At 34.8% G+C, this 288,358-nt stretch overlaps 1 protein-coding gene across 7 annotated transcripts; it reads left to right on the top strand.

The window, feature by feature from the left end:
• The first annotated feature begins 116,738 nt into the window (after positions 1–116,738).
• LOC149552226 (meiotically up-regulated protein) lies at positions 116,739–285,405 on the top strand. Of its 7 annotated transcripts, none has more exons than XM_089787741.1 (10): positions 116,739–116,919; positions 117,037–117,070; positions 170,325–170,526; positions 171,470–171,506; positions 217,575–217,660; positions 229,015–229,110; positions 229,474–229,633; positions 229,909–230,071; positions 284,702–284,821; positions 284,947–285,405. In XM_089787741.1, the coding sequence occupies exons 3-9, from the start codon at positions 170,494–170,496 to the stop codon at positions 284,775–284,777; spliced, it is 651 nt and encodes a 216-aa protein (XP_089643867.1). In that variant the 5' UTR covers positions 116,739–116,919; positions 117,037–117,070; positions 170,325–170,493; the 3' UTR covers positions 284,778–284,821; positions 284,947–285,405. The 7 variants fall into 7 exon arrangements, with proteins under 7 accessions (XP_089643867.1, XP_089643870.1, XP_089643868.1 ...); XM_089787744.1 differs by having other exon boundaries at positions 229,015–229,119; XM_089787742.1 differs by lacking the exon at positions 117,037–117,070.
• Positions 285,406–288,358: the final 2,953 nt, after the last annotated feature.

Below are 288,358 nucleotides of genomic sequence, written 5' to 3'. Positions count from 1 at the left end.
CATTATTAGTAACAATGGAGGATGGGATGCCATAGCAAAAAATAATGTGGTTGAGAATAAACAAGGCAACATGTTTGCCTATAGCAATAGATAAGGGCATAACTTCAACCCATTTTGTGAAGTATTTAGTCATGGTAATGATGAACTTATGGCCATTAGACAAGCTTGGATGAATCTTTCCTACCAAATCAAAGGCCCACTACTAAATAGGCTAATGTGGAATAGAAGGGATGAAATCACACCTAGGAACATGAATTAGGTTACCTTGTAGCTAGCATTTCTTGCAAGTTTTAGCATATCTAACATTGTCAGCCTACATAGTTGGCCAATAGTAGCCTTTCATAAGTAGTTTTTGAGCAAGTGCAAGGCCATTAAAGTGTGCCCCAAAAATGTCATTGTGGACTTTGGCCAATTCCTTTCTGGACTCTTCTAGTTCAAGACACCTAAGAAGCATTCCATCTAGACCCTTCCTATATAGGTCACCAAAAACTAGGGTGTAGTGGGAGACATTTCAAAGAAGTTAACATTTTTGGCTACATGTAAGATTTTTAGGAATTATTTGATACATAGGTAGGAGAAAATGGTGGAGTAATGGGAGTAGTCATGACTGAAAACTATGTAGATCACATGATTATCAGGGGAGTCGTATACAGGATGACATAATTCTTCTACCAATAACTCAAAGTGTGATTCATGTTCTTGCAATTGTAAGATAGATGTTAGGGTGGCCATCAAATCTGTAACCTTATTTTTGGCCCTAGGAATTTGGTAAAATGTCAAAAATGTGAAGTAGTTCCATAGGGCATCGACCAATATTTTGTAGGGTATAAGCTTATCATCTTTGATTTGATAATCATAACTTACTTGGTTGATGACAAGTTAAGAGTCTCAATAGATGTGCAACTCTATAATCCTCCATTCTAAATCCATTTTAATCTCATTAGTTAAGGCCTCATACTTTGCAATATTGTTGGTGCATGGGAACAAGAGTTTGTAGGACTTTGGGATAGTGTAGCCATGAGGCATGAGAAACAAGATTCTTGCACCAGCCCCATTCTAGGTGTGAGAGTCATTGAAGAACATCTTCCAAGTTCTTTCAATGACATACATAATGGAAGCATCATGAAATTCAATCTGTATAGGAGCAATATTTTTCAATGGAAAAGTAGCAAGTTGATCAGCTATGACTTGTCCCTTGATGGTGCTTCATTCAACTTATTGAATGTCAAATTTAGAGAGAATCAACATCCATTTAGCAAGAGGTCTAGTAAGTGCAACTTTTCTCAATAGATATTTGAGGGGATCAATTTTTTCAATGAGATGCACCATGTGAGCCAACATGTAGTGCCTAAGCTTTTGGGAGGCAAATACCACTACAAGGAAAGCCTTTTCATGTTTTTTGTAGTTCATTTCATAAGCCACCAAAGTGCAACTAATGTAGTATATGACATTTTCTTTTCCATTGTCATCACTTTGTGCCAATAGTTCTCCTATTGAAGAATTTGTAGTTGAGATGTATATGATCAAAAAATTTCCTAGTATAGGTGGCATCAATATTGGAGGTTTAGCCAAGTACCCTTTGATATGATCTAAGATTTTCTAGCATTCTTCATTCTAAATGCATGTGGAACCTTTGTGTAAGTTTTTGTTGAAAGATTGTGCCCTATTAGCTAACTAAGATATAAGCCTCCTAATGGATTGAAGATGTCCTTGAAGACTTCTTAACTAACTGATGTTCCTAGGAAAAGGCATTTCCATAATGGCTTGCACCTTTTCTATTTCAACTTCAATGCCTTTCAGAGATATGATATAGCCTAGAAATTTTCTTGATGTGACACCAAAGTCATACTTTTTGGGCTTTAACCCAAGTTGAAACTATTCCATGTGGTCCAATATCAAGCTCAAGTCATCAAGGTGTGTGTCTCTTTTCTTAGATTTGGCTAAGTTTTCATCAACATAATATTCCATGTTCTTATGTATCATATCATGGAAAGTGGTAGTCATGGCTCTTTGGTAAGTGGCTCTTGCATTTTTCAACCCAAAAGACATGACATTCCAATAGAAAGCACCCCCTGTACATGTAAAGGCCATTTTCTCTTGATCCTTAGGGGCAATATTGATTTTATTGTATCCAGAGAATCCATCCATTAAACAATACATTTCGTAACCCATCATCATATCCACTATCATATATATGTTGGGAAGTGGAAAATCATCCTTAGGGCATGCTTTGTTTAAGTATTTGAAATTGGTGCACACATGAATGGACTTCTCATGCTTGGATATAGGTACAATGTTGGAGATCCACTCTACATAGTCAATGGCTTGAATGAAGTTTGCACTCAACAACTTTTCAAGCTTAGCCTTTACTAGTAATGCCACATGAGGGTGCATTTTTTGCTTAGCAAAATTGAAATTAGGAGAAATGGACATATGATGCATGATAAGATCTATGTCTAATACAAGAATATCTAAATAGTTCCAAGCAAACTTGATTTTCTTTTCTTGGAAGAACCTAGTGACTTTCTCCTTTTCTTCCACTGAGAATGATTGAGCAACATGAATGATTTTAGAAGAATCTATTATACCAAGATTGATAGGTTGCATAGGTTTGATAAGAATTGAAGATATATCTTGCAAATAGCTAGATAGACTACCAAGTACCTCATCCGCAAGTGCCTCGAAGAGGTTTTCACCTTTGGGTACATCTTTATTTTTACTTTTTTGGGGTTCACACACTGTCACAAAGTGGGTTTCACCATTTGGACACCCATTTTCTTGTTTTTCTATTGATTTTATGACTAATGTACTTGATATCTATTTATGTCATGTTAACCGTGCATTCATGGGTGGAAGATATCATAGGTTCAATAGCGTTGAGGTAGCTGGTGATCTCATAGTCATTTTGAAAACACGGTATTTCTAGTCTTTGGTGTTGAGCAGACTAGTGTATGAGATCAAGATGAATTAATGAGAGGGACATGGAGGATTCAAGCTTGTTGATGTGGAAGGAGTCATCTCTAGTGACATGAGAGGTCTAACCTATATGTAAAACCACAAAGGAATCCAAATCATTATTAGACCTAGAGGGATTGGTGTGATCCACTAAAGTATTTTGCAAACCAAATTTGTTAGACCCTAGACTAGAATATTCAACTACATTTGGTTGGGTAACATATGCATGGATGAAATTCACTTCTAATTCAAAGGAGGCTACTAAAAGAGAATCTCATTCATATTTGCCTAAATTAGTACATTGGTCTTAGGTTAGTAATCAAGAAAATTTCTCTTGTATCCTTCCTCTATTAGCATCTTCAAGACCAGATTCATCAGAATCATGTGGTCGAGAGGTGGAAGCCTCAACATCATTATGGGTAACCATATGTTCTTCTCCCCAAATGAGGGTAGTGGAAGGCATGAAATCCTCATCTTGTAGAGTAGCAGCAACAAAATTTGGGTCATTGTTCTCTAATTCACTAAACATGGGAATTCTTTTGTTGAATCTTGGTAGGTTAGACTCTAACCCAAAGCCTAGTCCAGTAATATTTTTGTTTTTTCTATCCCTCGATATGACTTAAGGGTTCTATGAGAGGTTTCCTACCACTAGTTAAGGACCCTTGGTCATGATAGACCATATTTTTCATAAATTTGTAGCCCTTTCCATAATGCTTGGTTCAAATGAGAGTAGTGATCATAGCTTCCTCCACATCTTCCTCTTCCCTATAAATCCAATCTCTTATAGCTTGATCTTCCTTTTCTACTTCCAAGGGAATAGAGGACTAAACAAAGGTGTCATAAATGGTCATAGTAGAAGCTAAGGGCTTCAATTTCTGAGAAGGTTTCTCGTAAGATCTAGAAGAAACGGGCAAGGAAACAATAGAGTCTTTAGTGCACTCCCTCATACCAAGGCTTGTCATTTTCAGTTTCTATTCACACTCTTAGAGATATGGTTTGAGCTTGTAGGAAGAGCTATTGTGGGGGACCAATATTTCAATAGTAGATAGTGTGTTGATAGACATTGAATTGTACCCTGGAATAACTATCTCAGTACCATTGAAGGGAAATTTTATACTTGGATGGTATGTTGATGACACTGCTTGTATGTCATGGATCCAAGGTCTTCCATGCAATAAATTATATGCCAAAAGGATGTTTAAAACTCAAAAGACCACATCTTTTTAAATAGGACCCATGCAGATTGGCAACACAATGATTCCTTTAGAAGGTTGTTCAACCTCATCATAGGCTTTGATGGTGATCTTCCACCTAGGGTCAATAGAAAATTTAGACATTCCTAGCTATTTAATAACATTGAAGGAGATGATGTTTAACCTAGCATCATTGTCTATCAAGACTCGACATATGCAAGTATGGAAGATTTGGACTTTGATGTGTAAAGTGAGGTTGTGGAGATGACTAAGTGACTTGTCATCTTCTTCAAAGAATGTGAGATAATGGGATGAAGATATATGATTGACAATAGCCTAGAATTGCTTAGTATTAGTATCCCTGTGAATATTGGATGTGTGTAAATCTTTCTCAAGAATATCCATGTGTAAAGGGGATATTTCTAACAACTCAAAGATTGAAATTTGTATAGGGGTTTAGTGTAATTGACTGACAAGATTGTATTTGGACATAGCTAGTGTAGCCATTTTCTTGGATGAGGAAGCATTCTTAGGATCATTTGAAACTTTTAGGAAAACCTTTGCTTGCCCCCTAGTGATAGCATTAAGTGTCTCACCATGTGAGGATGAAGATTTCACTAATCTAAGAACTACCTTAGACCTAGTGTCCCTATGATTTTGTTGAGAATTGCATGTTTTTAGGACTAACTTAGGTCTTTCATCATCCATATCATTATTAGGTTCTTGGTCAAATTTAGGACCCATCATGCAAAGATTTTCAATAGGTTCTAGCATGTTTATGACATTGTTTGTGTCAATGTACATGTAATTGATATTTGCATCATGGTTTTTCTTATTACCACGAGACAATCCCCTTTTTCATATTCAGGTAATAGTTGTTTGAAGACTTTGTGATCATAATTTTCTAATAAGCCATTCATTACAACTTTGCCTCCATTAATGAGGTATGGGATAACATCTTTGAGTTTAAATCAATTTTTAGTGTTATGACATTTACTCTTATAATAATTGCAAATATGATTCTCCCTCTACCAAGGAGGTCTAATGGGTGGGTAATAGGGTTAGGAGTTGTCTGGAAATGTGACAAGTTTGTTTGCAATCAAGGTTTTTAAGACCACTTCTAAAGATTCTACCATAGGTATATAAACACACTTTGATTTAAATGATTTCTTATTCTTGTTGAAGGTTTGAGACTTGGTAGTCTCTTGTTGTTTTGCAACATAAATTGTGTTAGAAATGTTGAAGGTTGATTCCTTGATCTTAGGAGTATCCAGTACTCCATCATTGACAACATATTTTTTCTTATTCCAAGGTTTTTTTTGTCATTGTCATTCCCATTGCCATTTTTGTCTTTATTCAACACAATGTCACCTTTTCTAATAGCAACATCCTTAATGCAGTATGGAGTTTTTAACCATACCATTAAAGGATGTGAACAATTGTTTCCTAAGATTGTAGTAGAGTTTAGGTACATGTGTATTCACAAAATGTCAATCTTCCTAGTCTCAGGAATCTGCCGAGGGTACCTATAGTGTAATGATCTCCATTATTGAAGGTACGCAGAAAAGCGTTCACCTTGTTTCTGTTTAATGTTTCATAAGTCCAACATAGTGATAGGATGTTGAATGTTATAGTAATATTGTGAGATGAACCATTGTGCAAGTTCTTCAAATGACTTGAGAGGGGGTGATAACTTCATAAAACATTCCATAGCTTGACCCCTCAAGCTCCTAAGAAATAACCTCATGAGGTAAGTGTCTTTGTGCATAAAATCCATGCTAAGAGCATAGAACTATCTTACATGATCATGAGGATCACCATTTCCATCATATTTATCATATTTAGGAACCTCTATATCCCTAGGAAATGGGAACATGTAAAGACTCTTATTAAAAGGAAGAGCACATATTGATTCTACAAAAGAGGTCTTGGGTTGTTCCTTGGAAACTTGTAATTAAGTGAGCTGATTTTTGATTTCTCATATTTCCTCTCTCAATATCTTAGCTTCAATAGGTTCTCATTTTTGGATGGTTCTTTTCACATCAAAATTGTGATGGGGTTTCTATCCCTTAGTTGTCATGTATCGGAAGTATTGGTCCCCATTTTGTTATAAGGCCTTTAGCATCATCCTTTGGGTGACCTCATCTTCTGGAAATCTCATGAGATCTTTGCTAATGACCTCATCATTGGTTTCACTGTCGTGATGTGACTATGAGTGCCTTGGTGGTGATGGACATACTCTTGTGTTTACTCTAGGAGACCTAGGTAGCGTATTGTTTCCATTGTTGGCACTAAGAGGAATGTTTTCAAAGGGATTGCTATATTAGCCATGCCTATTTTCATGATTTTGTGTATGAGCATCAACCTCAGCATGATAATAGGATTTTTCTCTATTAGCATGTGTATTGCCTCTAGAAATACTTGATCTTCTAAGTGGTATTCCCTCTCCTCAGGATGCATGGTGAGTGACACATTCTTTTTAGCCCTAGGTGTATCAAAGGGCATATCAAATGGGTTCTCAAAGATATAGAGTGGTTTATGCCAAGTATTAGCCACTTGTGGCTTATCAGAGATGGGTTTCTCCACACAAGGTTATCTACTAGGATGCCTAGTTCAAGTTTCCAATTGTTCAAAGGTGAAATAAGGATGACTACCTTTACCGACTTGGAACCTAGTCGTAACCATCATGTAAGTGGATGTCTTTGTCTAATAAGATGAGGTAAAGCATTTCAAATTTGAAGCTTGTAAGGTCAAGAATAGTCACTTGTCAAAGATAGAAACAAGTAAGTGGCTTATCAAGAGTACTCAAGAATTTACAATACTAACAACTCAAGCCAAGAGAGTTATAAAGAAGCTCAGCAAGTAGCTAGCATAGAGAGGTAATCAGATTTTGACAAGTGACCATTAGCGATGTTTTGAGACTACATCTGATGAACTAGACCCTTCCTTTCAACTTAGAATAGTGCCTAACATGAAGATTTTAGACCAAATTTGGATAGGTTGAAGTGACAACACCCCTCTATCAGCTAAGACACAATTTTGACTACTTTTTGGCAGCAATAGAAACCATGTGATATTTCTCAAAGAAGTAGGTGATATATGATCAGCAAAATATATCGTACAATAGACTTTATAGTAGATGAGCAATACTTTTGTTCCAGACAATAGTTTTCCTTAATGAGCATGACAAACCTAGCAAATAGCATATGATAAAGTTAGAAATAGTGGTGTGATACTTTGATAGGTTCAAAATGTTGTGCCATATTTCTCAAAAGGCTATACGATAAAGGGTCAATGAACTATGAAAAATGTAGTTTGACACTCAAAAACCCTATGTTTTAGTTTTTTTTTTTGAATGTTTAAGACCATAGCGTAGCATAGACAGTATATGATTTCAATTTTGCAAAAGAAAAAAAGATGGTTTGAAAACAATAAGGGTAATTAACATGTCTCAAACAATTGGACAAGGGACAAAGCAACCTTGCCAAAACACAATTGGGATATCAAAAGAAAATTGCTACGAATGCTAACAAGATTGTTTAATGTTCAAGAACATTTACATAGGTCTAGTGTAGCACCCTCCCAGGGAACCCAAAAGAAATTAACCTAAAGTTTCAATAAGTTTTCCAAACATTTTTTGAAGAAGATATTAATTTAACAACAAAAAATATAATATAGCAGAAGCAATAATCACATACATAAACACAATCCATAAAAAAATTTGCATGTCTTAAGGGTTTTGTGATGTTGAATCATATGTAAGTTTAATTAATACTAAATCTGATACATAAAAAATCCACATCAAAGAATAACTACAAGTATGAATCCACTTAAATAATATACAATTATATAAGATGTCACTTGCAATAATCAGAATGTGTAATCATCCATTGTACAAGTCACTGGGTATGAAAAGCTCAAATAATATACATCATGAATGCAATACATCATCTCATAAGGTCTCTAATAATCAAATACAATACAATAGAGTATAACCATCCATCAAAAAATACAAGATTAGAAAGAAAGCAACAACTACACAAGTGCATCCAATAATGACATCCAATAGTCAGATCTCAATGGTATAAGAAAAATGCACTATCACTTGACCTCGTGGAACCTAAATGGCCCCCTCAATTCCAAAATAGATATTAAAATACAAGTCATAACCAATATCTAGTTCAAGGAAACACCTGGAAGTAAACTATCTCAAAGGTACCAACACACAAGTAACATCTAAATGTAGAGGCAACAAAGACATGTAGGAAATATACTATGCAAGTGGGTAAGTCTCATTGCATGAGCCAACTCTAAGGTTACCCTGGTAGCCTCTCTAAACTCTAACCCCCTAGTGTCTCTATGTAGCACCAGTATCCTCTCATATAGACAAGGCATACTAACAAAGAAAGGTCACAACAAAACATCCTCTCTACTCTCATCCTAGCCTATACTAGCACTCAAGGCATGGGCAAGGAAAAACAATGACTCGTATTAATTCATTTTACTCTCAGTTAATAAAATATTATCATTTATTAAAACAACTTAAAATGGGTTACCTAGGCAGCCTCTTTATGGCTCTAACCTCCATTATAAGCCACTTCCCAACATACACATAGATTATCTACCCTAGGCTCATAAAAAGTATAACTCATAGAATCATAGTTTTCACCTTAGTCCTTTATAGGCAACTGGAAAGCACCTATAGATAAAGCATCAAATTCACCTCAATCCTTTACAAGCAAATGGAAAGAACCTAAAGATAAATCATAACATTCACCTCAGTCCTATGCAAGTAGTAGGAAAGCACCTATAGATAAAACATAATATTCACCTCAGTCCTTTACAAGCAACTAGAAAGCGTTAACAAACAATAGATCTAATCTCATCATAGAAAACATGTGACACATCACCATGGTCAGGTATAAATGGTCATATACATAACATCATCATAGAACAAAATTCCCAAGCCTATAGAAAATATCCAAAACTAGTCAACCCCAAACCCAACATAAAAGAAAACAAACATCATAGTAGTGCAGTTTCATAGAATTTGTTTGATTTTGAAAACATATAGATTTTGATTTAAACAACTAGGGTTCAAGTTTTCGTACTTCATTTAAAAATATATCCCTAAAAGTCCATTTACAAAATTTTACAAATTTCCCTTTTTTAACAGATTGAAGATCATTTAATTAAATCAAAATTAGATTTAAAATAAATAATTTCATTATACCTGGTTGATAGAAAAAAACTAAAATCCAATCCCAAAATTCATAATTAATTAATCTAAGTGTGTACAAATATATATTTAAATATTAAAAATTAAATAATAACTTAAGTTAGTATTATAATAATTATTAAATCATTAATAAAATAATATTAACATTATCTAATAATCAAGCAAAAGCCTACAATGCAACAGTAACTTGTGAGCCTCTCATGTGGGAGGTCTTGGGTTCGAATGTACCTTCGCTTAACATATAATAATAATTAATTCCAACAAATAATAATAATTAATCTAGGCTTCAGCCATTTGTTGATCAAAAAAAAAACATTATCTAATAATCGGCAAGAGCCTACAACACAACGGTAACTTGTGAGCCTCTCATGTGGGAAGTCTTGGGTTTGAATTTGTTTAACACATTAAAAAAATAATTAATTACAATAAATAATAATAATTAATCTAGGCTTCAACTGTTTACCAATCAAAAGAAATATTATCTAATAGTAATCATTATTATTAAAAAAATAGTTCTTTTCAAAAATGGCAAACCATGCGAAAAAAATGGTTAATTTGTGAAAAGCATATTCGAACCCTAACTCTTTCTCACAAACAAACATTCTAGATCATTGAATGTGCCCTAAAAAAATTTGGAAACTTGAAGCAAGAAGACTAGAGATTGTCAGCAATGTAAGATTACACAATTGATATAATGTGTTAGCTCCAGAACTAGAAGCACGAATACATCCAGCAAAAACCAGTAGTTTTGAAGCTCTAGTTCAGCTTCATAAAAGTCAAAATGTAGACATTGTCATCAACCAAAAAAATAATGAAATACAAAATGAAGATAAATGGCAGCAGGTCACAAATTAAAGAAACAAAAGATTAGGCCTCGTAACACTCACTTTGGCTCCAAGTAGCAATAAAGAAGTAGAAGATGAGCATTTAAAAAACTAGGAAGTCTTCTTCAGAAAGACCAAGTATACAAAATCAGAAAAAATCAAAGAAAAAAAAGACAATACATAGGGTAATCACAAACCTTTATTTACACAAATCATCTCTTGACTTCCAAAGGTCTTGATTGCTCATAGTATTAAACTTGGCAGTAAGAAACCATTGTCCCTTTACTCAAAAATCCAACAGATAGATTGATTAAGACTGCAGTAGCATCCCCCCAGCCTTTTGTTTATATTCCCTCGCATAAGAAGAAACAACTTTTCGTAAATAACCAAATTGAATATAAAAACCCTCACCCCAAAGAACTAAACTATGTTGAATATAGTGAAATGATCATAATTAATAATCAATACATTGAAAAAAATGGCAAGAATGCTCTGATTTAGGAGTATATATGATCTAGAATGGTCCAAAAAGATACAAAGCTAAATTGGAAAAGAACCTAACAAATATTTATTATGCGAAGGTAAGTAACATCACCCCTTTTGATAATCACTCTTGGTATTTGTAATGTCAAGATCATAGAACTAAGAACGAGTTGGTAGAAATATCTAGTTGTTACTATAAAGGGAACCCAATCAAATTTATAGCATGGTAACCTAATTTTAATGAAAACAGTAATTAGAATTTATAGATAATAAAATGGATGGAATGTGCAAATATTCCTCCAGAACTAAATGACATTAATGTTAAGTATCAGAATTTGCACCCAGTACTAAACTGAAAAAGTTCAGTAATTCTAACTTAACATGGGAATCACTTCAATTTGTGGAACATGCAAATGAAATGAGACCATCGGATTCTAGGCTAGCTTCTATTGGATATTCAGTGATATTTCCAAGATCCTAATCTAAACTTTAGGGAAAAGGGAAGAAATTGCTAAAAATGAACCTAAACCTATAGCCTAAACTAGGAGATGGTGATACACCAAAATAATATGGAAAACTTAAACACACTTAACAAAGAAGGATCAAATAGCTACTTGGAGTACATGCAAAAAAAACATCTTTCTGTAAAGACCTGCATAAATAATTTGTAATAAGATTTTAAAACACAAACTACAACCTGCAGGTAGACTTGCTTTCATACACCCAGGTGCTGAAATGAGAGAAAATTAATAAGGAACAATAAAAGCTCACAAATTACTTCATCAAATCATTTTGATACACACATAGAACTGCAGGAAGAAAGAAGGCTTAACAAGTGACACCAAAATAACATGAACACAATTCAGTCACCTGTGTTGAATTTCCCAAGATGAATTACAAATTCTGCAAAAAAGAATAAGGACTCAAAATAGAAGTCACATCCACTTCTCTGCATAATCAAAACTCCTGAAAAATGAGTTGCAAAACTCATTAAGTACAAAACCCAACTCTTGGGTCGAATGTAGAAAGATAACCCCAAAAAGAGGTCTTAATAAGTTACATAATGAAGTTCTATCCCTGGGAAAACTCCACTATCTCATAAAGAAACCAATGAATCACTCAAAACTACCCTAAAAATGCTCTAACAGCCAATAAACCTCCTCCAACTACAAAGACAAAGTCAAATTAGACCCAAAAAGCCTATATTCCCTCCTAGAAGAATTCCTAATGTTTGCATAATGACTTCTTCTTCAAAGGAATGAAATACACATAAACTTTCTTTTTGCATTTTAAATAGGAATTAACATCAATGATTTATAATTTATCATTAAATATTAATCCTTTACAATTGGATTATTACAGAAATAAAATAAAATCCCCTTACTTGCATTTTTAAAATAAGAAAATAACAAAAATGATTTATATGAATCATTTAATGTTATTTCCTTACAATATTTACACTTATGCAAGAATGAAAACATTCCTAACACAAGAAACCCTCTAAGGCATATCATAAAGCACCCCCCTCATAACAAATATGAATATTTCTAAAGGGAAATCCTATCCCATCTAAGACCCCTGAATTTGAAAGAATATGAAATATTAAAAAGGCATAAAAGCCTTTGTTACCCTAAAAGAGTATTCATTTCCACATTCTGTCATGCCCAAAAATACCAACAAGTTATGTTTTAAAATTTAGAGGTGATAATAGGATTAAATGTGATAAACAAGTATTCAAGTAAATTCACTTAACTTCCTCACGCACATGTATAATTATAAAATTTAAACACAACTCAAAAGCAAATTTCTTTAACATAATTATCATTGAACATATAAGGAACTTAAAACTTTGCTCAATTAAACCATCATCAAAACATCTTATTCCTAATGTGCATCCATCTAATTTGAAATTACGATTAAATCACAAGATAAACAATTTTACTCAAACACCAATTTTATTGGCAAACCTGATTCAAAGGCTCAGCCGGGAAAGAACCAGGAAGAAAACCCGGCGTCGTGGCCACTACAACAAGGTTTTGAGATACAAATTACATAGGATTTCAAACCTGAGTTACAACACTTAAATTACATTTCCTTCATGACCCTCGTCAAGGGTTCCATATCAAATTTTGCAACACATTTCTACGAACCGTGGAGGAAACAAAATCTGATTGGGTGATAACCGAGCAGAACCAAAAGAAAATCAAACATGCCTAATCATACATGGTTTACACAATAGGATTCACAATGAATCAAGACTAGGGAAAGGTGGATTCTTCCAATAGGAGAAGTCAAGCACAACACCAATTCAGATGCCCAATTGGGGCTAATAACCAAGAACTTCCATTTAAACATGCCATGCTCATACCAGGTTTGTGCTGACGGGTAGGGGCCCATAACACCCTACCCTTTATCCCTCTTCTCATCCTGAGAAGAGACTCTACACTGGTTGGAGTCCAACTAAACAGACCTTTCCCAAAATTGGTCACTTCTGCCCTCTCCAAGGGTGAGTAATACCAAAACACCCATGCAAGGAAAACTCAAAATTGCAAACATAAACAAGAAAAGAAAAACAACCAAAATATCATGGTTATCAAATCTTCCCAACATACCCACAAACATACAAACATTGGAACAACAACAAAGTAGCATAAGCATGAAACAAGAATGAAATCTGAACAAGGGAGATGAGAATTCCAACCTTCACAAAGAGGTAATGGCAATGAAAAATTTTGAGTAGAGTCTCCTTCTTCTTCCTTCAATCCTCAAGAACTCTTCTCTAAATGTAGAGATTGGGTAACCACCTCCCCAAGTCCAAGAAGGGCCTCTAAATAAGCCTCTAACTCAACCACCCAAAAGGAGCAATAACTACACCCACCCACTTACAATTCTAGAAACTCCTAACTCAACCTACACTATGGTTAGACACTAAAAAGGAGGTGGGGTAAGACAACTCATGGCAACCACTTGCAATTTTCGCACAAAGGCAAAAAGAGACTTTTTGAGTGGCCTCAAAAGTCAACAAAAGGGGCTTAAGGGTTGGAAAAGACCCCTAACCCATACCCATACCCCTTGGGTATAATTATTTCATGATTTGAAGCCTAAGGAATGGGTTTAGAGCCAAACAAAAGCTAGGAAAAAATTATTGAGACCAACTAACAACTCAAGTAATGCAAATTAAGCACTAATCCAGATTAAGGGTGACTAAACACGATTAAGAACCAACTTAGCAAAAGATGCTAACTTAATCCGAATTAGGTCCAAGGGTTACATAGCTAACCCTAACTAGCATGCTAAAGAGCACAAACAATTCACGAGTGTCAAGTGACACTAAAAGAACATAGTTACGAATATTAACATTTACTACTCACAAAAAGATACATACATACATCTCACAATTAAAATACTTGAATTACGAACAACAGGGTTTCCAAAATTAACACATAGAGATCAGTTCTGTTCCTCCATCGGTTTCCTCAGCTAAAATATCTGCACACTCATTGCACACATCAGTAGTCCCAAAAATCACATGTACATATGTACGTATCAGAAATTTACATAAATTGAAACATACATAAATCAAGGTTTCTTTCATCCTACTTATATCTTTTAATCATAAAGATTCCAAAAATCAATGTGTTAATCCTACATTTTACTTAATTCATCTACATCCATATACCTAAAACCAAAAAATGACGAACATAAAATATCTAGAAGTAACATCACACAGCATGAAATAAAAATATGTTCAAGCATCAGATAATGTCTCGACATCTCGAATCGCAAGTATCCAAATAATAGTAATGCATCGCTATGCTACGATGGATCGGGGCAAACTCAGAACATAATGCTTCAATTAATTAACTATTTAATTTATTTCTACTCACATTTAATCATCATTAATTACATAATCAATATGACATATAACTTATTCATTAATTCAGATTAAGTGCGAGAATAATCATTGTCAAGCATGCATATACCTAAACATCATAACATCACCAACAGTGAATATTGAACTATCCAAATGCATAAAATCCTAATCATTGAGGTAACACAATCAATAACATCATCATTAAGTGAGACACCTTGTACTATTGTTAGTGCAAATTAAATGTTTAAATAGTCAAGACAACATAGTCGTTCTCTATTCTTAAGTATTAAAGCATGGATGTATCTCTTCTTAATTTTCATAAGGACATCTAAAACCCTACAACATTACTCCATATCCATTCAAATCTCCTACAACAGATTTGACAGAGAAATTCATATTTAATAGGTACATGCGAGGAGGGACCTTACATCCTCCCCCACTAGCCTTTGACTTCCTCCTGGAAGTTGCGCAACTAAAATGTTTGTTCTATTCTAGCCCTTAACTAGACTTATTCCAAGATTTACTCTTATTAAAAGAATGATTACTAATTAACATACATATACAGGGAGGTAACATATTTGTCTGATTACCATGTTAAAAGAGAAATTCAATTCAAAATTCTAACGTGGTTACATTTTCCAGGGTCAATTATTCCTTAAAACATATCGGTCATATATAAACAACATTTTAATCTCTAAAAAAAATACTTATGAAGTCTCTAATAATAATAACAAAAAGAAGGTATTTCGAATTCCATGTACCCACTCATAGAGTAACAGTTGTATGAGATTCCCTCAAATGAGGTTTCATGATAAGCAACGTGTCCCTTTATTCAAGTTTAAACATTGTTACTTTAGAGTTTCCACGACGTATTGATTTCTCGACAGGATACTAAACAACCCATCACTACACCTGCACCTTTCATCTAGAAGTTCATTTAGTTTACTTATAACCTTTAACCATATTAATGTTGGGGTGCAATCCATCACTCATAATAGTTAACAAAAAAAAAAACCATTGCACTTAATCTTGAAGTCTTGGGAAAGGGTGGGGCATGACTACTCTTACTGAAAACCCCATACCCTAGTGTTACACATCCACTTAATTGTCAGGAATCCCTTTGGTAGGCCCATCATATGTCACTTTTGCCAACAACATTTAGAAGAAAATGCCTCAAAATTTAAATTCAACATCAAGGATGAAACATCCAAAGCAAAAGTATGAAACAAAAGAAGTAAATAAATAAAGAGTGGCCACAAGAGTAAAATTTTACTCAAGGAATAAAGACATAACCAAGAGGCAAAATAGAATAATCAATAATATGGTTGGCTAAACAGCCCCACATCATACTGTTGGCAAAAAGGAAGAACATTAAAATACCAAAATCCAAAATCAGACAAATAAGGAAATACATCCAATTACTCACAAAATTTACATTACTGACATAATGTGGTCATACCAAGGTCACTGAGAAAAAAAGAGGAGTTCAGGTCTTCCAGATACATTGCAGGGATCTATAATTGATTTAAGATGGTGGTCTAATGACCATGTCGCTCAAACTCCAATTGATCCCACATACGAACTACATATGTATCACCTCTTAATTGCATTCATAGTACCACATTTGAGATAGATTCATTCCCCGATTAGGGTTCTTAATTTATAAGTTGGTAATGAAGCTATCCCCATCAACACTATATTAGATCAATCTCTAAGGCCAACTAATTATGTACTTAACAAGTTACTTGATAGTATAATAAAATTTAATTACCATATTTGAAAAATCTACGAGAACATATTCATACCACTAATCTCTTTCAAATCAAGTCATCCTAACATTTAAATCAACCTTTTAACATGAAACCAATCATATTCTAAACATGAAAACTAATCATAAATATAAAAAAAACAAAGCAATATTTATCACCAAGTAAAAATTATTACCATCCTAACCTACACTACTAAAACACTATGATCAAAACTCTCTACTTAAAATCAATCCCTGTTCGCTCACTTAAAACATGAAAGAAATTATTCTATTGCAAACACAACATTAAATTACTAATTATCCTCTCTAAAATTCTAATAATAATAATTGAATCCAAAACCAACATATATACTAACTAAACTTACATCATACAAATCTTAACATCTGACAAAACTAACTTAACATAATACTAAAATTAAAATGAAACTATTAACTTACTAACATTTACCTCCAATTTAACATCTAACATGAAATTAAACTTACTATATACTAACACTTTAACCCTTTAACAACTAACTTTAGTTCCTATTAACCCATCAACTAAAACATACCAATTACTCTTACACATACAATTTCACTAACAATTTATCCAACTAACTAAAATAAATAATAATAAACTAATTCTAATTCTAACATTTAACAAATTAAAACTAACTTGCTTTTCCTAACAACTAACTATTATCTAACATCTAAATTCTAACATTTAACAAATTAAAACTAACTTGCTTTTCCTAACAACTAACTATTATCTAACATCTAACACATTCTAACATAATACTAATCTTATAATACATTCCACTAAACTAAAAACTAACTGATTAAATTCTAAGTTAATTACCATTAAAATAAACTAAATCTTCTATCCCCCTAACATTTAAAATTAATCCTAGCAATAACTAACATAACCTAACTTACCCACTAACTCTCTAACACCTCACCCAATGTCATGGGAGTTTCCCCATGTTTCTTTGCTCTTCCCAAGAGCTGCAAATTGCAGCAAGGGGATCTTCTAGGGTGACGTATGCCCAAACGCAAGGTGGAGGCAAAGGAAATTTAAAAAGGTATAAGTCAAACATAATTAATACCAACTCATCTTTCATATAAACTTTCTCCCCATTTCGACGGCCCACCTAGCCGCTCAAGCAAAGTGCTTCCCACAAGTCCCCTCACGCTGACCAAGGCCTTCTCCACATGGGAGACATTTTCAAACACAAAGCTGAACTCAAATCCTTCCTTCTCGCAATCCAAGGAGGATGCTATGTGGATGTCCTGTTCCTGTGTTTGAAGGTGGGAATGGGTCGATGCTTTGGAGGTGGTGGTCTGCACGAAATATGGATACGCGTCTTGGAAGGTGGCAGAGCCTTGCTGATAAATGAGAAGCTCCACCAATCGAGTTAGCCCATGTAAAGAGCAAGCTCACATTTGCTGCTTCTTTGCCAGTGTTCACTAGAGTGTATGCAAAAGCACACGTAGGTAAACTACTTTCTCGATAATTGTGTGGAATGAAGGGCGAGATCTGTCGGCATGAAATCTTCAGCTCAGGGTCTGGCTCACCATCAAATATTTTCTAGGCCCTTGGGAAAAGTCCATGATATATTGAATATTGACCATCTAAACACCAATCCTATGTATAAATCCTGTCATCTCCTTTACTGAGATCTTCAGGACGTCCTGGAGCCGATACAGAAGCATATTGTTTCCTTCCTTTGTCTCTAGAAACAAATATCGAAAATTGATTTGCCAATGTCTAAACTCTCCTCTGAAGCCTCTGCATATGCTATCGCTCCCCATTCCACCAAGGGGTACACCCTGTGATGCTAATGGTTTACAGCGTTCTCATGTAAATGAATCAATTGCTCTTTGTCTTTCCAGGTCATATTTCTCAGGAGACAGGGTTTCTCCTGAACTATTGTTTACAAAAAAAACAACTTATTTTTTTTGTTGTCTCTCGTCAGAATAACCAATGTCTGGAGACACTCTACTTCTTTTCAAATTCGAACAATCAAAATACACATCATCAACCAATCGAGATGCTGCTATGTTTACTAATGGCACCTCTTCCATGTCTAATTAAGGGCTTTTGACAAGATGAATCCATAATTATTAATTTGTTTAATTTCTCGGCCTAAACCAGCCTACAACAGCAAAAAATTGCTCATAATTATGCTATGGGTTTATCATTTGCATAGATGCACTAAAAGCCAAAAATATTGAATCGTACAAAAACCAAATGCTGCCAGCTTCCAAACAAGTGATGCTACATTGCTACCAGTAAACCACATTATACTTCCTTCCAATATAAAATGAGTTATTCATTTCCAACTTCCCAAAAACTTCATTGATTTCTATGTTACAAGGATGTATATATGTGATTCTAAGATACTTTTGATAATCCGCCTAAAATGATTCTAAGATATTCTCATGTAAGTCCCAAATTTTTCAGACACTAACTGCTAAGGAGATATATTTTAAGTTAAAAAGCAATGACAACTCTCCACACAAAATGAAACAATAGATGATATGAAATATTCAATAACCTATCTGTTATTCAAACAACACGTGACCAACATCCCATATGAGAAAACCAAAGCATTCGTCAGTCTTGTAAAAAATATTTTCAATTTGAACTCTTGAATTACACTATCTAATATGTCTGAAAGGATGCAGAAAACAATTAGGTGATGTGATAGGAATTGGAAACTGATAATCATTGATGTGACAAGAAAACTCGTGCAAAGTAAAAACACGTTTAATAAGCTACAGATGCCTAAGGATTCTATGTTGCCCATTCATGAACAAAAATGTGCAAGCCATACAAACTTCAGCATCTATCAACCACCTCAGACATGTAACACCTACATAATCCAATATATGTATTGGTTATTCATATCTAAAGACTATCAAGACATTGTAATACTAATAACCCCTTCTTGAACTATATGGAGAACACAAAGGCAGGGGAGTGAATTGGTATTTTAAACTTATAAAAACATGAAACCACATAGAACATAGTGAGAAAAAAAGAAGATGAAAACAACGAATTTCACATAGAAAATAATTTGAAATAAAAAAACCACGAAACTCAATAGCTTTCATTAGCAAAATGTGCACCAACCCAAATTACATAAGTAAGCAACAACTTCAGTTTGAGCACCAAATCAATTGCAAAATAAATAAGTTTTAGAACACAAACAATAGTATAAAGAAAGCAGCATTAATTTTATGAATGCCTCCACACCAATCTTTCCTTCACCCACACACCTCCTTCAACCACAACAATCATAAATATTATCAATAAATCTACACCGATCTCTTATTCAAACACGCACCTGCTTAAATCACTTATCGCAATCAGAATCATACATTAAATAAACTTATCCACCCCACTCCTTTGTCGCATAGTTTCATAACAGCTTCATACCTCAAGATTGAACATCTTCAATCAAAACACTTTCAGATTTCACATAAAAATCTTTGACATAATCAACTAAATATGTATGCTCTACTTCATAAAAACTTGACTCAATGTCATACACACTAACATACTCTCCTCCATAACCGTCCCTCTGTCATGCCCAAAATTGCATCGCAAAGGTAATGAAGCAAGTTTGAAAATAAGCGCCTCTATTGTTGACTTGGTTGGGCGCTCTGTCAAAGTACTGTAACCGCGTCCCAAAGTCATCTCACTCTGACAGAGGAGAAATGAAAAAAATCAGAGATGGAATGCAGTGAATAGAGGTGACAATGCCTTTCAATCAATTCGCATGGGGTAAAAGTCACCACATTCAATCATGTCACCCCCTCCATGTCACGGCGTCACCTCCAAAAACAAAAACGTATTTCATTGCATTAAATGGATGGAAGTTTAATTGCATTGATTTTTGTTCTTTTAAAAAAAACTTTTTGAGGATTCATCCTCCCTCCACGCTTTCCACACCTCCCCATGCATTTTACGTTGCCAAAGAACACTCACCAATTAAAGTGCCATATCAAAATTGCATGGGGTGACGTTGGGTAAGGTCCTTAGTCTCATATGTCTGTGCCCACTTTTGGCAGAAGGAGTTAACTTTAAAAGCAACTTAGGTGGTTCGAATTTTGAAAGGATAGGTTAGAATCGTATCCCCTTTTTTTTTTAAAAAAAAAAATTATTTATTACTAATTTCATTTTATAATCTCTTAAAAAAAATATTTTAGAAAATCTTTTAGAATATGCTCTGTTGCAAAAAAAAAAATTCTTTTCTTCCCATACAAAAAACAGAGAACTAATTTGCTCTAACAATAATGAACAATTTTCTCAAGTCCCCCTTTTTTTTTTTTAAAGTGTGAATTTATGAATACAAACTATGGTTTCAAGGCAAGTAGAGTATATATCTTTTCAAGTCTTTTATTTGTCTAAGTATCGAATTACCCAATAGACTTAATTAGCCAAGGAGGATTTTTTTTTTTTTGTTTTTTTGTTTTTAAACGTCCACATTTTACATGGACCCATTTGTGCCCAAGTGTTATGAAACTGGCTCTGATACCAAAATGTCATGCCCAAAAATACCAACAAGTTATGTTTTAAAATTTAGAGGTGATAATAGGATTAAATGTGATAAACAAGTATTCAAGTAAATTCACTTAACTTCCTCACGTACATGTATAATTATAAAATTTAAACACAACTCAAAAGCAAATTTCTTTAACATAATTATCATTGAACATATAAGGAACTTAAAACTTTGCTCAATTAAACCATCATCAAAACATCTTATTCCTAATGTGCATCCATCTAATTTGAAATTACGATTAAATCACAAGATAAACAATTTTACTCAAACACCAATTTTATTGGCAAACCTGATTCAAAGGCTCAGCCAGGAAAGAACCAGGAAGAAAACCTGGCATCGTGGCCACTACAACAAGGTTTTGAGATAATAATTACATAGGATTTCAAACCTGAGTTACAACACTTAAATTACATTTCCTTCATGACCCTCGTCAAGGGTTCCATATCAAATTTTGCAACACATTTCTACGAACCGTGGAGGAAACAAAATCTGATTGGGTGACAACCGAGCAGAACCAAAAGAAAATCAAACATGCCTAATCATACATGGTTTATACAATAGGATTCACAATGAATCAAGACAAGGGAAAGGTGGATTCTTCCAACAAGAGAAGTCAAGCACAACACCAATTCAGATGCCCAATCGGGGCTAATAACCAAGAACTTCCATTCTTCCATTTAAACATGCCATACTCATACCAAGTTTGTGCTGACGGGTAGGGGCCCATAACACCCTACCCTTTATCCCTCTTCTCATCCTGAGAAGAGACTCTACACTGGTTGGAGTCCAACTAAACAGACCTTTCCCAAAATTGGTCACTTCTGCCCTCTCCAAGGGTGAGTAATACCAAAACACCCATGCAAGGAGAACTCAAAATTGCAAACATAAACAAGAAAAGAAAAACAACCAAAATATCATGGTTATCAAATCTTCCCAACATACCTACAAACATACAAACATTGGAACAACAACAAAGTAGCATAAGCATGAAACAAGAATGAAATCTGAACAAGGGAGATGAGAATTCCAACCTTCACAAAGAGGTAATGGCAATGAACAATTTTGAGTAGAGTCTCCTTCTCCTTCCTTCAATCCTCAAGAAATCTTCTCTAAATGTAGAGATTGGGTAACCACCTCCCCAAGTCCAAGAAGGGCCTCTAAATAAGCCTCTAACTCAACCACCCAAAAGGAGCAATAACTACACCCACCCACTTACAATTCTAGAAACTCCTAACTCAACCTACACTATGGTTAGACACTAAAAAGGAGGTGGGGTAAGACAACTCATGGCAACCACTTGCAATTTTCGCACAAAGGCAAAAAGAGACTTTTTGAGTGGCCTCAAAAGTCAACAAAAGGGGCTTAAGGGTTGGAAAAGACCCCTAACCCATACCCATACCCCTTGGGTATAATTATTTCATGATTTGAAGCCTAAGGAATGGGTTTAGAGCCAAACAAAAGCTAGGAAAAAATTATTGAGACCAACTAACAACTCAAGTAATGCAAATTAAGCACTAATCCAGATTAAGGGTGACTAAACACGATTAAGAACCAACTTAGCAAAAGATACTAACTTAATCTGACTTAGGTCCAAGGGTTACACAGCTAACCCTAACTAGCATGTTAAAGAGCACAAACAATTCACGAGTGTCAAGTGACACTAAAAGAACATAGTTACGAATATTAACATTTACTACTCACAAAAAGATACATACATACATCTCACAATTAAAATACTTGAATTACAAACAATAGGGTTTCCAAAATTAACACATAGAGATCAGTTCTGTTCCTCCATCGGTTTCCTCAGCTAAAATATCTGCACACTCATTGCACACATCAGTAGTCCCAAAAATCACATGTACATATGTACGTATCAGAAATTTACATAAATTGAAACATACATAAATCAAGGTTTCTTTCATCCTACTTATATCTTTTAATCATAAAGATTCCAAAAATCAATGTGTTAATCCTACATTTTACTTAATTCATCTACATCCATATACCTAAAACCAAAAAATGACGAACATCAAATATCTAGAAGTAACATCACACAGCATGAAATAAAAATATGTTCAAGCATCAGATAATGTCTCGACATCTCGAATCGCGAGTATCCAAATAATAGTAATGCATCGCTATGCTACGATGGATCGGGGCAAACTCAGAACATAATGCTTCAATTAATTAACTATTTAATTTATTTCTACTCACATTTAATCATCAGTAATTACATAATCAATATGACATATAACTTATTCATTAATTCAGATTAAGTACGAGAATAATCATTGTCAAGCATGCATATACCTAAACATCATAACATCACCAACAGTGAATATTGAACTATCTAAATGCATAAAATCCTAATCATTGAGGTAACACAATCAATAACATCATCATTAAGTGAGACACCTTGTACTATTGTTAGTGCAAATTAAATGTTTAAATAGTCAAGACAACATAGTCGTTCTCTATTCTTAAGTATTAAAGCATGGATGTATCTCTTCTCAATTTTCATAAGGACATCTAAAACCCTACAACATTACTCCATATTCATTCAAATCTCCTACAACAGATTTGACAGAGAAATTCATATTTAATAGGTACATGCGAGGAGGGACCTTACACATTCGCACATTCTGGAGATGTTAAGAGGAAGAATGAGTGTTTTTTTTCTCTTTTGGATTCTCTGATGATGGCTACCATGAAAGATTTTCTTGTTTTCCTGTGCCTCGCATGCTACCATTAAGGCTAAAGCCACCTCTGTTGAACTTGAAAGGTATGTTATTCTATGGTTGAAACCATTGTTGAAATGTTTATGCATGAGTTTTACTGGCTCTTGATTAGGGCCGCCATGATAAAGCTTGCTATTACACCCAACATTTTTCTTGTTTTTCCTTGTAAATGCCACCATGTATGCTGATGTCGCCATGAGATATTTGCTATTTAATGTTTGAAGCCATTGCTGAATTTGAGATTTGAAGCCACCACTATGAAATATTTTTTGTGTTTGTTGTACATATACATTCCAGTTACATTTTTTGTATTTTGAAAGCCTTGAATTCACTATTGTACAGGTTTGAGTTTGCTGTTATATTTTAAAGCAAAATGTTTATCATTACTCAAAGAAAAACTGAGGGTTTACTACTCATTTTCTTTTCCTTTCTAGGTATTCTGGATACATGCTTAGCTTGCTCTTTATTGATTTTTGTTCTAGTTTTGTGTGTTGGAACTTCCATGTTGTCATGAGTATTTGCTTGTGTTGAACAAATTTGAAAGTTGTATTCAAAAAACTTGAATGGGATTCTTTTGTTCCTTGCAAAGGCATTATTCTATATTTGATAGTAACTCAATGGAGCTCACTAATCTTTGAATGTATCTTTTCAATTATGTACATGTTGAGTTTTAAAATCACCACAAACTCTGAAATTCCAGGTAATTTTTCAAGAATTCTCTCCTTATAATAGTGAATGAATGGTGAAAACAACTCTTTAAGATTGTTCACAGAAGATGCTTTCATTTCCTCTTTTCCACTTTACAAATTATACTCTTTGGTGCTACAATTAAGGGTCTCTCTTCTAGATACTTAGCTAGAAAACTCTGAATAAAACTTGTTACAAGAAAAGTCTTTCCAGTCTATGGAACATGTGCCAAAATGCATCCCCCAAGCTTTTCATTAACTAGATTTTTCCTTGAGAACTCAAAAACATGAAGCTGATACTGGTGTATATGCCCTTCTAGTAGTGGATGAAGAACGATGTTCATTATATGTAGTCTTTGTGTTATGTCTTTCCCATAGTGTACCTCAATAATATCTCCTTGAATTTTCACAACAGTGACTTAACCTCCAAGTGAAATTTCTAAATCTGTGGATTTGTAGATACACAAGAACCAGGTTTGGGTCTGAGGTGTTGACAAACATTGTGACCAGCAACCAAAGGCAAGTTATCAAAAATGATAAAAGAAATAATTTTAGAAGAAGTCTTAGGTAGAGTTTTGATTCCTTGGTAGATACTCTTACTATAATAGCAGTATGCATTATGCTTCTCATGGCATTGTCCATTTTTACATTCCTAAAAACTGCATTCTATTTATACATACCCCCTTTGTTTGACAATTGCTTAGATTTTGGTATTAATAGGAGTTTGCATTAATAGATCCACCATCTCCAACTACTTTATGACACTTTCCACTCACAAATTAATATTATTGTGAATTTCCATGACTAAAAAAGAATATCATAAGTGGCTTCAGAGCTCTACAAAAACATATATTATGGCAGAGACACAGCATTGAGATAGGATTGTTGATTAACACTTGGTGTTTGCAACTGACCATGAAAACTTTATCCAATTGTGATGAATAATAGTTGCTAGAACTTGAGGTAAGAACTTGAAGTATTCATCTTTGATGGAGCTAAGCTCCTAGTTGCTACCTCTATCTTTGCTGTGACTCCACCAGGGGTCATTTCTCTTCTCATCCTATAAAGGACTTCCATGTTTTTTTTTAAAAATAGTATGGTCTTTCTGTTTATAGATAATATTAATCTGCAACCTTGAATCCCTTTGACCTCCATACAATGCTACTTATCCTTGTCTTCTTCAAATTCTACATTTGTAGCTTTTTCTTCTTTTGCCATGTTATAAATGAATCTCTTTTTTGAAAATTTCTTAATAGTTTCATCTACATTGAGGATTTCATTACAATTGCTTCTTTTTTTGTACACTATTGCAAGAAACTGTAGATGCTAAAATTCATCTGAATAGTCACTATCTTTACATGCTGAAATAATGATCTCCTAACTAATGGGATACTCTAACTTTTTATGATGTTTGAATTTTTATTTCATAAGGTTCAAGCATGGGCTCGTGACACTCATAAATAACTTTTATTTCTGTTTCAGCACTAGATTTAAATGTCACTGCTTACTTTCTTTTGTAATAAAATGCATCAACAGATAATATGTGTATAGAGATATGCAATCATTGGTTAGACCCTTTAGGATCTAATATCAATTTCCTTCATTTTCTGCAGATGTTGAAGAACATGAAGCTTGGAGCTGGACGAGCATGCCAGGGAATTCATAACTAGTCAAAGCAAAAGGCAATGACTGGTTATCCCTATTCTCGCTTCTTTTTTTTAAAACATATGTTACTTGTTTGTGTTTACCTCTATGAAAGAAGGTTAGCTAGCTATTGTAAGCTATACTCACGGCTTGTGTGAGATCTTTTCCTTTCAGCATATCAATTCATTTCATTTTTTAAAACATCAATTGTATATTTGAAAATGAATAATACAAGGACATTTCTATTTTTTAAATGAAATGAATGGCATTTATGTACTTTCCTCATATGAATACTCAAATTTTACACACGTGCAAAATTTTAGTAACATTTAACATTATAAAAAGAACAGGTCAAGCTTTAGGAAATCTTATAGGTTTTGAAGTAAACCATTATAAATCAAGTAAGATCAGGCTATTAGTTTCAATGAAAGCAGAACAAAGTAAGCCTATAATGAAAAAAATCATAACAAATAGATCAATATATAAATTAACCTTCACTAAATATGAAGGAGATGTCAATGAAATAATTGGAGAAAAAATTAGAAAGGAAAACATAAAGAATAATCTAACTTAAGGAATATCAGAAAAAGGGAGAAGATACAAGACAATAAGGAAAAAAGAAAATAAGTTGACAAAGACAATACAAACATCCATGTCTTGAGGGAAAAAGAGGCCGTGCAAGAAGAATAGAGGGAAAACATAAGGATAACAGAAGATCTAGAGATAGAGAGAAAGAAAAACATGGATTATCAATTCATAATGGAAAAATACAAAAGTTGTGAAGAGTGCAGACAAGAAAAGGAAACCCTAGAAGAAATAGAACTTAATATGAAAAAATTAAACATTTTTTCTCATGAGGTGTTGCTCCTCAAAAATGATTTGGAAGATCAATTTATTCTAGTAGATTGTAATCATACTGAGCATAAAGACAAGTCAGTCATAAGATCAAAACTAGAAAAGAGCATAGAAAGAGTATGTGAAATAGTGACAAAAGAATTAGAAGAGGAGATAAACATGAAAAAAAGTGCATTAGAAAGAAAGATGGAGTCATTAATAGACAAAATTGGGGGAACAAATAAACATATAACTCAAGAATAGAGCCTACCAAACAAGGAAGAAGCAATAACTAAAAAACAAGAACAAAGTCCTAGCATACTAGCTACAGATTCAACTCAAGGGAGTAATGTGACCATCAAGAAAAATCAAAGAAAAAAATTAATAAGTTTTGGTAGACACCCATCAATGGGAAGGATATTTTTGACCTAGATAAGGAAGAGGAAATTAAGACAGAGGAAAAGACTTCTATAGAGCCTCTGATACTAGTAGAGATAGAAACTCTAATTAGAGAAGTAGAATAGAATAGTAGTCAATCAGGCAAACAAAAAGAAGATTAGGAAAATCAGCTAGGGGGCACTACGAACTAGGAAGAATTTGGAATTCTAGGGGAAAAAAGCTCCAGGGAAGAAGGAGTAGAAAACTTAAGAATTGAGGGGGAAGGTAAGAATGTAGAAGAAGAAATTTCAATAAACAATCAAATGATTAGAGAGCTCTTAATAGAGGGAAAACAGGAAGCAAGAGAGTCAAAAGTCTCGGCAACAGTAGGACATCAGTCAAATTTGGAAAATTTGAGAATATCCATTAACCAAGAAGATTTGAAAACACCTAATTGTGGAAAAAATAAACTAAAAAGAGGACAAAAATCACTAAAAGAGCCTAGGAACACAACAGGGCAAGAAAAGGAACAAACAAAGATTAGCGAAATACTAAAGTTGGGAAGGAGAGGACCAATGAGAATAACATGGAATGTTAGGGGCCTAAATGCCTCTAGCAAGAAATGCTTGCTTAAGCATAACCTCACATTATTTGAAACATAAATTTTATTAATTCAATTTAAAAAACTAAATAAAGAAGAAGGAACTAAGTTAGGACAGAAGCTAGGACTATAGAAAATTGAATTTAAAGAATCAAATGGAGCTTCAAGTGGATTGGGAGTATTATGGAACAATCGTAAGATCGACCTAAAAATAATAGATAGTAATTCTAATTGGACGGGATGTAGAGTTTCAAGTCTTAAAACTAATCTTCAAATCATAGTGATAAATGTGTATGGACCTACACAAACAATAGATAAATTAGCAGTATGGAATGAGATCCTTTTTAATTAATCAGCAGAATGAGAGCTTTATCATTGGAGGAGATTTCAATGTAATACTAAAAAGAGTAGAAAAATATGGGGGTATCTAGACAATTCTATGAGCAATAGTGGAATTCAAAGAATGGGCAGAAAATAACTCACTCATAGATATTCCAACCAAGAATGGAACATATACATTGAATAATAGAAGAAAAGACTTCGGCTATATAGAAAAAAGGTTGGACAGATTCTTTTTTAAAGGAGACTTAAGCAACTTAGACAAAGAAATCAAGGAAGAAATATTACCACTAGCAAGTTGAGATCACTTTCTAGTAAAAATAGATATTATAGAACCATCTAAACCTACTAAAAATATGTTTAAATGTGAAATCATGTGGTTCCTAGACAAAAATTTCATGGATAACATAAAAAACTAGTGACAAGAAGGACAAATCCCAAGATAAAAAATGTTATGCTTTGTATCTAAACTAAAGATGGTAAAGGAAAAAATTTAAAATGGAATAAATTATAATTCAACAATATATTTAAAGAAAAATTGGATATAGAAGAAAAGTTGGAAAATTAAATAAAGAAGTTATCAAAAAGGGAATGAATAATAAAACATATACGCAAGAAAAAGAATTCCTATCAAAACAAGAAGAAATATTAGCTAAAGAAGAGGTGTTCTGGAAACAAAAATCTAGGGAGAAATGGTTGGTAGAAGGAGATTTTAATACAAAATACTTTCACACTAGTGTCCTACAACATAGAGCTACTAACAATATATCAAAAATAAAAAATATAGAGGAAAATCTAGTAGACAATCTGGTTAAAATCACAGAGATTTTTTTAGATTACTATAAAGATATCCTTAATAATTATGAATCCTCTAACTGAGTAGCACAAGAGGAAATGCTTAAAATAATTCCTAAGGTTATTACAGAAGAAGATAATAAATCTCTCAATAAACCTTTCTCTCTGCAAGAGATTAAAACAACTTTCTTTAATATTAATCTAAATAAATCACTAGGACCATATCAGTTTCAAGATTTTTTTTTCCAAAAAAGTTAGGAAATTATAGGAGAAGATTTGTGGAAAGCAATTGAAGCATTAAGAAATGGGGGGAAACTATTAGCAGAAATTAATCACACATTACTAACTCTAATCCCCAAAAAGAGTAAGGCTAAAGAACTAGGAGACTTCAGACCAATAGCTCTCTGCAACACAATTTATAAAATTTTATCTAAATCTTTAGCAAACTGACTTGAAGAATATCTCCCTACATTAATATCAAAAGAACATACTAAGTTTGTACCTGGGAGATCCATTCTAGATGACATCTCAATCATTCAAGAAACCATCCATTCAACATCAAAGAATAAAGAGGCATGCATGTTACTAAAACTAGATATTCAAAAAGCATATGATAAAGTGGACTAGAGATTCCTTTGCAAAACCTTAGAAGCATTTTGATTCTCACACCAATCGATTAACATCATTTATCAGTGTATATCAACCCAAAAATATCGCTCCTTATTAACATAACCCTAGAAGGTTTCTTTGTTATTTCTAGGGGGGATCCATCAAAGTGACCCTATATCTCCCTTCCTCTTCATCATTATGGCTGAAACCTTCAGGAGAACAATAAAGATAACATAAATTGAAAATAAAATTAAAGGAATTAAGGTTACAAAGAATGTTGCTAATACCACACATCATCAATTCATAGATGACACAATACTAGTTGGATTAAGAACTAAAAAAGAAATAGACAACTTTAAAAAAATCATAAACAACAACACAAAAGCATTGGCACAAAAAATTAATGCAGAAAAAATAGAATTTTTTTTCCTTGATACACCATTAGAAAGAGAAGAATATATCTACAATGAATTTGGATATAAGAAAGGAACCTTCCCTTGCAAGTATTTAGGAATATACCTAGAAAGGGAAGCTAAAAAGAATCAAGGATGGGAGAAAATGTTGGAAAGAATAGATAATCATTCAAAAGCATGGAAAGGAAAATGGTTAACCAAAGTTGGGAAAGCAACAAAAATCAAAGCAGAACTATTAGCAATATCTACCTATCAACTATCTTCAATTACTAAAGAATATCAATCAGAAAGTAGAAACAAAACTAAGAAATTTATTTTGGAAAGGTATAGAGGATAAAAAGAAGGCAACTCTAATAAGATGGGAAAAAAATTGTAGGCCTAAAGAAGCAAGGGAATTAGGAATTAAAAATCTAGAATGGAAGACTTAAGCATTAGGGGCAAAACAAGTCTAGAAAATGTATCAAGAAAGAGATAGCAAATGGGAAAGAGTTTTGTATAATAAATAGTTGAATGCAGCAAACATCACATTTGTATTAAGAACTAGGAAACACATATTCTTGGAAAGCACCCAATCAACTATTACAATAGGGAGGAAAAGCTCATTTGGGTAGCCTCCAAAGACATAATTTACAAGGTAAAGGAGGGTTATAATCAAATAATTAATTCACAAAGGTGGGAAGTAATTAATACTCCTATAAATCTATGTTAGGACCCAACAAGACTACCCAAAGTAGGTATCTTTTTTTGGGCAACCTCCTAAAATCGAATCCTAATAGTAGATAGAATTAGGAAAATGAGATTTGAAGGCCCTTCGAGATGCATCCTCTACAAAGAAAACTCAAAAACTGCAGAGCATATCTTGTACCAATGTAAATATGCTAAGGAATGTTGGGAATGGCTTAAACTCAAACTGAACTGGTCAGCCCCAATCTCAAGGAAGTGGCAAGACCACCTAATAGGAAGGCCTATAAAAAAAATAACAAAGTATATGGAAAATTCTGGAATATCACCCCAACTATCCTAGCATGGGAGATATGGAAGGAAAAAAATAGATGGCTCTTCAATGATGAAGAACTCAAAAATTCATCTCTCCTTAACAAGATTGAAGCAAGTATTATAGAACTTATAAATTACAATCTTAGAAAAAATAAAAAAGAAGAAGGTTCTTTCTTAGATTGGGATGCAAAAATGAAAAAGAATTCACAACATCTAATTAATCCACCTCTCATTTATAAAAATAAGAATAGTATAGCCGTAAAAGAATGAAAATGGGAACCCCCACCTAAAGGATGGAAGAAACTTAATTTTGATGGAGCCTCAAGAGGAAACCTAGGGGTAGTAGGAATAGGGTGTATAATCAGGGAGGAATCCAAAAATTGGATTATGAAATGAGCTAAGCCCTTGGGAATAGCTTCGAATAATATAGAAAAATTAGAAGTAGTACATGAAGGGCTAAAATAGAGTATAAAATTATTAAGAAGATTATAGTCAAAGGAGACTCTCAGATCATCCTTAATGTTCTTAGAATATGGAAAACCCCTAATTGGATATTAAATTCAAAATCAAAAAAAACTATCAGCCTTTTGGATAAATTTGAAGAACTAAGGTTTATACATATATATAGAGAAGGTAATATAGAAGCATACCTATTGGCTAACAAAGGAATAGATGGAGAGAATATTCATTTGGTTAATCAAATTTAGTTCTTTGAGGTAATCATGAATCTTAGACCATTTCAAGCATTCTCCTTTGGTACTAGGTTATATGATTATCTCATTACGTGCAAATTCAGTTCCCCAATTTCATCTCATGCAATTTTCATCACTCAAATAACCTATAACCATCAGGCATTTCTTTTTAATCAATTATCCATTGTGTAGTTTGTATCATTACCCATATGTATCTTGATCACATCATCACTCAATTCTTTCTAGATCTTTCCCAACTTAGTAGAAAGCTTCTATAAATCGGTGTTGGGTCATTTTATCTCTGAATTTAATATGAGGTGTCTAGTTATTAACTAGGGTAGGTGTCAGTACAGATACTATTATCAGTCTGTGTCATTCTATAGAGGTTCATACTATGGATTTTTGAGGTAATGTGAAGCCTAAGAGATGGACTTGTTTGCTCAATCCCATAGACGATATGAGTAGGGTAGCCATTAGTAGAGTGTTAGATGAAGGTTTATTTAATTATGACTTTTCATGGAGAAAAAACAATGACATTATAGGTGCCTGGATTGGATGCCTAGTTAGGGCCAAAGTCAAGAAATGTGATATTAGCTGGCTGTGCTATAATGTCTTCGATCATGTCTGGTTGGTAGGACTAGAACAAGTGGTCTTCAACATTGATGAGAAGCTTAAAATTCCTTTGTTGGAAGCTTACATGTTTCTTCCGCCGAGGAGTTTTGAGCTAGAAATTGTACCTAGACACCCCTCTTTGGTCATCTAGGATAATATCCTCCTTTTCTAAGAATGGCCTAGGATGGAAGTTAGCATTTAATTCCTTCTACATTGGAGAGGTATTGTGGAGGATCCCTCTAAGGATTGGCTCTTGAATTATTTGCATGCCTTTGATGCTTACATTCATTCGCAAATGGATATTGCAAGCTTGGAAGTCATGGAGTTCTAGCTTCCAAATCTAGACAAGTTGAGCAAAGCCAAAAACACCTTTGAATTTCCTTTTGGATCTAGGGCCAAAGATATTAGGTAAACTACTAAAAACATCATGGTTTTTTGGAAGAAGGACGTTGGAGCATATATGGGGTCTTTGGTTTGGCTTTGATAGTTTTTTGGTGTTCCTATTCCTTCAATATGGTCTGGTATTAGGGTTGCATTTTCTATTAGCTTTTTGGGTTATATTCTATTAGGGCTCTTCGGAAAGGGTAGTGGTGCTCTTGTATATTGTATATTTGTAGATATTAGGCTTTTTACATTTTTTCCTGGGTAGTTATTCTAGTTGTTTCTTAGCAGTGGGTTGCTCTTTTGTTTGTCTGGTTCTTATCTATCTCTATGGTTTTGATGTATATCTATCTTAACATGAATATAAATCTTATATTATCTCTGTCCTTATCTTTTCATGTGGTTAACTTATCTATCTTGGTGTACCTGAGCTCGGTCCCTTTTGTTGGCATTTTTTTCGCTCTAATCTTGTTGTGTTATGATCTTAGAATTTATCTATGTTCATTCCTATTTGAACTAATATGGTTCTGGCTTATTTTTTCAATAGTGGTTTGTTAATCAGTGATTTTGGGTTGATCTTCTTGATTTAGCATTAACCCTCTCTAGAAACTCTTTAATTATTAGATTCACTCAATAGTTGTTTAGAAATTTGTTCGGTGTTAATATAAATCAACTCTTAACTCTGGCTTAAAGTTATCCTAATCAATCTAAAGATATCTTTATTATTTAAACTATTCAAATATGGTAAACAAGGTTATTATTTTTGACTTTTTTCTAACTAATCTAACAACACTCTTAAGCTGTTTTTCTCAGTAGCAAGTGATCATGGTGAAATTTTTTAGTACCAGAAAGATGGTAGAGTTTCTACAAGTTAACATGGTTCATGATGTTTCTCTTTTCTCCTATCACTGCAATTCAGATGTTTTCGTGATCTGGTATTATACCTATCTATTTTGATCCTAAAACTTTTACGATCGCATTTTTACACTGTATTGAAAGTATTAGCAATCACGTTTTGATATTGTTTGCAAAAACTTAAATTGATAGTTGAAAACTAGGGTATGCCCCTTTTAAACATGTAATATATTTTAGGACTTCGATCCCATGTAAGACTAGAGGTTTTCTTCTCTATTATTTCCTTCCAATGCCTGTTTGAACGAAGTTACTTGGATTTTTTTAATTATTTAATTAATATAATCCAAAGGCTTCGATCATTTAGCGATCAAAAATAATAATTATTATTATCATTTAATTATAAAAGTTATTAATAATTAAATTTATAACATTAAACATATTAATAATATTTAATATTAAATATGTTATAGACTTTTAATAATAATAAATATTTTTTAAAAACATTTTGAAAAATACCCTTACGTTTTAGGCTTCTTGGTCTTGCTACCTATGAATAGTGATGGCTGCTTAGGCAGCCTTAGTTGTCATAGTAGCTACGGCTATTGTCAACAGCCATAGTAGCATGGGGAGGGGAGATAGGGAGGTCATGGCCCCAATCTCCTCTTTCAACAATAATATTTTTTTCTTTAAAAAAAAAAAAAAAAGCACTTTTGCCCCCCACAATTTGTCAATTTCTAAAAATATATTGTGTGATAAAAATTATCATAGTAAAATTTTTTTGTGGTAATTTTATTAACATATTTTTTTATTTTATTTTTGTAAATTTATAAGAAGGATTTGATAAGGAAAACACGAATAACCAATTGAATTTTGCATAACAAATTTTGATTTCTTTTCTAGACCCCCATCCTAATTTTAATCAATTAAATTATGAATCTCTAAAATTTACCAAACAAGGTTTTCCAAACATTAATTCATTTATAGAGGATTTCAAAATGAAGAACAACAAATTCACAAACAAGGGTTTCAACCCAGTTAATTTCTGAAAACAATTCCATTTAGACACAGAGAAGATAGATATTTCAAAGAAAGAAACTACTACGCAAAACCCACAAGATCCTATCTGGATATGATGTTAAACAACAAATGCATGGAGCTCGTAAGCAAATTCCTTTTCTTTCGAAAACCCTCTTCTCAAAAATTGGCTCCTCCAAATATGTGTGGAGAAATGAACTCTAATTTCTTAATAAAGAGCTTTCTCCAATTAGGGCTTCATTTTTACAATCACGCGAAACCTTTTCTTTATAATTTATTATATTTGAATTTCATGTGCAACCTTTTTGCAATTAAATTAAATTAAGTTAATTCTCTCTCTCTCTTATTAAATCACAAGATGTCTATAATAAAAAAATCTATTAATTTAACTAATAATAATAGTTTAGAGTTTTATAAATTGTGAGCCTCTTAATTGGGAGGTCTTGGGTTCAAATCTACTCAAGATTAACTAATAATTGATCTAATTAATCACAACAAATCATTATAATTAACCTTGGCTTTGGCCTCTTACCAATAAAAATATAAATAAATAAAATTAGAGTTTATTATAAAAATGAAACTCCTAAATATATTATTATTAAATTAAAATAAATATGATCATGCCAAAATTAGAACTTTAATTAAATCTTTTAAATTTATTTCTTTTATTTAATTAATTTCTCAACTAATTAAATATAATTAAATATTGATTTCTCTTTATAAAACTTTTATTAAATTAAATCACTAAATTATCTTTTAATTTAATTTAATTATAACTAAAAATCACAACAGACCCACAAAACTAAATATGAAAACCCAAATAAAGAACAATGTACTAAATCAAACTCAAGCATTAAAATCATAAATTCATGTCACTTGACGAATTTGGAAGGGTAAACAACTCATATACTTGTCCTACTTTGTAGGACAATTGGCTTAGGGTTAGGATTTGGACTCAAGAATTATCTCCTCTTTTACCATTGAGATACTATGATAGGGCATGTTCATCCTGGCAATTCATGGAAGTCGATGCTTGGTACTTGTAATCTGCATAAAATTTGAGCATGTACATACACATATAATCTAAACTAAACAAGCAATGATAGGGAGCTTTGCATCGTGTAGATCCCAACTAGTAGGTGACTATGACTCCCTCCCTCAACCATATCAAAAATGTCAAACATAAAGTAAAACATACAACTACACCATACACATGCAAGTATGGGGTAAGTAACCATAGAACTACATATAAATAATCCATCTACTATCATCCTAAGATTATTGAAATCAGTATATACTAGCATCATCATAGAAAGAGTGGTCATGACAAAATGAAATAACTAAGTATTAAATAACATCTAATCAAATCTGATAATTGATTACTACTAATCACAAAACATAACCATAAAACTGACCTAAAAGAACCTATCAATCCAACATGAAAAGTAAACTAGGGGTAGGCATTACATCTAACACAATTGAAAACATATGCCAAGCAATAGTACCTAAGGTCATAGTCCATTACTCAACAACTTGGCCCACACTTGATGCCCCTTTGCCACACACCAATGGTTACCCATGAGAGATATTGGCTTTGTGATGCCATTGACATAACCAAGGGGACACAAATGGCAAGTATAAAATCTTGGGGTGATCCAAGTAATCCACTAGGATTGATCCTTGGACCAAGATGTTGAGCAGAAAAATAAGGTAGTTTCTAGCCTATGTTGTTTAAAAGGGCTTCCGTTCATAGCACTCCCCTTGCTCCCAATTATGGGACACCTTACTTTGCACCAAGTAACGGCCTCACGGCCAAAAGATTACCTTAAGCATTTTTGCCTAACATTTTCCTTGTGGTCCCAATACTAAAAGTACTCACACTAAGCATTATGTCTACCAAGGTTTTGTGTCCATGACAGCCTTGAGTTTAGAGTGGGTTAGAGTAGTTAGGTTTTCTTTTCCCCACTTGGGTCATTCCTCTTGATTTCTCAAGAGCAGGCCCTCTAAAGGATGCTAAACTACACAAAATGGATCCACTTTTAGAGGTCAAGATTTCTAATTCACCACAAGGGTGAAGAATATTCTCTCCTATTCCAATCATTTCCCCTAAATACACCAAAAAACTTAGTTATCCTACTTACTTTCAAAATATAAAGATGGGTCAAGATTTCTGATTCACCACAAGGGTGAAGAGCATACTTTCCTACCCCTGAGAGATCCTAATTGCAAGTTTTAATGTGCCTATAAAAGATGAACTACTAGTAATATTAGTGCACATTAAAATAATGGAAATACAAGCACTTTTTTAATTTTTTTTTATGCTTTTAGGCAGCCCTGCAAACAACCATTAGTAACCTTTTTGCATTTGAACCTTTGACATGCGATCTTTATAGAACAATTTTGTAAGCATTTAGAGCAAACCTATAAGAAAAAAATGTTAGTCCAATCAAGAGGGTTAATTCAAAAATAATGCAAAAACATGCAATAAAACCTCTTTTAGACAGCAATAAACCCAAGAAATCCAAAAAATAGAATGTTGAAGACCCAAAATTGACAAAACAATTCAAAAAGCAATAAGTTCTAGACTGGGCGATAGATTTCTGTTGACATAATATCGTACGATACTTTTTAGTATAGGGGTATGATACTTCTATGTTGTATGATATTTCTCCCTATATCTACACTATAGAACTTTGTATACTAGTGCAAAAGAGTTCTATATAAACATGTGACACTTTTATTGGAAGAGTATCACACAACAGTATTAAGAACAATCGTATGATACTGATAAAGTATCATGTAGTAATTGCGACTACAGAAAAAATAAAATAGAACAAGTAGAATATGCAAGATAAAAGTGTAGATAAAGAGGAAAAACCATAATTTTCTACTCCATGTGGGTACCAAAAATGTACACTCAATTTGTGCACTTCTCTAAACCCTTCTATCCAAGGCATCACATAGATTGGGATGCTTGAATGGTGGCTTAGATCTCCCTAGTCATGGAGTGTAAGAGGCATACAAAATAAGCATGAAGTGAGCTCTCAAATGAGCCTTAGAGATGTAGCCCTTGCTATTAAACCATGAAATGGAGGTTCTTGAGACAAGAACAAGAAGGATAGTGTCCAAAGAGCTCTCAAGATGCAATACAACGAATAAAACAAAACTAAGATGTGTTGGAATACTTTAGAATAATTGGGGGGGTTGAATTAGTTATCCAAGGTCCAGATGTATAAATAAAACTTTTCACAGCTTAGTGAACACATAAAACATTATTCATCATGCATGCATCCATAAGATTATGCAATCACTTAAAACTTGTAGGTTACTGTCACATCAACTTGCAGAAATATAAACATGAAACATAACAGATTTATCAACACACTTGACATAATGATTTATGTGGAAACCCAATATGGGAAAAACCACCAAAAACATGCTACTCTTTTTCACTCTTCTAAGTGATGCCCTGTGAAAGGCCAACCCTATTAAAGGTTACAATACACACTATTAAATGTGACCCTATTAAAGTGTTTTAATCAGCTTGTTAGGAGTGAGCCTTACAAGAGGACTTTAGACCATTCACTTAGAATGTCAAATGACTGTTAGGTCAACCTTAATCCAAAGGATTTACCCTAGACTGATACAATTATTGGAGAGTAATAGTAAGCCTTTGATCTAATAATAACTTACAACTTCATTTGCAAATTACAAATCATTGTTCAGTCCTCCATTTGCTTGGCCTTCATACATTGCAACTCTCATAGCTTCTTCACCCTTCAAGCATTCATATCCTTAAGCCTTCTTACTTAACATGCCATTGTAGACTCTTCTCTTAGGTCACTAGATGAAGCAAAACCCTTAACTCCTTGTCTTCCTTAGGTTCTCGCACATGACAACCTTGCTTCATGACCAGCCATTCCTATAAATAGGAAATTAAGATATTTTTTTTCCCATTGTCCATCATCCAATTTAGGGTTTGGATGGATTAGGTAGGATACAATGAATCTACCCCACATTCCATATCTCTTCTAGGGACTTCTCCTTAAATCCTCTTCAGATTTGCCTAAAAATAGTTTACCTTAAATTTTGTGCCTCTAGCTCATCAATCTTATCTTCCACCTAGTTCACATAATCCAAGAAAACAAACTTGTCAACTCAAATCCATCAAATTCATGATCTTTTAAATAATGTATCAACTTAGCATTATCTTTCTTTTGGTGCTTGACACATACTGCATTGCTTGACATCCTCTATGAAATTATTTGGCTTGAACTAAAGTTTATTGGTGCTTGGTATCAGCTAAACTTCACTCAGCATCCATTGTTATACTTGGAGTTCACTAGAATAAGCATTTACTTAAATCCAACTAATTTTTTGCTCAACTTGCACTAACTTTGCTCAGCACCTACTATCCACTTGGTCAAGCTTGGTAGAAAAACTTTGTGTAACTTGTTCTCCTAAACTTTCTTAGTGTAACTAGCCTTTGTAACCTTAATTAGATTATCGATACATCATGTCACCAATGTCTTAACTAATTCTTGTATTGCTTTACATGATCATAACTCAACCTTTCCTCTAGGTGATTTTGTTACATCTTTTGATGAAATCATCTTTAACAATCAAATAAGTGATAGTACTTAAATCATATAAGCAATTAACTTACTAGCAAATAGCAGGTTTGACATCAGTGACAAAATAATGATTGAAACATATTAGTCATACTTGTATGTTCTCAACAATCTTCCTTTACAATCTCCCTCTTTGAATAGCTTCTTCAATCTATTCTCAACAAACTCCCTCTTTGGTATTGATGGCAAACCAAACATATCAACCAAATGGAAAACATCTCATCCAACCAAACTGACTAAGTTAAAATAGTAAGACCAAAAAAATACCAAAAAGAAAGTAATCCCTTATATTGAAGTGTCTCCCTCTATCAGCAACTTTCATCTTCTAAATAGTTTACAAAACTCTTTCTTATTACTCCCTCTGATTTTCTTCTTATATCTCCCTCTTACTAGGTAGATGTGAGGATTTCTCCCTCATTGTTCTCCTGATCAACAACTATCTTCTTCAATAATTATCTCCCTCTAAGATCAGTCTCAATCTCTCGTGATCAGTTAATCTCCCTCTTTGACAACAATGCCAAAGATTTATCATCTTAACATGCAAATATAGGTTTTTTTAGTTTCTCCCTCTGTCACCTTGCTTCTGACTAATTTGTAGTTTCAGATCTTTGATTACTTTAGGCAGCTCTTAAAGTAAGATCCACTACACCAATTTGTAACATATGAAATTCAGCTTATTTGATGTAGGGAACTCCTCTTGTTATTTAGATAGCCTTTAATAGGGGTATCACCCCTAGTTTACCTCTTAGATACTCATGAGCATCCTTAGATAATGCTTTTCTGAAGACATCAACAATTTTCTCTTTTCTGTTAACATATCCCATCTTCACCTCTTTGTCTTGAACTAATTCTCTTAAGTAATGATACTTGATTGCAGTGTGCTTAGTCTTTGTGTGCATCACATAATTCTTTGATATGTTTATAGCACTTTTATTATCGCAATAAAGTGTTATTGGATCTGTGATCTCTTCCTTCACACCTTTGAGTAGTTGTTTGATCCATACAATGTTTGTACAATTTATAGAAGCAACAACATATTCAGCTTCAATAGTAGATTATGAAGTGCAGTTTTCTTTATTGCTACTTTGTGGAACCAACCTCTTGCCTAAGAAAAACGCTTCTCCACTGGTGCCCTTTCTATCATCAATGTTTCTAGCCCAATCAGCATCATTCTAGGATCTTAATTCAAATTTCTCATTCTTCTTATAGTATAGACCAAACTCTTGTATTCCTTTTAGATATCTCATTATTCTCTTTACAACCATCAAGTGGTTCTCTATGGGATTAGCAAAGAATCTTGCAACTATCCCTATAGATAATTCAATGTCAGGTCTATTATGTACATATTGCAATTTTCCAATCATAGACATGTACAATGTTTGATTTACCTCAGCTAAATCATCATTCTTTGACAACTTGTGTTTTATCACGATAGGTGTACTTATTGGTTTGGAATCCTCCAATCCAAAAAAAATTAAATATTTCCTTGACATACTTTGACTGAGTGATGTATATACCATATTTCATTTGATATACTTGCAAACCCACAAAGAATTTGATCTCTCCAAACATAGACATCTCATATTCTTACTTTATCTAATTTGCAAAATCGTTACATAAAGCATCTTGACCTCCAAATATGATATCATCAACAAAAAAATTAGATAACAAAATACCTTTGCCTTTCTCTATCTTCATATACATATTTTTGTTATCATCAGTCCTTTCAAATCCAATCTTCACAAGATAATTATGAAGTCTCTTATACCATGCTCTTGGTGCTTGTTTCAAACCATATAGAGCTTTGTGTAATCTACATACCATGTTCTTATTGTTAACATCAACAAATCATTTTGGTTGTTCTATGTAAACTTCTTCCTCTAATGTGTCATTTAGAAATGTAGATTTAACATCCATTTGATAAACTTTGAAACCTTTGTATGAAAAATAAACAAGTGGAGTTCTTACTCCTTCCAATCTAGCAACAAGAGAAAATGTCTCTCCATAATCAATTCATTCCTCTTGTGCATATCCCTTGCAAACTAATCTTGCTTTGTTCTTTGTGACTTCACCATTTTCATCTAGCTTTTTTTTGAATATCCATTTGGTGCCAATCACATTTTTGTCTTCTAGTCTAGGAACTAGAGTCCATGTTTTATTTTTCTAAATTTATTCAATCTCTTCTTCCATGGCTTTACTCCAGTCTACATCTTCTAATGCATCTCTCACTAATTTGGGTTCCTTCATGCTTAGAAAACATGTATCATTTCTCAATCTATTTCTTGTCATTGGTCTAGCATCTTTATCTCCAATGATTTGTGCAGCAAGATGATGTCTCTTTACATATTTTGACAATCTTGGTTCAACTCTAGTTTCTTCAATTTGTCTCTTAGCTTTAAAGTCATTGTGTACATATTTATTAGGTAATTCAACATCTCTTTCATGTGTACTAATCTCAAAATTAGAATGTGCACCCTCTTCATTCTGTAACTTAGCATCTAAATGTAGTTTTGTTCCTAAATACAACTCGGCATTCATAGTTTGTGACTCAGTAAACACTAAAACTTGTTCTTGGTTTGTAGCTTGATTTGTAGCAACTTCTTTAGCAGGCATACCTTCATAAAAGTATACAAATGAATTGTATTCTTCTGATTTTTTCATAGGTTCAACCTCATGTACTTTTGTATATTCATCAAAATTCACATTTGCACTTTCCACAACTTTGTTAGTGTTGGTATTTAAACACTTATAAGCTTTGCTTCTTATAGAATATCCTAGGAATATACCTTCCTCACTTTTTGCATCAAGTTTACCATTCTTGAAATCTTTTGAGAATGTAACATTTGCTTCCAAATACCTTAAAATATTTTGCATTAGGTGAGTATTCATACCATAGTTCAAAAGGTGTTGTATGAGTACCTTTCTTGACTTGTACACGATTCAAGGTATAGATAGTTGTACTTACAGCTTCTCTCTGGTATTTCAAAGCAACATTCTTCTCCATCATGAGTGTTCTAGTACAATCCATTATAGATCTATTCCTCCTTTTAGCTAGTTCATTTTGTGGAGGTGTTCTAGGGGCAGATGTCTATGTTTTGATTCATCTGTCATTACAAAATATCTCAAACTCATTTGATGTGAATTCTCCTCCTCTGTCAGATCTCAAACACTTCATACTTTTACCTATTTCCTTCTCAACTCTTCCTAAGTACCACTTAAACATTTGGAAATCATCAAATTTCTATTTCAGAAATATAACTGTCATCATTCTAGAATAATCATCAATAAGCAGCATAATGTACTTATCTCCTTTGTAGCTTTGCACATCAATTGGACCACACAAGTCAGTATGAACAATCTATAGTATTCCTTTAGAGGTATGAGCTTTACTCTTAAAACTTGACTTTGTCATTTTGCCTAACTGACATTGTTTGCACATTATATTATCAGGCTTCTTCAACTTAGGAAAACCTCTAACTTTTCTCATGTGACTGATATTGACCAGGTTATCAAAGTTGACATGACATAACATTTTGTGTCATAGCCACACATCATCAAATTTTACAACTAGACAAGTAGCATCGTCTATATCAAGATAGAATAAATTACTCCTATTTTGATCACCCTTTCCAATTAGTTTCCTATTTGTGTCATATATCTTAGCAATCTTGTCTTCAAATTCAACCTTATATCCCAAATTATTTAGCTGTGACACACTCAACAAATTATAGTTAATTCTTTCAACACAATAAGCATTGTCACATAAAATCTTATTTGTGAGCTTAATAGAACCTTTTCCTTTTATCAAACATGGTGCACCATTACCAAATCTTACACTATTTTCATCATAAAAAATTAGGTTAATTAACTTACTTTTGTCTCTAGTCATGTGATGTGAGCACCCACTGTCAATGATCCATCTATCATTCTTGTTCACACAAGTCACATGTGCAGTTGCCTCATCTTCATCAAATTTGTTCTTCATTACAACATACACCACTTCATCATCATGTTCATCAGATTCTTCTCTTGTTTCTTCTTCAGCAATGTAGCAAGACTTTTTGCCTTTATCTTTGTAGTCTTTATTGTCTTCATCTCTTCTACTCTAATATTTGTCACTACCTCTATAGTTCTTCTTCTCTAGACATCTAGCAGTAATATGACCAACCTCATTGTAATTGAAACAAAAAATAGGTAACTTACCTTTGAATTTGCCTTTACCTTTGTGGAATCTTCTTATCAGTAGTGCTTCAAGTTGTTCTACATCCTTCTCATCTGTATCACTATCACTAGACACATACTTCTTCTTTTCCTTCTTTTTCTTTTCATCAGGTTTGTTTAATGATAACTTAGCTTTGAAAGCATATTCAATCTTTTGAGGTTTGTAATTATCAAAGTTAGATAGCTCAAAAGTAGTGGGTCTACCTACTAGACCTTCAAGTGATAGTTTATTTCTTAGTATACATCTCAATTCTTGAAGTGCAGAAACTCTAATAGCATATACAGGTAACATTGTTCTTAGAACTTTACTTAGTATAGTATCATCATCTATATTACCAGTAGCACCTTTTATTGCATTGACAACTTCTTTTATCCTTTCAACATATTGAGCAATATTTTCACCTTCTTCCATTCTCATATCATCAAACTTACCTCTAAGACTTTAAGCTTTTTCTCTTAGAACATTTGCATTTCCTCCATAGATAGTGGTTAGGGCATCCCACATTTTCTTTACACTGTCAAGACCTTTGATATCATCAAATTCAACATAACTTAGGGCAGAGGAAATCTCAAGCATTGCCTAGTTATGTTCTTTCTTCTTTTTCATATCCTTCATAGTTGGGGCACCAGTAGGATCAACATGCTCCATAGAAATGGTAGATTGTGCATGATCTCCAAGTCCTCTAAGCTATAGCATCATTAAACTTTTCCATGTAGAAAAATTATCTCTATTAAGCTTGGGTACCTTTCTTTTTGACATCTTGATTTGTATGCTTCTAGTACCATCAAACTAGTCCTCTTAAGCAGATGGTTCTTATACCAATTGTTGGAATACTTTAAAATAACTAAGGGGGTTGAATTAGTTATCCAAGGTCCAGATGTATAAATAAAAATTTTCACAGCTTAGTGAACCCATAAAACATTATTCATTCTACATTCATCCATAAGACTATGCAATCACTTCAAACTTGTAGGTTACTATCAAATCAACTCACAAAAATATAAACCTGAAACATAACAGATTCATCAATACACCTGACATAATGATTTATGTGGAAACCCAATTTGGAAAAACCACCTGTAACAAACTACTCTTTTTCACTCTTCTGAAGTGATGCCCTATGAAAGGCCAACCATGTTAAAGGTTACAATACACACTGTTAAATGTCACCCTATTAAAGAATTTTAATCACCCTATTAGGAGTGAGCCTTGTTAGAGGACTTTAGACCATTCACTTGGTATGTCACCTAGTTAAAGGATTTACAAATGACTATTAGGTCAACCTTAATCCAAAGGATTTACCCTAGACTAATACAATTATTAGAGAGTAATAGTAAGGCTTTGATCTGATAACAACTTACAACTTCATTTACAGATTAAAAATTATTGTTTAGTCCTCCATTTTTCTTGGCCTTCATACATTGCAACTCTAATAGCTTGTTCACCCTTCAAGCATTCATATCCTTAAGCCTTCTTGCTTAACATTCCATTATAGACTATTCTCTTAGGTCACTAGATGAAGAAAAACCATTGACTCCTTGTCTTCCTTAGGTTCTTACACATGACAACCTTGCTTCATGACCAGCCATTCCTATAAATAAGAAATTAAGATATTTTGTTGTTCATTCTCCATCATCCAATTTACGGTTTGGATGTATTAGGTAGGATACAATGAATCTACCCCACATTCCATATCTCTTCTAGAGACTTCTCCTTGAATCCTCTTCAAATTTTCCTAAAACTTATTTACCTTGAATTCTATGCCTCCAACTCATCAATCTTATCTTCCACTTGGTTCAGATAATCTAAGAAAACAAACTTGTCAACTCAGATCCATCAAAGTCATGATCTTTTAAATAATGTAGTAGCTTGGCATTATCTTGCTTCTAATGCTCGGCACATACTGCATTGCTCAACATCCTCTATGAAATTACTCGGCACGAACTAAAGTTTACTGGTGCTCAGCATCAACTAAATTTTACTTGGCATCCACTGTTCTACTTGGAATACAATAGAATAAGAATTTACTCAACTACAACTAATTTTCTACTCGACTTGCACTGACTTTTCTCGACACCTACTATCCACTTGGTCAAGCTTGGTAGATAAACTTTGTGTAACTTGTTCTTCTAGACTTTCTTAGTATAACTAGCCTTTGTAACCTTCAATAGATTATCAATACATCATGTCATCACTATCTTAACTAATTCTTGTACTCCTTTACATAATCATAACTCAACCTTTCCTCTAGGTGTTATTATTACATCTTTTGATAAAATCCTCTTGATCAATCAAATAAGTGATAGTACTTAAAATCATATAAGAAGTTCTCTTACTAGCAAATAGTAGGTTTGACATCAGTGATAAAACAATAATTGAAACATATTAGTCATACTTTTATGTTCTCAATAATCTCCCTTTACCATCTCCCTCTTTGATTAGATTCTTCAATATATTCTCAACAAGATGAAGTGCACAATGCAACTAGACTAAGCAAGATGAATGTGTTATAACCATTGTTAATTAGACTATGTGAACTATACTGATGTAAATGGAAAAGCTAAGCTATTAAAAATAGACCTAAGCTAGAATGATGATGAATTTGAGAGAATGAGACAAGAAGCAAGAAGTTCTCCACAAAGCTCTTAAGAAAACCTGCAACATGACGTTAGCTCCAAAATTGGGATCCTTAGAGAGGGAGAGAGTTCTCCTTTTTTAAGGTATATAGATGATTGAGATCAAGATCAAGAAGTGGATGATCAAGGGTGGGGGTTGACGTTTGACATGGTCCATGTGTAAGAGAAAATCAACCAATGAAAAAGGAGTTGACTTTTCATGTGAGACAAAAGCCTTTTCTTTTAATTTATAAATAGGAAAAAGACTTTATGTGTGCACATTGAGTAGGTGAGAAGAATGGGGTGTTTTATTTAATTAAAAGGGGACATGTTCTTTTAATCAAATATGGACTTAGGATATTATAGTCAAACTATAGGTTAAAATCAAATAAATTTATTTTTAGCAATTTGGATTAGGAAATTAATTAATTAATTTAGCTAAAATGCTAAGAAGGGGGCTAATAGTATATATGACCATTTTTAGGTGATTGCAGATGATTTCTAGATCTAAAGACAAGAATATCATTGGCACCAAGTGGGTATATAGGAACAAGATGAATGAACAAGTAGAATTAGTATAGAACAAAGAAAGGTTAGTATGTAAAGGTTATTTACAACATCAAGGAATTAATTTTGAAGAAACTTTTTCCCCTTTTACTAGACTTCTTGAAGCAATAAGAATATTTTTGGCATATGAATCTAACAATAATTTCAAGGTATATCAAATGGATGTCAAGTAAGTATTTTTGAATGGAGAACTTGAGGAAGAGGTTTACATTGAACAACTTGATGGTTTTCCATTGACTGAAGATAAAAATATGGTTTGCAGACTGAGAAAGGCATTGTATGGATTAAAGCAAGCACCTAGAGCTTGGTATATGAGATTGGACAAACACTTGCAAATTTTGGGATTAGATAAAGGTGATGTAGACAATAAAATGTATTGAAGAACAAATTTAGATGGATGATGGATTATTGAAGTTTTTTTTTTATGATATAATCTTTAGATAAAATGATTAAGCTACTAAGATATTTTTAGAATAAAATAATAATGATTTTGTGATGAGTATGATTGGTGAGATGAAAAAAAATTTGGGATTGCAAATAGCTCAGAATAACCTAGATGGAAATTTGATGTCATAAATAAAAAATCAAAAGGACCGATTGATAAGGTTTGCATTGGAAAATTATATACTAGTTAGAATACATTTGGTTATAAGATGTAAATTGTCAAGAAAAGTTGAATCTCCTAGTGTAATGCAAATAATGTAAAGATCAATGATAGGAGGACTATAGTATTTAACACATACAAGAACACATATTACTAAAATAGTTGGTATTGTGGAAAGATTCCAAGTTGATCCTAAAGAGGTGCAATTAGCATCAGTACAAATAACTAATAGATATTTGAAGGGTCCATTAGACTATGGATTATGGTATGACACATCACATGATTTCACCTTATGTACATAAACTAGTTCAGATTGGGCAAAAAATATGGATGATAATTCTTCTTGGGAGGAAGATTGGTTTCATGGATAAGCAAAATATAAGATTGTATAGCACAATCTACAATAGAAGTAGAGTATGTAGCAACAAAAAACAACTATAATCATATCATTTGGATGAACCAAATAATTAAGGACATAGGTATTGATTTTCTACAACACATTATAATTCATTGTGATAATGCAAGTACAATTAGTTTGTTAAAGATTCCAATATTACATCCAAAGTCTAAACACATTGTAATAAAGTATCACTTTTTGAGAGAAAATGTAGCAAAGAAGGAAATTAGATTGCAGTATGTTAGTACAAAGAAACACATAGTAGATATCTTTAAAAACCCATTGGTTAAGAATACTTTTGAGTACCTTAGAGGTGTGGTTGGGCTCATTTCCCAACCTTCTTTAGAGTAATTGATACAATATTACATCAATCTAGTATAGTTAAAGCATTTTCTTACACTTGGAATGGATGTCTAGCAATGCTTACTTCGGGGAAGTAGTCAATTTGGGTGGAGTTATCGAGAACTCTTAGGTAATGATTTGTACAAAGTGTCTGTTGGCAATTAGCATTTTTTCATGCCCAAAAATTATAGGAAAAAAACACAACTGCAATTTTTTTTAAAAGATAAAACTTAGTAATTTTCATAAGGAATTGTACATATTCAACTAGGTTATCGAATGTCTAGGAGTTAGGAATGCCTAACAGTTATGTTTATTGGGTTGCAACATACTAACTGAAGTGATCTCTAAATAGGTTGGTTGAAGGTTCAATTCTTGTTAGTATCATAAATCAGTAGAGAAAATTTCATGATACAACATCCATGAGTTGGTGGTAGAAAAACATAATTCTATTTTCTCTTAGTACTAGCATTAATGGGTTTAGGTTGTTGGTTATGGCATACAAGTTAGGAAATGATCCTTCCAAATATACGTCCATCATAGCAAAACAAACAATAGTATCTAACTTACAAAATGTGTATGATTACATTATGATCCCAAATTATTATATAAGCACCACAAGATATCTTTGTTCAAATCAATTACTATTTAGCCTTCGCATCATATTTCATTGATGATTGTCAACATTGCATTCTTTAACCAAACAATGATCTACACAAAATCATTTATGTATTTCATGCTAAAGGACATATTGTGTAGGAATGATTATTTCCTAATTCCTAAGTACTAATAATCCCTTACAAACAAATTACTACTACTATCATATATTTTCCTCAAATATCCACATCATTTCAACATCCTAATCATATCCCGAAATCTAATGATTTAAAATTCCTATCAAACTAATTCTAAACTACAAATTAAGAATTTTACTAAATCACTAACATTGAACCACCACTAGTTTTCTAAATATATTACCCAACTTACATAATTATTTTTTATTTCGAACAAATTTTGTACTTAACTTCAAATCTACTAATCCCTTACTAATCGAGAATTTCATTATTGATTAAATGGTGTAATGTAACTACTAACTATCTAATACTATACCACTTACTAAATCTCGTAATACTAAAATATAACTAAATTAATAACCTACCAACTACTACTATTTACTAAACATGCTACTAAATTACTAAGTAAGTTATTACCATTATATACAAATCACAATATTGAAAATTAATTAACTAGCTATTAACATTAATTAAATCCTAATACCAACTAACCTTCTTACTAACGCAAAATGTAAACTAACCTTAATACTTATCTCTATTTATTAAAACTCTAATAATTATCGTTAATAAAACTAACTTACAATTCAATGACCCCTACCAACCAAACAACATATATCCTATAAACTAACCAACATACTATTTAAAAATCTAGAATTATTAACATACTAATTCTTACTAACTACTAACTAACAACTAATTTATATTTCTAAGTTACTTATTAACCCCTTGCATATTTCAAGTATCCCTAACTATTTCCTACCCCTTATTAGTCCCTACAAGGGAACTAATGTTTTTGTTTGACCCCCCAATCTAATTTTTTTTTTCCAACATGCATTGTTTTTCCAAAGTTTTACACCCTAAATTTTTTAATTTATTTATCAAAACAAAAAAACTTTTTTCTGATTAGTGGAGAACTATTTTCCTGGCTAAATTCTTATTTTTTGAATTGAAAAATATAGAAAAATGCAAAACATAAGTATACAGTTAATGTTTTTGTCATATTTCATTTGATATCTTCAACTACGTGTCCATAAGAGCACTAGGAAAATTAAAACTTCTTTTCTGATTGGTGGAGAACTATTTTCCTAGCTAAATTCTTATTTTTCGAATTGAAAAATATAGAAAAATGCAAAAGATAAGTATGCAATTAAAATTTTTGTCATATTTCATTTGATATCTTCAGCTACGTGTCCATAAGAGCGCTGAAAAAATTAAAACTTTTTTCTAATTGGTGGAGAATTATTATCCTCGCTAAATTCTTATTTTTTGAATTGAAAAATATAGAAAAATGAAAAGGATAAGTATGCAGTTAATGTTTTTGTCATATTTCATTTGATATCTTCAGCTACGTGTCCATAAGAGCACTAGGAAAATTAAAGCACATAGATGATCATGGCTAAACAACGGAAAGTTTGCACTAGATGTGACAGTTTCTACAATTTATTAATTACTTTAAAAATCACAGAAAGACTGTTATGTGATTTTTAAATTAATTAATTAATTACAAAAATTGTCACAATGTGGTGCATAATTTTTGCTGGATAAATGTTGCCCACACAGAGCTAATGACGATAATTGAATTGGCACTTTTTGATTCAGTCATCAAGATGAGGCCATCAACTATTAATACATGCATCAGTTTATTACTTACTCCATCAATAATATTTGCATAGTGTGCACTTGTACGTCTGAGAGTCTATGTCTTCATCTACAAAGTGCACATTGATAGTCCGTGTCATTTTTTTTTTTAATAACAATGAAGGGTTTATTAGAAGGAAATCTATTTCATGTACCTAACATTATGTTTTTACTTATTTATTTTTTAATGCCTACACTAATCATAAACTGAACGCCAAGCCGTCAGATAAACTAAAACTATAACTGTTAAACTATATCCTAATGTTACCATGATCCCATATTCACTCAATCTCCATGGCACATACGATATGGAAATAAATTATTTATTCCAATCAAACATTATAATTGCAAATTAGTTTGTCATTAAACATAGGGAAGTTTTGATTTTTAAAGTTTAGAGATTCTTAATTTTAAAATTTTATTTTTAACTATAAATTTTAAAATTTTCATAACCTTTTTTTAAAATATAATTAAAAGTACCATATTCTCATAAATTAAAATTAATTTCTTAAGTTTAGAGATTCTTCATTTTACTATTTAATTTTTAACTTTAAATTATTAACTTTGTATTCATCAATTGTATATTAATTAATCATTTCTATTAATTTGTATTAACAAAATTATACTTCAAAAAATACCATTCCAATTTTTGACCCTACAGAAAAAAGACTATAGGTTATGTTTCAACAATTTTAATATATTTAATTTATTTATACTCTATTATTAGTACTTGTCAATAGGTTAAGTAGTGTTATGATACTTTTTGCATTTCAAGCGTTAATTCATAATTAAAAGTTTTACTTTCAAGTAGTTTAAAAATATCAATTTTTAATTTAATTATAAAATGAATGCATTGTGCATAGTTAGATGCAAGATTTTTAACTTAATAATTTCTATAAAATACATCTCTACAATGTGATTGAATGAATCATTTCTATAAAATACATCTCTACAATGTGATTGAATGAATCATTTTATCTCTTATATGGGCTAAATTTCATGGAATTGCACTTTTTAAGAATTATATTTTTAATAATGTGATTCATATCAATTTAATTCAGATTGTAAAACATGATACTTTGATCATTTTTAAGATTTTTAATATTATAATTTACAAATTAATTTTTTCATTCAATTAAAAATATTATATATACTTATATTATACAATCTTTTAAGAAATACTATTATATATATTATTATTATAAAAATATTATATAATATATTTATTAATTTAAATATTCTATATACTATAATAAATTAAATGAAAACTAACGACAAGTACTATGTTGTTATATGGCACTTGTTTATCCCACCTCACATTATAGTCAATAATCAATTTATAAACCATTCTATTTACATAGCTTATCAATTGTCCAATTTAATTTACATTATCATCTTTTTTTCCAATATACATCCAATTAATTGTTTTTACCCTATTACTTCATAGCTCTTTGCAAATGTAGATTTACAATATGAAATTAGAAATATTTCAAAAAAAATGCATGGTCCAATTTACTTTACATTATCATCTTTCTTTTTTTCCAAATAAAATTCAATTTTTTTATAACCCTATGGCCTCTTTGCAAATCTAGATTTATAATATGAAATTAAAAATATTTTTTAAAAAACATAATTTAACTTAAAATATATAAAAATACAATGTATTGTAAAAATTAATAAATTTATAACTTTTTATATTAAAAATGATTTATACTATGATTTTTTTTTAAATACACAATTTAACTTAAAATGTTAAAAAATAACATTGTATTGTAAAAAATTAATAAATTTGTATCTTTTTATATTAAAAAACGAAAGTTAAGTTAAATAGTTTAATAATAAATGTAAGTGATTCTCATTTTTATATTATATTGTAATTGATAAAAAATATTTCTAAGTTTTGGGATAGTTATATTGTAATAATAGAAGTCTTATTAACATATAATTACTGATATTATATTTTGTTAAAAAAAAAAGTTGATTGTTTGAAAATATTAATTAACATTGATGAGTAGTGGTTTAGAAAAACCAATTTCCAATAAGAATGAATGAAACATTGTAAACCATCCCTTCTTTACCAAGGTCTCCCAATGTCCCATCTCAATATTGCTTCAACTCAAGCACATTTAATAATAAAGTTTCCTTCAATGTTAAAGAAAATGTACAAACTCTACCTCTTCCAGATGCACTAGTACATTTGCAAATATATAAGGAATAGAGTAAGGTTGGAGTAAGGAAGACTCTGACTGTCAATGGGTGCATATATTCCACTATTTAGCCACAATAATATTATCTTTTGCATTTTTTAATCTTATAAGCACCCTTCCACAAGGCAAGGACTCCAGCTCCCAAAGAGCTCTTGTTTCCCTTATACTAACATTTACTAACATTAACTAACTTATTTCCCTAATCTTCTAACTCCCAGCAAACTTGTGTTTTCAAAATCCAAAGGGCGCTTGCTAAGAAGGTGTGTGGGTGATGTGATGGGAGGGTTGACCCATGTACTTGGACATCCCTTTATGGCACCTAGGGAGGAGGAAAAGGGGAGTGGTGGGAATCATGTGATTCCCCCTCCCTTCTAAACCAATTCGCATGCCCCCTTATTTTGTTATAATATAATTTTGTGTATGTTTTTTTTTTCTTTTTAAGTTTTCTTGTTTTGATTTTGTTGAGTGTATAATTTTATGTTTACATGCATATGTAGGGTACTAGGTGGGAACTTTGAACAAGTTATTTTTATTTATTTGTTAGGTAGTTGTTTGTTTTACTGTTTCTAGGTAGGGGGTATTATTTTAATGGGTTGTATTGGTCCTAAATAGGGGATGATTTTTTTCCCACTTCCCATACAAATTCTAGAGAGTGAAATAAAATCATCCTAGGCTTTTTTTTCATCCATTTTGTGTTCTAAAGATGTTCTAAATGATTTACAAACTAGATTTCATACTTGCGCAAACTAAGTTTCCTATTAGCACATGTTTTAGGTATATCCACAATTGGTTTATATTATCGAATAGACTGTGTGAAATCTCTGAAGACATTGGATCTTTCTTTAAGATATGGACTATGTTATAACTTAAAAGGGGTATTAATTCTATATCTCATATTTTCAATTAACAAGAACCCTTATGAAATCAACTTGCTATTCTCATCACCATTACATTGAAACTGATAATTCATTGCAGATTAAACTAAATGCATTTTAAAAGAAAAATCATTTACAAGATCAACACATTTAAATACAATTTTCCTCATCACTTTTCATAAATCAAAATGGACTTAACCCAAGCATATACTTATTTATTTCCAAGCACATTGAATACTACATATAATACCTACTTTGAATGATTTCTTACAACATTTCATTTACACCTACAATAATACCTCAACCTTTCAGTTTTATTACATGCAAATGCATATCCATGAAATAATGATATAACTACATATATCTCTCCACAAGTCCTACATTTCTACCATGAAATCATACTTCGCAACAAGGTAGATAAGGAGTTTTCATCTTTACAATGCAATACACAAACTACATAGATGGAGATTTCATCTTTACAAATGCAATACACAAATGACATATCCCTTCCTTTTTATAGCAATACATAGGGTAACCCTAGCTTCTTCTTTGGATCTAGTGAGCACAAAACCTGCAAAATGTTTAAACAAGAACCATGGAGGCTCACCTCCCATCCTAGGCCTCATGGAGGCCACCCACCGAGTTAGGGGAAACAAGGCTCAAATGGTTTACAAACAATCAAACTCACTAATGCATGAACAATAACACACAACACTTCACAACCCCATCTAAGGCTTCCACAGTGATTAACATATGGAATCATGAACATTGAGTGAAGGTGAGCTCTCCAAGGAGGAGAATTCCATATCCACATAAATCACATAAATTTTGCAATTCTAACATGCCTCAACAAGTTTTTCTCGTAACATACTTCTCTTCAAACCACTTCACTTATACCTCCCATTACACACTAGAAGGTCATATGGCTTCAATGAAACCCATACTCCATTAAATCTCTCTCTCTCTCCAAGAGAAGAGTTTCTCAACTACATTGTTGAGCCCAACTAATGTCTTCACCCAATGCTTATCTTCTCTCCCAAGGGTGAGTAAAGCCTCCACACCCCAAAACAACACGTATTTCAAAAACAAAAACCAAACAAAGAAACCAAATGCAAAAAGATTCAACATGCTCATTCACACAAACAATAACAATATACACCATATACAATTCACATTCCTACATGCTCATGAATGTAACACAAATATTCATCTTCAATGAAGGACAAAATTCTATGGGAAAAAAGCACCAACCTTGATCCAGGTAATGGCAAATGAAAGTTGGTGAAGAGCTCCCTTTCCCTTTGCTTCCAATAACCCTAATTGTCTCTAAAATTAGAGAGTGAGTTAACACCCACTAGTTTGTCCATAACTCTCTTAAAAAGACTTCTAACCTTGACACTATCACAAATTTGGAAAAAACATGAAGCCCACTTACACTATTGTCCCTTCTAAAAATAAATTCATGTGACAACTCTGATTTTGAAATTCTTAAATGAATGACTTGCTAAAAGGGTCTCAAAAGTTATTAAGACACTTAAATGATGAAATTTAGACCCCTGACATGTTATGTTATCATGTGGGTACCTAATTTCCACTAGAACAACATGTTGGGACCACTTTTAGGCCTTCTAAAGTCTTTATTAAGTTTGATTCGAGTTTCAACATGATGGTGACCTCTCCTAACACTCTCCCAAGTGATTTTAACTTGAATACTTAATGAGGATTCGATTAGGTTAATGACTTCATGCTCAAAACCCTAAATAAACAATAGAAGTGTCAAGTAACACCTCAAATCACATTATACATCATAATGACATGACACTAATTGCACATGAAATTAAATCTACTACACACAGCTCACATTTATAAAATAGAAAACATAACAACAAGGTTTTGAATCTTCCAAAGATTCACCTTGGCTATACCATATTCACATAAGTTTGGGTCATGTTTCCCCAATTAAATTCCATGGTTCAATTTCTTGCACACTAAACTCAAGCATTAGTAGTCCAATGAAAATTATATAAAAATACATGTATATATGTGCATGAAAATTTAATATTGCATAATTTACATTGACTAGCATATTCACTTATCACAATTAACTTTCCTTTCTAATCATTTTCATATGAAATATTTGAAACATTGAGATATCAAAAATCTGCATATCAACAATAACCAAATTAACATTTTGAATATCATCATAATCCATTTTCTATCATATTAATGAAATACTAAATCCATAACTATTAAATCATCAAAGCATATAAAATAGGTCCTAGCACATAACATAGGTGAAAATTGCCAAAATTTAAACATCGTCACTAGTATCTTTTAAATTTGGTTAAATATAGTGAAATTACTAATAGTATCTCACTATTATTATGAGATAACACATCATAAGGTGTATTTCCTTAAAATAAATTATTTCAGGTAATCAAGATGCTTGCATAATCATGTAAGATAGGTCCAAAACCAATCATCGGATAAAACCATTAGATTCTATTAATCAATCTAATTTATCCTATTGGAACATTAACTATTGGTTTATCTTCCCACTACTTGCACATTTATTGACTCATTACATACACATCATACTTAATCATACAATGCAAACACTTAACCAATTCTAATAACAACTTCCTCTCACAAGGATGAGTGTTGAATCATCCTAATAGAGCATAAGATATTATGAAGTCCTCTACATAGTTATGGGGCTAGTACCATGACATCCTAATTCTTGATTCAATAAGGTCTCAGCATATCAACCTAATATGACTGTAACATATCACTTTACATCCCTAACTTTTCTTAGCTTTCAATAATATGCATAATATTTAGGGTTTATAATAAGGCACTAGAGAAATGGGCCTTACAAATTTTTATTTTTTCAGACTATCTATAAATGATTGAATAATGAGAGCACTTTAAATTCTTAGATTGGCATAATGGGACCTTTTTCAACGATGTTAATGTGAGAGAGTAATACATGACAAACCTTATATATGTTAGGGAGAGTAGCACGTATGGGGGAGAATATTTAACATAGTATTAATTGATATCAATGAGGGAGAGTATTTCATATTGATGTTTTGACATTTATGGTTTTTCATCATATATTGTCATCACTGTCAAAGGGGGAGATGTTTAGCATGAATGATGAAGGTATTCCAAAGGGGGAGATTGTTGGAATGTTTGGGGAGATGATCGAGTGCTTGGCACTTGTATCGATTGCTTATGTGTTGCATTTATTAATGTCAACATATATGTATTATGGTTATAATAGTTAGAATTACATAGGAAAATTTCTTCAGTGAGGTTAAAGTTTGAGGAGCCGAGTTCTGTGGGATTATTTTTATGTTTGTGGATATGTCTTGATGTTATCCCTATGTGCATAGAAATTTATTTGAAGGATTGTGTGATTTGCATATAAATATGTGAAGATTGCTCACGAGTTAGTGAATAGGAAACTATTTACTAGTAAATCAATTTATCTATTAAGGGAGATTGAATTATTTTAGTGGAATTGTATTAATTTTGAAGACATTTTTGTGTTTATATATTTGAGGTAGTAGATTCTATAGTTCACTTGGTGGAGGCCTCTGAAGAAAAACATGTGATATATTTACTATCATCCAACTTTTTGATTATATTATTTTTGGATGTGTAAATGTAATGTAACATGTATAATAATATCTTAATGAGTTCATATATTATTTATTATATTACATTAAGGAAGCCTCAAGAACAACTCAATAAGGTTTTTTTTTGGCCGATAATAAGATTTCATTATATTAAATAAACGTGTTTACATAAGGTTCTTACATAGGCTTTTTTTATTTGCCTTATAATTCCTTTACACTTATAGAACAAACATAACTTTCTACTACACTTAAAGCTTAAACATCTACTGCCCCTTTTCATGAGCTATACATCATTTACATAACAATTTCTTACATGTCAATAAACATTTACAACCTTTCCTATTTTTGTCATCTATCCTTCCTATGGCTCTATTCAATGATTGCCTTCACTTACTTCTTCACGCAATTTACCTTTTATGCTTGTGTTAGCGTTCTTGATTGCCTTCAGTGCTAAAAAATCATTTTCCTTCAACGAAAAAATCCAGCATCCCCACATTTCCAAAACTTCTACCCTTAACCAAAAATCTTCTCAGACTTGGCCTTGTGAAAATTTTGATTACCCATTAATCCTTCATTCCTTTTACACCATGAAAACTCATAATCTTTTCTCACTTTTTTCTTCAAAAAACAAAAAAAAATTACAGGACATTCCTTCTATAATTTAATCTTCTACATTTAGAGGAAATCACACTCTGACCAACCAACGGCTTCTCCTCCTTTCTCCACTCCTGCGGCATTTTGGGTGAGCCATCAGAAAACCCATTATCTTCCTTCCCTCACCATCTCTAAACCTATGAATTTCCTCCACCAAGCTCATACAAGCCACTTTAATATTTTCTCTATAAGCCACTTTATCAACCCTAATTGGCCACTAGACAAAACCAAATTTTCCTTGAGTCTTGCCTTCCTCCTTGTTTTCAAAACACTCGCTATAATGAAACCCCTTTCTTGGACATGCCCATTCCAATAGTGATTCAACCCCAACAATCAAATCCATAGGGAATAACATTTTCATTACCCATTCCACCTCCTCTAAGAGGAATGCCAGTTCTAGACCCCATGCCATTAACATTGTAGCTAAAACTATATTTATTTTCCAATGGTGGGTGGAATTTTGAAACAATTCCCCCACTTTTTCTTTTACTACCTCCATGACTCCTTCTTTTTGGCACTTCAACAACAACCTCAACCTTTGATTTTGAATTAGGCCATAAAACACCTTTTTTTGTCTTGGTGTTTTGAACATGAAGGTAGCTTCCATCCTTTGCTCACTATTTTATGTCACTTTCACCCAATTTAGAAATTACTATATGTATAGAACGTCAGTAGTCACATTTTTATGCTTCCTTCCAAAAAGGCATAAAGCATAATCATTCCATCTACATTAGCGCACCTTTTCATCATATGAGCATTAATATCAAATCTCCCATATCTTACAACTTGCCTTGTGCTGACAGTCCTAGTTTACATCATTTTCCTTTCATTCATTTCCCCTATAATTAGACTTCAACACTCTTAACATAAATCATATGAAAAATCTCCCTCCCAATGGCTACACCATTTAAACCAAAATGGTCCTTCTACCAAATCCTCAGCCACCCATTTTGATAGTTTATTCGCCTCCTTATTGGCTTCTCTATAGATATGGAAAATTTTGAAGTCCTCCAATGACTTTAACTCTTCATTGATACAAACCAAAGAAATTCCTAAGTGCCACACTGATATCACATTTATTCTTAAAGCCTAAACTACTACCATTGAGTCACCTTCCAAGATCACTTTACTCCTACCCACCTTCTTTGCACATTGAATTCCCAATAATGATGTCTGAAATTTGACTTCATTATTGGTGCCATCAGGTAATCTATTTTCCCCTGACGCCAATGTATCCCCTAAGTGATCTCTAATATGCATCCACCACCTAATTTTTTTGGATTATGTCTTGTAGCTCCATCAAAATTTACTTTAATCCATCCTTTCTCAAGAGGTTCCCACCTTGCTTTTTCCCTTTGGTCCACCTTTGAAGAACTTTTTCCCTTTGCACTAGCCTGACCAATTTTAATCCCTAGCCATCCTTCTGGATAACTCTGTCATTGCTCATAAACACACTTTTTAACACATCCTTTCTAAATACTATTGCACTAACTACTTCCTCAATCAATAGATCAATCCTTTGCAAGAGTTGCTCCACTAATTCTGACTTTCCCTAAAAAGTCTTCTATTCCTCTCCTTCCACACTTTCCAAATAACAATTGAAGGGCTTACTCTCCATACACATTCCAACATATTTTCCTACTCATCCTTGGCCATGAAATTAAGAAGGTCAAAATGGAGGGACACTATAGTCCTTTCCAAACTAATTTTTCCTAAATATGACTCCAACATTTTGTTGCCACTTCACAATTTAGCAATAGGTGATCAACATTCTCTTCCTCCTTACAACAGTAACACATTTTTTTGGTCCTTGAAACTCAAATCTCCTCCTTCTTTCCCCAAGATTCTTCCCTAAATAGCTAACCATGAGAAAGTTCCAACCTTTGGTAGAATTTCTTTATTCCAGCATAAGTCCTCGGCCTCAAAATTCACATCTTCTCTATTTTCTATTAATTTGTAGCCAAATTTTACTAAGAACTTACCTAAGGCTATAACACACTAGCTTATCTTATCTATTCTATCAATAGTGCATACTTTCCTTCACATAAAAATCTCCTTTAGAGATTGTTGTTTCCCCTATGATAAGCCCTTCACCCACCAATCCTTCCATTCCCACAGTTTCCCTAGGATTCCATCCTTCTTGATTACATAATCTCTTACTTTTCATCCCTGTAAAGCACAGAGTTTCTATTTCATATCTTTATCCAGACATTCTTCATCTAAAGTTTTATGTCCATTCCAAGAATCCTCCCAAAAGTTAGCTTGGTTTCCATCTCCAATCACCCATGAAATGTGGTCAGTTATGACATGTCTACATGACAAAATAAAGTTCCAAATTGTTGACCCCTTCATCAAGTTTTGAATTCTTAAAATCCTAGTTTCTTCATTTGAGTCAAAGTATTTTTCCCTTAGATTTTTTTCCCAAATCTAGTCTACATCCATAACCATCTATCATACTAATTTTTCTCCTACGGTAGTATTCATTAGGTTCCAATCTTTGATTCCAACACCCCCCTATATTTTTGGTCTACAAATTTTATCTCGATTTAGCAAAGGCCATTTTTTACATTACCTTGCTCCACTCCAAAAGAATCTCCTCATCTATTTCTCCACACTATTAATAACCTTTTTGTAATTTTTAAGCATATCATTGAAAAATAGGAACAATAGAAACTATTGTTTTTAACATCAAGATTCTTCGAGCAAAGGATAACCATTTATCTTTCCATCCTTCAATTTTCTTAAAACACTTTTCTACTAGACCTTTCCATACATCACTTTTATTTCTTCCCTGAAATAAAGGCATCCCTAGAGATTTACTAGGAAGTGAGCCTTTCGTTATATTCAAAATTCTGCATATAGTCATTCTTCTACTGAATAGGGTATTGAAAAAGAAGATTTCTAATTTTACCCAATTTATCTTCTACCCAGAGACTTTCCCATAAATTTCCAAAGTCTTTTTCATCAACCTAGCTTCCTACTCTGATGCTTCCCATGTTAGAAAGGTGTCATCCACAAACTGAAGATGAGAAATGGGATCCACTCCCCTTGCCACTTTACTCCTTTCCAAAGACCTATAATTATTTTTTCTCTGATCAATCTTCCCAAAACTTCTACTATAATAATAAAAAGAAAAGGAGATAATGGGTCCCCTTGTCTTATACCTTTTTCCAACTCAAAGAATCCCTGAGGGCTTCCATTTACCAGAACCAAAAATCTAACCAAACTTAAACAACCTTTTACCCATCTAATCTAGTCATCATTAAATCCAAACTTATTGAAAAATTTAAATAGAAAACCCCTATTCACCTCATCATAAGCACCCTTTATATCTAGTTTCACCATCATTTTACTTAGTTTCTTAGCTCTTATGAAGTGAATCATTTCATTTTTTGTAATCACCCCCTCAAAAATTGATCTCCCCAGAGAAAAACCACTATGTTCTTTTGAGATTACATCATTTAAGACCACCTTGAACCTATTATCAATTACTTTGGAGATGATTTTATACAAAATATTACATAAAGAGATTGGCCTGTAATCTTCAAAATTGTTGCACTCTTCTTTTTTTGGCACTAGAGCAATGAAAGTATTGTTTATATCTTTTAAAACAAAACCACCTTTTCTAGATTTCTCTACCATATCCCAAACATCATCTCCTATGCTATCCCAAAAAAGTCTTAAAAAACTACCCATGAAACCATCTGGGTCAGGGCTCTTATCCTTTCCTAAACCCCAAAGAGCCATTTTAACCTCCTCTTTTGATACTTTTGCACTTAGCATTACATTTTGCATCTCTATGACACACCTTGGAATACACTCCCAAACTTCCTCTTCTAAATCTCCGCCTTCATCCTCAAGCATTCCTCTATCTTTGGAAATATCAATGGCCTCTCTCTTAATCTCCTTTGGATCACTAATTGTTATTCCTATAGAGTTTTTTATAGAGAAAATCCTATTGTGTGCTCTTCTGATTTTAACTAAATTATGAAAAAACTTTGTATTCATCTCTCCTTCTTTTATCAATGTTTCCCTAGATTTTTGCCTCCAAAACACTTCTTCTCTTAACATAATTTCTTTGTATTCCTTTTTTAACTTTTTCCTTCTTGAAAAACCTCCTCATTCATCCCCTATAGAATAATTCCTTCATTCAATTTTTTTAAGGATAGTTCCATTTCTTATTTTCTCTTAAAGATATTTTGGACATATTCCATGTTCCACACCTTCAATTTTCCTTTGATATATTGTATTTTTTTTAAATGTTGAAAGCTTTATTCCCTTCCCAAATAGGGGCACTTTTCCACCAATGTTCAATCATTTCTTTAAACCCATCTGCTCTCAGCCACATTGCTTCAAATTTGAATGAGCATCTATCCGAGGCACTCTCCTCCTAAATTCTCAAGCTTATTGGAAAGTGATCCAACCCATGGATTGGTAGAATTTCTACTTCTACAATCCATTCCAACTGTGTCCAGTCTCCCTCCAATAGGAACCTATCCAACTTTTTAGCTATATTGACAAAACCACGTCTTATATTATTCCATGTAAATTACCCTTGCTTAAATGGGATGTTCACTAATCCATTATTAGTCAGAAAGGCTGAGAAGTCTTCCTATTTCACCATTTGTCAACCCCTCCCTCCTTTTTTTTCCCCAAGGTAAAGAATAACATTGTAATCTCCTCCCAAAATTGTAATTTCATCTTGTAAAACCTCTAAAAATTCTATTAACATTTTCCATAACTCTCTTTTCTCCCTTCTTAGAATATGCCTATACACATTTATCACATTAAATTTAGTCCCTAATTGTTTTGAAGTTACCTTGATCCAGTTTTTCTCCTTCTACATCATGATTCCAATCACCGAATCTCCTTTCCACAACACACTAATTCCTCCAAATGCTCCTTTTGTAACTACCCAATCACTTTTCCATTTCCCAAACTTCCTTTTCACACCATCCAAATCATTTGTCTTTATCTTTGTTTCTAGAAATAGAAGTACATACAGTTTTTCTTGATCAAGGCCTCTCCTTATTAACTGGAACTTGTTGAGGGTATTACAGCCCCTAACATTCCATGATAAGATCTTCATCCCTTCTAGGATGGGTTTTTCCCCCTTCCTGTCTTCATCTTACTTTGGCCCCTTGCGCTCCCTACAATTTGAATCAAAGCATTTAGTGTTCTTCTACCTCTCTTTTGAGTCTCCCCCACCTGAACTTTAAGCCTTTTACTCTCTTTTTTTGCTAGAGTTATTTTCTCTTTAAGAGACATCTTCTCCTCCAAACCTAGGTAATCCTCATCCATAGTCTCTTCTTTATCCAACTCATCCTCATTTAAACTCTCAACCAAGATTGATACTTCAAAACCCCCTTTTAAGTTTCTGATTGGGGAAATTTGAATATCTTTAAAAGCCTCCCCCACACTTATATCCTCTTCCTCTTCAGACCCAGTCTTATAGTCTTCTTCCTCCCCCCATCCCTACTAAGTTCCCTGTTCATGATCTCCTCAACTACTTCCCTTCCCACCTTATTTTTTAAATCTTGAAGATCCTACCTTATGACATTAGCAGTCTATTCATCTCTAAAATTACCACCTCCTTCCACATCTTCGACCACCCCAAGCCATTGCAAGCCTTCACCCCTTTCAAACCTATTCATTTCTATACTCTGATGGTCATTTTCCCCACCTTACTAGTCTAGATTTCCTATTGCATCCTTCCATCAGCATCTGTATCTAGTCTAGTCCCTTGCTCATTCACCCTTTTTTTAGCCTCGGCTATTTCACTCACTTGACAGTTATTTTCTCTTGTTTTCCAAATCATAGAAATTTCCACTTCTGCTACACCATTTTAAGCTCTCCTCTTACACCCTCTATATCCCTTGATTTATTAGATCCATCTCTACCACCTTACTTAGAATCTTTTCCTCCTCCTTTTCTTTGTGTCAGCCTTCCTTCTTGCATTTCTCTAAATGATGATCCTCACAAAGACAATGCTCACACACCATCAGCCCTTCCTCCATAGAAAGAGGTTGCCTCCAAACCTTCCCCTCAAAAAACACTTCAACCATTTTAGGTATAGGGTGGAAATCATTCCACATTATGCATATTCTTGGAAACATTTGTAAATTTTCCTTATGCACCATTTCCACAACCTTTATAAATGTTCCTAGTTTATTTCCTATCTTTCTATAGCAATGTTCAATCCAATATTCCTGAGGAAGGTTTCTCAAGCCCACCCAAATAGGAAATTTCTTTATTATTTCCTTTGTGGGGTCAAAGTTTCAAATCCAAGCTTTCATGTAAAAACCAAACCCATCTAGAAAATATGGTACACCATTTAAAATCTATTCTCTAGCCTGGGATATCTCCACTGTAACCATACAAAACCCATTCTCCAGAGTTTTAAAATCTTTCACATTATCCTACTTCTCATCACACCAAGTCTGTATCTTCCCTATAGTCAGCCATGGTCCTCCCCATTTCAAGAAGAAAGCATTTTTTTCTAGCTAAGCTCTCTTCTCTGTCACTAGACCCATATCTAACACCACCCTTTCTACTATGCATCTTACTATTTGATGTTCCTCTATCATTTGCTTCTCTTGGTTCATCACCACTTGTGGTTTTCTTAAACTTTTGCAATCTCTTCAAAGTCCATCCTACCTCCTAGATTGATGGATGTAAACCTTTGCATTGGATGACTTCTCTGTCCATTAAAACTAATTCTTTCTCCCTCATTTTGCCATGATCTCCCAATCTGTTATCCCACTTTTCTCCACTAAGGCCATCTTTGAAAGGTTTTTCTCTCCCCCTGCCATATCCCATTACTATGTCCCCTAAACCTAAAACTTTTAGGCCTATTAAATAGTACAAACCCTCTAGGCTATTGAAAGTGTTGGCCCTATTTACTGTAACCATCTTCAATCCTGTGTGAAAACCTTGCTCTCCCTCATTCAACCATTAAAAACATCTAGGAAGTAATGAGTCCTCTAAATTAGTAAGCTATTATGATAAGGTATAAAGGAGAGATGTTTTCCTTGGTTGTAAGTCTATCAAAGTTGTATTAGTGATGTGGTGAGTGAATGTGAGCTTGATGAGATTAGAGAAGAAGATTATGATGGAAATGTGTCGTGAAATTCAAAGGAATCATATTAGAAAAGAAGTTGGTGTATTATTCAATTCACCCTTGCATATTTTATCCTAAATATTTGGTTTTTGAAATAGTCCCAAAGTAATTTGGATAGTGGGTTCAGTTGACTTCCTATCAGGTCCTAAGAGGATTGAAGTAGATCCTAACAGGATTGGAATCTTCTAACAAGGATTCCAGGTCTCTTAACAGGGACTCAAATGTACTGATTGTATATAATTGACTGCTACCAAGGTCGCATCCTTTTGCAAGGAATTTTTTTTTACTAGTACATCATCTTGTGGGTATTATTCCCACTGAGGTTTTTCTTCTAATCAAGGGTTTCCCTAGTTAAAAAATATTTTGTTATTGTGATTTATTATTATCTTATGGTTGTTTCATATATTGGTTATTAGATTTGAATTTGATAAGATCAATTTAAGTTGCTTAAGCACACAATCGATTCACACACCTCTACTCACTTGTTTTGGTGGACTTCACTTTCCAAGATTTCCATAGGGTATAACCTCCTTAAGGAATATAATATTTAGATGAGGTTGATCCTAATTTGTCCTCCAAACATGAATACCTTGAATCAAAAGAATTATTTTTTTATAAAAGTTCTCAAATTTAGGATATTTTTCTACACAAATCTCTTGGGAAAGGAATCATAAACACATAAGTTTAGAGATAGCCCAACTACTCTGATGGAACTCATCCATAAACTAATCACCAACACAAATAAAATGAATGACTATAACTAATGTTTGTTGGAAAAAGAAACCCCAAAATGTTGGGACTAGAAAGGGTTCATAGTGACCATAGAATAAGTATCTTCGGCTTGAGTTGGATTAAAAGCATAGATTATATTTACACCACCATCATCTTTAAATAAAGTATATTCTATAGTAACATTGTGAATAACACATGGAAGAGAAGAACTCAATACTTTGATGACTCCCATCATATGAAATGGACTCAAGGTCCAATTATGAAAGCATTGAAAAAAGAGGATACTTCAAAAAATAGTTGTTATACCCAAATTAGGTGCAAAAAACCAACCAAACTAATCTAATGGATATATCAAGAATGAAAAAAAGAAAAACAAAAATTGGAGAAAAGAACACAATTAAATTATAAGGTCGTAATTGTACAGATTGAGAAAGGTCAAATTGGTGTAACATAAATCCTACTAAACACAAAGCACCATGAAGAGAAACACAAGTCCATAAATCACCTACATAACACCAGCGAGTAAAACCTCCTTGTGCTTTAGGACCCCATACTATTAGCAAATAATTTACCCAACTATTAAAAGGTGCAAAAAATTATTAGTTTAAAAATTACAACCTTCCAAATAGGAATTAACTAATCCATGAGTATACCACAAAGTCACAAAAATTGTCCTCGTTAACTATCTTCCTAGTGATATAGGAACAAGAAAAGAGAAATAAATTGAACCAACCCACAAAAACAAAATGACCTCTGTGTATCTAATCATCCATAATATCAAATAAAGTTTGTTCCTCTTTGGAATACTTTCCAAAGGCTATAATCATAGTAATCCTCCTATTTACCTACTTCAACCTTTTCTAAGCAACATGTTTTATGAAATTAAAGGAATGAAATATTTTATATTTCAAATATTTATTGACAATTTTTCATCCATCATGCCTATCAATAAATTGGGTTTAAAAGATTCCTTATTTGTATAGTTTTATATGTAAAATCGAAGTAATCATAAGTAAATGCATGATAACTCAAAGTTGTTTTTTGTCCCATTTTTTCCTATATTTTTTATATCTCAATTGAAATATATTTTCTACATGTAAAATGACCAAGATTAAATCTCTTTTACATTAATAGTAAGAATATTTGGTACATCATAATCAAGTTATGCTTTTAAAGATAAAAGGAAAATAGTTCCATCTAGAGTTCATACTTACATATCCGTTATTTTGAAAAGAAAATTATTTGATAGAATATCCAATTAACAAACAAAAAAGATATTATTTGAACAATTTCACGTTGGAATTAATGATGTTGTGATGGTAGGTGATGTTTGGTGTTGTCATTATACAAATTTGGTTGCATGATGAATAATAATTGTGTTGTCATTGATGTTAAGTATTGACTTAGTGTTCCTGGTATGTTATTGAGTTATAAATATGGTGAACAACGTGGTGTAACCAGTTTTAATTATAGAAATCCTTATGAGATACTTTGGGATGTCTCTTAACATCAAATGTATGAACATGAAATGTAAGGCACCATCCCATTAAGGACTTGAAATACCATTATTTGACTGCAATATAATTTGATTAGAAGTATTCAAACAGTATATGGCTTATGCATTTTTACCAATGATTGGTCAATTTTTCTTAGTGAATGTCATGATTAAGGAGAGTCTTTATGTGATTTACTATAATGTGATAATGGTGTTGTAGCGAAATAAGCACATTGGTATTTACTACAAAATAACTAATTAATTTATTGAAGCATGAGTTAGAGTCATGTTAGTGACATGATGTATTCACATTCTGATATGTATGATTTTATATGTTACTTTATTGATGAACAAGTTGAATTTTGTAGGAAAAACTAGGAGACATAGATGAGCCTATTGTATACCATAACAATATGATTTATTCATGAAGGATATCACTTGAAGTTTCTCAAATATGAATTAGAAATTGTAATTATGTAATTATATTATCTCCATGGTATTCTAAGTAGAATGTATGATGTATAATCATTTTGTCACCTAATATTTTTAGATTGAATTGATGGAAGGAGTAAATTCCAAATGAGGAGTGTAGCATAAAGTCAATACATAGGGTTAAAAAATGTAGGTTCCCATGTGATACCCTAAGTTAAAAAAAGCTATGAATAGGGTCAAACTATGGGAAATTTGAATGCAACATTAAGCTAGGTTTAGGAAAGGTTAAAATGACTCCTAGGGTTGAGTTAGGTATCTTTTTAAATGCCCACATGGTAGACCTATTGGTTAGGTTAATTTTGGAGGCTATGTGTCATCCTCATGGACCTTGGGGATCACTTGAAAAAAGGGTTTTCCAATTTGGTCAAATTTTTAAGGGCAAGCATGGGATAAGGTTTGGTGGAATTTGAAAGGGAAAGCATGACACAAGTGGAGGATGAATGGAATCCTCCTCAAACCCTCCTTGAGAAATTTGAGGATGATTGGAATTGCACTCATATCCTCTTTAAGAGATTTGAAGATCCACTCTTCAGGGAGGAGGAAGAAAGAAAGAAGAGAAGTTGGAGAAATGGAGTCAAATTTGGAGAAGGATGGAGAAGGAAAGAAATGGTAGAGCTAGTATGTAGAGATGAAGATCTAGAGGGAGCTTAAGGAAGATAAGTATTTTTAGCTATATTTTCTTCATATTATTTTCTTTGAGTTGAGATTATGTGAATTTGAAATGAGTAAAAAAAAAGTAGTTCAAGATTGTTAGTGTGAAAGAACTCATATGAAAGCATCCAAGATCCTTGATGCAATGAGTTTCTTTCTTGGGGGTATGGCTAGGGCTCAAGAGGCCTCGTGATGCCATTATGGTAGGGTGGAAAAAGGAAATTGTGTGAATATTTTGATAATTATTGATGTATTCTTATAGATAAATATAGATGTAAATTATGGAGTTTATGTCTTTGCTATTAGATCTAAATTGTGTATGAAAGAAGGAAGCTTGTGATGGAAATTATAGATTTTGTGTCTTGTTATTTAAATTCAAGTTATGTATAATTATATGCATGAAAAATATTGAGATCTTACATTTATAATATATGGAAGGTTTCTTAATGGAATGCAATAAAAAGGTATAACTATAATGTCTTAGTAAATTTGTGTTAAATACCTTCAAAATAAATACTTAGGTTTTTGGTTTAAATACAAAGTTCTTTCAAATTCTTAAAACTCTTAGTTGATTAATTAGAGAAGAAATCTACTTAATACTATGATATTTGTAGATATATGAAGGATAGACATTGTTGGGTTAGAATCTATCATTAGTGTTCTTCTTAGATCGTTTAAAAAAATGTATACAAGATCAAGATATCATAATATCTATAATCATATCTATTGTAGATCTAAACATTGAATCTAAATCATTTCTTTTATTAATTAAATTTCAATAAGTTTTTGGTAGAAAATAGTGAGCCTAAAAGTTATTGAGTTATAAATATGGTGAACAACATGTTATAACTAGTTTTAATTGTAGAAATCCTTATGAGATATTTTGGGATATCTCTAAACATCAAATGTATGAACACTACTCTTAAAAGTAATGGTATGAGAAAGTTATTTGACAATGTAACTACTAGAAAAATTAGTGGCAGGTAATAGGTGATTTGATTGATTTGTCAAGTCTATGATAAGCTACATGGAGAAGTCACATCAGAAGGTGGTAAATAGTCTTTAGTTACTATGGTTATGACCACAACTTAATTGGATGACCAATGAGCACATATTGGAGTTACAAATTAGCTTCAGGATAAAGTGTTTCTATTTTTTAGTTATCGGTGGTAGATCATGGATCAAAGAACAATATAAATATTATAGTGAATTAATTTGAGTTATTCGTGATGTGGTGACATATATAAATGATGAGAAGTTATGATCTGATATTTAAGTAATCAACGCAAGCATGCCATGAATATTCTAGAAGATGGGTTTGTTTGGTCAAAATATGTTTGAGTGTTCTTCATGAATTTCAATATAATTAATTACAGAATGATGATGTATAGTTTTTTTATGTGAAGATGTATCTTTTGGAACATGGTATGTGAGTACTATGTTTGAAATTAAAACTAAAATATGTTAGAGAAAGTCTAAGCCAATGGAAGGCTCTGGGGTTTGACAAACAATATATATGAAGGTGAAAGAATCATGTGTTGATCATGTATAAGATTTGAATTTGAAGGTGTGATCAATCCATGGTATAGTTGAGTATCAGATGAAGTAAATATGTGGTTATAGTAGATCTAATCAGTCAAAGGAGTTGTTATTTTATCAAATCATTATACTTGTTATTCCCTAACAGTTACAATAGTTTAAATCTCTTAACCAGGTAGATCCTAACATGTCCTTTATTATAAATACTTTAATAGGGTGGTACTTTAAATAGTGTTCTAAGTCCTCTAATAAGGATACTCTTAATAGGGTAAGGCTCCTAAAAGGGCTAGAGGTAAATCCCTTAAGTGGGTGGTACCTAATAGTGTCTTTGTAAACTCCTAAAAATGTTAAGCTCCTTATAGGGTGTACTATAGAAGATTTAATCTTAACTGCTTGAGGTAAAGATTTAAAGATGATGAGAATGGAAGGTCATAAGTTCACAAGGAGGAACTATCCAGTGTAATGTGGAGGAATTAAGCTTTATCTCAAAGATATGGGAGTGTCATGCCAAAAATATCAAGGCAAAACACATTTTTTTTTTAAAGTTAATTAATCTACTATGTTCATACATGTTTGACAAAGGACACACACAAGAAACATTAGGTTTTTTAAGGTTCCATATTTCATTTCATGTGTAAGTTAAATCTCCTAGTTGAAACAAGTTACAACATTTCAAAACGTTCATAAAAAAATAAAAAATAAAACCTTAATACTTGTTAACATTATCTAATTGATCTTTTAAACTAGTTACAATCATTAAATATTGACTATCGAAAGTATTCAACACATTTGTTTCATAGGTTATTTCAACGTTAATATATTCATCTCACTTAGTCTTAACCCAAATTAAACTTCATCAGATCTATAAATTATAGAAATTAAATCCCCAAGGTCATTAACTTATTTAAATTTAATCATAAACACAACTTATAACCTCTAACTTAACCTTAACTAGAAACACATTTCACTTCCCCTTTTTAAACAATTAAATATGTTAAAATAAAACAACCATCTATTCCTTTATTTAAATAATACTATTTATTTATTTGATAAAATATAATTAACAAAAGAAAATATGTAAATGTTTTAAACTAATCTAAAATGTCATCACTATTTCTTAATCACGTTATTACTATCCTAACTAACTATCTCTTAATCTCTTTTTAAAAGAAACATAACAAAAATACATTTAATCAAAGCTAAATGCAACTACCATAATAAAATAATTAAATCTAAAACTAATTAATATGTATATACTAATTCTGTCTAAGTCTTACCTCCTAACATCTAACTAATTAAAATCTTAACTTTATTAACTTTACTGATCTTACTCACTTACTTTTAACACCTAACTACCAACTAACTCTACCTAACTAATCATCCTCCCTTAACTACTAACTAACCCTATCCAACATGTATCCCCTTATACTCCCTACACCTAACCATTCCATCACCACATGCTTGAGCGCTCACCAAGGTGACAAGACCATGGGGCATTGCCCAAGGTTGTAGGCCCACTTGCTCTAATTGGTACGCATGCCCAAGGCAAGGACTATGGCAAATTCAAACTTGGGTGATGTTGGCTTTAAGGTCAAATACCCTTGTTATTTCATTTTCCCAACACAACTTTGGGTGAACCCACAATAATGGGTTCCACTTTAGTGGGACGAACAAAAATGAAAAAAATTTCAAAATGAGAAATTGAGTTTACCATATGTTCGCACGAACACACTTATTATGTTCACGCGAACTTTTTTTTTAATCATGTTCGCGTGAACATATTTCATATGTTCGCGCGAACATATGTGATATATATGTTCACGAAAACATGATTTGCATGTTCGCGCGAACATAGGTTCACGTGAACATGGTAAACGTGTTCGCGCGAACGCCATGTTCGCACGAACATGCAAAATCACAAAAATTTTAACCTTTTTTTCTTTTTTTCTTTTTTTTGCTCTTTTGACTGCCATAATTGTAGGAGAATAATTTCCTACTATAAAATAAAAAATGTCAAAATGTGCTTCTCGGAGCAAGCTTTCCAACGACTATAATTTTATTACATAATTTAATCATTAAGACTTTCAAATATGAGTTTAACTCATTATAGGTTCATTACCGATTGAACATCAACCGACTTTGATACCTTGGGAAAATTAATGAATTAGGTCAAAAAAAATTTGAAAAATATGGAGGCACTGGCTTATTGAGATACCTTTCTATTCAAAAAAAAAAAATGGTTTATGATAAATTGACTTCAAATTATCTGTGTCAAACGGAACGTATGTCTAAATTATGGTTCATGTCACTTCAAAACTTCATAAACTATACAATACTCAACAAAAATAAATCAAACCAAATGCAGACACTGGATATTGATGCTACAAATCGAACGCAGAAAGAATTACTTCATTATCATTTCTAGAAAAAAAGTTATGTGTGTGAAACGGATTGTCACTTTTTAAAATATTGAATTTTATTATGTACCACTTTTTGGAGGAGATAAAAAAAATTGACATAAATAAATTTTTTTTTTAGATTAAAAAATATGGTTACAAAGTAGGAACAAAGTACTCAAAATCACTAGTTTATGTCATCTTGAAATTATTTATAATTTTGGAGATATAGTCACTTGAACGTGACGTTTGTTGCAAAAATATTGATTTCAGAGTCAAAATTGGTCAAAAAGTGGAACCCATTATTGTGGGATCACCCCTCTCCATCTTCAACAAATAATGTGCACCCAAACTGGAGAGAGGGGAATGAGTGGAAGGTGAGGTCAGTGTGGTACATCTAAGTATGCATGCAAATATTGGGGGAAAAGTGTAAAAGTTAATTAGATATTTTTAAAGGAGATTGGAAAATTCAGGTTTTGTATTTTGTCTTTGACTTTGCTTACCTCCTTCACATAAGTTGTGTCCATCCCAAAGCCATGTGCAGCTTAAAGGTAGGTGACATCATCACCTTAAAGGTATGGCATGAGGCTTCCATCTTGATTGGTCTTGACTTTAAAGGTAAGAATTAATGGTTTAAAGTTTTCTAATTAAGGAGAAAGATAAGGTCAAGGTAGTATGTTAGAAGTTTTTTCACTTGTTTTTATTTTTATTTTTATCCATATTTTAATTACATAATTCTTTATAAAATGGTATTCAAAATTTGAAATGGAATCTTTTTAGAATATTTTATGTTATCAAAGAGAATTTAGACTTTCACATACAAAAGACAGAGCATTTTTGCTCTAAAAGGATAAATTTCTTAAGGATCATTTTTTTTTTCTAACCAAGTGTTGAGCTTTCTCATACTATTTTAACATGGTATATATTACTAATTTTTTTTTTTCATTTTCTAGGATGAATTATAGAATAGATTTTTGATGTTAAATTTATGCATTTGAGTAGGAGTATTTTTTTTCAATACTTCCTAACAATGTAAAATGAAGTAACATCCATATAAATCAATTTTCCTCTAACACTTAATCATATTCAAATTGCATAACTTTGTCTAACATCATTGTATCTAATCACAATTGATCATATGCATATGCAATGAATTATAAAGAATGTCATAAGAAAGGGATTGCTCTTTTTTTCAACATACGTGGGCTAGTCACTTCATATTTATTTATTGAAAAATCTAATTCAAGGACTCCATTAGGAAAGAATTAGGGAAGAAAACCTTATATCATTGTCATTACAAATATAAGGTTAACAATGAATTTTACATTAGGATCATTATCTCAAGTAGAAGTCTCCACAATATTTGACTCTATAACACCAAAGCTCTGAATCTAGTTTGGCTCCATGTCAAGGTATCAACTATGTAATCTACAATTTTACATCAAGATAACTATGGAGAACCAAAACTGACTAAATGACAACTAGATTCAAACACATAGACACATTCAACCAATTACTCCCATCCCAAGTTTTCACAATAGCTTCCATATCAAACCAAGACTAGGGAGAAGGTGGATTTTTCTAGGGTAGGAGATGTCAATCACAACACCAAAATAAATGCCTCTTCCAAGGCTATTAATTACAAAGAACTTTTGTTCTTTCACTCCTTATCACCCCAAACACAAAATAGTTTTTATTGACAAGTAGGGGTTCATAACACCCTACTTTATCCCTCTCATCATCATGAGGAGAGACTTTGTATTAGTGTAGAGTCCAACTAAGGCCCTCCTCCTATACATGCTCGCTTCTGCCCTATCTGAGGGTGAGTAATGCCAACACAACCCTTACAGTTTTCCACACAAAAAAAAATGTAAAACATGGAAGGAAGAACAAATGAGAACCCCACAATAACCCATCCCTCACATGTTTCATCACACATACAAAATACACACACATGCAATAGGTCTACTTAAGCAAATAACAACACAACATGAAGAACAAGACCATGAAGGATTCCTACCTTCACAAATAGTTATGGAAAATGAAATTTTTGAGAAGAGTTAATCATTCTTCCTCCTTCAATCCTAGCTTTACTCTCTCTAAATGTAGAGAATGGGTGAACACCCTTCCACCCTCAAATTGGCAACTAAATAGGCTTCTAAACTCACCCAACTGAAATTGCAATAACTCCAAACTTGACTAATGCCTTCTAGGGTCTTCCAACTTGATCTTACCATTAATACGACTTTTTTGGTGGAGTGTAAACTTGGCAAACTCATAGAGAAGTTAAATTTTCGCACTGAAGAGAAAATGAGATATTTAGGAGGTCATAAAAGTCAACAAAAGGATCTAGAAGGGTGGAAAATGTCCCCAACCCATACAGATACCCCCTAGGCACTTGGATTTCATTAATTTTGGCCTCTAGGATCATTCTAGCACCTCTTAATTAGCTTGAAATATTTGAACTTTCTAAAAAAACTTTAAGAATGACACATTTTCACTAAACCCTAATTAGGGTAATTAATCTAGGTTACCAACTAACTAGCCTTAGGTTACTAACTTAATCAACATCAGATTATCAGTTACTCTACTAACCCTAAATAACATGTTGATACATATATACGAATTACAAGTGTCAAGTAACACCATAGAACTCACTATTACATAACATTAACATTTTACAATAACAGAATGATACACACATTAAAATTATGATACAAAAAAAATATGAAACAATGAGGTTTGCATCTCTTCAATGGACTCGACCTTAGTTTTACATATTGAACATAGGGTCGATTATTGATTCTCTATTAGATCTCATGGTTAATAATCTTGCACTCAATTTATACATCAGTAGCTCGAGAAAATTCACATTCATATATCTAAAACACATTTGGATAATCACATAAATCAAAACATCAAACTTCCATTTAAATAACCTTTATTTCTTTCCTGCTTACATATTTAACCATTAAAAATTGCATAGTTAAAGTATTGATCATATTCCTAATCTTGAATTAAAATGAAACTATAAACTATTATGTCTATCAATTTCAAACTAAAACTTGAACTAGTTAAACTAAAAAAAAAACTTAAACTTTTAGTTTTATACCTTCTAACATGAGCACTTAGACTTCAAAATTGAAATTATACGTAAACCTAAATATAGGCAAACTAAAAATTGAAACTTATTTTGTTTTCAAAACCATGTGTCTTTTATATATTCTTTATAGATGTTTTAGTATCTTGCATCTTGGATATTATTGTAGGATGGTATCTGGGATGAGATCTTTTATTAGAGGTCATAGCCTTGGCCATGGTAGAGGTTGTGGATGAGGTAGAGCTATTAGTGTACATGAGGCTGTCCACAAAGGCCCCATTCAGGAAGAGAATAGGGAACAGCATGTCAGTGAGCATCAGGAAGAGAGCCATAGAGAGCAGTAAGCCAACTCTGGGGAGGTTGATCTGAAGCAAATGATGCAAACCATCATTGATCACCTACCTCTTGTTCATGATTAGGATAGAGCACAGCATGGAGGACATGAACATAGACTTGGGTCTAAGAGCCCTTGGAGGGATCATCATAGATCCATAGTAGCTACTCAGATGAAGGACCTTCAAAGGTCCAAGGTCAAGCCCTTTAATGGGCATGGTTCAGGATATGTAGACAAGCAATGGCTTATTGCTCTTGATAGGGTTTTTATTATGTAAGACTTTGACAATAATGTCAAAGCAAGGTTTGCTATTACCAACCTGGAAAACTTTGGAGCCACTTGGTGGACAATCAAGGAAAAGAAGCTAGGCATAGACATGAATAGTGTTGCATGGGAGATATTCTAGAGATAGTTCACTATGACACTAGTAGAGTATGAGTGCAAGTTTTATGAGCTCATGCCCTTTTCGAGATTTAGTGATAACCTAGCATAGTTGGCACAACATTTCATCAAAGGCATGTATTGGGTAAAACTGGAGTTCAACTTGGTGGTATATGATATACCCTAAGAATGTCAATTCGGGATTTGTAAACTTGTGAGAAATATAACGGTTATTTTCTCAAGGGGTGAAAATAATAAATCAAGAGGTTTATGAATGCAAATTACTACTTGCTAATAAATTAAACTATCTAAATCACCACACATCTAAGATTACTTCTGCAAATGGATTATAATCTAAAGTTTGGATTCTTATTAACACACCTCTAAACAATTAAACACAATGTCCTTACGAATGCTATTGCAAAGTTTTGTTCGATTAAAAGTTGGTTTGATTAAGAGTTGAGATCTACTTGGATTGCAATAGGAGGTTCAGTGGCGACAGGAGGTTTTTTACAACAAATTGGTTCTAATACAAAGTGTGACAGGAAGTATGATAAATGGTGACAGAGAGTATTATGAATAGCAACAGAAAGTGGTTCAATAGATGGATGGATGTGGTAGGAAGAATACAACAGACAATATTCTATGATAGATTTATGTAGCGGTAGAATAATGATATATAGCAGACAATTACTTCATAAGAATGTCGCAACCAATTACCTCATCAAACAATTGAATTCTTGATTAATCAACAATTGGCATTGTATAGATTTAATTAACAACCACATATGGGATAAACTTCTTATAAATGCACATAGTCAATTCAATTTGTAAAGGAACACATGAAATCAATCAATACTGAAGTATTCACAAAACAAACTAAAGTAATCTTACCAATTTTCCTGAGAGGGGGCCCTCCTTTTTCTGGTTTGCAAGGTAAGAGATATTCTAAAACCAGCTGCCATAGAAACTCCATGCTTAATATTATAGACTTCAGAGATAATATAAACAAAGTGTTTTCATATATCATGTCTATATTGTCTTTCGATTAACATTGCTTATATAGGCTTAAAATGTTTAACCATATTAATAACTAAACTAGAATGGTCGATGGCTTGCTCCCTAAATATAGATAATAATTTGTTTTGGTCATTGCCCACACATAACATATTACAAAACAACTTGGCCAAGATAACATATGGCCCAAAACTAATATGTTAAACATTTAGAACTATCTACCCAAAATAACATAGCAAAATTACAGCTTTCAAGCTGCTCTTCCAACTAAACAGCTAGCTACATACTCACGCATCCTTAGTTCCTATAGCAACACCAATCAAAATATATCATTTTCTTATAATTAATAGATTTTTAGGAACTATTATTCCCTCTTTTAAGAAGTACTAACTATTCTACTTTCTATCAATAATTTAGCAAAAAAGGAATTCCATGACAAAGAAGTAGGAAATGTAGGAGGTAAAAGGTTAATAAAAATAGAGCACTATCAGGACTCATCATTTCCCCCCAATTGAAGGATTTGCATGTCCTCATGCAAACAATGTATACCAACCAGGTCGAATACTGTTGTCTAGGTGCTCCATGGACTCTTTTGGGACAATAGCTAAACTAATAATGTTGTCCTATAGTATTACCCTGGGTCTAAGTTGTTGAAGCTCCTACTGAAGTTGAATGAAAGTGTGTAGAAATTTGTTCATAGTAACCATAAAAGTTCCCAATATTGCTATTGTCAGTGGAATAGGATTAAGAAGAAGACTAGAAGTACCTGATAGGTCCTTTGAAGGCATTTTAGAGACAATCAAAGACTGTGATGTCATGGCCTTATCAGGTTCTAAGTGATAGGAACTCTCCATATTTTTTGTAGCATCTCTCAAAAGGGGTATTTTCTAAGGTGTTTCAAAAATATCTTCTAGATTTTTCTTTAAATGATCCTCATCCTATCCATAGGCCTTTTGGATAGTATTTTGCACTATACCATCTTTCCATAGAACACCAGGTTCGAGTTCATCTCCTACATCAAATGTTTGTTGACCCAGGTCTTCTTGATCAAGATTGTTCTTTGGAGATTCTGTAACTTTATCAGGGCTCATTTGTTCTATACGTTGGCATTCAACTTCCTTATTAGTTTGACTTTCAAGGGTTTCTCCTTCCTTATTTGTTTTGAGATTTTCCAATTCATCCTGAGGATCACACTGGTCTACAGTAGTATAACCTTTTGTTAGAATTATCTTCTTTATTAGAAGGGTTTGGTAAACTTTCTATGGATGGTGTATTTCTCTATTTCTTCATATGTCTAGTTTGACGATAGTATTCCCTATTCATTTTTTCCTTTCATTTCTTATTAGAGCTACTAGTCAAGACCTCAACTTCAGCATCTATAGCAACTTGAGTAGCATTGGCTAGATTGTGTAAATGACTAGTAGATCATGGAGGATTACGACATACTGAAGAGAAGCTAGGTGTTTTTGTACTGAAGGAAGTGCAGAGGTCTTTTTCGAGTGTTTGTAGGGGTTCACCAGCAAGGTTTTTCTTTGGGTTGCAGCTTGGAGTGGGTTGTTCCTCAACCATAGTTTCAATTTCTTTTGGCTAGGGTTGAATGGCATTATAAGTAGGTTGTATAAATGCATCCCATGCTATGGGGGTTTCCTAAAGTTGAAGACCATGTATGACTAGTAGCTTAATAAGACCATGATGTACCAATGAATTCTCATGACCTTCCCTAAATTGAGTGCAGGCTCTTTTCAAGGAATGATACAAGTAATAGGGAAGATTAACTAGTTTCCCTAACCTTAAATGAAGCATTAGTCATAAATGATGTGCATGAACAAAATTGAAGTGGCCCTCATAGGTGATTTACTGACCTATAAATAGGGTTACTGCATCCCATGGCAAAGGAAGGGTTTTGCGTCGAGCTCCTTATCCTTTAACAACCTCCACAAACTCATTACGCTACATGAAATTGGTTTTTCCAGTTTTCAAATCTATAACCTGAGTACTGGTAGTAGGAAAATACAACTCACTGATTTGGGGAAGATCAATTACAGTGGCCATCGTCTACACCGTTACTAGAAAGGTAATGCCCCGTATTGTCATAGTATCTTGAAGAAAGGCATGGGAAAATTCTTCAACAATGGAAAGGTCATAACCCAGCAACCAATGGAAGAAATGATGTCATCCCACATGACAAAAAATCTTATAAGCTTTTCCATTTGTTAGTAACTTTTCCATGGAGTCTAGTTCAAACTGCTTGCATTTTCCAGCCATGACAATAGAGGATTGTTGAAACCAGAAGATGAACAAAGAGGAATGGAGGGTTTGTTAAAGAAATCTATCATTAAGGGTGAAAATGGAGAAAATAATGGCAATAAGACTCCAACCTATGTGAAGGATTCATAAATAGCAAGTGGCAGGGACAAAAATGATTAATTGGAGAGGAAACATAGAGGTATGACACCCCCCCAACTTTGGCACAAAAATGTCTTGATTTCACTAAAGTAGAGATAAGAAATAGAAAATTAAGTACAATAAAAAGGAGGGTAATAAATCTTCCCTAAAAAGTAGAAGGATGATCAGCTGATGATGACAAGTTGATGATAATCAGAATCAATGTTGCAAAAGCCAAAGAAGTAGAAATGATGTCGAAAAACCCAAGGAACACCTTCGAAAAAGGAAGGCAATAAGTAGCTTGTGAGAAGTAAATAAGACCTATAGCACAAAGATTTGAAAAGGAATAGTCATGAAAGTGAAAGATATTGAGCAGAGACACGTAATAGGTATAGCAGTACAGTCTTCGTGAAAATCTACAGCGACAAGAGGGTCATGAGTAAGGGATGCAAAGGGAAGGGTGATAGGAACAAAGAAACCTCTTGTCGCAACCATCAAAGTGTATTGTTGAAGGTGTGTTTTCTATGCTCTCTTCCTCTCTCTCTTTTCTTTTTTTTTCTCTTTTTTTTTCTAATTTATTTATTTACGTACGACACTAGACTACCGAGAAATCAATTTTCAATCAAGTGTTGCCTGGAAGTTTTGGCAAACCAGTTTTCACTACCAAGGAGGCCGACAACTACAAGTCACTAGATTACCCAATTTTCAACAAGTAGTTGGCCAACAATGCCAGAGACTAGTTTTCATTTATATATATATATATAAGTATATAGATATATTCTAGCAATGTTGAAGGAGACCAAAGGGAACCATGGTGAGCTCCTTGGCAATTTCCAGAAAGAAAGCTTCCTTAGAGAGAGGCTTATTATATAGCTTCAATCGATGGCCATTAACAAGGAGCTTGTGACATTCAGAATCCACAATGTAGAGCTGAACTACACCATTTTCATATACATGCTCAATTTCATAAGGTCTAAGCCATCTTGTATGGAATTTACCTTTAAAATCTTGGAATCGAGAGTCGTACAAAAGTGCCCAATCACTAGGTTGGAAAGAACACTGACGAATGTGTTTTTCATGCCACAGTGCTCGTTGATTTTGAACAAGTTTAGTATGAAGAAGTGCTTCTTGACATAACTCATCAAAGGAGTGGGGTTATGTTAGGTGTTCCTCTTGAGCATCAAAGAGACTCAATCTGAGTTGAAGAGTAGTTTGAAGAGTCTTAATCTTGAACTCAATAGGAAGTACAACCTTCTTACCATAAACCAATTCATAAGGGGTCAAATCAATGGTGGTCTTCCACATAGTACGATAGGCCCACATAGCTTCAAAAAGTTGTGTGGCCCAATCATGCTTATGAAGTGCAACGGTTTTAGTAAGAATATTCTCTAGTTCTTGATTAGTTACCTCAACTTGTCCATTCACTTGAGGATGATAAGGTGACAATTTCCTATGGTGAATCTCATATTCTTTGATTAATGCAACAATGATATTTGAAGTGAACTGAGGTCCTTGATCAGCAGTGATCTCTCGTGGAACACCAAAGTGAGTGAAGATCTCAAAATATAGGAATTCAGCAACGTTGGTATCTCAAGCATGCTTAAGTGCAACCACCTCAACCCACTTTGTGACATAATCTGTACAAACAAGAATATATTCCTTATTTTTGGAATCTATACAAACAAGAATATATTCCTTATTTTTGGAAGGTAGGTTGATAGGTCAATGAAATTGAGACCCCATTTTTCAAAAGATTCAATAGAAAGTTGAGGGTGAAGTGGAATCTCATTTGATTGTGTAGTATGACCCATGTGTTGGCACTAGTCACAATGTTGAACATAATGCTTGTAGTCCTTATGGAGCATATGTCAATAATAATCTACAGCCAAAATCTTTTGAGCAGTCCATTGAGTAACAAAGTGTCCTCCACAAGGTTCGGTATGACAGGCATGGACAATATCAAAGATGTCTTCCTCAGGAGTACATTGGTGCATGATGTTATCAATGCTAGTATAGAATATAAGACCATTGATCTAAGTATATTATCCATTGAGGCCCACCAACTTATGATGCTCACAAGTGGAGAAGTGTAGTGGAAATTCGCATGTAACCAAATAGTTGGCAATGTTGGCATACCATGGACTTTTGGCAGAAATCACAAAGAGGTGTTCATTAGGGAACGAGTCATCAACAAGAACAACTTCATTATCAGATTGTGGTAACTGGGACAAGAAATCTGCAACCACATTTTCTCGACCAAGCTTATCAACTATAGTGACATCAAATTCTTGTAATAAACTCAACCATCTAATAACCCTACCATTTACTACAAGTTTATTCATCAAAAATTGAATTGTTGAATGATCAATATGACCAAATACCTTATAACCAGTAATGTAGTGCCAAAATTTATTAATAGCATAAACAATAGCTAAAAATTATTTTTTAGTTACCATATAGTTTACCTCGGCACTAGTGAAGTTCTTGCTGATATAGTAGATTAAATAGAAGAGGTTGTCTTCCTTTTTTCCAAGTACTGCTCCCATTAAGAAGTCAAAAGCATCGATGTGAATATGGAATGGTAATTCCCAATTAGGACATCTAAGAACAGGAGTAGTTACTAGCTTGGTCTTAATGGTTTCAAAGGCTTCTTGACATTTGGGGTCCAAGTGAAAACATCTTTAGCTAACAAAGCAAAAAAAGGAGAAGCAATCTTACTGAAGTTTTGAATAAATCTTCTGTAATATCTAGCATGACCAAGGAAACTCAAAACATCTTTTTGTGTTGAGGGTATGGGGAGGTCTTGAATTATTTGGATCTTTTTGAGATCAACTTTTATACCTTTTGATGAGATTAAATGACATAAAACAATTCCCTCTGTCATCAACATATGACATTTCTCATGGCTTAGAGACAAATTAGTGTTAATACATCACTTAAATACTTTCTCTAAGTCATTTTTAGCTTCATCAAAGGTATTTCCATGAATAGAAAAATCATCCATATAAACTCTAAACAATCACTAACTAGATCAGCAAAGATGCTTAATACTACACGTTGGAATGTCATAGGAGCATTACATAACCCAAAAGCAAGAACATTGTATGCAAAGGTTCCCCATGAACAAGTAAAGGTAGTTTTGTCCTGATCTTCTAGGGCAATGTGAATATGATTGTACCTATTGAATCCATCCAAGAAGGAGAAGAAGCACTTCCTTGAAAGAGTATCCAAGACTTGATCAATAAAGGGTAATGGAAAATGATCCTTCTTAGTAGCTTGATTTAAACCTCGATAATCAACACAAATACTCCACTTACCATTTTTATTTGGAACAAAAAATAACAAAGATACCCACCTACTATCTGAAATTGGATAAATGAAACCAACATTCAAGAGTTTTTGGAGTTCTTTTTTGACAATATCATGCAGGACAGGATTGAGTCTGCGTTGTGGTTGTCAAATTGGGCAACTTCCTTCTTCAATGTAAATGTGATGGGTACACGTGTCAAGATGAATACCTCGCATGTCTTGATACTCCCATGCAAATGCATCTTTATGTTCTTTAAGCATACTTATGAGATCTTTAACCTAAGCTGGTGTTAACTATGGATTAATATTGAGGGTATGCCGAGGTAGGATCTCCATAAGTTCTGATGAAGTAGGAACACTAAGGAGGGTTCTTGATGATGTTTCTAGTTTTTCCAAGGAAAATAATGGACTATACAAACATTGATGTGGTAGAAGCTAATGTAACGTGAGGAAGTGTTGAATAGATCGAGGATTGCCAACTAAAGGAAAATTCCCACAAAAGGATAGTCAATAGTCGTATGAGAGGGGAAAACCATAGTTTCTAGGATATCATTAGACTCATATCTATTCTAAAGAAAGTTTACTAAGATGACCTCATCAATTGGGTCTTGAAAATACTGTACTTGCTCAATGGTAAGGACTGGAACATAATTGTCTGAATCACTGCCAACCCAGGTTGGGTCTTCGATGTCCAATAATGGTTGAGTAGGAGGATATAAGGTCAACTCTTTTGTTTGCTAATAATAATAAATAATCATGTTGCCTGATCGACAATTAATGTGGGCATTGGCTACTACTAACCAAGGTCTTCCAAGAATGAGAGGATATCCCCCCAACTTAGCTTTGGGCTTAAGGATCATAAAATCGATTGGATAATCCCAACTATCAATGGAAAGAATGACATCTTCTATAACCCCTTCTAGTCTGACTAAGGATCTATTAGCCATTGAAGCACTGTAGGAGTAGGTCTAAGGCCCTCTAAGGATAATTTATTTTTGTTTCATTTGTCATTACATTTATAGCAACACCTAAATCCACAAGTGTATTAGGAATACCAATTCTACCGATACTTACCTAGATGACAGGATTACCAAGATCTACATATTTTGGAATGTTGATATTTCCCAACATTAATTCTGCTAGTTGTCCAATAACTTGAATAGTTTTTGGATCCTTCTTTTTTTGTCGTCGGGTACATAATTCTCGTATCATCTTATTGTATACTGGCACATCCTTAAGAGCTTGCAAAAGAGGAATTTTGATGTTAACATTGTGTAATTCATTTAAAATAGCAAACTCAGCATGTGTTGGTTCTTTAAGCTCTGGCTTATGAATCAATCAATCAAGAAAGGGAGGTTTTTTTTTTTACTCCTCTTTAGGTTCATCTGAGATCTCTGTGATAGTAGGTCCTTTAAGAGCCTTCCTAGATCTGAGGTGTACACCAACCAACTCAACCATGTTAATAGGGTAGGTAGGAAAATTAACCACCTCACTATGATAGAGTGGTTGAGGAGGCTTATTATTAGGATTTGGATTTGGTTGAGTTGGCATAGATGTGGGTTTAGGTGGTTGTGGTGGATTTGAAGGTGGATTTGAAGAAGATGGAGGTATGGGAGGAAGAAATAGTTGAGGTTGTTGATAGGGGCTTATTAGTGGTGGTGGATGAAAGGATTGTTGTGGAAGATAGGGTTGTGTAAAAGGTCGTGAAGGTAGATACGATGATTGTGGAGGTGGATACGAAGGTTGTGGCCTCCATGTTTGATGTCATGGTTGTCTACTAGGTTGAAAACTTTGGGGCCATTGTAGATAAGATTGAGGTTGTTGATAACCCTCATACCATGGACCTTGGTTAGAAATTTGTTGAGGTGGTTCGAAAAAATATTCATTAGAGAACCCTCTAGGTAAAAACTGGCATCATGGAGCCATATAGTAAACTAGTTCTTCGATATGTTCCATAGGAATCATCCCTTCGGGAAGAGGTCGTAGCGTCAAAATCTTACTAGCTTCCTTGAGTGATGCTACATGAGTTCGATTATAAGGAAAATCTTCTAGTCCATACTTCTTATGACAAGTTGGACAATATACTGCCAAGGCCTTTTTAGCTTCCTCATGTTTCCTATGAGAATACAATGTGTCAATTTGTTTGCCCATATGATTTAATAAGTTAGTTTTAAGATCTTCAAGTAAGTTAGTTTTAAGATCTTCAAGTAAATTGCCTATTCCATGCTTAGAGATACCTGATATATTATCCATAGTAGAAAACTTACTTGAATTCCCGTGAATAGATCGATGAGACCACGAATAATTCCCGCATATATCGCAAATATATTCAAAGGACATTTTAGAATTATCACCTTTTCCAATCAAATTTAAGGCATCCATGGTTTCATCGTGAATCCCTCTTAAGAAAAGCATCTTGATAGTTTCTAAAGTTAAATCAAGATGTCGTGAGCATTGTAAGCTAAAGGCAAAACGTTCCAAAAAATCTTCAACTGACTCTTTTTCTCATTATGTCACGTGAAAGATTTCATCCCATACTTCCTTGGTCATACAATACTCTTGATTTTTTTTAGAAAAGAATCTTTCATTTGGTTCCATGTTCTAATGTCCCTAAGACTCATAAACCATCGTAATGTGACATCTTTCAAGGTAGCTAGAAGGAGCTTTAGTTTTTGTGCATCAATTTGATAATCATAGCTATTACAAAGGACATTAAATTCAAATAGGAACATATCAAGATCCTCAGAGGTTGACCCTCTAAATATGGGAAGTGTTGAGTGAGGGATGTTTTTCATAAGGGTATTATCCTCAGGAGGTTGAATGGGAAAGTCAATCGTCATATTGTGTTGAACAATTGCATTCCTATTGTTTCTAGCATTATTTCCTCCTGCATTGTTATTTTCGACATTGTCAGCCATAACTTCTTCCAGAACTTTGGTTGCCCAAGGTGTAAAATATATTTTAAAGGGTTGTTCCAGAGATTTTGGAGGCTTACTACGCCTAATTTTGTATGACTTTGTGAATTGTTTAGAAGTTTCAGAAGGTGTAGTAAGAAAGGTAGATTGAGAAGATGGTTGGCTTTTAACTTCACTGCTTGGTTTGATTTCAATAGTTGATTGATTTTTCTCTTTTTGTGGTTTTTGAATTTTTGAACTACCTACTGATTCTTTCTTAAAAAATCTACCTTGACTATCTCTAAGCCTATTCATGCACCTAAATTATTTACTACAGTGGAAACCAAGGGTTCTATCCTAAGCAAGGTCTAAAATTGCTCAAGACTTCTCAATGGCTCATTGTTCCTATCTTGACCTATTATAGTTTCACACCTTTAATATCTCTCCCTGACAACAGTGCCAAAAATGTTTGGTAAAACTGGGGTTCAACTTGTTGGTATACGATCGAATCAACAATACCATAAGAATGTCAATCCAGGATTTCTAAACTTGTGAGAGATATAACGGTTGTTTTCTCAAGGGATGAAAATAATAAATCAAGAGGTTTATGAATGAAAATTAGTACTTGCTAATAAATTAAACTATCCAAATCACCACACATCTGAGATTACTTCTGCAAATGGATTATAATCTAAAGTTTGGATTCTTATTAACACACCTCTAAACAATTAAACACAATGTCCTTATGAATGCTATTGCAAAGTTTTGTCTAATTAAAATTTGGTTTGATTAAGAGTTGAGATCTACTTGGATTGCGACAGGACGTTCAATGGCAACAAGAGGCTATTTACAACAAACTGGATATAATACAGAGTGTGATAGGAAGTATGATAAATGGTGACAGAGACTATTATGAATAGCAATAGGAAGTGGTTCAATAGATGGATGGATTCGGTAGGAAGAATGCAGCAGACAGTATTCTATGATAGATTTATGCAGCAGTAGAATAATGATATATAGCACACAATTACTTCATAAGAATGTCGCAACCAATTACCTCATTAGACAATTGAATTCTTGATTAATCAACAACAGGCATTATATAGATTTAATTAACAAACATATATGCGATAAACTTCTTATAAATGCACACAGTCAACTCAATCTATAAAGGAACACACGAAATCAATCAATACTAAAGTATTCACAAAACAAACTAAAGTAATCTGACCAAGTTTCTCGAGAGGGGGCCCTCCTCTGGTTCACAAGGTGAGAGATGTTCTAAAACCAACTGCTATAGAAACTCCACACTTTTAATATCATAGACTTCAGAGATAATATAAATAGATTTTTTTCATAGATCATGTCTATATTGTCTTTCGATTAGCATTTGCTTATATAGGCTTAAAATGTTTAACCATATTAATAACTAAGCTAGAATGGTTGATGGCCTGCTCCCTAAATATAGATAATAATTTGTTTTGGCCACTAGCCACACATAATATATTACAAAATAACTTGGCCAAGATAATATACAACCCAAAACTTATCAGTTAAACATTCAGAACTATTTGCCCAAAATAACATAGCAAAATTACAGCTTTCAAGCTACTCTTCCAACTAAACAGTTGGCTCCATACTCATCCATCCTTAGTTCCTATAGCTGCACCAGTCAAAATATATCATTTTCTTATAATTAATAGCTTTTTAGGAACTATTCTTCCCTCTTTTAAGAAGTACTAAATATTCTACTTTCCTATCAATAATTTAGCAAAAAGGGAATTCCATGCCAAAGAAGTGGGAAATGTAAGAGGTAAAAGGTTAATAAAAATAGAGCATTGTCAAGACTCATCATCTTGAACAACCATCTAGTTGGGGGCGTTAAGGTGTTTGAGCCTAAAACCCTCAAAGATGTGGTACATCAAGCCATCCTTATAGAGCAGAGTGTCAACCTTAGACATGCGGGTTTTGTGGGGGCACATATAGCACTAGGACCTAAGGGCAACCACAACTCAGGTGGGAATAGGAAGCTTCCTTTTCCTAAGGGGAATAAGAACCAATAGTAGCCTTAGCAGTCATAGTAACAAAAGGGATCATACCCTTAGGCACAAAGTGTTGGCAGTAGTTGTAACTCCAAGAACAATCGTAATGCCCAGCGCAATAGGAAAAATCAGTACACTCAATTGGAATAGAGTAGCTAGTCTTTTGCTAGTAGGGATAGCCACCAATAGTTGAATGCATCTCCTATAGGGTGAGGATTTGGCAAAGGCACAAGATGTTATATGTGTGGGAAGATTGGACACATTTTAGCTCACTATCTACAATGAGCACCTCAATATTCAGGTCTTAGGCTAGCAGCATCTGAGCCCATAGTCGGAGACACGGGTAGAGCTCATGGGGTATTTGCAGTAGTAGATCATTGTTAGGTAGACCATCAGGGGACCATGGTTGAGACTATGAGAGCTATCTGAGGTACACCTTTCTCTGTATTGTTTGATTCAAGTGCCACAGATTCTTTTATTTCACTATCTCTAGTTGCTAAGTGTAAGCTAGAAGTGGTTAAGCAAGATCAAGGTTGGCAAGTGAAACTAGCCTTAGGTGCTAAGGTTTCCATAGATTCCATAGTTCATAAGTGTGGTCTTGGCATAGGAGGGTTTGTGACATCAGTAGACCTTCGAGTTATTCCTCTTGGCTCCTACGATGTGGTCTTAGGTATGGATTAGCTTGGCTCTTATAGAGCTAGTATAGACTGTAGGAAGAAGACCATTGTGTGATAGGATGACCAAGGGAAGGATGTGGAGATTGTGGGGATACTGAGACCTATATCTCTACGGATCATATCCACTATGCAATTGAAGCAGAGCTTTTGTAAGGGATGTTAAGTATTTGTTGTCACAATAAGTGAGCTGGATGAAGAAGATCCTATGAGAAAGAACTTGGACCACCCTATTTTATAGGAGTATGTGAATGTCTTTCCGAGTGAGATTCCAAGCATGCCCCCAAAGAGAGATATTGATTTCAGAATTGACCTCACTCTAGGAGCGAAGCCTATCTGTAGAGCTCCTTATTATATGACCACTCAAGAATTGAGTGATTTGTGCCTACAGCTAGAGCAATTTTTGGCCAAGGGTAGTATTAAACTCATGAAGATTTTGTTCATATACTATCCTTGATCGAGGAAAAGTCCTTTTACTAATCTTTGGATCGAACTAAGTAAGTGCACTTTCTCCTAGCTTCAATTTTAGCCCAATTAACATTGACTATGCAATTTCCTACAAAACTACCTCTGATACCAAACTTCATTTGTAAACTACGATTTACAAATTTTATAATTTAATCTAAAATACATATTTAATTCCTTGATATAGACATTAATTGTGTGGCTGTGTATTTTAATCATTGAAACATAACTTGAGTTATGCTTTCAATGCGATAATTTAGCTACGTATTTACTTACATTAAAAAGAGAACAATAATAACTAAAATAAATAAGAGAACAAGAAAGATTGAAGAGACACAAACAATTTGTTAATAGAGTTCGTCTAGTTAGGACTACATCTATGGGCCCTCTTCTCAAATCTAGGACTACTTTATTAATGTCACTAGACAAATCACACCTTTTTACAACACCCAAGCTCTCAAAACCTGTTTTAAGTCTCTTTCTCCTTTTGCAATTTTTGGTGTAAAATAACACATTTTAAACTATCACAAAGAATTCAAAAATTCCTTCTTAACAATCTCTCACAATAATTTCTCCTCCAAAACTACAATATTTCTCCTCCAAGACTAATTGCCAATCTCTTCCAAATTCTCCCCCTTTTATACATAATTTTTGCCGTATTTGGTATATAACCAAATAAAAACAAATATGTAAAAAAAACCACCTCCTTTAAAATATATAACTTATATTAAACCATTTATCATTTTAAATCTTTAAAATATATTCAACCATTTATATTTTTGGCTCATATAAATCAAGCCTCAAATAATAGTGTTAGCATGAATATTGATGGTATTGTTTTGGTGGAGTATCCTAAGCATTGGAAACCATGTGGCAGTATTGACATGTTGAATTCATGACTGTGTTTTTCATTGCTGACAATGTAGTATGGTTTCTGTGAAGACTAGCAGAATAGCAGACAGAGATCATGGTCATACAGACAAAGAGTTGATGATCAAGTGATGCGCAGTTAAGGACATATTCAACACTATGTCCTAATGATGAGGTTAAGTGTGCATGAAGTAAGTTCAAGTCATGCATAATATATTTTTAATTTGTAGAGATCAATATAGAGATAGAGTAACTGATAAGAAATTTCTAATAATTGGATTTTATCACCTAACAAAGATATAATCAGGTTATGCAAAGTTAGATAGTGACAACGGATAGTCTAATAATGACATCAGTAAGTGTACAAAGTTTGGAGTCACACTTGCGAGAAGTTGTTAAGATTGTGAGCTGACAGTGTTTTGTGATTGTGAAATAATTAATTATCTCAATGAGGTCCTATTACAATTAATTGAGAAAGCCTCAAGGCTGACTCAAGGAATTGTCTTGAGGACTTGGTATAAAGGAAAGTATTTTCCTTGGTTGTAAAGTGTCATTATGATGTGAATTAAGTGTGAAGTGTGTGAACAAGAAGCAAAGTGTTTGGTTAATGCAAGTAAGCGATCCAAGGGATTATTTGATGCAAAGTTTTTGATCTGGTATTGAGATCAAAAGGAGATGAAGTCTGGTTGATAGGATATAGAAAGAGGAAGGAAGAAGTATAGTACAATTTTATTATTCTACAAGGAATAATATAAAGATCATTTGGATAGTGAGTTCATTGGCCTTGCCCCTGAAGTTGTTTGGACAGTGGGTCCATTTGCCTTCTACAACTCCTAACAGGGTTGGAATCTCCTAACATGGATTCAAAGTCTCTTAACAAGGATTGATATGTACTAAATGTTTTCACAAACTCTTAATAGGGTCCATCCTCTAACAAGGAATAATTATATTAGTACATCATCTTGTGGGTACCATCCCCACCAGGGTTTTCCCTCTAGTCAAGGGTTTCCTAGTCAACATATCTGGTGTTATAGTGCATTAGTATCTTATTGTGGTTCCTGATTATATTGCTTATATGGTTAAAATTTAATAAGGTTGATAATTGTGATAATAGTTGGATAACTAATTCACTCCTTCCCTCTTAATTATATTGGTGGACAATATATTCTAACAATTGGTATTAGAGCCTCAGGTCCTTGTAGAGAAAGCTTAACAACTTTGGAAGATCAATGGTGAGTCACTTCAAAAAGGATAGTCCTAAATTTGATGGGGTTAACTATGACAATTGGAAAGAAAAAATGAAGACTCATTTATTGTGTATGGGTCTAGGATATTGGCTTTTGACAAAAGAAAAAAAAATTTGTGGAAGAAGGCAAGCTTGAGGAATGCAGTGAAGCAGAAAGAGACTTATCCATATGCAACATGAGAACTAGAGAAGCCATATTGACAACTCTTCCTATGAATGAATATAGTGAAGTAAAGTCACTTAAAACATCTCATAAGATTTGAAAAGCACTAGAATCTACTTTTGAAGGTGATAAACATACAAAAAGAGTAAGATTATAGAACTATATATGGTTGTTTCAAAATGCTAAGATGTTAGAAGATGAATTTGTGAGAAGCTATGTTGGTAGGATATTTGGTATTATTATAGGATTCAAATCATGTGGTGGACCCAAGGAAAAATATGAGATTCTATGGAAGGTTTTGAAAACTTTGACACCACCATTCAAGCAAGTAGCATAGATGATTGAACTATTAATGCCCTATACTAACACGTTTACTAGGGAAACTTTTCTTGGAAGATTGGACTCAACAGAAGAAAAATTGAGACAATCAGGAGAATTGACATGAGTGGAAACAAATTTTAGTGCCTTAAGTGTTCATCCATGCTTATCAAGAAGTGTAAGCACTCGTGGAGATTTTGCTAGCAATAATAGAACTAGATCTAAAGAAGATAGAAAGATTGAAGAATGTATAGCCATTCTTGTGAGAAGAGAACCAGATGGTAAGAGAATCTTTAAATGTTGGACTTGTAATAAATTTTTTCATTATGCATCTAAGTTTCCTAAAAAAGAGAAAAAGTAAAAAGGAAATTTTAAGTCTAGAAGACCTAGAAATTGTTTGTATGCAAATGAGGATGGGGAATCTGAGGAAAGAGTTTAGAGTGAGAGTAATGATGAGCTAGGATTTGTAGCCATAAAAGAACTTGATCCTGACAAGGAAATTATAGAAGAAAAGGCTCTAGTTTCCCAAGTAGAAAAGAAATCTTATTGGATAATAGAAAGTGGTTGTTCACATCACATGATAGGTGATATGAATAAGTTTGTTAAATTCAGAGAGCATGATGGAGATATTGTTAGAGTTGGTAACAATGTGGCCTATCACATCATAGGGATATGATCTATTACTCTTGATGGAAAGACTAACACTGATGATGTTTACTTTTTTGATGGTTTAAATCATAACTTGTTGAGTGTTGGACAATTTGTAGGTAAAGGTTATTAGTTGCAATTCACAGAGAAGACTTGTATTATCAAAGATAAAGATGGTAAGCTGATTGGAATAGGTATAAGATCTAGAGGTAATTTATTTTAGGTGAATCCTACTGAGATCACATGCTTGGTTGCAAAAGTGGAAAAAAGTTGGTTATGGAATAGAAGATTTTGTCATATAAATTTTGATAACATTGTGAAAGCTAGTAATTCATTTGCAGTCAGAGATTTACCTAAGATCACAAAGCCTAATAATGTTGTTTTCAAAGAAAGTATCATGGCTAAACATAAGAAGGTATCATTTCCCAGCAAAAAGTTTACTACTATAGAGAAGTTGGAGATTGTTCATATAGATGTAAGTGGCCCTACCAAAACAAGAGGATTCTATGGAGAAAGGTACTTTATGTTTTTTGTTGATGATTTCACTAGAATGATGTGGGTAACATTTCTTAAGGAGAAATCTAAAGCATTTGAGAAGTTCAAGATATTTAAGAATAGAGTTGAGAATGAATGTGGTGTTAAGATTAAATGTTTGAGATCATATAGAAGTGGAGAGTTTACTTCTAGAGAATTTAACATGTTTTATGAAGAAAATGGGATTAAGAGACAATTATCATCACCTAAGACCCCTGAGTAGAATGAGATAGCAAAAAGAAGAAATAGATCAGTATCTGAAGCAACAAGAGAAATGTTGTTTGAGATTGATGTGTCCAAGACTTTTTGGAGAGAAGTAGTAAATATTGTAGTATACACTATGAATAGAATACAGATTAAGAAAGGTACAAATAAGACCCCTTGTGAATTATGGTTTGTTCATACACCTTTAGTGAAGTATTTCAAAAAATTTGGAAGCAAGTATTAGATTAAGAGAGAAGATGATGGTGATAAGTTTGATCCAAGAAGTGATTGCAAGGTTTCATAATAGATGAAGATAATCACACCATTGTCTTCCTCAAAAAAACTATATCTATTCTAAAGACTACTTATTCCATCATGAAATACACTTGAATTTTCAACAAAGGGACATAGGACTTGAAATGGGTCAACACAATATGTGCACTAAGTTTCTTTAAGAGTCTTAACACCTATGCTACAGGAAAGTAAAATGAATGAAAGGAATCGATACTGCTATGAAAAAATAGCATGGACTAACAATAGATAACTGTAGAAAGCTTTGGAAAACAAATCTAAACTAGTTAACAACTCAAAACATCCACCATGACCATTTTCGGCAAGTCCTGTAGGAACTTTCACAATAACAATGTTACAGGACTAATACAATAAATCTATCTTGAAAATAGGAAATTGTAAGGAATGAATCTACTCTACCTAAATCTATTCCACCTCCCAAGTGGCCCCCCTTGGTTGGTTTCAACTAACTAAGTACACAAGCATTCCAAAATCACTCTTTCATTAAAATCCTTCTTTGATTACATCGACTAAATAATTCACAAAGAATAGAAAAAGAGTAACTTTTGAATCTTAAACTAGTATTGTTTATTTTCTCATTACTAACTTACTAAGATGATCCAAATCCATTATATAGAGGATTGGATACTTACTAAAAACATGACATAAAAGTCTTGAACAAACATCACCAAAAAAGAAGGCAGAAGATCAACCTAACATAGTACAATTATTACTAAGCAACAAAATAACAACTTGCAAGAAATATAGCAACTTGGGTCTTTCTAGATTTTCTAGAACAATAACTCCTTTGTAGGCATGACTTATCCATAGGAACTGAACTACACTTTCCTTGTCATGATCAGTCTCCATCATTCCTCTTCCTTTAATGCAGTAATCACCACCCTTTGCATCGCTCTTCATTTCCTAAAAGTTAGAAACGTTCAGAACAGATATGCAAGATAATATTCTTACTCTTATTTAGATATTAGAACATAGCTTAAAATATTTATATGAAATATTGCATTCTATGTATAATAATAAACAAAGTATGTCATACACAGTACCCATAGGTTTAGTAAGTCCTAGCTATCTCTGGCATAAGTTCACAAGATATTTACACAAATGTTTTGGAAATATTTTTGACAAAGCACAAAGAGTAAGTCCAAACTATAAAAACTAATCAAAATTAAGACATTAATATGCCTCATCATCTTCCCTCCATTATTCAAATGCTTTTCCTCAAGCATTATACGTCTTTGCCATAGCTCTAAAGTCTCCTTCCCACTTCTAAAAGTGTAGAATAATCCTCTAGTGCACTTCCAATGTTCACCCAGGTGTTCCTCAACCAATGGATCTAGTATAGTAGCATTATTGTCATAAAGAAGCCAAACAAGGATAGGAGGTTGAAAAGTCAATGGCATCCATAGTTCTTTTCTCCTTTGTCTTCCTAGTTGTATATACTTTTCCACCCTATTAATAGCTACCTCATAATTGATAGGGTTATGTGGTTCTGCCTTTTTGAAAGCTTCCGGCAATCGGTTCCATTAGTTCTTAAGCCCTGCAATAGCTCTTTGTTGTGTAAATTTTGGAAGTGTTTGATACTCTCTATTAACCTTTTGTCTTTCTGCAAACACTTTCTCCATGATCTCTATTTTTGGCCTCCCATAGGTTATTCTAAACTAGACTCTTAGAAGGTCATCAAGCTTACATGATTTAGCTTGTAGTGGTAATGGTTCAGATTTCTCAAGATCTCTATAGGTATTTAAGGCCTATCATAATTTGTCTTGTTGTACATCTAGGACATTAGAGCTCTAAGGTGAACATCCCCTATGTAAACTAGAGGATTCGACTCTATCTCATGTGGAATTATAAAATTATCTAAATAAAGTTCACACAATAAATTATTTTTCCATGAAGGCAAAGTCTGATACACATTGTAAATTTTTTTAGCATTTTTAAATTTACAATCAACATCCCTTACTATCATCATCAGTTGAAATAGTAGAAACTACTCCTTAAGACAAAGGGAATACACCTTGGGTGGTGGTCTACAGGCCATTACTTGGTTAGCTAACTTTAAGGCCTTATTCATGTGTTGTTTCTGTTTCTCAAGTTGCTCTTTCAGTGACTCAATTTCCTCATCTTTAAAAAATATAATTTTTTGCATTTGGTCCCTTTCTTGCCTCCATAAGGCCTTTTGAAAAATGAAGTGATCGTACAGACCAAATAATAGAGATTGAATTGTAGATGAAAGGAATTCTTGAGCCATAGATTTCTTCTTTTGTTTCTTAGCAACTTGTTGGAAGTAACGGATATACCAGGAGGATCTATAAGGAATGATAGAAATATTAGAATATATAGGGACTAGAGGCCAAGTAGGTTGATCATTTTCAAGGGCTTTTTTTGAGACAATAGTGGGGTTTGACTCACTCATTTCCTGATTTCCTTGTGGTATTTCATTATCAGGTTCATTTTCATGTGTTTCCACATTTTGGGTTTCAACCGCACAGGAGAGTCATCTAGAACATTCTCAACCATTGATTTTGTATGAGATTTTGAAATTGAAGCATTTAGGTTTTCAATGGAAACTGGGGATACTCAACCTCGCATGCGAGGGCTTCGACACATAGGAACCTCTTTAAGTTTTACTATTTTGCGGGTCCACTTTAGTTTAGGTGCAACTGGGGTAGATGCTGCAAGAGTGGTTGTTGCAAGAACAAACCTTTTTCTCTTTGTCACTTTAACAGAAGGGTTTTGGTCTTCCTTTTCAAGATTAGGGCTCTCTTTACCAACCTTATGCTTGCCTTTGTCTTTGGAAGAACTAGGTATATCACCCTTTGAAATAGGATCAACAGGTTTATCAGGAGAGGGTAATGCTAGTTCTTTTCCTATTTTAGTCAGATTCTGACTAGGCTCTGCAATTTCTTCCTCATTCCCTAAATTTTGCGGAATAGAGTTGGCTTGAGGCTGCAAGGTTTTAAATTCAACAAAGTCTTCCCACAATAAAAGGGAGGAGTCCCTAAGAGACCTTTCAACTAAATGTTTGATGAGGACATGATGAGAAATATAATTTGAATTTCCTTTCTAAGTTTCTTTAGTGCTAATACACAACATATTATAAAGAAAATTGGGGACATTAACTCGAATGTTATGTCTTATACAACTGAGCAGCTTAAAATGGTGAGCATGCAAGTTTGAAAACCTACCTTCGTGGGTCAAATACTTGATGATATGGGTTGCCAATTTTGGATACAGAGCTGGAAGAGAGAGTCTTTTACACCCTTCCTTTGAAATGTCCAGTAGAGGATCACCCAGCTAAGAGAACTGTGCCTATGATGACCTGGCATCATGTTTATTTGGATAATGCTCCCCATTAGCTGGTAGTCCTGTGACTTCTGCTATCTGCTCCTCAGAAGCAATTACTTTTAATCTTTGTACTATGGCTTCCCCTTCATCAAATATTCTCATAAACTCTATTTCTACTTCTTCATTGAGCTCAACTAATTGTAGGAAGTATCCAAGCCATCCACATGCATGAAATCGTCAGACTACTTGTACATCTGCAAGTAAAATTTACTATGAACAATCAGCTCATGTCTCTGCAACTGTCCTCCCATCTTGAAAATTCCTAGCCTCAAATTTCTCTATTATTACCACCCTAATAAGTTTTACCCCTTTAACACTTCTACAAATACCCTCTTCTCAGAATTTCAAATTAATCTTTATGAGAAATGTCGATACCACATTCTCTTAACAAGACTCTATTATGTTTAGCATGTAAAATAATGGTGCAATTAATTATGAAGGACATCAAGGTTTAACTAGAAGTGTTCTCATAATAAATCCATCATTTTTTAGTCATGTCAATCACAGGAGATCTTTCCCAAAATTGCAATAAAAAGGTATGACAGATACAAAAAGATCTTTTAAAAAATTAAAATCAGACCGTTGCCAAAGTACAACCTATAATGTGAACAATACTAAGGTGACATGGAGATGACATTTGGAAATTAATACACTTTCTTGGCCTCCCACTAAATTTTGACATGTGTCCACACTTAAAAATTTTGGCATAAGAATGAGAAACTGGCTTAAGGCTTATACGATACATATAATGTAGTATTATATATAAATATCAAAACCTATGCACTAAAAATGAACAAGGAGTAAAAAATGTTGCACCTAAAAATTTTAGAGTGTACTTCTGCATGCAAATTGATGAGGTGGTGAGGTCTAATGACCACAAAAAAGGTGCTAACAATGTGGTTTATTGAAAGCAGTAAAAACAAAATTTGTGGGTGACGTGGAGTGTGAGTGGATGATAGATAAAGAAATGAGATGAGTTGATATGAAGAAAAAGAAAAATGAATGAAAGAATGGTCCTCACATTAAATGAGGTTTTATTATGAGTGCTCATTGAAGGTTTGTCATGGTACGATTGTAGGAAGATGGTTTGCACCCTCTACTGTAGGAACTGTGTCTATAGGAGTTGGTAAACTATTTAGTTGGAACTATTGTAGGAACTCATCTTTGGTCTATGGTTTATGACCTATGGACATTACAAGCAATTTGAACTGGGTAGGATCAATGGTTGTCAATTGGACTGCTCCATTATCGAATACATACTAAATTTCATAAGGCCCTAGCCACCAAGTCTACAACTTTCCTAGATTCTCTTTGAAATGAGAATCATATAGAAGAGTCCAATCTCCCACTTGGAATTGTTTATTACAAATATGTGAGTCATGCCACTTCTTTTTTTGCTAAATGATTTCTATTATTTCCAAAGTTGTCTTTCTCATTTCATCTAGTAAGTTCAAGTGGAGAAGTCTCTCTTCTTGTGCTACAAGAAGATTGATGTTCAATTCCAAAGTATTGCAATGTTTTATGTTCAAATTCAATAGGCAACATTGTTGCTTTGTCATATACAAATTCAAATAGAGCGAGTCTAGTTATTATCTTCCATGTAGTTCGGTATGCCTAGACAACTTCAGTTAACCTTCTGCTCTAATCTTTCCCATGTATTTGCACTATCTTGGTCAGAATGGCCTCAATTTCTCAGTTGGTGACCTTTTCTTTCCCATTTTCTTGAGGGTGATGAGGACTGGATTTCTAGTGCCTTATGTTGTATACTTTCATAACTTCAGTGATCAAGTTTGATGTCAACTGGGTGCCTTGATTTGTGACAAGTTCTCTGGGAAATCCATAGCATGTAAATATTTCCTCACATAAGAATTTAGCTACTTTCTCATCTCTTGCATTTTTCATTGCCCTAACTTCCACCCATTTAGTTAAATAATCTATGCATACTAAGATGTAGGATTTTCCATTTGATGGTGGGTCAATTGGACCTATAAAGTCCATAGCCCACTTATCAAAGGGTGTTACAATAATCTGTGGATTGAGTGGCATCTCATCTAATTTGGTTGGCCAACCCATCCTCTAGCATTTGTCATACTTGGTGGTATAATTTATTGCATCCTTATGTAATGTTGGCCGATAATATCCAGTTATAAGTATCTTCAGTGTTGTTCTTTTTCCTACAAAATGGCCTCCACATAGTTTGTCATGACAGGCATATAGTATGTCATATATCTCATCCTCCTTGACACGTCTCCTCATGATCTGATCTGGTCCAGTATAGAAGATATTGTATCTATCCATGAATAATGAAAACTTTTCTCTACTAGTTTCGTCCTATCTTTATGAGTGAAGTGTGGGGGCATTCGATTTGAAGAAAGACAGTTTGATATATATGCATACCATGGTGTATGAGTTCCTATGTGGAACAAATGCTCATCTAGAAAGGTATCTTCAATTGGAGTTGGATCTTCATCAGCAATGTGCAGTCTAGACAAATAATTAACAACTATGTTGAACTTGACAGACTTATCAATAATGGTAATATCAAACTCTTACAATAACATGAGCCATCTTGTCAATCTACTAGTTACAACAGGTTTTTTCATTAAGTATCTTATAGCTGAGTGGTCAGTATGAACAAAAATAGGATATCTAGTTACACAATATTTGAATTTATTCAATGCATAAACTATAGCTAAAAGTTCTTTCTCAATTATTGTGTAGTTTAGTTTAGGACCATGGAGGCTTTTACTAATATAGTAGATTACATTTTCAAGGTTAGCAAGCTTTTGTCCTAATACAACACTTACAACATAGTCTGATGCATCAATATGGATATGAAATGGAATAGACCAATTTGGTCCCTCTAGAACTAGTGCTATAATGAGAAGTTTCTTAAGCTACAGGAAGGCTTCATTACATGCAGTGTCCAAATGAATTCAACTTCTTTAGTCAATAGTGTATATAAAGGACTAGTTATTTTACTAAAATCTTTTATGAAACGCTTATAATAACTACCATGACCTAAAAAATATCTTATATCCTTTGGTTTTGTAGGCATAGGCAATGTTAGAATTACCTTTATCTTAGTCAGATCCACTTGTATTCTTGCAGCTGATATAAAATGACCAAGCACCACTCCTTGCATGAGCATGAAATATTTCTCACTATTGAGTGATGGATTATGTTCTTTGCATCAAACAAGAACGTTTTCAAGATACATCAAGGCTTCCTCAAAGGTGACTCCAAATGTTGTAAAATCATCCATGTATATTTTCATGCAGTCATGTGATATATCAGCAAAAATGTTGATTACAGCTCTTTGAAATGTTGTGGGAGCATTACACAGGCCAAATTGCAAGACATAATATGCATCAGTATCCCATGGGCATGTAAATGTGGTTTTATCCTGATCTTTGGGAGCTATACTTATCTAATTATAACCACTATACCCATCAAGAAAAGAAAAATATTTTTTTCCAACCAAAGTGTCCAAAACTTGATCAATAAAGGGTAAAGGAAAATGATCATTCTTGGTTGTCTTGTTCAATTCTCTATAATCTACACAAATCTAATATTTCCCTCCCTTTTTGGTACTACAACCAAAGTTGAGACCCATTTATTATTAGATATAGGGTATATAAAACCAACATCAAGCAACTGTTGCAGTTTAGTTTTAACTATTTCTCTGAGTGCTAGATTAATCCTCCTCTGGGGTTGATGAAATGGCAGGCACCCCTCATTGATATATTCTGTGAGTGCATAATGTAGGACTTAACCCTTTCATATCCCCATAGTCCCATGCGAAATCCTTTTCATGTTTTTGAAGAAGCTCTGTTAACTATTTCATCTATTTGGGAGGCAGTTTGTGATTGACATGGAGATTCTGACCTTTTGACAACTCAACTACAGTTGTGAGATCAACCATAGTAGCTGTATAGATTAGACTTGTATCTAGTTCACATGATAAAAGCTGATAGATAATATTTGGCTCCTTGGGCATAAAATAATTCTCATTAAATTCCTCATATGTAGTTGGTTCCAACATAGAACTATCAGATACGTCCTTTTCTACCGCACAAATATTATTAAGAATGGTCTGAATTACTAAATCTTCCTCCTACAACTTTAGAAAAGATTGTCTATGTAACATCATAAGCTATGCTATAGAGTTTAACTCTTCCTCTTCATCCCCTAAATCTGGCCATACAGATGTACTTAAATCTAGTTGGGGTTGTACTAGAGGATACAAGTCAAAATTCTTTGTTGTATGTCCATCTGATATGGTCATACTCCCTAACCTACAACTTATATTTGCATTGGTTGTAGCTAACTATGGTCATCCTAAAATGATAGGGTAACCAAATAAGCTGACTTTTGGGGACAGAATCATGAAATCTACAGGGTACTCTAGAGAGTCTAGGGTTACTACTATGTCTTCTATCATCCCATCAAGAGTGATAGTAGAACTATCTGAAAGTTGCAAAATTGTTGGGGTAGCCCTTAATTCTTCTATATTTAGCTTTGTCATAGTATCCTTAGTCATAATATTTATAGCAACACCAAGATCAATCAAAGCATTTTTAACAAACTGACCATTTATAATCACATTCACAACTGGACTTCCTAGATCAAAATATTTAGGAATAACTAATTTTCTTAACATAATATTAGTTAATTGTTCTACAACATGGACTGTGATTGGGTCCTTTTTTCTTTCTTCCAGGCCTTTCCAGACATGCTTCTCTAATGACTTTGTCATAAATAGGAGCATCTTTAATAGCTTGGAACAAAGGAATTTAGACTTGCATGTTCTTTACTGATCAATGATGTCAAAGGATTGTTCCTCTGTTTGTGCAAGTTTACTTTGTATGAGCTTTTGTGGAAAAGGAGGTTTAACTATTGTTTGAGTTTGAGTTGAGCTAGTTACATTGGTTGGGTCAACCATTTGTGGTAGAGAAGTTTTTGGTTCTAATGTTGTAGGAATATCTAGTATTTCAGTTAGTAGAGGCAATTTAGGCATTGGTAGTGTTGTACCAGATATCAGATGTATATCTATAATATTTAGAGCATAAGAAGGATATTGTTGAGCGTCAATAGAATACATGGGTTGTTGTGGTTGTTGGTTATTTGGATTTGGCTGAGGTTGTATAGGAAACTGCATCTACTTTTGAGGTCCATAACTTGGAGATGGTGGCATTAGTGCAGGTTGTTTGATTGGAGGTGGTAGTTATGGATTACCGAGATTTTGGTTAGGCCATTATTGAGGTCCTCTCCATTGGTTTGTAGATTTCCAATTCCCTTGGGGTGGTTTCCATTGGTTCTGTTGATTTTGCCATTGATTATTTTAATGGTTAGACCATTAGTTGTCTTGCTGGTTTGGCAGGGAAGGTTGGGAGTACTGAGGCCATTGAGGCTATTGTGGATTATTTTGCCAAGCACTATTCCTATTAGGCTGACTATATTGTGGAGGACCTTGGGCACTATGGTTTTTCCATTGACTACTATATGGATTTGAATTTTGTAAAGGATCTTGAGGCATACCTTGACATGAGGCCTATGGCCAACGTTGAGCAATGAAGAATACTTGCTCATCCTCTCCTTTTATCTTGTTGTACTCAGTTGGAAGATGTTGGTTCTCACGCTAGTGACCAATTTGCATTGATAATCTTTCTTCCACTTCCAACAGTGTGGACAGTGTTCAACTAACTGCACTTTAGCCTCTGCATGCTTCTTCTTTGTAGTCATTGTGTTAAGATGTGTAGTGACATCATTTATGGTGTCCTACTTGAAATCTGAGAGTAGATTAGATATCTTGAACTTCAAAATACCTTGACTGATCCCTTTAGTGGCTATGGACCAATGTCCTCTGCCTTTCTTCATAGTTGACCTTGAGTAGTTAAGACAAATTTTCCTGAGGTCATCCCAAGAAGATTGATATACATCACCACCAGCCATCAAGTCTAGTGCTTCCAAACAATTATCGTTCACCCCTCCCAAGAAGACTAGTTTCTGTGAATCCTCTGCCAATACATGTTGGAGGTTCTTCTGCAGTGTATACAAGAAATGTGAAATGTAGTCTTCTAATATTTCATCCTCCCTTTGTGATATTCTAAAGATATCATCTCCTCTTGGATCATTCTCTTTGCAACACTCTTTGTATTTCTCCAGAAATAGAGTTTGCATTTCATCCCAGGTACCTATTGCATTGGCTCCTAAACCCATGAACCATCATAAGGTTGATTCTTTTAGTGTTGTTGGAAACAACTTGAGCTTATGGGCATCAATGTTATAGTCAAAGCTACGATAGAGTATGTCAAACTCAAATAAGAAAGTATCATGATCTTCAGTTGCAAGGCCACAAAACTTTGGAAGTGCAATTGCAGGTATATTTTTTAGATTAGCATTAGTTATGAGGCTCAAGAGAGGAAATGGAAAAGTAGGTTGTACCATTATTGGAGGTATTTAATTATGGGGTTGCTGCTGAAAATGAATGTTGGCTACGGGATTGTTAACAATAGGTGGATTTGGATCAGAACTATCTAAAAGCTGGCCAATTTTTAACAAAAGGCTAAAGACCACTTGTGTCCAAGGGTTCTACTCTAGAGGAAGATCCTGTAGGAAAGTCAGGGCTTGCAACCTCAAAAGGAAACTCAGTTTCTTCTTCAATTTCTTCATTCAAATTAATAGACTCCTGTGGAAGAAATCTCCCATATTCATCTTGTTGTCTTCCTTTTCGATGCATGCAATTGAATTGGTGACTTGTTACTCAAGCCCACAACTTTGTGGTTTTTAGCTAGCAAACTAATCTAAAAATAAAGGACTCATGAAGGTTCCTAGTTTGACACTATCCTCGTCAATGATGCAAAAAATGTAAGGTTTCATAATAGATGAAGATAATCACGCCATTTTCTTCCTCAAGGATACTATATCTATTCTGAAGACTACCTATTCCATCATGAAATACACTTGAATTGTCAACCTAGGGACGTAGGACTTGAAATGGCCCAGCACAGTATGTGAACTAAGTTCCTTTAAGAGTCTTAAAACCTATGTTGTAGGAAAGTAAAATGCATGAAAGGAACCTATACTATTGTGAGAAAATTGTAAACACACTTGGACTAACAACAAATAACTACAGAAAGCTTTGGAAAATGAATCTAAACTAGTTAACAACTCAAAACATCCACCATGACCATTTTCTACAAGTGCTACAGGAACTTTCACAGTAACAATGTTGTAGAACTAATACAATAAATCTATCTTGAAAATAGGAAATTGCAAGGAATGAATCTACTTTACCTAAATCTATTCCACATCCCAAGTGGGCCCCCTTTGTTGGATTCAACTAAGAACACAACAAGTATTCCAAAATCACTCTCTCATTAACATCCTTCTTTGGTTACATCAACTAAATAATTCACAAAGAACAGAAAAAGAGTAACTTCTAAATCTTAAACCAACATTGTTTGTTTTCTCATTACTAACTCACTAAAATGATCCAAACCCATTATATAGAGGATTGGATACTTATTAAAAACATGATATAAAATTCTTAAATAAACATCACCAGAAAAGAAGGTGGAAGATCAACCATGACATAGTACATTTATTACTAAGCAATAAAATAAAAACTTGTAGGAAATATAGCAAGTCGGGTCTTCTTGGATTTTCTAGAACAATAACTCCTCTATAGGTGCCACTCTTGGATTTTCTAGAACAATAACTCCTCTATAGACAGAGAGTTGATAATCAAGTGACACATGCTTAAAGATGTGTTCAACAGTGTGCCTTGATGACAAGGTTAAGTGTGTGTGAAGTAAGTCAAAGTCATGTAGAAGATGTGTTTGACTTATAGAGATCAACACAAAGATAGAGTAACTGATAAGCAATTTCTGATGATTGGATTTTATCTCCTAATAGAGATATAATCAGATTACACAAAATTATACAATGATAGAGGAAATTCTAATGATGATGTCAGTAAGTGAGCAAAGTCTGGCATCACACGTGTGAGAAGTTATTAAGACTGTGAGACGACAATGTTGTGTGATTGTGAAATAATTAATTATCTTAATGAGATCCTATTATAACCAATTGGAAAAGCCTCAAGGTTGAGTCAAGGAATTGTTTTGAGGATTTGGTATAAAGAAAAATATTTTCCTTGCTTGTAAAGCGTGATTTTGATGTGAATTAAGTGTGAAGTGTGCGAACAAGAAACATAGTGTTTGGTTAATGTGAGTAAATTAAGTTTGAAGTGTGCAAACAAGAAACATAGTGTTCAGTTAATGTGAGCAAGTGATTCAAGGGATTATTGGATGCAAATTTTGTTGGATACAATTGTTAATTGTGTATTGTCTTTGATGTTACACAAATGTCATATCAGTCATCAGACAGAGTCTACTGAACTCAGATGGTTAGCAAAGCAAAGGTAAGTTAACTTTTACCGAGCTCACTCGGTAAGCAAAGGCAAGTTAAACTTTATCGAGCTCACTCGGTAAGCAAAGGCAAGTTAGCTTTTACCGAGCTCACTCGGTAAGTGAAGAAAAATTAGCTTTTACCGAGCTCACTCGGTAAGCAAAGAAAAATTAGCTTTTACCGAGCTCACTTGGTAAGCGAAGAAAAATTAGCTTTTACCGAGCTCACTCGGTAAACAAAGGAAGGTTAGTATTTACCGAGTTAACTCGGTCTGTGAAGGAAGTTGCAAGGTTTGCAGTGTTTACCGAGCTTCACTTGGTTAACATGAGGAAACCATTTTGAAGCAGTGGTCACCAAGCTAGGTCGGGCAGCAAAGAATTTTATGATTCCAAAGAATTAAGTTTAATTGTTTTGTGCAGCCAACTGATTTATATTTTTCCAGTTGTTGTAAACTTGTAATTGAGCCGACTTGACAATCTGTAAGGTATATATGAAAGATCAAGTTGTGAATTCAATTGAGGAAAAAAAGCGTGTGGATGCATAAAAGTGCGAATATATAAGCAATTACATGAGCAAATGTTGAGGAAGAACTTATCATCTCTATGAAGCTGTAGAGTTGCATTCGATTAGTAAGGATTTAATGAAGCAGAACAGAGATCTGTATTCAGCAAAGATAAGTTGCATATATCTCAGATCATTTCATTGTTGCTTTCTAATAATTGTAACAGTGATTCAAAATCTCTTAACAGAGTTGGTTTGACAGCCATTTTGTAAATCCTCTAACAAGGTGACAATTCAGTTGAATTGTTTTAAAGACCTCTCACAAGGCCACTTCTAACAAGGTGATCAAATCCTCTAACAGGGTCACACCTAACAGTGTGTTTTGTAACCTTTAACAGGGTTGGCTCCTAATAGGGCTCACTTTAGAAGAGTGAAAATTGGTAACTAGTTACTTGGTGGTTTTTCCCAAATTGGGTTTCCACGTTAAATCTGGTGTCTCTTGTGTTCATGTTATTTATTTATGCATGCATGTTAATCACTTTAAATGCTTAATAAAGTTAACAGAACATCTATCAAGTTTCAGCATCTATTTGTGTGGTTACAGAGTGTCATCAGCAGTTATAAGACATCTAAGGGTCTGTAGAAATATTTTTTTGGTAACTGATTCACCCCTCCCCTCTCAGTTACTCCATCTCTATTTCCAACAAAGTTTGTGATCTGGTATTGAGATCAGAACGAGTCTAGTTGATAAGACAAAGGAAGATGAAGGAAGAAGCATAGTAGACTTCTATTATTCTGCAAGGAATAATACATATATCATTTGGATGGTGAGTTCATTGGTCTTGCCCCTGAAGTTGTTTGGATAGTGGGTCCATCTACCTTCTACAACTCCTAACAGGGTTGGCACAACCCCTAATAGGGTTGGCACAACTCCTAACAAGGTTGACACAACTCCTAACAGGGTTGAAATCTCCTAATAGAGATTCAAAGTCTCCTAACAAGGACCGATATGTCCTGAATGTTTTCATAAACTCCTAATAATGTCCATCCTCTAATATATAATATTTAGATTAGTACATCATCTTGTGGGTAACATCCCTAGTGGGGTTTTCCCTTTGATCAAAGGTTTTCCTAGTCAATATATTGTTGGAAATAGAGATGGAGTAACTGAGAGGGGAGGGGTGAATCAGTTACCACAAAAATAAATCCACAGATCCTAAGATGTCTTAAAATATAGTTGCTGCCGATACTTGATAACCACACAAATGAATGCTAAAACTTGATAGATGTTCTGTTAACTTATTGAGCATTTAAAGTGATTAACATGCATGCATAAAGAAATAACATGAACACAAAAGACTTTGGGAAAAACCACCAAGTAACTAGTTACCAATTTTCACTCTTCTGAAGTGAGCCCTGTTAGGAGCCAACCCTGTTAAAGGTTACAAAACACACTATTAGGTGTGACCCTATTAGAGGATTTAATCACCCTGTTAGAAGTGGCCTTGTTAGAGGTCTTTAAAACAATTCAACTGAATTGTCACCTTGTTAGAGGATTTACAAAATGGCTGTCAAACCAACTATGTTAAGAGGTTTTGAATCAGTGTTACAATGATTAGAAAGCAACAATGAAGTGATCTGAAATATATGCAACTTATCTTTGCTGAATACAAATCTCTGTTCTGCTTCACTAGATCCTCATTGATTGAATACAACTTTGCAGCTCCATAAGCATATCTAATCCTTCTTCAACATTCGCTCATATATTCAATATTCGCTCATTCCATATCCATACATTCGCACTCTTATTCATCCACACTCTTACTTCTTATGAATTCACATCTTGACCTTTCATATATACCTTACAGATTGTCAAGTTGGCTCAATTACAAGTTACAACAACTGAAAAACATTAAATCAGTTGGCTGCATAAAACAATTAAACTCAATTCTTTAGAACAATAAAATTCTTCGCTGCCCGACCCAGCTCAGTGACCACTGCTCCAGAATGGTTTCCCCAGTGTTAACCAAGTGAAGCTCGGTAAACACTACAAACCTTGCAACTTCCTTCGGAGACCGAGTTAACTCTGTAAACATTGACCTTCCTTCGCTTATCGAGTGAGCTTGGTAAAAGCTAACCTTCCTTCGCTTACCAAGTGAACTTGATAAAAGCTAACTTTCTCTTCGATGACCGAGTGAACTCGGTAGACATTGAACTCGGTAAACATTGACTTTCTCTTTGTTAACCTTGGGAGCTCGGTTAACATTAACTTTCTGCTACAAGATCTTTTGATGCCCGAGTGAGCTCGGTAAGAGCTAACTTACTGTGTAATGTTCAGGAACGTTCAGTAGGCACTGTAAATTGCTTTACTGACTGTTTGAGCTCGGTAGACTCTGTTTGATGGCTGATATGACATTTGTGTAACATCAAAGACAATACACAATTAACAATTGTATCCAACATATATGTAGTGTTATTGTGCATGAGTATCTTATTGTGGTTCTTGATTATATTGCTCATATGGTTAAGATTTAATAAGGTTGATAAGGTTGATAATAGTTGGATTACTATTTTACACCCCCTAGTTATATTGGTGGACTATATATTCTAACAAATAGGCCTTTGGAGTATATTTTAAACTCTAGTTATGAGGTGGAGTTCTTGACACCTTGATCACTATACAAATCATAACAAATACTCTATTTTGCAATACAATATCCCAAAAATTGTGGTAGTATAGTTGATGGGAAAAGGTGATAATATGTTGATGGTTGTCTGTTCAAACCACACAACCATGATTTTTGGAGTTCTATTTAAATATGAGTTGGTTATTCTTTAAACAAAAGCCTTGCCAACTCTCGAACCTTCCTTTTATAAATAAATATAAACATGTCTATTGACCTAATGTGTTATGCATTGTCTTCTTAGTGGGCAATGTTGCATATATTTCACCAACCATATCAGCGTGTGGTATCCTCCAATTGTACCATGTCCTCTTCTCACCTTATGAAATATGTCATTAATCGATTTGTTAGTGCCTCCTATGTGTCCTACATCATCAAATGGATTGCCACATGTCACTTTAGGATTGGACCAAGATGCTAACTGAGATATTGATGTCATTTGGTCAACCCTTTTTGTGGGTAACTTTGACCAGTCATAACTTTGGCATACATACTTCATTTTTGAAACAAAAAATAGTTCCAAAATTAGTGCAACAAGTATTCTAACTTTGTGTAACGCCCTGCTCAGGAACCCAAAAGAAATAAACCTAATATGTTACAAAGTTTATTGAACTTTTTTTTTTTGAAGTTTAAACAACATCAAAGTAACAATAATGCATAAACAATATATACATACACATCAAATAAACATAAGCAATTTCAAATACAATTTCAATTCCTCAAGGGTTCTTTCATGTTGAGTCACATTTAAGAAAGTTTTCTTAATAAGTTTAAGTCTCAATTACAATGTCCTTAATTATAAAATGAATAAACACATACATAATCATATAAGCAAATACATAAGTATAACTAATAATATGAAAGCACATCTAATGAATAACATCTGCTACACATTTCATAAGGTATGTGAAAATAGATACAAGTACATCAATATACAATATAATATTTCGTAGGATCTCAAAACACATGATACATAGATACATCAAATGAATAGAAGTCTTCATGAAAAGAGGAAGAATGATAATGGTACCACTATATCAATGAGCATCCAATAACTAGTGATGTAAGGGAACCCAAATGGTAAGGAGACACTACCTCCCAACCACATGGTAACCTAATCAGACTCCCACTTCCACCATGTAGGAGAGATAATGTACGATCCACATATAGATAATCAAATCATAAAATATCTTAAGCAAGGAATCCCGATAGCTAAATCTACTTCAAGGGTACACAAACTACTAAAGAAGAAAGATAATTGAGTTGAAAAAACACTCATCCAATATTAACATCTCATACCAAGTCAACATCTAGATACAAAATATAAGTCAAGTATCAAAACCCAAAAAGATACAACCACCTCGAAACCAATGTCAAGTGTCACAAGCACAATAACCAACATATAACAACTGTCGTCAATAAAAGTAAACCACCAATCACTAACTCCAACAATAAAAACACCACCAATGAATAACTGATCATCCATTAATAAAAGTCAACTGTCAATAATAAATGACATCTAATCAATGAGTAGCAACTCACAATAAATACATCATCAAAAGTAATATCCAACAGGTAAAATACTAGAGGCAAATATAAAAAAATCATGGAGGAGACTCAGGCTACATACTATGGAGTGTCATCACATGAGCCAACTCTAAGGTTACCTTGGTAGTCTCTCAAGACCCCGAACCCCTAGTGACTCTATCTGAAACCAGAATACCTCTTGTGATGATGAGGAAACTAGTCATACCTCTCACTAGGTATCATCCTATTCCCATCCTTAGCTTGTACAAGAACTTAAGGCATGTGTGAGACAAACATTTCTAACTTATCATTTTAGTGTATCTCAAGGAAAAGGGCTAGGAAAGATATTTTAATTACTATATTATCACTTGTTACACAACTTACAATGAGTTACCTTGATAGCCACTTTGGGCCCTGACCCCCATTGCAAGCCACCCCCATAGACATGCACCTAGACTACCTTCTCAAAAATCACAAATCAGAATAGTGTCCTATACCACAAGAGTAATATTGATCGAATTCAGTTCTTGAACAGGCAACCCGAAAATAATCAAAATCCAAGTTCTCATAAATGCTCAATAGCATGAAACTCATAAAACATAAATCTCAATTCAAATCATAAAGTTCATCATGACATCCAGTCAAAAATCATAAAAGAAATCTCAAAAATGCCTCTAGTTCACATCCTAACTTGGCCAACCAAACAACCCACAAAGAAAAACCATCATGAAAATAAACATCACAAGACTATAAATAGAATATTAGAAAATACATAGTTTTTAGCCACATGATTTAATTTCATCAATTTCTCTTGTTTAGTTTGGATCATAAGGACGTGTTAAGAAATAACATAAATTTTTATGCTAATATACTTATTTAAAACAATAAGTATTTAAATATCAAATCTCTTTGTGCATGTAAAATTTTATGCAATATTATCATGTCATTAATTTAACTGATCTTCAATCATAAATAATTTAATAACATAAAAATATATTATTAGATTAAATATTAATATCACTTTCATTTCTAAAATATTAATTTGACTTCTATTTAAGTTAACATTTTCTTTTCTTTTAATTCATAATGCAACTAGAGATAAAATTATAAATTTAATTGAATTATTTATAATTTCTCTCATAAAGTCAAATAGTTATTAACTAGATGATCACAAAGTGAACTCTAACATAACTTCTCTTAAAATATAATAAAATTATAAATATTTATTTATTAACTTCCTATATGGAACTAAGAGTTTAACTAAACTTAAAGAATCACTAAGGGTGCAGTCCCATGAGGGGGGCTTCGAGATCTATTTTTATGGAGTGGAAGGTCCCATGAAGTGAAATAAAAAATGTTACAGGATTAAATAGAATCTTCTCCACAAAAATAGTTGCTCTAACTTTTTAGGGTGCAAATTTGAGCGGGTGGGAAAGGTGGGGGGCTAGAAATTGCCCCACCAGCTTAGGCTTTTTGTCTACTACTTGTCAATCACATATGTTTTGTAATTTTTATCAATATTATTTTTAAATGATTTAGTCATCTAAATTAAAAATCCAATTCATGAGACCACCAACTTCCATAAATTGTGGAGGTTAAACTTTTAAGCATAAACTCCACTTCAAGATTCATGGGACCTCCCACATTAAAATTATCCTAAAAAGTCTCAGTGGCATCCACTGAATATTTCAAGGAAGCCCCCCTCCATGGGACCACACCCTAATACTAAAATTCACTTTAACTAAATGAATAATATTTATTTAATTTTATAAATTAAATAAATATATATTTTTTAAATAAATAAATCTAAAAATTAAATTATATAAAATAAAAATACACATGCAATTAGTATTTTCGTATGTCTTTGATCTTTCAAATCATGCAACCATACTATACTTAGTTTTCTATTTTTAGCATACTTGTTTTCACATGCATGTAATCATACTATACTTAGTTTTCTATTTTTAGCATATTTGTTTTCACATGCATGTAACCATACTATATTTAGCTTTCTATTTTTAGCATATTTGTTTTCACATGCATGTAACCATATTATACTTAGCTTTCTATTTTTAACATATTTATTTTCACATGTATGTATACATTTAGTTACAACATGCTTTCCTCTCAATTAATCTTTTGTTTTCTAAATAAATATTGCAATTAAATTATTTTAGATGTAAGAAGAATATTCATCTATATTTAGAAAATTTATGATAATCACATAGTTCTAATGATAAATTTAAAGTTGAAACCCAAACTATTCAATTTATTGTTTTCTTCCTTTTTTTTCTAATAATCAATTTTTTCCTATAATAGAAAGAGTTTTAAAATAATACAGTCATAATAATTTTCTATAGATTTTTCGCAGTGAAGTTTTCTTGATTAATAAGTTTTCCTTTTCAAAAACTACAACATAGTTCTTTATTCAACAATCAATACAATAAATTAATAAGCAGTATGCAAACACCTAGGAAGACACGAAGTAGACAAATCTTTCCATAAATTTCTACAATGGGTTTTCAAACTCTACCTCAAAACTACAACTAAAATCGAAAATAGTATGTGAATGCATGCAAATCCAATCCCTCTGAAACTTTCAACAATTCTTTTGATCCAATTCTTAATTTTTCTCCCCAAAACCTGTGTGTGTAGAAACGAGCTTAAATCTCCTAATAAAGGGTTTAACTCTACCTAGGATTTCTGATTTTTGAACATGCAAAGGTCTCTCTTTAAAAAAACTTTTATTATTTAATCCTTTCATTCAAACTTAAAAGAACTTTTTAATTAAAATATTCTTTTATATTTTATTTTTCTCCAGTTTATTAATTAGTGCAAGCACTAATTAAAATGTAGTTTATTATTTAAATTAATAATAATAATCAAAGCTCATTGTTTAAATACAACTCTAATTTAATTATTATGAAATAAATAATTATAATAAAATATTATTAAATCTTTAATATTTTAATATTTTAATTCTCTTTTTGTCTAACTTCTCAAATTAGACTTTTAAATTAAATAGTTAATTTCTCTTTAACCAATTTTCTAAAATTAGACTTCTAAATTAAGACTTTTAAATTAAAACACATTTAATTAATTTTTTAATCAATTAAATATTCTCATACTTTAATATTTTCTTTTTAATCAAATAATATTTAATAATTCTCAATATTATATTATATAACTAAAATATTATAATTAAATCATTTACCAAATAAATCACATAGTGAAGTCCACATAAAAACAACATTACCAAAATAGACCAAAACTCAAAATCAAACAACACAGACAAAGATAAACTCATGAGTTTTAAAAAGGGTGAAAAGTCAGTTACGAGTCCTTGCAAGACAAGTATTTAGGCTATGGTTGGGATTAGACCTGAACATTATCTCCCCGTTCTTACCATTGAGTTATTGTGATAGGGCACACTCATCCTGACAATTCAGGGAAGTCAATGCCCAATACTTGCAATCCTCCATAAAATTCGAACATGTATATATATATATAACATGCAATTGTGGGAGTGGTACATTGTGTAGATCCTGACTAGCAGGTGACTGTGACTCCCTCCCTTGACCACGTCAGACACATCAAACAGAAAAGTAAAACAAACACTCACACCATACACATGCAACTATGGGGTAAGTACTCTAATAAATCTTGGGTATAAATCATCACATATTCAAACATGAGAACTCATCATTTGACATCATCATGAAAGCAACCATAATTACTAACTAAGAATCATTAAAGCATTATTAATGCGTTAGTAATCATAATCAACAATCAAAATGTGAAATATAATAAACTAAGTAATTCTTTGTTGCTATACATGTAATCCAAGTAATGAAATAATGACATAATTGTAAATCCATTCTCCTTGAAACCAACACATGCATGAAATAGGCATAAATGAGTTTGGTAAACATAACAGAAAAACAAACTATGGGTGGGCACTACACTTTGCATATTTTATAGGACAGATTTGAGACAATCCATTTTGAAATTTTTTCCCCTAAACCCCTGATTCTTCTATTGACTAGAACTTTGAAAAAACGTAACTTCTACGTACAAGCTCCTTTTTTCCTATTTAAGTTACACCGGGTTCAGTTGTTTGAGCTCTTCATAATAATGCCAAATTTGAGAGATTTTGACAGTGAGATTTTTTTCATATCTAGATCCACCTCGATCATTCCCACTCTAAACCAAGGGGATAGTACATTCACCCTTGAGGCGGGGCATGGCTTAGTTCTTATCTTTTCCCTTCCCTCATTTATCTTTTTGAGTGAATTCAAATATCTTGCATTATTCCCCTTTCTAAAACTGGATCTAGCAAGACATGTCTGGAGCCTATTCAAGCATCTTGCTTCCTAAGTTCACACAATCTACCTATAGTCCTCATTTGTTAGTGACTGAGGAACGAGTAAATTTATCACCAATATATATTGAACATTCCTAGAGCAATTTAATTCACCCCATGATTGAAGGACAAAGGAACTAAAAGACTTCTAGTGGATCTATGCCTCCATTTTCTACTACAATTGTTAATCTTGTAATTCCTTTGGAAGGACCTCACAAAAAACCATAGTTCTTTGTAGCAAGAAACGAGTATCATTCTCTAATTTTGCATTTTTGCATTTTTAGAGAAAAATATTATTTTTTCACAACTACATATTTTATTAAGGTTAACTTAGTGCCAAGAATAAGAATCGATTAAATCTAAATTGGCTTAGGTTCAGAGTCTATGTTAGAATTCAAGTACAAGATTCCCATTCTATGAATAAAAATTGAGGTTAGGGTCATAGTTGAATTAGGGTCAGATTTAACATTAGTGTTGGAGTTTGTGTTCTTGATATTTAAATCAAGGTTAGAGACAATGTTATGGTTTAGTTTTAATTAAGATTATAATCATGGTTAGTCTTGCAATTAGAGTTAATATGCATCACATTAGGGTTGGGATGTAGTTTATAATAGTTTCTATCCACAATCCTAATTATGACCATAATTCTGACCCTAACCCTATCCCTAGCCCCAATAATTAGATCTAATTCTAACCTTAGGTGTAAAGCTAACTCGTAAAGATAACATATGAATGATCAAATATTCAATGTACTTATTGTTGTTGTTTATGAAGGAGATCTCAATTGTTGTTTATGAACTTACTGTGACATGTTATAATATATTATCACTACTTATTGATTATACGCTTTAAAAAATCATTTTGCATACATCTTACTATTAATATTACCATTGTACCTCTTTTTAATACAAGTATTAAATCTATTAAAAATTATTTTCTTTTATAAAATTATACTTTATATACCTATTTTTTCTCTTTAGAATTATCTATTAGCGTAATTATTAACTATCAATCTGACAACAATATTATTTCAATTCAACCAACAAAATAAAATACCAAAAAACCCGTTTAGCGGCTACTTACTTTCCTCATTTCTTCGTAAGCAAATGCAACCCCTTGCATAACAATCAAAGGCTTGAGTTGTGAAGATATGCTAATATTTACATCTTATAATCTTCTTCAATTATCCAAACTTCATGACTATATGAAATTAAGATACCTAGAGCTAATTTGTCTTAGAAAATACATAGATTGAATATATCTAGTAACTAATGGACAACTTGAAGAATCAACAAAATCTTAATTCTATTATATTATCACATACTAAATATCTATTAATTTTATAATTATCTTTCATATAATTATACTTTATATACCTATTTCTTCTCACTTTAAATTCACCTATAAACATAACCATTAACCCTTTCACTAACCACTCAACATGGTCCCATTAAATAGAAAATTTTACCAAGAATTTTAGGCCTTCAATTTTGTCGAGGTTATAGGGTCCCCTAATGCTTTAGGGAGTGCAAAACTTCTCTCAAAATAAATATATGTGAGTATAAAATATAGAGAGTGCAAAACTCCTCTTAAAGTAAATATAAGTGAATATAAAATATTAATACGATCATAAACCCTTCTACTAACCACTCAACATGGTCCCATTAAACAAAAGATTTTACTAAGAAGTTTAGGCCTTCTAAGTTGGTTGAGGTCATGGGGTCCTCTTGTGCTTTAGGGAGTGCAAAACTGCTCTCAAAGTACATATGAGTATAAACTAGCAGTCACATGCTTTTGTACATGCAACGAGTGCATGATAGGAGATGAGATTTAGAAGAAAAATGTAGAATGAACATTATAGTTTTTTTAAAATGAAAAAAAGAAAAGAAAAAAGTTGAAGATTAAAACATAGATATAAAATTTACAATATTTATGAAATTTAAATATTGCTTAAGAAATGTGTTCAATAATTTCAATATTTTACAATTAAATTAAATTTATCAAAATATTAAAAAAATTCATTAAAAAACCCATCAAAATTTTTATTATTACAATTAAATTCAATTTATCAAAATATGAAAAAAATCATGAAAAAAATCCATTAAAAAATTTATTACAAAAAATTAATAAGAGAAATACAAAAAAAATAATATGAAAAATAGCGACATCTCTAACAAATATTCTATTGACTAAATAAATTATAGAAACTGAAAAAAAAAATTTAAATAAAAAACTAAACCAATATAAAAAAATAATTTAAAGTAATTTAAAAACTAAAACTTAAATCAATTTAAAAAATCAAAAGTTTAATAAATAGAGATCACAACATAATCTAATTGGAGATCACAAATAATTATTTTTTAAATAAAAAAAAAAACAATAGTTAAAAGTAAATGTTTAAATTATTATCTTATGTGAACAAATTAAATTATTAATAATTTTTAATTTAAATAACATAATATTTACTAAAATCTTTTAAATAGATTAATAAATATTATTTATTTAAATTAAATTTATCAAATATGAAAAAAAAAATCATGTAAAAAATTATCAAAAATTCTATTATAAAAAATTAACAAGAGAAATACAAATAAAATATGTGTAATAAATATTATTGACTAAATAAATTATAAAGAATAAAATTAAACTAATATAAAAATAGATTAAAATAATTTAAAAACTAAAGTCTAAATCAATTTAAAAAATCAAAAGTTAAGTGAATAAATCACAGTATACGTTAATGTAGAGATGAAACTAATAAATATCAAAATAAGACTTAAAACTGAGAGTAAATAATTAATAAAATTTTGTTTTAATTTTTAGGCCACTTGCAAATTTTCCATAAAAATTAATTTTCGGAAACTTTCCTACAAATAACCTATCAGCTAAAATATTAATACGAAGGAGAATAATTTGATTGCTTCACGCAAAATCTACACCTATCAGGCCATTGTTATAGTCCTAAAAATTTCACGACACCGAGAGGAGAAACCTTGAATAGCCTCTGCCGACCTTCAAGCTGTCAGCAAATAACTGGATAGATTCGATCTCTGTGATCCCTGGGAAAAACGAGTTCAAGGTAGGAATCCTTCTGTCCCCTAATTTCATGTATTCACAAAGTTCGGATGGTTGAAGAAGATTACGAGTTGTAAATATTAGCATGCCTTCAAAACTCAAGCCTTCGATTGTTATGCAGAGAGACTGAAATTGCTTTCGGAAAATTGAGGAAAGTAAGTAGCCCCTATACGGAATTTCGGGATTTTATTTTGTTGGTTGAATTGAAATAATATCATTTGTTGAATTGAAATAGTAATGTAGTGGAGTTTTTTTTTTTTTCTGCCTTGAACTGTAGCAATGTGTAATACTTGATGTTATTCACCCTCTTTGGAGGACCAAATGCCCACTCACTAGGGCACTCGAGTCACAGTCTTTGGTGGCGGGCTTGTTGGCAAGTGGATTAGAACAAGAAGGGTCGATTAAAGCTATCAGATTTCTACAATCCATGAATATTGTATTAATTTCTGGGAAAGATTGTGTAAGAGTTTTTTCATCAACGTTTCATACTACATGATCCATCATCAGGATGCCAAAGAGTCAATGAGAGCAAAAATATTTGATGAAAAGGGTCGATTAGTTTCACATCTGCTTGTCCAGCGACAGAGTTTGCGCTAGCTGTGGCTCAGAAGCCATTTCATTCATATCATGCTCCTAAAAGTGTTAAAGAATTAAATAGTAGAAACTAATTTCTTTTGGCACAAATCAGACTTGTGACTCATATGCCGTTGATGAGGGGTATGAGAGTTAGACTTGAAGTGTTTGACAAATACAAAATATTAAGTCAGATATGAATGAAAAATAAAATCTAATGGAAATGATATCAACAATCTTATTTTAGGTTTGTCTATATACTGGTCTTTTCTTGTTAGAAAAAGGCCATTACAGATTCCATTTCTGAAATATGTACTATTAGAGAGAGTTTTTGAGAAAGAGCAGTGGTTGCTGCTGCTAAATTTTAGAACCAAAATACATAGAAATACAATATACTGAAACTCAAAATACAAAAGAATAAATTGCACAAGTATTTATCCTGGAAAATCCTCCACTTGAGGGAAAAGCCTAGCCACATCCGAAAAATAGATCCTTTATTGAATACTAGAAATAATGCATCACAAGCTAAGACAAATGAATGCCTTCTTTACCTAGTCTGTGATCACACAGCAGACATTTACAGAGAAATAAGTGCTCACAGTAATGACAGCACTTTTGCGATTCAGTTAAATGAAAAATCACACCCTAGAATTTGCTGCATGATGATTACAATTAAAGAGAGAAGAATCTTTGTCTCAATTCACAAAGACAAAAATAGAATTCTCGACACATACAAAACACACTGTGTTCCGCTCATATGAATATCGCACTGAATTCGTCTTGCCCAAAGATCACACTGAGTCTCTCATATAAATATCACCCACCCCCAGAACACAGTGTTGAGCTATGCACAATTCTTTTTATACACAGGAATGTACAATTACCGTACCAACATCAAACATGAACCTTCGATCTTCCAATACAAAAACACTCGACACATCAGCAAGCATCAGCGGTGTTTACATTCTTTTTGGTTTCATATTCTTATTGACAACAGGAGATAGACATTTGGCATGCCTGCTAAACCTTAATGAAGAGACCATTGAGAAATAATTTTGTACTCAATATGAGGACCCAACACAAGCCACGAGAATGAGTAACTAACAATGATTGTACTTCCATAACAATAACCGCAGAGGGTGAAAATAAAGAATAAAATGATTTGTCTTCAGAGCCATTCGAACCATAAAGACTGGAACTTTACATGGAAGGAAGAGAGCGTGATGGTGACATTGCTGGAAATTTTTACATGACAATGTCTTTGACATAATCGTGAAGGCGACTGAAATGTGATCAAATCTCTGAAACAAGCATAAGACAACATAAAGAACTGCAAATATACTTCTCGAGCTGGAAGTAACATTGCTGTCATACTTTGGACTTTGGAGAACTAGAGCACAAAACTGAAGCTGAGCAAGAGATACCCAATCAACAACATAACCAATGTAGGTAAGATGATATGTCTTGAAGTTTATAAATATTAAAACTCCCTCTTAGTGAAGGAGATATCATTTATAGATTCTCATGTAATGGAGTCTCTCAACATGATAGTCACAGTGGCTGCACCCATTTGTGAAAAGAACAAAGAATTTATCAAGGATTCACTCAATATGATGTTCACCATGGTTACTTCCATGAGTGAAATAAACACAAACTCACATCATGGAGTCACTCAACGTGACGTTATGGAGTCTTTGAACGTGATATCCACCATAGCTACTCCATATGATGTTCACCATGGTTACTTCCATGAGTGAAATAAACACAAACTCACATCATGGAGTCACTCAACGTGACGTTATGGAGTCTTTGAACGTGATATCCACCATAGCTACTCCGAGAGGGTGGATCCATCATGGCTACTCCCATCTATAGAAATGCAAATGAACACAAGTGCCCATTATGGAATCAAGTCCCAGAGGGTGAATAAATACAAGTGCTAAGTCATGAAGTTTCTCACATGACATCCACCATGGGTACACCTAGAGGGTGGAACAAGGACTTTTACCTCAAACTTCTCTTTAACAGAGAAGAATGCATTAACAAGGGCTTTTACCTCAAACTTCTTTCTCATAAAGAAGAATACAATAACAAGGGTTTGCACCTCAAACTTTTCTCTCACAAAGAAGAATGCATTACAAGGCCTTGCACTTCAAATTTCTATCTGACAGAGAAGAATGCATTACAAGGGCTTGCACCTCACATTTCTTTCTGATAGAGAAGAATGCATTACAAGGGCTTGCACCTCAAATTTCTTTTGGATAGAGAACAATGCATTACAAGGGCTTGCACCTCAAATTTCTCCGTCTCAGAGAAAAATGCTTTGTAGCACATAATAGAACAACGGAAAGCTGAAACTCCCTATCAACAAAGACTACCTCTCAGCAGGGGCAACATTCTGACAATAAAATACATAAAAATGCAATATATTAAAACTCAAAACACAAAAGAAGAATATGCAAAATTATTTATCCTGGGAAAAATCTCCACTTGAGGGGAAAAAAACCCAACAACAGCCAAAAAAATAGATCCTTTATTGAATACTAAAAATGATACTTGACAAGCTAAGACAAATGAATGCCATCTCACTTAGTCTGTGATCACACGACAAACATTTACAGAGAAAGAAGTGCTCACAGTAATGACAGCACTTTTGCGAGTCACTCAAATCACACCCTAGAATTCCCTACACAATGAGTACAAGTAAAGAGATATAAATCTCTGACTCAATTCACAAAGACAAACATAGAATTCTTGACACTTACGGAACAAACTGTATTCTGCTCACATGGATATCACACTGAATTCGTCTTGCCAAAGATCATGCTGAATCTCTCATATAAGGATCACCCACCCCCAAAAACAGTGTTGAGTCATGCACAAAAATTTTCATACACGTCAACATGCAATTACTGTTTCAATATCATGAACATGAATCTTCCATTTTCCAACCCAAAAACACTCGACACTTCACCAAGCGTCGAGGGTGGTTGCATTCTTTTTGGTTTCATATTCTCATTGATGGGAGGAAAATGACATTTGGCATGACAGCTAAACCTTAATGAGGAGACCATTCAGAGATAATTTTGCACTCAATACAAGCACCCAACAAAGCCACGGGAATGAGTAACTGACAGCGATTGTACTTCCATAACAATAACCATGGACGTTCACAGTAAAGAATAAAATGATTCATCTTCAGAATCATTCAAACCGTAAAAGACTGGAACTTTACACGGAAGGAAGAGAGCATGATGGTGAGATAGCTGGCAACTGGTACGTGGCAATTTCTTTGACATAATTGCAAAGGCAACTGAAATACGATCAAACCTCTGAAACAAGCATAAGACAACATAAAGAACTGCAAATATACTCCTCAAGGTAGAAATAACATTGCTGTCATACTCTAAAGAACCAGAGCACAAACTGAAGCTGAGTAAGAGATACCTAATCAACAACATAACCAACTCAGGTAAGATGATGTCTCCTGGAGCTATCAAACATTAACAGCTGCAGCCATTTGACAGCTTTTAACTATTAGATTTTCTATTGTTAGACTGTTTGTTTATTGATGCTCACCACATGTCCAAGGAAATTGGTCTATAACTGCATTTTTGACTGTTGTATTGTTTGCATCACTTATTCTAATACTCTCTGTCATCAAATTGGGAAATTTTCTTTTTAATGCGTCATTGCATTTAAATTTCTTCCTCGCTTATTCTACAACTCTTGGCTTTCTCACAACATCCCTATCTTGGTTCATTTGATATCGTTTTCCAAGTAACTCTCTCTTTTGACAATGGCATTGGGAAGTTTTAATTGTGTTAGTTGTTAAAATTATCACCTTACAATTTTTGTAAATGACATCCATATAATCACATAATATGTTTGAGGAAGGTGACTCATGCTTTTCCAGAATTTGGAACATGTATGAAGGCTAGAATTGTACTCCAGGTTCTTTTGCTGCGTGTATTTTAATTTTGAATTGTAGATCAAATATGGGAGTCTGGTTCATGAGCTCTATCTTCTATTATGATCTGTTTCAATCACATTTTCTAGTGCTAGACTTTTTGCTTATTGACATTCACCACATATCCAGGGCAGTTGGAATATAGCTACATTTTTTGATTGTTGTACGTTGTTCAGTTACATCTCTAATCCCAAAATGCTCTAAGTCATTATTTGTGAAATTTCTTTTTTTTCACCCAGCTTTGCATTTAAGCTTCCCCCGTGCTTATTCTATACATTACTCCATGAATTATTCATATCATCGGTATGCTGCTTCGTTCCAACTTATTCAATCTTTTGACAATGGTATAGGGAAGTTCTGTTATAATTATTGTAAAATTATCATGTTTCTTTTTTAATGTGACATCCATATGGTTGCATGAGATTTTTAAGTAAGGTGATTGATACCTTTCCAGAATTTGGAACATGTACAAAGTCTGGAATGGCACACCACGTTCTTTTGGATGCCTGTATTTGAGATTTAAATCAAGGCTTCATCTTTAAAGGATGGATTGACAAATATTTCATGAGCTCTATCTTATCTTATGATATATTTCATTAATAACTGTAAGTAAAAGAATAAAAATTGCAATTAAGTGGTGTGAAGAACCAGACATTTGTATAATTGATCTAAATTTCTAAACAGAAAATAATTTGTACTTCTACTATATATTTAATAATGATTTATTGACTCATAGAAGAGGTAGGTTCTTTTGTATTAAGGCGAAAATGGGCTTTTAACCATTTTGAGGATGATTAGAGTAAGTTGACTCTGGTATTAGCTGCATTACATATAGATAAAACAGATTTGCACCACTGAGAGTCAGACCCTGTGCCAACTACTTGTGCGATTATAAGTGGTAGATCACAATAGATTTATACTTCTAAGTAGGCCATTTGCAGTAAAGCATGCTATGCATGTTAGTGAATATTTCTATAGACCAGAGTGTGTACGTTTAACATCTTGGACCAGGACCCCTGAATAGTTTCTCAGATGGGTCTGCCATAAGCTTTCTTGTTTTTTAAATGTGCTCTCAACCATTTTAAATCTCTGTAAGATTGTGAACTTTCGTAGAAGCCCAGAAATACAAATTTTCTGGGTATTGAAAATATGATTCTTATATGCAAATGACTATTTGCCAAGGAGGAGCCTGTGTTTGTAGGAAAAATCTTACGCTGACATTTCATGTTTCCAGTCTGGATTCCTTTAAATTTCAATTTGTTTGTATGAATTGATGTTCTTTGCAGATGTTAGCATATTATATTATAAATATCACCTTTATAACTGTTCAGGCTGTCCTACTTTTTATTTTTTTCTTATCCACACACTTGCATATATATGTGATTGATAAATAACTTATACTAACTATATTTTATATGCATTATTCTACCTGTGATTTGGAAATGTTGCTGGAATATTGGAACCAGTAAAGATTGTTTTGTGTTGGTAGAATACCTCTCTGCACGACAAGAAGGTAGTGCTTTTCCATTGCAGTTGTTGCCATCTGAACACAAGCAAAGTATTTTCTGTCAATTACAAAGAAAATCGAGAAGGTAGCTTCATGATGAGTGATAGAAACTTTCACTTCCAAGTGAGATGGCTTTTACAGCTTGGGCTCTTTACATTGATAACATCATGAATGCCATGTTTAGCTGGAAGACTGATTTGAAAGGCATATTTTAAAATTGCTTGGAAAAATGTGTAAGCTCTGTATATGATGGGTTTCAATTGGCAATTAAGTTTACTGTGGAACCTATGTCAGTCCATGTGAAACCAAACAAGTCACTAACTTGAGAAAATTAGGAACTTGATATTGGTCGTAAGGTTCCTTCCATTTAGCTTCAGTTTGCTTAGATTATTGTAAATTGTGTGGATATTTTGTAGCATTTTTCAGAGTCAAAACTATTGTAAATTGTGTGGATATTTTGTAGCATTTTTCACAGTCAAAACTTTGTTTTGTTCGTTTCTAGGTAGGACACTTTTGGAGCCAAAAAAGGTACCAAAATCTTGTTAGGTTGTCAATGTTGGAAGCTACAATAATTAAGAAAGTAGATTTTTCTCTAGAATAATAAATAGGTTAGTTCTAGCTATGGTTAACGACATGCAAATAGATGTTCTGCTGCCTTCACTATTTATAGAAACGCGAAGGGCAGGAACTAAAGTCTGTTTGGCAGCCTCAGTTCGACTATCAATCTGCAGGTCAAATGAAGTAGAGAATCTCAATTGACAACCCAAAAGCTTCCTCAATAATTACCTAAGTTATTGGTCTTGGTACTGGTTTGTGTCTGAGAAATCAGTTGGTGGGTGTAATGTCTCTTTCTCGGATTGTCTTGTAACCTTTCTGTTGATGCGAGTTTTGTGTCACTACATAACATATTAGTAATTGGATGCTTGATACAAAATATCAAATACACAATTCCTCTCTTGAAAAGTTATCTCTCATGGGACATGAGTATAACTCCAATGTTCCTTACACCGTTGGATACTCGCTCAGTTTTATCAATGTGATTTGCTGGTAATCACGTAGGCGGCCTTACGTTTTCTTGTTTGAGAAAACTTTGGATCTTGGTGAGAAAATGGAGATGGTGGTTCGGTGTGAATGCTAGATGATGTTGATGGCGCGATGATGGCAATGTAGGGTGAATGGCGATGGAAGGTGAGAATGCCGATGTTTTGGTTTACTTCTCTAACTAACCTCTTCTAAGCATGAAATTTGGTTGCTCAACTACTCCTACTCCTAAGAATGGAAGGTTAGCAGATGGACGGGGATCGAATCTAATGAAGGCTAACCAGCGGCCCTACCTCCATAGATGCAACGCTTCAAAGGAAAGTAAACTAGATCACCACACAAAGCCTCCCAACCAGCCGCTAGGATGCTAGTGGCCTAGTGTTGACCCCTATCAAACATCTACCAAAGCTACCATGCAACTATCCATTTTATTTTACTCTTACTCTAACAACTTGAAATGAAATTGCTTCAACTTGAAAAGAAAATTTAACTATGTGGAAGTAGAAAACATGCAATAACACCCAATGTTCTTAGTCAACATGCAATGAAAAAGAGAGCACTTTGGTATTATTTTCGCAACAATTTCTCCAACCCCTTCCCTTTACAAATGAGAGCCAATGGCCTTATATAGAGGTCCAAAATACAATGGACAGTAGAGATCAAAACAAGATCGACGATCCAGATTGGATCCAAAAACCTTAATTAGGGTTGCCACCCCATCGGCCAATGAGAAGATGCCACCTCATCAATGGACCAATGAAAAAAGTGCAAAAGTGGCAACCAATGAGAAGGCACCAAAATGGTTGCCAATCAGAAACAAACACTTGTCTTATTCTAGAAGAAAGAGAAAGTTGCCACTTGGGCTTACATAAGATGATCTTCTAATATAATTCTTCCTTTTTCTTTTGTTCTTTTAGCTAAGGCAATGAGCTTAGCTAGCCTTTCGTTAACTTCTTCCATAGGAGGACAAGGTGTGTGCTTCGCTCGGAGTTCTGCTGACTTTGCGACGCTGTTTGCTGCTTGTAGTATCCTTTCGTGATCCTTCTCATATTCCTTTGCAAACCCAATAAAAGCATTGAGTGAGGAAAGGGTGTTCAGATGTTTCCTTTTGACGGCAGCCTTTCCTAACTCATCCAATCTCGATCCAAATCCTGTCTCACTGACATCCTCCTCTCTAATACCCTCAAAATCAAGCGCCACCCCAACGTCGCTCATCATGGTCGAAATGGAAGTGTCGACGCTTGGGCCGTGTTGTGCAATCTCATCATGAATTTCTTCAAGTGTTCTGAATCTGGTAGTTAATGCGACATACCAAGATTCAACTATGCTCAATCCTCTCTCATCAACCAACCGGGCTCTTTCCAAATATGCCTCCGGTAGCCTAATGAACGCCTGCAGCCTAGGAATAACCAAATCCTTGATGGGAAGAAAATTCTTCCATTCCTCTTCAAATAATCTGAATTTGTTTCTAACAGTCACCAATGATTGGAATGTTGAGATGAAGGAGGGCAAGAAATTTCGCCCATCTTGGATTGTATCATAGATCCAACCCCTTACTTCATGTAACTGAGTTGATACCTCTTCTGAATTGCTCCCGCTGTCTTGAGGAAGGGCTGCCTGATGCAGCTGTTGGATTGGTTGGCAATCTCTCCAATATTTGTTTTCGGCCTCCAACTTTACTATCTTTTCGTTTGCCTTCCTCAATCTTTCTCTGATTGATGCTATGCCTTCCTGAACCTCCTCACATTCTATATCATCTGTATTTCTTCCCAAATTATGTTCTACTATTTCATACTCCTGGGCTGCAATCTCATCCGCTGCCTTATTGACTGTTGGTATAGCAATCTGAACCCTTCGGTGACCATCACTGTCGCTTCTGATTACCCTTGCCACCGTATTTGCCATTTGTTTTTGGTTCTCGCTATCATCCTTTTCTATTAGTCCTTGGATATCATCAACTGCGTGAGCCATTACCACCTCGCCTCTCGGCATAAGCATTTGCCTTAACCATAGTGGTGCAGTACATCTCCCCAAATCCGGATTCGGTTCGACCAACAAAGCATCACCAACGGCCTTAGACGCCTGACTTATCTCTTCAATATCAATCGGCCCATCTTCTTCTCTACTAGTTTCTGCCATATTTCCTTGCTGGTTCTCCGAGAGAGGGGAGTACTCCGTACTTTCACTGTAGCCACTTGATTCCGAATCAGAGCTCACCTCCACTGCGGCCCCTTTTCACTCGAATTGACCTCTTGGCTTCTAGCCTTAGTTATACTCTCCCTTGACGGCGCTGCCCGCTGTCTCTTGGCTGGAGGTTCCGAACGTTCTTGGCTTTTCTCTACCTCCAAAGCCCTCTTCTTGCTATTTCTAACTGCCTCCGATTGCCGGCCACTTCCTTCACCTTTCTGTCCGATTGATTCTACTAGACCTTCCTTCGGTTTCATCATCTCATAAGTAAGGAGAACCCTTTTGTCTTTGTAGCTTTCTCAACTTGGCATTATACCACGACTCGGTATGCAAATCTACTGTCCTTGTGACTGCCTCCAAGGAAGGATCCTGATGATCGTCCCAATCCACTGGATTCAACTCTGTTCCAACTACTGTCTCATAGTCTTCTCTCAACACACTACGATCATCCTCCAATTGATCGGGAATATCAAGGCCTCTCCATCTGATATCTCTCATCATGTTCACCGACAATCTCGAGAAAGCTAGCTTTCTCACGTGAAAATCATCCTTTGCATTGGCCCAAAAGTCCTCTATAGTGGGAACATGCCTAAATTCGCTTCCATGAGATGCCTTGATAAGACCAACAGGGTCGAATCCTTGCCTTGCTCTGTACCATCCTAGATGATACCACTCCAATTCCTTTTCCGCAGCCTCAAAGGTGGCCCGATTTGGGCAACTATCATTGCCAATTATAATTGAGAAGGAAACGCCTGTTTTCCCTTCATTCCTCATTACTCTATCATAGTGCTCAAGCTGCCTAGCCAATTCCATCAAAACTACCTTGTCGGGCGGGTCTCTTGGAAGCCTCTTGGGACAAACTGTACTTCCTGCCACTCTAATGTATGTGAATTGCGGGAATTGGATGAACCAACTCCCAAGCTTCTTAATCCTTGCTTCTGCTTCCGATGAAAGTCTCTTAGCAGGCGCCCCTTGTAATACCCTTACTGTCTTCATGGCGAATGCATCGCAAAACATCTTGTAATCCTTGTTATTGTGCAAATGAAGCTGCGGATAGCATTCATGCACCAAATATTGCCCCGGCCCATTACCAATCTCTCCTAAGGCCCTAAGTCCCGGACTCTCATACAATCTAGCAATTAAGTAAAACAGATAGGATCCCATGTAGAATTGCCTTTGGTTCTGAACTGTTCTAAGTTGCAACTCTAAATTTTCACTTATGATCCTAGCCCAATCAAATTTTCCTTTTCCCTTTTCAATTTCATCAATGAAGAAGTACATCCAGTTTTCGAATTGCATAGCTTGAGCTAGGCCCATGATCCGGCTGAGAAGAACAATGAGATCGCCATATTCCGGCTTGAAATCTGCCACTGTAAGCCTTGTTGATTTGTTAACTCCTTTCCTTCCTTCATGTATCCAATTCCGCTTTAGATGTGAGAAGTAGGCCTCTTGGTTACCTTGAAATGATTTGGCCGCCTGATCCACCATTACAACTGTCATGCCCTTGCTCTGGGGAATATTAAATGTCTCTTCAATTGCTTGTTCGCCAATATTGGCCAACACTCTCTTCCCTTCGCCAAAAATGATGGATTTACTGTCTAGATCAAATCTGGATGCACACTCCATAATCAATTCCGGACAAGGCAAAGTAGGAGGAAAAGCTGCTGCATGTACAATTCCGCTCTTGTATATCCTCTTTGCCAAGGGGGATTGTCCTTCCTTTAGTCTGTCCCTCATCCGTATCATGTCTACTGTAGTGATATTAGTATCGGTTATTTTCTTCATTTTCGAGAAGAAGGAAGTTTTGGGCGTCATATCCTCTTTGTCTTTCTTAGCGTTTGCCCGCTTGGGATTCTTACTTGCACTATCATCCTCCATGCTCGTCGCCCTATTACGGGATGGTAGAGTGGTGGACCAAAAGGCAAGAAGAACCAAGTAGTGCAATTCTTAGAAAAGAGCAAAAGAATGGATGTCAGCTTAAGCACTCCTTGCAACTCTAGATGATGACTTTCACCTTAACTAATAATCTTACAGCAACTTTTCGGAACCCGGGATATGACATCAAAGAATTACAAATCCCTTTGCAAATTAGAAAACAAAGCCTCTAAGCTTATCCAACACTTGCCTTCTATGCAAAAATCAAACTTTCATATGTATCTCTTCTCCCAACAAAATTGCCCAAATCTGATATAAAAAATTGCAGCCCCTCTAGAAAATCAGAATTTTGTCTTCCACAAATTTCGGCCCCCACAAAATTCGGCTAAGCATGAAAAAAAAATCTGCCCTTCCACAAAATTCGCCCAAAAATCGCCAAAAAACTGCCTTCCACCAATTTCGCCCAAGTCTGGAAATCTGCCCTTGCTTCAAATTCGCCCAAGCATGAGGAGCAAATGAATTGATGAAAATGAAATGGGAGGGGACTCCCTTTATAGCAGCTTTCACCTTCCTCCCAGGCTGGCCGACTTGGTCCTATAGAAGAAAAAAAAACCAAAATTAAAGCTAAGTTAGTGGCCCACTTTAAATACTTTGCCAAAATTTTAATTTTCTAAAATGAAAACTGCACTTTTAATTTACTAATTAACCACAAATTGCAAAACGAAATTAAATGGTGCCTTGGGGATGCTAAAAATTTCTATTTAATGAGGGTTTGCTAATTAATACATCCTTGAAGTTGAATTTTGGCTAACCAAAAGCCATTTCTTAATATTAATTTACCAATTTCATTAAATACCAAAAGCTTTCAAGGCAAATTTAATCTATTAAAGCTAATTTTTGCAATTTTCCTCTAAATCGATTTTGCTAAATAATTAAAATTTTATGACAAAAAAAAAAAATTGCCTCTAGAGTAAAAATCGATTTTGCAATTTAACTTCATCTTACAAAATTAAATTCTATTTCACCAAAAAAAATAAGATTTTCCAAGAACCTAAGTCTAACGAAAAATTTCCTTATTTGAAAATCATTCAAATTTACAATTAAATCCAAATTTTCAAAAGAAATCGTCTAAGTACAAAATTCACAATCTTATCCTGCCAAGTTGAAATCAATTTTGAACTTATTCGGCCTAAGGATAGAACTGATAGCTCTGGAAAATCAAGTTGAAACCGGGTGAAAAATACATCTAACCTTCTCCACTGGCCCTAAAGGCGATTAAAAAGGGGGTACCCAAGATTTTGGGGCGATGTGTGAAAACCTCACAACATCTGGCGACTCCACGGGTGAAATGTTCCTGAACATTTCGAGAAACAAGTAACTTAGAACAAAATCTCAGGATGGCCTATCCACAAATCACTTAAGGACGAGCACTCAACAAGGGAAAGGACTCTCAAGTTGAACCTAAGCACTCTGACCATAAGTTATTCACGTGTGTGCAAATGATTTATTCCCCGCTCGACAAGAAGTTGATAGTCTCTCAGATCCATTAAACTTAGCTATTATAAATATCCTTACTTCAAAAGCAACCCGGATAGAGCTCCGCTGCCAGTCAGGCGTCTATAGCCCCGACGGAGTTATCGCTATGGCACCACAATCATGGTTCTGCCTTTAGTGATTATCTTTATAGCACCGGCAGAGATGACTGCACACCCTTTAACCAAATTTTATCTTTATCTTCACTTTAATATTGCCTTTTCTCTTTTCTCCTGATATTTTTTCTTTTTCTTCTCTCTTTTCAATCTTTTGTTTGGTTTGCAGACAATGAAGCTTGCGGAGGGTTTGGAAGACCACAGTGGCGCTGAAGCAGGTGTATGATTTTTACTAAGTCCAACTTCACTTTAAAACACCAAGAACTCAGAGCAATTAAGTGTGAGTAGAATGTTGTAACCATGTCAAAAGATAACTTAAGAACCTCTATAGAGTCTAACCCAAATTTAGTACAAGTCCTACCATAGACCAACGACTAAACACATCCTTTAATCTCTGAACCTTGTTAAATGCATTCGAGAAATGAACAAGACAGACTCCGTTTTGTCCCAATATAATATAAAATCTACACACCTCGCCCATGAGTGATAACATGGAACCCTCCTTTGCACTTGCAAAGGTCCAAAACCAAAACTACTCTCCGACTGAGGGAAGCAAAAAGATCTCAAGTCAAATGACTTGATGCAAATCAAATTCAAGCTCCCTCAAAACACCTAAACTAAGCAACTAAAAGAAAACTACTCTAAACAATTGAAAGGGAAACTACTTTAACCCTTGGGCCAAATGGTCCAAGATAAACTCTATTCTAAAGAACTGAAAGCAAACCTAAACTAACAACTGAAAGCAAACCTAAACTATGTACAAAGGGCTCCGGACAGAGTCCTAGGCTTGGAAATAATGCTTGAGGAATTGCCCATTGACGGGTAATGGGACATCTCCTCCAGTGAGTGTCTTGAGTCTAAATGCATTATCTCCGATGATCTCAGCAATCTGGAAAGGACCTTTCCAAAGTTTGTCGAATTTATTATGTTGTCCTTTCTTTTCATGGGCTTTATCCCAATATAAGACCAAGTCAGAAATCCTGAAGGCCTTGTTTTGTGCTTTTCTGTCAAACCAACGTTTTACTACCCCTTGATGTTTTGCAAATTTTTCCAGGGCTTCGTCTCTTTTCTCATCTAACTGCATCAGTTGAGTCAACCTGACTTGGACTCTGTCTTCGTTCTCATCATAATATTCCTGTATGAACCTTAAAGTTGGAATTTTCAATTGAATTGGGAATACAGGGTCTTGTCCATAAACCATATGAAAAGGAGTGATCCCTATGGACTCTTTAACTCTTGTTCTATCTGCCCACAAAGCGTATCTCAGTTGTGTGTGCCAATCTTTTGGGTTCCTGTCTAAAAGTTTTCCAATCACAGTCAAAAGGTTCTTGTTTGTGGATTCTGCTAGGCCATTTCCCTGGGGATAGTAACCTGATGAAAATTTTAAAATAATCCCGTGATCAAATGCCCATGTATGAAATTTCAAAGAAGTGAAAGCAGAACCATTATCACAAACAAAAGCAGAAGGACACCCAAACCTGGTAGTGATTCTTTCCTCTAAAAATTTGATAACAATCTCAGCAGTGCAATTCTTGAAAGCTTGGGCTTCTGACCACCGAGTACAGTAGTCAGTTGCGGTTAGAATATACCTGTGTTGTGCTGAGGAAGGTGGATTGATAGGACCGATGAAGTCAAGTCCCCACATCGCGAAAGGTCTCACCTCGATGATTGGCCGCAGAGGCATTGCCGGATTCCTTTGTCGTTTTGCCGAAGTTTGGCAAACATGACAAATCTTTACGTGCTCGTGAGTATCCTTGAACAAAGTTGGCCAATAATATCCTGCTCTTAGTATCCAATAATATCCTGCTCTTAGTATCCAATGTGCTGTGGCCAAGTCTGATCCGTGTCCTGTTCCCCATTTATCATGAAAATGTTCCAAAATATTTCTGGCTTCTTCCTTTCCGACACATCTCAAATATATCCCTTCATGATTTTGCTTGTATAATACTGCTCCTTGTAACATATATCTTCTGCTCTTGAATCTCAATGCTCGCTTCTGTACTGGATTCAAATGTGAAGGGCACCGATGATTTAACAAATAGTTGGTTATGTCCTGGTACCATTCATCGGGATGTACATCCTCCAATTCATAAACTTGTTGCACAAGTCCAGGCCCCTCTGATGCCATGGTCTGTGCCAATTGTTGTCCTCTAACCAATTTCATTGGTAGGATTTCTATGTCATATTCTTGGATAGTGGCGACCCACTTGCCTCTTGTTTCTCCAAGCTCACTCTGCATCAGTAGCGTCTTCACTGCTATATCAGGTACAATTGCACGTACTTTACTTCTCAAGATGTAGTGCCTGAATTTCTTCATTGCCTTCACCAAGGCATAAGCTTGCTTCTCCACATTTAGATAATTCAATTCAGCTTCTCTGAAAGGTGCACTCATGAAGGCTATCGGGTGCTCTTCATCTTCCTCATTCTTCTGTGTTAAAATAGCCGCGCATGCATGATCAGAGGCGAAAGAATATATATTGAATGGCCTCTCATAATCTGGACTCACTAGAACTGGTGCATTGATGATAGCATGTTTTATCTCTTCAAATGCCTTCTTAGCTACTGGAGTCCAATCCACTTTTGCATCCTTTTTCAACATGTCATTCATTGGCTTCACGATCTCAGCAAATGCAGATATGAACTTTCTCACAAAGTTGATCTTTCCAAAGAACGATTTGAGCTCCTTCTTACTTCCTGGCATGCCAAGTTTGGAAATTGCTTCCACCCTCTCTGGATCTATCATGATACCTCTTTCTGAAATTATATGTCCTAGCAATTTACCCTCGGTGACTCCAAACATACATTTCTTCGGGTTCAGAGAAATTCCATACCTACTACATTTCCTGAAAACTTTCCTCAAATCCAGAATGTGATCTTCTCTGTTCTTTGAAAATACGGTTATGTCATCCATGTAGATTATAATGCACTTGTCTTTTAAGTCCTTGAAAGCATAATCCATGGCTCTTTGAAATGTTGCGCCTGCATTGATCAAGCCAAAAGGCATCTTTCTGTATGCAAATGTTCCCCACTTCGTGGTGAAAGCCGTTTTTAACCTATCTTCTTCTTCGACTATCACTTGATTGTATCCCGAGTATCCATCCATAAATGACATCATTTGGGCTCCATTTACAATTTGCAAAACCTTGTCTAGTGATGGCAATGGATAATTGTCTTTTTCTGAGGCTCTGTTCAAATTTCTGAAATCTACACATAGTCTTATCTCTCCGTTCTTCTTCCTTACTGGGACAAGATTGGTGACCCACGTTGAATGTCTCACTGGGAAAATGATCCGCGCATCTAGCAACTTCTTTACTTCTTGATATATCAATGGTTCTAACAAAGGATTGACTGGCCTCTGCCGCTGCCTGAATGGCTTACTCCCTTCCTTCAGTGGAATTGTATGTGTGATGATAGAAGGATCATATGTTTTCAAATCTCCATATCCCCAAGCAATTACATCTGGGAATTCCTTCATCAAACTCAATATATCTGCCTTCTCCTTAGGTGTGCAAACTTTCCCAATGTGAACTATTTTGGGACAATCTTCTGTCCCCAAATTAACCTTTTCACACTCATCGCAGCAAATCTGTAAAATCTGCCACCTAGGGCACAAATCGCAGCCCACAAAGTGGAGCAAAAATCCCCAAAAACGCAAAAAATCTGGCCCTTAGACAAATCGCCCAACAATGGCAATGGAGAAATTGCCCAAAAATCGCCAAAAAACTGCCTTCCACCAATTTCGCCCAAGTCTGGAAATCTGCCCTTGCTTCAAATTCGCCCAAGCATGAGGAGCAAATGAATTGATGAAAATGAAATGGGAGGGGACTCCCTTTATAGCAGCTTTCACCTTCCTCCCAGGCTGGCCGACTTGGTCCTATAGAAGAAAAAAAAACCAAAATTAAAGCTAAGTTAGTGGCCCACTTTAAATACTTTGCCAAAATTTTAATTTTCTAAAATGAAAACTGCACTTTTAATTTACTAATTAACCACAAATTGCAAAACGAAATTAAATGGTGCCTTGGGGATGCTAAAAATTTCTATTTAATGAGGGTTTGCTAATTAATACATCCTTGAAGTTGAATTTTGGCTAACCAAAAGCCATTTCTTAATATTAATTTACCAATTTCATTAAATACCAAAAGCTTTCAAGGCAAATTTAATCTATTAAAGCCAATTTTTGCAATTTTCCTCTAAATCGATTTTGCTAAATAATTAAAATTTTATGACAAAAAAATAAAATTGCCTCTAGAGTAAAAATCGATTTTGCAATTTAACTTCATCTTACAAAATTAAATTCTATTTCACCAAAAAAAATAAGATTTTCCAAGAACCTAAGTCTAACGAAAAATTTCCTTATTTGAAAATCATTCAAATTTACAATTAAATCCAAATTTTCAAAAGAAATCGTCTAAGTACAAAATTCACAATCTTATCCTGCCAAGTTGAAATCAATTTTGAACTTATTCGGCCTAAAGGATAGAACTGATAGCTCTGGAAAATCAAGTTGAAACCGGGTGAAAAATACATCTAACCTTCTCCACTGGCCCTAAAGGCGATTAAAAAGGGGGTCCCCAAGATTTTGGGGCGATGTGTGAAAACCTCACAACACTTTCCTAAGTTCACAAAATCCAAATTAAACAAGGAACACAATATAGTTAGAGATATAACACTAACCTACGAATAAGATAATATAAGCTTGTCTTAGAACCTGAACCAAACTAGAAGATAGTAAAATAAACATAATACATGTAATATACCTATTTTAAGGGTTAAGATAAATACTTACAGGACATAATTCTTATGGGCTCAACCATAATTAGGGTCGAGATAGGAAAGACATGATGAGGTGCCCTAATTATCTCCATCTCTAGCCCCAAGGGTAGAAACATTGTTCATTAATATGGCCGATTATTTAGGTGTTTGGTATTATATATTCTAAGCATATATATGATAGAGATGAAGTTTGCAAGAATCCATTGACATTCATCTTCAGCCCTCGGTCTATGAGTGGAAATTTTGCCCCCCCTTGCCTCATGTGGTTGTAACCATACTCATGAGGTGGTGTACCTAGCGGTCCCTATGCATTGTTTCCCTTCATCATGCTATCCTTCTCTCCTCTTAAGATTGAGGATCCTATTGTGTTCTTTTGTCATCCATTGCTCACACTTGGGGCCCTTGCCTCAGGGTTGTATGCAGTAGAACAGAGAATGCAAAATGGAGTCCATCGTGGATTTTCCCTATGCAATGTGGAGCGCAGGTTAACCCATCCCAGGGAATGGTCAAAGCAAGATGCTGTCGATGATGTTATGAAAACCTTGCTCTACCAAGTGCTTGGAGCGCAACTGTACAATGAGGGAGGAATTAAGTTGCTGTGGATAAAATCCTCGACATGCTTCAACTTGTGCTCTCTGCATTTTGCAGAGCGTATTTTCCCTAATACGAGGGATTTTTTCCGAGAAAACATCCATCACTTCCTCAAAATTGCACTCACCGAGATTGGTGGAGCACATATTTGCTCTCATCATGGATTTATTCCTCCTTGGATGGATACCACAACCCCCTATAACTCCCACATTCTAATCTTTTCCAAGTGCAATTTCCACCCACTTGCAAATTGCATCCATTGTGGAGGATTCCTTGCCAACCTTGGAATCTCGCTTCCCCTTGATTATTTGCTTAGAGTTCTTTTTAACTTTTCATGGCATATTCCACGTGGAGTAAATTTTGTGATGTGCAATAGGGGAAGTGTCCAAATGAAAGAGATCCGAGAGGAATGTTGAAGTTAGGAAATTTAAAAAAAATGAAAAATTTCGAAAGTGGAAAAGTGAAAAAAGTAAAAAAAAAATACAAGAGATTTGTAATTTTTTTCAAAAAAATTGAAATCCATGAAAGTTCCAAAATCCAAATGGCCAAAAAGTGAAGAAGTCAAAAACTCAGAATAATCCGAAAATTTGGAAAATTTCGGAAGTTGAAAATTTCGAAAAAATATGGATAATTGAAAAGGTTGTGGAAAAATCCAAATCGTTGTGAAAATTCCGAAGGACAAGAATTTTTGGAAAGTTAGAAAAAATCCGAAATTTGAAAATTTGAAAAAAAATCAATCGAAGTAAAAGAAAAAGCGAAAGGCTGGAAAATTCTTCATGAATGGAAATGTTGGATTTTAAAAAGCGAATTTTCTTTTGGATTTACATGGGAAATTAAATATTAATTTTATTGATATTTAATTTGGTTATTTTGAAAAATAATCCAAAAAATAAAGTATTGGAAGAAATTGAAAGGAAATTTGATTTTTTGCATTAAATCATGAAAGTTGATTAAATATTGATTTTAATTAATATTTAATTAATTAATTCTCAACAACAAAACTGGATAAATGAGGACTTAGCTTCATCTTGAAGCTAAAAGCATCAAATTGGAAACTTTTTAGAAAAAACAAGGAGAAAAAGTGACAAGTGGCATAGAAATGGGAACCTTGGTGTTAAAGCAACTGCCTAATTTTAGCCTACAGCTTTAATAGCAGCTTTTTCAGAGAGAAAACTTATATAATCAAACCCATTCATTCATTCCTTCTCACACAAAAAATTGAATAGTGAATCAAGAGTAGGAGTGAAATTCAGAGAGTTTGTGAGAAGAGAGTTTTTTTTGAAGAAATTTTCGAGATCATTGAGGAGAGTGAAAAGGAGTTTTCTTGGAATTAGTCAAGCAAGATTTTGAGTTTCATTAGAAAGAAATATTTCAGTGAGTTGGAGAGATCTTTGTCAATCCCGAGAAGGATATGGAAATTCAGACAAGTTCCAAAATCTTTGTCTTTTGGAGAAATTGTATTTGCTTTTTTATTTGCATATTCTTACAGGTGAACATTTTCTATTTTGTAGGAAAGAAGAATGGTAGAACCCCGAGCAATAGGAGAGACATGCAGACAGTTGATAAAGAATGAAAGGAGAGGATTCTACCCCGAATCCAAGATCATGTCAAAATGGGCTGAAATTGAGGATACAAGCCTTGGTGGCCTCGATTTAAAAGAATTCAATTGGAGAATGTTTGGATACAACGACTATCATCCTACACACCTAGCTAACAAAAATGTGAGAAGCGGACTTGTTGCTGCAACTGGTTTCCTTCCTTCCTTTCAGCATCCGAAGTTGATCATGGAATGTACTTAGTCCTAGGGACAAAACCATCAAGGATTCAGATCAAAATATTCTCGCAAATTTTTCTTCGTCATCCATTTTTGAAGCATTTGTCATTCCTTCTCACCCAAGGATGGTCACGAAAACACGGGAGCAAGCACTTAGAATCTACACCTCTAGAATCCAGTTTTGTGAAGAAATAATCAACAAGAGATGGTTGAAAAAGAATAGATCGCATCATTCCAAGATTCCTAAGGAAATAATATGGCTTGACTTGTAGAGGGAGTATAGCGACATGATCATGATGCTGAGTCGCATATTTGGCATGCATCATTCTTATAGATTTGAATCTTGGATGTGGTACTTTGTTGAGCAAGTGACTAAAGAAGGTGACATGATAGATTGGGCCGGGCTCATAAGTGACAACCTGAATGAACAGTTGATGAATCTAGAGCACACAAAGAATTTTACACGAGCTCTTATGTCATTGACATGCTAGCACGGAGGATGAATTATGATGGACTACGATGCAAAGGACCTACCCAACGCTTGAATGTTCATGAATGCTACCTGTAGTTGCATTTATATTCCAATGATGATTAATGATGCCTTTGCCATGCACATAGTGAGAATGCAACAAAAGAGACTACATACGAGATTGTCAATTGGTGCGATGAAGTTGGTCGAAGATTACGACGCTTGGTTCATCCAATTTCCTACCTTTTCATACATCTGAATTCAAGGATTTTCCTTGGAGTCGTACAAACTTCCTAGGTACCCAACAAATAAGATGGTCTTGTTTGAGCTTACTGGACAACTTATAGCCTATGACAAGATCCAGAAAGGGAAGAAGTTGGGATTGCAATTCTCAATTTCCATAGAAGGAAAAACTGAGGTATGCCCATGTTTGAAGGCTACAGAGAGATCATCGGATGAGCTCCACTTTTCCCGTCTTCCGCTTTATCTGAAAAGGCCTGATTTTGATCCCTACAACAAGATCACATTAGTAGTGGGATCAAAGTACCAACATAAAGTTCAACTCAAGGATTTTTGAGCAAATGGTGTAGATGAGAATGAGATTAGAAAGAGGATGCATTCTAGATTACCATTGAACATTATCAAAGCATGCAACATATTTTGAGTTCCTTATCAAATGGAGGAAGATTTAAATGTGATGCAAAAAGGATTCAATCTAGAAATGATAGTTCAATCATATGACTGGAAAAGGAAAGAAGTCATAAATCTGGATGTTCTTTTAAAGCCAATCTTATATTTTATGAAGTGGTGGATTGAGTGAGTGTAAGCTTGAAAAACTAGTTGCACCAACAAATGGTTTCACATATAGATTGATTGGTCATTGACCACTCAGGGATGAAAGGCTGGGATAAATATTTGAAGGGACCATTGAAGAAAGAGGAACTCCATCAGAGGATGTAGGAACTAAGAAGGGGAAAGAGGTATATCGAGAGAAGCACCCTAGGAATGAGAAAGTCATCCAAGAGCCTCAATAGAAGAGGCAGAAACATGGAAATGCTCCCTCTTCTTCGTGTCGCACTCCCAGTGTTCAAGAGATATAAACATTTGAAAGGCAAGAAGTAGTGACAATCATATGGAGATTTGAGCAAGAAGAAAATTTGGATAGGCTAGTGAATTATAGACTAAGTATAAAAGCCTATGAAAAATCCATGCAAGGGAGAGGGAGAGATCAAGATGTAGCTATAGAGGAAAGTCTCGCTACAATCTTAGAGCGAGAAATGATGGAGGCCAAAGTTGGTTCACTAGAAGAAGATGCTCTTGCAGTAGCAATACATATTCCAAATGTTGAAGCCATAGTTCTTGAAGTAACAGTGGATAGTCCAGGAGGTGAAGAGGAGATTGACATTCAAGTAGTCCAAAGGAATGAACAATTGGTGATTCCAGGGGACCAAAGTATACCCATTCTAGAATGGTTGAAGCAATGAATTCAGAAGATTCAACAAAAGGAGGTTGATCCGATAATTGAATTACAGGAAATTTTGGACCGAGCAGATCGATCAAAAGAGCAAGGGAAAGTAAAAAGATTCACTATGGTTGTTAGAGGAGAATTGGGGTGCAGTTTGCAACTCCTACAATCGAGAAGAGTAAAAATCAGATTGCTCCAAATGAATACCATGTTACGGAAATAAATCTTGGTCGTGCCTCCCTGGAGCAAATCTTAGAATTCGATAACTCTACGCAAGCTTTGAAAGATAGATTTAAGAAGCTAGAAGATGGATACTAAAAACATAAAGGAGAAATCAAAGTCTTGTGTCAATACATCAACAACTTGCCTCATCCAGTAAGAGAGGAAGGTCCGTCATTTGTCCCTCTAATAGGTGTTTCAGTTGAAGCAGTTGATGATATTGATAGGATCAAGCGAATTGCTCAAGGTGTAAAGGTTTGTGTCGAAGGAATTGAAGAGGAAGCCTTCAAACATGCAGAATAATTGGTGCAAATACATACTAGGGCGTTAGCTATACTCTCCAGAATCCAGTGCATGGAGGAATCATGGGAGGATGAACATATTTACCAAGATGAAATGATTTTCGATATTTAGAATATGATGGAGACCCCAAAGCAAGCATTGATTGATGGTTGAGTTATTAGTGAGGGGGATATCTATGATTTTGTTCGATGGTACAATGCAGTGGTCACAGCTAAGGATATTTTTGAGAGCTTCACCAAGGAGTCCGCTCGATGGAAAAAGGTGGTTGACAACATCAAACAACGGGTATACAATACAGTTGCATCCTCGTTGTCACAAAGATCGGTGGAAGATGAAATGACAACTAATAATTTAAAAGTCAAGTTAGAGGAATTCTTTCGACTGAATGTCTATGAAAGAGATGATTTTGAGAACTTCTCCATCTTCTCGAATACAATGTACATTACTCAAGACTTGTTGCTAGATTGGGAGGAAAGCTCGGGAAAAGAAGAAAGAGCAATTGTAGTTCTAGAATTCACGCAAGAATTGGCATCAAGCATCGGTATAGAAGAGTTGGAGATACCGTTGGATTGATTCCATGCCTTCAAGTGGAGGAATCAAGGATAGATGCATTTAATGCACAGTGGATGTTCTTAGTGGTCATTTATTGTAGCACACTCCCTTCCTAAATGTGCATTTATTATCCAAAATAGTAATGGGTTCTTGATTGCATTAATGTAGATTCCTTTTCTTTGCCCTAACCCTAATTAGGGTTGATGTGGTGCGATCTTGGCCATTGGTTATTGTGATCATTCAGGCCGCCCGTTGTAATCAAGGACATGTATAAAGGTTTCACATCTCATTTGTAAAGGGCAGATTTTTTGAGATTGTTGCTATGAGCTACTGAGCTAATAGAGTTTTCATTGGAGCTTGGTGAATACTTAATGTGTCTTAGAGCTTGCTTGTTCTCTAAAATTCCCTCATTTAGATTAAGTCAGTCTACTTAAAGTGTTGTGATTGCAATGGAGAATATGATGGTGTATTGATGGATTCCTTTGGTTCATACTTTTGACATTTTAGCAATTCTAAATTGTTGTGCAAAGTTAGCCTGAACCCATTCCATGCATATGTTTAACTTTTATCATTCATCTTCATTGTTCTTTATGATGGTGTATGTGATGGTTTGAAAATCTTTTGGTATAACCCTTGAAGATTGCATCGGTTCACGCGCAATTGTAGTATATCTTGGCGAAGCGGAGCTTGGTAATTTGAGGAATTTGTCCACCAGAGTACTATTTGTTGTCATCACTTCCCTTAGGAATAGATTAGAATCTCTAAGTCTAAACCCTATCCCATTTCATTTCCCCATATTCATGAAAACCCAAAAATACTTTATTGCAAAACCTTTAGATAGCTCTCACATCCAGTATGACTTGAAATTGTTAATTCCATATAACTCTAATAATCATTACTGGTCTGAACTACAGATCATCAAATCTTGTAAAGCTTGGAGATCCTTAGAGAGGATTGGCCTCTTAAATACCTTCTATATATGACCTAATCAGCATCTTTAATAGGAGTATTTATAATGTTATATTTGCATAGTATAGTTAGTTTGCTAACTAATCCTAATATCCTTAAAGACGCCGATCTTGGGAATATATTGTTTTTAAGTAGGGCTGACTTGATCCATGTCCTTTCTAAGAACATGCCTTTTGGTTGCCATATAAATAAAGGGGTAAGTATTTGGATAAAGGACACATTGAAAACGCAAGTATGCTCCTTTAGCATCTACAGCCTTATACGATTTGCAACAGGTATAAAATATTTGTAGAATAATTATTATACTAAAATAACACTTCATATACAGGTTTGATATATTCAAGACCATTTTCAGCAAGTCTAGAAAGGCATTATATCAGTTTGGTTGTTCAGAATTTGCAGAAACTTTACATGGTATTAGAGCTCTGGTAGTTGAACCTAGGCTCTGCAAATTGACAATCAGATTTAAAATATCTAGCAACTCCTACCTTCAATGGCTAACACAATCAAACCCGAAGATAGGTTTGATGGAAAAGAACACTTCGTTGCTTGGAAATTTAGAATTATGATGATTCTTGAAGACAATGATGTAATACAGTTTATTGATAAAGAATTCAAGCAACTTGATGTTGATCCTCATAAAACTATCTGGAGTAAAGGAAACAGGAAAGCCATGCAAAGCATATTAGATGGAGTTAAAAATGAAATAATACCTATGCTAATGAAACATCAGACATCATTTAATATGATGAATGCATTATTAAATGCATATGAGGTTAACAATGCAATTAGAACCCTTGCACTAAAAAGGCAACTAAATCATATATAGATAAAGAAGGGAGAATCTATGATTCATACTTCCTAAGGGTGGCTAGTCTATGAGATGAACTTGCAAGTATAGGGACCATAATTGAAGACAAAGAACTGATTCTAATGGCTATAGATGGGTTACCTATTAAGATAATATCTTATACTTTCTATAATAGTCAACTACTTGTCTGTAGTCCGTCTTTCAGTCTAGATAGGAATGTTTCCTATCCCGTCTCTTTTTTCTTCAGTCCAGATAGGAATGTTTTCTATCCTGTCTCTAGTTTTGTTTCTAATTCCGTCTTCAGTCTACGTTGTTCCTTTTAGAAACAATTTCCTTGTAATTCTTTATAAGGAACACATTTGTTCCTCTGTTTATCAATGAATCATCCGGAAATCCGTTAATCTGCCAACTCTTCTTGAATCTTGTAACATGGTATCAGAGCTATAACTTAAATTTTTTCGAAAAAATTTATAATTTTTTCGTGAAATTATTTGTTTAAATTTTTTCAAAATTATTTCTGTTGAATTTCTCTAAAACCTGCTTAGGGTTTTCGGCCTAGAGAAATTCCCGAACTTGGGTCTGCCTGTGTTTGTTCAGCGCACACTAGCCCCATTCGTCCATGCACATCGATCCTTGAAAAAATCTGCCATTTTTATCAAGAAATCTGAAGTTTTTTCAAGCCTTTTTCAGCTAGGGCCTTTTTTTTTCGAAACCCTAATTTTTGGGGTCGAAAAATATTTTGTTTGGAGATTCTTGGTGGGTTTTTCGAGAGCTCAACTGGGTTGTCGTCCGTTTTTTCTGGGTGCCTCGATTTTCAAGCCAGCGGATCCAGAAAATGACAGTAGATTCTTTCTGGGCTTTTCGAGCTCTCTTCTGGGTCATTCTCTGATTCTTCTGGGTCTTTCGTATTTTTGCCTCGAAGAACGTGCCTTCACAGATTTTCACAGTTTTTCATTGAAAAGCGTGCCATGGCATCTCTGACAAATATTCTGCTCGAACATGATTCCAAATTCAATGGTTGCAATTATGGAACTTGGAAGCAGCGCATCATCGCAATCTTCGAATATCGCAACACCGCTCAACTTGTTCTGGGTGTTACGCAGCGTCCGACTTCTCCAGGTCCTGATCAAGGCGAAGCTGCATTTTTCGCCTTCTGAATTTGTTTCTGTTTTTTCTGGGTTTGTTGATTTTCTCCTCAAAAATCATTTCAAGTTGTCTGTAATACGCAAGGTTGCGTGAGATTCTGGGTTTGTTGATTTTCTCTTCAAAAATCATTTCAAGTTGTCTGTAATACGCAAGGTTGCGTGAGATTCTAGGTTTGTTGATTTTCTCCTCAAAAATCATTTCAAGTTGTCTGTAATACGCAAGGTTGCGTGAGATTCTGGGTTTGTTGATTTTCTCCTCAAAAATCATTTCAAGTTGTCTGTAATACGCAAGGTTGTGTGAGATTCTGGGTTTGTTGATTTTCTCCTCAAAAATATTTCAAGTTTTCTGTAATAAGCAAGGTTGTGTGAGATTCTGGGTTTTACCGTTTTTTTCACAAAAACGAAGTTTTGTAATTGCAACTTATTTTGAGTCATAGCACTCTTCTGGCAAAGCTTCTTGGTTTCAGCATTCTGTAGATCCAAGGAGGGTCTCAGTTATCATAGAATGTTCCGACATCCTTACGTTGACCATTAAGGGAGGGTATTAAGATAATATCTTATACTTTCTATAATAGTCAACTACTTGTCTGTAGTCCGTCTTTCAATCTAGATAGGAATGTTTCCTATCCCGTCTCTTTTTTCTTCAGTCCAGATAGGAATGTTTCCTATCCTGTCTCTAGTTTTGTTTCTAATTCCGTCTTCAGTCTACGTTGTTTCTTTTAGAAACAATGTCCTTGTAATTCTTTATAAGGAACACATTTGTTCCTCTGTTTATCAATGAATCATCCGGAAATCCGTTAATCTGCCAACTCTTCTTGAATCTTGTAACATTACCAAGTTCATGGGAAACATTCTCACAAGGAGTAAGTGCTAGAGACAATCTTCTAGACTTCAATAGACTTAAAGGAGATTGCCTTCAAGAAGAATCTAGGAAACTTAAGAAAGGAGGAAAATTGAAAACTAAAGAAGAACTTTATGTTCTCAACACAAATTCCTGTAAAGGTAAGAAGAAGCAGTTAAAGAAGAAGAAGGGTAATCAAAGAAATGACAAACCTAAGAAAAAATTTATCCAAAATAAAATTACTTCAAATATGAAGAATTTGGACATTATAGATCTAATTGCCTTGAGAATACAAAGCAACAAGTAAACTGTACAAATGTTACTAGGAAAGAAGAAAACTATGATCCTGAGAAACGTGTATTGTATTCTGCGCTATCAAATGAAGTATTAAGCACAACATGGGTAATTGATAGTGGATCATCTCAACATATTACATGATACAAAGAAGTACTAGACTCAATATCAGAAGAAGTTAATCGCAAAGTTACCATAGGTGATAATTCCACTTATTCAATCAAAGGAATTGGGAACTGCACCTTGAAACTGAAGTTGGGAATCGCTCCATCTTAAAAGAGTACTCTATGTACCAGGAATAAAGAGGAATTTAATCTCTGTTACAACACTTGAAGATGATGGGCATAAGTTTGCATTCATGGACGGTAAAGTAATGACTTGATCTAAAAACTCTTCATTTAAGAAATCAAAGTTGATTGGTCAAAGGAAGGGATACTTGTATGAGTTAAACATAGAACCTATTCAAGCGTTAATTTATGAAGTTGCTGATATAAACAAAATGTGGCATAGAAGGTCAGGACATCTAAACTTCAAAGCCTTATCAACTATGGAGAAGATGGTTACTGGTTTACTTAAGTTGAATAAAGATCATTCAAGCATATGCAAAGGATGTGCTCTGGGTAAGAACTCCAAAAGTCCATTTCATGATAACACTAGAAAAACTAACAATGTTTTTGAATTAGTTCACTAAGATTTATGTGGATCTATGTTTGTTCCTTCTCTTGGAGGATTCTGGTACTATATACTTTTTATTGATGATTTCTCTATGAAAACATGGATTTACTTATTAAAATGTAAAGAAGTAGAAGAAATCCTTAAGTTATTTAAGGAATTCAAAACCTTAACTGAAAACTAATTAAGAAACAAAATTAAAACTCTTAGGATTGATAATGGAGGGGAATATACTTCAGGTTTGTTTAAAGATTTTTGTAAAGAAATAAGAATTAAGAGGGAGTGTACTGTTTCTTATAGCTCACAACAAAATAGGGTAGTAGAAAAGAAGAATAGAACAAGTATAGAAGCAACAAGAGCTATGATATTTGATTAAAATTTAGAATATTATCTTTGGGCAAAAGCCTCTTGTACTGCTATTTATATCCAAAACAAAAGTCCTCACTCCCACCTTAGAGATAGAATTCCTGAAGAAGTCTTTTCTAAGGTTAAACTAAAGATAAGCCATCTTAGGATATTTGGGTGTCTAGTATACATACATGTTTCAAAAGAAAAGAGAATTAAGTTAGAACTCTTCGGGAGGAAAAGTATTTTTGTTGGGTATAGTGAAACATCTAAGACATATAGAGTTTTCATACCTAGTCAGAAAAACATTGAACTTAGTAGGGATGTAATATTTGAAGAAGATTTAGCATTCAAAAGAGCCTTTAGTTCTGAAGATCCTACATATATACCTAGTTCTGAAGAAAATCATGAATCTGAGTTTCAAAGGAAGAACATTGAAGAAACTGAAGATGAAATTTAAAATCTTAATCTTGAGGAAACTCAAAATCCTAAAAAAAGACCACTTTGGGCTATTGAGAGTGTAGAAGAAGCACAAGACTTTGTTGCACCATCTGAAACTTTTAGAGAAAGCAAAAGACCCAAAAGATTTTTTAGTTATGCAGCAAACATGAGTAATTTATCTAAATCAGGACCAACCAATGTTTCAGATGCTATTAAACATACAGCTTGGAAGGATGTTATGATGGAAGAATACCAATCCACTATTAAGAATGATGTTTGGGAAATTGTTCCAAGGCCTGGAGGAAAATATGTTGTTTCTTCTAAGTGGATATCTAAAATCCAGCATGCTGTTGACGGTAGCATTGAAAAATATAAAGCCAGATTCATAGCCAGGGGATTCTCTTAGAAGGAGGGAATTGATTATGAAGAAACCTTTGCTCCAGTTGTTAGATACACCTCTGTAAGAGCAGTCTTAGCTATTGTAGCATCAAAGGGATGAAAAGTACATTAGATGGATGTGAAAACAACATTTCTGAATGGAAAGATTACAAAAGACATATATTTGGAACAACCTGAAGGATTTGAAACTCATAACTCTAAAGTCTTTGTTTGCAGGCTCAAGAAAGCTCCCTATGGGCTTAAATAGGCTCTAAGGGCATGGTATGAAATAATTCATAAGTATCTCTCCAATTTAGGATTCTCCAAGAATGAAGCTGATCCAAATCTCTATTATAAAAAGGATAAAGATGATATGATAATTTTGATTCTATATGTTGATGATTTATTAATAACAGGTGATGACCATCTTATAGATCAATGCAAGAAAAATATAATCAAAGAATTTGAAATGAAAGATTTAGGACTCCTTCTTAGACGACATCATACTTAATCAAGGAAAGTATACATTAGACATCTTGAAGAGATTTGGAATGTGGAACTACAGACCTATGTTGTCTCCTATGGAGACTAATCTACACAAACTTAAGGAAGCAGCAGCAGAATCACCTTCTATAGATTCTACTCTTTACAGACAGATGATTGGGTCTCTTATGTACTTGGTAAATACAAGACCTGATACTTGCTATGCTGTTAATGCTTTAAGTAAGTTTATGTGTGAGCCAAAGGAGATTCACCTAGTTATAGTCAAACATATCATGAGATACTTACAAGGCACCCTTCACCTTGGGCTCAAGTATGAGAAAATTAACTTGGACTTACATGGGTACACAGACTTAGATTGGGCTAGAAGTGTTACTGATAGGAAAAACACTTTAAGATGCTGTTTCAGTTTTAGGCTTAGCGATGATATCTTGGATATGCAGAAAGCAGGCATCAGTAGCACAAAGTTCCACAAAAGCTAAATACATTGCAACAACAATGGCCTCTCGGGAAGCAGTGTGGCTTAGAAAGTTACTTGTGGGATTATTTGGTCAACCCATGAATCCTACTATTATTCACTGTGATAATCAGAGTCCCATCAAGTTTTCTGTGAATCCAGGTTTTCATGACAAGTCCAAGCATATTGAAATTTCTTACTGTTATGTATGAGATATGGTAGATAGTAATACTGTAAAGTTAGAATACATTTGCACTGCATATTAGACAGCAAATATTCTTGCCAAACCTCTCTCTTGAGTGAAGATAGATCACTTCAGAAAAAGACTTGGTATGGTTGAATTATAATACATTTGTATTCTTTAATTATTAATGAAATAACTTTGTGTTAAAATTATTGTTGTCAGGCTATTGACTGTTATGGGCTTTACCATTTGTATTTATTATCTAAGAGGTGACAATCTTTGAGATAATGAACACTTGTATAAAAGACATTATAAGAGATGACGATCTCTGAGATAATGTATTGAACAATAGAGAACTACTGTCATATCTAGATGAGTTCAAGATCATATTGTGATGTAGACATTTCTATGGTTATGAGTCACAACTTGGATAAAGGAAGAATTTAATCATTTTCTGGATTTTATCCTGTGCACTGGTAGATCTTAACTCAAGATCATATTGTGATATAGACCTTCTAGTACCTATGAGTCATAACTTGGATAAAGGAAGAATTTAATCATTCTCCATATGAGTCACAACTTGGATAAAGGAAGAATTTAATCATTTTCCAGATTTTATCCTGTATGTTGCATTCCATGCAATACTATTATCACTAGTATAAGTGACAAGTCGTATCACAAGGATAGTAATATGACATAGTATCATGTGTTCAATGATACCACATGCTTAGAAGATTCAGAAATATATATAATATCAATCTATGCTTATTCATCTTGATTGATAGTGCTAGATATGTTATCTCTCAGTATGATTATCAAGTTAAGAGGGAGTATTAAATACCTTCTATGTATGACCTAATCGGCATTTTCAATAGGAGCATTTATTAATGTTATATTTGCGTATATAGTTAGTTTACTAACTAACTAATTCTTATATCCTTAAAGATGCCAATCTTGGGAATATATTGTTTAATTTATAAGTAGGGCTGACTTGAGTCATGTCCTTTCTAAGGACATGCCTCTTGGTTGCCATATAAATAAAGGGGTAAGGATGTGGGTAAAGGACACTGAAAACACAAGTCTGCTCCTTTAGCATCTACAGCCTTATACAATTTGCAGCAGGTATAAAATATTTGCAGAATAATTATTATACTAAAATAACACTTCATATACAGGTCTGATATATTCAAGACTATTTTCAGCAAGTCTAGAAAGGCATTATATCAGTTTGGTTGTTCAGAATTTGTAGAAACTTTATAGAAATGAATCTGAGTAAACACTCATAAGGTCCCTTGTAATCATCAGCAAATCACATCAACCACCAAGCTTTTCCACAGTCAATACTTGACGTTAAAGGAACCTTGAAGTCATCGTATGATCTTCTAGCAATCTTAGTGGACACTAGGCTTTATTCAAGAGAGGATAAGATATTTCGGTATTTTGTTCTACTGTTTGGTGGGTCATAAAACATGCATCAACAGATCCCTCTCTTAGTTACCTCAATAACTAACCCATATAGGCTTGGAGGGAAAGTTGCAATAGTGTACACTTAGCTCGACCCTAGGTCCGAGGATGAAATCTCTGGCCCCCCAATGGCCTCATGCGGTCCATAACCAATCTCATGAGGTGGTGTACCTAGTGACCTCATGCGGTCCATAACCAATCTCATGAGGTGGTGTATCTAGTGAGGCCTCCTTGCGCTTCCCCTTCTTGCTCTTCTAACCATATAGAATTATCAGAGATCAAGTCTGTAAGAATATATTGACATTCATATCTATTCAAATATACATCAAGAGTAATATTGTTCAGTCATACCACAGTGGCTGAAATTATTATTGCAATTCAGTCTGTTATAGATGGTATTCTGTTCAATGTCTATCTGCCGCTTTTCTTATGGATTTATGTGGCTTGGTTCACTACCTCTGCTAAGCACATGTTTTCTTTAGTTGCTGATTGATCTGTTCTTATAGGTGTTTCTGGTTGGATAGATCTGTTCTTTTTTATATCTGATTAATCCCTTCTCTGTGTGTTGCTGCCTTTCATTCTACTACAGTAGATTATCCTATTTCTGTCTTATGGAAGATGGTGTCTTTTGAAGGTTGCTGCCCCTTTAGGAGTAGACACAAAGCTTCATAAGTCACACCCCTTGATAGTCTACATAATAATCTTTTTTTCTCCAGTGCTAATCACGTTCAAATTGCTGCCATATATAGTGATTGCTGCCTTGATCATTTGTATGCTGGTCAGGCAAGCATATAAACTGGAACATATCAGCCAGCATATAAATGTTATTTAAGTTTCTCCTAATTCTTTGTCATCCCTAAAGGGCTTTGCTACTTGCTGTATATTTGTCTTTTCATATGAGTTGTCTGCCTTAAAAAAATGCTAATAATCAAAACATTGCTTATTGTATTCTAGGTCAGCCAGGAAGACATCTGTCGCTGCCCTGTATATATATAATAATGATCTCTTTATGATTGCTGCTGTTAATATTTGATTGCTGGGTTTCCTTTAGGTTACTGCGACTAGGGTTTCAATCATGTGATATGACAGTCTGCCCTTTTCAAATTTGCTTGTCCTCAAGGAATATTTAAATTAAGTTGATTCTTGAATTGGAGAATGGCTTGATCTTTGTAATATTCTTTAACATAAACCAATTCCACTACACTATTTCTGATTATCACAGGTTGTTAATTTGGGTTGCTTGGTCAATGGCTTGAGAATTTGCAATGTTTATAATTTTAAGAAAGGTTTTCTCTCACCAATCATAAGAAACTAATTTGGTTGGTCCTATTTATGTCTCCTTAAAATGTATCAAGGGTGAGCTTTCACATATTAAGATGAGAATTAGGTGTTAGGTTTAGAGAGACAAAAATAACAATTACGTGCAAATGTAACCATTATCAAAAAAGAATAAAGCACACAAAAGAGAACACAAGATACAAAGATTTAATGTGGTTCACCCAATCCCTGGGCTTTGTCCACCGAATAGCGAGTCCAATATTCTTATTATCTAGCGATTACCACTTGTTTGCAACAATCCGTTGCAAGAAGCTGCTAAATCATCATATATCACAAAATCCCTAACCCTAAGCCATTTACACGAGCTTTTTGCCACTTACAAAATTAGGGCTAGATTATTTTATCTTAATAAGTTAACTTTAAAAAATACTTGATGAGTCAACCTTGGGAAATGGTTGATAAGTCAACTCAAAAATCCTTGACGAGTTGACCCAATTCTTTTTTATAGTGTTTTCCTGATCAGTCACCACATATCAACAATCTCCCACTTGGGGATTGATCAGGTTCCACACTAAACCACCTTCCACTTGGAGACTGACCTTGTAGCCATACTTCTACCCTTGAAGCTCCCACTAGAATGATGCACCCTAAATAGTCTAGAAGACCAACCGAAGCTGAAGAGGAGTTTAGCTTCTCCTTTGTCATTACCTTTGTAAACATAGCTGTTGGATTATCATTTGTATGTATCTTTTCCAGCTTTAATCGTCCATCATCTAAAACTGATCAAATGAAATGGTACCGCAACTATATGTGTTTTGTTTTTCAGTGTAAAGCATAATTCTTGGCAAGATGAATGACACTTTGGCTATCTTTAAATAAATAATTGTCCCTTCGTGGGTGTTTCAATTCTTCCATGAAGAATTGAAGCCATATCATCTCTTTGGCTACCTCTATAGTAGCAACATACTCTGCCTCTGTAGTGGATAAAACATTTAACTTCTATAATTGAGAAACCCAACTCATTGTTGTCCCACCAATAGCTGACACATATCCTGTAGTATTGTACCTAGTATCTGGATCCCTTGCCAAATCAGAGTCAAGATAGCCTTGTAAATCAGTTGTAGAGCCATCAAAATGTAAAACATTATTGGATATACCTCTCAAATATCCAAGAATCCAATTGACTACATTCCAATGCTCAATTCCAGGATGACTCATATACGCAAGGCAGGAGGGGATATGATTCACCTCCCAGCTACCCTCGCTAAGAGTTACATACGGAAGCCAACCAATATAGTAGAAACCACAAGAAATTATAGAGAGATCAATGCAAAAGTGATGAGACATGCTAGACATAAGGCCTACTTGGTTGCAACCATATACATTCCAATTACAATTAGCAAGTTTAAGGGCTCGGGTTTACAGAGCTTAAATCTCAATATTTTCCTTATATCTAACTTCATTTTACTTTCCCTAATCTTAGATTTCTAATTATATAGCCAACAAGACCATAAGTCGGCTTTTCAGGCAAATTATTACAAATTATAGATCTTGCCCAAAGGACAATTCAACAACCTTAGAAACAAGCAAATAAAATTCCACGGGGATAGATATAGATCCATACGTGATTCAAGAAGAGATTCTCAAGTGTGCAGAATGCCATGATATCAAACAAAACATTGCCGAAGTCAATCTTGCAAATAACTCTAGCTGCTAGGAAATCAACATGCCTCGAACAAGGAGAAAGGTAACTCCTGCAAATGATGGAATTAGATTCTGTGAGCTTAGGCTCGTGGTACCCGATAGGTCCACATTAAAGAGGTAACTGCACAGAAAGAGAAAACACGAACAGCAACAACCATTCATCAAACGACAAACAGGAACAATAAAAGGAAATCTTTTTGGTTGATGCAAGATTGCCAACGTACCCAAGATGCTTCTGCATCAGACACCTGGGGTAAATAAAGATGCTCCTCCATTCAGATTTGCCTTTGTCATTAGGTGTGCTATTAGATCTGCTACTTTCTCCATAAGATCTTTCTTTACTTTGCTGAAATCTTCCATCCCTAGGCATAAGGCCTACGTGGCTGCAAATTATATTCTATTAAGGATGAAGAATCCTTACACACATGTACACACACACACACATACACATGCACATACATGTGTGTGTATATATATGTATGTATATAAAAAATAATACGAAAATTAGAATTATACTTACATAGACTAATATATGAACCAAATTAACTTTTGCATAGGTATTGTTGATTAAATCATAATAGCAAGGTGATATCATGTATTACTCAGCCTAAGTACAAGTATCAAGATAAAGTACATATGAGACATTGAAGCTATTTTCCTGATATTTCAAGGCACCCAAGTAAGGGACATTATGTCAACCTTTATTAGCATCACTCTCAAATAATCACAAAGGTGAAAAAGGAAGGCAAATGTTATCACATACAAAGCACCAAAAACCATGATAATACATTTCCTCATCTTCCCTTTGAAAGATACATCAACACATAAGCAATAATCAAGAGAAGTGGAAGCCTACACACCAACTCCAAGCTTGCAAAAATGGTAGAAATAAGCTTACTACTTTTTCCCAAGTGTCTTCATAATTTTCACCTAGCTCAAGCTCTCTCTCAAAATTCAGTTTGAAAATATAAAAATGAGATGCATAATCATTTCCCAAACCAAGGCGTGTTAATGTTTTGTGTAGAAATAAGGAAAAAGAGTAATAAACAAAATGAAGAAAAATAAGACAGAAAAAGACAACAATTTATCCTGGGAAAACCCTCCAACTTGAGGCTAAAAACCTGGTCACCCCTTAAATATATCAATTGTATTAAATAATAGAGGTATGAGTACAATGCTTCTAACTGATTACAACACTCATCACACAAAGCAATCATATACATTTTGAATTGAGAAACTCTTTATATCATCAACATAAGTCTCTTCATTTTTTAAATGTGAGTCTTCATATTTTCAGATGCATGTCACTTCACCTGTTGCATATCTTTTCATATTCCCAAACGTGTGTCTTTTTGCATGTGACATGTCTCTCAATATAAAGAACAACAAATGAATATGAGGAAACCATGAAATATCATCTTAGGTAGATATCTCTTTCACAACTATAAAACTTCAACACTCCCTCTTAGCAAGAGAGAGAATATTGACATCTTGCCATCTCTAACATGACAAACACAAGAAGCTGCAACAAAAGTCAATAACAAAATCTCATAACAGATTTTTTCAACATAAAATTGTGGTCTAGTATAACATTCAGCATGGCAAGTCCTAAAGGGTGAAGTAAAAGAAATTAAGTCATGGAGTCTCACACGACTTCCACATTGCCTACTTGTAGAGGGTTTATCCTGTTGGTTCCCGAAATCACAGATTGGAAATCCAAGAGCTTGCCAATTCTCCAACAACATTCCACAATCAGTTTTGGCCAAAGAACGAGAATGACCTTATTCCCTTGCACTTCAAGATTTGACACACCTAGGCGGATAGACCTTTACCTTGAACTTGATCACCCTGTTCAAGGCTTTTATAGAGTGAATTTAAACTTTATGAGTTTTCCGGTTGGCAAGGTCCTCAAACTCGATCAAAATGAAATTGAATGCTAAGTGCTCAAAATGGCTGAATGCTGAATATTTGAATTGATTAAATGTATTGTATAGTGTTATCATTAATTGATTTGATATTTGCAAGAAGGAAGTATATAGATTTCTAACTACAAATATTGATCCAATAACTACAATTCAATGACTTTAAAAGACCAATGCTTTTTCTTATTCGGGCAACAGAGTCAACTACAATGAAGATTGTCACATACAACTTTATAAAGTTCTCTACACTCTAAACAATATAATAATCAAGACACGATGAATTAAACATATATACACAATCTTAAACTAGTCCAAATTGCACTTTAACTCCCAAGGTAGGGAGACAAACTGGACATAGATACAAAAACAATTCAATATTTCACTATATCTATGATGATCGAGTTAAATTGTTTAAGGAATTTAAAGATGATTATAAAAGACGAATTAACTGCAGTATAAATAAACAAAAAGCAAAAAAGACTTTTATTTATCATTAAAATATAACAAATAAATCTACACTACAAAGTCATCTTTCTTACTCCTTATCCCTCCATACAAATAGATATATGAATATTTCTTCTTGTCGAATATGTCTTGATTTTTTAAATAATGTATTCCTTATTTATATGTTTTTACCCCACGTAATGGATGTGTCTCTTGGCAAAATAGAACACCTCTTGCAAACTACACACTGTGTCCATGTACTCTTGACTTTGCCTTTAATCGCACCAATTAATCAAGTATTATTGGCCTCTAATGAATATTATCAATCTTTTAGGAAGTTTATCGGGCTCTTTTATTAGATGTGGCATTGGTTGGAGAGTAATTTTCTAAAGTGATGTTTTGCCTTTTTCTGGGCGTGTGAATAATTCTTTTTCTTCTTCCGCAATCTGTTCTTTGCCTTCTCGCTCAGCACAACCAACTTACGTGGCATATTATGCAGTTGGAAACCAGTTACATCAACATCTGCCAAGATGGCGAGTCTGCAGGTACAATTCCTCACTCGCGGCCAATGCGATATGCTTGGTGCTTATAACAGTCTTCCAATTTTTTTTTTAAGAAACTCATCCTGTCTTTTATTTTATGTGACTCGGAAAACACGAGCATCATGTACTAATGGAAGTGAAGAACCATATCACAAATTGATATCGCGAAAACTTCATCCTTATACCTGTCTACAGCGATGACAATTACTAGTGATGAGCAGTTTCTTCATGTCTTCAATTAAAACCATGGATGCTAGGAAGAAGACACAGTCCTTCCCATGCGATAAAGGTCCTCAAAAGACAACCGCTGGCTCTTAATTGATTTTTATTTTCTCTGGAAGTGCAAGAGCTTATCGAATATATCTGAATTGAGGAGCATCCTTGTCACGCGGTATCATTTTGCTAAGCCGCTTCAAAATCAGCCTCTCTGCCTTCACGTAGTCAATGTCCCTTGCTGTGCTTTCTGATTCCAAGTTGGTTAATGCATATTGTTAATTTTGTGCTCATCGTGATCACCTGGTGGGACGACTCTTATTCTCCTCATAATTATTAACTTGTTCCTGTTGTCGAATATACTATTCCTTTTGGACTAAAATATGTCCGTGGATTTGTCAGTCGGTGATTGCAATGATATTGTGATTACGCAAATATCCATATTGTTGCCTCTTTCCAAATCGTGAAGATTACAGAATGCATAGCTTCACAAACTAACAATATTTCCTCCTTATTCAACCCTTCCTTGTATCGTGATTCAAACATTGCCAAAAACATATCCAGAACTCACTGTGGCAAAAGATTTAATAGTATATATATATCAAGCTCCTTTCCAAGGACAAGTTTGTAAAAAGATGTTGAAAGAGTCAAGTCCAAAAACTGACAATCTTGGAAAGACTTAGCCATCAGACGTCCTATATCATAGACTAAAAATTTCTGCATAGAATCACGTCCTCTGTTTGGTCCACGACTAAGATCTTTAATATATGGAAATAGAGATGAACTTTCAGGTTCAAGCATAGAGGAGAGTATGCAACTAACATCTGTGTCTGCATGGATTTGGTTCAATATATGTATTTGCTCTTCCAAGGTTTGTTAAAGATGTATCATCAATTCATTCAAGACTTTAGATCCTATCTGCTGTATAATGATTTTTCATGTTTGTTCACCCTGATTGTCTGCTTATATGAATGTTTATTGCAACTTTATCATTTATATATAATCTTTCTTTTACATGCTCAGTTTGTGAATTCATATACTCATTGTCAATGCCCATGAATGATATTGATTTGGTCTCATCCTTTAAATAATGAGCACTCAGGCATGAAGTTCTTTGTTGCCACAGCCAAAACAATTATAGAACTCGCTCCTGAGTGCAAGCATGTAATATATGTTGTTATCCAGGCCTTTAAAAGATAATGTTTGACCCAAATCATTTGCTTCTATAGTATGGTGTTGATGTCAGTTTTTATACCACATAACATTATTAGCAATTGAATATCTAATACGGAGTATCGAACACACAATTACTCTCTTGAAAAGTTAATACTCATGGGACATGAGAATAACTCCAATGTTCTTTACACCTGTGGACTAAGTTGCTGGATTTGTCCCCTGCTGCCCGGATTCGGGTCCGGGTCCACACAGGTCCGGATTCGCCCCTAGGTTCGCTGCGGGTCCGGGCAGGGTCCTTAGTTTTGACTGTGGATTCATCCGGGTCCTTGCTGGAGTGAACCCAGAAGAACCCACAGCTAACCCAGGGCTAAAAACAACTTTAAAGAGTGTGTTTTTAAAATTGTTTTCTTCTGTAACTCTCAAGGGAACTTAATAAAAATTAAAAAAACATTTCACTCATCTAATCTCTTATGTCAAGGAGGAGGACGATGATATAGCAGCATATGGGACTAGTGGAACCAGTTTGGGTTCCAATGATGAAGCTCTAGATATAGTTGCAGTTGGGGATGAAGCCATTGATCTCTCATTTTATGATGATCCAATTGACCCTTGAAGGGCATTTGATACTATGATTATTGATAAACTACTAAACACTTGTCATCTATCATCATGTTTCAAACTTTATTATTTGATGAACTAGTCTTTGTTTTGCAATTTAGTAATTCAATGTATTATTTGATGAACTAGTCCATGTTTTGCAATTTAGTAATTCAATGTATAATTTTCTTTACAATCATGAAGATAGATTAACGAGCGAGTATTTAATGTTTTTAGATTAAGGTAAAATCATGTTTTGAAGGGACCCAAAACCCTTTGGCATTTGGCATTGATCAATGATCAAGCAACGATTGTTCATATTGTGAAATGATTTTGTTTTGCAACTATGCATGTTTCTCTTCTGTGTGTGTGTCTATATATATATATATATATACTCACGAACCCAAACGGGGAAAAAAAAATTGTCCGAACCCACGAACTGAACCCCGAACCCGTCCCCGAACGCGAATCGGCAACTTAGCCTGTGGATACTAACTTAGTATATCGATGTGATTTGCTGGTAATCACGTAGGCGGTCTTCTGCTGTTTGTTTGAGGATGACTTGGACCTTGGTGGAATGATGGTGATAGTGATTTCGGTGTGAAGGCTAGATGATGTTGATGGAGAGGGTGACAGTGATGGAGGGTGAATGGTCTTATGACTGGTGTCTTTCTAACTCTCTTCTTCCAAAATTCTAACTCCTAAACTACTTGCTACTCTACTCTTACTTCTATGAATGGAGGATTAGCAAATGGACTGGGATCGAATCTAATGAAAGTTAACTTGCGGCTCCACCTCCATAGATGCAATGATTCAAAGGAAAGTAAATTAGTTTACCACACAAGGCTTCCCAACAAGCCGCTAGGATGCTAGTGGCCTAGTATTGATCCCTATCAAACATCTACTAATGCTACCATGCAACTATCCATCTACTTTACTCTTACTTAACAACTTGAAGTGCAATCCACTTAACAACTTGAGAAGAAATTTTACTCTAACTATTTGGAAGTAGAAACCATGCAATAATACCAAAGGCTCTTAATCACCATGCAAGTCACAACAATGAGAAAGAAATAGCAAATTTTGGCATTATCTTTGCAACAGTTTTTTCCGACCATTACAAATGAGAGCAAATGGCCTTATATAGAGGCCAAAATGTACAACTGATGGTAGAGATAAAGAGGCAAAACCGACAATCTAGATTGAATCCTAGAAACCATAATTAGGGTTGCCACCCCATCGACCAATGAGAAGATGCCACCTCGCCAATGGATCAATGAAAAAAGTGGAAAAGTAACAACCAATGAGAAGGCACCAAAATGGTGGCCAATCAGAATTAGACACTTGTCCTACCCTATAAGAAAGAGAAATTGCCACTCGGGCTTACATCAAATGATCTTCTAATATAAATCTCCCTTTTTCTTTCATTCTTTTAGCTAAGGCAATGAACTTAGCTAGCCTTTTGTTGACTTCCTCCATGGGTGGGCAAGGTGTATGCTTTATCTTGAGCTTAGCCAATTTCATCATGTTGCTTGCTACCTGTAGTGTCTTCTCATGGTCCTTCTCATACTCTTTTGCAAATCCGATAAAGCAATTGAGGGAGGAAAGGGTGCCCAAATGTTTCTTCTTGATAGCAACCTTTCCTAACTCATCCAATCTTGATCCAAGTCTTGTCTCATCAATGTCCTCCTTTCTGATGTCGTCAAAATCAATTGCCACCCCAACGTCGCTCATCATGGTTGAAATGAAAGTGTCGACGCTTGGGTTGTGTTGTGCAACTGCATTTTGTATCTCCTCCAGTATTCTCAATTTGGTAGTCAAGGCAACAAACCAGGACTCAACCGTATTCAATCCTCTTTCAATAACCACCTTGGCCCTTTCCAAATATGCCTTTGGTAGCCCAATGAACGCCTGTAGCTTGGGAATAGCTAAATCCTTGACTGGAAGGAAATCCTTCCACTCCTCTTCAGATATTTTGAATTTGTTTGTAACAGTTACTAACGACCGGAATGTCAAGATAAAGGTAAGAAATTTTGCCCATCTTGGATTGTATCATGGATCCAATCCCTGACTTCATGTAGCTGAGTTGATATCTCTTCTAGGTTGCTCTTGCTATCTTGAGGAAGGGCTGCCTGGTGCAATTGTTGGATAGGCTGGCAATCTCTCCAATATTTGTTCTCGGCCTCCAACTTTATGATCCTTTCATTTGCCTTCCTCAACCTTTCTCTGATTGAAGCTATACCCTCCTGGATCTCACATTCCATATCATCTGTGTTTCTTCCCAAATTATGCTCCACCATTTCATATTCTTGAGTTGCAATCTCATCCAATGCCTTGTTGACTGTTGGTATAACAATCTGAACCTTTCGGTGACCATCATTGTTGCTCCTGATTACCTTTGCCACTATTTTGCCATTTGTTTTTGGTTCTCGCTATCACCCCTCTATTAATTCTTGGATGTCTTCCACTGTTCAAGCAGTTACTACCTGGCCTCTTGGCATAAGCATTTGCCTTAACCATAGTGGTGCAGTGCATCTCCCCAAAATCGGGATTCGGTTCGACTAACAAAGCATCACCAATGGCTTCAGGTGCTTGACTTATTGCCTCAATATCAATCGGCCCATCTTCTTCTCCACTAGTTACTGCCATATCATCTCCTTGTTTGTTTTCTGAGAGAGGAGAGTGCTCGGTGCTTTCATTGTAACCACTTGATTTTGAATCAGAGCTCACCTCTATCGCGGCCCCTTTATCATTTGAATTGACCTCTTGGCTTCTAGCCTCAATTATGCCTTCCCTTGCCAGTGCTGCATGCTATCTCTTTGCTGGAGGTTCCAGATGTTCTTTGCTTTTTTCAACCTCCAAACTTCTCTTTTTGCTTCTAACTGTTTCTTATTGCCGGCTACTTCCTTCACCCTTTTGTTCGACTGATTCTGCTGGACCTTCTTTTGGCTTCATTTTCTCATAAGTAAAGGGGATCCGTTGACTTTGTAGCTTCCTTAATCTTTCATTGTACCATGACTCGATATGCAAATCAACTACTCTTGTAACTACCTCCAAGGAAGGATCCTGATGATCATCCCAATCTACTGGATTCCACTCTGTTCCTTCTACTGTAATATAATCTTCTCTCAACATATTATCATCATCTTGCAATTGATCGGGAATATCAAGGCCTCTCCATTTGATATCTCTCATCATGTTCACCGACAATCTTGAGAAAGCTAGCTTTCTCACATGAATGTCATCCTTGGCATTGGACCAAAAGTCTTCTATAGTGGGAACATGTTTAAACACATTTCCATGAGATACCTTAATAAGACCATTAGGATCAAATCCTTGCCTTGCTCTGTACCATCCTAGATGATACCATTCCAATTCCTTCTCTACAGCTGCAAAGGTGACCTGATTGGGGCAACTATCATTGCCAATTCCATATCAGAAGGTAATCCTTGTTTTACCTTCGAGTCTCATTATTCTATCATAATGCTCAAGTTGCCTAGCCAATACCATTAGAACTACTTTGTCGGGTGGGTTATCTTGGAAGTCTCTTGGGACAAACTGTGCTTCCCGCCACTCTAATGTAGGTAATTGCGGAAATTGGATAGACCAACTCCCATACTTCTTTATCTTTGCTCTTGCTTCCGATGAGAGTCTCCTAGCAGGTGTCCCTTGTAATACCCTTACTGTCTTTATGGAAAAGGCATCAGAAAACATTTTGTAATCCTTCTTGTGGTGCAAATGAAGTTGTGGATAGCATTCATGCACCAAATATTGCCCAGGCCCACTACCAACTTCTCCTAAGGCCTTAAGTCCCGGACTCTTATACAATCTAGCATTTAGGTAAAATAGATAGGATCCCATGTAGAATTGCTTTTGGTTTTGTATGGTTCTAAGTTGCAACTCTAGGTTCTCGCTTATGATCCTAGCCCGATCAAATCTCCTCTTTCTTTTTTCAATTTCATCAATAAAGAAGTACATCCAGTTTTCAAATTGCATACCTTGAGCTAGGCCCATGATCCGGTTGAGGAGCATAATGAGATCGCCATATTTTGACTTGAAATCTACCACTGTGAGCCTTGATGAATTGGTTACCCCTTTCTTTTCCTTGTGTAGCCAATCCTGCTTTAGATGTGTGAAATAAGCTTCCTGGTTATCTTGAAATGATTTGGCTGCTTGATCCATCATCACCACTGTCATGCTCTTGTACTGGAGAATGTTAAATGCTTTTTCGATCGCTTGTCTGCCAATATTGGCCAACACCCTCTTTCCTTCATAAAAAATGATGGATTTACTGATCAGATCAAACTTGGATGCGCACTCCATAACCAATTTTGGACAAGATAAGGTAGGAGGAAAAGCTACTGTGTGTACAATTCCGTTCTTATATATCTTCTTTGCCAAGGGGGATTGTCCTTCCTTGAGTCTGTCGTGTACCTGTATCATATTTACTGTACCGACATTGGTATCAGTTATTCACCTCATTTTCGAGAAGAAAGTTGTTTTGGGCATCATATCCTCTTTGTCTTTCTTAGTATTTGTTCTCTTAGGGTTCTTGCTTGCACTAACATCTACCATCCTAAACACTTATTTCTGCCCCTTCGTTCTAAGTGATATGAATTACATTTATCGATCTCCAACCTTCTTTCTATCGATGGGTTCTACACTTATTTCTGCCTCGCCAAGTCCTATCACTACACTTATCAATCTCCAATCTTCAACCTAGGGTGGGACTAACACTTATTTCTACCTCGCCATGCCATAAGATGGACTATACTTATATCTCCCAACTTCAACCTAGGGTGGTCTAGCTAATTTCTGCCTCTTCAGATGTCCTATCATGGATTGTACCCTTATCAATCTCCAAATTTCAACCTATGATGGGATGATGAAGTGGTGGATGATGAATGCAAGAAGAACCAAGGGAAACAAAACTAGACAAGAACGAAAGAGAGAAATCTGCTTAAGGACCCCTTTCAACTCTAAATGATTTGAAGTTACTTTTACCAATGGTCGGGTCTTCTTTTGGAATTTAGGATCAGACTTGAGAATTTCAAATCCCTTGCAAATCTTGATGCCCTAGCTGGAAAAATCAGAATTTGGCCCACTTGAAATTGTCTATGCACGTGTTACAAATCAGACATTAATCATCTACTTCCTTTTTCAACCAAAATCGTCCAACTTTGGGAGAAACTCGTAGCCTCTAGAAGATGTAAGATCAGACCTCAAAATCGCAGCCCTCTAGCAAATATGAAATCAAACTTGAACCATAACAAATCTGCCCCCCAACTTTGCAATTCTGAAAGTGTCTTCTTTGCCAAAACAAATCGCCAAGAATGAGAAGTGCAGATCCAAATTGCCTAAGAAAATTGCCAACACAATGCCAGTCTGCCCTAGTCGCAAAAAATTGTTGCAAAGATAATGCCAAAATTCGCCATTTCTTTCTCATTGTTGTGACTTGCATGGTGATTAAGAGCCTTTGGTATTATTGCATGGTTTCTACTTCCAAATAGTTAGAGTAAAATTTCTTCTCAAGTTGTTAAAGTGGATTGCATTTCAAGTTGTTAAGTAAGAGTAAAGTAGATGGATAGTTGCATGGTAGCATTAGTAGATGTTTGATAGGGATCAATACTAGGCCACTAGCATCCTAGCGGCTTGTTGGGAAGCCTTGTGTGGTAAACTAGTTTACTTTCCTTTGAATCATTGCATCTATGGAGGTGGAGCCGCTGGTTACCATTCATTAGATTCGATCCCAGTCCATTTGCTAATCTTCCATTCATAGGAGTAAGAGTAGAATAGCAAGTAGTTTAGGAGTTAGAATTTTGGAAGAAGAGAGTTAGAAAGACACCAATCATAAGACCATCCGCCCTCCATCACTATCACCCTCTCCATCAACATCATCTAGCATTCACACCGAATCACTATCACCATCATTCCACCAAGGTCCAAGTCATCCTCAAGCAAACAGCGTAAGGCCGCCTACGTGATTACCAACAAATCACATCGGTATACTGAGTTAGTATCCACAGGTGTAAGGAACATTGGAGTTATTTTCATGTCCCATGAGTATTAACTTTTCAAGAGAGGAATTGTGTGTTTGATACTCCATATCAAATATTCAATTGCTAATATGTTATGTGGTATAAAAACTGACATCAACATATGGTTGAATAGTACATCCATGAACACTTCAATCGCATGCTTGTGTGCCATATTTTGCAACATTTTAAGGAATGCTTGGTAGAATTCATTCTCTAGATAAGCAATGGTTGCCCTAGTATCTGGGTGATTGAGTTAACTTCTGGAAGTTTCAAATGCAGAGGGTAGTTGTTGTTCACTAACTTCTTAATATTCCTTATATCAATGACAATACATCATTTGGTTTCCATATTTTTTCATAAATGGAGGCGCTAATTTTTACAAAAAAATGGGCTCCATCAGATCCCCCATACCTATTTGCAGAGGGTGGAGCAAGGGATTTTACCTGGAACCTCTCTCACAGAGAAGAACTCATTAACAAGGGATTTTATCTCAAACTTCTCTTGCAGAGAAGAACTCATTAACACTGGATTGCACTCAAACTTCTCCCTCTTAGAGATTAACTCGTTAACAAGATTGCACCTCGAACTTCTCCCTCTTAGAGAATAACTCATTAACAAGGGATTGCACCTCAAACTTCTCCCCCATAGAGGACTCATTAACAAGGGATTGCACCTCAAACTTCTCCCTCTCAGAGAAGAACTCATTAACAAGGGATTGCACCTCAAACTTCTCCCTCATAGAAAAGAACTCATTATAGTCCATAAGAACAATTGAATGCTGAGACTCCTGCTTAGTAGGGCAACATCACAATAGATTTATCGGTGAGATTTTGAACTATGGTTTGACCAAGCAAGGAGTTTTTGCAGTCACACTACTAGACAGGCTTGCTGATCTTCTCCAAAGGACTTTGTACTCTCCCTCTTCCACACAAGCTCCTTCTGAATCTTCAAGCACTTGGATCAACCTCCTGACCTCCTCGTACAAGTTTGCCTATGCTTCTTGCTTTAGAGGAATAGTGTTCAACGCACACCTCCGAAACTATTAACATACTTGAATCCAGAACTATCTAACTTGACCTTGTTACAGATTATCCTATTCTGGAGTTACCAATTTTAAATTCAGATTGACTATGTAAATCTGTTATCTGCTGCTGAAGAGTCTCCCTCTGAATTTCATTTCTTTCTCTTCGAAGAAACTAAATGTAAAGACAATTTGTAGTTTCCTTCTCTTCTATGACGTTATGTGCCGTCAACTCAGTCCCATGGCTGCAAACAGAGTTCTCATGATAGTTTATTTCTACAGCCTGCATGACTTCCTCACTGGATGTCTTACGCTCTTCCTCCTTTGAATTCCTTATGCAATTTTGGATCATTAAATTATCATCCTTTGGCTCCTCGATCCATCCTGCATTTTAGAGAGATTAGTAATAGTTCAAAGAATCAAGCTAATCTGAAGAGAAATATGCAGACCAATGCTAAAGGCATACATGATTCACTATTCTCAATATTATTGGATGAATTATTCATGAACAGCATTAAAAAATACAAACATAAAATACTTCTCTTTAATGCCTGAATAGTAACAATAACCAGCAAAATTCAGGAACATTAACAGATCTCACAAATAACATGGCATCGATTAATAAACAAATGCAGCTATTGCACAACAGCTCGAATCCTTATCAGATTTATTACTTAATCGATTCAGCAGTAGGCAAATCACTTAGACAATGAATCAATATTTTCTGATGTAGATGACAAAGAACTGCTATAGTTTCTCAATAATTGGTGATTCCCAGCCCAAACTTCTCTCAGTTCTGCTCGGTGCAACTGCACATCTGTCAACCATGAATACAAAAGAGCCGTTCGGAATATAATTCGTCTTCAATCCAATCTGAGCCCCTGTAACTGTAGTAGAGTTTGATTCTAGAAGAGGACATTGCCAACAGTTAAGCATGAATTTGTAATGCCCGGGAAGGTAACTTTCATCTTTTGAAAACTTTAACAATTATTGCTCCCTGTTATCCTTAGGCTCATGGCAAACAGCTTCTGCAATACATTAAAAATCAACTATGATTTTGTAAGACTGATTTGATATTCTACTCAATATATTTCAAACTTATTACAATCCCCTCAAGTAATAAATAGAGCATTCAGCTCAATAACTTTTTACAATAAACATCAAATGTATTCTGAGCTATACAGATCGACAATACCTTCAACTGGAACTGGTTTTTGTACTCAGAATTAATTCCAAACTGAAATCCTGTAGCTCCCAACTTCCACGAGAAATATCAAAACCAAGCATAGTAAAATGAAGGAGTCTCATCCCCTGCAAGAGTCAAACTCCCTCTTCACTGTGATCACCTGCAATCAGATATCTTTCATTCCTTTAAACAGTACACGCCAGTCTGACACAACCTCCAATTAATCTTGAGAACTGCCTAAATTTAAATACCCTTATTTGCTGTTATCCAACTTGGCTCTGATACCATGTTAATGTTTTGCCCAGAAATGAAAATAAACAACAATAAATAAAAAACAACAACAATAAGACACAAATGACAACAATTTATCCTGGGAAAACCATCCAACTTCGGGGAAAATCCCAATCACACCAAAAAATATATCTCTTTTATTGAATAATGGAGGTCTAGTACAATGCTTCTAACTGAATACGACACTCATATCACAAAGCAATATTGTATATCTTGAGTCGAGAGACTCTTCATATCATAACCGAAATTCTCTTCATTTTACATATTTTGAGTCTCTTCATATTTCCAAATGCATGTCTCTTCGCATGCTGCATGTCTCTTCATATAAAGAACAATAGATGAATCTCAAGAAACCACGACATATCATCTCTAATGGAAATATTGTCATTGATGTCGAAGGGCTTCACAAGCAAGAACGAGATTGTTAGTGTAACCATCATCAATGCCAAAGGTATGAATATGAAATTTTAAGAAACCTAAGCTGTGATGTTTGACAAGTTTCAGGCCAGCCTATAGTATATGAAGAATATTATAATGTGATGTAAATAGAATGAGAAATGTGATTATAACATCAGCATAAAGAGCATCGAGATGATGAAGAACATATAAACCGCCCAACATGAGGATTCTATAGCAGAGACACGACTAAAATGTTTCAAGGTGGCAATGATTTAATACACAGTTTGCAGCATTAAAATAAGCTTATAAATGATAGCATGAGATACAACTATTTTGTGGAGAACAGATTACTGAACAGTGGCAGAAGATGTGATTAAAGTAAAGATTTGCAGCAATTATATAATGTCAGCATATAACATAAAGACTTAAGCACACTTCCGATAACAACACACTTCAGATAGCATCACAGATCGTATGTATTGTGTTGGAGATTATGATATGAATAAGGGTCCCCAAATAACAGAGTTGCTTGAAATGATTTAAATGAAAGATGCATAAAGAGACAAAGCAAGGTCAATGATAATGTGAGACAAGCATGGCAATAAACAAATATTAAACACCATCGATATGATGACTCTGGAAGACATATTGTGCAGTCCAGACTAAGAATATCAGCAATATCAATCAAAGAAATCGATGTTATAAACAATAGAGATAATTGGTTAAAGTCAATAAGCAACGATATAATTTAAAGCTATTTCTTTTAAATTGGCGATTGACATCTGAAGGAGATACGATTTTCTTGTCAGTGTACAAGAGTTCCACGTTATTCACAAGAAACAAAACAAGCAAGGGTTGTGTTCGAAAATACCATCGAGAGTTCCCACAAATGAAGGCTGATAATAGTAACAATGCAATGACGATTCTGAATGATAACTAAACAACGGTGATTCATGTATTGAAGAAATGAGAAAGCAGTTGATTACAGAGAGTTCAAATGGAGATAAACTTGTAGAGCTGTCTGCAATCAATCCCGATGGAGTTTACATTGACAGCAGTGCTGTGAAAGTCTTTCAAAGCTGGGGATGTTGTCTAGAGTATATTATAGTTTAAACAGAGCAAGTTTGCCAAGTCACTGGCACAATACAAAGACAAACATGACAAACTAAGATGCCATTTTTGTGTATATGCATTGGAGAAGATACATGTCAAGTGAATAATATTGGGGAACCACAATGAAGATGGAATTCTACGGCACTGGGAGCAGCAGATAAAATGATGGAGGAACAACTAATCACGAAATGATTATCAAGAGCTCTTCTTCAAACGACGGCATGGACGAATATTAAAAAAACAATATTGAAAATAATACAGGTTACCAGACAGCGATGGAAGTTGGTGTTAAAAGGCAAGTTAGCAATTGTACTAAAAAGAGGAGACATCAATCTAGTAAGCAGCAATATTAGTTGAAATGGTAAATGAAATTAATTAACAATTATAAGCAAAGGGGTGCGATTAAACAAGACAAAAGAGAGACGTGTCTCTCTTAATAAAAGGTGTGAATAAGGGTCCCCAAATAACAGAGTTGCTCGAAATGATTTAAATGAAAGATGTATAAAGAGACAAAGCAAGGTCAATGATAATGTGAGACAAGCATGACAATAAACAAATATTAAACACGATCGATATGATGACTCTGGAAGACATATCGTGCAGTCCAGACTAAGAATATCAGCATTATCAGTCAAAGAAATCGATGTTATAAACAATAGAGATAATTGGTTAAAGTCAATAAGCAACGATATAATTTAAAGCTATTTCTTTTAAATTGGCAATTGACATCTGAAGGAGATACGATTTTCTTGTCAGTGTACAAGAGTTCCATGTTATTCGCAAGAAACAAAACAAGCAAGGGGTGTGTTCGAAAATACCATCGAGAGTTCCCACAAATGAAGGCCGATAATAATAACAATGCAATGATGATTCTGAATGATAACTAAACAATGTTGATTCATGTATTGAAGAAATGAGAAAGCAGTTGATTACAAAGAGTTCGAATGGAGATAAACTTGTAGACCTGTCTGCAATCAATCCTGATCGAGTTTACATCAACATCAGTGCTGTGAAAGTCTTTCAAAGCTGGGGATGTCGTCTAGAGTATATTATAGTTTAAACAGAGCAAGTTTGCCAAGTCATCGGCACAATACAAAGACAAACATAACAAAATAAGATGCCATTTTTGTGTATATGCATTGGAGAAGATACATGTGAAGTGAATAATATTGGGGAACCACAATGAAGATGGAATTCTACAGCACTGGGAGCAGCAGATAAATTGATGGAGGAGCAACTAATCACAAATTGAAATTATTATCAAGAGCTCTTCTTCAAACGACAGCATGGACGAATATTAAAAAAACAATATTGAAAATAATACAGGTTACCAGACAGCGATGAAAGTTGGTGTTAAAAGGCAAGTTAGCAGTTGTACTAAAAAGAGGAGACATCAATCTAGTAAGCAGCGATATTAGTCAAAATGGTAAATGAAATTAATTAACAATTAAAAGCAAAGGGGTGCGTTTAAACAAGAAAAAAGAGAGACATGTCTCTCTTAATAAAAGGTGTGCATCTATTCATGTAAGACATAGATATAAAAATTGAAAAGAACAAAAAAGAGAAAGCAGTGGAGTGATAAAAAGAATGTGAGTAAGTAGAGTGTGTGTGCTGATAAGATGAAAACAGATATAAGTGAGGAAAAGAAGAAATATATATAATCAGATTTTTAATCTGATTCATATATTCATATCAGAATTATAGAAGTGTGAGGGTATACTAAGAGAAAAATATTTTATCAAGAGTGGAAGTGAAAGAGTAAGTCAATGAGAAGACATGAATAGGAAGAGTGGAATAGATGAGGAAGTCAGATATAAGTGAAGCTTAAAAGAAATAGAAAGGAAATATATATAATCAGATTGAAAACCTGATTTATATAAATACATGAATATGTGTTTAAATCAGAAAAATATATTTTAATTAAAGGCTGACTTTAGGATAGAAGAGAATATAAGAGGATTTATGCAGATATTGTAAAGGAAGATATTTTTGATATAAGTGAAGATTTTATATCAGTTTGAAGAGAATAATCTATGCTAAACAGATGTCCACCATCAGATGGAGAAAGCAACATAGTCAAGGTGGAAAAACAGTCTGTGTGCAGTGGTTTGGTGCTCACAAAGACAGCAGTGGGGGTTGGTGCTTCCAGTAGGTTGGTTCCTGCAAAGTGTGGGAGTTGGAGCTTCTAGTGAGTCGGTGCTCATAAACATAGGGGTTGGAGCCTCTAGTAAGTTGGAGCCTACAAAGTTTTTGTAAAAGAACAAGTTTATATAAAATCATTTATTTGCTATGGTTTTCTCCCGCATTGGGTTTCCACATAAATCTTGTATCATTGTGTTCATGTGCATAATTACTGATTTCTGCATTAAAAGTTATTAAAGCAATTGTTTGGATAGAAAGTGTTAAATTGGAAAAGTGGTTATTATTCTGATTCAACCCCTCTCTCAGTATAATTGCGCGCTTTTCAATCTCAAGTAGATATCTCTCTCACAGCCATAAAACTTCAACAAGGGGGACAGTCTTAAAAAGAGTACCATGTCACTTTCCTCCATTTGATGGGGTGGAGCTACATGGCGACCTCATAACCTTCATTACACTGAGCTCTAACACTCTTACAAACGTATTGGATGCTCCTTACTCCACTTGAACCACATGGTTTCACCATACCAAAGCATAGTTTCACTCACTCAAGTTCCCCAATCCCAAATAAATGCATGCTTTTCTTAGAGAGCTTCTAAGGGTATCAAATTCCTCCAAAGAACTTAACACATTTTCACAGTACTTTACCAAGAGATAATCAACCCAGGGTTTCAAAATAAACACTAAAATACAAAAAGTAGCTCCTGACATGCTTTCAAAAAGCCCAAATCTGAGTTTCACTATATATATATATATATATATATATATATATATAAATTAAATCATTTGAAAGCATAGACCATGCCAACACCAAAATTAAATTCTATAAATACAAGGGAAACACAACTATATGACCGAAATGGTTTGGTAAAACTAGAACACAGTCAAGATCTTATTGCTCCATGGCGGGGAGCAAGATGGCGGGGAATTCCTGACAGTTATCAAATGGCTATTGTTGGCCAATCTTGTCTATGCATAAATTGTGCATATTATAATTTATTATAAATTCATAGCCAAAGCACAACAGTACTAATTTGCATACAGAGAAATCTTGAATACACAGACCTATCTAATTTCCAATCTGCTAATCACACGTACCAAATATAGTCTGAATTTGACTTCATATCCATAATGATAAGATTACATCAAAGAAATCTTGTATTATATTCAAATGGTAAGATCACATCAACTCAACCTCATAATAAGAATAAAAGGATATGATTGCATTGACCCAATCTCATATTCTATTCGAATACAACTTATAACGTTGATTAACATGGAATCCCATATAAACCTACCATTCCTTTGTAACTTTAAAAATCATCATTTAAATATTTTTAGTTCTTACCCTGCAAATTGTCTCACAAAAATGATTTGATGAACCAAATTTATATCATCAGCAGTGATCTGATTACAGTTTTATAATTTCTGAGAGATAACTGTGAAAGTCTGAGGTATTAAGGTTCATCAAGTATGTCCATATATTCAGGGGCTCACCACAAAAGAGTTTTGCAGTGGGCAGCCTGATTGTAATGAATATTAGAAGATTTAAAAATCAAGAAAGATAAGCCAACGTGTATATTTGGGGGCAATGAACACAAAGATCTATCTAGCATTCATATTGGTGTTATTATAACCTTTTTAAGCATTCTAATGCATGCCACCTCGACTGTGACCAATGAGGAAGTGATCTAGACATGTATTTTATCCTTTTAACCCACAAAGTTCTTATATAACATAACCTAACCATGCCTTACAGTCCGTTTTTCAAACTTGCAATCTGTGACTAACTCGAAAAATTGATCTATATTCTTGTTATTGAAGTTGTGATTTGTTCTTGTTCGTTTCTTTATTTAACAATTTAACATTTTGGGTTATGTATTTTTTTGTTGGCAGGGCCTTCTGAGCTATGATCATGTTACTGGGTATAAGGGCTCAGTTATATTGAAATATTCTGAAGAAACAGAGAAGAATTTGGTCTATGCTGGACTTTTGTGCTCTTCTATTTGTACAAATTACCAATCACGTCTATTGAATTTTGTTTATTGAGACACGTATTGAGATCATGAATTGTGAAGTTTTTCATCTCAGAGAATTGGTGAGCTCCTTGCCTTATTCCTTAATGTAACAATTTGCATAAACAAATTGAGGAAGAATCCTATCATTTACGATTTTATTTTTCTTCTTGTAATTGTTTGAGAATCTATGTGGTATGATGGTCTTGGTGTTTCATTCCAATGAGGGGATGTTAATGCATGGCCCAAGTAGTTGCTTTCCGTTACGGTACAAGTCATTGGCTGGATCAAGCAGATCTGGTAATCAAAGGCCTTATTGAAAACTTATATTAATGCTGTTTCTTCTAAGATTACAGAGTCCATTTTCTGGATGTAAGTATAACAAATTATTTAATTGGCATGCTTACAACCAGTAATCATTTTTCTATGTGGAATGAGGCTGATTGCCCTTTTAACTTATATAACCTTACAACTTTTAACTAATTTCTTACTTTACATACACATTAAGACAATTTTCTCAGTTTGGAAATTGTGGTTTGCTAAGGTAGGTCTATTTTCAGATATAACTTTGGAAGAACTGTAAGGACATTTAATGAAATACATATGTTATATCCCAATTTCTGTCGGATATTCTCCATAATTGTGTTAGCGAGCTGCCCAACACTGGAGTCTTCTGGAAAATCATTAGTATGTTCTGTATGGTGAATAGTTCTGACATTTTAATATCCCAAATCACTTTGTTAGAATGAATTTCACTGTTAACAATTGTGTGTATTAGGCATTAGTTCTTGCTATCTCATTTTTTTTCAAATCGTTGTACCCTGCTTTTTTTCCTGAAATGACATTAAGGTTATATGTTCAAACCTAGTTTTCAAGAAACAAATTAAAAATTTCAATTACATTAATTTTTGCCTTGTTTTATAGCATTACAGTACTCTGCAATATTGTTGATGTCACAGGCCTTTTATACTAATATAGTCATTATTTAATATTAACCATGTAACTTATTACATTGGGAATGTGCAGGAGGTGGAGCCTCATCAAATTCGAGAAGTTCTGCGAAGTAGGCAATTTTACTCTATCTTTATGTGATGCTTTTTATTCATGTAAATTTTCTATGCTAGGCTGTGCAGTACAGAATGGATACCCATGTATGCTAAATCCTGAACATTTAATTGGTATTGGTACATATTAAAGCTATTAGAATATTTTAAATATTTTTAGCATCTCACTATATTTAGCTAGTTCTAGTTAATGGTCATCTGGGCTTTCTAATTTAGTTTGCTTATTCAGTTCTTAATTTAGATGTTGTCTTTATTCAGACAACCTTGCTTCTCTGTTCACACTATAATTAGCATCTGTAAACGGGGTTAATGCAATATTCAATCTGTTTATTCAGTTCATTCAGTTTTTAACAATTCCATGTTATTAGAGCATGTTGATGGGGTTTCAAAAAGTTTGACAAATTTTTAATCAAAATTTTGTAGCCTCTTCTGATCTGGATTTTTTTCCCAGATGAGGTTTTCCCTAATTCATGGTTGAGAAAAAAACGCAATGGAAAAATAATTGAAGTTTCGTTTTCCGGGCTGTGTTCGGGAGTTTTCGAAGCTAGTGGCAATATCGTCTGGAGACGAGCTGAGTTTTTTGAGTGAATTATTTTCAGCCAACAATTCTTTTTTGTGCCCTTTCCTCTTGTTGTGGCATTTTTTTTGGCAGACAAAGCCAGACCCTGCAATTTGTTTTTTTCTGGCTAGTCAGTCGTAAACAATCACAATTATCTGGCTTGCTCCCTGTCAATCACTTAAGCTTTTTCGTGGCCATGACATTTGGTTTCAACTCCCGAAAAATTTGGGTGGCCAACCCCAGTTTTCTTTTGGCCTGACACACCAAACTCACAAAAGACAAGGTTTTTGGTTTTTCCTACTGCTGTGTAAACAGGGATTTTTGGCAGCATTTGGTACAATACATTTTAAAAAAAAATTCTGGCCATTCAGCATTATTTTCTGCCAAAGGAAAAACACCACTGCTATTTAGACCTGTGATATTTTTCCAGCAATTTTTTGTTTATCCACCTGCATTTTCGATGACTCAGCAGAAGGGGAAGTAATTTTCGTTTTTGTCATGGCTGTGCCTTGCCAGCTGGAAATATTTCTGCACCAAAACATCAAATTGACCTGTCTTTTGGGAGTTGTTTTTCAAGTTGGCTGTTCTTTGTTTTCTGACTTTGGACATTTTCTATCCATAAAGCTCTGCAATTTATTTTTTTCCTGCCATGTCAGCATATTTTTTTCTGACCATTGCTATTTCCCATGATTTGGACTATTTTTCTGAGGTGTTTTCAAAATTTTCTACATTTAAACCCTAATCCACAAATTTTAGGGTTTCTGTTTATGGGGTTGCAGGTTTTTTTTGTAATCCAGGTTTTACAATGCCTTCTGATCAGCTCAAATTATGGGAGTGTTTGATTACTTTTCTCCTCAAGTTTTTTGTTGGGTTTTCATAATTTTTTTCTTTAAAAAATTGTGTTGGGTTTTTCAGTTTTTCTTTTGAAAAATGGAGTTCTGTATTCTTTGATCTGTATCTCTAATTCTGTTTGGTTTTGGTCGATTTGTTTCCTAAAAAATCATTTTGGTTTATGTATGTGATATGCGAAGTTCACATGGGATGTTATTTCAGGGTTTTTAACGTATTCTTTGGAAAAAATTATGTATTTTACTGTTTTCTTTGGAAATTTTTTATGTATTTTAAACTTAAAACCATGGTATCTTGCAGTCTATTTTGGGGCTTCATGCTCATCTGCAAAGTTTGGAGGGTTTCGCAGCTGTTCTCAATGTATCTCTATTTCCAAAGAAGGATAGTTTCGTTATCCAACATTAGGTTGGATGATTCTGTAATGATTTATGTTCAGTAATTTTGCCAATTCTGGGAGGGTCAGTAGAAGAGTGTGGCAGGCTTTATTCTCACACCAGCAAATCGTTTTGAAGAAGGGGACCTCCTTCTTTGGTTTTTTAAGCTACGCTTGGTCATTGACATTTTGCAGATCCAGAGAGGGTCTTAGCGACAACAAAATGTTCTGAAATATTTGTGACTACAAGACATGTATTGTCTTCTGCAGGGTAATTTATAGAATGACCATTAAGAGAGGGTATTAAAATATTTTTTAATATTTTTAGTATCTCACTATATTTAGCTAGTCCTAGTTAATGGTCATTTAGACTTTCTAATTTAGTTTTCTTATTCAGTTCTATATTTAGATGTTGTCTTTATCAAGACAACTTTGCTTTTTTGTTCATGCTATAATTAGTGTCTATAAACTCAATTTAAGAGCTCATGGTTAATTCAATATTCAATCTGTTTATTCCATTCATTCAGTTTTTAACAATTTCAAAAACAGCTCAGGTAAATAATAGGCCCTTAAAACAAAGGGTAGATATTATTTGCATTTGTTACCTGTCAATGTGTTTAAATTTTAAAATAATAGAGGTTTAATTATAATAATTATTGTCCAATGATCAGTTTCTCTTCTCCCTTGCCTTTTGCTCATTTTTAAACCTTGCCCTATTATCTATGTATCAGAGAAGCAAAGCACATTATCTGCTTTTCTCTTGGGCCTTTCTACAGTCCAAGGGAATATCGTAAAATAAATATGGGAGGCCCTTGCAAAAGTGTGAGCTAGGTTAAAATCGCTGTTGCCAAGATAAGGTGTCGTATAACTCAAACAAACACATCTGGTGAGGTTGGGGCACAACAATTATGGGGTTTAGTGCGATCCATGTTTACAAGATTAAAAATTAAAAAATGTGACCCGAACCTGCATGACACCCATGTTAAAGGTGGCCCAATATTTGTGAAGCAAAATGCATTATATCCAGCTCTTGCCTTAGTATCAATCTCTCGGATTTTTAGAATAAAAAGATGGAAAATATAACAAGTCGTATTAGTTTTTTTGTAAATTAATTTTCAAAATAAGATATTCCAACTGATATGTTTTTCTCAAAAGCGGGAGCCTCTGTCCATGTGTATATAAAAAACTAAAACTAAATTTGCTGAAATTTAGGAGTGTTAATGAAACATTTATGTGAAATACCAGTTTTTTGGGCATCTATTTGCTCATCTTCAGGTATCTTGTGCTTACTTTGTGACTCATTTTTCATGGTTAGCCGAGAACACCACCAGGGCAAAGACCAGTTCTAGGGATGAATAAGTCCTATTCTTGGGGGTTTTCGTCTGCAATATACAGATTTCAAACACAATCACTTGGAAACAACCTGCAAGTCATTGCACTTGGCTGTCACACCAACCTTGATCAAGACCATACAACATTATAAGTATCTCTTCCATTGTTCTTGAGCATTACATGGGTTTGCAGATATTTATTTTATTGTAAAGTCCCCATTTCTACAAGCTTAAGGCACCATCTGGCAGAAGACAAAATCTGATCATGGCCTTGCTTTGTGTTGTTGAAGATGCTATGGAATGCAGAGACATAAAACTGGTCTGTGTGTGGTAGTTGACTGTTGTATATAGATTCTCCTGCAGATATGGCATTGCAAAGTACTCAGAAAACTAATGACCTCCATATTTTATTGCCACCAAAATGATTATTCTATACATTTACAAGATTCACAATCTGTAAAATTCCATGTGTTTCAGTGTTGTTTCAATTCAATATTGTTTTTATGAGGCTTCCTTATGTTCTTCAAATATTAAACAAGTTTAGATAAGAGTATAAGTAATGGACACCCATGTGGAAAGCAGTTTAGATAAGAGTTGTGATCACAATTGTGACTTTGATTCACGGAAGGTAAACAGAGATCTTCAAATTGTTGATTAACTTGCCTCCATTATAGATTAATGTCAATGAACTAACATTGAAAAGTCTAATGGAAAGGGGTTCTAATTAGAAACAAAAATATCAGGTGTGAATGAATCAAGTTCAGTCAGCAGAGTTCCAAATTACTATTTACATGTATAAGCCTGGTTTCAGAAGCAATACTCGCGTAACTTGTAACAGTACCTGTGCAAATTGTGATTAGGCATTTTGGCCTTTTGCAATTCAAACAATCAAGCAACTACGTATATTTTTTTATCGGTGATAAGATATATTTTTATTAATAGTAGAAAAGTTCTTTAGAGAAAGTATTTATCGTGCTAACCTTTGCATACCATAATCAGCCACCTGAATACTAAACCCTAACTTTAAAATTGAACTGTCTGATTAAATCCCTGCAACTACTGTTGAAGATTGTAGCTGCTATAGAGATCTTTACCTCTGATTTTTCGATATGTTGAAATTGGGACAATACCTCTTCAACTTGTGCTAGGTGTCATACTCTAAATATTTGACATTTTATTACATGAAGATACACGTGACATGCGTGGAGTCATGCTTTTGGAAATATGAAAAGACTCATTTTTGGAAATTGAAGAGACCTTTGGTTGTGATATGAAGAGTCACTCAATTAAATATATATGTGTGTGTGTGTGATTTCTTTGTGTGATAATATATGGTATCAAGTTGAAAGCATTGTACTTGAACTTCTTTTTGTTAATAAAAGAGATATTTTTATGGTGTGGCTAGGTATTTACCGTAAGTTGGAGGGTTTTCCTAGGATAAATGTGTTGTGTCTTTATGTGCCTATTCTATTTCTTTTCTTTATTGCTGTCTATCCTTATTTTTTGGGAAAAACATTAACAAGGTACCAAAGCGAGGTTGGATTACAGCAATAAGAGAGTTTTGAGTTTTCAGGTAGCTTCAAGATAGATCTTCTACTTAAGTTGATGTTCTTTCTCTCTTGCATCATAATTGGCATCATGCGTCTGATGCTATTTGATTTGTTGATTTGTGTTTGTGGGACACGATTTGAACAAAATGAGCTCTCGTTTTGTCAAGACTAAGGTTTAGAAAGATGCACTTCTTAACTACAAGCAAGTGAACATCAAGAAATGTACTATATCTGAGAGATATAGAATAAGGAAGTTTGCAAATGTCGAATTGATTGGGAAAATTTTTTTCCGCTATGATGACTTGAACTTGCCTCCATGCAATTATATCGAAGATAAAAAAGACTACACGAATATTTTGGGCATATGTTGAGGTGTGTGACCATGTTATGCTCTTGGTTTTCTTATTGGGAGCTACTTGTCTTTGCTCTTGTTTCATTATCAGATGCTATTTGACTAGCTGCTTGATTCTATTATTAATAAGATTTTTTAGTGAACCATTAGGTGTTCTTCAATGATTATCTTCACTCTCTCTTGATGTTAGTTGACAATGTATTCATTTGTCGTCAACTCTCTATGTTGTGTCTCGTGTATAATTCTTGGAGCTGAGGTGTGCGGAAGTCCGTGAGTTATTATTAGTGAAGGTAGATTATTGTTATTATTATATGCGCTCATTCTAGTAGTATTAGAACACCCCCCTTCCATTTCCGTTTCAACATAAAAGAAAAATTTGAGATGACTATTTTTCTTTTGATTGACAATGTGGATGGTGGGGTGGTTGTCTTGGACAGATCTCATTTTTAGGAATGCCCTATTAAATCTTGATCGATGACTAGAAGGTTGTCATCTCGACGGACAAATTTATAGATCTACATGTTTTACATTGGCTAAATAGGTGGCTTCTTCAATTTTGTTTGATCTGACCTTGCCAGAAAATCTCAAAACCCTGGTTGTCTTGCATAGATTGCAACTTATGGATAATATTGAGTTTCTAGGAGTATTTGCTTGTTCTTGTTGACAAAAACTCAAAGATGACCCATTGGTCTTGTCTACTTTGATGGAAGTTGTACAAGGCGATTTTTAGAGGATGAAGATGATTTTGCGATGTTAGCAAAAATATTTTTACTGAAATGATTAGTAGAGATGAGCTTTGGTCTACCCTTGTTCAAATGGGAGTCGAGATGGGTGTTTCTTTGTAACAATTAAAATTTTCTTAAGTCTAAAACCTTAAATACTCTTCCTTTTGTTGAACAGAAGCAAAGCTAACTACCTTGTTCACATGAAAAGGAATAATAGGAATTAACTGATCATCTACACTCATGACAAGATCTTTACTACCAACTAACAAATTTTAACTATCTTTGATAAACTAGAAAGGATGATTAGAATAGATTAAATAATTATATTACACATGATAAGTAAAATAAATCTAAATGCAAATTCTAACTACCATTCATATGAAATAGGAAAGTAGTTGCATAAGATATATATAGATGAACTGAAATAAAGATTCTACTGAAGGAAATAATGGAATACTATCTAGCTTTAGATCACACCATGTCAAAGAAGTAGGAACTAATCCATTATGTGCAAGTCTTGATATTTGGAGAGGAAAAGCATTGACAGAGGCTTAACCTCCCAACCATAGACCTAGTGTAATCCGTACTCATTCTCTACTGAAAATGGCCCAACCCTGCACGAGATAAGGCACGTGTACACCATCCCATCCTGCCACCTGAGCCACTTGGTGCTAGAGTTGTCAACTACATAGTGAGCTAGACTACAAGTACCTCCCAACAATCTATCCATTCGACTATGAGTTATCTTGACCTGTGGTGATCATAGTGACATCATTCGCCACTAAACCTACTTTGGCTAGGGATTTCAAAAGGACACTATGTGCCCGTCACCCACTGCTCAACTTGGTAGACATCTAATGTCTAGTTCCCATTATGAGTTGACTAGACTCTAATTTTCATTATTTGATAATTCATAATTCTGATATATCCTCTATTTTCTGTAGGTATAATTATTTATCCAACTCATATGGACTAAACACTCATCTCAATCATTCTTGGCTATCCGTGATGATTTGGTGCATCTTTCTTGCCTGCATTATATGATGTTTAGTTGTAAAAAGTAATACCTTTTTCTTCCAAAATCTTCTTAAAGAGAAAAGAAAGATTGTGATTTTTATATGACTAGATTTATCTTCAGCCATGAGAAAATCCTCCACAATCTTTGGGACATATACTTAAATGCCACTATGTTTTTGGAGGCGCATAACATGCTCAACCTATTCTTTTTGAAACTTATAATTAAGTTTTACAAAAAAGAAAAGAATATCATATAACAAAGGCAATTCTCAGCTTATAGAGCTCTTGGCACTTCTGCATAACAGTACCATTATGTTTCAAATGGACTTGTCGTATAGCAATTCGAGGTTCAACTGGACCGTTTATGGATATGCTATGGAAGAAATCTGATGTCCATTATTACGACAACAAAATAAAGTGTCACATGAATGACTTGAAAGTGGAGCACCTGATTTGTATTCACATGCTCTCCTAGCATGACTTGATCGAAACTTAATGAGCTTTGTTGAATTCTTAACTGGACTCACAATCCTATGTGGTGATAACTTACTATAGAGATGATATGATTAACAGTGGTAGAAGCAATTGATAAAAGTATGAATGGTGGAAACAAGACCGGCTAATATGATAAGTGAAGTGCCAAACAAGGATCAACTATGGTTGGTAAGTATATAGGAGAATGATAGACAACATGGAGGAAGAAAGAGTAATATGGAGTTATGTTTTGCATGATGAAACAAGGTGGCAGAGTCATGCACCCATAGGTTACAATCTTGGTCGATGAACATGTAATTTGGTAGAAAATATGAAAGGCTGAAAATAATAAAGAATTTATAATAGGTCGATGGACTTCTTGAATTTAAAGAATTAAATTGATGTGGAAAACAAATTTTTATCCATATTATTATATAATTAATACCTATAATACTTACGCATACTTGTTTGTATTATTTGTCTGGATTATATATATTATATATATACACACACATTATATTAAAAATATAAAAATACATACACACACACATATATATGCATATACCTATATGTAAAATAATACATCAAATTCGCATAAATATAATGGGTATTACTTATATAGATAAATACATCAAACATCAGAGAATGCAGAACATTTGGATTCAAATTTAAAGTTGACAATTTTTGTTAAATTTATTGTTCATGTATATATGTTTTTAAAATTAGATGACCTAGTCAGCTCATAGTGGACATTTGGTATTATTTAATCTACCGTAGTCTATTTTTCCCTGGCCAAATTAGTTTAGATGAATATTTAACAAACTTGCAGGTTGGTGCTCATGCCCTATTCTCTCCATGTCAATACTTTGCCCCCTTCGCCTTGCACCTACAAGGAAAAATAACATGCTGACAGTTCACTTCCAATACATTATAATGCAGATAATGTAGTCTGTTGGTTAATAGTTTGTCTTCCTTGGATTTTGGTTTATTTACTGACTCTTAATGTGCCCAATGTGGTGAAAGACAAAGTTGTTAACAACATAATGGGTCAATGTAGGTGTTCTATCAAGGACCCCTGAATTGAAAGGTACAACTCCCTTGTGTGCAAAGATTTGCAATGAATATGGTTATTGGTAGATCAACAAGCTTTAGGGGTATGCTCTTAACCAAAGAGCAGAAGAGGTATAACTAGATTGCCCAACGCCTTAAGCAATCTAGGCAGATTTTAGATGATGACTCACAACTTCCACAACTATGAACACATATGAGTTATTTTAAAACTCTTCCAACACCTAAATGCAATCTATTCTATCTACTGAATGCAAGATGCGAGAATGCAAGACTATATACTGATGCATATTGCATAAGAAGAGAAAATGTGATTGACTAAACAATACCCAAATTGCCCAAGCTACTAAGATTTCACAACCGTTTGCTTCCTACTTAGCACTTTACCAATCCCAAACTTCTCATACAACAATGAAAATACACATGAAATTAGCTTGCATAGAACAGAGGAAATGAGAAAATACTGTGAATGATGATAATATGTCATATAATCATTGAAAGGAAAGCAACAAAATCCAGTTTATATTCAATCCCACAGCTTTAATTAACAACACGTTTCATTCCAAAGACCATGCTAGAGCTAAGACTAAACTAAAATGAATGACATAAACAAAATGTAGATGTAAAGTCTCACACAGTAGTCCTAGCTACAAGGGTTTTCCCAATAATAATTTGCCGATCTTATTTACTTCTCAAAAAGTTACATTTATAGGCCCTTTAGAACTAGTTAGTTACATTTGATGATTACCACATAGAGCATCTTTGAACAAATGTATTTTGAAAAGAGGATTGATTGGTCAGTCATTCGTTACAAAGCCTCAACCTATGAGGAGAATGCCAAATATGGCTACAATATCAGAGAGAGAGAGAGAGAGAGAGAGTTGTCACATCTTGTAGGGAGGATGTAACACTTTGGAGTTACAGATTTGTCTCTGTAGGCCTTCATTGCATCAGTTACATTCTTTAGCTCCAACACACTTGGAATGAGTATATTGTCAGCTTTGATCATCCAATAGTCATGCATTTCTGTTAGAGCTTCAACTCTGGAGATCCTTGATTGGAGCTTCTTCGCTGCATGCTTCAGAACACAATCATTGTTGTGAGTTTCAGAATCTTTGCCACTTGGAAGTTTGTTGGGTTAGTAGCTTCCTCAATGAATGCCCAAAACTTAGTCTTCATTCGTTCAATATTTACTAGCTGGCCATTGTTGGTGATGTATGATTCAATGTGCAAAAACTTTAAATATTCAAATACCTTATCCATTACTTTTTTCACTAAATCATAGACACATTTTAGTTCATGCTCAAACTTCACTGAGCTCTCAATTTTGAATTCCAATGATTGCTTCCAATGAAGCAAATGGTTCTATTGATGCGAGTTTTGTATCACTTACATAACATATTAGGATTTGAATATTCAATATGGGATATCAAACATGCAACTCCTCTCTTGAAAAGTTATTACTCATGGAGACATAAGCAATAGCTCCAATGTTCCTTACACCATTGGATACTCGCTCAGTTTTATCGATGTGATTTGTTGGTAATCACGTAGGCGGCCTTACGCTATTCATTCGAGGATGACTTGGACTTTGGTGGAATGATGGAGATGACGACTCGGTTTGTGAAATGTGCGGAGGCAAATAATGTTGATGGTGGTGGTGATGGAGGATGTGTCTGCTAGTGATGATGTTGATGGGAAAGTGATGGTTGTGGAAGGTGAATGGATGTGTTCTAATACTTAACTTACTCCTCTAACTTGCTTCTCTAAGCTTCAACTACCTAGCTACTTACTATTCTACTCCTACTCCTATGAATGGAAGGTTAGCAAATGGACGCAGATCGAACCTAATGAGAGCTGACCAACGGTCTCAAGTCCATAGGTGCAATGATTCAAAGGAATAATAAATTAGTTTACCACACAAAGCTTTCTAACCAGCCGCTAGGATGCTAGTGGTCTAGTATTGATCCCTATCAAACATTTACCAATGCTACCATACAACTATTCATCTACTCTAACCTCACTTAAACAACTTGAAATGAAACCAACTTTAATAACTTGAAAAGAAATCTAACTAAGTGGAAGTAGAAAACATGCAATAACACCCACTGTTTTTAATCAACATGCAAATCGCAACAATGAAAAAGAGAGCAATTTTGGTATCATCTTTGCAACAATTTCTCTAGCCCCTTTACAAATGAGAGCAAATGGCCTTTTATAGAGGCCATAAATACAATAGACGGTGGAGATCAAAACAAGATCAATGATCCAGATTGGATCCTCAAAACCCTAATTAGGGTTGCCACCCCATCGGCCAATGAGAAGCTGCCACCTCATCAATGGACTAATGAAAAAAGTGCAAAAAGTGGCAACCAATGAGAAGGCACCAAAATGGTGGCCAATCAGAAATAGACACTTGTCCTATTCTAAAAGAAAGGGAAATTGCCACTTGGGCTTACATCAAATGATCTTCTAATATAAATCTTCCCTTTTCTTTCATTTTCTTAGCTAAGGTAATGAACTTAGCTAGCCTTTCGTTAACTTCTTCCATAGGAGGACAAGGTGTGTGCTTCGCCTTGAGTTCCGCTGACTTTGCCACACCACTTGCTGCTTGTAGTATCCTTTTGTGATCCTTCTCATATTCTTTCTCAAATCCAATAAAAGCATTGATAGAGAAAAGGGTGCCCAAATGCTTCTTCTTGATGGCAACCTTTTCCAGCTCATCCAATCTCGATCCAAAATCTGTCTCATTGATATCCTCTTTTCTGATATCCTCAAAATCAAGTGCCACTCCAACGTTGCTCATCATGGTTGAAATAGAAATGTTGACGCTTGGGCTGTGATGTATTTATGGTACTGCCATTGGTATTGGTTATTTGCCTCATTTTCGAGAAGAAGGGTGTTTTGGGCATCATATTCTCTTTGTCTTTCTTAGTGTTTGTCCGCTTGGGATTCTTACTTGCACTAACATCCTTCATGCTCGTCGCCCTATTACGGGATAGTAGAGTGGTGGACCAGAAGGCAAGTAGAACCAAGGGAAGCAATCTTTAGACTAGAACGAAAGAAGGATGTCAGCTTAAAGACCCCCTTGCAACTCTAAATGATTTGAAATTACCTCTACCAATAGCCAAGGGTGATTGTCCTTCCTTTAGTCTGTCCTTCATCCGTATCATGTCCACTGTAGCGATATTGGTGTCGGTTATTCTCTTCATTTTCGAGAAGAAGGGAGTTTTGGGCATCATATCCTCTTTGTCTTTCTTAGTGTTTGCCCGCTTGGGATTCTTACTTGCACTATCGTCCTCCATGCTCGTCGCCCTATTACGGGATGGTAGAGTGGTGGACTAGAAGGCAAGAAGAACCAAGAGGAGCAATCCGTAGACTAGAACGAAAGATGGATGTCAGCTTAAGGACCCCTTGCAACTCTAGATGATGAAAATTCACCTTAACCGATAATCTTACAGCGACTTTTTGGAACCTAGGACAAGACCTCAAGAACTTCAAATCCCTTGCAGATCAGAAATTTATCATGCAATTCACCTCCAAATAAAATTACCCAACCTAGGGCAAAAATCGCAGCCTCTTAAAAAAATCAGAATTTTATCTTCCACAAATTTCGGCTCCCACAAATTTTGCCCTACACAAAATTCAGCTCTCACAAATGTCGGCTCCCACAAATTTCGCCAAGCAAGAAGAGTGCAGATCTGCTCTTGCAAAATCACCAACAACTTGAGAAGGAGAAGTGAGAAGTGAGGAAGAAATGGGAGAGAGGCCTCCTCTATACCCAACTTTCTTCTTGGACCTTGGGAGAAAGAAAAACAAATAATTAATTCAAAATTATGGCCCACAATTAAATACTTAACCAAAATTAATTTTGCCATGATGAAAATTAACTTTCTAAATTGCCAATTAGTTCTAAATTGCAAAAAGAAATTAAATAATGCCTTGAGGGTGTTAAATATTTCCATTTAATGGGGGTTTAGTAATTAATACGTCATTAAATTTGGATTTTGGCTAACCAAAAGCCATTTTTTCAATATTAAATTACCAATTTCATTAAAGGCAAAAAGTTTTCAAGGCAACTTTAATCTATTAAAACCAATTTTTTTGCAATTTCTCTCCAAATCGATTTAGCTAAGCAATTTTAGCTTTTCAACACAAATAAAATTATTTCTCTAGAGCCTAAAATCGATTTTGCAATTTTATTTCACCATCGCAAAAATTAATCCTTTTCACCAAAAATAATCAAGATTTTCCAAAAGACCAGATTTAACAAAATTATCATTTTTTGAAAATTATCAAATTTTATACAATTATATCCAAATTTTCAAAAGAAAATGTCTAAGTACAAAATTTACAATTTTATCTTGTCAAGTGTTGCTCTTTTAAAATTTGTTCGGCCTAAGGATGAAATTGGTGGCTCTGGAAAATCAAGTTGAAACTGGGTGAAAACAAATCTAACCTTTCTCCCACTGGCCTGAAAGTGTTCAAGGCTCAAAATTCTCAAAATTGTTGGACAATCCAAAAATTTGCCGAGGCGATCAAAAAAAAGGGGGGTCCCCAAAATTTTGGGGCGATGGTGTGAAAACCTCACAACAGGTTCTTGGCCTGAGTTAAGTATTCCATGGGTCACCTCTTGTCAATCACCTCTTGTAACAAGGCCAATTGCCCTGTTAGGCTTTCTGACACTTTCTTCATTGAGGTCTGGTGATTTGACACTACTTCTCTCAATCTATTTATGTCTAGCAACAGATTTCCAAGGTTCTCAATGAGAGGGGGACCCTGGACCTTTAATTCATGTAACCATGCACGACCAACTTGACTAAATTGCCTCTCTTGCTATAGCTTGAGCAATAAATTCTTGTTCTCCTCTGCACTTGGGTCAAATGTACTTGTAGATGTGTTTCCAAGTGCAGCTCTGATGTAATCCATTAATTCTCTATTTGGGGCTTTTAGTACCTCTTTCTTCGACCTTAACTCCAATTTATCTTCAATCTTTACATTTGTTGATTTCCAGATGTTGAGCATAGAATCGTGCACTGGAATGCCCATGTCAACTGTTCTGATTTGAAAATCATTAGGAGTTAACTCTGAAATTTTCCCTCCTTTTGAGGTTTTGCAATCTCCACTAGCATGCGACAAGTAGAAGAATCCATTGCTAATGCTGCTAGGGTCTTCTGCTTTTTTGCTTTCTTTGATACTGGCTGAGATGGAGTTGCTTGTACAATGAGGTCTTTAGATGGAGCACTTTCCTCACATTTAATCTTCTTTCTATCAATAGTCTCTTTCAACCAACACTGACTTGAAAGGACATTAAGTGTTGATTGCAGGGCTGTTGGATCAAAGAGCTTCCTTGCAACTGGAGGTGTCACCTTGCTTTGGCTAGCAAATGGAAAGGCAGTTGCTTTAGTAATAGAGAGGGGTAGAGTATCACCTTGCTGAGATGCTTCCCGCTCTTGACCATCCAGAGGGTTATTGTCACCATCAAGGTTGATGACTGGCACAGGGGAGGAGTCCTTGATTACTGATTTCTTCTTCTTCTTTTCTTTATCTTTTTCTGCCTTTTTATCTCCAACTTTTCTAGTATTTGGCAGAGGTCCTCCTCCACAGCTTGGAGGGACTTGTACATTCTTCTTAATAGTTTGGTCTCCCCCTACACCAATAGATTATGCTGATCCAACTGATGTTGATGTAGCAACAGAAGTGGAAGTAGCAGTAGATGATTGAGCTGCTCTAGATGCTACTTCACTATCAGAACTTGCGGCCCCATTTTTCTTTCTTCTCGCTCTAGTCCACTCTACCCATTTGTTTGTCCTCTTGATGATACCACTTGCGAGGATCTCCATTGTATCAATAATAGGATCATTAGGTGGAATTGACACTATAAGAGTGTCTTTGATTTGCTCATAAGTTGAGGGCTGCATATAAGAGCCATCATTTGTGAGATCACTAACATCAACAGTGTCATTGTAACATCCGGTTTTCCCGGGTCTAAATTAACATCCAACATACTCAAGGAATACAGTTACTACTTCATTTCATAGCAAAACAATTATTATCATTCAGGTTCATGTGAATAAGATATACCGTAAAAATCAGTTAGACAAAATTTCTTAACTAAAAACTTTAAAACACCATCAAATGAAATTACTATAGAAATTAAAACCGCATACCTCGGAAAATTGAGATCGGAATCAAAACTACGGATGCTTCTGCAACCACCCGGGTTAGTCCACAAATACCTCTATAACAATACCACAAAACAACTTCTATCCAATATTGCTAAACCAAAATCAAATGACGATTACCATTAAATACCATTATATAAAATTAGGGCATCTCATACCACTATATCAATTAGGGCATTGTTTACCTTTGGTTCATTTAGGGCTTCTGATACTGCTATCTCACTTAGGGCTTCCGATACCATGGATTCCACTAGGGCTTCCGATACCATAGATTTAAATAGGGCTTCCGATACCACGGATTCAATTAGGGCTTCCGATACCACTATATCATTTAGGGTTCCAGTTATCTCTCAATCAATTAGGGCTTTAGATTCCATTCCATCTGAATTGCTTAACTATGACAGTTTCTCAAGATTAGATAATACTTATATTCAATATTCATATAAATGAAAAAAATTCACGAATCTATTTTGGTGTAAAATAATGGTAACAATGAAATTAACTCAATTCAATCTTAACTCCTTATAAATAAAAGTGATAATACTTGTTTTCGATAAACAATTGACCGCAAAGCTTATCTCTATCTGACACACCACTGACATCTTGGGGAGAGGTGAAATATTGCCAGGGGCTTAACCACCCAACTTCGGACCACAACTTGTCCCCACACGATCTCTAACGAAAAAGGCCCTCCCTACCCGGAATTGGCAGGGATCATCTTGCCATCTACTGGGCTTCCTAGTAATTAACTCACTATATGACTTGGCAGCAGGAGATCACAATAACAAAAATGTGCATAAGCTATTAATTAATTCATATTAAATGATAAATATTGAACTTTCATAATTGTTACTGTTTCATATTATTACAAATTCCTCTCTTTCACCTCATCACCCTTTTTCTTGGCTATGCAGCCGGGTGGATCCTAGGTGTTAGGCATTCTTAAAACAACTGATCCTGTCAATTATACATGCATCCAACATTTCGCAAACTATGATTACATAATTATGTTCTTTAAAGATCTCAAAATTGAATGTCTAATTAATTAACTCCACCTCTTCACCATATTGCCTGGTGAGTTCCATGGTGTTTGGATTCATGATAATATTTTCATCTTTGTATGGTATGAATGAATGTATAACATTCTAAGCTATATTTAATTGCTCACAACTTTTATTGCATTTCAATCTCTTATATGCATGATTAATACACTCTTTTGAATTAAGAAACATCTATGTTATAAGAACAGTTTCCAAATAAATATAAATCTATTACTGTCCACCATGATTCAGTTTATGATTATATTAGTTCTAGTACGCTGGATTTTCATGATTTCATATTCATCTCCAGATTGAGTATAAATGGAAGAATTTAGATTCTAAATTTCATTGCATTTCTATTCTTCATATTGAGACAATTTATGGTTAAAAGGACAATCAACGATATGAACATACTTGGTGACCTAATATCTTGTAATTGATATCCAACTGGATGATAATCCTTCTAGTCATTGATCTTAAATGATTTAGAGAATTCATACTCGGATATGTATAAGGTTAAAGGAAAATCATCAAACTCATAAATTAGTGTAACGTTATCGCATAAGGAAAATTGTTATTCTTCTTATAGACTACGACATACTTCAAATAATTACTGTTGTCGTATAACCTCAAAAAGAATACGACAATCTTGGTAATGGAAAACGGCAATCTATTGTTCAATTCGGGTTTTATTTCCACTTGCTAATGCTAAAAGAAAACTTGTTCAGAACTACCGACTCACGGGTTATATTATGCATTCATAACATCAAAGAAAGTGTAATGGTTACACGAGTTTAACAAAAAATCTTACGTGGCTCTCTGTCACCAAATACTGAGATGAGCCTACGTTTGAATAAACTTGCCGACCTTGCTCTGCAATCCGTGGTAGATGATAATGGTTCAAATTAAAACAGGAAATGATTTGAACAAGACTTGGTCACTACAGTGATGGTTGACAGGGAACTCGATAGCTAAGGGTTTAGAGAAGCCAAAAGAGAGTGAAAGAAAGAATGTCGATGGATGACTAAAGAAATTAATAATATAGAAGGAGCCTGTCTCTACGGCTACCTACAGTTACAAGATTCAATTCAAATACTCTCAAATCAACTTAAGAGAAAATAAAGAAAGAAAGGGGGGAAAAGAAAGAATGAAAGAAGATGAAACGTTTTAAAAGTTATTATAAATATTAAAATCTAATATGAACAAGCAACATCACTTAATTAATTATTAAATTATAATGGTGCTAAATCATTTTATATTTAAATGTACATTTATAAATAATTATTAAAAACACTATAAAGAAAGATAAATTAAAATCCTTTAAGATAATTAAAAATCCTTTAAGATACGTTTTATATTTTAACTCAATTATTTTAATTAAATAACTCATGCAGTTCCACAGATGTATCTTGTTTCAAATTGCTAGGTCCTCTATTTGTCTGCCCAGTGATGGTGATGCCCTACCTAATTCGTTTCTGACAATGCTTCCACCCCTTTGACATGCTCCTTGCAAGGAATTTCTCCGTAATTAAATTATAAATTATATAATCATAAATAATCATAATAGTTAACCTTTCATCTTAATTCCATGAATTCGCGATTAACGATCAACTAACATGTCATCTTCACTTGAAATCATAACGACCAACTATCTTACCATTTCGCCAGATTATATCAAATTAAATTGCCAATTGACTTAATGCTAACCTCAATGGCTATATTTCAAGCTAGGTCAAAAATTGGGATGTAACAATTATATAACTTTATCTCATCAAGTGTCAACCTAGACCAGTACCTCTCTTTGGTTTGGTACTCATTATGACATCCAGCCCGATAATCTTGAATATCTGGAACATGCCTATAAGCATAACCAAGCTTTAGATGATCTTTGACAAAGCTAATCGGATCAGACTTGGGCCTTATAACTTTGTAATCAATCAACTTAATTTTGTTCTCAAAGGCCTTGACTGAATTCCGAGCATCAGATCTTGAGGTACAAGAATAAGGTTCTACCACAATTGGAAATGGAATCCTGACTATCTTCTTCACATTAGAACATAAGGTATTCACTTCTAATATTTGTCTACATAACTCAATAAGAATTACCTTATCTTCGAGATATCTGGGGAGTCTCTTCGGGAAGCCATTGAATGCACCAATCCTCGGGTCGGAGAAAGATGGAAATTGGATGAAACAACATCCGAACTGGCTGACCGCTAATATGGCTTCTGGTGAAAACCTCCGCTTAGGGCACCCGTGCAATTCCTGAGATAACCTCATTGTGAAGGCATCATTTACCTTTATGTATTCTTCAAAGTTTCTCTGTAATTGCAGGTGTGTATAAAATTCATATACCTTGGTGTTCTCATTGAAGTCTTCAATACAGGGCCAGACTAGGCCATAAATGATGCGTGGCTAAGGCATATAGTAAATATAATGACATAAATAACTGCTTAAACGCCCTCGCCAAATTTAGACAAGAGGCAAGCTCTTTACATATAATTTGAGCCCAGTCAATTTGTAGTCCTTCAACACGGATACCCTGGGCCAAGTAGAAGTGATGCTCAATGAAGTCCAGGATCTCTTCCTTACCTTTAGTTTCAGCAACAACGCCAAGATATCCATGATTTCCTTCTTTAGATTGGTTCCAAAGAGAGTCCTCGATATTTTACTCTTTTTCCCTCAAGGAGTCTGAAACCATGTTTTCTGCATATCTTCTCTCCTCAGAGTTTTTTTTCTCATTAAACATTGATGCAGATGATGAAAAATCAATGTTACAATACTCTTCCTTTACTAGAAACCTGAAGGCAGATTGCATCGACTCCTTGTTCACAAAAAGCAGAATAGATTGGTCGGGCAACAAAATTTGCTTTGTTTCCAGATTATATCTATCGATGCATCCCTTTACCAACTCTGGTGCTTGCATAGTCATGGGGAAACTAGTAGCTTCAACTAATCCACTCTCTTTTAATTTCTTTATGATTGGATGGATGGGCTGGGTGTTTAGTCTTATGTGTAGATCACCTAAGTCGTAAAACTTGAAAGAAGTATCAGAAAAGTTCTTTAACTCACTCTCTAATCCAACTAGACGATCATACCCAACATTTTTGATTGCCATCAGCTTATAATTTCACACAAAGTCAGCAATTATTTTAATAAAATAGCTGTCAAAATGAGAAACTCTGTTTGGCAGAAACTCGATCATATAGACTTCAGAAATTAGAATGTTGACATCACACAGACGAAATAACTCATAACTAACAATTATAACGGTTAGATTTGCAATAAATCAGGTAGATTAATGACTCTTTAAATCATTTTACTTCTACCCATATGATAGCTCATATATCCAACTAACATAAAACTTACTTAAATCTCCTGTAGTAGCGAGATCATTTCCTTTCCGAATCACTTTAGCTTAAGCTTACTAGAAGCTATCCTTTTAACTTTAGAATCTGGCACAAGAGTTCGCACTTAAATTCTTTAAGTGTGGGGAAGGAGGCATTAATTTGTTTTTCTGTAAGCTTGCCCTTAGCTTTTATTTCCTTTGATTCGGAAGCGCATCTTGAGGACTACTTCTTCAATGCCTTGAATACTTTATCGATTCCTTTTCTGCACAAGGCTTTTCTTCTTTTGATCACTTAACTTGGAGAAGCCGCAAAATGCACTTTCCACCTCAAGCACTTGGATGATGATTTCTTTTGTATTGGGCTTACACTTAACAAATTACTCCATCAAGAACATCCTTCTAGCAACTTCACAAAATGTCTTCGCAGCTGGCTTCAACTTTCTTTATCTTTTATATCCTTCGGGATCGAAGCTTCATGTTTTCCTTTTAAATGGAAGACACCATGAAGACATATATTTTCTGAAGAAATAAACAACTAGAAATATCTCCCATTGATTTGGTAGCTTTTCCCCTTTATTTTCCACTTTTGCTTTGGAAACATACTTGAAGACCTTCGCTTCGAAAGGGGAAGCATATAGATAGATGAAATTCTGTCTTTTTTGCACAAAATTGGATTTTGACTTTGGATCTTTACTCTGAGAGTTCCATAGCTTTAGATCTTTGTTCTTCTGATCTTCTCATCATGAATCAACTTCAAATACACTTGGAGATGTTAGAATGATTTTGTTCCTCGGGATCTTACCTGATGAAGCACGCTAGGGACGAAAATCCAATAGCAAGGGTTGAAATCCGGGAGAAACACGTTTGCTAGAGATAGGAACATATTGCAAAATCAAAATAGATTTTCTTCTCATTGGGAAGATGCTCAGATAGAAACCCACCCAAACCTAGATTACCTAAGACCTTCATGCAGAGAAAGAGTTAGAATCCCAAGTAGAGGTGTAGGTGAAGTGAACCAAGAAAAACTCGGAAAAAACACATAAGGCAAGCCTTAAGGATGTTTGATGAGAAGAGAGTCACCTAGGGGCTATCTAGACAAGGACACAAACATAAATACCTTAAAAAACACACCAAGCCAGAAGCTTAAGAGGGATGAACTGAAAGTCTGGCAACATAGTCATAATAAATAGCCATCTTAATCAATCATTTCCAATTTACATGAGATCACAACGAATAACCAATTTAACTGACCAGTTCGATTTCACATGAAATCTCAATGGCTATATAGTACATTTTGAGTTAAAAAAAAAATGGGATGTAACATACCCTCCCTTGTGTTTCATTTTCCCCGATGAACAATTACAAATAAGTATATAGAAATAAAAATCATAAAAGTTACATAAGAGCTGCCATAAAGTCCTCACAATTCTCAATTTGAGACTCAATATCATAGTATCAATCTAAAGTTCATGTTTTAGGAAGAATATGGGGAAATTTATGGAAGATTTTATCATAATCTTCCCAAGTAGCATTCTCCTCAGCATATTGGTCCTATTAGTCCTTGCATTAGGTTATATCCTGATTTCATAAGCGTAGCTTATGCACTTCGAGCATTCTGAGTGGTTCTATTGCCACCACCCTTGGATCTTGTACCTGTGAGAAATTCCAATCAATGATATGCTCAACATTGGTTATATATCTCTTAAGATAAGATACATGAAAACCATTATGTAAATGAACAAGGGTTGGAAGTAGAGCAATTTTGTAGGCTATAAGGTCTAGAACTCCTTATACTTCAAAGGGCCCCACATATCTTGGAGCCAACTTGGCGTTTTTACCAAATTTGATAGCACTTTCGTTTGTACAGGACCTCAAATGGTGCCATCTAAATAGTAGACTGATCTAAGTTATTATAAGAAAACTCTACTAAGGGAAGATATATTTCCCAACGTGTATTATGGATCCAAACAATATACCCTTAAAAGATCTTCTAACACCTAATTTACCCTTTCCACTTGTCCATCAATTTTTGGATGATAGGTTGAATTGCTATTCAATTTTGTTCCCAAGGCAGACAACAACGTTTGCTAAAATCTAGATGTTGTTCTAGCATCCCTATCTGAGATAATCTTCTTTGGAACCCCATGAAGTTTGAAAATTTCTCTTACGAATTTATGAACAATTTCTGGTGTTCCATCTATTAAATTTCATGGAATAAAATGAGCTACCTTTGTAAGTCGCTCCACTGCCACAAGAATAGTGTTGTGCCTGTTTTTAGTCATGGGTAACCCTTGTATGAAATCAATGCTAATTATCTTCCATTGTGGAATTTCATTTGGATGTGGCAACCATGCTGGATACCTGTGTTCGGCTTTGACCTTCTGACATTCAAAACAACTTGCAACAAATTGAGCTGCTTCCTATTTCCTACCCTTCCAAAAGTACAGTGGTTTTATATCAGCTAACATTTTTACTACCCCAGGATGTCCTGAATAAGGAGCAGCGTAAATTTTTCTCAAAATCATTTTTTGGATTTCAGAATCCTTAAGTATATACATTCTCCCCTTATACCTTAAGAGTCCATCTACTTCTAGTTGGTAGCCTTCGCATTTGACATCACATGGATCATTTTGGAGGGCTAGACATGCTTATAGAAATCATCCCTCGGTAATTTATGAAGCAACTTGTTCCTTAAGTCCTGTATTTATTGTTATTATGTTAGAAATGTGCCTTCACCTACTCAAGGCGTCAACTACTCAGTTGTTCTTTTCCTTGACATAGCTGATTTCAAAATCACAGTTTGCTAAAATTTCCAATCATCTTTTTTGACGAGCATTAAGATTAGGTTGAGTGAATATATATTTCAATCCATGATGATCTGACCTTAGTTTGAACAGTTCACCTATCAAACAATATCTCCACATTTGTAGAGCATGAATAATGGCTGTCAATTCTAAATCATGTAGTACATAATTCTGCTTATAGTTCTTTAACTTTGTGGACTCATGGGCAATAACCTGACCTTCTTGCATCAATACACCCCCAATCCTTCTCCTTATGCATCAGTAATAACCACAAAGTTTCCTTGCTCTGAGTGCTGGTGTGATAGTTAGCTTTTCCTGTAAATATTCAAAAGCTGAATGACATTTTTTTGACCAAACCAACCTTTTTCCTTTTCGCTGCAAGGTAGTTATGGTGTGGGCTATTTGAGAGAAGTCTTTAACAAATTTCCTGTAGAACCTAGCTAGTCCCATAAAACTTCTAATTTCTAACACATTTTTAGGTGTAGGCCATTTTGTTGATTTCTATAATCTTGGCAGGGTCTACTACAATTCCTTTTGCAGAGATAATATGCCCTAAATACTGAATTCCTTTTGGTACAACTTCCCAAACAACTTATGCTCGTACAACCTCTGAAGAACTATTCCTAGTTGCTTTCGATGCTTTTCCTCATTCTGAGAATAGATAAGTATATCATCAATGAAAACCAATACAATTTTGTTTAAACAATCTTGGAATACACTATTCATAAGATTCATAAATATTGCCGAGCATTGGTTAATTTGAAGGGTAAGTTTGTGAATTCATAATGGCCATAACGGGTTCTAGAGGCTGTTTTATGAATATCTTCATCTTTAATCCTGAGTTGGTGATAACCCGATCCAAGGTCAATCTTAGAAAATATCGATGCTCCTCTCATTTGATCAAATAAATCATCAATTCAAAGAAGTGGATATCTATTCTTGATAGTGACCTTGTTAAGTATTCTATAATCTATACACAACCTCATGCTTCCATCCTTTTTAACAAATAAACCAGTGCTCCTTAAAGAGAGACACTATGGTGGATGAGTTTTTTATTTAACAACTCTTGCAACTGAACTTGCAATTGTATCAATTCTGTGGTAGTCATTCTTTAAGGAACTCTACATTACGGGTTCTTCTCTAGGCACCAAATCTATGGTAAAATCGAATACCCTAGAAGGAGGTAATCGAGGCAACTCTTGCGGGAACACATCTTGATAGTTCTCAAGGTAAGGATACTTTTATGCAAAAGATTCTTTTCTCCCCTCTTTGATTTCTCCATCCTCTAAAATGTAATCATCTAGATAAACCTTTTCTTGGATCTCATTCATATCTTCTCTTTTTATTGCGTAAATATCACACCCTTTTCTTCTACACCTCTTAAGTTGCATGGCTGATATTTGACTAGTTTTATCTTCATGTGGTATTTTTTGAATAACCACACAGTTTCCACTATCATCTAAGCATTCTGTTGTTTTTGCGAGACAATCCACTTTTGCCCTATGTTTGGTAAGCTAGTTGATTCCCATAGTAATGTCATAAGATCTCAGTGGTGCTACATATAGGTTAACCTAAGTCGAGAAGGTTGGGAAGTCTATCTTAGCTTCAAACAAACATGCGTCTACCAGAACCTTTGAATGGTTTGTATACTCAACAATATAAGGGTTTGCCATATACCTAGTTCTCTTTGGAAACCTACCTAACAATTTTGGAGATGTAAAACACTCAGTGGCTCTAGTATCAATTAGTATAGAGATAGGGTTTTCATCAATCTTATGCGAAGTTTCTATAGGACCTAGCTGATGCTCAGCTTGACAATTATCCACTGCTGCATGGATCCTTTGCTGAAAAACGGTTTGCTGAGGTGGTAACAAAGGACGTGCTTGCTAATTGAATGTGCCCTTACTAGGACACTGGTTGTCATAATGATCTCCATTGTAGATAAAGCAATCCCTTGCTGTTATTATTACTGTTGCAATTGCCCTTGAAATCCTTACTATTGTTCACTTTGAACTTGGATTTGTTGGCCTTGAAATTCTTAAAGTTCCTTTTGCGAGTTTCTTGGTCTGAACTAGAGGAGCTCCAACTTGCCTTCCTTTTATCGTCTTGATAGCCTTCTCATGAGCCTCTTCCATGGTTCGGGGTGCTAGTATATCTATGGCTCCCCCAATTTTGTTATTCATCCCCCATGATGAACTTCCTAACCTTGAAGTTTCCATCTTGTTGACAAGCAAGGACAAACTTCAGAAGTTGAGTGAACTTTTCCTAATATCCTTTCACCGACAAGTCCTCTTGTTTAAGGTTTTGAAAATCCAACACTTTTTGGTTGTAGAAGGATTGGGGTAACCATTGGTTTTTAAAGATTGTGACAAATTTGTCGCATGTAATATCGGTGGTCTTAAGACTCAATTCCATTTTAGTGTTTTCCCACAAGGTAGTAACTCTCTTGTAAGTTAATAGTTTCCCCAAACAACTTTTGAGCTTTTAGAAAAGCTCCTAATTTCAAAATATTTTTCCATCTTAGTTAACCATGCCTCGACGACATTCCTATACTCAGACCGTGAAAATTTTGGAGGTTTAATTTTCTTTATGTCAACGTATAATTCAATGGCTATTTGATTCCTCTTTTGAATTTCCAGCTGAATTGGAATTGGCCTATTCTATAGCTCTCTACAGGTCCGTTTGGTTCATGGAAGATGACAGCAATTGGCTTTTTCAAAATTTGGATTTGAAAATATTTGTGTTTGTTTCAAAATTGACAAAATGGAATTAGAATACCCGACTTCTACTTTTGTCTCAAAACTAGGTTTTCAGACTTCCTACTAGCAAGTAGGAGTTGAAAATCAAAACCTGGTTATGTTTTTTGAGGAGTGTAAAAATAATAGATTGGACTACTTTTTGGAGTCTACTTGCAACTTCAAGCTTAAGCATAGAAATGTGTCTTCTCACTCATCTTTCAAGTGAAACAAACAGTTCAAGTAAAATCCCAAAAATAGCAATGAAGATTTGCAAAACCTTGATTTGGCTAAATCGAGAATTGAACCAAATGGACCCTACGAGAAGATGGTTTTAGTTCAGTTCTAGGAAGGGGCGAGGATTGGGTGTCTTCATGTCCTTGCCCAAGTTGTTTTACTAGATCATTCATACCTGAACAAGTTGGTCCATAGAACCTCGCGAGTTATCCTCCCTAGATACCTCATTTTGTGCTTAGTTGTTTTCATTGTTTGCCATTGCTTTTGAACAAGTATTCCTGAAATAAAGTTAGTTTCATCCATTAGCTTTCTTTTTAAGTGGGTTGCTAAAGAAGTAAAAGAATAAATAAATAAACAATATTATTTGCTCTCAACACTTTCTTTATTGTTTTCCGTTTCAATTCAAAATAAAACAATGGATTTAGGCATGTTCTTAATAATAAAGATATGAACTGGGTGATGGGGTTTCATCGAAGGCATCATTCAGGTTCTCATCTTGGTCTAAATCAAACATTTATGTTTTGGTTTAAGTCAACGGCGAACCCAAGGTTTAGTCTCAAATCCAGAGCTCTGATACCATATGTAACTACTAAAATTTTCTAAAGTTTGAAACCTTAAATACTCCTTTTGTGGAATAAAAGAAAAGCTAACTACCCCATTCACATGAAAAGGAATAATAGAAATTAACTGATCATTTACATTCTCATGACAAGATTTTAACTACTAACTGACATATTTTAAGTATCTTTGATAAACTAGAATGGATGACCATAATAGATTAACTAACTATATTACACATTATAAGCAAAATAAATCTAATTGCAAATTTTAACTACCATTCATATGAAACAAGAAAGTAACTGCATAAGACATTATAGCTGAACTAAAATAAAGATGCTACTAAAGGAAATAATGGAATGGTATAAGCAAAATAAATCTAATTGCAAATTTTTAATTACCATTCATATGAAACAGGAAAGTAACTGCATAAGACATTATAGCTGAACTAAATAAAGATGCTACTAAAGGAAATAATGGAATGGTATCTAGGTTTAGATCACACCATGTCAAAGAAGTAGGAACTAATCTATTTTGTGCAAGTCTTGGTATTTCGAGGACAGGAAAACATTGCTAGAGGCTTAACCTTCCAATTACTGAGCTAGTGTAATCCCCACTAATTCTTTACTGAGAATGACCCAACCCTGCACAGGATAAGGCACATGTACACCATCTCATCTTGTCACCTGAGCAACCTGGTGTTAGAGTTGTCAACTACATAGCCGATTAGACTACAAGTGCCTCCCAACAGACTATCCATTCGAGTGTGAGTTATCCTGATCTCTGTTGATCATAGTTGCATCATTCGCCACTAAACCTACCCTGGCCAAGGATTTCCAAAGGACACTATGTGCCCAATCACCCACTGCTGGACTTGACAAACACATCTAATATCAAGTTCCCACTATGAGTTGGCTAGACTCTAATTTTCATTATTTGGTAATTCTTCACAACTTTGATATATCTTCTCTTTTCTGCAGGTATAATTATTTGTCCAACTCATATGGACTACACTCATCTCAGCCATCTTTGGTGTATCTTTCCAGCCTACATTATATGATGTTCAGTTATGAAAAGTAATAACTTTCGCTTCCAAAATTTTCAAAAATAGAAAAGAAAGATTGTGATTTTTATGACCAAATTTATCTTCAATCATGATCAAATCCTCCACAATCTCTGGGACATAGACTTAAATGCCACTGTGTTTTGGAGGCACATATAACATGCTCAACCTATTCTTTCTAAAAGTAATAATTAAGTTTTTCAGAATAGAAAAGAAAATATTATATTATATAACAAAGGCAATTTTCAGCCTATAGTGCTCTTGGCACGACTGCATAATAGTACCATTATGTTTCAAATGGACTTGTATAGCAGTTTGAGGTCCAACTTGATCGTCTATGGATATGCTATGGAGGAAAGCTAATGTCCATTATTACGACCTGAATGTGGAGCGTTTGATTTGTATTCACTCACTCTCTTAGCTTGACTTGATCGAAACTCAATGAGTGCTAATAAGTTCCTTAACTGGACTCGTAGTCCTCTATGATGATAACTGGCTATAGAGGTAATATGATTCATAGTGGTAGAAATAGCTGATTAAAGTATGAATGGTGGAAACAAGACCGACTAATATGATTAGTGAGCTGGTAAACAAGGATCTGTTGTGGTTGGTAAGTATATAGGAGAATGATTGACAACATGGAGAAAGAAAGAGTAATATGGTGTTGCATTTTGCATGATGAAACAAAGTGTTAGAGTCATGCCACTATAGGTTACAATCTTGGTCGATGGACATGTAATGTAAGGCCAAAAATAATAAAGAATTTATAAAAGGCTGATAGATTTCTTGAATTTAAAGAATTAAATTGATATGGAAAGCAAATTTCACCCATATTGTTATATAATTAATACCTTTAATACTTACATATAGTTATGTATATGTCTAGATTACACACACACAAAGACACCAAGTGTACAAATACTTGTAAGTACTATGGGTATTGCTCATATAGAAAAATACATCTGACATTAGTTAATGTAGAACATTCAGATTCCAATTTAAAGGTAACAATTTTTATTTCATTTATTTTTCATGTATATATATATATATATATATATATATATATATATATATATATATATATATATATATATATATATATGTACCTTTTTAAGTTAGATGACCTAGTCAAATCATAGTGGACCCTTGGTATTATTTAGTCGGCCCTAGCTATTTTTCCCTGGCCAAAGTGGTTTAGATGAATACTTGACAAACTTGGTGGCAAGTTGGTTTTCGTGCCCTATTCTCTCTCTGTCAATGCTTCCCCCCCCTTCTTCGTCGCGCACCTACAAGGAAAAATAACATGGTAAAAGTACACCTCCAATACATTCTAATGCAGATAATGTAATCATAATGAATAACCATCTCAACCAATCATTTCCAATTTACATAAGATCATAACGAATAACCAATTTAACCAACCATTTCCATCTCACATGAAATCCCAATGGCTATATAAAACATTTTAAATTAAAAATAAAATATGAGATGTAACATTCTCCATTTGGTGTGTCTTGAGGTCAACAAGTTGATGCTGGTTTTCGCCCATACTTATGCATTATGCATTTCCTATTGGCGGTTCAGGTCTATATCTTATGGTAGATGAGAAAAAAACAATTTAGGGAAGATAATTTTATTGTAAGAGGCATTTTCCAAGAAAATCTCATCATTAAAGAAGAAGAAATGATATTCAAAGGGAGTCCATTTAGCTTCAAAAGGAGTGTGTGTTGCAGAGGGAGAATGCAAAAGCTTTTTGCTTGATCAATTGTTGGAGTTAATCAATTTATTGTGATATGCAAACTGTGAGTTTGATGCACCTCTTGGGAGGGAGTCTCGGTTGAGAGGAAATCTCAGCAGTTAGATGGTCTTTATGTGCTTTAACTTATTTGTCTCTAGAAGAAGTCTGAGGTGAAAGCCTTTGCTCCACCCTTTGTAAGTAGGTATGGTGGATCCACCCTCTGTGAGTAGGCTTGGTGGAAATGCATTCTCGTCTGGGAGAAGTTTGAGGTAGACTCCCTCATTTTACCCTCTCTGAGTAGGTATGGCGGATCTACCCTTTGCAAGTAGGCATGGTGGAAATGCATTCTTCTCTTGGAGAAGTTTGAGGTGAGAGGTCTTGATTTACCCACTGCAAGTAGGCATAGTGGAAATGCATTCTTCTCTAGGAGAAGTTTGAGGTGAGAGCTCTTGATTTACCCTCTATGAGTAGTCATGATGAAATGCATTTTTCTTTGGGAGAAGTTTGAGGTGAAAGTCCTTGTTCCAACCTTAGCAATTAGGCATGGTGAAAGTCATGTGTGTGACTTCATGTCTTTAATTTTATGCTCTTATGATGTAACTATGGTGAATAATGTTATGCTGAGATAATAATGTTATAATGAGATAATAAATTATAATAGATTTGGTTGCAACTATGTATGTTTGCCGTACTTAAGATCTCACTATTGCTAAGAGGGAGTGTTGAAGATTGTTGTTGCGATAGAGATTACTATCTTTGATTATGCTATATGTTGAAATTGGGACAATACCTTTGTATTGCATGAACAACTAGAGAAGATATTTATGATGATATTTTTGTTATATTCTTTCCTATAATCAAGTAAGCACTATGTGCCATTCGACATGTGCTTGGCGTCACACTCTAAATATCCACATTTGATTATATTATGTAATGTTCCCTTTAGGGACTTTAAAAATATTAAAGTCTTATTCTTTATAATATTAAAATTGACTCTGAGACATAGACGCAAAATATTAAAAAGGTCAATTTAATGTTATACAAAGGACAAAGTGTCAAGGAGGAACAAGACGAAATATCTTAGGGCCCGTTTGGTTGTTGGAATAGGACTGGAATAGGAAGAGAAAATTAGAATATGTTTTATATTTGCTGTTTGGTACACTCAATCAGAATTGGGAATAGGAAGACATATTCCAATTTTGCCCCTAAAATGAGCATATGTCTATGCCAAAAAATAGTTGGAACTGGAATATCCATTCCTATTCTCAATCTGTTTTTTAATTAAAAAAAATAAAATTTAATTCCATTTTTCTATTCTAATTTTCAATTCCTATGCCAGCAACCAAACGGGCCCTTAGGGAAGTTGAAGAGCCATAAGGGAATAGGACAAAAACCAAACGTTCTTATTTTAGCATTCCAATTTGACTTTTAATCTGTATTTAAGATTGAGTTTTGTATTGGTTATTGTATTGTTGTTGTAAAATGCAATAACGTATTTTAAGGAGTTATAAGAGATTGCTGGTTTTATCTTTACCAGTTTGTAATTCACGGTTATATGTTCGACATCTTCAATGTTATTTTGAAAATGACGAATCATTATCTTGTGGAGAAGTCTTTGGTTTTATTGTTTTCTTGTATTTCATGTTCTTATAATTGAATCTGAATATTGAATTCATAAAGAGGCTGGATAAATGCTGGTTGGTTGTTCTACTATTTTCGAGTGTATTTGTAATACATCTGCAATATTCAGTTTTACATATACTGAAAAAGGGGAAAATGAGATAATATCCAATTAGGGATATTTTAGTGGTATTAGAGCCTTCGATCTTGACATCCTGTGAAGGTTGTTCAGACAATCGCATTGAGACCTTGACATTGGGCTTCAAGCTACAAATCTTGAATAATTTATCATGCAGGTGAAATTAAATCTAATTTTATCTGCGTGTAGTGCTTGAGGAAGTATTGTTATTTCTATCAAGGACATTGACAAATTAGAGTTTTGGTATAGTTCTACAGAGGACTTTAAAATACATTGGGCTAATATAAGTATTTTGCTTCAAAGTATAGATCTTTCAAGCTCACTACCAGGTAGAGAAATTGAGCTCAATCAGTTTAACTTTCAGAAGTAAGCTGCTATCTTTCTAAACAGGTGGGAGTCTAGAGAATAATAAGAGGTGGTCACATTAGCAAGTTCAACCACACATAGACACCAAGGAACATTAAAACTTCCCTTTAGAATCACCAAGGCGTCAAGGAAGATTGGATTGAGTCCGTGTTACATCCCAATTTTTGACCTAGTTTGAAATATAGACGTTGAGGTTCACATGAAGTCAATTGGCAGTTTAATTTGATATAATCTGGTGAAATGGTAAGATAGTTAGTCGTTATGATTTCAAGAGAAGATGACAAGTTAGTTGATCGTTAATCGCGAATTCATGGAATGACACTATAATTTAATTACAGAGAAATTCTTTGCAGGGAGCTTGTCGAAGGGGTGGAAGCATTGTCAGAAAAGAACTAGGTAGGGCATCACCATCACTTGCAGACAAGTAAAGGACCTAGTGATTTGAAACAGGACACACCTGTGGAACTGCATGAGTTATTAATTTGTTTAAAATATTGAATGTCATAACTGATACTGATTCATACTATTGAGGATTCCTTTCTTACCACATCACCCATCTTCTCAGCTTCACAGCCGGGTGAGTCCTAGTATTCGGAATTCTTAAAGCAGACAACTCCATATATTCAAAAGATTACATACAACTATTACTTCGTATTCTAAGATTATGTTCTTAAGAGATCTCAAAATGTCAACATTCCTATATTTCTTTTAAACAAGTTCATCTACACCTCCTCACCATAATAGGCCATCAGGCCGGTGACTCTTTGGTGCCTGAACATTTACCTTTATTGGTATAGCTTACACCTTCATCATCTCATCCAGGCATTAGCCGGGTGACATCCTTGGTATTCTCAATACTGTTTATTAGATATTAAGACATATTTTCTAAAATGTAAAAGTAAAGTTATAAATGAAAAACTTCAGAGATTTATTCAAGGATTGACAATCTTGGAATTATTCCTTCCTTCCAGACATTTGACTAAACTAAGAGTATTACTTGGACAATCATTAATATCCAACTAAGTTTAAGCTTAGCAGAATTATGTGGGCATAAATACTGACTTATGATGATTTACTTATGTTCTAAAACATATGGAAGGCATCTTGTTTTAATATTGACCAGAAGCATGGATAAAGACTTAAAAACCATCTTAGCCTAAGCAAGTTTATGCAAGAAATAAGGTAGAAAAGACAAAACATCTCCTTATGTGGTTTACTGCCTTGCAGATAAATTACTTTTACTGGACTCAACGCCTCCTTTAGATTCCACAAAAAGCAGTCATTTAGGGATGCAAGGAAGTAATTATTCTGGATGCAAAGTCGTATATACTCTGAATGCAAAACGTCTAAACTCTGAAAGCAAGACGTAAAAACTCTGATGCTTATTGGCTCATGGCTCTACAATCGAAAATGCTTTTCCTAGACTCATTACTTCCTGCTTAGACTTTCACAGCAACAAGAGATTATAGATTGCAAAAGAAAATGATAAAAATTTAGGTGTTGGTGGCAACGTAGTAGGAAAGGGCTTTGCACAGAAAAAGTCGTATGGAAATAGGGAGTCGGATTACAGGGTTGGTACCTCAGAACACGACAAAGCTCCCATTAATATATTTCAAGCCGACCTTACGGCTTCCTTGCAGTTACAAGAAAGATCCGAGATTATTTTGTTTTCGCCGGTTACCAAAAGATTTACAAAATATTCGAATCCAAGATAACCAAAGTTATTAAATCGACTAAGAAAAGAGAAGGGAATAAAAAGGAAATGCTTGAATGTCTGGAACGATTATGGGAGTCTAGAAATAAGCCAAAGTTTGACCCTACGACTTCCAATACAAGGAACTACCCATGACTTCCATAAAAGATGCAAAACCATTCGAATCCCTAATAAATAAATTGAAAGGAGAAAAGAATAAAAGCAATTAACAAGTTGGAAAGGAAGATCATGATTATTCAATCATTATAATTCGAACATTACCATTAATGTACAACTAAACATCATTCTAATAAATTATTTTAGTATAATGATGCTAATTCATTTTTATATTTAAATGCACAAGTTTAAATATTTACAATTAAAATCTTTAAGATACATTTTATAAATAATTAAATTATTTATTAAATAACTCAATTATTTTAATTAAACTATTTATTAAAATAACTCATGCAGTTCCACAGGTGTGACCTGTTTCAAATCGCTAGGTATTTTACTCGTCTGCAAGTGATGGTGATGCCCTACCTAATTCTTTTTTGACAATGCGTCCACCCCTTCGACAAGCTCCCTGCAAAGAATTTCTCTGTAATTAAATTATAAAGTCATTCCACGAATTCGCGATTAACGATCAACTAACTTGTCATCTTCTCTTGAAATCATAACGACTAACTATCTTACCATTTCGCCAGATTATATCAAATTAAACTACCAACTGACTTCATGTGAACCTAACTAGGTCAAAAATTGGGATGTAACATACCATTCCCCTTGAGGTTCATCGTCCTCGACGAGCTGGAAATTGCAACGAACAATATAAAGAAGTATTTTAAAATTGGAATGTAACGTACCATTCCCCTTGTGATTCATCATCCTCGATGACCTCTGCAGTTTAGACACTAAAAGAATATTCCACATACAAGATATATACATAACATTGTGTTATCATTTCTTTTCCCATTTGGGTCAGAATACGCAGGAATCTGTATGATGACTCTGGGAGATTAGTCATTTGTATGTTAATACCAGCTTGGGGTCAGCATCAGCTTGCTTTGCATTAAAAAAAAATGAGCCTTGTATCAGCCGGAAGAAGAAATTTGAAGCATGAGAAGAGGTTGTTCCCAATTTTCTGTCTCCCGAATACTTGGTAACGCTAGTATGGATACATGATGAATGTTCCATTGTCACAAAGGCTCGCATCCTAGCATGTATCTGGTTGCTACTGTTTGAGTATATTGGCAAAGTTTTTTTTGTTGTGGTGACTCTTCCTTCTGTTTGTGGAGGATTATTTAGCGAGCCCACCAGTTACGGGCATTATTGGCAAGAGCATCAAAGGGGTTGTAACTGTCGAGAAGCATTGCAAAACTGGAGAAACAAACCGTCGACACCATTCACGGGAATTGAAGCAAATGGAACGACGTGTCCAAAGGATTTTTGGAGTTGTTTCAGAAGCACCTTGAGCGGTGAAGGCAGATGTGTCTTTTGGATGGGCTGGTTAGATGCTTGCAGGAGTGCTAGAACCATAACATTGGTATATTTTGTCGTTACCTGTTAACAACGTGGAATACAAACCTCGGAGCTAGCAACATGTTTGGGGCAGTTGGGTGATCCGAAGGTAATTATGTATGGGTTGTCCTAATCCCTCCTGACGTTACAAAGCACATGGGTAATTGTTATAACGCCACCAAATCTGTCAAATCCTAATATTGTAGGAGATTCAGAAAAATCTTACCATCATCGCATTGTTGAATTTCAATGCCTTTGTTCCATTTTTGGAATTAGTGAAGAGATAGAGGGTGGAAGCACAAGTTGAGTATGCCAAACAATAGGCAATTCTTACAAAGGCAAAACTGCAAGTATTAGCTGATGAGGCTTGTGTTCACCTTGATTTTCAGTCTTTGTGGTGAAGGAATGCACAAATAGCTGGGGAGTTGAGTACACTTTCTTAGGAAGAAGAGAAATTACTTTACCAGGTAATACCAAAGCTTTGTATGGACCTTGTTGCAAGGTGATTATGACCTGAAGGTTATGCAAAAAGAGTTACATCTCACAACAGAAGTGGTTCATTACGCATTTGGTTAATCAGCTGGCTTGACATCAGTTCTTGCAAATTGTATGCCAGTTGGAAAGAAAGACTATGAATGGAGCTTATGAATTACTTAGAGCTATAGAATCCGAGTTAGAAGGCTTTGTACAGACAACTTTGGGGCATGTGGAGCGTTGCATATCTTTAATTGATGCTGGAAGATTGGTAAACCTGGTGACTATTAGAAAATACAATTTGTATCTTCAATTGTCAAGCATTCAACGTTGCTGCATCTAGATGCATGGTATTCTACACTTGGGCTTTCATAATTTTTTCTAAACCATTCCCTAGCGGGCGGCAATAATTGTTGCATATTGGGTATCCAACTTCTTCATTGAGTTGTTGAGAAGGCTAGCGCAACACTTACTAGGGATTGCGGTCATCTAGAGCAGGCAACAAACTTTATCACAGTCGAATGTTTTCAAACTTCAAGAATTTAGTCTTATATTTAAGTGCACAAGGACAAAATGTTATGAAGGTCAAAACAACCCTTGAGACTATGAAATCAGATTACTTACATCTGCTGTCCGACAGGGATTATATTGTTAAGGTTGCTGAGATTTATGCAACGTAGTCAAAAAGGGAAAAGGATGAGATTGAGGATCTTAATAAGACGCTTAAGTATGTTTGGCAGGCACTGAGTGAAACTCAATTTTCTCTACAGAGAGTAGAAAATCAAATCATGCTCATGGAACACTCTCGAGAACATGAGAACAAAATGAGGCAGGAGTTCTTCTAGGAAGTCATTGATGAACTTGAGAGCATTCAGGAGATGTATGACTTGGATAGCTGCCCAAAATGAGTAAGTAGCAAAACTTGAGAACACTTTCAGCTTGTCGAGAACCCATTATTTGAAGTTGTTGCTGATTGGACGTCTGACAATCCTCTTTTTGTGTTAAATGAGGGATCATCTCTTATTTGCCACAAAGAGGAAGAGTTTGATTTCAAACTTTGGGATCCTGGCTTAGAACTTAGTAGTGAATCGAAGTCTCAGCATGGTTGTGAATCTGGATCTCAGCATGGGAATGATGAATCAACTTCTGTTGTTTATCATTTGATCAGCCCCAACATATTTTCCGATTTCATCCCATTCAGGAGTTGAGTGAATTTTCTTCATCAGCCTCTGAACGGTTCTCAGTGGAGTATTTATTTGAGGTCTGTGGTTAGATTCTTAGCATCTTTCATACTCATAGCACCTATGCGTTTGGGAATTCTCCAAGTTTATGCCGACAATATGAACTTTGATGTCCATGGGATGGTGGTTTCAGCTTTTGAGCAGTTCATTTCTTACATCATCCACTTAGGTAAGGTCTTCACATTCTACTGGATTATACATGGACCTGGATATATTTCTATCTCATCTTAGTACCGAGGCAACGTAATAGAATTTGGGATCCAGGTGTTGACAGATTTTATCTTTGGTTGGATGAGGATTTTATTGTGGTCCTATTCAATTTGAGGTTGAATATGGTGATGATCAGTGTTGATTAATTTACAGGTGCTGAGTTTTTTCAGATAGTTATATGGGATCCAGAGATCCGGTTGATAGATGAATTGCAGAGAGTGACTTGGCTTTGTAGTGTTGCCAGAATTGTTTTCAGTTTGGACTACAAGGCTGCCTACAGATTCGTATGGGTCAAGGAGGAACGAGACAAAATACCTTACAAAGGACAAAGGGTCAAGGAGGAACGAGACAAAATACCTTAGGGATGTTGAAGAGCCACAAGGGAATAAGATGAAAACCATAGAGGAGCCAAAGAGTCTTAGTTTGTGTATTAAAAGGGGAAAGAGGCTCATTGTTGGGCATGCTTGATTTTATGATTCAGTTCAGTTTTCTCTCTTGTGAGAGTTTTCAGAAAGCTTCAACTTTTAGCTAGTCTGAGGACGTAGCCCCTCGTGTTGGCGGATAGTGGACGCAAACCCATTGTCACGAGAAACATTAGTTCAAATGTTTCATTTGCGCTTACAGGTTCTTATTCTAACATTCCAATCTGACTGTTAATCTGTATTTAAGATTGGGTTTTGTACTGGTTATTGTATTGCTGTTGTAAAATGCAATAACGTATTTTAAGGAGTTTCAAGAGATTGCTGGTTTTATCTTACTAGTTTGTAATTCATGGTTCTATATTCGACATCTTGAATGTTATTTTGGAAATAGTGAATCGTTATCTTGTGGAGAAGTCTTTGGTGTTATTGTTGTCTCGTATTGCATGTTCTTCTAATTGAATCTGAATATTATATTCATAAAGAGGCTAGATAAATGCCGGTTGGTTTTTGTACTGTTTTCGAGTGTATTCATAATACATCTGCAATATTCAGTTTTGAATATATTGAAAAAGGAGAAAACAAGATAATATCCGATTAGGGATATTTCATATGAAGAGACATGGGATATGCAAAGAGTCATGCGTTTGGAAATATGAACGGACTTGTTTTTGGAAATTGAAGAGACCTTGGGTTGTGATATGAAGAGTCTCTCAATTCTATATATATATATGTGTGTGTGTGTGTGTGTGTGTGTGTGTGTGTGTGTGTGTGTGCGTGTGTGTGTGTGTGTGTGATTTTGCTTTGTTCGATAATTTATGGTGTCAAGTTGAAAGCATTGTACTTGAACTACTATTATTAACAAAAGAGACATTTTTTTGGTGTGGCTGGGTTTTTCCCTCAAGTTGGAGGGTTTTCCTAGGATAAGTGTATTGTGTCTTTATGTGCCTATTGTTTGTCCTTTTCTTTATTGCTATCTATCCTTATTTCTATGCAAAACATTAACAACTACAACCTAAGTTACAAGGTTCGAGTTCGACAACTATAAAGTTCAAATAAAACTCCACAAGTCAAAAAAATGGAAAAAAAATTGACATTAAATTCGCCTTATGTATTTTTCAAAAAATTATAAATATATGTTATTAATATTCAAAATATCAATAAAGTAATATAATAATAAATAAATTATAAATATACAAAATATTAATATTTTAACTTTTAATAATAAATAGACATAAATTTTTTAATATGTAAATCTATTTTTCCTTTGATTATAAAATAAAAATAGTACAAATAAAGTAATACAATACATATTAATAATAAATAAACATAATATTAATGTTTTAATAAAATGTACATATTCATTTTATTTTAATTACAAATAAACTTAAAACTATTAAATTAGTCTTCAAACCTAAAAAACTCAATAAATTACAATCTTTCAGGATTAGAATTAAAATTGTTGAGTCAATGGGATGATATTGAATAGTGCCAAGAGCCACGAATAGTGGGATAGCCTTTAACAGTGCCATAAAGCCACAAGCAGCAGATGAAGGCTCTGAAATGTTGCACAACGAAGAGCAAAGAGCACCAAAACCACAAAAAAACATTGAATAAACATTGCTGAACAGCCACCAAACGCGGTTGAAAAACCATGAACAAAAAGCAGTGAAGGTTGGGAAATGATGAACATAGAATGTTGGCCTAGGCAAGCAATGGCCACCACAACTGAATAATTGCAGACAAATAGATCAAATATATTTGCCCTAGCTCTCTGTCAATGACATTGTTCAATAGATTAATGCCGTTTCAGAGAACACAGGGGCCATGTTTATTATTTTTTTCTACCAAAAACCCTAAAAACCGACCCAACAAAATATATTTTCTCAAAAATGACAGCCACTTTGTCACTGTATGAATTTAAGGCGAACTATTACGAATTTTAATTTTATTTTTATAGGTTCGCCGAAATTCAAACCTATAGAGCCAAAAACCATTCACCATTTTACTGAGGAAAATTGGTATCAACACCATCAATGACAAACTATTCAAAACATATTCTAAAGATGCCATTCCTTAACAAAATCAGCCATACACATTTGCAATTTCTTGAAAAACACATAAAACAAAAAATATTGCCATATTGGCACTCGAAGTCCTAATTTCTAAATTATCTAACCTTGCTCTTTGCACAAAAACCTTGGAATCCTTGTGGATAAAATCCCCTCCTTTGATGTCCAACTTTACCTTCTTTTAGCCTCTTGTATCTCACATTCCCTTAATGTCTCCATTTCAAGCAACTTCAAGTGTTATTTCAAGAATTCCCATCCATACTTAGCTTCTTCCTTCTTCATTTTGCTGGACATTGTAGCGCATCCAAGAAATGGTTTGAAACTCTTCAGAAAGCCCTCAACCTCGAACTAATTTCCATCTTCAACTCTGAAACCTATAAATGATCACAAGATCAATGATAGAGTAAGTTCACAGATTTCTGATAATAATTTACAGTAGGTCTGATATAGAATAAGATTGAACTGAGTTATATAATTTCACACACGCACGCACGCACGCACGCACACACACACACCCACGCACACACGCACGCGCACGCACACGCACACACACGCACATGCACACGCGCTCACGCCTGCCTGCACGAGCATGCATGCACCCGCACACGCCCGCACGCACACACACAGAGATAGTAGGTTTGATATAGAATAAGACTGAACTGAATTATATAATTTCACACACACACACACACAGAGGTCTGATATAGAATAAGACTGAACTGAATTATATAATTACACACACACCCACACACACACACACACACAGAGGTTTGATATAGAATAAGACTGAACAGAATTATATAATTTCATGTGCACACACACACACACACAAAAACAAGTTGTTGCAGTGAACAACTTAATTTTCAACCAAATCTGTTAAATGCAATAGTCCCTATGTAATAGTGAATTCTTAATATAAGTTATGACTGCTTGATAAATACTGATCACTGCTGAAGGTAATATGAATTGCCGTGGTGATTGATTCATTTCCCATTGGTAGCAACCTATATATATAATGGGCAATAGTCATGTCACGTTGAGACATGACTCTATGTGGCTATTGCCACGTAGGGTCATGTCCCTACGTGGCATGACTAACCTTGATTAATCATGATCTAACAACGATTCGAAAGGTGCAGGTTGTTAACAATTTCAATCATACTGTGTTGGACTTTATTGGGTATAACAAGGAAGCCTGATAGCCACGTACGGTCATGTTCCTACGTGGCATGACTAACCTTAATTAATCATGATCTAACAACCATTTGAAAGGTGCAGGTTATTAACAATTTCAATCATACTGTTTTGGACTTTATTGGGTATAACAAGGAAGCCCGATCAGATTATATTTTGTGCATGATATATATTATGTGTGTATATATATATGTGTGTGTGTGTGTATATATATATAAAGAAATGCTGTATATACACACACACACACACACATATCCTTATGAATTAAATATATGCAAACTGCATATACAAAGAAGATCTTAGAATGACTCACTTAAACTGAAACTACTATCTTTTAACATTCCCTCTTAGTGAGGGAGAAGAGAGTCAACTTTCTAGTATTCTCTTGATATGTGCATTCGTATCAACTTCATTGATGCCTACCAGGAGAATAGGTTATTTGATTTTCGACACTCCGAGACACTAATTTAAAATAGTCTAACAAAAATCACAATGTCATGAACTCTATCATGACAAGTATTATGATTTTTGGCACTTTGGGACAACAACATAATGAAGTCTGATCAAATACGTTTGTTATCATGACTTCCAACACTCCATAACGAGAATTGAATGAAGTCTGTCATGATAACAGGTCTACCATTTATAAGATCGTCCTCTTACAATGGTTACCTTCAGTTTATATATGTCAATGATAGATCGTCACCTTTCATGACATATCACATGCAACTATAAAATAGTAACATTTTATTCAAAAATTTATATGAATATACATATACATTTCAAAACTAAGATTTGATTTCAGTAGTTACAATCATAGTTGAACCACTCAAAGTTTACCCCTGAAATACTCCAATTTGGGCTTGGATAGAGGTTTGGTGAGTACATCAACTGTCTGTTCATTTATGCTTATGTATTCGAGCTTGAGAATAGCTCGATCTACCATATCTCTAACATAATGATAAGGAATTTCAATATGTTTAGATTGGTTGTGGAAAACTGGATTCACAGACAACTTGATGCAGCTTTGATTGTTACAATGGAGGATTGTTGGCTTCAAAGATTTCTTGAACAATCCAACTGGCAATTTCCTTAACCACACCACTTCTCTGGTTCCCATGGAAGAAGCTATGCATTCAGCCTTAGTGGAACTGAAAGTGACTGATGATTGTTTTTTGCTGAACCAAGATATTATTGCTAAATCAAGGTTGAAACAACACCCTATAGTGCTCTTACGAACAGTAGAGCTTCCGGCCCAATCAAAATCAGAATATCCATGAAGATTAATCTCAACTTAATTATACTTGAGATCCAGTCCACTTGTACCGCATAAGTATCATAGGATGTGCTTGGCTGCCATGAGATGGATTTTCTTCAGCTCACACATGGAATGGCTTAAGGCATTGGTTGTGCAACGGATATTAGGATGCGTGTTTACCAAGTACATTAGTGATTTGATAATTTGCCAGTAGTAAGTGGGATCGGTGGGCTTTGATTCAAATCCATCATTCTTCGATTTGTGTAGAATAGTTAAGGGTTTACAGTTAATCATCCCAAACTTTGTTAGAATCTCAACAGTGTATTTTCCCTTGATTTAGAAAGATGTTCTTCTTTTGCCATGCTTCTAGGCCTAGGAAGTAGTTAGCAGTCCTAGATCTTTCATGTCGAATTCGGCTGCTAGATTGTGTTTGCATTTTGCTATAAGATGTTTTTCACTTCTTATTACTAAGTCATCAACATATAATACAAGAATAATCATATCACCATTAACTATTTCGAAATATATGTTAGGATCAGTTTCATTTTTGGAGTATCCTAATTTTGAAAGATGACTATCTATTCTTTCGTACAATGACTTGGGGGCTTGTTTAAGACCATATAGTGCTTTCTTCAGTTTACACACATAGGAATTTTTGTCATGAGTGACAAATGCTTTTGGTTGTTTGATGTATACTTCTTCGATTACATCGTCTAGAAATGGAGTTTTAACATCCTTTTGATGTATCTTCCACCCTTTGGAAGCTGCAATGGCTATGATTGTTCTGATAGAAGTGTAACAAGCGACTCGAGCAAAGGTTTCTTCATAGTCTATTCCTTCCTTTTGTGAAAATCCGCGAGCTACAAATTTGGCTTTGTATTTTTCTATACTATCATTTGGTGCATGCTTGATTTTGAATAGCCATTTGGAGGAGATAACTGATTTATCTTTAGGTCTGGATACAACATCCCATGCAGCATTTTTTAGTATGGATTAGTATTGTTTAACCATCACATCTTTCCAAGCTTGGCATGATAATGCTTTTTCAACACTTGCAGGTACTGTTTTGATGAGTTTGAATATTTGTGCAACATAGCATGAATGACTCCTTGTTCTCTTGCTTTCTTCAGGTTCAACTTGATTTTCTTCTATCATTTTTCTTGCCTGAAGTAGCCTCTTTTTATTGTTAGGGTTTTTAGTATTTCTTGTATTAGAACTTGGAGGTGCAAGAATTCTAGAATCACTCTCCCTCTGATTCTCTATTGTGGGATTCTCATCTAATTCAATTGTTGGTTCTGTGTATGATTCATCAATGTTCTTTGAGAGATTAAAAGCAATATCTTCTTCAAATCTTACATCTCTGTTGATTTCAATGGTTCTTTGTCCAGGGACATAAGTCCTGTAACCTTTGGATGATTCACTGTATCCTATAAATATGCCTTTCTTCCCTGATGGTTCGAGTTTAGTTCTCTTCTCCTAGGGTATATGAATGTATACAGGACATCCAAAGATTCTTAGATGACTTAAGTCTAGCTTGTTTCTTGTGAATACTTCTTTAGGGGTTATGTTCTCTAATATTTAATGAGGGCATCTATTTTGAATGTAAACTGTGGAGTTAGAAGCTTCAGCCCAAAATGAGATGTGAAGATTTTGGTCATGCATCATGGCTTTGGCAGATTCTATGATAGATCTATTTTTCCTTTCTACAACTTCACTCTGTTGAGGATTATATGGTACATAAAACTCCCTCTTAATCCCAATAGAGATGCAAAACTCTTTAAATTTTTTCGAAATGTATTCACCCCCATCATCAGATCTTAGAGTTTTTTTCTTTTCAGTTTAGTTTTCAACTAGAGCTTAAAACTCTTTGAATTTGGATAGCACTTCATTTGATTCCTTAAGTTTAAGGAAGTAAATCCAAGTTTTCCTAGGGAAATCATCTATAAAAATTACATAGTACCAACATCCATTTAGAGAAGGTACTAACATTGGACAACATACGTCAGGTTGAATAAGTATAGTTTTGGATTTATGTTCACTTTTGGGAAAGGACCCTTTTGTATTTTTACCTAATGCACATCCTTTGCAAGTTCCAGAACGATCAAGTTTTAATCTAGGTATCCTGGTTACTATCTTTTGCATGGATGGTAAGGCACAAAAATGAATATGTCCAAGTTTTCTATGCCAGAGTTCATTAGTTTTTGAGATTTCATGATTTAGGGCTAAATTTTGAAAGTTATAGAGTTTGTTCAAACTTCAAACTTCTGTCTCTGAAGCCAATGGTTATTGCATTCTTAATATTGGAGTTCTTGGGCCAGGATAGCACTTTATCCTTTTGAAATGTGATTCTATACCCCTGATAGACATATCTTCCTCTATGTATCCTACTAACTCCATTTCTCAAAGGATGATCATAACTCATATTTTCCATGATGCAAAGTTGGAGGCCCCTTCAAGTCTATCTTCTAATCTTACATGATTTACCATAGTTTCAGATTGAAGATAATTTTACTAGATTTAAATCTGAATGTGACTGATTGTGATGCTCTATCAGTTAGGCTCTGATACCATGTAAATGTTCACAAGATCTCTGATAGATTAAGTTCACAGATTTCTGATAATAATTCACAGTAGGTCTGATATAGAATAGGACTGAACTGAATTTTGTATATATATATATATAAATAATTTTCAACCAAATCTGTTATATGCAATAGTCCCTATGTAATAGTGAATTCTGAATATAAGTAATGATTGCTTGATAAATACTGATTGCTGCTGAAGGTAATATGAATTGCCGTGGTGATTGATTCATTTCCCATTGGCAGCAACCTATATATAAAATGGGTAATAGTCATGTCATGTAGAGACATATTGGCACGTAAGGTCATGTCCCTACGTGGCATGACCTAACAACCATTCAAAAGGTGCAGATTGTTAACAATTTCAATCATACTGTTTTGACATTCTTGGGTATAACAAGGAAGCCCGATCAGATTATATTTTGTGCATGATATATATATATATATATAAAATTAATCCTTATGAATTAAATATTTGCAAAGTGCATATACAGAGAAGATCTCAGAATGACTCACTTTGACTGAAACTACTGTCTTTTAACAAACTCTAGGATTTGCCACAGCCAACATTGGAATCAACCCACATCCATTCCAACTGCACACACAAGCACTTCACCCAGGGCACCTCCTCTTTGGTATCCAACTCCAATCCCAATGCAAACATTGTTGAGGCTATGCCAATATTTGACTGGTAGCGGTGGTGTATAAGCATGAACTTAACCCCTAGAAGCAAATCTGAAAGTTGCCGTAACCGAGGATTGACAACCTAAAAAATGTCCTTCATTGTCTTCATGGTAACCTCCCCCAAGAATGTTTCTTGCTATCTGATTGTTTGGAGAGTGATATTGGCTTCCGTCTTCAGCACTAATCTTGTAACTCCAACCTATGGAAAACACCTAGAGAGAATATGCACCCACTAAATGCCTACTAGCTTATATATGTCCCTCTGCCACTTCTCACAAACCAACCGATGCTTATTCTGGTCTCTTATTTTTAGTGAGTACCAATGTACTCTAATCTCTTGGGACATCGACCTTGACATGTGAAAGACTAAATGCCATATGTTCCAAGAAATGATTGCACTGCATGGAAATCCCCCGAGCTTCAAATCATTAATCCAAAAGCAATGAGCTCCCCATCAAACCCATAAATCTACCATTAATAGCTAGTGGGTATGGGGGAAAAGCAAAGAACAATTATTTTAAAATTTAAAACCTCTCCTGGTATTGTTTAAGTCGAAATAAGATTGTTTCCTTGCTTCTAACAAGGTTGTGATACCAATGGTCCAGTTTTCTAACATATGATGTTGATTTGCAACTATGAGGCAACACCCAAGTTTTTCCCATCAATATGGCAAAAGTCCTCAATCATTTTTCCCTTCGATCTTTTAGAGATACCTGTACTTAAGAAATGATATCTGTAATTTCGTTTCGGTCTTGCTTACCCTGGGTTATTTTAAAGTCTTCAAAGGTTCAATTAAAACATTGATCCTTCTAAGAACTTATTTAGGTACCATACTCTTGATGCCCCTTGATGGCGTTAACTATGAGCAGTTATCCCTCTCCAAATGAAGCTTGTTAATATTTAGTGATTAAGCCACTTTGATTGCTGCAAGAGCTGCCTCCACTTCTGCATTGTTATTTGTACCTTCAACCAGTCGCTTTTCCCCAATCACAAGAATATTACTTGTCTAGTCTTGGACCACAAAACCAGCTTTTGAGGGCCTTGGATTGAACTTTGAAGCACCATTAAAGTTTATTTTGACCCATTCATTATCTAGTGGCACCCAACTCTTTTTTAATTCCTTTTGAGGAGATGGATTAATTCAAATATGTCTGTTAACGAGCCAATTAAGGAACTACATTTATTAAGATTAGATGCATGGGTATTATTCTTTGTGATTAATTATGGAGTTTTTGTGAGTAGTTTTGAATTATGATGTATCTTGTTAGTAGTGTTAGGATTTCCCAGAAGGAATTGCAAACAAATTCCCGTCAGGTTGAACATATAATACTAAATCACACAAATTAAAGACTTTGCATATGGTTCTTGTCCAATGACTTTGCATGTTATTCTTTGTCTTTAATTATGAAGTTTTTGTGAGCAGTTTCGAATTATGATATATCTTGTTATTAGCGTTAGGATTTCCTAGAAGGAATCACAAAAACAGTTCTAGTTAGGTTGAACATATAATAACTAAATCATGCAATATAATGACTTTGCATATGGTGGTTATCCAATGCTCATCAATGAATTTCTTCTAAATAGATATTATAATTTCTTAGGGTATCTTACTTGGCATTTATCTCTTTGCCATAGCCCAAATTTTTTCATGGAGCAATTACATCATTGTTACTTAAAGAGTTTCATATAAATTTGTGCACTTTAGACAATATTTATTAGTGTAATCCGGGGACTCGCACCTCCCTCCCAAATCTTGAAGTACTCGTCCCCGCGATGTCCCCGCATCGGATACTTGAGTACCCAAGCACCCCCACCTCTGCCATTCTGCAACCATGCCACTGCTAGGATGTGTACTTGAATTTTTATTTTTGAATGTTACTATTGGGTATGTAATACTTTACTATTTTGAATGTCAATGGTTCTAATTCATGTTGCAATTTTGCTATGTTCAAGTATTTTAATTTGGTATGATCTAGTGAACTACTGAAACATCATTTTATAACTAGCATTTCAAGTTCTATATGTATACTATACAACAACCCTATCTGGCTTGTCCTCCCCTTGCCGCTGTCCCTTGGTTGTCCCCCTGCAGTCTCGAAAATGAGGCCCATTTTTCCCTCGTCCCAGAAACTCGCCCCGGCGTCCCGCCATCTCGAAGTACCCCATACTGGTGTAACACTGATATCTATAGATATGTTTAGATGGGAATGCTTGTCAGTTGTCATGAATAATTCTTGTGACAGTGTCCTACATTTATTGAATAAATTTCGAATTTCAATTAAGTGCTTTATGACTGCATTGATGGGAAAACTTTGTATTAGCCTTAGTGTTGTTGGCCTATTATTGTATTGAATAAATCTGGGAATTGTGGTACTTGTTTGCTTATATGCATTGCAATAAACTACCTTTCTTGGGGTATTCATCTTGCAAGAACACTTAATTAATGTAGTTTAAAGGATACTGTAGAGTTTCAATAGGTTGACAACATGTTAATGCAAATTGGATTTTTATATATGTTGTTTGATCTCTTATATTTTTCTCTGTGTGGCTGGTATTGATGCTTCAATGCTGTTTTGCAAATTTACAGGTATACTACACACAGTTGCGTTTCATAGAGCTCTCGGCCTGGTTAGGCCTAAGGATGTTGATTTAGAAATCTTTGAAATAACATATGTAAGTATTTTCAGATAAATGTAGTATCTTATCAATTTCTATATATGTACATTTTTTGGGCATGCAAAAATGCTTATGTTCTTCATGTTTTTGTCTAAGTTTCCATTCATGCTAAATGTAGTTAACTAGTTACTAGTTTGCAGTAAATTTAAACTAACTGTTTCGCTGAATAACTTTGATAGGAAAATCACACCCCTCAGAAGATATGCATCATTTGTTTTGATCATAGTTCCCCAACTTGGATTGAGCTCAGATTCGACAAGGTCGACTTGACATGTAACTCGGCTATGACTCGGCATTGTGAAAAAACCCTTGAAATTTAGAGATTTTTAATGATTTAAAACATGTTTCATGCACTGTAACGCCCCCTTTTACTGGGTCTTAACTAACAACTAGCATATCATAAAATTATAATACTACATTTTCATGAGAAGGCAATTATAACAGTTAAGTTCATGTGAATGAGATTAATGGTTCCAATCAGTTTAATAGAAATTTCATAACTAAGAATTGATAGCATCATTAGTAAATCTAAATAAAGAATTTAAGTTTTACATATTCTAAATTTTGAAATTGGAATCCGCCTAGGGCAATATCTGCAAAACTCAGGTTAATCCACATATACCACTTAGGGCACAAATAGTTATACCACTATATTGTAAAGACAAATACCATTTAGGGCATGAAATACCATTGTATCATGACGACATATACCATTTAGGGCATCAAATACCACTGTATCATCCCTTTTCTTTCTATTGCTAACTATGGCAATAACATATAGTTAGAAGATATGTTCATATTCATTATTCACATAAATGAAAGACATAAATGACAATCGCTAGATAAATCTATCTCATGCATACAAATATATTTATGTTCAATTGGAAAATCAACCGATTTTTGCTGCTTATCATTTACATTGTCGAGAAAGTTGAATTCATTGAAGGGGTTAAATGATTCAACAATATAAATTAATATATCATATCTTCAACTTGTAATTTCAAATATCATAAAAGTAAGATACCTGTTACCAACAGATGTTGAATGCATGTCTTGGCATCTGGTGGAGAGGGGAAACATTGTCAGGGGCTTAACCTCCCCACTGTAGACCCTTAATTATCCCCACACAATCTCATTCGAGAAAGGCCCTCCCTACCCTGAATAGACATGAAACACCTTGTCTAGCCACTGAGCATCCTGGTACTTAATTCCACCACTCAACTTGACAACTGAGTATACTTGGACAATCATGAGCTGACTTAGATTTTAACAATTTCTTTTAAAGATGTTTATGCATTTGAATTCTGATCATAGTTTGTTTTTCCCTTGGAGGATTCCTCTTCTCTTCACCATTTCACACCAGCTTCACTAGCCTTGGGTGCATCCTAGGAGATTGCTATTAATAATGAGATTTTTTATCACATGGTTTCCTTTGAATACCTTTCGGATTCTTACGTCAGCTGATATACAGCAAATACCAGTGAGTAATTCAGAATATCATAACATAGGATTCAGATTAATACAAGATTACGCCATGCATAATATAGCAAAGAACATGTTATGGGGACTATGATCCATCCCTATGTAGTTATCATGCAGAGATCAGAATTAAAGGAAAAGAACAGGGCTTATACTTTTTGGGTTCAATTGCTATGGTGACCTGTGGTTGCAAACCATGGTATTTGCAGATTATATTAATGAATCATCATTCATTTGATAGGAACAGAACTTGGTACTTATGGGAATCATAACTATGCTGAATCATGTTACATTGCAGACTATAAACAAGACTATCCTCTACCGATAGCAATAGATAATTATCTATATTGGAAAGAAGTAAAGTTTGGAAAAAGAAATAATTGTGATCTATCCATGACCTGTAAAACAATATCAGCCTTTGCGGAGATAGATCCTGGGATATGCTTTACCCACATTACTTGATGCTCAGTCTAAGGTGCCGATAGAGAGAAGAAAGAATAGTGAAGAAGATAGAAAGGAAACTGCTGAACTCTTGGTTCAGAGACACCGCTCGATAATAAGATGATTGTGCTATGCTTGGGCTACCTGCAACTGCAGGTGATTTATGGTTTCACAATGCTTGGTTACAAGAAACATCGGTTACAAGAAGGTTTCAAAAATTCAAATATTGAGAAGGTGAATGCCAACTTGAAGGTGGCCACTGCTCATCTATAAGGAGATATAAAGATTATATTTCCATGGTTTAAAAATGAAAAGAAACATATATATATATATATATATATATATATATATATATATATATATATATATATATATATATATATCAAATAACCAAAAATTGGAATCGGATTGGAATCGGCAAGGCTTACTCGAATCATGAATCGCATATGAATTGGCTATGAATTGACAAGGTGAAAAAGGCCTTGAAATTCAAAGATTTTAAAATTGGTGACTTTTGACAAATTTTCACCAATTTGCTGATTTTTGGGGCCAATTTCGTCAATTTCTATTGATTTTGACAAAAATCATTGAGCCGATTCACCGACTCACCGTGAATCACATGCTTAAGTTAGATCGTGAAATAGCCTGAATCGTGGCGATTCACGTTACTCTGATATATATATATATATATATATATATATATATATATATATATATATATATATATATATATATATATATATAAATATATATGTATATATAAATATAAATATATAAATATATAATTAAATATATTAAGCCATCATGCTATTGTGTTATATCTATAATTGTACCTATATATATACATATAAGTATAATTGATAGATATCATCAGAGTATCATGGTGACAACATATATATATATATATATATATATATATATATGAATTTATAATGTTGTTTACTTCCTTGGTCTCAAAATAAGAGAGAGGTAATAGTTCGTTTCATGATATTAAATGTTTAATATTTCTCTTATTATAAAAATTGACCACCTAGCTCATGGTATTGTTCAATATACACTATTTTTTGCCTAGTCGTTTACCCTTAGCCATGGTGGTTCAAGGGTCATACCTATTTGCCCAGTGATGGTGGTGCCCATGTGCCCAATTCTTTTTGACAATGCTTCTGTCACTTGATGTGCTCTTGCAAGGAATTTCTCCACAATTATGTCATATTCGTCAATATAATAACAATTATCATAACAAATTATTAATCATAAACTATCATAACGGCTAACTGCCATTTCACTTCCCATGAATTCATGATGAATAACCAACTTTCCAAGTTAACATTAAAATATCATTATAACGGTTAAGTAGCATAAACTTCATATGAAATTATAAGGATTAACCATCTTACCATTTGTAATGTCCCCTTTTTTGGACATTAGAAATATTGAAGTCTTATTATATATAATGTTAAAATTGTCTAGGAAAGTGTAGACTCAAATTATTAAAAGGTCAATTTAATGTTATAAAGAGGGCAAAAAGTTAAGGAGGAATAGGATGAAAGCCAGAGGGGAGTCAAAGAGTCTTAGTTTGTGTATTAAAAATGGAAAGAGGCTCATTGATTCAGTTTTAGTTCTCTCTAGCGAGAGTATTTGGAAAGCTTCAACTTTCAGCTAGTATGAGGACGTAGCCCCTCATGTCAGTAGATAGTGGACGCAAACCCATTCTCTGGGCAGACATCAGTTCAGGTGTTTCATATGCACTTACAGGTTTTTATTCTAGTATTCTAATCTAACTATTAGTCTATACTTAAGATTGGATTTGTTAGTGCTGGTTATTGTATTGCTGTTGTATAATGCATTAACATATTTTAAGGAGTTAAAAAGTTTTCTGGTTTTTATAGTACCGGTTTGTAATGCATTGTTATATGCTTGAATCTTGAATGTTATTTTGGAAAGAACGAGTTATTATCTTATGGAGAATCTTCTAGTTTAATTGTTATATCGTATTACATTTGTCTATGTTGAGTTTGAACATTATATTTAAGGTGGTTAAATATCGGTTGGGATTTCTATTGGTTTTTAATTGTGTTTGTAATACATCTGCAATGTTCAGTCTTGAATATACGAGAAAAAAAGGGAAATCAAGTAAATATCTAGTTAGGGATATTTCAGTGGTATCAAAGCTAAAGGTCTTGCCAGTCTATGAGGTTTAATAACAATGGAATTTATAACAGCCTGGTTAGATTTCTGGAATGGGTCACATTGAATTTCTTTTCGGAAGAGATAAAACTTTATCTTCGGAATATATTATCCCAGGACAATAGATGTTTTTGAATGTTTTATCACCAAGTATCCGGGTGTCCTTGGTGAACATACATGGACAAGGAAATCAATCACAGAATATTGTTTAACCTCTAGCTTACCAAGCACTTGCATGGAAGTGAAAGCTGTTCATATTTACATCCTCATCGATGTCAAAACTATCAAAATAGAAGAGCAGTGATACGTTATTATGAAATGTGGAGACTAGGACAACTCCTTCCCTCGTTACATCAGGATTAATACAGGCAAAAGAAAATATAAAAGAAGCTGTAGATCTTTATAGATATGTAGTTTGGGTGCTTCTTTTGGTTTCAACTTCAATATAAGTCTTCTTATTTAAATGTTTGGGCTACCATTACGTCTGCTTGTGTAACTAAGCTACAACATGGCTTAAGTGTGGGATCAAGAATTCGATGCAAATGTTCACATACATATACTATCACATCCTTAAGGGAAGAGCTACCTTACTTCATTGACAAAGATTTTCAAAGTCTCAAAGATCTTTAGGGCCTTAACTAAACCTTTTCCCTGGATATGGGTTGGGAAAAAAGCCATTGAGTAGGCTTTTCATAGAGATGATAGCACAGACCTAATTAGCTTAACCACTTGGGAAGCTGTAGAGGAAATAGGCGACTGAAGGGAGTCGTCTGTAGCAGTAGACGAGAGCTATTTGGCAGGTAGAAGAATGATCATTTCATAGCCGAGAACAAGGTTAAACTCAGCGTGAGTCTAGGTCTCCATTATCATGGGATTCTTGGCATATGCAGCTCCTACTAGAAGTTTTCAACAATAGGAATTAAAGTAAGGAGATTGGGAGCAGTGGTTGGCATCATATCATCGTTCCACAATAGATACACTGCATGGAATTCCTTCATAAGAGAGATAACGGCTGTAAACGGTATAAGAGTAGACTACATTCCCACCCATCCCTTGCTGAACAAGGCTGTTGCGGTACGGGCTCCCGTCGTCATGTTCCCGTAGGGGTGTATGTAATCGTCGGTTGCAGGCCTATAGAACCTATTGGGCGGAACCGATAAGTTGAAGGAGTTGTCATAGATAGTTTTCGAATAATAGAATAGGGGCAGTTCTTCGTTTCGGCTTGGCCTACACATCCCAGAGATAGATAGGGGCTAGGGTGGTTCTATACATAACATGCCCAGGCAGTGTAGGGCATAGAAGATGGGTTCTGACGTTGGACGTGGAACCAGAACACACAATACATCCGGTCACTATAGTTGCATAGAAACGTGAGAAGCTTCAGAACAGGGGACCATTGGAGAAAATACTGCAGACGAGCAATCCAAAATATTAGCAGCTACAATATCCATTGGTATCAACAAGACAAAAATTATTACGACAATGGATTAAATTATTGTCTGGGATTGTCTAGTCAAGAATTTTATTGGGACCCAAAATTCTAATTGGGAGTTTCTAACTCAGCTCAATATCTTGAATCTTGATACATTTCTTGCGAAGAATATACACACAGATGAACTGAATAAAGGTGATTTTAATCAGGGATTAAATAGTTAAGGAGTGGCGTTTTTGTTTGTTGTGAATATAATCTATGCAAAGGGACGACAAAGGTTATAAAGATCTTTAAGTAACGCAACATCCTATTAGTTACAAAATTGATTTTCTGGAGCCATGTCTCTTCATTGTGAACTACCACACGTTGCAATTACCTTGGGAGGCTTCGAATAGTAATTGGAGGGGTGTTGGAAGTTGATTGCCGGTTTGAGTGTGTTGTTGAACTTGGAAGGAATTGAGCTCCATTCTAAGAGTTAACGGAAGGAAGACATGTGAATGGCTTTGTCGTCTGCGGGGTAGAGTTTGGGTTCGTGAGTCTCTTGGTTTGATTGATTGTCGTAATTAGTATAGCATTGGTTTGAGTTTGAAGTGGTGAGACTGTCATATAACTGACCCGTGAGGTAACAACCACAACTTGTGTTGCAATTTTGAATTATGATTTGTTACTCAAATGGTAAAGTGGATGCGTTACTCAACAGGAAAAAAGGGCGCAACAAAATTATTGGAGAGAAATAAATATTATTGACAGGAGTAGTTATGCAGTTGAATGCTATTTTAATCGCTCATCATTGAAAGGCTGTGACAAAATATTTGACAGATGGTCTATATAATACAGAGGGATAATTAAGATCAGATATTTCTTCCAGTTTGGGAAATTGTCAGCAATAATAATTCCAATGTTCCTTCACCGATAAAAGGTGGGACCAAATAATTCCTTCAGGTTGCTAAATGTTCTTGCACTTTCAATACTTCACTGCTTGGCATTGTTGATCTCCATTTTGGGGCCGAATTTTTAGTGGAGGTTGTAAAAATACTGTTATTGCCGAGAACAACGTTATTGGTCATGCAATCGATAATGGAAGTCATAATCAATAATACAGACAACGACGGATTTTAGAGAAGCTTTTGTCATGAATATAATTTCAATGAAATTTTATTGAGCTATGTTGAGGTTTTATCTCAGCTAGACCAGTTTATTTTGAAGTACTCTGAGGCTCAAGAGTGTCTTTGTATCGCATTAGAAAAAACTTCTGAAGATGATGTGATTGGTGTAGAAGATGATTTATTGGATTATGAAGATGATGTAATTGACTAAGAAGAGGTTGATTACTCAGATCTTGAAGACTTTACAGTTGGTATAGAAGAAGCTGATCACTTGGATTTTGAAGATTGATGACAGTTAGCAAAGTTCAAGTAGCGGAGTTGATAATCAACTTGCAAATTTTATGAGCTAAGTAGGGCTATTCAACTGGTAATCAAAAAAGAAGACAAGTGAAACTTTTATCAGAAACTAGATATAGTGAAAATGTGAAACTATGAAGAAAAACTAGAAAAGAGAGCAATTTCCTTAAAATTGGAGAATATTTGGGAAAAGAATAAAGATGCTTCATTAGTCACGTCAACTGTTCAACAAATCGAAAATCAGAAATGGTATCTCAAAACAGAGGTACTTGTTATGAATGATGAGTACAAAAAACTCCCTCCGAAGATTCAAAAAGAATTAGGCTTCAGTGATTTCATGGTTTTCCATCCAAAACTCCAAAATAAAACCGATTTGGCAAAAAAGAAGTATTTTGAATTAGCTCAGGATCTCCTTGCAAAAGACTAGTGCAAAACTATGTATGAAGAATTTACACCAGATCAAAATCCTCTAACAGAGAACCTTGAAAAAGAAGATCAGTTAAACCCCCACTAATTTGCAACCTTCTAGTGATCATGCAGAAGAGGTGACATAGATTGCAAGTTTCTACCCTCGGTGATTTGGAGATTAGCTTTGTCAAGCACGGGGATGAGGTAAGTTGCACACAAGGTAATAGCAGGTTGGGGTTTTTGTGCGATGAACCATATATTTCCTATGCACATGACAAGAATTCAGAGGAACAATCCAAGATGACACTACAAGACGATGAGTTGTATCAACATGATAATGAAATGCATGCATTTAGAAACCAGCTGAAGGTTAACGAAGAAATGGTTGTGGCATCTTTGGTACGTTATGACAACACTTGCAAGATGGTTGAGGATCGTTACAGGAAGGTTCAAAAGGGAGTGGAAGAAGGATGGCTTGTTTTTGATTTGCAAGTGATCAAAACAACTCTTGAAACTATGAAATTAGAATATTTGTATTTGGTTTCCGATAGGGATAACATTATTAAGGTTGCTGAAATACATGTTGATCAGCTAAATAAAGAAAGGAATGAGATTAAGGAGCTCAATAGAGAGCTTAAGGAAACCCAGGAGGCATTAAATGATGCCCGGATTTCCCTTTAGGAAGCAGAAAATCAGATTAGGATCATGAATCAGTCTCAGGAACAGGAGGATAAAGAGAGGCAGGAATTTTTCCTAGAGGTAATTGATGAACTTGATAGCATTCAGCAGACATATGCTTTGGATAGTTGCCCCAAGCGATCAAGTTCCAAAACTTCAGAACACATTCAACTTATAGACAACCCTCTGTTTGAGGTAGATGCTGTTTGGATTTCCAGTAACCCACTTTTTAAGGTAGAGGAGAGAGTTCCTCTTGGATTCCAGGAAGAGGATGATCTTGACTTAAGAAATTCAGATCAAGCTACAATTCTTAGTAGTGAAACCTAATCACAAGATGGAAGTGGTGATTTGACTACGGTTGTGCATCATTGGATCAGTCCACATAGGGTTCCTGATTTCACACCATACAGGGGTTGGTTGGATTATATACATCAGCCTTTGGATACTTTTTGGTGTAGTATTGAGGAGAGTTATGTGTTGATCATAGGGAATGCTCTTTCAGCTTCATTCTTCTTCATAGTACCTATGTACTCGGAGGTTCTCCAAATTGAAGATGACAGTATGGTATTTGTTGCACCCAGGGTGTTACCCTTAATTTTTGAGCAGCTTGTTTATTACGTCATCTATTTAGGTTGGGTTGTCATCATCTACTGGGTTATGCATAGTTCATGGATACATTTGTACCTTATCATATCGGCTGGTTATGACAACAAGGTCTAGGATCTAGGTGTTGATAGCATATATCTATGGCTTATTGTGGATTTGGTTATAGCTCTACTCAGTTTGAGATTGGATGCGAGGATAAGTAGAGTTGTGCAGTCTACAAGTGCAGTGATATTTCATGGTTTTATATGGGACCCAGGGACCGGTTTGATGGATGGGTTGTAGAGTGACACCTTGCTTCGCAGTGTGTCTGGATTTGCTTTCAGTTTGGGCTACAGGTCTACTTGCCAATACATATGGGATCTTGGTACTAATTGCTTGAGGACAAGCAATTTTAAGGAGGGAAGATTTATAATGTCCCCTTTTTGGGACATTAGAAAAATTGAAGTCTTATTATATATAATGTTAAAATTGTCTAGGAGAGCGTAGACTCAAATCATTAAAAGGTCAATTTAATGTTATAAAGAGGGCAAAAGGTTGAGGAGGAATAGGACGAAAGCTAGAGGGGAGTCGAAGAGTCTTAGTTTGTGTATTAAAAAGGGAAAGAGGCTCATTCCTAGGCATACTTGATTTATGATTCGGTTTCAGTTCTCTCTAGCGAGAGTATTTGGAAAGCTTCAGCTTTCAGCTAGTATGAGGACGTTGCCCCTCGTGCCGACAAACAGTGGACGCAAACCCATTGTCCGGGGAGATATCAATTCAGGTGTTGCATATGCGCTTATAGGTTCTTATTCTAATATTCAAATCTAACTGTTAATTTGTATTTAAGATTGGATTTGTTAGTGCTAGTTATCGTATTGCTGCTGTAATAATGCAATAACATATTTTTATATTACTGGTTTGTAACGCATTGTTATATGCTTGAATCTTGAATGTTATTTTGGAAAGAATGAGTTATTATGTTGTGGAGAATCTTCTGGTTTAATTGTTATATCATATTACATTTGTCTATGTTGAGTTTGAATATTATATTTAAGAAGAAGCTGGTTAAATATTGGTTGGGGTTTCTACTGGTTTTCGATTGTGTTTGTAATACATCTGCAATGTTCAATGTTGAATATACTGGAAAAAAAAAGGAAATCAAGTAAATATCTGGTTAGGGATATTTCACCATTTTGCATGATTGTAGCTAATTTTACCTGTCAACTGACGTCACATGAAACCTCAATGGCTATATGAACATTATAAAAGGAGCCAAAATTGGGATGTTACATACCCTCCCCCTTGTGATTCATTGTCCTCGATGAATTTTTGAAATTTTAATGAACACTATAAAGGAGCATTTTAAAATTGGGATGTAACATGCACCCTTTATTGAATAAAAGTTAAAAACACTATAACATTATCAAATAGAAGCTAATTTGTCATCACATACATAAACAAAGAACATAAATGATAAATCCATGATATATGTAAAATGTAAATTATAGCTAAGTCTGTGAGGAATATGGAATTGAAACCAAAGGGATTTTGGATGAAATGAGTTAAAAACATAAAACCTTTAGACAATCCTTGTTCTAGCTTCAGTTTCACCTTAGAAAGCCAAGATAGGTTATGGGGGGTTAAAGTGCTGAAGGTTTGTTGAATCTTGGAATTTTTCTAAGTGTGGAATTTTTTGGAAAACCTGAAAGTTTAGATTTTGCATCTCAACTCCTATGAAGTTATAACCTATCTCAAACGTCTTGATAGTATTTATACAAATATAACTTAAAGTATAAGAGTGTTATTTTTGTATAAATCCTCCCGCCTCTTGAGCCAAGTGTTGAATTGTAGAGTAAACTTGCAAGCGTATGCTCGGACTTGGCTAAATTATGCATGCTCGGACCTGGCAAGTTAGGCAAGTTATGTCAATTCGCCGAGTTGGGCGAGTCATGCATCAAAATTCAGCGAGCTGAGGGGGTGAGTTGGCATAGCTCAGCTGGGTTGACCCAGCTCACCAACTGGCCTGACTTGCGGCAAGTTTGGGGACATTGGTTTTGATTGCAATTATGTGTTCATAAAGGAATTCAATACCCATGCTTTTTGTCAAGTTGAAACCTAACTTAAACTTGAGTTCTGAGTTGTGATTTTGTTTTGAGATTTAATCTAGGATAAACATTTTTCCTTTTCAATGGGAATTGGAAGCATTGCACAACCGGTTTGATGCTCACAAAATTCAAGAGATATCCTTTTGCTTCATAAATTGTCATTAACATGAAAGGAAGAGGTCTTTACAAGGAAATTTCACTCTTTATTGTCATGTTTTAGATATAATCAAGAAGGCTTTGAGAAGTAGTCTTCTTTGTTTGTGACTGTCAGATCTTATCTGTTGATTATTTTGTTTTCGTAAAACTGTGATTATTGTCATCATAGACTGCTACTGTAGATTTGTGAAACATTTTGAACTTCTGTTATATTTGGTTACTTCCTTCAGTTTGAAAAACTGAAGAATGATATGGAGAGACATGCTTAGATTATTGGCAAGTGGCAAGTCCAATGCATTGGATTTCTGTTTGACTGGAAAAAGTTGATGACATAATTGATACCTTCTATACAGACATATAAGCACATGTAGTTGAGGTCATTTGTTTTGATTTATATTTTTGCCTCAGAGACTAAGATTGTGAATTTTAAAGCTTAATGCCTTGCAGTTTTTTACTAAACCATTATATTTTTGTTAGGTGCAATGTAGAGATCCGGATCTTGAAAAGAAAATTGAGGAGAAGATTGATCAATTTGTAAGCTGGGTAGAAAAGCATCCAAATAAGAAGAGCCAGGTTTTCCTCGTAATTAATCTTACAATATGAATTTCACCAAGCTTAATTTAATTGTTTTACTTGTTCCATTTCCTTTGCTGGCTTCAATGCAATTTTATTTTGTACATATGATAAATTTAAGTATTTACATTTTTACAAAATTTTAGGTCCCTATTTCCTCTCCCTAGAATTTTTGATTTTTTAAAATAAATAAATCAACCTTTTAGTATAAAATACATTCACAGATCACACATATATGTGCATTCTGTCGTACTTCAATATAATGAGTGATTTTGCTTACCATGTTTAATGCACACATGCATTTAGCAAGACCTTGAAACCTGGGTAGCTCTCTTATTGTGTTTAATGCTCCTATAATTGCAGATATGCCTATCCTTTTATGAAATTAGAAACAAGCAGACAGCGTGGTTCAGTAATAAACCTGAACGCTTTTATTGGGAACAATGGTATATTCCTCTGAACGTTGTAATGTCAAAGGCGTCTAGCAGTAAATCTCATCACGGGAAGGCCTTAGCTGTAGGAGGTACAGTACCTTGATGTTTATTTATTTTATTATATTTTACAGGGAAATGCATTGTATTACATCAGAAAACACCAGTTAAATACCTTCATATGTGTAATTATTACTTAAGGACCAGGATATAGAATTTCATACAGTATTTGAAAACATATATATTTGTTAATTATTAGGATGCCTTTGTAAGCATTCAATATTTATATCTATCTAGTTATTTTCTATTAATCTTTATAAGCGCTGGGAGACTCTGTTGGTCTTATTACTATGAATACTCAATGCAGAGGTCACAATGGAAGATAATAATTCCCGTCACGCTGCTTTGGAGGAAGCTCTAAGGGATGTTTTACTTCAAATAATACGACATGTCAATGAGAAGAAAGACCACATTCCTCCTGTACAAAATTTTGATGCTGTACCTTTTCCTTATGAGATCACCATTCCAAGGTTTGCGTTGTGATGTTTAATAATATGGATCTGTACATTTGCATGTGTTTTTCATTTTGTTTAATGCTCAGATAAAAATTAATGTTCTTAAAACACAACAATAGAAAATTGTTTTTAGTATTTACTATTTACCTATGTTGAAGATCTCTTTGGTCATACATTCTAGCATCAAAATGCAGTTTGTAACAGCTTATGATCCCTTGATAGCTTTTCTATTTTCCACCTTTATCTAGAGAAATTTACAAATGCTGGAATGCAGTAATGGCAAATACTGAAAAAGTAAATTCCACCATGTTTTGTTAATTCAGTGTTTCATCAGCCTTGGGGGACAGGGGGATGGCAAGACGAGTTTCCAGGATGGGGCGAAAAAGGGCCTCAATTGAGGGATAGTGTGTAACATCTCTAATGGATATTATACCATGTTTTCTCATAAACAGATTTCAACATATAATAGATAACTCATGCAAACCTAACCAGCAATATAAACTTGCAAATGAACTGATAGTGCTCATTAAAATATTCAGTTTGAAGACATCAGATTTGCTAGTGTAATACAATAACATGCATAGAGTCCAATCTTAAAAACAACGATAGCAGTCAGATTGGAAACATACAAAGAGCCTGTAAACCCAACGTGAACTCTGTCTTGAATCCACTGCAGTGATGAAATGGGGCTATGTCTAATCCACCAACAATGACGTGAAGGTGTGCGTCCTCAGGTGTGAAATGGAAGATGTAAACTCTACCAATGTTTTCCCAAGAGAAACCCAGATTCTCCAAACAAACGATAATTCAAGCATGCTCAAATGAACGAACCTTTCCTCTTTTATGCTCAAATGGGGACCCTTCAGTCCCCTTATCCTGTCCTTTTTTTTTTTTTCCTCTGTGTCACCTTTAACTCAATAATATTAATTGACCCATTTTATAACTTTTCATTAAGCTCTTAAGCTAAAATTAATAATTTATGAATTTGACTTTAGAATTCATAATGTGCAAATCCTCCCTCCTCTAGATTGCTTGCCCTCAAGCAAACATGGGTCTATAATCCAATACTAGGGTCCCATGTCCATTTGCAAGGCGCTCCATAGCTCGTACTAGTAACTATTTAATCAAGATATGCCAAACTGTAGAACCAATAATAAGGATGCAGCCAGTAAACCACTATGATCCTTGGATCCTAAATAAAAACTTTTGTGATGGCCTTGATATCTCCCACTAAATACTGTAATACATGTGCCCATGAAGAGGATAATATCTGCTAGAGTACCTTATAAAACATACCACCATGCTGGAAATCATAGAGTAATCTAATGGTAGGTGTTGCAGGAGTGAACATCTCAAAAGAGAGCAACTTAGAAAGCCATCCTGTCTTGCCTCCCTCAACTTTGTAAGGACATACATCACACCAACTATCCAAAGTCCACACACAATAGCAATCCATCAAAATCAAAACATATCCAAGAAGATTATTAGACTCATGTCGCACAACTTTGATCTTATCTTCACCATGTCGGGATTGGTGAAGCCCGTTAGTGAAACCCAATCAAGCTATATTGCTAACCCTGTCAATACTTGGGTTCGAAAGAAAAAAACTCTCACATCCATCATTTATAAGGAGATACAAACCACCAAAGAAATCAACAACCTCATAACTACAACCAACCTCTGTAAGACCCCTATGGATGTTTTGACTTTGCAAATAATCCAGCTAGGGCCAACTGACACCATAATCACCATGTAAACCTATTTCTGCATGACACTGCTGTGACATAGATGTAGGTAACCCACTCGATTACGTATCACTGTAGTGAAAAACTGGCTGGTGCCCCTGCAAGTTATCTCCATCACCACCTGATTCAATTACTTGCAGCTTCTGGAAGACCTTTATCCCACAAGGGATGATACAATCTCTGAGTTAACCCATACCTACGGTTCATCAAGTCTTCCATATGTGGATCAAACAAAGTGATGAGCACTCATCATTGAATAGTCACAATGCATAATATCAACCTCTGTCAATGGCTCATCATAAAGTACAATCTGCCGATTGGAAGTGGATGAACCCGGCTTAACCTGATCAGCCCTCGCACTATCATCACTGACCACCACCTCAATCTGCCGACTGAAAGTGGATGAACCCGGCTTAGCCTGATCAACCCTCGCACTATCATCACTGACCACCACCTCAATGGTCATATCTGAATGTTGGGCTGAATCAGAGCATGCCAAATCTAATTTCTGATATAACTGAGCAATCTGATTTTCTGCTTCATGAAACACCACTAAAGTAGCCTCAAGGGTGTCCTTGGCGTTCATGAGCTCATTCGTACATGGTCTACTTCTGCTTCCTTCTTCCTCAGTGGTTCCGAATAAATCTGCATAAATCTATGCAAGGTCAAAGAGGTGATCTCAATCGAAAAGAAGGTGTAGGTAATCTGATTTCAACGTTCTCATTCCTTCCTTAATTACCTGCAAATGTGAGAACTCCTCTTGGAGTCCTTTTTGTCTTCTCTCTAATTGTTCCCTCCAAAAGTGTTTTTCAACCATCTCATAAATGTTATCAAAATGTGACAAAGCTGCACTAATCTTTTGTTCTGTTACTTTGCATTTGACTCTTCAAATAAGGTGAACTAGTAGGTGTATGAGATAAGTCAAATGCATATGAGGTGGGAGAAAGTGTCTCATCATACATGTTCACATCATCAATGCCATCTTTCATACCCAGCTGCGAAAAGGAGTTAGAGACAACATTTTGATCACAATTAAACTCATCATAAGAAGAATTGATACATTATGTTGGGACCCTTAAGTCTGAATTAAAAACATTATCAACACTCTCAAAAGATGCTGAGTTCTCATTATGGGCTGCTTGGTTAGTCTCTCCCAATTTGTCATCAATATGCCCCTCAAGAGCATTAGTGACTGCAGCCCCGCACAAAACCTCTACCTCCATATTACCCACCAATAGACTTGTACTCTGTGTAATGTCTTCTACATGATCATGGGAAGGCTGCAAATCAGTGGTAGTTGATTGCCCTAATTTTCAAGATCACCTATCAGCTGATTTCGGTCTGTTGAAAATGCCTCATACAAATTTCTGCTCCCATCTTTTGGAAGGAGGTCCCAGGCCAATTCAAAATACTTCCTTTTTGCCATATCAGTCTTGTTTTGAAGCTTGGGATGGAAGTCCACATAATCAATGAAGGGTAAATCTTTCTGAATCTCTGAAGTAAGTTTGTAATACTCATCATACATATAAAGCACCTCTGTTCTTACATCAAGTTGTGAGTCTCGGGCTAATTTTTGCTGTAGCTTCATAATATCTTCTGTGGTTTTATCCAAGCTCTGTATTTTTCCCATAGCTAGGCTACCTGTTTCTGAAGGTGAATGGACAAAGTGTTTACTGCTCTATTCTGTCTTTCAACTCTGATAAATGGTCGACAATATGCCATCAGCTCCCAACAATAGATAGTTCACTGTTCTAACTGAATCTTATGTTTTTCTGCTACTAGACTAAAATAGACACCTTAACAAGTTTGTCTATATTCATCAGTTAGGCATTTACATGAGCCTTTTCAGCGACTCAATATCAGAGTTTTCTGATGTTGGACTGTGGCATTTAATCAACACTAAGTTTGCAAGCTGTTTATTGCAGACCCTGCTTTTGAACTACAATTTCATATTGTTTGTGCTTGTTAACAGGAGTGGCGCTGAAAATCAACAACCAACAAGCTCTTATATTAGGAGTTAAACATCTGCTGACCTGAATATTCTGATTGTCACAGCTTCCAAATTTCTTCACAACCACTGAATGATTTTAAAGTCAAAGTGCAAGAAAATTTCAAAACCAACAAACTCTCAAGCCTTGTAAATATTGTTTACCTAGATTTTGTTTTTTCCAAACTGTAGTATCCACACATTTGATCGAACCAAGGAAAGAAGATCACAATCCAGAATAGCAAGTGAACTCAGGTATGAAGGATCTCTAATGCAGCTACCAGAACTTTAACACCCTTATTGGGCTTCGATGCAGAATTTGATAGGAATCTCCATTGATTGGAAATCCCGCTTATGCCAGTGCCCCAGGAGACAATGTTTGACTCAAACAATCTTCATAATAAGAGAATACAGAGACCATACATCCTAGCCAAGCAACAAGGAAAATCACTTAGATATACACAACCCTTTTTTATGGAGTAATAATTCTTGCACCTGTCCAACCTCTTGATATGGTGTAATTGCTCTGATAATGTCCCTCTAATGCATTGGAACAACGATTGATATATGTTGCTCCCATGATCATCCAAAGTTAATTCATTCAGTTTATTTGATGCCTCTGATCAAGAACAATAGTCAACTTGCAGGATTTAATATACATATGCCTTACTGCAATGGGACGAAACTCTTCATCCTAAGAATATTACTGTCTGGCAGCTTGTAAGTTTGTTCCTTAGTAATGTCAAAGACAATCATCTGTTAATGCTTAAGGAATTCTGTTCTAAAGTCACGTCTACAATAAATATTACTCTTCATCCTAAGAATATTACTGTCTGACAGTTTGTAAGTTTGTCCCTTAGTAATGTCAAAGACAATCATCTGTTCATTGTAACGCTTAAGGAATTCTGTTCTAAAGACACGTCTACAATTAATATTTGTAATGTGCGTAATCTTCAATTCAGGGATTATTCTCACATAGGCAACGTGAATGCATGACCTCCAGGTGGCTCCAGATAAAGCTCTACCAAAGACGATGGTTCCTCAGACCTGCTATTGTGGAAGGGGCACAACCGATACTGTTCCTGACCAATATACTTCTGCAATATTCCTTCCTTATTATGAATTGGAGTGAAGGTGATACATGGCAGGAAAAAGAAATATAGGACTAGCAATGAATACTTCCCTTTCTTCCTATGGTATTTATTTTTAACAATCATCTCAACACATTCTCAAGCGTCGATCCTTGTCGACCAGGGAAAGCAAACGCCTCTATTACTCACTTGTCACATCTAGGAAAACGCTCTTCATTACTGACGCCCGCTCCTGTATATGCAGTGCTTTATAATTCTTTTCTGGTAGTGGTATTTAATTTAATTTCAATTTTATTACTTCCTTCGACTATCAATAATAATTTGGCTCTCGACCAATCTGAAGGAACTTTCATTGTAGAAGACTAGAACTATAGGATCCTTACTCTCCAAATTGGTAAGTATGAAACCTAGAAGAATGTTGGATTCCTGAACTGGTGGTCGAAATAGCTAGAGGTACTATAAATGCTCAAACATGACAACATCTATTTTCATCAAGTGGAGTTCATACTCCTAATGTCTGTCAATCAGGAGGATGATGGTGAATACCTCTCAAACTCAAAATGATACCCGTGAGTTGAAGCTAGATATTCATTTCATTATGGGCTCAGTTATACACAACTCTCTTAATCAATATTGTGACTGCTCCGGTGGTGGTAGGAAGTTGTGAACAACTGAACAAATGCTGCTTCAACTCCAACAATGCTCTCATTAATGCACAAGACATACATCTAGACCCGATGATGAAGAGATTAATCACACCCGACTTGCAAGGTTCGATACCACATCAATTGGTTGGCATATTTGGCCCCTTAAGAAATATCTGACTAGTCAAAACCAAAATTATGAAATATTTGTTCTACCCTTAACTCATTTTCTGCCCAGAAAACAGAAGTGTCTCCAAATATTCCTGTGACTATAATCTCTGTTTGTGCATCCAATACCATACTAAATTTTCATGGCACTGAAAATTTTGTTGTTTTCCCATTACCCACGACTTATCACAGGAATATATATCCAAGTTGTGAGTCACTTGGAATGTGAGATTTGGACACACTTATATTCTAGAAAAAATGGTTGCTACTATATAAAGCATAGTTGAAAAACTCGGCAAAGCCAAAAAGTCGCCAAGGTTTGAAAAATAAATTCGGGGAAAACTCACCCAATTTAGTGAGAAGATACATCCAATGAGTCCAAAAATGAGAACACCGAACAAATAAGCTTAGTCTAGATATAGTTAAACACAAAGTGGGTATAAAATCACATTCTCTTGAGGAAGACTCATGTCTAGAAGAAAAATAGTAAATAATTTATGTAAAACTAAAAGTAAATACGTCATTCCAATCACATCTTCCTCTTCTTAGTTCCAATACAAACTAAGGGAGAGTTAGAACTAGAGGGTTTAATCTTAGAAGCCCGCACTTGCCATGATTGCCTTCTTGCTCGGTATGTCTAACTTGGTTTGCGGGTTGCCCTCAATCCTAGATATAGTTTTGCCTCTAGCTTCTGCTGGCACTAGCAGTGACTAGTCATTCAACTAAATGTCATCCAACATGAAACCAAATCTACGCCTTCCTCCATAGCCTGCCTCTTCAAATCACTTTAAATCGATCAAAATCAGTTTGGAAGACTTTTCCCCTATTAGCAAAACACAAATGAAGAAATGAGAAATGAAACTGATTGGCATTTTTTTGGCCTACAGCTGCTGTTGTAAAACTATGACTAAGTTTTAACAAAAACTCAGCAAGTTCTCTGTTGGTTTCCAAAACTGCAGATTGGAATCCTACGAGTCTTGCCAACTTGATGCTGGGATATCCAACCAGTTATGACCAACTTGACGGGATTGATTGATGCAATCCAAATGCCTTGCACTTTTGGCTCTACAAAACCAAGGCAAGTGTACCTAATCCTGAACAAAACACTCAAGCCCAGGATCTTTATGGCAGATTGGTTAGAATACGAATGTAACGAAAAGTTTTCTAAATGACAAGAATTATACAAAGCTTTTAACTTGAAAATTACACATTAAGAATAATGAATATATGAGTGTTATAAATAAAAGCAATTATTATAGATGATTGCGGCAAATGAAATATTAGTTCTCCAAAGGAAAGATATGAAATAATTGCCAGCATATGGATTGCGAATTATGAAAAATATAAAGACTAGTGCCGAAGGGCAATAGAGTCAGTATTATAAGTTTAAAACATACAACTTTATAAAATTCTATGCACATCAATTATAAACAATTTAGTAATCAAGATGGGCCAGATTAAACCAGACATAGATTCAGAAACAATTAAATATTTCTCAACATCTATAATGTTTGATTTTAAAATGCTATAATTGATCGTGTCCACTTATCTTTCATATAAATTATTTATAAAAAAATAAAAATAATAAATGACGAAACTATATAATATTTTAACTCTAAAGCTTAATATTTCTTACTGATCATGCCGGAAATAAAATTGCATTGGAGACACTCCTTACGGATGAAAATTTATTCAATAATCCACAACCCACCAACTTAGTTCAAAAATTCATCTCTTTGCCAACTATTGCACTCCATAACAAATAACTGAAAACTTTAATATAATTTTGTTAAAAATAACCGATATCTGAATATTCTAATGCCTCTTTTATCTTTTAACAGTGATTAAGATTAAACCGTAAATGGTTCAACAACTATATATTGTAAAAAAATGAAATAAAAAAATTAAATTCCCGATAGCATTTTTACTGCTTCGACCTCCATCATACATATCATTTATCAAGTGTGTTTTTCTTGAATAATTTGAAGATTAATGCCATCGAAGTCAATCACAAATCTTTTGATTTCTCCATTATGTAGTTCCTGTTAGCATTGTACTTGATGCCTTTCATATCGGGAAAAACAAATTGGCTCGTTTTTATAATTTTGCCTTGTCATGAGAGAAATTGTTTGTCCATACACCATTATCTAGCTATCCCTGAAAGATTATACACTTGTCACCATTTAATAGAGAAATATTGAGAAGAATTTCCAGTCTGTGCGAGATATCTGGTGCACAGTCTTTAACTTCAATGTGTAACATCATAATCTCCAAACGACAATGATTGGTATGTATCTGTTCAATCTAGAATTCTCAACTTCAATCATTCCATCTTTTGCATGCGTTCCATCCTCCACACAGTGATTATTTTAACACTGGCATAGGTGTTTGAATCTTCATACTCCCAACTCACGCAAGCTCCTCCTTCAGCACACATATTCATAATACCTGCAACAAGACAAAGAATTATTAGAAGAAAACCATTGAATGTAATCTGAAAAGAATACAAAGGCTTCTCACGGCTATTCCTAAAGGAGGAGTGATTTTGCAAGCATGAATGAATCATTCCCATGTTTTATCCGGCCCTTATCTATGCACAGCTGCTCTAGACTTCTGTTTATAAATTTATTGCCAACATAAATGATTTGAATGAATTATGGAATGAATCGGTTTCTATTTCTTACTCTTGCCATCCAAAACAAATTTTCGGGATACAGATAGGCTAAATCTATATCGCTTAGCCAGATATCCAACATTTCTATTTTCATTGGATTTTATGGTGGAGACAATCATGATGATACCCTTTGATGCTTGAAGTGTATCGATGAGACTCTCGTCCTGTGTAGTCATCGCTGTATTCACTGTCAACGCGGATGTCTATTGTCCTTTCATATATAAGTCTGAAGCTTCATCCTGTACAACCTAGAATGTGTTACAAGATTCAAGAAGAGTTGGTAGATTAATGGATTTCCGGATGATTGATTGATTAGCAGAGCAACAGATGTGTTCCTTATAAAGAATTACAAAGACGTTGTTTCTAAAAGAAACAACGTAGACTGAAGACGAAATTAGAAACAAAACTAGAGACAGGATAGGAGACATTCCTATCTGGACTGAAGACAAAAGAGACGGGATAGGAAACATTCCTATCTAGATTGAAAGACGGACTATAGACAAGTAGTTGACTATTATATAAAGTATAAGATATTATCTTAATACCCTCCCTTAATGGTCAACGCACGGATGTTGGAACATTCTGTGATAACTGAGACCCTCCCTGGATCTATAGAATGCTGAAACCAAGAAGCTTTGCCAGAAGAGTGCTATGACTCAAAATAAGTTGCAATGACAAAACTTCGTTTTTGTGGAAAAAACGGTAAAACCTAGAATCTCACGCAACCTTGCGTATTACAGACAACTTGAAATGATTTTTGAGGAGAAAATCAACAAACTCAGAAAAACAGAAACAAATTCAGAAGGCGAAAAATGCAGCTTCGCCTTGATCAGGAAGCTCGACAACTTGTGTTGTTGGCTGGGAAGCATTTTGCCTTGCTTGGGCAGCCAAACGTTTTCGGCACTCTAATTTCATATGGCCGAACTTGTGACAGTAATTACACTGTACATTTTGCTTCATAGAGCCATCCAAGGATTGAGCAGAAGTTTGATGCTGGGAAGGCTGAGAAGACTGATGGTTGCCAATGTTCTGTTGAAAGGATTTTGTAGCAAAGGCTTGCTCAGTGGAGGTGGAACTGGAGCTGCTACCAAATTGTTGTTTCCACCGATCTTGTTGAAGCAGCAGGGTGCAGAGATCAGTGAACTTTAGATCAACACCAGTAGATGTGATGTTGAGAGTCTTGATAAAATGCTCATAGGATTTTGGTAAACTTCGAAGAGTGATTACCACAATATCCTCTTCCTCCATCTTGCGACCAATGGCAAGTAACTGATCACGGATTTCCTGAATCCGATTCAGGTGTGCTTGGAGCGAGGTGCGCTCATCCATGACAATAGAAAACAGAGTGTTTTTCAGAAAGAAGGCTCTGCTCTTGTCGGAAGTCTCATGAAGACCTTTTAGATGTGTCCAGATTTCGGCAGCTATCTTGCCGGATGGAATCTGAGAAAGCTGGTCATCAGCTACGGATAGTTTGAGAAGCATTACTGCTTCTCGATTGTTCAGATCCCATGTATCTTGATCAGGACCCGTAGAAGTCGGACGCTGCGTAACACCCAGAACAAGTTGATCGATGTTTCGATATTCAAAAATTGCGATGATGCGCTGCTTCCAGGTTCCATAATTGCGACCATTGAATTTGGAATTATGTTCGAGCAGAATATTTGTCAGAGATGCCATGGCACATTTTTCAATGAAAAACTGTGAAAATTTGTGAAGGCACATTCTTCAAGGCAAAAATACGAAAGACCCAGAAGAATCAAAGAATGACCCAAAAGAGAGCTCGAAAAACCTAGAAGGAATCTACTGTCGTTTTCTAGATCCGCTGGCTCGAAAATCGAGGCACAAAAATCGAGGCACCCAGAAAAAACGGACGACAACCCAGTTGAGCTCTCGAAAAACCCATCAAGACTTTGCAAACAAAATATTTTTTCAAAGTCAAAAACTAGGGTTTCGAGCAGAATAATAGTCGGCTGCTATGGAGGTCAATAGTTGTAGAAAAAATGGCGGATTGCTTAAAAAATGACCAATTCTGCTTGAAAAAATGACTAAGAACAGGTGGGATTGCAGAGGCGACAAGTACTGGGTAAAGCTCGTGACTGTATTTGTAGGAAAAAACAGAAGAAATCGCGCAGGTTGCAAGAACGCGTTTTTCCTATCAAATGAGCCTGGAAAAAAAAAAAACAAAAAACAAAAAAAACGGATGCGAGCTGCTTCAAGCGTGCGCGACTTGGATAAAAAAGGCATGATTTGTGCCATGAATTGCAGTCGGAACGAGCCCCTGAAAAATGCGAAAATAGGGTACCAAATCGCGGCTGAGAGAAACTCGAATGCACAAAAAAAAAACACGAATTTGAAGTCACGATTTTTCGAGTGACAACGAAATCGCGAGATGCAGACAATTTCCCAATAATGAGTTAAAAAAAAAAATGCGGTTTTGCAAGAGATTTTCAACAAACCCTCAGACAAAACCCTTGTTCAAAAATAAGAGGATTTTGATATGACGAAACAAGGAACACAGGAAAATAATTTCGAAAATGGGTCTGATAATCTCGAAGAAGAAATTATGATTTTCGAAAAAATTTAAGAAATAGGCTTTGATACCATGTTACAAGATTCAAGAAGAGTTGGCAGATTAACGGATTTTCGGATGATTGATTGATTAACAGAGCAACAAATGTGTTCCTTATAAAGAACTACAAGGACGTTGTTTCTAAAAGAAACAACGTAGACTGAAGACGGAATTAGAAACAAAACTAGAGACAGGATAGGAAACATTCCTATCTGGACTGAAGACAAAAGAGACGGGATAGGAAATATTCCTATCTAGACTGAAAGACGGACTATAGACAAGTAGTTGACTATTATAGAAAGTATAAGATATTATCTTAATAGAATGCTCGTAGTGGGATATTTGGTTTTCCAAAGTTCATCGGAAATCTCCATGTTCTTCTATATTAGAATCCTCACTTCTATGTCTCCATGCAAGAAGTATAAATATATCGCTTCTTCCTGATACAGAGCTTTGCCTTCCCATCTTATAGCAATCTGATACTTCTTCCCAAAAAAATTGCATACGGCAAGGCATGAACTGATGCTTCTAGACCTTTGGATAACATGTTGTTTTGAGATTCAACATGACTGACTAACCTTTTAAGTCTTCCTCTTAAGATTCATTTATGTGTAACCGATACTTTACACTGTTCTTCAGTTATTTCTTGCTTTGGCACAGATCTCCATTTGCTTTGTGATTTCTTCAGCCTCTACACATGCGTATTTTCTTCATCTGATTTTTGTATCAACTATTCACTGTTCAATATACCTGTGGTTTCTTTTTCATATTATGAATGCTTCCAAACTTGTAATATCTGGTGTACTTCAGCATAATGGAATCATGGTACAAATATATATCAAATGAAATATTCATATTCTTTCTGTGAATAAGAATAGATGAAGTAAATGTTGTATATAGTCTTCAACCGTAGCTATTTTGAATCTGATATATGAGACTCTGATTGGTATGCTGGTTGATCTGTACAACTGCAATTTAATGTTGCTTCATGATGTTCCATACCCGCCTTCTCATAACAATATCATTGCCTTTTGGCTGTTCATGATAATGCCGATCATTAGCATCCAGCTCTGTTTTGTACTAAATTAATACAACAGTGGATATCGATGACCTCCTTATACATGATATTTGCTTTAATTGAACTTGATAATATGATGACATGTCGTCTATCCATTCACTAATCCCCTGATAGTAACAGTAACTTTTCCTCTTTAGCATTTCAAATCATGACCATAGATGATGCCACCTTCATGCTATTTACTTAATCATAATTTCACTCATGAATGTTTTCTCTGATTTGAAAAATGACCATGTAGTTCATGCATGTGTTTTCATCTTCTTCATCTCCTTCATGGAGGCCCTATTGAAGATCAAATTTTTTTGGGCTCCATCATATTTGACAAGTTCTTGCCAAAAATTCTACAAGTTTTTGGCGCCCGTAAAAGTCATAAAAACTCACCAACCTAGCGACTGTGAGAGTACTCTGCCAGTAGTCCATCTATGATATAAAGCAACTTTAGAAATATGAACGCCCAGAAAAATATGTAAAACTATCACAGCAGCGAGTAACAATACTGCTGCACTTCTCCAGGGTATAATCTTTTCAAACCAGATAAGAACACCAGCTCTGAATAAAAACCTTCTGCCAAAATCCTTGTGCAATTAGATTTCAAAATACAGAACTGTAAATGACTTTACTATTCATGCAGCCTCAGATTAGACCTGATGGGATGGCAGGGTCGATTGCTCTGATACGACTGTAACATCCCTAATGGATATTATACTAATTTTTCTCATCAACAGATTTCAACATATTGTTCATAACTCTTGCAAACCCAACCAGCAATGTAAACCAGCACATGAATCAATAATGCTCATTAAAATATTCAGTTTTAACACATCAGATTTGCTATTGTATTATAAATCAGCAATACAATAACATGCATAGAGTCCAATCTTACAAACAACGAGAATAATCAGATTGGAAATATATAAAGAGCCTATAAACCCAGCGTGAACTCTGTCTTTAATCCACTGTAGTGATGAACTGGGGCTACGTCCATCCACCAATGATGGCCTGAGGGTTCGCGTCCTCAAGTTTGAAATGGAAGACATAAACTCTCCCAATGTTTCTCCGAGAGAAACCCAAATTCTCCATTCAAACAATAATTCAAGCATCCTCAAATGAATGAAGCTTTCCTCATTTATGCTCAAAATGGTGACCCTTCAGTTCCCTTATCCTGTCCTTTCGTTGTTTTCCTCCGTGTCACCTTTAGCTCAATAATATTAATTTCACCCATTCTATAACTTTTCATTAAGCTCCTTTAAGCTAAAATTAATATTTTATGAATTTGACTTTAGAATTCTTAATGTTCCACAAGGGGACATTACATTGTGTGTGTGTGTATTGGGGGGTGTTGGGGGGGGGACTATATACTATACATATAGTACTTAAAATGCTAGTTATGAAAAGATGTATAACAGTAATGCTTGATTATTGAACCAATGAACAATGACTATTGAATATTGAATTACTAAGTACTATTAGAAATTAGAATACTAAATAAAGTTGTTGAATTGGCGAAGGGAAGATTTCTAAATTTATTATATCAAAAATGTCATAAAGATGATTAAAATGAGTAGCATGATGTCAAGATTCAAAACAAGTATAGAAAATGTTTTGAAGAGAGATCTCTAATCACCACTTAAGGCAAACTCCTCATTGCTGGAACTCAGTAAAGTGGGTATAGAAAGACCAACTTCATTTGACACAATTTCACATCAATTTCTTCTTTTGTTTATAAATTCGAAAGTTGGGGTATTGGGCTGGCACCCCCAATGGTATCAAAGGGCAATGCCTTTTTCAGGGTCCTGAGGCAATTTTCTCCCAAATAGAAATTTTAAAACATATGTAATTTTAAAAAAATCACTTTTCAATCTGCCTGCCAATGGGGGATGTATAGATGTCCCCAGGACAATCAATGGATGCCTGGGCGTCCCCAGCTGTACCACAGACACCATCCCATCCCTGCATCCTAGTGGAGGTTAGGTGGCAAAATGGAGGTGGTGGGTGGATGCCTTGACCTGTTCCCCTGTCCCCATACCAAGACTTGAACGTTTAGGGGAGGTGTATACGTCTCCATGTTTCGCTGCTTCAGTAGCCACTAGATAGACTGAATGCTGCTATTTTAGCAGTCCATAAAATTTATTAATAACTCTCTTCTTTGTTATAAGTTGTGTAAAATACACATTGATCCCTACGTTTTTGCAGTTTATGTGAAGGTTATTGTTAAAACTGGGTGGAAAACTTTGCAAACAAAATAACCTTTTAAAATACACAAAATAAGAGAACACATTAGTCTATTTTGATCATAGCAGTGATACTTGAAATTGGGTTTCACCCAGCAAATGAAAAAGTATAAATGGAATTTTATTGTTTAATCAATTGGGAATTAATTAGGAAACTAAGAACTGCCAATTTTTTTATGAAATTAGGGAAGAATGTTTCATTTTTGTTATGAAGCAGATAAAGGGAAAAATGTTACATATGTATGTCCCATAGATGATAGCTACTGCAGTCTGTGGCCTGATCTGGAAAAATGGCTGGTATTACCTGGAAACAGGAGACAATGGACAGGCTATGGCAGCTGATGTCAATTTTAAAAAATTTAAAAAACTTTATTGCTGGGCTGTAGGGAACATCTGTAAAGTTAATTTAAAGAGGAAAAGTTTCAATATATTATGATAACAATCTAGTTTTGTGTCCAGTCTTTGAACAGACTGACAACGTGATGGCATGCACAAATTATTGACCTTGGAAGGAGAAATGTTTACATAGTTTTGAAGTCTGTACTTACTAAATATAAAAGAGAACTGCTGTTATTGTTTTTGTTCAGTGATAGATGTACTCTCTCTCAGCTGTTCCATTTTTTTCCTACTGAGTACTGTAGAGAGTGTTTGAAACCAAGAAGAAAATCAATTAAAAGATTCAAGAATCATTAAATTCTTGTCTTCAACTGTGCAATCTTTATCATTTAAATTGGTCAGATTCATAAGCTGCACCATTAGTCCTCTGAAGAATGAAGAACTATGCATTGGATATCTCTGACGATTAGTTTCTTGTGCTCAATGAGACACAACAAATGTAAAACGACCTTTTCTAGTGTGTAATTGTTGTATAGTAAGTTTGTTTTTAACGAGAGCAGATAAATTAATATGAAATAAAGGAACTAGAGAGGTATGAGAGAAGATGAATGGAAAACATGCACAACCATCTTGGAGGTTAATATAATTGCCATCAACTTTCTGACTTGTCTTGTGCCACATATGCCTATTAGTTGTAAAAATTTTAGAGTGCTCAAGTTTAATAAACCTTATCCACTCAGCTTGATCAATGAAATTTTCTCTCGACTATACATTTTGTTAAAAGCAGTAATAAGGCCATCCCTCCCCTAGTGTACATCAATGGGAATCTAAGTTGTTGGTACAGGTATGAAACCAGGTTTAACAGTATGAACATGTTTTCCCCCTTGGGCATAGTATAATTGTCTATATATATGTGTGTGTGTGTGTATCATAGAAGCATAAATCTGCAAAAATCTTGATTATACCCGATTAATCTTGGAGCTTGCAGATGCCGATTTATGAAAAAATTGTTGACCAATCATTGACCCGATTTTCAATGACTTTTTTGCATTTAAAGTGCATTATACCCATATTAAAATTCCTAAAAAATAGCCAAAAATGTAAAAAACCATCACAATAACCTACAAAACCCTACAAAAAGCTCTCAAAATTGACGAATCACTCAAAAATAGGATCAACAAAATGATTGCGGGAAACTAGCAGAAACTGTAAAAAATGACACTGAAGAGAAAAACCTGCAATGTGATGGGACTCTATGAAATTGATGTGTGATGCTGAAGCAGTTGAGAAAGTTGGGTCGAAACTTTTACAAAGTCCCAAAGTGTTGTAGAGTTGAGAAGCAGCATGGGAGATAGGCAATTACAAACAATATTTTACTCTTTTCCAATGTTGAATATATTGTATAGCTTGATTGATACTATTTCTTTTTTAACATTGATTTTGTTTATATAATTGACAAATATTTAAATTGTTACAATATGAAACAAAGAAGACCATAAAAAAACTGCCTTATTTATTTGTTTCAATTTGGTCTAAAAGAGCAAGGCAACAAAGCTTTGCCTTATTTATTTCGGAGATCAACAAAGAACCCTACATTAATTATTATAATAATTTTAGGCTTGTCAATTAGGACATAAGAGTTCTTATGGTTAGTGAAATTTCTAGATATTTTTAACTTTACTCAATTAAATTATATAGTTCTTGCAATTTAGTCTACATAGATAGAGTTGTTTTGGTATATACATGTGCATATATCACTTCACATATGTAATGTTCCCTTTTTGAGCCACCACAAGAGGATTGGTCGTTAGCCCTTATCTCATTTCTGAGGGCTAATTAAGGAATTTAGAAGGGATCATATGATGACTACATTGTTTTTGTAGCTTGTGGTTCCCCTTGTCAAGTTGTTTTCGACGAGCTCCTACTTAGTGGATTTCGAGTTTATTTACTATGACTTCTAATGTTGAAATGGAGGCTATAAGTATTACTTTTCTAGCTTAATATTATATATATAGCTCCAAGGAATATTTTATAGACTTAAGACAAGATTTTTTGGCCAAGGTTATTATAGGGCTTCTAGCCCCTAACACTCACATATGCATACAAAAGAGACAAGAAACTTGAAACATGAGATAACAAGTTTCTCCTTAATTCCGCTAGGCCTTATTAAGGATTAATTAAAGGAAGATTAAAATAAATATTAAGGGTAAAGTGTGCATTATGGTCCAGAAAATGACAAAAAGAATATTTGTGTCGATGGGGTGGGAAGAAGGCTCTTACAAGAAGGAGGAATAAGGGTTTCAAATAGGTTTTACAGAGGATATCAAATTGGATTGTTTGCAAAGAATGTGAGGTTGCAATTAGTAGAAGTTGCATTGCTCACATACTTGGACTGAAGGGACAAAACCCCCTCATGTTCGATGGACTTGATGCCATGATGAACATGGTCTTGGGACTTTGAACTAGATATGGAAGCTTAACCATTACCTGAAATTGTTTATGCTTGAGATTGAGGAAGAGGCATTTGACATAGTAGCTAAGTTAGCTGCTGTTGGAATATCATGTGTACTGTCCAAGATGGGCATAGGAGGATTGTTTGGTGTTTTCCGCAATTTGGGATTGGTCGTTTTGTGAAGCTATATGGTCATCTCTGTTAATTATCATTGTTAGTTTGCTTATTGTACGAAGAATGGTGCCTGTAGATGTTTCAAGGAGAAACACCAAATGCTCAACCCTTTCTTGATATACGCTCATCTCTCATGCTAAGCTTGCAAATTAAGATCATGAAATGACTTCAAGGTTACTTCTTAATTGTGGACTTCACTAAGTTTTATGATGTTATATGCTGGTTATCACAAAGGGGCTTATGCTATTCATCCAATGGATATCAACTCTTGCATTTCTAAAGGTATGGCTTTACAATGTGCAATGAATATATAGTTCAACTTTTCTACTTAAACTCCAACTTAAACTTCTTATTTCTACTTCTACTTCTACTTCTATTATAAATGCAAGGAACCATGGATGGAATTGGACTCTATTAGATGTAGCTTAATCAATGACTCTACTTGCCTAGTGCAAGCTTTAAGGAACAATCTAATGGCATTCACATCAATATCTACCCTCTCCAATTCCATCAATGGATGCAAAGTAAAGATTGGACATCAATTTAAGTCAAGTGCTCAATCATCAACTTACCACACAAGGCACTCCTACCATCAGCAAGAAGCCAGTGGCTCGGATTTGTCGAGTCTAGCAAATAAACATCCACAACAACTTCCATTAGTCTGACTAATTCAGCATGAAAATAAATCTACTCCAAGTGAAAGATTGAGGAAGCCATGCAACACTCCAAAGCAATAACAAGTAATTCACCATGAAGAACCAACAATGAACTATCCATTACTTTGAAAGCACCATAGCAACTATTTGATCAAGTCTCTCCCTTAGCTATCCTACTCTGCTCTAGCTTTCTAACCCCACCTCCTAAACTAATTTCCTAATCTACCAATACAAATGAGAAAGCCTTGGCCTTTTATAGTAGCTCCATTATAATGAGGGGTCAAGATTGATTCAAGATTAAGGGCCGAGATTTCTTTCACAAACCCTAATTAGGGTTGCCAAATTTTCGAACAATTACATGAAGGCACCAATTCATGGGCCATTAAGAAGATATGCAACGATTTTCCCAACCAATGAGAAAATGGGCAACTTGGCAAGATTTGGTTGATTGTGCTTGAAAATGAATTTTTCTCAAGTGGAGGAGGCAAAGAATTACCACCTCATCATCTTTATCTTATGCTTGGAGGCTTGGCCTATAGAAGATGTTTGTTAAAATTGCAAAAGTATCCCTCAACATTTGAGATTTTCTCTATCCTATGAAATTTCCAAATGGAATTGACTTGAATCAATCGCAGCTTTGTGAACTGAAACTTTCTGGATTCTCCTTGAATATGTCCTCATGTAGTTGGATCTTCTACGCCTCCTTGAATTTGTTCTTGATTTCAATCTGAATTTGTGGGCTGAAAGCTTGAATTTGTTCTTGATTTCAACCTTAGCATCATCTTGCCTTCTAGCTGCTCTTTCTAGCGCCAATTTCTACTGGCGTGAAGATGGAGGATCTGTGCACCAACAATGCTGTGATTTTCTAAGATGTTCCAAGAATGAATTTCATGTCAGCCCTCCCTCTTGAATTCATCATGCAAAACAAAGGAGAAAAGCATTAAGTTTGTAAAAGAAATCTGAAAATAAATTCACTTTAATAATAAACAAAATACATCCCACTTAGCATTAAAATTCATTTCTCACAACCTTTGATCTGCCCATTTCATTTGTCTTTCATTTTACATGAGGAAAATAAGGCTAAAGAGAAAGAGGGAAATTCCAAGTTGGGAGGATCAATGTGGCGGAAATCCTTAGCATTAGGAATCATCATAACATTTTACCTCATTTCAACATTCCTTGTTCTATTCTTACTCATGATGTTGCCCTAATGCCATTAATCGATCTTTAAATTGCTTAGAGGATGGTGGGATTTGGGAGAATTAATGTGGTGGAAATTCCTTAGCATTAGGAATTTCCACTGGAGAAAATCCTTAGTGTTAAGAATTTCCACCGAATCCACTTTTACCACTTAAGCTCACAAAGCTTTCCATTTCGCTTGTTATGTCCATTCTTTCACCAATTGTTTTGATTTGTTATGCCTTACATGATCTTGCATCTCTTTTGGGTTGATGAGGATGAGGGGAAAATCCTTCACGTTAGGAATTTCCACCAAGGGAAATCCTTAGTGTTAGGAATTTCCTATGAATATGGTGTCGACCGTCATCCTTAAGAAAAGTACCATTTAGCATTGTAATGATTAGTTTACCACCATAATAAGGATCTCTCAAAGCACTTGCACCTCATTTCATTCAAAAAGGGGGGAATTTCCATTGAGTGTGGTTTGTTCACAATCCTTCTTGTTTCTCATACATGCAAAACTTTCTCACTCAGACTAAGTTTTGCCCTCCGACTTAGGCCAAGGAAAAAAAACTCTAGAAGGACACAAAAAACTCTCACGCAAACCCTAAACAAAATTACTTTCCCACAAGCCAATATTGCTCAAACTTGCCCTCGGAGTTGGAGACTTGAAAATGTTGCCAACTAAAACCACTTAAGACAATGATTCCTACTCACTAAAACAAAAAGAGGGGGTCCCCATTTGCAATAGGGTGATGGTATGAAAACCACACAACAATGTCTAGTTTGTGACAAGAATTAATAAGCAACTAATCATTTTGGGCTCATACTTTCAAGCAGGGATGAATATCATATGCAGATGTGCTATAGTTAGCTTGAGCTTCAATTGGCCTCCTTGGTGCACAAGAATTTGGCGACATTTTGTGATTTCGAAGAGTTGGTGTAAGTGTCATTAGTAGGTTAGTTTGTGAGGATTAAAAGTATTTCTGCTGCCCAACGAATGTCTTAGGAATATTATTAAATAGGTTGGTCTATTCTCTGTAATATTCAGTGTTATTTCTCTAGAAGTGTATATGGAAGAAAGTTGATTTTCGGTTAGTGAATTATCAGTTGGTTTTTATGGAGAGTTATTAATAATTATTGCTGTGTCTTTTAAATATAAATAATTGGAAAACCAAACCTACAAGTTAAATCAGTAAACAACACCATCTGCAAATTGAAACTTGAAACATAAAAATTTCTTGTAAGTAAACTGCTGCCTGAACTCCCAGTAGAACAAAGAATTTAAATATTATTGTGTTGGCTAAAGATTTTGTACGTCACTGACGACAACTTACAAAATTCTGACTTTAGGCAACATTTCATGAGATTTCTCTCTCCTCTCAGCAATAGGGGAGGCTCCCTTCTTACCGTAGGTGGCTTGAATAGGAAGTTAACTGAAAGTACAAAAAAGATGGTTCTCTTGATCAATTCCTCTTTTTTTAGGAATGATTTGCCTACAACTCTAACTTTCCAACTTAACAAAAAGTGCATTATCGCTACGATAATTTCGGTGACCTTGGAATTAACATAAGAACAACACCAAGGGCAGCAGTTTACTTATTATATTTTGTGAAACAAAAACAGGAATCCAAAGTCTCTTGCACTTGTTTCAAATGAAGATTCAAGAAGAATAACCAATAAGGCACAAAGTCTCTTACTGGATACCCTAAAACTCAATAACAACATTTACAATTGAAGCCCAAAGTCTTCAACTCTAAGTGATTACAGCCACTACTATCTATTACAATTTTTCCTCCTGCAGCACAAAGTCTTCAAAGTTTGCACGATTAAATTCAAATCCCTCTTGATCAAAGCTCCAAGACTCACAATCAATATCCAGAAAATGTCGTCACATAACACCTCGAATAAACACAAAGTTTGAAAACAAGTTGCCTCTTTTATTGATAGCAACTTAGATTTACATCCAAGCACAAAGTCAATACAAATTGGCAGAATTTCTTGCCTTCTCAAAAAATGATTATTTACAATGAGCTCTATCCTTTATATAAGAAAATAGGAGAGAGAAAGGTGGAGGAAAAAGTGGAACAACCTCAACCACCTTGACTTTATTCAAAGTTGCATGCTTAATGGATTGCAACTTAACTACATGAGCTGGTTGTACAAGTGCATGTTATCCTGTACTTACAATATAGATGCTCTTTACATGTAGCTTTCTTACTGCTATTCTACTTCAAGCATATGAAAATCTTATTCGAAGTAGTCACATGGTATCAACCAACTCTCCAAACTTCCTTAGGGACTCGTGTACCACTACACCATCTGGTTCATTGGTGTGTTGTGAGATCATTGTAACCTTCCTAAGTATGCTTGCTACGAAGATATCTCTTTGTTACAAATCTCCATTTGATTTTGCATATTCTTTAATGAATACTTTGAGCTTGCCAATGTATCTAGCACACTGATGTTGAAGTCATCCACTTCAAGCTATAAGCAGTTGGCCTCTGTGAACTCTGTGAGAAGATTTGCATGATAGCCCTTTGAATGTTTCTGTGATCGTGCTTTCTTGTTTATCTTGGCTACTACTGCCTTTGCATCTTTTACTAGTCCTTGCAAAACTTGCTCTTTGTTGGTCATCATATGTGGGTAATCATGATACATCTTAATAGATGCGATGACTTCTTACTCACACAAGACGTCCAAATCAATCTTCGTCGTGCTATTCCAGACACCAAGATCCTCGCTTAACAATTTGAGTTGATGATTGAGTGACTTGAGAATGTCATTCAATCCAGTAGTAGTTTCTTTCCCTTTTTCTTGTGTAACTTCTCTTGACATTGCCGAATGGTGTGCCTGTGCAACTATTATATGAAGGTTCCATAGTTTAAGAACATCATCATATGAGGAGTCTATAGCAAGCTGTTGCTATGAAAACACGGATTTTAGGCAAGGTAAGGATAGAGAGAATGGATGAAATGATTGTGGACGATGAATGAACAAATGAGTCAAGCTCAGAATGGCTCAAAAATTGCCAAAATAACCAAAAATGTTTTTTTGGATTGAATTGCATATACGTGCAGCAAGCTTGGAAATGTACAAATGAGGAGTAAAGTGTAATGAAATGGAAACATAGCATGCTTTAATAGGCATAAGTCATGCTATATATCTAGCAAGTATGTGGGAAATTCTTTTTCAACCATAGGGCAGCCATATGGAGGTTCATAGAATGCATATTGGTGGGACTTGCATTATCATGAGGGGAAAAGAGGGACTTGCTTCCATATTAGAACGAGATTTTATCTCCGACTGGATATGCAAGAAGTGAGACTTTGTGTATGCATCTTAGAGAAGTAGATGGAAGAATAGAAGAAGCAACTTGACATATATAAAACAAATGCAAATCTGAAAATGGAAATGATGAGACTTGCCTACACAACATAGCAAATAAAACATCAATGCCTTAAAGGAAAATGACAAAGGAATATTACCTCAACTCCATGAAAAATGAGAAATCAAAATTTTCTCCAAATCTTGAACAAATCTGAAATAAATCCAAGAGATTTAGGATTTAGGATTTGTCCAATATCACAAGGCTTATATAGATTTCGGATTTCAAACATTGGGGATAGTCAAGATTCAAATTTTGACATGTGGAGATAGAGAGATTAAATGCCCAAAACTTGTAACAAACTTTGATCAAATCAATACCATATGCAAAGAATTTAGAAAATGGCGTCCAAAATATATCAAGTGATTTAAGAGACTTGAATGCAAGCTAGGTGTTAATTCCCAAAACCGCAGATTGGAATCCTACGAGCCTTGCCAACTTGATGCTGGAATATCCAATTGGTTATGGCCAACTTAACAAGACTGATCAATTTGATTCAAGTCTTTTGGACTTCTAGTTCAGCAAGGCCAATGCGGGTATACCTAATCTTGAACAAATCACTTAAGTTCGAGATATTTATAATAGATTGATTTGAATATGAATGCAATGAAAGTTTCCCAAATGGCAAGGATTATAGAAAACTTCAAACTTGTAAATTATGAATTAAGAACAAAAGTAAATGATTATGTAAACATGAGAATGTTTTAAATGAAGAATAATTATAATGGATAATTGCAACAAATGAATATATTAATTCTTCAAAGGGAAAATCTGAAATAATTGCCAGCGTATGGTTTATGAGTTATGAATAGTATAAAAACCAGTGCTAGAATTGATGGGCAAACAGAGTCAATATTATAAGTTATTACGTACAACTTTGTAAATTTCTATGGACTTTAACCATAAACAATTTAGTAATCAAGACGTGACGGATCAAATATATAGATGCAATTTTAAACTAGTCTGGAATGTTCTTTAACTCCTATGACAAGGAGACAAACTGGACACAGATTCAGAAACAATTAAATATTTCACAATATCCACAATGATCAAGTTTAAAAGGCTATAATTGACCATAACCACTTATCTATCATACAAGTTATTTATAGAAATTAAAAATAATTATAAAGGACACAACTTACTAATATTTCAACTCTAAAATTTAAAATAAATAATTATGCTTACATATTATGCCGGAAATAAATGTGCACTAGAGACACTCCTTACGAATGATCCATCCAATGCAGTTTGACTCCAGGGTCACATAAAAAATTTATTCAATAATCCAACATCCAAAGGCTTAGTTCAAAAAATCCATTTCTTTGCCAATGAAAGAATGTAATATATCAAATGTGCTGATAACAAATCAGTATCGAAAGTATATATTATATCTTTCATTTGATTTTCATCTTATATTTATAGACCATGGTGAGACATTTCCTCCACTATTGTACCTCTTCAAAAATAAAACTAATCAGTTATACTTCGTTATAGAGTTTGTAAATACATAATCATTCTACCAACTGATAGCTATTTTGAAACAAATAGGGACTAAAATATAATTAGGTGTCAGTTAGTCTTCATTAGGACATTAGGATTGAAACGAGTAATTTGCAACGATATTGAAACAAACAATAGTTTTTATGCTCGATACCTGCGTAGGCTCTTCTTATCCTTTGGTTACTCTTGTTTCTCTCACGTGGACACACTCAGGCCTCTAGGTGACTTCCCATGAAGTGCCATTTTCACATCTGCGCACATGTTCTTCTTTAAAGATAATCGTGGCTTGGCTTAGGATTAAGAACAAATCAATTTCAGGGAACTATATATTGTATATCTTCCCCACGCTACCTTCTTTTGATTGATAGTTTTGCCTTCTACTCCATATTGTTTGCAGTCTACATTTAAGATGGCACTCTCTTTCCATGTGTTTATTCATACCTGAAAGAGACCGGAAGCATCGTTAGATAGAGATCACCAAATAATGATATGTAAAAATCGTTGCTTGGGAGGCTTCTGAAGGATACAACTTTCAAAATGGCATCTAGTGAATTTTCTTGTGAAAGGGAACGATAACAAATGCTTCAATATTACTTAATGAACCACAAAGTGAGTATGATGAACCACTTGCAAGTACACAAGGTATTTCTTCCAAACATTCCGATTGAGCACCCTCAATTTCCATAAGCATAAAGAGGTATGAAATAGCATAGTGTCGTTTCCTTCTATTATTGGGCCTGGCAATCAACTTCAAAACAATTTCTTTGTAACAGTGGGTGCAGAAGATAGCTAACACATTCCTATTGTGTAATAACCACTCCTTTTTGAGTTTTTGAGGAGACTTGCAGGGCATTTCGACAAACACTTAGCAACATACAACAATAAATATGCAAAGTCTAGAAGCTCTGTGTTTGCTGATAAAATATTGATTTTTGCACTAGAGATGTTTACATACAATTGCCTTATAGGCTGCAACAAATATTCAGACTGGTATTTAACAATTACAATGCCTAAAATGAACAGTATGATGGAAGGAACCTAGAAGTAGTGATCTGCAGATGAAATGACAGCGTCCCAACTTTTAACTGGCAAGAGTGGGCAAGAAAATTCAATGCAACACTGTTCATGCACTATAGCAGCACTATTCACGACAATGTAGCAAAAACGCTATTCACGCACAATGTGGCAAAGTCACTATTCATTGGCACTATAGCAGAAACACTATTCATGTGCACTATAGCAAAAACACTATTCATGCGCACTATACCAAAATTATCATTCACGCGCACTGCAGCAAAATTACTATTCATGGGCACTGTAGCAAACACTATTCATGGCTGCATAACCTGAACTTCAAAGCTCTTAAATCATGTGTAAAATCACCAATAAATCCCACTGTGTTTCCTGAATGAAAACACCCAGTAATCCTCTTGACTGTGTCTATCAACAGCGAAGAGAATGCTAGCAAAGAGGGGTTTCGTCCTCCAAGCTCAACAATTAGATATCCCAAAAATCCAATAGCATAATAATAATATCATCCAAGCATGCCCCAATGCATTCCAACCAAGAGAATATAAAGTCCCCTAAGAAGTCGACTTCATCTGCATAAGCAATGTGGGATAAATGGGAAATACCTTTTTAAAACAACTTTATAATAAAGTGACTTAATTGATAAGTCTTTTATTTAATTATTAGTTTATAATAAAGTAATTAACTTCGGCATTAAAATCATGAGTCAAACTCAAAATACCATGTATGATAGCTTGTCGGAAAGAGCTCAACCAAATCTACCAAACCGAACACCTGAAATTTCCATATCAATTGACTCCCATTGACTTACTAAAGTTAGTAACTCCTGAAAAGATTGCCAAATGAGCTCCCTAACCACTCCATTAGCCTCCGGAAGCTCCTGTCATAGACTAATCTATTGACCCTAATGGTCACATTAAGTAGGGGACATTACATATTGACCATGCCTCTATGATGATGCCAATAATTTTGAAGATTCTGATCATTATGCACCCTCCACTTCAGAATAATCAACTGCAGAATGACTGCTGTTTCATATTGATAATTGACCAGATTTTATAATCGCAGAACTCCCCTTCTCTGTCAAAATCTGAAAACCATGCTTAGCGCTGTGAGCTATTTTGGAAAAGAAACTCCTTGAATCAATACCACTGTCCTGATGATCTTGTAGCGCAAGGTAAGTTTTGATGCCATAACCTTTTATATAAGCATTAGTGCCTTGCTTGTATTCCTGTACTTTTCGTCTTACATGACCAGTAGTCAAATCTTATCACTGCATCTGAATAACAGACTTTTGAATCTTCAGCAATTACTTGTCATAAGTACTGTAAACAAGGCCCATTTGTTACTCCATTCATTTTCACTAACTTTGACTGGTATCTACGTCATTATTACTTTCATATCAACTGGTAGCAAAAGTTAGAAAGTATTACTGTAGTTGCTCAGGATATACAACTATCCAGTATATGCTTCAAATCTTTTAGGACCAGCTTTTCTTTTCTCTCAGCAAACTTCTATCTTTGGTTGCCATTTAAATTATTCCCATATTAACATCAGAGAGTGGATTAGGCAAGTACTTCAGTCCTGACTGACTTTTCTATCCATAAGCATATGTTAATCCTTTGACTAATGAACAGACAGGCTGCATCAGATTTACATTAGCACTTATCCTTTTGACTTCAATATTTGATCAAGGAGCTCTCCATCTCAACATAACTCCTTCAGTATGTAAATATAATCATCATCGTCTTCAAATGTATTGCAGAAATGGACTGTATTCACATGCTCACTCAATATTTTGACTTCTCCCGTAAAGTCTTAACATCTATAGGCAACAAGTATATATATTTTCATACTTTTAATCATGGAGTTTGATACTCATAAAATATGCTCAAATGGAATTTTAGGGCTCCATCACTAGGAAGGATAGGAAATGCTTTCGAACTTACCTTGATCCAATCACTTGGTGTTTTAATGGTGCAAATTGCTCAAAGCTAGGGCATTTTTGAGCAAAATGGTGCCCTAGATGGGTTGAGAAATGAAGAAAAAACTCAACAAACTCCATTTTTGAGTAGCCCAATGTGTTCTTTGGGTGATTTCAGGCAAAAAGGACCCTTAGATCATAATAAATGATCAACAAATGCTCAGGATATGAGCATTTGAAAGCTGAAAAACCCGTTTATGAAGAAAAATCCCCATAAAAGTGAAGTTTTGGGAGTCAAAAACATGTGCTTTTGGGCTAAAATTGCCACTTTTGGGTGTTTGATAAAAAAGTCTCATGTTATGAAGTAAAAACGCACTTTTTTGTTGCATTTGCATGTGAAAAATGTGCCCAAAAACCTTCCAAATGCAAGCTGCAAGTTAAAAACGGGATTTTCTTGTGCAAATGCATATATCATAATGCATGCAATGTGCTCCAAAATTGCCACTTTGTGTTTTTCGTGAAGGACTTAGTGCAAAACGCACTTTTGGAGACCATTTACATGTTTTTGAAAGACATGCAATGGGGCAAAAAATTGCCACTTTGTCTTGGTGGGGTTTCAAAACATGAAACATTTTAAAATGCATTTAGGGGCCCAAAAACACCAGTTTGGCTTATGCTAAGTGAAATTGATTTTTAAAAATTACATACACATGCAATTGGGTCCAAAATCGCCACCTAGTGCATTTACATGCTACTAAAACATGTATTTTGACTTAAAAAGATGTATATGTAATGGGTTAGAAAACCCTTGTTTAAATGCATTAATATAATAAAAAATAAACTTCTATATGCAACAACATATGTAAATTGCTTAAAATTTGTCACTTACATTGATTTAATAAGTTTTAAATATAAAAATGTATATTAAAAACCCACTTAACACATTAAAACGTGTTATTGCATTGAAAAAATCCATTTAAATTAATGTTGTGACTTACCAATTTATTGGAAGTGGGTTTTCGTATAGTGATTTTAATGTTTATATATGCAATGAGTAATAAAAACTCCACTTTTAAGCATTTAAGTTATCTTATGTAATTAAATTTAATATTTAACTATAGTTTTCAATAAAGCAACATGAAAAATAGACTTGAAATAGGCTATTTCCATAAAACATAAAAAATGATGGTCAAATCAGTTCAGAATGTGTTGAAATTTGAAAATGGACTACAAAATCCACTTTAGATATTAAATATAATTTTATAACATGCTTTTACCAATAAAAAGCCACTTTTATGAGGTTTTTTAATAAAGATATGTAGCTGTCCTGGAAAACCCCACTTTTTCCCTTATAACTTGAGCTAGACAACTCCGATTTTGACCTAAGTTAGCATGAATCAAGCAGAATTCCAAGGGCTATTCACCTATGGGAAAAACAAAAGAAAAAACTATATACAACACAAAAAAAAGAAAAAGAAAATATATGTAAGTTTGCCAAAAATTGAGTGTTTGTGGTGCGAGAAGAAAAACTCTCACCAACAAACAATCGGGGATTCAATTCAATGGAAATCTTCAAAAGAAATGCATAGATAGAGAAACATAGAGTACAATTTAGAGATAACAAAGTGTCTTTATGATACTTTATCGATGCATTAAAACAATGAGGATGGGCCTATGAATCCATAAGAAAAATTCATAGGGTTGCCTCAATTTTGTGAAGCCAGAATTGAGGACAACATATGGTCAAGGAATGAATGAGTGGTCATTATAGTTGTATCATAGGGGTATCTTGCCATCATTGTGAGTAATTAGTGTGAACAACTAGGAAATGATATGACAAATTGGAGTGTTCAGCCTTTGACACTGTTGGCTTGGTTTTTCACCCTTGGTCATGTGTTGTACCTCATAGTGAAAAGATCCTAGGGTTGTACTCCAAAATTGGTGAGTTTTTGTTGAAACCCTAGTTAATTTCTCAAAGTTGCATAGACCCTTGATATTGTGCCCTAGCCCTCAAAAGTAATTAAAATATAGTTTCCAAATTTAAATTGCACGGTACATGCTTATCCTAAGTTTTCTTTTTCACAAAGATTACTTTATTATTTTCTGCGAAATAAACCTTTTTATTATTAAGCTTGCCCTAACTGTGGTTATCTTTCTTAAGCATTTTATGAAGCATCTTAACTTTGATGGTTTGTTTTGGTTGAGCGCATGCCTGCAATGTGAAGATGCATGGTTTTTAAGTAAAGCGGGCAAGCGCCTTTGTGACACCTGGCACTTGTTGATGGTGAGTCTTGACTGCGCCACAAACACTAAAGCTCGTTAGAGCTTGTTAGTACTTCGTCAAATCTTTTTGAGAGTTGTTAGTACTTGTCAGTGCACATTCTATTTTCTTGCAATATTATTGGTTAAGCCAAATGTTGAGGTTGCTTCTCATTGTCATATCATTGAGCCGTTGATCTTGGGAAGATCAACGGTGGGCGTATTGCCGCTTTGAGGAGATGCAAGGATTTTAACCAAAGTGGGCAAGCGCCTTGGTGACACCTATCCTTGATGACATCACAAAGGGTATTTCACGCAATTCAAAAGACACAAGTTGTATATCGTTGATCTTTTCAAGATCAATAGGTAGCGCATTACCGCTATATGAAAGTGCTCGACGTTTTATGTAATGCGGCCAGGCGCCAACAAGACATGTGGCAAGTGATGATGTCATGGATCCACTTCTTTGAAAAGCAATAATGCAGTCTGTATTGTGGTAGTTGTCAGACACGTTGGCGAAAAGGGAAACATTCTATTGGTTAGTCTAGCTGATTGGATTTTACTAAGGCATGATTTCGTAACATTGTTGATCTTGGTAAGATCAACGAGAAGCGCTTACCCGCATTATCAACTTGACTGCACTTTAAGCAAAGCGGGGAAGCGCCCACATGTCATGTGGCAAGGTGGGACCTGTTGTAAAAAGGATTGTTGAGTCAAGATAGGATGGAAAAAGGTAATGAGGTGGAACAAAGTAATTGGCCGGATAATACAAATGCTTGCCAGGTTGGAAATGAGTATGCTAGTGGGGTCACATTTTAAAAGGCTTATTTGCAAGGTTTTAATGATTTTGTCGTGATCGTCGATCTTTGGTAGATCGACGACTAGCGCTTCACTGCATTACGAAAGTGCCCAAGGTTTAAGTAATGTGGGAATGCGCCTGTTCGACGCGTGGCATGTTTTATAAGGTTTTATTGTAGCTTTTTGATTTTCAAAGGAGGTCGTCTAATGATCAAGAATCAACAGTCAACATTCAAATTTTACAGCATGGCACAAATTTGAATTGCACATTACTAACCATGATCAATGCTACATTGTGCGACCTTAATGCTACAGTATATCTAGAAAATTCACCATTACTGAGCCGCACAATTGCAAAATTCTCAAAGCGCAAGGGTTTCGAGAGCTAAGGCATGAGATTTTCTAGTGTTTCTAGTGATTCACACAAAAAATCAGCAAGAAAGAGCAGGTAAGTGGTCTGAAAAATCCTGAGAATTGATAAATTGCAATAGTGCTAGGTTGAATTGAGAAAATGCTGCCTTGTAAGGAATTTTCTGGGGAAGAGGATTATTTAAAAAGATCAGTTCATGACGATTTTCTTGAGCAATTGCCTCCATTTATAAATGAATTGACAATGGGTAGAGAGTTCATCCCTAAAAACCCTAGGTTGGTGGTTAGTGAGGGTTTTTATGACAAGGCCAATTATTTAAGAGATGCACAAGTTTCAGTGGGGGGTCTAGAACTGTTCAAAAAAATGGTTTGCAAAACTTAACTTGGACACCCCATCGAGCAATGTGTGGGAGTTTAACATTGGACAATTGGTCATTCCTGAGGTATTTTTTGATAGTGACTTGTTAATTGACATGGCTAAAAAATACGACCCCATTACCAAAATTGTGAAAAATTATGCTGGGGATAATCTCTTTAGGGTTTCTTTCGAATTGATCAAAGAAGTGTTCAAGCTCAACCCCAACCATGCCATCCATGAAAAAATTGACGTGGAAGAATTCTAAGCTAGGTATGATGCGCAGAGGGTATACTTAAGGGGAGAACTATTGCAACAACATTTTGTCAAGATTGGATCATTGCCTTTGATTACATTGAACACCCCAAAGCCCTTGATGAAGAAATATTTTAATCCTAGGGCACAGGCTTATATTTTTCTTTATGTAAAATATTTGGAATGGATGAATAAGATTATATTCAAGGCTCTATTGTCCTTATCATAGCTCAGACCCTACAGTTTGGAATGAGCTCAATTCTTGATTTTGCCACTTATCTTGTTGAGAAAATTCACAATGGTTTGATTGGGATAGCCCAAGGTAAGGTAAATAGGCCTTTCTGTTGGTATTCTCTTTTGATGTATATATGTCTATATAAGGGAGTAACTTTCTTCTCCAAGGAGATGAAGTTGGAATTAGAGAGGGATCCTGGTTCAGTTATGGAGCGCTGACATGAATTGGGAAGTTATATTAGATTTGATAGGTATTTTGCCTTAAGGCTTAGACTGCTTTTGAGAGGAGACAGTCCTAGAATCTCACAGCCTTTGTTGGAATTGATAAGACCCAAGGAGCATGCCAAGGGGCTGTTGGTCAGTCATAATTGGGGGATATCATCCCATACCCTATTTCCACTGTGATCAGAGCTTATGGCTTTATGGGAAAACCCCATGTATTACTCTATCATGTGCCTTTAAAGATAAGAATTGCAGAGTTATTATGGTAGATTGGATCAGTTGAGGAAAGGGATCTGCTTGGAAAAGGTAAAGGCACATTTTTCCCTGTTGTCATTGTGATGCATGATTTTGTTTTTGTTAAGAAAGGATGGAGAAATTTGGGCATATTTTTGGATAAGTACCAAACGGCCCAGTCACATGCCTGCTACATCAATCCAGAAGGATTCTATGACCTCCATAGGGAAAGGAGTAAAGCTAAAGCTCATACACAAATTGTGTACTTCCCAGAGGATGTCATTAGAAATATATTTTCATTACAAGAGCAAGAAATCAGGAAAGAAAAATGGATAGTGTATAGCAAGGTTTTGGATTTCATAAATGTTTTTAAGCTCAAGTATAACCCCATGGAAGACAAGAAATATTGGGGGGCCAAGATGAATATGTTAATCAACAATTTTCTTGGAATAATGCAAACTTTAAAGGAGAAGAAGGACATCTTGGTAAAGGCACATTGAGATAAAGTTGCTGAGGTGGAAAGGAGAATAAATAGTAGAATGGGTGTGACTCCAGGCCAGTATACACTGCAGAGAAGGGCTGGATATGTGGTAGCTCAAAATATACAATACATTCCCCCTTACAAAAGGCCAAGATTAGAGAGCCCATTTGGCATTAGTGCTCCTAAGAAATAAAGGTTAGAGCAAGGTTCATCCTCTCAAGTAGGAGAGTACTAACCATCCTAGACTCCACTCAGAATTGATGATGAAGCATCTCTGAGAGAACAACTAAGGCCAATTGGAGGGGAGGGAGACATAGTTGTTACAACTGCTAATATTGAAGGGGGAGTGCTTGAGGAGCCTCCAATGCCATCCTTTGACCTCACTGTAGCTGATTATAGAGGTAAGGAAATAGATCCAATAATTGCACAAGCATCACATAAGTTTATAGATGATGAAAATTTTGTAAAATCAAGGGCTTTTACACAATTTTTATGGAGAAAAAAATTAGGAATTTTGAGGTAAAATGTAAAACAATAAAAGTAGAGCAAACAAATAAATTGGACTCTGAAATTGAGGAGGTTAAAACTAAATTTTTGGAGGACTTTGCTCAATTAACACCTGAGGTTGGGAGATAGCTAGTTAAAGAATTAGGAGTTTTGGTTTTACCTGAGTGGGACATAGCTAATGCTATGATATTTGATTCTATTAGAAAGGAAAAGGATGTGCAATATAAAAATGAGGAAGAAGTATTGCAAGCACATAGAGGAATGAAGTTCAGCAAGGATCACCAAGCTCTAGTGATCTGGTCTATTGAAAAGAGAGACAAGACCAGAATACAAGAGATCTCAAGTGCTAAGCATACTAGTACTCATACAATATACAGAGCTGATGAAGTGGACAGTGAAGAAGCCAGCAAGATGACTAAAGAAGTGGTAGATTTCAGCTCAGTGGTTTTTTGGAAAGAAAAGCGTAAATTCCTTGAACTCAATGCAAAATTTGAAGAAGTATTAAAGGCATATGAAGAAAGGGGAAATAGGATACAGCTGCTGGAGAATCAAATATCCTAGTTGGATAAGCAGCTGGGACAAAGGAAGGTGGGAGAATCAAGCAGGCCTTGAGTTACATACCCTCGCTCTCCAGTTGAGCCATTCAAGTCTACTCCAATTGTTGAGTTCCTTGATACCCCACAGAGACCTGAATTTTATACTATAGAGGAATTTGAAGAAGAAAAGACTAAATTATGGGAATTGTAGGTGGAGTTGAATAATCAATATGAGGAAAAACTCAGAAACCCCATCTTATACTTAGTAGATAGGATTGACTGGCCAATATTCTATGACCAGCTGGTGGGGATCCTTAATATGTGGGATGAAATAAAAAATTTTGAAGACATTTTGAAGCCCATTGTTCAAAAATGGAGTGAGAGAGAGAGATATTACTCTCATGTGTCTCTCAATTATCCAATTATCTTGTGAACAAATAGAAAAGACCTTTGATCTAACTGATAATTTGAAAGAATTTGATGATAAAAGGGTTTCTATCCAAAAAAGAATAATAATTTGTTTTTCAAAATATGTAGGAGAAAAATTTGATCTTTTCCCCAGTGCACTCAAGAGGATTGATAAGGTAAAAGAAAAGGAAGAGTGGGGGAAGGAATTAGATGATTTCCTTTGTCATAGAATGAATGAACTTATCAATGAAAAAGTACATGTGCTGTGGGCCATGACCAATGAAGAATATGTCACAGTACAGCTGTTTTAAAATGCTATCGGAATTTTTTATGTTGAAATAGACAAATTAGGAGGCTTTGTAATAAAAAAAACAACGTGAAATCCTAAATTTTGATTTCCCTGATGATGCTGTTTTCGACAAATGGAGGGAAGACCTTGTGTCTTCAGAATAGATGGAAACAAAAGAAGGGGGTGTGGGCTAGGAAGAAGATTAAGTAAATGACATCTCATTAGAAGAAGACCAAACAAAACAATCACCCTTAGTAATAGGAACAGAACAACCAACCATAACTGCTAGCTCGGGGGACCAAATTGATGATGTGGTAGTGGAGGACTCAGAAATAACTGTTGCTTTAACAATTCATGATGATGAAAGTGCAGAGCCTCGAGTTGAAGTGACCTTGCAGAAATCAGAGCCAAACACATCATTGACACAGTTGATGGCCACATATTCTGAGGATTCAAAATAATAAAAGGCCAATCATGGAATTTTTGGTATTTAAAAAGAGTAATAGAAAATGGGCCCACCAAAAGAATATTATGATGTAAAGTTTGTTTTTTGTTTCACAAAATTTTGTCTCATATGACAGTGACAATTGTAAAAAATCTTTTGTCTAAAGGACAACTGTTAGTTCTCTATACCTAAAGCTTGTTGCATCTCACACTATATAAGTGAGATTCTAGGGCTAGAGAAAAGGGGTCCAAATTGTTGTATAATTTTAGTCTTTACTAAGTTTGTTCGATCCAATTTTTTGATGCAAACCTTGTGATGTATTTTCTCTACCATATATAGGAGAATATATTAATGTTACATGATCTTCACGTCTTTTCTTGAGTCATTTTGGGTTTTTATTTCAATTGTATACAATTTTCAAAGGAAATTAATACAAAGATGAACTGTCCCCATATCTGTTCTTGCTGAATCTTGTCTCCATTTTTATTACCTGGTTATTTTGAAGTTGTATGAGCAAAGCTTGTCCAATTGAATGCAATTAAATCAAATTCTATGTCAATTTACTATTGCTTTTAGTTCAAGGAATTAGATAAAATGCTTCGGTGAGATTGATAGGGTTTCCATGGTAGTAGGAAGGATGTCTGTAAGAATGATTTTCAGTGAGAATTGCTAATAGTATTGATTGTAATGCAATCAATTAGATCTAGAAATTGAATGGACTCCGAATCCTAATGGATGAGACACTGATCTATTGATTCAATTTGTAGATGAAAGATCACGAACAAGCATCAAGTTTAAATTCAAAATCAATTTTACTTTACTGTTTGAAGAATGTCAATGCTAGTCAACACTTGCATTTAATCCCTGTGTTTTAGTGAGCTGCTATTTCCTAGAATTATTTGTAAATCTAAGAAAAACTTTGACCAAATCTGCTATAAGGGATATGTATTGTTGTGAAATGTCATGGAATGAATAAAATGTGTATGTAATATCAGTTTGAAAATCGTTCATCCCTTAGGTGCACCCGTCTTGGTTTTGCAGAGCCTAAAGAGTAGAAAATCTTTATGGTTTTGTTGAAGTTGGGTTTAGATTTGAAGAACAAGTAATTTTTTATAGGAGGTAGCTGATTCTCAGGTTATTGTATTCTTTATTATCTTGATATTAAGTATTTTGTTGCTTAATAGTTGAAAAACACCAACAAACACATAACTGCAATTTGAGAAGAAGTAGAACTAGAGCATGAATAAACATAGTTCAAGAAGAGGGAAATTAGGAGGAACAAATTTTCATATTTGAACAGGTTGTTGACAATATGTGAGACATGAATGCTACGGATCCAGGAGAGGAGAGATCTTTGCAGTTCAACAAGGAGAGGAGCCTCACATTACTCAGTTTAGGGAGATTGGGAAAGTGGTGCAAACACATGCCTCATATTACTTTCCGAGAGTTCATGGAGGTGAGGTTGAAACACATGCCTAAGATAGGTGGCAGAGGATTACACTTTGATTTGTAGAAGAAAGTTAGTAAACTTTCTTTACCATATTTTGATGAATCGAGTAAGATGACCGCCAGAGCATGGGTGTAGAAGGTGGATATGTATTTTCAGCTGAATCCAAAGCCAGAAGAAGTGGCCATAAAATTTGCAGCATTACATTTGGACGATTTAGTGCATGAGTGGTGACACCATGACTGTTGAAGTTTGTAGCTGCGATAGAGATCTTCATCTCTATTTTTTATGAGACATAATATGTTTGTTATGACCGCTATGGTCATCTTCAGCTGAAAGAGATATTTGTGATTATATTTAAGTTAATATTATGCAAAAAGACGTATCATACGTCATGTGAAGAGGCATTTGTATGGAAATGTGAAGTGTTAAATATGTGGAAATATAAAGGGTCTTATTTTTCGGACTCAAAGAGACCTTCGTGTGAAAGATGAAGAGTCTTAGACAATCTATTTATATGATTGCTTGATATATTGTAAATCAATCATGTGGAAAGTCGTGTACCTATATATTTTATGATCAATGAAAGATATTTTTGCCAGTGTGATTGAGTTTTTTGTAGGATAAATGTTTTGTGTCCTTTTGTGTATTATTTATGCATTGTTATTGCTGTTTATTTGTATTTCTGGGCAAAACATATACATGGTATTAGAGCTAGGTTAGTACAACAATATAAAAGTATCGTTGTTCTAAGAAGCTGTCAAATATGAGGCTCTCTAGTTATAATGATCGACTTTCTATCCACTGTTTCTAGGATGCGCTTGTGTTTTGTTAGAAGAGCTTTTGAAATGGTGGAATAACCATGTTGCTTCCGAGACTTCTTGGACTAAGTGTGTAGATGTGGATTGTGAGGTGATTTTTTGTGAGATTGAACCTCTCATTGAAGACTGCCTTGCTGTTGGTGTTTGTAGCACCCTTCAGGATGAGCTCTAAGAAGTTTATTATGTCAATCAGTTATAGCTGTTGCATTAGTTTTGTGTTTGAATATCAATTTTGCTGGGATTTGTAACAAAACTGCCTTGTTATCACCATGTGTTGCCAGACATTGCTGGAGGATTCCTTGCCCAGCTCTTTGTAACTCCCAATTTTTTTTTCATAATGACAAAGTCTCAAGTTGCATACTTTGCCGGAGCTAGTTTTGGTTAGTTACATTGTATCCAAGGAGAATATCGGCACACTTATTTCTTTCAAGACTCTCCTTCTTCTATACCTGGGTGCATGGGTCTTTGTTCTTGTGAAGAGGAGTTCATACGATTCTAATTCTGTGCATAAGATATTTGGTGGAGATTGTTTGATATTTATCTTCAAGTCCTGTGTGATGGAGCCTCAATTTTTACCTCCATTTTATGAAATAATATTGGAGAACTGATGAAATAAAGAGCGTTTGGTTCAAACAAAAGGGAAATAACTTGATAAAACTATAAAGCTAAAATTGGTACTATGTTGAAAATCATAGGACACAATGCAATTGAGAGATGGATCCGTTACACAGTTAGTATAAGCAATACCATAATTTCTACTCTTCTGATCGGGCTAACTCAAAAGCATTAAAATTCATGACAAAGTGAGTTTTAGGTCATTTCAGAAGTATTCGTGAGCTTGGAAAAAATCCTTAAACATATTTTGGTGGTCTCCTCATCTACTCTTGGTTCAACAAAATGTTTTGGATGAAGGGTCTCGATCTTTGCATGATCTGTGGCACGTGAGAGTGGAAGAAACTTTGATGCATTCCAATCCACCCACTAATGTTATGGCTTATTGAGAGAATGAGTTGCACAAAAGGGGATGCTTCTGATATAGTAGCAGCTATGAACTATGAAGCTAGAATCAAAGAACTTGTGTACAAGTATGCTGATCGTGCCGAGCAATTCTTCGACAAGAGTTGGCATCATGGGGAAGAGCAACATGAAATATACAAGAAATAAACACCAGCGATTCATGCTACAACTGAAAGTATCAATTGGAGTTGACTATAAGCAGTGAATTCATACAAGTGTGTAGTATTCCCATGAAGGCTGAGGTGAATTGGAATTGATTGTAAGCAGTGAATCCATTCAAGTGTGTAGTATTCCCATGAAGGCTGAGGGAATGATAAGGTTGTTGATAGCTATATAGTAAATGACAATTATATGAAGAATAAAGTGATCCGATGGTAATGCAATCATTAATTAGAGAGTTGTGGTTTGATTCCTTAATTTGCCCAAGATATTCACTGTGTATCAAGCAAGCTCTAGGACCCAACGTACATTATCACCATTTGTCCTTTTTTAATCGAAGGGGATTGTCGGAGGTGAAAGACGTGATGACTTATTGAGTGGCGAGTTAAGGTTGACGTCAGATGCTATAAATAATAATATACAGAGAAGGTATTGTACGTAGTTTAGTTTACATTGAAGGTTGAATGGATGATATCGCATGAAGATTTTTATAAAAAAACAAAGAAGGCATTGAATATAGAACAAGGCATAATGAAGTACTCAAGATCACCTCGATATATTCATGATACAAAAATTTGATGCAAGTGGGGTAAACATACATACATAATGCATAATTATCAAATTCAAATCAAACATACTACCGTTGAAATATTTGATGTGTGGGAATTACATAGGAATCACAATGCATCTACAAAGGCATAAAGCGTTACAGGAACATTAACATTCATAGTCAAAGAAACATTCATAGCATGCCATCAGAGTTTGGAATGGTGCAATTAATGTTCATGTGAAAGATTTTATTGCTAAAACAATAAAGTGGTTATTTTGGAAATCTGATGATGTGATAATAGAAATCACGAGCAAATTCCAAAATGGCAAAAATATCCGTATATAGGCCATCAATAGTAAATGGCCAAGTAACATCATTCTGAATATAACAGTAAGGACATGCATATATGTGACGGAGATATAGTTCAATAAATTTTCTTAAGGCAATTACAATACCAGTTTCTACGGTGCTTGAGGATAAAAATGACAAGACTATTACAATAAGTACAGAGGGTTATAGTGGGAATAAGATGGCAAATTATGGTGCCAAACTCAGAATTCCTTATATATTCGAGAATTTGCCTCCAAAGGAGATGTGATTAAAGCTTGAAGATTCTTGAAGTGTTTATTGGAAGTTTTCCATTAGGAGTTCGATACCATGATCTACGACATTTCCTCATTTAAAGTTCCTCACATATATTGAAATTTCACCACCCATATGCTTACCGTATTCGTGGGTTCTTGCATTTCCTTCTTCAATTGTTATTTTCTTATTAGTATCTGATTATTGTGTATTTATTTTAGGAGCTTATGTGGATCATCGGGAGTTCACAGCCTTGGTAGTTCCAACAGACACGTGAAGCATTTGGAGATGCACGTTGGAAGAGAAGGATCTGCACATACATGGAAATTTCCAAAACTACTGAGTATTGTCAAAACCATGACACCTTAAAATCATCCTTCAAATCCTATTCTTAGAACCCGTTGACATTCAAAGAAGGTGAAAGTGGTTGTATTTTGGACAAATTCGATAGCCTAATTGGACCCTCCTTTGTGTTAAATGAGTAGTTGTATATTGCTAAAATGCAATTAGGTATTCTAAAAAGATGCATTGTTTTATTAGGCACCTCTTCATCATCTATAAATATGAGTTGCAAAATCAAAAGTAAGACAATTCATATACAATATTTTACAAATTTCTGCATATAGGATTTCTATACACTCTGGATATATTATTATTTTATTTGGAAAAGATTGAAATTTTGAACTAAGCTTGTGGAAAACTGAATCGTTGAGCAAATATTTTATATGTGATTTTGATCGGAAGGCAGTGGATTGAGCAACTATAATGGGTGTCTTCATTGTTGTTTCATTTCTCACATAACCAGTAAGAAGTTCATTTATTTGTTTATTAGAAGCTTTAGAGTCAAAATATTGTATAGCTTTGTCCTTTGTGAGCATTTTTCATTTCTATCAATAATTTAATATCAAATAAGTGGACTGGATCAATTGTAGTTTTTTCAAACTTGATAATTACAGACATTGTGAAATATATCTTTGTTTCCATATTTGTATCTATTTTGTCTCAATAAGGGTTAAAGACATTATAGATTAGTTTGAAATTGTGTAAGTATAATCAATTTGTTGCATCTTGATAATTAAATTATTTATAGTCAAAATACATAAGATTTCATAAAGTTGTACGTTAAAGCTTGTAATATTGACTCTATCACCCCCTTTTGAATTCTCGCACTCGTCTTTCATTGCTTGTGATTTCATAATCTGTATGCATGCAATTGCTTCACTCCTTTCCATTGAAAATTAGTATATTTAGTTATATATTAATCCACACACTTTTATTTTAATAATTTCACCTTCAAGTAATCGTATTTATTAATTTTTTAGAATCCATGAGTTTGAAGTATTCATGTTCTAAAGTTATCATTAAAAGTTGTATTGATTTGAGGAAGTCAAAAGTTTTCTATAATCCTTGCTATTTGGGAAACTTTTGTTGCATTCACATTCTAACCAATTTGCTATAAGTATCTTGGACTCAAGTGATTTGTTTAGGATCAGGTACACCTGCCTTGGCCCTTGCAGAGCTAGAAGCGTAGGGGATTTGGATTGTATCGATCAATCTCGTCATGTTGACCATAATCGGTTGGTTAACCCAGCATTGAGTTGGCAAGACTCATAGGATTCCAAATTGCGGTTCTGGGGACCAACATCGTGCACATATATCTGGAAGAGATCGTATGATGTATATCTTCAGTCTATGCAGGAGGCCTACTTGGATGCCAACTCATTTTTGACATGAATATATTATGGTATCGGTTTTGCATATCGTGACTCATAATTTCTTTTTATCGATGGCTGGGCTATGTACATGCTTCAATATCCTTAACGGAGATGGATCATTTATTCTATGGAGGCTATTGTTTTTACTATGGTGTCATTTCTAAGTGGTGATTCATTATTGTTCTGCTCATTATATTTCTATCCAACAACTCTTGGAGCATTTGCGTCTTCTTCATTAGCCGTCTTGGGAGCAACTTGGTCTTTGTCTTTAGGCGTTTATTCCTTTGTTTGCTCATTGTCGCACGGGCTCACTTTTATTATATCAAGACTGTTCATATGGTAATGTGAGTCCTTGTCATTTCATTCAGAGGAGCTGTTATGTTGTTTCATTCAGAGTTATAGATTTGATTTCATCGGGAGCTACAAATATTTTTTGGATTGTGTCGGTTGCGGGAATCACTATTCACAAGGAGATTTCTCGTCAGTGGGTAACCACTAGTAAAGTTCTTGCTGAGACTTGAGTATATCCTTTGTGGGTGGGGTTTTTTTTGCTGATATTGTTTTCCTTCTTGCATTCTTCTGCGAAGAAAGTAAGGATTGTGTCTCCCTTCAGTGAGCAATGGTACTAATCCTTGCAGTTTGTAGAATATGAGCTTGAAATTGGTAAGTCTATGTCAGATATGTAAGATGCACGTTTGGATGCTTATATAGAAAATAGTGAGCTACATCACAATCATATTCTAGCACTGTATGCTTAGATGTTGTTATGGTTGAACATTTGATGAAAGATTAATTTATGTTCACTCACAGAGGAGCTGCATGAAGTATTCCTGGGTCAATCTTTGAAGCTGAGAGCTGCACAAATCCAATTGGGAAATTGTGATTAAGACATTTGACCAGGAGACTTACTTCTGAAACACATACCGGACTAGCTGGGGTGATTAGCATCATTTGCAGAATTTAGAGTTCTGAAGGGGAGTATAATTCAAACTTTAACTTTTGATCATATGAATGCTGGGCTGCATTTTTATGTATGTGTGTTGAGATCAAACAATCAAAGAGATGAGTACTGTATGATTTTTGTGTCTATCCAACCCTTTGCAAGCTTATGCAATAGTTAACCCTCTTATTGTGGTAATTAAAGTTGTCCCTTCTGAGGGAGTCTCTATTATTTAAAGTTGTCCCTGCTGATAGGGAGTCTCTATTACGAGAAAATCTCAGTTATTAATGCATTCTTCTCTAAGAGAAGTTTGAGCTGAAAGTCTTCATTCCACCCTCCACAAGTAGTTACAGTGGACCACCCTTTGCGAGTAGGCATGGTGGAAATGCATTATTCTTTGGGAGAAGTCGAAGGTGAAAGCTCTCATTCCATCCTCTATGAGTAGGTATGGTGGACAAACCTCTAGGAGTAGGCATGGCGGATATGTATCCTTCTCTGGGAGAAAAATGTTGAGATAAAAGTCTTAGTTCTATCCTTTGTGAGCAGACACGGTGAAAGTCGTGTGTGTGACTTCATTCTATGTACTTATGAAGTAACTATGGTGGATTATGTTATGCTGAGATAACATATGTGAACTTATCATTTTTGTCTGTAGCCATGTGTGCACACCTGACTAAAGATCTCTCTCTTGCTAAGAGGGAGTGTTGAAATTTCTAGCTGCAATAGGGATCATCTCTATTTTTTATGACACATAATATGTTTGTTATGACCATTATGGTCATCTTCAACTAAAAGAGATATTTGTGATTACATTTAAGTTAAAGATGGCCTTTGTGTGAAAGATGAATCATATGCAATCTATTTGTATGATTGTTTGGTATATTGTAAATCAATCAAGTGAAAAGTTATGTACTTGTATATTTTATGATCAATGAAAGATATCTTTGTTGGTGTGGTTGGGGTTTTCCCTTCAAGTGGAAGGGTTCCTAGGGTAAATGTTTTGTGTCCTTTGTGTATTGTTTATGCTCTGTTATTGCTGCTTATCTATATTTCTAGGCAAAACGTTAACAATGACATGGTTACCTTGGGCCATGACCATGCTACTTCCTATATTGATTTCACAAGATGTTGATTCAGCGTTCTGACAAAGAGGACCCTGAATTACACTTCAAGGAATTGGCTTAAATTAAGCAGTGGGTTTTAGTAGATACTTACATTGCAGAATTCCAAAGACTCTTGGTTTTGGTCACGTATATCTTTCAGAGGAGGTTATTGGTGTTATTTATGGATGGACTTGTTGAGCCACTTAAGGAATGGATTAAAGGTTTAAATCCAACCACCTTACACGAAGCTTATAAGAAGACTAGAGATATGGAGCCTTCATCTTCTAGAGATAAGTTTCATTCTAAGGCATCCTCTTCAAAGAAAGATAAGGATAAGAAACCTGCCCAGAAAGATCTTCCATAAAAAAAAGACAAGAAGATTGGATAATGATCAACTTAATGATTTAAGGTGAAAGAAATTATGCTTCCAATGCAGAGAGCCATGTGATTGTTCTCACAAATGTCCAATGAAGGCCAAGGCAGCCCAAATAGAATCAATTTCAGAGGATGAGGATACTCAATTTGATTCATAGGACAAGGAGACAAAGCCCATAAGTGATTGAAAAACAATTGCACAACTCTCCGGGGATGAACCAACAATAACGTTTAGAGTGAGAAACGCAATACAAAGGCAACAAGTGATTACCAATTACCTTGGTTGATATTAGTGCTATGCATTTTGCGTATCACAAAAGTTGGTTTAGAGGACAAGACTTTAGATAGAGGGACATAGGGGCTTCAAAGTGATAGTAGCCAATGGTCATACATTATGTAGTATTCATGTTATTAATAACATGCACTTGGGGATCGAGAGGTATGATAAGGTTGGGAATTTTTTGTTGTTGTTGACATGGAGGACTTTCTTGGCATGATTTGGATGAAGTCACTTCATGAGTTCACTTAAGAAGATGGTCATTAGAGCACTATTAGATGGGAGGCGTAAGGTAGTGTCACTTGGATGGAAAGGTTAATATAGTATGACCAAATATAGTGGGTAGTTGGGCTTGTGATGATGCCAAAGGAGAGTGCACAATGGAAACATGACTATCCCCCATAGATTTAGGAGCTTTTGACCAAACATTCTAAAGTGTTAGAGGATATATTAGTAGGTAGGCCACTAGATAGGGGTATGGAGCATGTGATAGAGCTCGAGCAAGTAGCTAAATCGGTGATTATTTCTTCCTACAGGGATCCAAAGGGGTAGAAGGATGAAATCAAGAAGGCAATTAATGAACTACTTGAGACAGGTCATGCCACACCTAGCAAGAGCCCATTAGCTTCAACAATTCTTTTAGTGAAGAAGGATGGGATTTTTTGGATGTGCATAAATTACATGCTATTGAATAAGAGGATGATAAAAAATAGGGAACTTATACCCCATATAGATGAGCTTATTGATGAGTTACATGGAGTCTTCTTCTTTATTAAGATAGATTTGAGATCGGGGTATCATTAGATACATGTTAGGGAGAATGACATAGAGAAGACAACTTCAGGTGCCATTATGGGTATTTTGAGTTCCTACTCATGCCCTTTAGCTTGACCAATGCCCCAGCTACTTTCTAGTCGTGCATCAACATGACATTCAGGGATCAACTGAGGAGGTTTGTGTTGATTTTCTTTAATGATACTTTTAGCTACAATGAGATGTGAGAAGATCACTTGAAACATTGTGATACTGTATTGAGCGTCCTAGAGCGGGAATCCTTTTATGCCAAAATGTCAAAGTGTGAGTTTGGGATGACTGAATTATTATATCTTGGACATATCATTAGTGCCCATGGTGTTCGAGTGGATCTAGAGAAGGTCCAGGTATTATGGATTAGTGCCACCTAGGAATCTATTACATGTTAGAGGATTCATGGGGTTTACTGCCACTTTGTGAAGGGGTTTTCACAATTTGCATCTCCTCTCACAGATTTGACTTGGAAGGATGGATTCAAGTTAATGGATAGATTTCAAAAGTGTTTTAATAGGTTCAAAGTGTTGATGAGCACTTGCCTAGTTTTAGCCACTCCTAATTTTAACAAGCCATTCGAGTTACATTGCAAGTTACTCCTGATTTAATAACCTATTATGGCAGTAGTTGTTGATACAGAGATGGAAATAAGAAGATGAAGCTTGATAATCAGATTGAATGCTCAACACACAGACTAAATCAACCTTCAGTGAGCCCGATATTAACACTACATTGCCAGCAATCACAAAAATAATAAGGTTTGATATGTCAAATGAGTTGAATAAAATTTGGGTGAACCAAGAGGAGTTCACACGTGGAAGACAAATAAGCATCCAAGCACTAATTAGAAGATGTCATTAATATAACACATTCCAAATGTAGAGATTACGAGAAAAGAAAAGTTATATTAGTAACTCATAACAATTGTTATATGAGAAGTCAATTAAATGACAAATTAAGAGAGAAATTCATAAAGAAGAAGACACTTCACTTCAAAAAAAGTGTTCATTCAAAAGATACGACTCTAAGGAAATAAGAGAGATGTATAGAGAAATCAAAATTCAATTAAAGCAAGAAAAGGAAGAATGAAATATATGTGGGAGAAGTGTGAGTGGAAGAAAGGAGAGTGTGGATCAGATCGAAGAAGTAAGAAATATATTCTAACAGATATGATTGATAGTCAAAGACCATCCACGAGCAAGACAGGAGTAGGTAATGAAGGAAAGGTAAACAAATAAAATCATACATTCAAGGGCTTTGTCAAGGAAGGAAGTAGTATGGAAGATTCATCCACGAAATTTGAAGGAGAAGAACTTGAAAAGGATTATGGAAAACAAAGATGTAAATGTAGACCCCAACCTAGCTTTTATGGATATTGTTACTCATGCAACTATTTTGGACAGAAGGCGAGAGAATGCAGAACACAAATAAGAAATCCTCATGAATGGAGAAGCATAAATTATAATCCACATTTGAAATTTATATGCTATAAGTACAATAACTATTAATATACGGCAAACATTACAGACCCTTGCATCATTCGTTAGTCCCTTCTTTGTATCTTACGCACAACTCTCTATCTCCATAATTGATGGAAGAACATTTGTATGTTTATCGATGGCTTGTATCTCTATTCATTAAACAAATGGTATATACATAACAATTTAATTCCTCAAACACCACACTCAAATTGTTTTTCCTTTGTGCATATTGAAGATCACTGCAATCATTTGTTTAAGAAGTTGCTTCTTCATTGTGATTGTTCCTATGAAGCGTTTGCTGAATATGGACCACTTTGTTCAATGCCTTTTTATTCGCTTCCCTATGTACCCTCTTATCTTCTTATTTGACTCTCATCACAGTCACCGTATTTTACTACTGTCGCTGGCCTGTAATAAATTTAACGTTCTGTTAACATTATCAGCATATATATATCATATTTAGTTTAATTTCTGAAGACTCCCAACTTAACCATTACTATTATTGCTGTGAGTAGATGGCAGAAAAGCTCGCCATTTTATTGATCCTTATTGCTGCTTTGGATATTGATTACTCCTTTATTCATTGCCGCTCTTATTTGCTTTAAATCATTTCCAAGATATCATCTGCTAAGTCAGTAAATATCTGTATTTATAAATCTGATGAAATTTGTCTGATCTATATTATTACTTCTCTTATTCTATGACTTTGGCTTCTCATTCTTTTGATGCTTACAATCTTGTCCTTGCTTGTGCAGCCTTTTGACATCAATGACAATACCTCTATCAGCACAAGTACAGCTTTCTTTCTAGGGCAAAGTTTGATGCCTTGCTTTTCTGCGTAGTCTTCACCAATGGACTTTCACCTGACTATATGAACTAGAATATGGAACATCACATCCATTGCAAATCCAAATGGATATCCACCTCTTGGAACCAATTGTATCATTTGAACATATTTTCATAGAGGAGAATACGTATCTGTTTTGGATTTCAGTTGAGTTGTGGAGGTGGAACTAGTTGCTATTGTGATTCTACCAATTACACAAAATTTTGTAAGCAACACATTAAAACATTGAACACAAAAAATAGATATAGAATGATGAAGTTAGCTTTGGGAGGCTGTTATATCCGATTCTCAATGATGTCTCCAAAAAAGAATTATTTGAGACATTAATAAATTATTTAAAACAAATCATTTATTTTATTATGATTTATCCAATATCACTTCATTATAAAAAATTGTATTTAATCTGCCCATTCAAGAATAGTCATTGCGACGCAACCTAAATGGATTCTACCTTGGCTAAGAGGGAGTGTTAATGTTATTGTAGCTATGGTCAGATTCCTTTAGAACGACAGAGTTTGTGATAATATAATTGATAGTAAAATTATTGTCAATAAAATAAATATTATATTATATAATAATATAATATTTATTATATTATAAAATATAATTATATAATGAATAATTATTATATAATTATATACTAACAATATATATGATAATTAAATAGTGGTGTCCCTTGGCGAAGGGGCACCACCCACATATTTTAAGGAACAACAAGTCTTCCTACATGATTGAATTTAATAAAAATATACACTGAAAATTAACATGGTGTCAAAGCAGGTGAAAATCATGGAGGAGTTATTTTCACAGGCCAATTTTTTGTTGGATCCATCCTTGCTAGTTGCAGTATTCATTATAAGTAGAGATGTATGCTGTATCCAATTCACACGAATGTGCCAAGAGAAATGCTTGAGAATCCCGCAAGAAATTTTCTCACAAATCAAAGATGTGGTCAAATTCAGATAATCCATCAGAAGGGTTGATCCCCAATGAATCAGCATGTGTAGAGCTCAATTTCCGCAACTTGTGTCGCACATGTTTGCCTGTATGAGGTTGCAGTCTGATTGAGCAAGTGAACACAAGGTATGGAAACATTCACAGAGATGCTATCTGCACAATGCCTCAAAGATATGATGTCTTGGGAAACATGGTTATAGAATACACTGCAAAAATGGGGGCTTTAAAAACGATTGATCTAGCACTATTAATAAATGCCAAAGATCGGGACCCCATGATTGTCATGATCACAGAAATTGCAGACAAAATCTATTAAAAGTTTTTAAGAAACTTTTAGCAATAGAAATCATGAACCATGCTAGCAACTTCTATATTACAGTTTTAAACAATATGTGCTAAAAAGAAGGTAATGCGTAGCCAAACTTGCAAAGAAGCTTTGTCAGGTTAGATAATTCTCAACCATGTAATTGCATTTTTATGATGGTGATTGAATTGTATCAATACTAAGTTGTGTGCATCTGACCTCCAAGGGATGCATCCAGTGTGTATTCATTCTCCTTCTATGTGTGCACCTGACATCAATTCAATACATTCAGTTTGTATCCATTCTCGATGCGCATTTGACCATCAAATGAATGGTTATAGTATGCGCCTGTAGTTTTCTTGTTGATGACCTCCAAATTAATGCATCCAACTTTAAGCTTTGCTGACTAGGACTGAGGCTAGAAGTAAAAATTCTTAAGCAGTGGATTTTTCCATGATGACTGTTCCTTCCTGCTCTAACAAATGTTCAGACATGCATGCCTTGTGATTGTCACAGCATCCATGAGAGAAGTTTGCTGGAATAATGATTACTTATGGCAATTGGTCACGGTAGAGTTGAGTTAAAATATACAAATGTTAAAGTCCCTCAAAAGATGCATCTTACAATGATAATGTTTTAGATTATGGTAAAAGCAGGTTTTGAAGGGACCCCGAAACCCTTTAACAAAAAACAGAAAGATAAAGCAAGACAGCCCAACCAGGAAAAAACCTGTAACAAACTGAAGAACAGTATCAAAATCAGGTTTTACAGGGACTTGAAACCACTAGAAAAGTCCAAAAACAAACTAACCTAGGTTTTATAGGGACCTGGAACCACAAACAGTCTAAACTATAAAAAAACCAGAAACCAAGACCAGAGTCCCCAACCAGCAACCAATACCAGACAGGCACCAAACCAGAGAACCCACCCCAGTGCCACTATTGCAGCTTCAGGATCAACTTAGCTGCTTCCTTACCAATTGCAGCAGTCTCTTGAATGGAAACAGCATCCATAGTAGCAGCAGCTTTCATAGCACTCTTCCTCGAGCTCTGCCTAGTTCTTTTGCTCGGACCCTCAGCCGAAATGATATCTTCATTTGCCCTTTTGCCCAGGCTAGCAGCGGCTGCCCAAATACTCGAGGTGACCTGTTCCATCTTAGTGCTACTCTCCTTGATTAACATTGTGAGGTTCTGCTCATAGTTGTTAAGTTTGTTAGGGATGTCTCCCATCTGTCCTTCCATATGACTAAGTTTAGCATTGATAGTATCCAGGTTATGTTGCAGAATTTCCACCTTTTTCTTCAAACCCATTATTTCATTGTAGATTCAGGAATCAACCTTGACACTGGTGTCGGCTTTCTCCTTAGCAGAATGCAGGAAGGTAAGCATGGTATCCCTCTACATAGCGTCACAATCATCTTCAGCAGTCTCGTGAGGGGGGGAGCAGACATTGTCATTGATATCCTCCATTTCCGTTTGATCCTCCTTTTGACCCTCGGCATAGTCCTCAGGATGAGCAGAGTCCTTCCTTTTTTCTTCCTCTATCCCCTTAACAGGAGAAGCAGTAATAGCCGTATGGTCCTCCTTATTCTTCTTAGCAGGATTCCCAACAGTGTTATCTTCCACTTTATTACCCCCACTAGAAATAACCTGGTTGCCCTCATTATTAGATTTACTCTGTTCAAAATTACCTTCACTATTGTTTTCCTCTTTTCCTTTTTCATTATTATCTTCAGTCTCCAGATACCCGTCCAAATTAGAACTTAACTCTCCAGTTTCAGTATCATCCTCATCCTCAGGTTTCCAATTCTCACAGCTTTCCGAATTATCAGTCTCAGACTCCTTATCCCCAAGAAGTTGAGAGGCAGAGGGTTTCAAATTCAGGGCATTTTCTTTACCTTTAACAGAGTCACCCTTCTTACTCTTAAGGGCTCTTTCTTCTTGTCCTTAGAGGGAGTAGAGGCAATGTGCTTATTTTTACAATATCCCTCAATAAGAAGGATCAGACCTTCATGAAGAATGGGTCTGGATTCCTTTTTTTTATGGGCTTCTAAACTATTAAGTAAAGAAAACCGCAAAAAGAAGAGGAAAGATATTCTATCTTTATATCTGAAATGATTTAAAAAAACAAAATGACATTTATGAACTCTTTTATTTCTTCCATCAAGTATGAAATAATCACAGATGCAGCAGAGAACATCCCTCCAGATCTCCTTTATCTGGTTCGCATCAAAGAAATCACCATTCTTTTCCAGAAGCTTCTCCTCTTCTTCCATTTTCAGAAACTTTTTGTAGGCTGCATTTGAAATACTAGTTTGCTTAGTGAATTTTATGCCACCGTAGGAAGCCCCGTGATCTCAGCAATAAACTCCTCCATTGTTGCTTAACTAAATACTATTTCTAGCAATTAACATTCCTGGAAAATTTCTGAAACCTAATGAAACCAAATCTAAATAATATTTGAAGGATATGATTTCAAGAAGACACACCTTTAATGGATTTTTATCCCTAGAAATGAACCATGTTGGGCCAATAGGACAGAAAAGTTTTTTTGTTTAAAATTGTGAACAACACAAGATTTTGCTTGGCCAATCTGCAAATTATAAAGGCCTCAACTTATTCTGTCCAAGCTGTAGCCAGGAAAACAGTTTTACTAGACTCAAAAGTTAGACATTCTCTATTCCTTCAAGATAGCTAGAATTTTGATTGCAATACTTTCCAGAAAGTTATCAAACTGTATTTTCTCATGAAGCAGTAATTGCTCGAATGATAGAAGCAAAATAAAAATAAAAATTCATGGTTAATCACAAACGAGCATTTAGGCCATGCTAATTCAAAACTGGCTGGCCAGATTTTTTTTCCTAAGTTTTCAGCCAAATACATGCTGTAAATTAAAAAGATGCCAAAGATTATAATCTACAAGACGGTTAAGTATCTTTATTTGGCGAAGTCTCTGAAGAGACAAAACTACTAAAGATTTTTCAACTATAAAAGAATAAATACTATAATATATTGAATAAGTAACTTGTCTTGATTGCTAAGGTAAATTCCATACTGCTGATTCACTAATATGAGAAACAAATCTGTAGACAACAGTGATCTCTATGCAACACCTATTATGGAGGAGCAAGATGATCAGTATCAAAAATCATGAGGATCATCCGCGTAATCATGGTCCCATCCATGAGATCACAAGTGACTTGATTATGGAGATAAAAAGATATCAGACAAGCATATATCATTAGACAAATAGAATCACCATAAGCTGTTCATCACTGTAACATAGGAGATGCATATTAAAAGAGTTAAGCTAAGTCATGTATATCTGATGTCTGGGAAGGCCAAACTGTAATTAACATTAGCAGTTTAGGATCTAGATATGTCAAGCTGTGATTAATGTTCAACGAATAACAGGGGCTTGTATATTGAACAAAGATTAATGTGTCTTGATTATATGGAGCCTTTTAATCGATGACTAGTAACGGGCAGTGATTATCATTATTGAATGGAGTTGGTGAGTTCTAGAAGGAAGAAAGAGTCATTTGTGCTGGTGATAGCATCTGGGATCATGAAACAAAGTCAAGACAAGGGGGCTCTTCCAGTGAGGGAGAGGATTGCAAGTGGATTTTGTTCAAATCTCAAGATGGTCATATAATTGTCTGGTCTAGGACTTGATTTTATAATAATAGCTCCAAAGTGATCTTGGATCTAGCACTTTCAGCTGCATGTGAATCTTGTTAGATAATAAGAGACTCTTGGAGTGAGATATCTTGGATGTTTGGGACTATATGTGAGCAAGGTATCCTTTGGTGAAAGAGGAAGCAACTAGAGGATTTGCTTCAATTGACTGTCGAGGACCTCGATCATATTGGTTTAGAGGGAGCTGACCATCTTAATATGGTTTCTCTAGTGACAAGGAAATTGTAGCAGTTAGTGGACTAAGATTCGTACAATGAAGCTCCATGTATGTAGGCTAGATGGCCTCTATGCGAATATCTTGGTTATAATTTTCGTAGATAGATGAATAGTTGTTGGATCAAGTAGCATTGTAGAAAAGAGCTTGATGTAGGCTAAAGAACAAAGACACAACTTGCTGCCATGAGGTTAGAAGGTTGATATCAAATTCAAAGGGAGTCTAACAATTCATTAGAAGCAACCTTGAATGAGGTCAACATGATTGAAATTTGCTTAATGAGTTGTACTCTATGAGAGAATTTTGAGGTGTAAGCCCTTATTCCACCCTTTGGCAATAGCTATGGTGGGTCCACCCTTTGATATGGTTCGTGGTTGACGTCATGTGTGTTGCATGATGACAACACCACGCAAGAGAATTTGTGGTGAATTTCCTTGTACCTATGATATGAATATCTTTGTGAGATGATCATCTCACAATGATAAGACACTCGTACACTATTACCTTCAATGTGAGGTGACAATCTCACAATGATGGTTGATAATTCATAAAGTAATGGACATTCGTCACACATGTAGATACTTTAAAATCTATAATGGTGGGGTAATGCATGTGGTGGTATTTGAGGACATCCCATAATAGTAGAAGATATCATAAATCCATTATGGAGGATAGTGCATATAGTGTTATCCAAGATCATATTGGTAGATATCTTAAAACCATTTAAGGTGGATAACGCATATGGAAGTATCCAAGAATATGCCTTAAAGGTAACTTTTTAAAGCCATTATGGTGGATAGCACATGTGGTGGTACCCAAGAACATGCCATTATGATAGATATCATAAATCCATTATGAAGGATAGTGCATATAGTAGTATCCAAGGACATAAATGGTAGATATATTAAAAACCTTTACGGTGGATAGCACATATGGTGGTATCCAAGGACATGCCCTAACGATAACTTTCTAAATCCACTATAGTTAATATCACATAAGGTGATATCTAAGGACATACCATGTGGTAGACATATCCAAAATGATCATGAGGTGATATCTGAGGATATGTCACATGGGGATAGCTAAAATTGATTCTGATGTTTATGGTAAACCTTAATGATAAATTCATTATGATTTAACCTTAATATGTAAGCCTCCCTAGCTAAGAGGAAGTGTTGAATTTAGCTTTAGGAGGCTTACATATCCGATTCACAATGCTTTCTCAAATAAAGTATTATTAATAAAGTAGTATTTGAGACATTAATGAATTGATTAAATTAAACAATTATTTTATTATGACATTCAATATTACTCCATTATTAAAAGATTTATTTAATCTGCCTATTCAAGGATAGTCATTGTGACACAACCTAAATTGATTCCTCCCTAGCTAAGAGGGAGTGTTGATGTTATTGTAGCTATTGTCAGATTCCTTCATAATGACACATAGGTTGTGATAATATAATTAATAATTAAATTATTGTCAATACAATAATATATTATATATTTAATTATAAAACAATATAATATTAATTATAATATAATATATAATTAATAATTATTATTTGATAATAATATATATGATTATGAAATAGTGGTGTTCTTGGCGAAGGGGCACTACCGACATATATTAAGGAAGAACAAGTCTTTGTAGATGATTGGATTTAATAGAAATATACACTTTTAAAAACAACATTGGATACCTAGCTCTTGAATTATGACTCGCTCATAAGAGAATGGAAAAAACATAGACACAAAGCATAGAATCTGCTTCACGTTAGTAAAACATAAATGGAAGAAAAAAAATGAAAAATCTGAACTCTTTGCAAAAATATCCTTCTATGATCTTTTTGGCAGGCAATGAAAACTTGCAAATGCATAGGAATGACAATGGAATTGTTGTAGTACACCTTCAAGAATCAAGCTTCAACTCTCTTTATTAATCTAAGCAGCAAAAATAAACACTTAGCTTCTTGAAATGATATTTGTTGTTTGTGAAAGAAAGCAGCTATAAAGTTAAGTAGCTGTGGCATTGCATTATTTTTTTGAGGTCATTTTGGTGTGAGGGGTGTCCAGTCAAAGTAAAAAAAATAAAAATAAAAAAGGGCAAAAAAAGCTCAGGAAACTGTCGCTGTGCGTCCAAGTTTGCCTTAGATGAACTGGGCACCAAAAGCGCACACCTTGCTGGGACCAACAAAAGAAACATAGTAGTATTTGGATCTGGTGCGAACTTAACAAGGATCGGGCCAGGTGCCAGACGAATCTGGCTACATAGGAAAAATGAAGTGGCCTTCAAGGTCTTGTGGGTCCTTGATATAGCATTAACTGTAATTTTTTGAATATTTTAAGTGGGTGTTCCTGGTGGATGTCCTGACATCTCTGAGATGCCAGGGACGGCAGGGTATACTCAGGAATTATGGAGAGGGGGGGCATCTCCACCTTGGATAGACATATTGGGGATGCCCTTGTTTTATCAAATTTTTAAAGGAGAAGCAGGGTATGTTCTGCCATTGCCTCCTGTGCCCAGAATACCTTGAGCCCAATTCATAAACCCCCTGATAACACATACCTTGGGTATCTGTGTTAAAGTGAATATAACAATTTGTTTTGCCAAAAGTAACCTAGTATGGGTGCTTTTTTAAGAAGATAGATTTAAAAAAAAAAACTGATAATAAATTAAAAAACAAATAATGGGAAGAGACTTATAGACATTACCAGTTGTTTTTGAGATTTATCTCTTTTTTTGGTCAGCAATGTTTACAATGAGAAAATTTTAATAGAAATATAATGAAATTTTTGATATGAACTTCCTCCAAATGTAAGAATTTTAGGACTTAGAAGTAGCATAAATGTCTTATGAAAAATGTTTGAAATACTTTTTAAATGCTGAAACTAGAAATCATTTCAAATGGCTTAGTACCATTAAGTTCCTTTTTTTCGTTAATAACATTTTCTCTTGGCAAATTTTAGCCCTCAGTCGTTGCTTGTTGGATGCCTGCTGTTAAATAAATAGTAGAGGTTAAAACTGAAATCAGCAGTGAAATAATTGTTACACAGGATCAACTGTTTCATGAAGCAAATTTACATAGTTCAGTTATATTTATTATAACTTTCTTTTTGGTTTGATATTCCAGCACATCTGATTCTTCATTTGGCATGGATATGTTCAAAAGAATGCTTCAGACTGGCACCCCAGGCATGCTTAGTTGATGAATGATATCAATTGAGTTTGTGCCATCATACAGCTGGTATTGGTAAGGTTTATCTCTTATGTCTCCACACAAGCCTGCTAACATACGATGCATGTATGCATATTCAACATCAGTCTGATTTGACAGAAAGCAGATTTTGAGTTCTTGTGGATAAATGTTTTGCACAGGTGCTCATTTCCAAATACTTTGTGCTTTTGCCATGCAACAACTCAAAACCTGAAAGAAGATAAAGAATTGTGTGCAAATAATTTTGCAGAGCTCAACTGTAAATAACACTGGCAGATACTGTCTTACTATTTAACACACATGTATATCAGAAGCACTTTGAAATTGCAAATGTCAGGATTATGGGTGCCTTGGCATAATAAAACACTAATTTATTATGAAAATGATTTATGAAGGCAAAATTCATGTATAATTTTACAATTTTATTGCTGTAAAGCAGCTTATTGGGATTAGATCAAACCTTTTTTATCTTGTAATCCTCGAAGGGAAGAATTTGTAAATAATTGCATGTGAAAATTCATCTATATATTCCAAAAATATTCGATAAGGAGAACACTGGAATTTAAAAAACTTGGGATTTTGTAAGTACAGATTTCATCTAAATATATTCCTTTCTATAATGTCTTGAAATTATCATACTACTTATGAACAAAGTCTACATGTGTGTGATTTCTTCTTTTAACTATTTATGTTTTTTAATCAAGGTTTAGGATCACACACTTTGTCCTAATGGTGGCTATAAGTGCGATCCAATGCACCAAAAGAAAAAACATACACAGTTAAAACCAAAAGCAATTATACACATTACTTCATTGACTGTAGAGAACTTATGCCAGAAACAAAGACATTGTTAAAACATTTTTCTTGTTATAATAAAACTGTTTTTTGAATGGTGAATTGTGGGTTGTAAGGCGTTTCTCACCCCTGAAGGATTTAACAAATAAAAAGCAGGAAAAAAGAGATAAAAATCCACACAACTCACACATCTATGAATGATAAAAGAGAGCATGCTATTCTGAGAAAACTTGAAAACCCTAGATAATATCAACAAAGATAAGAAACATCTTAGACTGGCTTTTACTCTGTTTAGGAACAGCTACATTGCCACCCAATGTTTCATCCAAGGTACTCCTTTAGAATCCAATGGAAATCAAGAGTGGAGGGAGAGTGTGATTGACACACACAGTTGGCCTTCCTAACCAATTTCAAAGAAATCCCACACTGTCGTTTCCTCTCTGCATTTACAAACTCTCAAAAATAAAAGCCAGGTGTTTTCCTATTTTTATCCAACCAAATCTAATACAACACTAATTCAACATACTATACCCCTTGCCATTAGTAGACATCATACTTTGAAAAAACAGCCACTACTTTAAAATAGCTGTCCATCTTCCAATGGCTATGAAACATGGAAAATAAAAACTGGGGTGTGTAACAAGGCTAATCCACAAACATACCTGACAAATATATGGAGTTTGACAGGTCCTCTGGGCAGGTTATCTGAATTATTCTCCCTGATTAATGAAGACTAAAGCTTTGGGGTTCATTGTTACCATGTCCGATGGTCGAGCTTTCCTAGATTCTGACACAGATGTAGCATGTGGACATGGTTCCCATCTTGGAACAATGTCTCATCAGGTTTGTATTTGCTTACATTTTGTTGAGGGGTTGAAGTGCATCATGACCTTGAACAACCTGCTCTATCGGTGCCTTTACATTTCCTTGCAATGCTTAAGAACAGGAGAGTGGATGAACTTGAAGCAAGTCTTTTGCATAGCCCAGAAAAGGGGATATCATTGTCTACAACCTTTTATTTGCAGTTCAAATTTCTCTAGTGTTAGTAGTCTACCCCGAAGCATTGTAACTTTTGCCAGCACACAATATTTGGGACTCTGCTGTAATATTCTGCCATGCACTGTAGTTATCTCCCACTTAAATCTCGTGAAGGGTCCACCAGGACATGGCCTGTCCTTATACCTGACAATTTTCTAATGGCTTGTGCTGGAAGTCAACCATTATGAACTTAAAAAGAAAGTACATTTTTGGCGCCTCCACATCAACACTCAAAAGCCTAAACTTAAACAGAAATTGCTTACAATTTAAAAACATTAAACGTTGCCATACTGTGAAAAGAAAAGAGAATTGAAAAGAATTCACAGTTTTGTCATTTTCTGGTTGTAGCCTCTAGACATTTTGTTGTACTTTCCATTTATGCATATTGACAATGAAAACAATAAAATTCTGTGTTGCTTAAAAAAACAATAAAATGTTGTTAATTTGTGTCAAGATTAATCTGAATTCTCACTTCAAGTCTAATGTTATTAAACATGGTCTTATTATGAATATTATGAATGTCTGATTCATTTTCCTCAAAAAAATTTAATATATCAATTTTCTTAACATTCTCTGCTACCATTCCAAAAAATGTCTCATATTCCCCATCGACCTTTAAACATATTTGTATTTCTCTTATTGTGCACATTACAACAACAGTGTGGAACATAGTTCTTATCATGTGTGTCACCTTCCTCGGAACTCTCCTCTCACAGCCAAAGTTTGTGGTTGAACTTGGAAAGTCTTCTGTGAGTGTGGGCAAGAAAGAGCCCTAGAATAAAATTGAACTTTTCAAGGATTCATCCATCATTTTCTTGCTTTTACCACTTCGCACAACTTCAAATTCCAACAACATTTTCTACATCATCGCCATTACAATAAAATTGCAATTTGAATTACATCTTTACATTTCCCAATTTACTACCATTTAGCCTCTTTGAAGGTCTAGGAGCTGTGACTGTGGGCAAGAAAGAGCCCTAGAATAAAATTGTACTTTTCAAGGATTCATCCATCATTTTCTTGCTTTTACACTTCGCACAACTTCAAATTCCAACAACATTTTCTACATCATCGCCATTACAATAAAATTGCAATTTGAATTACATCTTTACATTTCCCAATTTACTACCATTTAGCCTCTTTGAAGGTCTAGGATGAAAATATGTAATATTTTAATTTCGTTGGGCTGCGATGTCATGCATCACAAAGATGCATGGTTAGACGGGACTGTCGATTTTTCTTCCTTTATCTGTTTCACTTTTTTCCTTGCCCCCTCTTTCTATTTCCTGGTATATTTGAAAATTATACTATCTCATTTATAAATGAATAAGCTTCTTTCAATTAACAATGATGTTTTGTTTGGAAAACTCCAGATTGCAGGCCATATTGGGTTTAACTTTGCCTATACTTGCCAATAAATTTGTTGATTAATTATTTTTCTCAAATGCAATTTTAAGACTTATTCTTTTATGTAGTGCATGTACCTTCTAGAGGATTGTTTTAATCTTATTAATAGCAGTTTGCCTTTTCCATCCAATATTTAATGATTATTGAGTACACTTTCACAATGATTTTATATATGCATTTACTCTGTAGATAATATAGCTGTAGGCTGTATATGATTCCACACTTGAGTATTACATGGCTCCAATTAAGTAAAGCCAACAAACTAAACATGTACAAAGGCTAAAAGCCGTTAACAAAGCCAAAGATACTAAAGAGACAATTGGACTATTGCTG

The sequence above is a fragment of the Cupressus sempervirens genome, chromosome 6 (genome assembly GCF_028749045.1).
Source record: "Cupressus sempervirens isolate cs-2001-9-10 chromosome 6, ASM2874904v1, whole genome shotgun sequence".
Taxonomy (NCBI): Eukaryota; Viridiplantae; Streptophyta; class Pinopsida; order Cupressales; family Cupressaceae; genus Cupressus; species Cupressus sempervirens.
This window is presented reverse-complemented; position numbering and strand designations above follow the sequence as displayed.

What these genes read in the sequence shown, in the direction of transcription:
- LOC149552226 (XM_089787745.1), top strand. Translation starts at nt 170,494, where the DNA reads ATGAATTGTGAAGTTTTTCATCTCAGAGAATTG. An exon ending in TTTTTCATCTCAGAGAATTG is followed by an intron (nt 170,527 to 171,469) that starts GTGAGCTCCTTG and finishes GGGAATGTGCAG; the next exon opens with GAGGTGGAGCCTCATCAAAT. An exon ending in TATGAGATCACCATTCCAAG is followed by an intron (nt 230,072 to 284,701) that starts GTTTGCGTTGTG and finishes TTGATATTCCAG; the next exon opens with CACATCTGATTCTTCATTTG.